Genomic DNA, 213059 nt, shown 5'->3' with positions numbered 1-213059 from the left:
CATTCTGTATAAACAGCACAGATCTTTTGAGCATTTTCCTTCCAGTGAATGTTGAATAAATTCTTTTCAGTGGTGATACTGACTCCCTGGGCTGTTTATTTGAACTTCCTCAGAGGAGATACAGTCATACACATCGAACCATCTTTCAAATATTGCACTCAGGATGTATTGTAAGTCAAGTTTATGAATGGAGTTTTATATTCCCTATGAAGGTGCAGGAAGAGATAGAATATAGTATACCTGCTGCTCTTAGTTCAGCTCAGTCCATGACAGCTTATCAAAACAGCCCTGGACTTGTTAAATGTGTACCTACAGTGTGTCCGTAAAGTCATGGTGCACTTTTGACCGGTCACAGGAAAGCAACAAAAGACGATAGAAATGTGAAATCTGCACAGAATAAAAGGAAAACTCTCCCAGTTTCATATCTATTCAGTGCAGTTTGATGTGGGCTCACGCACAGATTTTTTAGGGCTCCTTAGGTAGCTATCCCGTATAGCCTCTACAGACTGTCACTGACTGATGGCCTACCAGAACGGGGTTTCTCCACCAAACTGCCGGTTTCCTTCAACTGCTTATCCCACCGAGTAGCAGGGGTCCCCAAACTTTTTACACAGGGGGCCAGTTCACTGTCCCTCAGACCATTGGAGGGCTGCCACATACAGTGCTCCTCTCACTGACCACCAATGAAAGAGGTGCCCCTTCCGGAAGTGTGGTGGGGGGCCGGATAAATGGCCTCAGGGGACCGCATGCGGCCCATGAGCCATAGTTTGGGGACGCCTGGCTAATGTTATTCCTATGTGGTGGCGCTTCGTTATAAACGTGCTGATATTCACGTTGCACTTTGGTCATGGCTTCAAATTTAGCGAGCCACAGAACACACTGAACTTTCCTCTGTACCGTCCACATCTCAACTGGCATGGCCATGGGCTGCTCCGCTGTATACACGGTGTTACATCATCATCTGCGCATGTGCATAGCTGCCACATCATCCTACAGAAACTGGGAGGGTTTTCCTTTAATTTGGTGCAGATTTCACATTTCTATCGTCTTTTGTTGCTTTCCTGTGACCGGTCAAAAGTGCACCATGACTTTACAGACACACTGTAAATGCAGATTTTTAAAAATTGGAAAATTGTTTTACCAAGAAATAATTAAATTTACAAACATTTGGCAATATACACGTAAACATCACCTATTAGGAGGGCATGCTCATGGCTCACCAGCGGGCACCAATAGGAGAAAATGAATTGAAATAAGAAAAACAAAATACAGGCAGGAAATAGAGGGGTGAGTAAAAGTAGGTTTACAGCGTGAGTGCACAAAATACAATTTATTCTTGTGTCATTTATGAATTATTGTTTTGTTTATTTGTATTATAACTATAAGTCCACTTTTGCCCACCTCCATATATGCAGGCAAAAGAAATAATACAGTGAAAAAAAAAAACAACAACAACAGGAATTGAAACCAATAACGAAAAGCCTCTTCAATAACAGTTGTGTTAAAATGATAGGGAGATGATTTCTCAGTCATTTTGGCCCAAGCAGAAAAATAGCACGACTTCTATTAGAATAGCCCTGTTTGGGGTTGCCGAGGTCAGAAAACAGCCGCGGTCGTGAGCTATGGACAGGGGGCAGGTGGGAAAAGGGAGCTTGATTTTTGTGGTGGTTCCTGATTAAGAGTAGCTCAGCCTGACCTGTGGTGGCGCAGTGGATAAAGCGTCGACCTGGAAATGCTGAGGTCACCGGTTCGAAACCCTGGGCCTGCCTGGTCAAGGCACATTTGGGAGTTGATGCTTCCAGCTCCTCCCCCCCTTCTCTCTCTCTCTCTCTCTCTCTCTCTCTCCCTCCTCTCTAAAATTAATAAATAAAATAAAAATTAAAAAAAAAAAAAGAGTAGCTCAGAATCCATCATCTGACTCCGAGGCTGCCCCCTGCCTGCCATCCCCTCTCCCCACCCACATCCTCATCCTCGCAGCACCTGTAAACTGTCCTCTCTCCCCTTGTAAACCTTTCAGGCCACACTTCTCTAGGTGTCCTGCCACCTAAGAAAATCTCTTCACTCAGCCGTCTATGAACCACACAAACTGTCCCTTTAGAAGCACGTTGGCCACAGTAAATGAGGAGAAAATGTTATCAAGAGAAAATAAGTATACTTACTTAAAAAGTTTTTACATCTGTATTTACATCTCCCAACATGCAAATCACTTTATTTTCACTGTCATGGTGAATAAATACTATGGTAAAAATTCTCTCAGGTCATTTATAATTCTCATAGCAATAGGGTTCCAAGATTTAGCAAATAAAAAGACAGGATGCCCCGTTAAATAAATTGCAAACAAATAACTAATCGTTCTTTGAGTTTAGGTATGTTCTGTTAAATTAATTAAACAAGGAGGCCATTGGGCTGAGGTGGCTCAGAATGTCCCTGTGACCTACGCAAGCAAACCAGAATCTAACCCTGTCCATGCCTCAAGATTACAATCAAATCACTGGTCCTGGCTGGTTGGCTTAGTGGTAGAGCATTGGCCCTGTGTGTGTGGAAGTACCAGGTTCGATTCCCGGCCACGGCACACAGGAGAAGCGCCCATCTGCTTCCCTAGCCTTCCCCCTCCCCTTCCTCTCTGTCTCTCTCTTCCCCTCCTGCAGCCAAGGCTCCACTGGAGCAAAGTTGGCCCAGGTACTGCGGATGGCTCCATGGCCTCCGTCTCAGGAGCTAAAATGGCTCCGGTTGCAGCAGAGTAACGCCCCAGATGGGCAGAGCATTGCCCCCTGGTGGGCATGCCGGGTGGACCTGGTCGGGTGCATGCAGGAGTCTGTCTCTCTGCCTCCACTCCTCTCACTAAAAAAAAAAAAAAGCAAGAAACATTAAGAACTACCAATCACAGTGGCCAATTAGGCTTTAAGCCAGCGCCAAGCCACAATTCCCTTGCTTTGTTTCCATCTTTTCTCCATAAAAGGCTCTCCGGAACTCCTATAGGAGACCCTAGCTCATCACTTCCTGTTTGGCTCTGCCCAATTCAAATGGATAATTGCTCAAATAAACTCTTACATTTTAAAATAAATGTCAGTTAATCTTTTAACAGTCCAATGCAATATTTAGCCCATACTAACACCAAAAAAAAAAAAAAAAAAAAGGATTCGTAGTTCATCTAAAATTCAAATTTAACTGGGTGTCCTATATTTTATTTGGCAATCTTCAATTATAGGATCTCTTAAAGGTCACTCAAATAAAACTGAGCATTTTTGCCCTCCCTCCTCCTGCCCAGATTACTTCAGAGAGCCTCGACAAGTAATGATGTCGTCACTGGTGTTCTCCCTGTCGAAGTCCCTCTGACCTGCCTCTCCTTGCAGACAGAACCTCTGCACCCCGGCTGCTCCCCAAGCCTCTTCTCTATCCTGACCAAACACAGAGTCCTTCCACGTGTTCCCCATCCTCTCACCCTCTTTCCTCCGTGGATACCCTTGCTTTCTCCTTGACCTATCCCCAGGTTGATCCTCTTTATACGGCTGCTAATGGAGCCCTTTTTTTTTTTATCACTTTCAGGTCTATTCTAGCTCTTTGCTCTGTGATGCAAAAAAGAAGCCTGAAAATCCAGCGGAACAAAGAGAAATCCTTCTTACAAGTGGAGATGTGATCAATACTGTGGGTCACTAGAATCTAGAATGTTTTTATGGTTCTCACACCCACCGAGATCCCTCAGGAGTGTTTTCTGCTCTCAGAAATAGGCTCTTCTTACCTTCTCTCTCCTGGCCATTCAAGGGGCCCCCGAGTCTTCTTATCCATCGTAGATAATACCAGAGATACCGTGGGACTCCTCCTCAGGACAGTCACAGACCCCTCTGCCAATAAGCTGCTGGACTCAGACTTTCTCTGCAAAGGGCTAACTCTCTCCCGAGGTGTGGCTACCTCCGAGTGCCCTGTGGGTCCCCATGCTGTCTCCTGGTACGATCGCTCAGTAAAGAGTGGAATAGTAGCAATGACAGCTGATGTCCTTCTCTCATTTCCAATCTCACAGAAGGAGCTTTTAATGCTGTACACAAAGTCAAAGTTAGATTTTTTCTTTTTTGGGAGATACTCTTCAAAATTTGATAGCATTTTAAACGTTCCCTTCGATCTCTAGTTTGCAAAGATCCTTTTTTTTTTTTTTATCACAAATAGGGTTTTATTTTATTTTATTTTTTTTCCTGCAGCTTTTGAAGTCAATCATTTGGACATTCTTTGATCTGATAATGTTATGAATTGCGTAGATTTTCCAACATTAAACCAGCCTTGTATTCAGGGAGGATATGCAAAGTGGCCATAAAGGATTGTTCTTTTCTCATATTGCTGGGTTTGTTCACAATATTTTGTTGGAGATTTTCAAAATCTATGTTGACAAGAGAGAGGAGTCTATGACTTTCTTTCCTTATAATATTCTTTTTCAGGTTTTTGTTAGATTCAGGGAGTACTGACATGCTGGGGCTACCAAGAGTGTACAAGGTCCCTGTGACGCTGAGAACAAAGAGTTCAGCAACATCCTGCATTGAGTCAGAGACCCTTATCAGAAGTTTATGTTTGAAATTCTCCACTGAGTAATACCCCCCCCGTAACTGCGCACGACCTCCCTAGCCAATGACTAACAGCCACATCAGCTTCTGTATGATGCTTGCTCATCCTAAATAGCCACCCTATAAAAAGGAGCCATTTTAGAAGCTCGGAGCTGCAGTCCCTGTGCAGGTTTGGGGGGCTGCAGTCCCTGCGCAGTTTGTTGGCTGCGCAGGTTTGGTTGGCTGCAGTGCTCCAGTCTCTTCAGAGGCGTGGGTTGCCTGCAGTCCCTGCGCAGGTTTGGGGGGCTGCAGTGTTCCCCTGTGTGGGTTACCTGCAGTCCCTGCGCAGGTTTGGGGGGCTGCAGTGCTCCCTTGCATGGGTTGCCTGAAATCCCTGTGCAGGTCTGCAATAAAACTTATAAAATTCACTTTGGGTCTGCTGTAGTCTTTCTCGCTAGGATGTAACAGTTTTGTCATCAAGATTTACTGTCCTCATAAAATGAGCTGGCAACTATTCCCTCTTTTTCAATTCTCTGGAGGAATTTATAAAAAACAATTATATTATTTCTTCTTAAATGTCTGAGGTTTTCTGTACAAGTGCCTCCTTTTTACTCCTGATTTCGGTCATCTCTCCCTTATCTTGGTTTCCTGAACAATATTTGTAGGGGTTTACCTAACAGAGGGGTTGGTCTTTTTGACAAAGCAGCATTTCACTTTATTGTGTTTTATTTCCTAAAAAAAAAAAAAAATTCTAAAATTTTAATACCAGGGACCCATTGGCTGAAGTCCTCTAGTAAAAACAACAAAATAAAAACGTAAAGAAGAAGAAAAGACTTAGTTTTCCAGGAAGGAAAGAAGACTGTAAAGATGGAGTTTAGTAGGAGACCAGAGGACATCTGGGGACCCATGAAGTCCTGGTGCCCCCTGTGCCACCCCAGGGCAGATCCCAGGCCTGCACTTCCACCAGGGCTGTCTTTGCATATCCTGGGCCCCCTTCTGTTTCCCTTGATGAACTAAGAAGAAAATGGCCCTGGGAACCCTCAGCTCCCTTCAAGCTTTCATGGCCATGAGGATAAACGGTGACATGGCAAGGGTACTACTGGAAAATATAACCCCCCACCCCCACCCCCGCAGAAGTTAGACCTTGGAGCAAAGATACCTCCCTGTTGCCTCTGGCTCTTTTCCTGCTTGTACAAGGGAGGGGCCTGCCTGAGCGACAAATCATGGCCGGAGTGTAAATTTCATGGCAGCCGTTGCCAGAAGCTGGACCCGCCTTGAAATGAGGTGTGATTCTCAAGTCACTGGGGCCCGCGCAGACTTCCTCCGGGCGTGTCCCACATCTGCGGAGGGAGGCCCACAGAAAAGTTTTATGACCTCTCGGGGAGGAACACGCACTAACCTATCTGTACAATTTGTGAAGCTTGATTTTTGTTGTCCTCCTCATATCCCCTTCCCTTCCTTTCTATCCCCCCACCCTCCTTTTCTTCCTTCCTATGTGTTTCTCCCCCTGTTCTCTCCTTTTCATTCTTTCATCTTTAACCTGTGTGGTTGGTTATTTTTCTTGACCTACATCTCTTTCGCTTTTCAAAGCCGGCCCCGCCCTGGCTCGTGGCACATATAGGATAAACATGATTTTTCCCTTGGACAGTCTTCATATTCTGACACTTCAATCCTTGAAAATAGCCCTCTGGGGACTGTCCTCCCTTCTCCGGGCTGATAGGGTTCTCATTATCTTCTGGCCAGGTGTCTTCCCACTTCTATTCCCCCGATGGGGCAGTTTTCTTCCCTGTTTTGTGCATCCAGAGAACTGAGAAGAATAATATATTCAGTGTCACCCCGATGGCTATTTCATTAAATCCTCAGGACTTGCTCCATATTAGATGAAGAAAATAGTAACAGTTTGTGGCTGGACTGCAAGCTAGTATAAATTATAGCATATTGGTTTCAGAAACGAGGTTTCCGATGGAAAAAATGTTCTAATTGGAGATGGCAAAGCATGAAGAAAAAGGTTTTGACTGTGTTGTTAGTATTGTAATTTATTCATTGATGCTTGGTTTGTGACGGATGCATTCATAAGCACCTGATCTGTGAATCTGGTGATGAGAAACTTCAAACCGTCTTCAGGAAATCGTGGATAACTTCAATTTGAAATGGAAGTGCATTAGTTAGGGTGATAAAAGCTAATCTGCTGGAACAAAGAGACTCTTCCCTCAAATACACTGGTTTAAATAAGATTAAATTGTTTTTTTTTTCTTACATAAATAAGTAATAGGGCTTAGATTCATTTCACCTTGCTGCTGTGCCATCCTTAAAATATCTTTGCCTAAATGAACAAAGCTGGGCTGTTGCTTTGCCTGGTTTTAAACCCCTGGAAAGAGAAAGAGGGAAAATAGAAGGCAAACAAATCTCTTTCAAATAAATGAGGTGGGAATTGTTCGCATCACTGAGGCTTACATTTCATTGGTGAGACGCACCCACATTGCCATTCCTACATGCAGAAGAGGCTGAGAAATTTAGGCACCAAGTAGAAAACCATGTTCCCAGGAAGAAAGGGAATATGAATTTAAAGAGACAAACAGTGGTCTGTAGTAGGTCCTCTGAGATATTAAATCTCAAACCAATTCTAATTATCACTTTCTTTTTAAGGCATTATAGTATCATCATTAAATGTTCTAGCTCAGGAGACAGATTTTTAGCTAAAAGCCCTGAAAGTGACACACCTTAAAAGTAAGGGCAAAAGAAAAATAGACAGTGACGTTTTTATATGTTTTATGCTTTCCAGAAAAAGATTAATGTCCATGTTCAGCAAAATAACACTATCCAGATTCTCTACAATTTTTCATATTCAATGTGCATTTTTTTTCATATTTAGTAAAGTACTAACAGATATTTTCACTAAGATAAGTAACAAGACAAGGGTGATCACTATCTCTTCTCTTCAACATTGTACCAAAGTTATTAGCCAATGCAATCAGACAAGAGAAATCAATTAGAGGTATAAAATAGGTAAAGATGAAGTCAAATGATCTTTGTTTGGAGATGATATAATAGTATACTAGCAAAGACTTAGAGAATAAATAATAAAAGTAACAGTAAGACAATTCGGTAAGGTAGATATAAAATTAATATTAAATATCAATAATTTTTATATACACAAACAACAGAAAGAAGATGTAATGGTAGAGAAAACTTTATTTATAATAGCATGAACAAAAGTTAAATAATTAGGAATAAACTTAAGAATAAAAGCATAAAACTATACAAAAAATGTTAATAAATTCCCAAAAGACTAAAAATTAGATTTGAACAAATGGAAAGATATCTTCTGTTCTTGGACAGGATCACATTGTACCTCTGTGAGTTTTCCCTAAGTTAATTTACACATGCAATGCATCCCAATAAAAATACCAACAAGCTATTTTATAAAGTTAAGTTGATACCAAAGTTTATATAGAAAAACAAACATGCAGAAATAGCCAGGAAACACTGGAAAAATATTTATAATGGGGAACTAGCAGACACTAAAACATACTATAAGTTTTCTATAATTAAAACAGTGTGGTACTGGCACAACACCAGTAGAATAGAACAGAAAATCCAGAAGTAAACTCAAGTATATATGAAAATTTAGTTTATAATAATGGTGGTATTTAAAACCACTGGAGTAAAGATGGACTTTTAAAATCCGTGATGTTAGACAGCTGAGTAGCCATTTGGAAAAGATAAAATTAAATCCGTATCTCACATTATACAAAAGAATGGACTCCAAATGGTCTAAGGAAATTAAAGAAAAAAAATGAAGCCATATAGTACTACAAGTTTATATGGGTAAATTCTTTCAAATACCACCTCTTTTAGACAGTTCCACAATCTCTTTCATCTTCCATGACATAAGTTTTTCAATATTGGTTGCAAATTGATTTGTTTATCTCCTGAGAATTTTCATGTTATATTGACATTTAAAGCTTTCTTTCCCAAATATACTCTCCCCTGTGGCAATTTCTAAGGGAAGAAAACCCATTAGAATTAGGAAAACATAAATCTTAGGTGAAAAGCCACACTCGATTGAGTAAACCAAATGTTTACTTTTGCGCTTATTTAAATGGCGTGTCTGAAAATGACTGAGTGTTATATTGAGATGTAACTTCTTTTGAGAGCAACAGCACACATTCAGTCTGTGGGCAACAGAGACTGTAGTTGTGCCAGGCAATGGTTCCCAGCTCACCGGCGTAATTTCCTGCTGAGCTCCAGTTCAGAGCTTCCGGACAAGTGGGGCTTAATTCCCGGCCAATTCTGAAGATTTAGCTTCAAGACCAACAGCTGACCCAGTCTCCTCACTGACAACCCCTGGTATCTCAGGACAAGGAGAAGTGGAGAGCCTTGTCCCACCAGCTCTGTCTCTCTTCCATCACTAAGCGATGCCTCCTTAGAAAAAGCTGAGTGGTGCTCTCCTGCCCTGCCTTTGGGTCTTTATACAGCATCAGTGTACTGGTTGACCAGAGCATCGGTCCCCGATCCCCACAGAAGCAGACATCAGAGAGGAGAGACTGAATTAGGGCTGTTCCAGACTTCATTAGAGAGTGAAATTTTTAAAATAGCCCACAAGCGTTAAGTAATAATAACTTTTGCTTTGTTTGACCCAAAATTCAAATTTTCCTTTTGTGTGTATGCATGTGAAATTTTATTAAGTTAGTAAGCAATTCAGTATCTTAAGTAATTATTTAAGTACTGTAATTTAAAATGTCATTTCCATTGTAAAATATTCAAGCAAATACAAGTACATATACAAAGCAAAACATAAAATTCATCCTTTATGTGCTATCGTTCCTTCCATCCTAGCCCCATTTCCACATCCTTCCCTAAAGCAAAAGCAAACATTCAACACTGGTATACACCAGGGGTAGTCAACCTTTTTATACCTACCGCCCGCTTTTGTATCTCTGTTAGTAGTAAAATTTGCTAACCTCCCACTGGTTCCACAGTCATGGTGATTTATAAAGTAGGGAAGTAACTTTACTTTATAAAATTTATAAAGCAGAGTTACAGCAAGTTAAAGTATATAATAATAATTACTTACCAAGTACTTTATGTCAAATTTTTCACTAAGTTTGGCAGAATAAATCTTTATAAAACAACTTACTATAGTTAAATCTATCTTTTTATTTATACTTTGGTTGCTCCACTACCGCCCGCCATGAAAGCTGGAATGCCCACTAGTGGGTGGTAGGGACCAGGTTGACTACCACTGATGTACACCCTTGCAACTCTCTCTCTCTCCCTCAAAATATGGATATTTTGTGATGTTCCCATATTAATTTTTCTTCTTTTTACATTAATGGAATATACTATACACTTATACACTGCAACTTTTGTTACTTAACAATATGTTTTAATGATTTTATCAATTTTAAACAGGAAGGAAGAAGGGTGAGAACAGCATCAACCTGTAGTTGCTTCACTTTATTTGTTCATTGATTGCTTCTCATATGTGCATTAGCTCAGCAGGCCCAGGGTTTTGAACCTGCAACCTCAGCATTCTAAGTTGATGCTCATATCCTATACCACCACAGGCCAAGCTGTCACTTAATGTTATTTTGAAAATCTTTCATAAGCTATTTCATTCATATTAATGACTGTATACTATTCCATAGCCTGAATGTGGTATAAACACTTTTCTATTTTGCATTTAGAATATTCTCAACTATTATGGCTGAATTTTGTCTTCTCAAAATTCATATGTTGAAGTCCGAACACTCCATCCCTCCGAATGTGACTGTATTTGGAGCTCAGGTCTTTAAAGAAGGAATTAAGGTTAAATACACTTATTGGAATGAGTCCTAATCCAATATGACTGGGATTAGAATACAGACACACACAAAAGAAAGATCGTGTAATGACTGAGAAAGAAGAGAGGCCTTAGAAGAAACCACTCCTGCCACCGCCTTGACCTTGGACTTCTAGCCTCCAGAACTGAGAAGAACAAATCACTCAATCTCCAGTACTGTGTTATGGCAGCACCAGCAACCTAATACACCAACTCTTCCCAGCTAGAGAGGTCACTCTGGTGAAAAACTGTGAATAGCTTGCACATGCATATCCATGCACAGGTGTGAGTAGTTCTTCGGGCTAGATTACTAGAAGAGGAATCCTGCGTTAAAGCACGTAATGAATTTTTAATTTTGACAGATTATTGTCAAATTGCCTGCCATGAAGTTCCCATCCATCAGCGTTTTCTTTATATTTACCAATCCTTCCCATGTACGTCCTTTCATTGGCATCACTGATGAATAAAGTTTGATATTTCAATGCTGAGCTTCTTTGATTGTTTTCATTTTGTTTTGTAGAGCTGGTATTTGAAGTTGAGTTTGACTTCTTTTTCCCACGACCTCACCCTGATTTCAACTTCGCTTTTCAAAAACACCAGGCACCAATGGGAGGTGCCTTGAAGAGAGATTTGAGGGAACATGAAGGTCTTGGTCCAACCCCACTGTGTTTGTCAGTTTTATCCTCAACAGATAAGTGCGTTTAAGAATGACATGGACTTTATTCCAAAGATGTATTTTATAAATACAGTGCTCGCTCTATACAACCCGAAAGGCAGACAGGAGTCCTGCAAACAGTGACGATCAGACCTCAAATATTCTTTAAACCATAACATAGAAAACATTGTGTCACCGGGTTGTACCACCACACCGTTAGTTCATCTCTGGAATTGTACTGACTTTCTTGTATCTTCTCTAACAAATCCCCTAACAGAAGCAGACCAGACTCAAGAAGAGGCTGAGGTTCCAGGGCTTGCTAAGCTCTCGGGCTGAAATCGGACAGGGAACCCGAGGACCACCACCCAGAAACATGTTTTCGCTGGAAAAAAACAAGATGGCACCTGAACCCCCTTCCCAAGTGGCCTTCCAAGAAACTGTCCCTCTTTAGCACACTAAAAATCACACCCAAGGGGCAGACTTAACATCGCAATGAGACATGCGATGTATGGCTAGGCATGCTCCAAGCATGTTGAGAAACTGCACGTGCTCCCCTGAAAATCTGAGAAATTCCTTGGGACCCCCTTACCCTGAACCTGCCAACTCCCTCTCAGACCCTTTGCGACTTCTCCAGTTCCCCAGAATCAGAGGCGTTCATTATCCTTCTTCGCTCCTTGACCAAGAATGAAGTTTATGTCGGTGAGAGTGTCAACGAGCAGAACAAACACAATCTGGGGTCCCTGCAGGGGTCAGCTACAATTCATTTATATTCTCCCTGCCTCAGTCTTCACCACACCTCCCATTCATCTTCTCTCTTTTCTGAAAGGCATATAGAAGTCCTACATTTAATATAAGATCACCTTTTCCCAGAGAGAAAACTCTGCCAGCCCACGGGTCAGCAGTCATTACTACGGACCCATGGATAACCCCGAGAGCTCCCAGCATGGGGGTGGGGGAAGTTCCAGCGTTACCCAAAGCGCGGGCGAACTAACAGTGAGTAAGACACAAGAGCTGGCAGTCCAGGGTTTGAACCAATCTCCTAATACAGGTTTGTTACATTTTTCCCTCAAATTCTGTCTAATTTGTTGGCACAGCTTGGGTAAGGCCCGATAGCTCTTAACTGCAAATAATTCTGGAGCTTCTTGGCAATGCAGGACTAATTGAAATAAGAGAAAAGCGAGTATACTTATATAATGAATAATATTAGGACCCAGGGGGCATTTAGAAAATGGAAAAAAGGAGTGGGTTAATTTTGAACCATTTTCAATTTCCATACCAGTCATTACCCACATTAGTGGATTTATTATGTTCCTTTTCTTTCCCTAATAAGAGCCTTGTAAAATTCAGCATATCATCAGGCAACCTAATAATTACTGTATTTAGGGGCAAATGTTAGATCCTAGACAGAAACCATTTATTACGTCCCATTCCCTAAAGTTTGACTGAGTGGTCATTTTTCTGCTTCCTCATTAATAATCATAATAAGTAAACTGAAAAAAAAGAAAAAAGAAAAAAGAAAAAAAAAGAGAGAGAAAAGAAGTCCGCAAATCACTACTCAGAGAACTGGAAAGGTCAGAGCAATAAAGCACCCTGCCATTACTCACAGGCTCTGTGAGATATTAGAGTTATGATTCTTAATTTTCATGACCAAAATTCTAAAGGGAACGAAAATGGCACCAAATGAATCCATTCAATTAATATGGAAGCCCAGCTGGAAAAAAAGAGCAAAATAAATATCTGCCTTTTACCAACTCAAGTCCAAAATTGTAGCCCTCCCTGGAGCTTAAGAAATCACAAAACAAAGGCTTAGTGTGACCCGTCATTTAAGTGTTTGTTAACCTTTTGTCCTTTAAACTCTGCGGAGAAGCAGCAGCAACAACGAAAAGAAACACGGCGTCCTGAATGGGCTCTGGGTGACTGTGTCCTGAATGGGCTCTGGGTGACTGTGTCCTGAATGGGCTCTGGGTGACTATGTCCCGGGCAGCGGAGCGGGATCGATCTTCTCACACCCGGTCCAGGAGCTGAGACACAAAAACAACTCCACCCGAAGGTTTCTTTGTGTCTTTTTGTCTTTTTTGTTTTGTTTTAAGAAAACTCTTTTCTGTTTCTTTGGATGGCTCTCCAAGATTTCCTTGCTGATTTTCCAAAAGCACATTATTCATTTGCTAACCTTGCCCTTTGCCTCATCGCAGAAGATGTCAGAGATACCTCAACTCCCAGGCAAGACAATTACACATGGAGAAAATATTTTCAAGCTCCCAAATAATTTCTTGGTTACCCAATGTTCAGCTTTCCATCTGCAAATGCCTTTCTGCACAGACAAAAATGAAAAAGCCTGTCCTGGAAGATTTGGGCCTTTTATTATTATTATTATTATTTTCACCCTCACTTTTCTGTTTTCGGATTCAAACGTGAAACCAATAGCTTCGTTCCCATTCTTTTTTCTTTTTTTTTCCTTCCTCCTAAAATCTGGACACTTTGAGTGGGTGTTTAAAGACACCTTCTTCAAGTATTCCCCCAGGCTGCAGCAACAAGAACACTCTCTCTGGTTTTGAAAAGTTAGAGCAGTTGGAAACTTTTGAACAAGCACTTAGTGCCAGCGCTGCCCTTGATCTCTCTTTTACAGTACATCGGTTTACACTCCGCGAGCCAGATTCGTCCCGGCAGACCTCTGCGGGAGAACACAGGAAGAACCCCCTCCCCGCGTCTGCAGGGAGTGTTTTCCAGCCAGAATGCATAAACCATTGAGAACATCTCCCATGGAGTCCGCGGGCACACAGAAAGACAATCTATTACCCTCCGGGCGCTTGGCTGAGGTTGGAAGGACTGGAGAGCGCCCCTCCCCTCCTCCAGCGATGCCAGTGGCAGTTACATTTATTTGAAAAATCTCTCAAAAGCTGGTTTCGGGCACAGTTTTTCTCCCCATAGGTTTTGCATTTCTCAAAAAGAAAAAAAAGAGAGAGAGAGAGAAAGAAAGAGAGAGAGAGAGAGATAAAAGCAACTTCAAGAGAGATAGAAAACCAGAATGTAAATCACGACCTTTAAGAAAATACAGAAATTAAAAGAATGGATAAATATCCCCTACTGGCATAGCCTCTTTAAAGAGCTGCCCTAGCCGGATGGAGATGTGCCCCAGTTTTATAAAAGGGCCCCCACACTGGCCAAATAAAATCAGCCTCTCCGAGTGACCCTCAACTTGAACACTTCAAAGCGAAGCATGTGATTATTTTTATTATAAGCACAGCACTGGATGGCCATCCAGAAAGAGCCAATGAAACCGGCACCGGCATGAACACTTTCATAGGAACAGAACGCCAGTCCCTGATGCGAGTATCTGCATGTCGTTAGCAAAAAGGATGGTAGCGAGGCTCTCTTAAGAGCTGACATTAAAAATGGAAATCCATTCTGTAAAAGACGGGCCTGGCATCGTTTTTAAAGCCCAAAGCCGTGGCAGCTGAAGAGTAATAAAAATTGCATATAAGAACATGATGGTGGTGAGATTGTTCCCGTGGTGAATGCTTGATCCAGGATTTGGTACAATATCTATATAAATTTGTAATATATCTATGTAAAACTCCACCCAAAGCTATTGGAACTTTCCAGATTTCGGAGTAGAGAAAACCAACAATGTGATAGAAAAAAAAATGGGCAAGCCCATAAGCAGAAAGCATACAATGTCAGTGGGATACAAATACTTGAAAAGTTACGTGACTGTCATAACTAAAGAAAAAGCAGAGGAGGGAAAGAAGAATGTTTTCACCTGTGAGATAAGTGACGATGAACCAGGTTGGTGACACACGGGGGAAGATGTAGAGAAGTGCCATGCTTTTTCTCGGGAGGAGGGGGGGAGTGCCAGCTGGCTGTGTGTCCGGAGATATTTTGATTGTAGACTCCGTCAGTTTGGCAATATTTATCAGAATAAAACATGCATATATCCTTTGTTCCAGCAAATAGTGATGCTGTACTCATAAAAAGGGCAAGGATGTTCGCAGCAGCAAGCTTTTAATAACAGAAAACAACCTAAATGCTACGTGAAATCTGGTGCACCCCTTGGGGGCGTTGCTCAATGTAATGAGGAGATCAACAAGTAAGTACTGACTTGGAAAGACCTACACTGTGTAAGGATAGTGTTTTGTCTTTTTTAAACACTTTGTGCAAAAAAGAAGAGAGAGAGAGAGAGAGAGAGAGAGAGAGAGAGAAGAAGAAACATATATAAATGTTTATATGCTTGCATATGCATAGAAAAATTCTAGAGAGATATAAGACATCATTAATAATGGTTGCCCCAAGGAATGGAATTGTAATGTGTGTTTGATTATATGAATTTTTGTAAATTTTGAAATCTTTTATCAAATCATATAACATATAGATACTTAATATATAACTATATATAGTCCAGAAACGGTATAGAGATGGTCATTACCATAGTTCTCTTGTTTGAGTGGCTGGAAACAATAAAAGACCCCTCCTAGGGGACAGCTTAGACATGGAGGATGTATTGTTCTCTAAGAGACCATTAAAGGACAGACTCAATCGCACATATACTGTACTTCTGGAAAGCCTTTCACGGGAGAAATTGTCCTGGATCTCACTTCTTAAAAAAAAAAATTATATATATATATATATATACACACACACACACACACACACACACACACACACACATACACACACACACAATATATATATATATGCACCACCACATGGCCATTCCATTCCCAGGACTTAGTTACTAGAAGTTTGTACCTTTGACCACTTTTGCCCAATTTTCCCAACCCCCCCTCTGTTCCCTGTATCTGTGAGTGCAAGGTGGTTTAGATCCCGTATACAAATGAGAATATATAGTACTTGTCTTACTCTGTCTGACCTCAACTTTAATTGATATCCTAGGCATTCAGAAATAATTTCCATCTTTAGAACTCTGTTCAAAGTAGTAAGTATATTGGTTCAAACAAAGTAAATGTTTTACCAGCTTTTCTCAAATATTTTTACAAAAAAAAAAAGCTTGCTTTGCAGGGAGTATTTTCATGAGCAAATATTTGCAAAGGCTTGCTGCTTTTAATTAATCATCTTAATCAATGCCTACCATGTATTTACTTGGAAGTACGTATTAAAAGAGGAAGAAGAATTGACAACTGATAGACAGTGGTGTGAGAGATTTAGACTTTTAAGTGAGCATTTGATGAAACACTGGACCATCGTGTTCCATTGAAAGTCTGTTGTCAATGTTATTATGAGGAAGGGACCCATGCATCCAAACATCAATTATCAGCAAACTTGACCATCACTCCTTCATAGCTGCATTTAGAAATACCAAACATGAGGCCCTGGCCGGTTGGCTCAGTGGTAGAGCGTCGGCCTGGCGTGCGGGGGACCCGGGTTCGATTCCCGGCCAGGGCACATAGGAGAAGTGCCCATTTGCTTCTCCACCCCTCCCCCTCTCCTTCCTCTCTGACTCTCTCTTCCCCTCCCGCAGCCAAGGCTGCATTAGAGCAAAGATGGCCCGGGCACTGGGGATGGCTCCTTGGCCTCTGCCCCAGGCGCTAGAGTGGCTCTGGTCACGGCAGAGTGACCCCCCGGAGGGACAGAGCATCGCCCCCTGGTGGGCAGAGTGTCGCCCCCTGGTGGGCGTGCCGGGTGGATCCCGGTCGGGCGCATGCGGGAATCTGTCTGACTGTCTCTCCCCGTTTCCAGCTTCAGAAAAAAAAAAAAAGAAAAAAAAAAGAAATACCAAACATGATATAAAATCGGAAGGCTGAAGATCAACAGAGCTATCACAAAACCCTGAAAGAGGCCAGGTGCTTCTGTCTGTTCACTAACCCACAGAGGAAGGAGTGAGAAGTGACAGGAGAGGCAACACAAGAACATGATGAAGGCTTTGGGGTTTCTAGAGACCTTGATTTCTTCAATGCCCTTCCAAAGAGGCCAACTCAGACGCAGGCTGAGGGCGGTCCTGCTGTAGACCTTCAACCCACCCGCGGTCAGGGTTGACTCCTTGCCTCTCTTTCCGTCCTCGCCGCTCAAACTTTGAACTTCCAGCTCAGAGGAGGATTGCTCTTTCATTTTGGATAAAAGTCGGGTGGCTGATGTCAGGTTTACCAGGTTCTGGTTCACTCCGGTAGTTTCTAATGTCATACATCCTACTCTCAGAAGTGTCTTCGTTTAGATGAGAAGTAATATGGTCACCCAATATGAGTGGATTAATGAGGGGATTGAGGAGAGGGAGTCCCTTAGATTAGGACCACTGTGCTAAAAACATGTTTGACCCCATCTTGAAAATACTAAGTGATTGGTGGGAGGTGGAATATTTTTTAAAAAATATAATGATGGAAATGAACTGGATTTCTCTGCGGATACCACTGTTCATGGCTCAGGAAAGAGACACCTACTCTTTTCTGTTGTTTACCTCAAGTGTATTGTCTGTAGCATGGAAAACACACTGCAGTATATTTTAAGTCTTGGCCATTTACTCTGTGTAGTAGATGAGCTTCTAAGGACTACTAGGGGAAGTTGCCAGCCAACAGCCAGAGAAAAACTGAAGTCCTTAGTCTGACAACCTTAAGGATCTGAATTCTGCCAGCATCTTCATAAATGAGTTTGGAAAGGGGGCTCTCGCCGAAGTGAGGTTTCAGACGAGGCCCCAGCCCTGGCTGACACCTCAATGACAGCTTTGTCAGGTGACCCTGCTGCGGCAGAGCCCTAGGTCAGCCGGGCCAGGCTCCTGATGTGCAGAAGCTGTGAGATCATCAATTGTTTCAGGCTGCTAGATTCTGGGGTGACTTGTGACCTATATAGACAACTGTTAGATTCCGTGTGAAGTTGGGAAAACCACTCAACTCCTCTGGGTCTCAGTTTTCTCTTCTGCCTGGTGCAAAGTAGGGCTGAATAAATGTGGTCTAATGAATGCGACGTCGAGGTCAGATTGTGAATCATTACTGAGGTTCCTCTTCCTGCAAAAACCTGACAATGGTTTGCTTAGAAAGTGACAGCGCTTGCTGACAGATTTTAAATATGTGTGGTATTACTTTTCCTTTGATGTTAGTTTTGGGGGGTTTATTTTTAAATTGCCTTAAATTTTGATTTGCTTTTAAAGGAACCTCAAAACAGAGGTCCCTTGTTTGAAACTTTTCTTCACCAACTTTCCTTGTTTTAAAAACGCTCTGACCCATGGGTGTCCGCGAAGGCTGGCCAAGGGTCAGTGCGCACCCCAATACTGCCTTGGACACACGTGCCCGTGTGCATTGTAGCTGTCGTGGATAGCAGCGGGTTTTTTTTGTTTGTTTATTTGTTTTTTCATTTTTCCGAAGCTGGAAACAGGGAGGCAGTCAGACAGACTCCCGCATGCGCCCGACCAGGATCCACCCGGCATGCCCACCAGGGGGCGATGCTCTGCTCCTCTGGGGCGTCGCTCTGTTGCATCCAGAGCCACTCTATCGCCTGAGGCAGAGGCCACAGAGCCATCCCCAGCACCCGGGCCAACTTTGCTCCAATGGAGCCTTGGCTGTGGGAGGGGAAGAGAGAGACAGAGAGGAAGGAGAGGGGGAGGGGTGGAGAAGCAAATGGGCGCTTCTCCTGTGTGCCCTGGCCGGGAATCGAACCTGGGACTCCTGCATGCCAGACCGACGCTCTACCACTGAGCCAACCGGCCAGGGCAGCAGCGTATTTTTTGACCACTGTCTCACTGGGCTCCAGAGCAGTGCCTGCCTCTCATTTGAAATGTAAGGTGACTGCAGCCTGGCCAGAGTGTTGGACACATTTCACTTTGCCTTCCTTTGAATTCAGTGGAAGCTTTTTATAAACCTTACAGGTCATTTCCAAGAATCTCTGGTACTAAATGTTATAGGTCTGGGCTAACCCTGCTTTTCTGAGAATTAAGTTTTGCTCCATTGTGGGTAAAAATGGCTGGAAACAATGTCTCTGATATTAAAAGTCATACACTTAGTGGACTCCAAAAACATTTTGGAAGTGACACTTTAAAATCTTTATCAAAACTTCTTTTAACATTTAGAACAACTATTTCATTTTATAGGAAGTCATTTAAACAGAAAGAGAAATATGCCACCATCTCAGCACCATCCTGTCCACATACCCATGCTCGCACACAGCCCCAGTCAAACAGAGAGAAAAACCATTTGCGTAGCTGATGCAAAGGACCTGGGGTCAGCAGTCAGAGATAAAATTCAGACTTGGTGTTTATTTTCTTTTATTTACATCTGTATATTCTAGCTTTATATGATGACTCATTGACCCATCAAATTATAAATAAAGTACTATAACAAGAAGTTTAGGAGAATACCTTTGTGACCTGGGGGTAGGCAAAGATTTCTTAAACATAAACATGTTTCAAAAATCACTAACCAAAAAGGGGAATAAAGCCAGTGTTTACTATAAAAATTAAGAACGTCTGTCCATGAGAAGGCACCATTCTGAGAGTGAAAAGGCAACTCACAGAATGGGAGAAGATATTTGCAATAACACACATTTCCAAAAGGCTTCTAAGGAGAATTTGTACAAATTAAAAGGAGAGACAATCCAATAGAAAAAAAATGACCAAAAGTCTAAACAGCCACTTCACATAGAGGATATCCAACTGGCAAATAAGCATCCTAAAAGGGTGGTTAGTCTCCTTAGACAGCAGGGAAGTTCAGGGGAAACCATAAGGAGACACCACTTCATACTCACTAGAAGGACTACAAGTGAACAGACAGACAATACCAAGTGCCGGCGAGCAACTTGAGCGTTCATTCACTGCTGCTGGGAGTGAACCTGGGACGACCACCTGAGAAGGCCATCGGGTTCTATCCATTAAATCTGGGCCTCAGCAGAGCCAATAGCCCAGCTTTCCAACCTGGCTTTACCAAACTGCAATGTATATATGTGTGCACCAGAGGGAGGTATAAGAATGTTCTTTTTTTTTTTTTTTGGTTGCTTCTTTATTTTATTTTATTTTATTTTTATTTTATTTATTCATTTTTTGAGAGAGGAGAGAGAAGACAGAGAGAGAGAAGGGGGGAGGAGCTGGAAGCATCAACTCCCATATGTGCCTTGACCAGGCAAGCCCAGGGTTTTGAACCGGCGACCTCAGCATTTCCAGGTCGGCGCTTTATCCACTGCGCCACCACAGGTCAGGCTATAAGAATGTTCTTAGCAGCACTATGCGATTGCCCCAAACTGGAAACCACCTCGATGCACACCGCCATGATGGATAAATGGCAGTCGTGCCTAGAACAGATTTCTACTTGGCGGTGAGGATGAACGTGATCTTCCTACATGCGAGCACATGAATGAAGGTCACACGCATAATGATGAATGAAGGAGGTCAAACACAGAACAGTACGAGCTGGGTCATTTCATGCATAAAAGCCACAAGGAGCAGGTCACCCTGATCTTTGGTGTTAGAAAGTCAAGTTAGTGTTTACCTTTGGTGTGGTGTTGTGACAGGGAGGAGGCTTGTTGGGACCTTCTGAGAGGATGGTGATGTTCCATTTCTTGATCTGGGAAGTGATGACACCAGGGTGTTCATCATCAAAAAAATTCATGAAATTAAACATTCTCATTTCTGTATAGATGTTATACCATAATCTTAACTTGAAAAAAAATTTTTTTTTAATTATAGGCAGTTTTTTTTCAAGAAAATACAAACTAAAAGTAAGCAGAGGTATCATAGTATCAGAAAAGGCAAGTTCATGGCATGAAGGGTTATGTAAATCAAAGAAGGCCATTTTATATTAACAACAGGATAACCCACCACAAAGGTCATTAGTCACAAACCCGATGCCTCCAATAAGCTAGCGGCAGATCCCACTAAGCAAAATACTTGGAAGAGAAAATATTTGCTAAAAAAAATATAGTAAGGGTATACCACGAGCATGAACTCTGTGGATGCCATTTATAAACATGTGCAGAGTCACTGGTGACGGCAGGGACCGTCCACAACTTCCTCTCGCTCACTGAGGTTAATTGCATGATTGTCACCTTCTTGCTCAGCAAACCTGTGACTTAATAATGGCTCTGTCCTCATGAGGACCAACCAGCCTCTTAATGGCAGGTGTAACATGTGGACCCTCCCTAGAGGAGGAGCGGCCTTTCGCCCTCACCGTGCAGGGTGCATTTGGGAGGAGAGGTACCAGCAGAGAGGCGGCTGCAGCAGATGGGCCAAAGGAAGAGGGGACACTTTCTGGGCTCCTGGCAGTGTGGGTTCCTGCCCAAGACCTCAGTCCCCTGTGCCCGCTTTGTAAAGCTCGTTGCCTTTGAACCTTGCTCAGCCACTCGTGACCAAATATAACTAGAGAGAACACTGGTCCTAAAGGGAATCTCTGGACTTTGAACTGGCCCCTTCATTGCCCAGGACATGAAACGTGGGAGGCTCAGCACCGCTCTCCTGGCTGAGGTACAGGAACGCTGTACAGAAGCAGAGAAGGTCAGCGTCTACGCTTGGACGGGCACTTGGCCTCGTTTTCCTCTGCCGTCTGGGAAGGGAAACCCGGAGGGTCCCACCTACACCCACGCACAGCTCCGTGTATTTTCCTTTCCTTCTGAGGCCAAGACGTGGGTGAGATGAATGGTCCGTTCATTGCCCTGGGCTAGGACATCACAGCCTGTCATCGCGCAATGTGTTTTTTTTTATGTGTCAACTTGGATGCTAAAGGCACATTGAAATTGGGGGTGGGGATTGACCCAGAGAGCCCAGGGGGATGAATGAACTTGGATCAAAGCTGATTTCAAAGACAATGGGGTCGTAGGAGACCTTAAACCTGAATACCTGTAGGCAATGGCTGTAAGAAAATAAACAACTCTAGAATAAAATACGTGGAGGATAGCACCAGGGTGCATTAAATAAAGTTGACATTGTTTAATCAGTTAGGGTTCCCTTGTGATCTCCAAGGCCAAAGGAAAATTTTTAATGCAGCAAAGAGACGGAGGAGATGTTAACAGATGATGCCAAGTGAAATGGAACCATTGTTATAAGAAATGCATCATGACAGCCACCTGCCCAGATACCGTTCTAAGAGAACAAAACATACATACAAATGCCCTAAGTGGGGAGGGGGATACAAATTGTAACATTAATCACATACCCATGAGTGTATACAATATGAGTCTCACAGAGCATTTCCACTGGGCCCAGGTCAACTGGGAAGAAGGGGGAAACCTCCCTATAAGGAGAGGTTGAGTTTGGGGTCAAGATCCAGGCAGACAGTAAACAGAGACCACTAAAGATCCCAATTTCTGGGGGATTAAAGACTTATAGTGGCTGTCTTGCCTCACATCCCCAAAAAAGTAATTATTCTAGAACTTGTGTCTCATCTTCTTCTATAAAGGATGAACAGCGTCTCAAGTTTATCCAGAAGCTAGTCAAGCGGAGATATCTTTTCTTGTCCTAACAGTCCCATAGCCAGAGTTTCTCCTTAACTACTGATTAGTTGTGTCTTCGGGATTCGTGACTCCTGAACTTACTATTTCTCCTTTGTTTCTATTGCTAACAAATGCTAGTATTCTGCATGAGCATAGCGCTCCCTCTGCCAGGTCAGTACAATTCTGTATTCTATATCAGTGGTCCCCAAGCCCCGGGCCACGGACTGGTACTGGTTCATGGGCCATTTGGTACTGGTCCACAGAGAAAGAATAAATAACTTACATTATTTCCATTTTATTTATATTTAAGTCTGAACAATGTTTTATTTTTTAAAAATGACCAAATTCCCTCTGTTACATCCGTCTAAGACTCACTCTTGACGCTTGTCTTGGTCACGTAATACATTTATCTGTCCCACCCTAAAGGCCGGTCCGTGGAAATATTTTCTGACATTAAACTGGCCCGTGGCCCAAAAAGGTTGGGGACCACTGTTCTATATAGATTTCAAAAACCACCTTAAATATTTTTTACACAAATGCCTAGTAGAAATAAATGGCACCAGAGTGACTTTTAATATCTGTGGCCTATAAAATATTTGCCTGATTGTATCAGCTTTGTAAAAAGGACATTTTTAAAACAAGGTCAACAAATGCAGAAATGGTGGAATTAGAGCCTGGAAGAGGGGTCCCAATCGCTTGCTCTAACTGCTGGTTCGCACTCCTAGCAGGCCATGAACATATTTTAGGTCTGTGGTCAAAGAAGCTCCTCCATTTCTTCTCGAAGACCAAGAAAAATACCAGGGAAATAATTCAAATTCTACCAAAACTAACATATAAAGCTATACATATTAAAGTCTAAACAATAAAATAAATCTTATGTTCCTTAGACTGGTTTATTATGTTTTCAGGGCTGGTTATGTTTGGTTCTTTTTAAAAATCTGTTTATTTTATTCAAGATTGTTTGATTAAGAAAGAAATAGAAGTTTGTGTTAAGATATGAACAAATGGTAAAGCAAAAGTGTCTATTCTCTTAATCCTCAGAGGTTACGATTTTGAACACTTTAGTGTATGTCACAAAAAGAAGCTTTCAATTGTAAATGGACCCAATGAATGCACTATAGTTTATTTACCCCTTTGGTGACTTGCTTAACATTTTCAGGGATGGCTCCCTTTTGACTTAACAGCTAAAACAGGACGACAGGCAGTGGCCATGTCAGCCCAGAATTAACACCGTCATTTGCAGGCATTTCAGTCTGAAGCCAAGTACATCCATGGATATGAATTCATGTACCATCTCTCTCATCCTCAGCAGGCATTTAATGAGAACAAAGATGGCCGAACTTCACTGGTCACATACCGGTGGCTTCAGGTTCCCTGCCCCAAACCGTGCACTCGCAACAGGGATTCTGGTACTTGTGTTCCTTGTGTGTTACCTGCTGTGGAGTGGGCTCCCGCTGCTGGTGACCCTGTGAATGACCGATGTCCACAATGTCCAGCCCTCAGCAGCCCTGCTCAGCTCCTTTTATGGCGCCAGTCCATCTCACATCGGTCTTCCTCTCTTCCTGCTGCCTTCTGTTTCCCCAGCATTGCTGTCTTTCCCAGAGAACCCCGCTTTCTCACACTGTGCTCTGAGTCAGACAGCTTCGGTTTTGTCATGCTTGCCCCGGCGATGTTCAGGCTTAACTTCCTCTGGAGCCAACTTGTTCATTTTTCTGGTGGTCAGGGTATTCATGGAGCTCTCCTCCAACATCGCATTTCAAATGAATCACTTTTATTCTTTTTATCAACCTTCTTCACTGTCCAACCTGTGTTCATGTTCATTACTGCGTTAAATTTGTAAATTCCCACAATGGCCACCAGAGGGCGATAACCACGCAGTAGTACATTCAAAGCCGTGGAGCACCTAGCGCTGCAGACCGCTGCTTACCCTGCAGTTGTTTCTGCTTACGTGAACTGATTTTTTTTTTAATTCCATTAAAGGGCCATGATTGAACCCCCTCTCCAAGTATTGAATTTAACAGTGCAGGTAAAGTGCTTTCCTCACAGCCTTGCTGAATAAATAGTCAGTAAATTATTGTCCTTGTCATTCATCTCCCATTGGAAAAACACAAAAACAAGCAGCCAGAGAACCATCTCTTGCTGTAACATCCTCCCTCACAAATATATTCTCGCTATGGCCCCTTCGTGGACTGCCGTCCGATGCAGGGTTATCGAGTCGTTCCCGAAGGAGCTCCTGCCTTGAACTGCTTGGTTAATTCAAGTGTAGATGACCGCCTCCACCAAAGTCCACTTAAATGTTTTTGATTCTTATTTTTTGTTAAATACTGTATATATTACCTTATATGATAAAATGTATTTTTGTGAAATATACACATATATATACCTTTTCATCAGACAATAGGGGGAAATAATCCAGGAAAAAGTACATTTTCTCAGTTACCACTATCACAAAGGCAGAACTGTGGCTGAGATTAAGTTTGTTGTCACTCACAAATATCACTCAAGCATGTTTATACCAAAGACAAACAGATACTGCCACTAACAAGTAGTTTACAAATGCAGCTGGGGCTGGAGGGTGGGGGTCCACTGAATTTCCACTACTTTCATATATTTTACAGGTCAATATAGACAAATGTGTGTCTGTTTAAGCAGAAAAGAGACTTTCTGAGGCTTGTCAGTATTTAAAATTTAAAATGTTAAGGCAAGAGTAGTGAAGTGCAGTAAGTCTTGAGACCACACGGTGGCGCTAATTCATTGATTGACTCCCGCTGAAAACCGGAAGACGTGCCTAGAATGAATGAATGATCCTTCCCTGTTTTACTGCAATTTGAACGAGAGAATCCAGTAAACACTTAGATTTAATTTGTATAACCTATCTAAACAATAAGGCAGTGCCAAATGCAAATGTAAGGAGTATGAGGAAATCAATGTTGAAAAGTGGGTTGTTTGTGGATTACACCTAAAGGCTCCAAAACTTATGCTATTGCATTTAATAGCAATATATATATATATATTGCTATTAAATGCAATAAAAAATATATATATATTTTAACAGAGACAGAGAGTGAGTCAGAGACGGATAGAAAGGAACGGAGAGAGATGAGAAGCATCAATCATTAGTTTTTTATTGCGCGTTGCAACCCTTAGTTGTTCATTGATTGCTTTCACATATGTGCCTTGACTGCGGGCCTCCTTGCTGGAGCCAGCGGCCTTGGGTTCAAGCTGGTGGGTTTTTTGCTCAAACCAGATGAGCCCGCGCTCAAGCTGGTGACCTCCGGGTCTCGAACCTGGGTCTTCCGCATCCCAGTCCGACGCTCTATCCACTGCGCCACCGCCTGGTCAGGCTAATAGCAATATTTTTAGCTCTCCCTGGATGTACAAGGCATTTTTCACTTTCTTTACAATATTTTCTTCCCCGCGTGATCCAGCGAAGCAGGCACGGGAGCTTTACACCGATGTTACCACTAAGGAAACAGAGATGTTAAGCGACCATTCCTGGCACCCAAAGAGGGCAAACCTCCCACAGCACGGAGGAAAGCTTTGGGCACTGACACCTTACTGCCGCCTGGGAGCGCACATCCCGCGGGCACTTCGCCTGAGCTGCATGGCATTCTGCCCCCGGAGTCCTCCCCACACCCAGCCCGGAGGGTAGGGCTGCACCCTAAGCTTCCCGCCGACCCCGTGGGCCGGCGCAGGTCGGCATGCCCAGGGCTAACCGTGGAGCAGGCCGCAGCTGCCGCAATCACAGAAGCCCCACGGAGCCTGTCTTCCATCCAGACACGTAAAATGATTTATTGTCTGCGCCCTCCCTCCCTTCAGCGCGGAGCAGGCATCTGCATCGGCTATCTAGTCTCTCGTGACAGGGGACCGCAGAAAACAAAATGCCATCCCCTCATTTCTTATTCATAGAGAAGGCAATGTATAATATGATTACTCGCATGATGGATTGGATCCGACAGACAGCATCAAAGGCAAGCGAGAACATTAACTAGGGATTGGGTTTCCGCTGATAGCCAATGTCTCCTGCAGTCGGAGAAGGGAGGCGGGCGAGAACCCAAGGCAAAGAGACGCGCCAATAACCTTCGGTATCAAACTCCAAAATAAATTTCTCCGTCGGGCAAAGGCTCGTTGCCTGTTTGCCCCATGCCCGGCCACACTGTGTGCTTTACCTATCTTGTCTCTTTTAATTGGTCTTGATTCACAGACACAAAAATTGAGGTGGCAAGAGAAATTCACAAACAGGTCTCGGAGCTCACCATGCCCAGCACGTCCAAGCCGACCTTGACCATGAGCTACCCCCCTCCAAGGTGCCTCCGGGACACACTCAGCTGCTGTTCCAATCTACAGCTGCTGTTCCAGACCGCCACTGAGTGATGGCCCCTGAGGGTAGATGCTGACTTCGAAGAAATACATGAAGTTCTAGCCGCAGGCCTTTCTTTCTTCAGGGCTGGCTCCTGTGAGTTCCAGGGGTCCCCACGTGTCCCGGGGGGCAAAGGCAGAGAGGTTGCCATCAGAAAGCATTTCCGATCAAGCGCTTTTGGGGAACATTGTCTAAAGAGACCTTCAGGAGGGTCCAGTAACTTGTTGTGTTTTTCTTTTAAAATAAATATCATATTCACAGTCATGCCTAATTTTGTATTTGATACTGGGTATGTATGCATTTTAAAGAAAGCTCCCCAAATTTTATTAGCTTCAGGCTTCCCAGAGCCAGGTTCTGCCCCTGCCTGTGTCTATTGTTCAATATGTTTGTCTCTCAGCACCTGAAAGGGAAGCAATGCTTATAACTCTTCAGGCTGACATTGCTTTGCCCGGTGCCTGCCGCATGGGCTTAGGGCCCTGGACAAAGGGAGGGAGGAAAAGGGAAGGGATGGAGGGGAGGAGGAGGGAGGGAGGGAGGAAAAGGGGACGGGATGGAGGGGAGGAGGAGGGAGGGAGGGAGGGAGGAAAAGGGGACGGGATGGAGGGGAGGAGGAGGGAGGGAGGGAGGAAAAGGGGACGGGATGGAGGGGAGGAGGGGGGAGGGAGGGAGGAAAAGGGGACGGGATGGAGGGGAGGAGGGGGGGAGGGAGGGAGGGAGGAAGGAGGAAGGGAGGGAGGAAAAGGGAAGGGATGGAGTGGAGGAGGGGGGAGGGAGGGAGGGAGGAAAAGGGAAGGGATGGAGGGGAGGAGGGGGAGGAAGGGAGGGAGGAAAAGGGAAGGGATGGAGGGGAGGAGGGGGAGGAAGGGAGGGAGGAAAAGGGAAGGGATGGAGGGGAGGAGGGGGGAGGGAGGGAGGAAAAGGGGATGGGATGGAGGGATGGAGGGGAGGAGGGGGAAGGAAGGGAGGGAGGGGAAGAGGGAGGAGGGAGGGAGGGAGGAAAAGGGAAGGGATGGAGGGGAGGAGGGGGGAGGGATGGAGGGAGGAAAAGGGAAGGGATGGAGGGGAGGAGGGCGGAGGAAGGGAGGGAGGAAGGAGGAAGGGAGGGAGGGGAGGAGGGGGGAGGGAGGGAGGGAGGAAAAGGGAAGGGATGGAGGGGAGGAGGGGGGAGGAAGGGAGGGAGGAAAAGGGGACGGGATGGAGGGGAGGAGGAGGGAGGGAGGGAGGAAAAGGGGACGGGATGGAGGGGAGGAGGGGGGAGGGAGGGAGGAAAAGGGGATGGGATGGAGGGATGGAGGGGAGGAGGAAGGAGGAAGGGAGGGAGGGGAAGAGGGAGGAGGGAGGGAGGGAGGAAAAGGGAAGGGATGGAGGGGAGGAGGGGGGAGGGATGGAGGGAGGAAAAGGGAAGGGATGGAGGGGAGGAGGGCGGAGGAAGGGAGGGAGGAAGGAGGAAGGGAGGGAGGGGAGGAGGGGGGAGGGAGGGAGGGAGGAAAAGGGAAGGGATGGAGGGGAGGAGGGGGAGGAAGGGAGGGAGGAAAAGGGGACGGGATGGAGGGGAGGAGGGGGGAGGGAGGGAGGAAAAGGGACGGGATGGAGGGGAGGAGGGGGGAGGAAGGGAGGGAGGAAAAGGGAAGGGATGGAGGGGAGGAGGGGGGAGGACGGGAGGGAGGAAAAGGGGACAGGATGGAGGGGAGGAGGGGGGAGGAAGGAGGAAATGGACAGCATCACAGGTGCAGCGAGGAATCGGTTTAATCCGTGGAAGGAGAGTCGGCACTTTTAAGAGCATCTCTTTCTTTTCTTTTTTAAATCAACCTTCTAAATAAACGGTTCTCTTCTCTGCGCACTTCGGACAGTCTCAGCAGAATATCCAGTAATAAGCCTAAAGGTCACTTTGTCATGGACACTGTAGGGCTCAAGACAAGAACTAGGCTTGGTTCCTGTGATTGGTTGACATTTTATTAGCGTGAGTCATCTGCTTATATTAGCCACTGATGGTCAGTCGTGTATCGTTTCGCCCTCACACTGCTCCGCCAGCTGGAGGGTTTCAAAGTGCCTTAAACAATACAACCACTTGTTATGGATGTTTGTAGCAGTCATTTGTCTCCTTTGTCACATAGCAGCTCCCTCCGGTCATCCTGATGCAATGTCAGCAGAGCCGTGAGAGCAGTTAGATCCTCAGGTCTGAGGGTGAGCAATCAGCTGCCGGACCGACTTCACTGGCCCCAGCTAGCTGGCTTCACTATCAGGACTGTATGGGCGAGTTCAATCTTGATTATATGGACAAGTTCACATCTACCTCTGTAGATATCTTTTCTTTTAGGTAGACCTGTCACCAGAGTGTTTGGGTCCAGGCTCATGTCAACGTGGGGTCTCTGAGTCATTCCAAGGAAAGTGACAAGACAAAGAAGGTTATGTAATCTTCAGAAATATAAGCAGGTACATAGATTTCTAGCCTTTCCATTTCTTTTTATAAAAGTCGGGGCATGTGTTATCATTTTAAAACACAAGCTGCTGCTTAAGCCATTCCCACTGAGAGACAAAAAAAGAAAAGAGGAAATGTGTTCAACTGTGGGACAAGTTAGAGGGAGTCGTGGGGTTCCTTCATCTGATGCACGTCTATATAAAGTAGAAATGAACACTTTATTCTATGAAGTCCATACATCTAAAGAAAGCCCAGCGGCTGCCTGCCCACAAGGCTTCTGCAAATCTCCTGCTCCCAATATCTGTCCTTCCAGAATCTTTGTTAGTTGTCCTTTGTTGATATGACCTGAAATCAGAACTGCCTGACTAGCTCTGGTCTAGAAGTAAACTTTTTAGTTGTTTGTTTCACCTAACTGCTGAGAGAAATTCTAGCTCATGTAGCCGTAAATAAAATTTTATTTTCTAGAAATAGGAAAGAACCTTCAAGAAGTAAAGTAATTATCTATTCTGAATCCACCATACAAGCCCAGGTGGTCTGATGTTTGAGCATTACATTTGGAGACAGTTAAATAGATCATGAAAGTTACTCAAAATAAAATGTGCCCCTTGAAGACAAGATTTAGCTCTGTAGGATAGCTTTCTTTGTCTCCATTCTCTTGGTGCCTTTTTTTTCTTAAAGCTACCCTCAAAATAAAAGGGGGAGGAGGCTTTTTATAGCATTACTGATTACATAGTGTCCTCTATTGACCGAGAAGGCCATTAGAACAGTCTAGTTATCTGAAATTTAAGTCGGCTAGCCAAAGCTCTTAAGATGACAAATACACGCATTTGTTGGGCTGCCCCTGTCCCTGCGGGGTTAACTAAATGGCCTGGAGTGGGTAAGGGGAGCAGAGGGCCACTCCACTCGCCACTCGGGGAGGAAAGGCTTCCTGGGGTTGTTTTTGAGCTTAGAAACAACAATCCGTGATCCCCCCCCCCCCCCCCCCCCCCCCCCCCCCCCCCCCCCCCCCCCCCCCCGCGCGCAGCTGAATCATAACTATTTTTTTCATGTAGTCACTCTCCCCGGGGCATCCATAAAACGCTTCTTGTCGCATATTTCTAGCTACAGGATGCTCTTTCTCTTTCCGATGGACGCTGCTTTGAATTCTCCGGGAAGATGAGACCCAGCACGCGGGCGGAAGGGGCAGAGGGTCATGGGATGCCGGAATGTGCCAAAGTGGGGTCGCAGGAAGTGGGCTTCGGGGAGGGAAAGGGGCACGGCTGGGTGGAGAGGCCTGGAGATCACAGTTGGGCAAAGCCAGAGAAGCCAAGGTTGTGCCTTGAACCCGCCCACTTCATGCTTAGAAAGCAATTTTATTAGCGCCTTTCTGCTGTGTGCTATAAAACCAAGTGACCGCTAGGGGGCAACATGGTACAAGACAAGAACGTGACCACCCATTAAGAGAGGAAAGAAATAACAGCCATCGAGATAAAACAGAGGTTTTGAAAAGAAGTGGGCAGAGCATGCTTTCCGGTCGGTGCCTCTTCTCCACAGTCATACACTCCCCAAAATGTCAAAAAAGTCACTGACTAATAAAGTACTGTGCACACGAATCCACCATTTCTTTTCTGTTAGATTCTAAGAGTTGAGGGAAATTTTAGAGATTATACGTACTCCTCAAATTAATCCTCAGAACAAGTAATTTCTGGACGCTTACTCTACTCACAAGTTTAAAGTATAAGATCAGCCCTGGCTGGTTCACCATTGGTTAAAAGTGTCCCCAAAACAACAAGTTTGCAGATTCAATTCCTGGTCAGGAAAGACACAGGAAGCAAGCAAAAATAAAAATTAAAAAAAATGCACAACTGGGTGGAACAACAAATACTTCCCTTCCCCCTCCCCTCCCTCTCTGTTCCTCTCTCTGTCTCTTGAAAAATCAATAAAAAATGAAGCTCTGGCCTGATAGCCCAGTTGGTTGGAACATAGCCCCGGAGCACAGAGGTTGCTGGTTCGATTCCCTGGTTGGGGCACATACAAGAGCAGCTTGATGCTCCTGTCTCTCAGGAAGAAAAAAAAATATGATTTTTAAAAAATATTTTTAATTATAAAATAAATGATTGAATTTAAAGAAAATAAGAACTAAATAATGATCCAGGACATAACAGAAATATTGGAAGTGGTACTCAAATGCCACTTAGTGTTGTGTGGTGCTGATCCTTTAACAGGGGTAGTCAAACGTTTTATAAAAACCGCCCACTTTTGCCGTGCTGGTCAACCTTAGTCCCTACCGCCCACTAGTGGGGTTCCAGCTTTCATGGTGGGCGGGTAGCAGAGCAACCAAACAGCATCGCAATTGGCCCACCTTGAAAGCTGGACCGCCCACTAGTGGGCGGTAGGGACTAGGTTGACCAGCACTGCAAAAGTGGGCAGTTTTTATAAAAAGTTTGGCTACCCCTGCTCCAAGAGAACGGAAATCCATGGCCTGCCGGCCTTCGCTAAGTCCTCCAGAGAGACCAGGGCCAGGCTGGGGTCAAGTGCACGCTGGAGCCACAAAGCAGAACTATGGGAAATCGTCGTTTTGGGCCTCAAATCTCAGCCTCTGCCTCCTTGAAACTAGTTGATTCAACCAACTCTGAAAAGTGGAGACAGTATAACTCGAACCAAGCCATCTACTTCCAGGCCCCCTTTTCCTTGTCTAGTCCTCATGTGCTGATTGAAATCCGACGTAGACGTATTCGTTCATTCTCATTATACCAGACGTGGGAGTGAATGACCAGATATTTCCCTCTCGGGGAAGATTTTAAATAGATAAAAAATCATACTGTTTTAACGTGAGGAACACAAAGTGAGTCTGACCCCAACACTAGCTGTTTGTCTTTGAGCAAGTTGCTTTGCTTCTCTGCGCCTGTGTTTTCTACCCCCAGAGCGGAGGTATTCATGGCTGCCTCGCTGGGCTGTGCAGAGCGTGTTTCCATCCGATCAGGTAGCTTGAGTTCTCACTACACAACAGACCCCGCGCCGAGCGCTTGGCAAACTTCAGCCCGTTTCATCCGTAGAACAGACACGTGCAGAAACGTTACGCTCCTGTCCCCTGTCCCCTTTCACAGGTGGAGAAACCAAGACCTAGTTGGAGAGGGCGAGTCACTTCCTGGAAGTTACTACATCCCTGTTGCTAAGCATGGGGGGCAGAGCTCATGTGGCCACAGAGACTTCATACATCACACATCTTTGCTTCCCAGAAAGGACACAGCGTTAGGGAATGCAAGGGGTAGACTGTCGTGGATTCCTTGCTGGGGTTCCGTCACACCGCCCCAGGTCCTTAAACTGTGCCCGGCCCCACCAGGTTAATCTGAAGGATGCGGCACTACCAGCCTGCACCCTGCTGCTTAGCGGCAGGAGCAAGCAAGCAACCCTCAAGAGGGAGAGACCGAGGAAGGGGGGCAGGGGGGGAGGAATGAGGCCCCCGGCCAATCTGGGAGAGTGCGGGCAGTGCCCCGCAAGAGGCTCTGGCGGGGAGGACACGCCCACGGCCACGCGCTTTCCTGTGAGGCCGGTAAGGCACTGCCAGGCAGTGTGCCACGCGGAACTGGCGCCTCTTTGATGCTCTGTCCCGGCCTTGTGGATGGGACGGGTGATGCCGGAATTTCCAGAGTTTCAACTTGGATGTTCTTCACTGTACTAATCGGAACACCTTCTCCTTACAATGATCTCGTCATCTAAGCTCACCCTTAGCCTTGGCACGTAGGCTACCTGTAGGTGGTGAGTGGAGGCGATGCCACCCTCACCAGGTCAAGAAGGGCAAGGCCACACATGGCTGTCAGCGGTCCCCTTGTCCATGAAAGGTTGCTCCTCACGGTTGGGGCCAGCATCTGACCCTGAGTCACAGCAGCGTGGCCTCACTCCGTGGGGAACGACGGACCTCACACCACCAGCTAGACATCCTTCTTGTTCTGAAAAGAACGCCCTGTCCTGAAAGGCCCGTGGCAATGAACATTTCAGAATAGAGCAGAGCGCCACTGTGGCCACGGCTTAGCCAAAGAGCCCGCTTCGTTTCCTGGTGCAGGCCGGCTGTACAGCCATTTGTACTGGTTCTGCTCCATTAGGCTAATTGGTTTTCAGATATAAATGAAAGCTGCTGTCCCAAGCCCACTGTGCCGCCTTTTCACAAAATCACCCTACTCCTTGTTTAATGAGTTAGCCGCTTTTGTAGATGCGAGAGGATAATTTTTTTAATTTAGTACTCAAGCTAAAAATCTGGCCCACTGGAGCACAGAGATAATTAAGCAGCACGCCAGAGTGCCGTGCACGCAAAAGCCGCATGCCTGGGGCAGGTCATGTGTCTGACTGCTTCCCAAGGTGGCATTTGCCATCATGCCTTCGGCATCAGGAAGCACTTGGCCACTGGGAAGTTCCTGCAGAAGTCCTACTGTCCCTGGGCTGTGTCTTGGAATGCCCAAATCTTAGGACCATCCTGGGGCACCTGTCACCATCTGGGCGGAATGGGCTGGAAACAGTAGAACAAGCCCCCTCCACGGCTGGGATCGCCCAGGAGGACAGAACATTCTCTTCCCCGGGCATACGTATCCCTCACCTGCCGGAGTACCACAATCACACAGTCACTGGCTTCATTATGTTAAGACAGTGGCTCTAGGCTAGGAGTCAGCGAGCCTGGACGCATAATTTGTGGGACCCACTGCAGAGCGAAAATGCAGGGCCCTTTGTCCAAAAAGTTTTTTTTTTTTAAAGGTACTATTAAGACACTATCGATATAAAGTATTTTTCTTCTTTTGCAGCCTCTACCTTAACATATGGTATTTATTTTTTATTTGCTATTTGATGTCATGCTCAGTAAAGAAAACTTAAAAATTTTCACTGTTAGCATGAAGTGTTACTTACTGCTCATCTTTAGAAAACGCAATGCCAGTTTGAAAGGCAAATGGAAGTGCATTCAGCTGAGACCTGAAATCACCAAATTGACAGACTTGCACCTCGCCGCCCGTCCACGCATGTGGGATTCGTTCTCGCCCAGTGATGGACAGGCTGCACGGAACGCACTCCGCTGACGGCTTGCCCATGACCTTCTGCCAACGCAGAAAGGAGGAGAAATCACAGCTGTCCCATCTTTCCCTCTCTTAGGTTGTCATTTCCAGGATAGTTGCTGAATGCAGTTAGGAGCAATTCGTCGGCGCTGGGTGTGCAGCTCTGACCGAGGCACCGTGGTTGTATAAGATCTTAACACGAGGGGGAAACAAGGAAGGTGGATAGGAACTCTCCAATTGTCTTTGCAAGGCACATGCTCATCTAAAATTATCCTAAATTTAAAAGATTATTAAAAAGAGCAAAGACTTTCTTAGCACACCTCTCAAGAAAAATCAGGGTGTTGCTTTTGTTGTTGTTGTTGTTTTTTAGCTGCTTTGCTTTTTAAGGATTTGAGGCACTGACCTACCGTGCCTGATGAGATGCACCTGTTATGGATGCCTGTACCCGCTTCTCTTCTCGGAGATTCCGACGGCACCTGTTATGGATGCCTGTACCCGCTTCTCTTCTCGGAGATTCCAACGGACGGGATTAGCGGTGGAATCCAGGACTGGCTATTTAACAAACACTCACCCTGAGGAGTCTCATCAGACAAGGCTGTGAAACATGGAATTAGAATAGTTGTGAGTCCGGTAAACTGGGTCCACATGCATTGGTGTGACCGTCCTCTCCTCACCAGCGGTGTGGCCGAGGGGCTGGGCGAGACCCGCCCATGCCCGAGGGCGGGAAGCACTGGGGTAAGGCGGGAGCACTGGGGTAAGGCGGGAGCACTGGGGTAAGGCGTGAGCACTGGGGTAAGGCGGAAGCACTGAGTAAGGCGGGAGCACTGGGGTAAGGCGTGAGCACTGGGGTAAGGCGGGAGCACTGGGGTAAGGCGGGAGGCACTAGGGTAAGGCGGGAGCACTGGGGTAAGGCGGGAGCACTGGGGTAAGGCGTGGGCACTGGGGTAAGGCGGGAGCACTGGGGTAAGGCGTGAGCACTGGGGTAAGGCAGGAGAACTGGGGTAAGGCGGGAGCACTGGGGTAAGGCGGGAGCACTGGGTAAGGCGTGAGCACTGGGGTTAGGCGGGAAGCACTGGGGTAAGGCGGGAGCACTGGGGTAAGGCAGGAAGCACTGGGATAAGGCGGGAGCACTGGGGTAAGGCGGGAGCACTGGGGTAAGGCGGGAGCACTGGGGTAAGGTGTGAAGCACTGGAGTAAGGCCGGAGCACTGGGGTAAGGCGGGAGCACTGGGGTAAGGCGTGGGCACTGGGGTAAGGCGGGGAGCACTGGGGTAAGGCGGGAGCACTGGGGTAAGGCGTGAGCACTGGGGTAAGGCGGGAGCACTGGGGTAAGGCGTGAGCACTGGAGTAAGGCGGGAGCACTGGGGTAAGGCGGGAAGCACTGGGATAAGGCGTGAGCACTGGGGTAAGGCGTGAGCACTGGGGTAAGGCGGGAGCACTGGGGTAAGGCGTGGGCACTGGGGTAAGGCGGGAGCACTGGGGTAAGGCGTGGGCACTGGGGTAAGGCGTGAGCACTGGGGTAAGGCGGGAGCACTGGGGTAAGGCAGGAGCACTGCGGAGCGCTGTGCCTCACGGGAAATAGAGGGACAGTAAAATCCTGTGCTGTTTATCGTCTCTTAACGTCTTGGAATTTCCATCTCTTTGCGTTGGAAAGAACCCCTAATATTTTTTTAAAGTTTTTTTTTTATTGATTGATTTGAGAGAGAGAGAGAGACAGAGAGAGACAGAGAGAGAGAGAGACATCAATTTGTTGTTCCACTTATTGATTGATTCCTGTATGGGCCTTGACCAACGATTGAACCCACAACCTTGGCGTATTGGGATGACATTCTCATCAACCGAGCTACTCGGCCAGGGTGAATCACCCTTAATTTTGACAAGACCTATGAGAGTGTGCCACAAATTGCTAGTTCCCTTGCCTCTGATGAGATAATACATTACATTTTTATCATCAGTGAACATCTTAGAAGAATTTTTTGCGAAGCGCTGAGGAGATGGACATGTAGCAGGCACTGGCCAAGAGGCAAATCAGATGGAGAGCTAATGAAGGTTTGAGGGTTAAGATGCAGCTTTTGGTACGACGTCTTGTGAGCAGGACACTCAGATGGGTTGTGGGAGGCAGTAAGGGGGAACAGAGCATCATCCCTTCTTTAAGGTTAGCAGAAGGGCCACCTTCACTTCCGGGTCTACGCTAACCATCTATTCCACACGTATTTAATGGGTCTACTATACTCATGGCATCATGTTAGAGCCGTTCGTGATGTTGTTCTTAAATGCTGTTCGAGCCCAAGAAAATGTTGGCTCCTTTGTCAGTTTAAACACACGCGAGTGCACACAGTTACACGCCAACCGACTGAAACCAACAAGAACAAAAGGAGGACTTAACTGGAAAAACCGCAGAACACCACCGAAGGGTAGCCAGGCTTCACAAGGCACAGAAATAGGAAGTGGGTGGTCACTGTGAACCGAGACAGAGACTTGCCTGCATCTTCCCAGGTGGGCGGGGGCGGGGGGAAGCTCTGGGCGCTGCTTTTCTCAATACCTGAGACTCCTGGTAAAACCATCCCACCCCCCACTTTCCACCTCCTGTACACATGGTTCAAAATGCTGACTCCACACTCCAGAGCTCTCTCTTCTCCAAGCTCCAGTGCAACCAAAGGACAGGCTGACGTTCTTCTAGGTCCCGGAACAAGATTCTGCTGTGGCCGCTGGGGTCACGAGCTGGCCAGCCTCAGGGATTCATGGACAGCAAGCAGGATGCATGCTCACAGTCCTTCATGGGTGGGGGGAGGGCTTGGTCTCAGTCGGCACCCCCAGAAGAACTGGCTGCTGATGGAGAATGGCCCGCTCATTCAGAAAAACTCTGGTGCTTGTGGCATCTCCTCTGTCCGCCAGTTCTGGGTCACACACTTGGGTGTTGGGCTCTGGGTGAGAAAGAAAATAAGGGAAGGAAAGGGGTAATGACAAGCCGTTTTGACTGTAAAATCCTCTGCAAATCAAAGGACCCACAGCTAGAGCTAGACTGCCTTCTGCGTTCTTCCTCCCTTCACACCCTGAATTCGCGCTGGAGAAGAAATGTCAACGGAGGGACTCCGCGTGTTCCGCTCGCGGTGCAGGAGGAGCATAAGGGCGCCTCGTCCCCAAGAGGGGCTTTCTAACGCGCAGCTCAGGGGGAAGTCACAGCCAGGAGGGGCTGCACAGAGGAAGAAAGACGGGTGGAGAGGCTAGGAATGAAAGAATGAAAGAGGATCTGATAGCAGGAAAGCTGGTTCGAATTAGCGAGACAATGCCAGCCTTGACATTCCTGATGGATGTCAGCGGTTAAGTGCTAGCAGGACCTTCTGAGGTTACAGCCTCCATTCAGACCCCAGCCCTGGACGGCAACCTGAGACCCAAGGCCACGGGCGGGAGCATCTGTGAGCCCGCACGGATTAGTGCGGTGGCCCCGGAGGCCCCTCGGGAGGCCGCTTCCTCCCTCGGCTCCAGATTCCTCGATGCCAGGTGTGCTGGGGGGGGGGGGGAGGCGGCGACAATACCAAGTCATTAAGATAAAATGTTCTTGGCTGTGTCGAAGGCATTTTCTTTTATGATGAGAACAAAGGGCGAGTTGATGAACTAATTTGTTGGTGGGGGAACTTGCAGCATCAATTATTAAATGAATGCTTCGGATTTTTGTTTGTTTTTCAATGGCCCCATTATTATTTCAGTTCAGCTATTCCAAGGCTCGTATTTCCTAATTTATTGTCTTTTGCTACAATCCTCTGGGACACAATAATTGAATTTTACCGGCGTCGTTACCGCATCCACAAACAAGCGAAGTCTTCGGGAACTCAATCAGTCCAAGACGGTCTGCGGGCCCGAAGGAGACGTGTGTGCCCGGGGTGGTGGGTCTCAGCACGGGAAGACATCGTGGTCCCCCGGCCAGGCTGATGGGTCACTGCAGCTGGGCACAGACCAGGATGCTGCGTGTGGTCAGCTCTGACCACCCCCCTGAGCAGGAGCAGCAGGAGCACAAGGGTCCTTGAAGAAGAGAAAAGAAAAAAAAAAAATCTGAGGCTTCAGAAAGCTCGCTCCCCATGGCCGGTTGGCTCAGCGGTAGAGCGTCGGCCTAGCGTGCGGAGGACCCGGGTTCGATTCCCGGCCAGGGCACACAGGAGAAGCGCCCATTTGCTTCTCCACCCCTCCGCCGCACTTTCCTCTCTGTCTCTCTCTTCCCCTCCCGCAGCCAAGGCTCCATTGGAGCAAAGATGGCCCGGGCGCTGGGGATGGCTCCTCGGCCTCTGCCCCAGGCGCTAGAGTGGCTCTGGTCGCAATATGGCGACGCCCAGGATGGGCAGAGCATCGCCCCCTGGTGGGCAGAGCGCCGCCCCATGGTGGGCGTGCCGGGTGGATCCCGGTCGGGCGCATGCGGGAGTCTGTCTGACTGTCTCTCCCTGTTTCCAGCTTCAGAAAAATGAAAAAAAAAAAAAAAAAGAAAAAAAAAAAAAAAAAAAAGAAGAAAGCTCGCTCCCCAAATAGCCAGATTCTAATCTCATTGCAGTCAAAAATAGATGAGCTTCTGAGCTAGGGTCGGCATACTTGGTGGAGAACCAGGAAATTCCACAAGGACATACTGAAATTCCAGCCTAAAAAAAAAAAAGCGGATTGACAGTCTACATCCTTATGTTCTTACATCCAAAACAGGAAAATGGGATAATAAAAATGATAATTTTAGATGCATTTAAGGGCTACATGGACACATAGAGGTCATCTAAATCCAGCCTCCACGTTCCCTCATTTTTCCACTGGAGGCTCGAGTTCTTATCTTTCTGTGCTATTAAAGGGTTTTGTAGAAATCTACATCCTTCGAAGGGTTGCACGTAAATACTTGCTACTAGGGTAGTAGCAAGGCTGGGTGAACAGAATATGACCTGCGAAGAAATGGACTGACCCTGGACTCCCAAGCACCCCTGAGCAAGTTGCTGAACTCTGAGCCTTGATTTCTTCACCTGGAAAAATGGGAAACATACTATCATTGGCTTCTCTGAACACTGAGATAAGGCACACAAGCATCTAGTAAAACACCCCGGTCTTAGCTGAATTTCATTCTACCTTGGCATTTGATAAGGAAATAGAAACACTGAAACTATTTTGAAAACACTGAACTATGAGAGATCACAGGAGAGGAAGAAGTCCTCTCAGGTGAGCACATCCATAATTTTGAAGGCCAGGGATTTGGGGTAGTTTTTCTTGGGCAGCTAGACATCACATACCACTGGGAGTTTGCAAAAGTTTTGAGGACTTAGGTCTCCTTTGGCCCACAGATCACATTTCAACTTCGATACTGTCCCTGTCTTGAAACAGATGACTGTCCTGGCAAAGAGTGAGGGAATCCTCCTTCTCTGTCCCACGTCCCCATTCTTGGTGACAGAAAACCAAGGATGCCACTATTTCCTCTCCTGAGTCATGTCCCTTCCCTGTACCTTCCATTAATAATCAGGAAAATACTCCCAACCAAATCAAACGTCGACAGATCGAATTCTGTTGTGGGCTGAATTATTGAAGTCCTCATTCTCCAAGGGTTCGGATATTGAAGTCCTTACCCCACTCTCTTAGAGTGTGATATTATTAAGAAATAGGGTCATTGCAGATGTAATTACTTTTAAGACTGAGGCCATATTGAAGTAAAGTGGACCTCTACTCTAATGACCGGTGCTCTTATGAAAGGGAAATTGGACCCAGACGGGCACACAGGAAGGCCATCATGTGACGATGAAGGCAGAGATGGGGCCGAGGCTACAAGCCAAGGAACACCCTAAGACGGCCAGCAAACCACCCGGAGCTTGAACAGAGGCTTGGAGCTGATTCTCTCTCATAGCCCAGAACTATTAGTCCACACCTTGTTGGCAGAACCCTGCCGACACCTAGATCTTGGACTTCTAGGCTCCAGAAATGTGAGACCATGAGTTTCTGCTGTTTAGGCAACCCAGTTTGTGGTACTTTGTTAACAACAGTCCTAGAAAACTCAAACAATGGTAACCACTTCTTCTTGGAAATACAAGTGGTCCCCGGGGTTGTAAATGAGCTAGGTTCTGTAAGTTTGTTCTTAAATTGAATTTGTATGTTAGGTTGGAACAGGCACATTTACCTATTTCAGGGGTCCCCAAACTACGGCCCGCGGGCCACATGCGGCCCCCTGAGGCCATTTATCCGGCCCCCGCTTCACTTCCGGAAGGGGCACCTCTTTCATTGGTGGTCAATGAAAGGAGCACATTGACCATCTCATTAGCCAAAAGCAGGCCCATAGTTCCCATTGAAATACTGATCAGTTTCTTGATTTAAATTTACTTTTTATTTTAAATATTGTATTTGTTCCCGTTTTGTTTTTTTACTTTAAAATAAGATATGTGCAGTGTGCATAGGGATTTGTTCATAGTTTTTTTTGTGTGTTTTTTTTTTCCTTCTTTTCTGAAGCTGGAAACGGGGAGAGACAGACAGACTCCTGCATGCGCCCGACCGAGATCCACCCGGCACGCCCACCAGGGGCGACGCTCTGCCCACCAGGGGGCGATGCTCTGCCCCTCCAGGGCATCGCTTTGCTGCGACCAGAGCCACTCTAGTGCCTGGGGCAGAGGCCAAGGAGCCATCCCCAGCGCCCGGGCCATCTTTGCTCCAATGGAGCCTTGGCTGCGGGAGGGGAAGAGAGAGACAGAGAGGAAGGAGGGGGTGGGGGGTGGAGAAGCAAATGGGCGCTTCTCCTATGTGCCCTGGCCGGGAATCGAACCCGGGTCCCCCGCACGCCAGGCCGACGCTCTACCGCTGAGTCAACCGGCCAGGGCCTTCATAGTTTTTTTTATAGTCCAGCCCTCCAACGTTCTGAGGGACAGTGAACTGGCCCCCTGTGTAAAAAGTTTGGGGACCCCTGACCTATTCAATGCCACTTAGACAGATGTTTGTCTCAACATGGTATTTATTTTTACCTTTCTGCGCATATAAATACTTGAACATTTTCAAGCCCACAGAACCTATCTTGTTAGTAACCCAGGGACTTCCTGTAAAACCTCTCTCACCTCGTAAGCTGTCCCCCTCCCCCTCCGCCCCTTCCCTTCCCCGTCCCCACAACAACTTCTATGGGGCTCTGCTCCACTGATCACCTAAGCAGACTTGGTACTATCTGTGGGCTCTGCTCCCAGAGTTTGCTTCAAAACTCCAGGCCAGAAAGCAGTTAGCACCATGTTGGGGAAGGGGGGGGGGGAGAGCTAGCACCAGCATCATCCAAGGTCAAGTCCCTCACTTCCAGCCTCCCTGGTCAGATGGCAATCACAGCCCGAAAGATGACAACACAGATTGTCTGTGTTTGACAGCCTCATTCAGTTCCCTTATAAGGCAAAACTATGCCCCTTGAAGTCTTACAGACTGGAGTGGCGGTCGCGAACCTAAGCTTGCAGAGGGAAGGCTATGGCAGTAAAAATAGAAAAAAGCTAAAAGAGGAAAGAAACTGTAAGAAGCCAAACATTCTGTCTGTCTCTCTCACACACACACACATATATACACACAAACACAACACATCACACCTATACACACAAGTGCTTTCCCACAGGGCTGCGTCTCCTTCTATGGCTGTGTCTTCACAGGAATAGAGATATTGGTTTCTGTCCCCCGGGGTAATGATGATGAATGGGCCAAGGTCGGCGGCTCCGCCAGCCGTTGAGACCGCTCTCTCTGGCACCTGCAGATAATCGTTCACCTGGTGGGACCGGCTGTCTGGGCTTCCATTCCTGCCTCGCAGTGTGGCCGAAACATTCCTTATCGCACAGAAACACTTGTCTTATTGTGTCTTCCTGGTGCAGAAAGAAACTCATAAATTATTGTTATGCCTGGGTTTTTTTTTTTAAAAAAAGTCTCAGTCATGATTTGGTGGGGGAAGAAGTTACTGAAGAATGGGGGTGAGGTGGAAATAAAGTCGTCAGTGTGTGGACATCAATTTTCTGCTGCGTGTCCTAGAAAGCAAAAACGCAGGCTTTGGTGACAGATCTACGATGAAAAATCCTTCCTACCTTAAATCCCTTCCTAACGGGACTCAGGCGTACATTTTTAAAAATTCTCTTAACATCTACTGAGAATCTACTACGAGAGATGCGCTAGGCTAGCTGATAGGAATGCCAAGGTAAATTAGACACAACCCACGTTATTTTTTTCTAAGCAATCTGAAATCTACACGTAGTGCAGAAAGAGAGGAAATGGGGCTAGATCACCGCCAGCGTTCACCTTTGGAGAACTGGGTTCCTGTACTAAAGCTAGACAAAGTGAAATCACACCGTCCCCCCACACCTGCCATTTAACAGTACCCGTCCGTTTGCAGCCATTGCTAAAGAAATGTCTCTTTGGGTGGAATTACAGCTATTAAATGACGTGACCCAACGCACAAGTGTATATCACTTCTGTCAACAGTGTCTGGCACGTGTGTCTCAGTGGGAACAGGTTGAACAGCTGCCTGTAGCACTGAGCGAGAAGCAGGTAGCCAGACCTCTATGCTAAGCCAGCCAGGCCCGGTGGACACAGAGAGAAACAGAAGATGGGACCCTCGCCCTAAGGGAGCTCACAGACTCCACAGCACCCAGCAGCGACCCCTCCACTTCAAGACAGAGCGAAGCGTTGGTGGCCATGAGATGGACTGCATGTCTTTCCTTAAATATTTAAGGATGAGTGATATATCTCTGGACACTGCCCTGATACAGCTTAAGGAAAACCAAACTACTAAGAGATGATTTTTAAAGTGTCGCACTGGGGGAGTGGGGGGAAGTGGGGGGTGGAGAAAGGAAATGCTCACGGTGAATTGTAAGAATAAGCCCTGGTGTTTTACCCGTTGTCACATGGACTCACAGGTTAGCAAGTGTCAGGGCTGCCAGCAAGGACTCTGGAGCCAGCCGGCCTGGTTTCCAACCCAGGCTCCCCCACCTCCCCCCTCAGGGAGCTCGGTCACAATCCATGACTTCTCCGTGCCTCGGTTTCCTCATCTCTCGTGTGAGAATGGCAACAGGACCAACTTCGCAGGGTTATTATGTGGACTGAATAAATTAGAGTGGAGGCAGCTCTTAAACTTGTGCCTGACACAAAATACATGCTTAGAAAGTCTGTTAAGTTAAATTAAATGCCCTAATTACATTAAATTAAATTAAATTAAATTATGTTCCCTAAGAGTCAACACTTGAGTTTTACATACTCAATTTATGTAATGCCTTCTTCAAGTCTTTACCTACGTGAAGTAATACATATAAAACCAAGAATCTCACATATAGCTTCTCCCGTCATTAGATGTTGCACATTGTCAGTTAATAATACCTTTGGTGTAGGCAAATATTAAAAGTGTGTTACTTTCTCTGTGACAGTGAGCTATACTGGATTTACCAGTACTCTTCAATATTGCCAATCGATCTATAGATGTAATGCCACACAAATCAAAATCCCACCAGGCTTTTTTTTTTTTTTTTTTTTTGTAGAAATAACAAGCTAATTTCTTTTTTAAAGTGAGAGGAGGGGAGATAGAGAGACAGACTCCCACATGCTACCTGACCAGGATCCACCCAGCAAATCCTATCTGGGGATGACACTCAAACCAATTGAGCCACTGGCTGCCAGAGGAAAGGGAGAGAGAAGGGGAAGAGGGCGGGGAAGAGAAGCAGATGGCTGCTTCTCCTGTGTGCCCTGACTGGGAATCGAACCTGGGATGTCCACGTGCTGGTACAGCATTCTACCCACTGAGCAAACTGGCCAGGGCTAACATACTAATTTTAAAATATATATGGAAAATCAAAAAAGTGAAATAGCCCTGGCTGGTTGGCTCAGCGGTGGAGCGTCGGCCTGGCGTGCGGGGGACCAGGGTTCGATTCCCGGCCAGGGCACATAGGAGAAGCGCCCATTTGCTTCTCCACCCCCGCCCCCTCCTTCCTCTCTGTCTCTCTCTTCCCCTCCCGCAGCCGAGGCTACATTGGAGCAGAGATGGCCCGGGCGCTGGGGATGGCTCCTTGGCCTCTGCCCCGGGCGCTAGAGTGGCTCTGGTCGCGGCAGGGCGACGCCCCCTGGTGGGCAGAGCGTCGCCCCCTGGTGGGCGTGCCGGGTGGATACCCGTCCGGCGCATGCGGGAGTCTGTCTGACTGTCTCTCCCCGTTTCCAGCTTCAGAAGAAAAAAAAAAAAAATGAAATAGCCAAAAGCACCACTGAGAAAGGAGAAAATCAGGACGATTCACACAACCTAATTTCAAGACTTACTATGTAAGCGGGCGCGCGCGCGCGCACGCACACACACACACACGCACACACACACGCACACACACCCCCCAGAGCTGTTTGGTTGTGTTTTGTGCTTAATTCTGCTTAGGCTGCTCTTCCTTCCACCTTGTTGGGATCACTCATTATCCTCTTTCTTATCTGGGTCTCTAAAGAAAATTAACTTACACTTTTAAACTTGCCAAAAAAGTTGCAAGAATATTTCAAAAAGTTTCTGTATCCCTTTGAACCGGCTTTTCCAATTGTTGCTATTTTGCCCCATTTGCCTGAACACTCTCTGTCTCTCAACTATTCCAGAGTAAACTGCAGACGTCCTGCTCCTCTGCCTCTAAATATTTCCATTCTATTTCCTGAGAACAGGGACATTCTCTTAAATAATCACACAATTATCCTGATCAAAGAGTTTAACACTGATCAAATGCTATCATCTAATCCATCCCTATAGTCCAAAATCAGCTGTCCTAGAAATGCCTTTCTAGCTGGTTCAATGTAGGATCATGCATTGCATTTACTTGTTATGCTTTTTTTTTGGGGGGGGGGGGTTGTATTTTTCTGAAGTTGGAAACTGGGAGGCAGTCAGACAGACTCCCGCATGCGCCTGACTGTGATCCACCCGGCATGCCCACCAGGGGCGATGTTCTGCCCATCCTGGGCGTCGCTCTGTTGCATCCAGAGCCATTCTAGTGCCTGAGGCAGAGGCCAAGGAGCCATCTTCAGCGCCTGGGCCAACTTTGCTCCAGTGGAGCCTTGGCTGCGGGAGGGGAAGAGAGAGACAGAGAGGAAGGAGAGGGGGAGGGGTGGAGAAGCAGATGGGTGCTTATCCTGTGTGCCCTGGCTGGGAATCGAACCTGGGACTCCTGCACGCCAGGCCAACGCTCTACCACTCAGCCAACCGATCAGGGCTTACTTGTTATGTTTTTATTATTCTCTCTCTCCATTTTCTTTAAACAGAAGCACACGTAAAGTAAGTTTACGAATGGGCAGGTTGATGGAAATGTGCTGACTAGAAGCTTGGAGGACCTAACTTGGAATTTCCCCTAGGAGCAGTAGTTCCGTGTTTGCTAACTCAGGGTTTGCCGTGATGTTATAAAGCATAACTTCAGTGAATCGGGAGAATTGACTGTTAGAAGGAACCACGACTCACAACGGCCATTGGTTCTGGGGTCATCGCATGGGGAAGGACATCAGGGGCTCTGTAGTTATGGATTTAAAGGCTGAAAACAAACACCATGAGATGTTAACTGTTATTGAGCGGTACTCATATATATATGTATATATATGTATATATATATACATATATATACATATATATACATATATATATACACACACATATATATATGTATATATGTGTGTGTGTGTTATTATTTGCAATCATTTTAATTTTCTAAAGTAAAATCCTTGCAAGAACTCCACCATTGGGAGAGAAGGGAATAAGAGGGTGGTCACCATGAAAAGTACAGTTCTACACGCTATAGTGCACCTATACTGAGATCAGTTGTAAAAACAGCGGCGGGGTAAGCATAACTTAATCGAAAACTGTAACCTAGCATAGTGACTTGCTGCTACATGGCCTTGGCTGGTCTTAGCACAGGCTGGCCCTGCCCTGTCTCAGAACTGGCATTACAAAGCTTGATCGAGTGTGAAAGAAACATTGTCAGGAGATGCCGTTGCTTGAAATGCCGGTGCGTGGCAACTTCGTTCTGTCCAGCTCCGGATGCCAGTTCTCAGCCAAATTACAAAGCCTGCGTCAAGAAGGAATCACAGCACCTGTGGCTTAAAATCTCTCATTCCTGATGTAATAGGGCAGTTAGGAACTTTGCCCCAAGATAAAGCAGCCCCAGGTGTCAGGAAGCTACATTTCCACCCCCTATTTCAGTAATTAATGTAGCTACTACCATCTCTATATACTGTACCTGTCTCCCAAGCAAAATGAAAAGAACACTATTTGCCATAAGATTGAGAAAAAGTAGTAACCGGACATCCCTAGGGGAAAAAATTGTGTGCGCAAAGTATCCCTTTAAGTAAACTAAGATTAAAAGCACATTTGGAGATGCTATCACTTAAGAAATAGGTGGGGGCACTATTCAAGCAAGATCATTACCCAATCCTTAGTTCCAATCTAAAGGATGAATTAATTTATGCCAAGAGTTTAATAAACCTAGAAAAATTTGCTCAAATACTAGTCTGTTGACTTGTGTATATTAATGAGAAAGTATTGCAAGAGCCATCCTTCCACACTAAACTTTAGAAGAGCCTCAATTAACCAGAACAAGAGAGGCAGGACCCTGGCCGGGTTGCTCAGTGGATAAAGCATGGTCCAGGCACACCCAGGTCACGCATTCGATCCCTGGTCAGGGCTCGAATCAATCAATGAGCACACAACTAAATGGAACGAGTAAGTGGAACAAGTTGATGCTTCCCTTCCTCTACCTCCCTCTCTCTCAAATCAATGGCAAACTTAAAAAAGAGAAAGAGAGAAGAGAAAGGTCACTGCAATCTCATGATGTGAATTTTCTGATGGCTTAGGGCTTGCGCACAACACTGTGCAGGTAGGACTTTTTTTTGAGGGGGGGGGATTTTTCTGAAGCTGGAAACGGGGAGACAGTCAGACAGACTCCAGCATGAGCCCGACCGGGATCCACCTGGCACGCCCACCAGGGGGCGACAATCTGCCCACCAGGGGGCGATGTTCTGCCCCTCCGGGGCGTTGCTCTGTCGCAACCAGAGCCACTCTAGCGCCTGGGGCAGAGGCCAAGGAGCCATCCCCAGCGCCCGGGCCATCTTTTGCTCCAATGGAGCCTTGACTGTAGGAGGGGAAGAGAGAGACAGAGAGGAAGGAGAGAGGGAGGGGTGGAGAAGCAGATGGGTGCTTCTCCTGTGTGCCCTGGCCGGGAATCAAACCCGGGACTTCCGCATGCCAGGCCAACGCTCTACCACTGAGCCAACTGGCCAGGCCAGGTAGGACTTTTAAGACACCTGTTTTAACGGACACAGAGGCTGAGGCACAGAGAGAGTAATGAATGAAATGAATGCAATCTCGGAGGACTAAGATTCTTTCATCACTTCCTTAAAATCACCCTGAGCTTTAACGATGCTTTCATTCTCCGAGATGGTGAAGGTGTGAGACTGAGGAGGATTCCGTTTTGATCCTGGGTTTGGGATTTGGATAAATACCTGGCATTCGAATGTTTTATTGTCCCCATATCTCCAAGTCTTTGAAGCAGGGGTGAACTACAATACCAGGTAATCCAGTGTCTATTTTTAATAGTTTCTTTTCTTTTAAAGATTTTATTTATTGAGTTTAGAGAAAGGCGGGGCGGGGGGTTGGGGGCCAGCAGGAAGCATCAACTCATAGTTGCTTCTTACATGTGCCTTGACCAGGCAAGCCCAGGATTTCGAACCAGCAACCTTAGCATTCCAGGTCAATGCCTGATCCACTGTGCCACCACAGGTCAGGCAATAGTTCCTTAAAATACAGTGGCTGCCCATATTGCTGCACTTCTGATGAAATTCAAGTACATGGCGAATTGATGAAGAGTGTCCTGATCACACCCTAATTGTCACCTGGCAGCATCACAAAAAAATGACCTACCTTTTTTTTTTTTTTTTTTTTTTTTTTTGTTTTTTTCTGAAGCTGGAAACGGGGAGAGACAGTCAGACAGACTCCCCGCATGCGCCCGACCGGGATCCACCCGGCACGCCCACCAGGGGGCGATGCTCTGCCCCTCTGGGGCGTCGCTCTGCTGCGACCAGAGCCACTCTAGCACCTGGGGCAGAGGCCAAGGAGCCATCCCCAGCGCCCGGGCCATCTTTGCTCCAATGGAGCCTTGGCTGCGGGAGGGGAAGAGAGAGACAGAGAGGAAAGTGCGGCGGAGGGGTGGAGAAGCAAATGGGCGCTTCTCCTATGTGCCCTGGCTGGGAATCGAACCCAGGTCCCCCGCACGCCAGGCAATGACCTACCTTATGAAAGCAACAATCTTGGCTGGCTGAGCCGACTCCCCCCGCCCAAGTTCCAGACTACTTCAGTGACTCTTTAACTGAACACGCCTAGCTCATACAAAATTCTTTTTTAGTTATAAATTTTCTCTTTCCCTAAACTTCATAATAGCACCGATGACCTCCAGTTCTTTCTTATTATTGACCACGCGAGTCAAAGGGCTTGACTTGTAATTCAGTTTCCTTTAAACAGCTGGTGCCTGCTGAGACCCAATCACCGTGCTGTCACTGTGGTCTTAATAGCATCCTCACATCCTGGCTGACCACCTGCCTTCAGAGCCGTCTCCTTCTTCTTTGGGGCATCAAGTCACGCAACCATTGCTTAAAAATGAGGTCCATCTGCTCCTGTGGAAGCAAAATTAAAAAAAAAAAAAAACATTGAAAGAAGACAGAAAGACTTCATGCCTCTGTCTTATTTTCACTGATGAAAACTGTTGTAGAAACATGCTGTGTATATCATTATGCAAGTGTATAAAATACTGGAAACTCCAACAATAAAACATCTCTATCAGTTAGTGGGTTTATTGATGTTAACTGAACATAACAAGGTATAACATGGATTCATTCCCCACTGAAAGACTTCCCAGGGACGCTGTTTTTGCATAGATCCAGGCAGTAAGCATTTCGGCGATGTCCGATGTTAAGACGGGAGGTCGTGGGAAAACTAGAGGTGCTTTCTAGACTTTCTTTGGGTCTCACTATTAAGAGGCTGTGCAAGAGACACAGTGAAGAGAGGCAGTTCTTGGTGAATGAAAAAAGCTAGGAGCAAGAAAGGTGCAAGGCATCGCAAAGATCGCAAGTAAGAGCGAACAACTCCACCTCCCCTGTGTACCAATCAGCCTGCAATCTGAAACGAGCCCTGGCAGTAAACTGAGGATGACAGTTTATTTCCTGTGGTTTATTGAGTTTCGGCCCCACCGATAAGACTGCCAGGAAAGCAGCTGTCCTGTAAGTGGTCTGGACATTTATTCTTCTGAACATAAACAAAGATCAGTTCATTTGGATCCCTGGGTCTCTGCTCAGCTGTGGGGACAAGGGCAGGCTTGGCTCAGTGGAGGCCAAACATAAAAGGAGTGGACTGAGGGTGAAGGACCCCTGGACTATGATAGATTCCCTGAGTCATCAGGACCCTCAGGGGTATAAGGCCCTAAATAGAAGCTGCGCTGTTGGCCTCAGCACCAATACAAAGGCCTCCACAGCTCCCACTGCCTTTGAATCGTAACCGTGGTAAATGTAACCACGGACACCCTCCTAGTGACAACACTTGGAGACCACACACAGAATCATTCATGTAAACCAAATCACCACATTTAGTGATCAACATGTACTTCATAAATATCAGGGAACAAAAGTATCTCAAAGAGTTGAAAACAACAGAGCAACGAAGGGAGGCTAACGCTAACTTTAAAACAAGAACACTGAAAAGGAATACCGCAATTAATAACTAAAAGATAAGGTTTAATAACACAGGAAAACACAGGGTAGTGGCGGGACTGGTTTGCACAATATAGAATTATTTCACAGTGAGGTTTAAGTACTCATAGCAATCTTCTGGTTTTAGTAGAAAGACGACCACTGATGTACATTTTTTTTTCACATTTTTTCCCCCAATAATTTCTTCCCTTCTATTATTTCACATAGAGTAAGACATTAATGTGATCAAACATATACACTATCAGTTGACAATCACTTTTTGCTCCCCTATTAGGAAATGACCTTTTTGGGGACAAGCAGGGCACAGTCGACTGTGTGTCACTGATAAAAAAAAACCATGAGAAGTAGCACGTGGCATTTATTTCAAACTGGACACATTGTCAGAGATGCAGTATGCGACCGAGAACACTGCGCTCCCCACGGGGTCATCAGTCACATACACGTTACATTCTTTGATCGAGTCTGTCATTGAAATTTCCTTTTCCATCTATAGGGTTAAAAATAATAATAAAATTAAAAGGCCACAGGAGCAACCCTGACAGAGAAGTCTTGCGCGCTTGCATCCTTCTCCAGAGAAAGTATGTCATTTTAGTTAACCCCAAAGCTCAGCAAACATTCTTGTGGTGTTGTTAAAAAAAATTATTTTTGTTGTTGAACCACCCAGCTCTACTAAAACAGTCCTTGAGTTTATTCGTCAGTTTGTTAAATGTCAGAGCTCTTCACATTATTGAAAAAAAATAGCATCTCTAATTATTTAAACATTAAGTTATCTTGAATGTTCTATTAACCACCATGAAAGAGTTCCTTTGCGACTGTGTTCAACTTTGCCACCTGCTTACATCACTCTTCTTGGCAGAAACTACCAGACCAGTGGAGTCCCTTGCCAAGCCTCCTTTATAATGGTAATAAGTTCTTTTTTCCTTAAATAGAACCAAAACATCTCTGTTTGATGTTGAAAAGATAAAAAGCATGTATCCAAATCTCTTTCTGGCCATGCTGGGGGCACAAACCCCCTTTTCTACCCACAAGGGGGTCCAGCTGTTGCATTGTAATGCCCCCAAAGCCCACCTCATAGCTGTGCTAAGGTCTCCCCGTAAAGAAGGCCTCCTACCTCTGGAGATCACTACTCTTGGCCTTGACCACCAAGTACCATCCATCTACTTCATGAGTGACTGTGTGTGTGTGTGTGGGGGGGGGGGCAGTGCCGAATTGGCTGTCTATCATCCCCTTTGGCCTCCCTGGCCAAGTGCACAAAAGGCAGAAAGGAAACAGACTGATAAAATGAGATCTTCCCCTGAGGTGGGTTGATGGCCCCACAGAAAGGTGGCTCTTCAAGGCCAGTGAGATGGTCTCCACACCCCTGGAGGCCCTGGATCTAGTCGGCAAATCGCTGTAGGAGATGGTCTTCCCGCCTCAAGCTGCCGCCCGCACCGCTGCCCCCGCTGTCCATGAAGCGGTCACAGGGGAATTCGATAAGGTCCGCCTCGCTGAGTGCGCACACGGTGGTGCGTGGCCTGTGCGGCTGGAACCCGGAGAAGTCCGCAGACACGCCGGTGCCCATGGAGCGCAGCGGCCGTCGGGTGGAGTACATATGGCGAACGTGGACAGGAGCCCCTCCCTTTCGCCTGGCCCGCAGCTTCCTCCGCAGCCAGCGGGACGCCCAGGCCGCCAAGGCCAGAAGCACTAGCAGCGCGTTGACGGCCAGCAGGGCCAAGGTCAGCAGCTGGTAGTCAATGCTGCTCCGGTTCCCAGGCTCTGGCAGGGTGACCAGCCCCGCGCAGTGGTCCCGCGGGGCCACTGGGCAGACCCGGCCCCCCAGCACGCCCTCCACACACACCAGGTAGGGGGTGTCTCCGCGCAGCTCGCGCAACGTGGCCGAGTCGCTGCGCTCCGGCAGGTAGACGAAGCGGTGGAATTTCGGCTGCTGGCCAAAGCGGTCGAAGAGCAGCCGGAAGCGCGCGCCGCCCAGCGGCGGGGGGCTGCGGTGCTCGCGCACTGCCCAGCGCACCGAGGCGCTATCGGCGCCCACGGCCTCCACCGTCAAGTTGCACAGGATGAACTTGTTGAAGTCGCACGGATCCGACACCAGCGGCGGCAGGCCCACCCCGCCGTCGGACTGGGCTGCGCTCTCCTGCTGCTGTGCCGCTAGGAACTGCTTCGCGGCGCGCTGCCAGAGGTCGCCAGCGGGCGGTGGCACAGAGGCGGGCGTGGCGGTCGGGGTGGGTTTGGAGTGGACAGGATCTGGTGGCGTTGGAGGTCCCCGCTCAGGCTTCTCGAGCAGCTCCAGAGGGTGCGACCCCAGACCTGCCACAGCAGCGGCGGAGGGGCCCGGCTGCTGGAGGCCTGGATCCCACAGGCTCAGCCTCAGGGCGCTGCGGTTGCCCAAGAGCTCCTTGGCGGCCCCATCCCAGGGCACCCCAGGCAGTAAGCGCCCCCGCTGCTGTGACTGTGGCTGCGGCGGCAGCTCCTGCGCGAGGCCACCTTCAGGGGGCGCCATCTGCTCCTTCGTAGTAGGGGGTAAGGGCCGCAGCTTGCCGTCATCGGTCGGGGAAACCGACGGAGAGGGATCGGCGCAAGACCCGTTCTGCAGCTGTTGATCGTCCAGGTAATCCAGGTACTTGCCCCTCAGGGCCGGGGGGTGGCGACACTGCACAAAGACGGTGAGAAGCCGGCCTTGCGAGTGCCAGTCGCCCATCCAGCGCTTCAGACCTCGGAGCCGGCAGTCGCAGGTCCAGCCGTTGCCGTCTAGGTCCAGCCGGTAGAGGGCCGGGCTGGCGGCGAAGATGTCCCCAGAGAGAGCGCTGAGCGCGTTGTCGCGTAGGCTGAGTTCGCGCAGCCGGCCCAGGCGGCCAAAAATAGTGGGGTGCAGAGCGGACAGCTCGTTGCCGCTCAGGTCCAGCGCCTCCAGGCTGTGCAGAGGTTCCAGCAGCGCCACGGGCAGCTGGCTCAGCCGATTGCCCTCCAGGCGCAGCTCGCGGAGAGTCTCCAACCCCCAAAAGGCCTCCGGCGCGAGGTGCGTGAGCTGGTTGCCCCTGAGCGAGAGAAGGCCGAGGCGCGGCAGGTGCTGGAAGACGCGCGGCCCGAGGTACTGCAGGCTGTTGGCGGAGAGGATGAGGGTAGAGAGGGAGCCCAGCGGTGCGAAGGTGGCCGCGTGGCGTAGGGAGGGCTGCAGCTCGTTGGCAGAGAGGTTGAGAAAGCGCAGCTTGCCAAGCTGAGCAAAGGCGTTCTTGCCCAGAAAGCGGATCCGGTTTGACTCCAGATGTAGGTAGAGCAAGTTGCCCAACGGGGCGAAGACTGCGTCTGGCAGCGCCCCCAGGGCGTTCCCGTCCAGCCGTAGCTTGACCAGACTCTCCAGACCCTCGAAGGAGCCCCGGCTCAGGCGGCCGATCTCGTTCCCGTTGGCGTACAGGATGCGCAGCTTGCGCAGCGGGGCCAGCGTGCCCGGGACGAGCGCCTGCAGGAGGTTGTTCCCCAGGTAGAGCTCCTCCAGTCGCGAGAGCTTCTCGAAGGTCTTGGGGTGTAGAGAGCGGATCTGGTTGTACTGCAGATCAAGCCGTCTGAGTTGCCCCAGGCGATGGAAGTCGAAAGCCGTGATGTTGGTTATGAAATTGCCGCCAAGGCTGTAGGTGAGCACGTCCTGGGGGCTCGGCAGCGAGCTGGTCTTGGGCACGGCGCGGAGCCCCCTGTTGGTGCACAGGAGGTGCTGAGGGTGCTGGCAGTCGCAGCGCTCGGGGCAAACGGGCTGGGCCCGCGGCGGGAGCGCGAGGCAGCCGCACACCACGAGCAGGAAGCGCACGGCGCGGGCAGCCTCCATCGCCACCCGCCCTGCGTGCAGCTGCCGGATCGTCTTCCTGGCCTGCCGGCTCTGTGTCTCCTCTGCATTCCCCTTGGCCTGGCCAGAGTCGCTAAATGGCCTCTTTCGGGACTCCGCCGCACGGTCCAGCCCCTCCTCCGCCTTTTGTCCGGTGTCTGGCCCGGGTGTCTGCAGGCGGGCTTCACCCAGCCAAGTCAGGCGGCGCAGAGCGCTCCGCGAGCTCCGGGTGCTACTTGTTGCATCTCTGCAGAAAACTGTTTCTCCCGGTGCGCGTCGTGGGGCGGAGGGGAGGGGGGGGGGGCAAGAACTGAGCTTTTTGTTTGCAGCTTGAATCCGGAGAGCTGGATTCCCTGGCACGGATTCTCCCCGCCGAGTGGATTCCCCAGCTGCAGGCAGGCGGGATCCCTTCCAAGAGCTGCTCGGGGCGCGGCTTGGCTGCTGCGCCCCGGAGGGCGGCTCGGCCCCGGCAGCTCGCGCCTCCTCGCAGTGGATCCGAGACCGGGAGCGCGGCCTCGATGGAACAGCCGAGGGAGGAGCTGGGGCGCACAGGCTGCGTCCGGAAGGGACCCAAGTCCGCGAGTGGCGAGCAAACCGGGCGGAAATTCGTTCTTCCCACACTCTGCCCCCGGGGACGCAGGCGGGGAAAGAGGAGACGGCGGAGGGAGGACAGACCTCGGCAGGGGGAGGGGTAAACGCTAAGTGGCTCCGCGTCTGGTCAACCCGAGCCCGGGACGCCAAGTGAGAAAAGTAGGGATTAAAAACAGCTGTATGGGGCGGACACGCTGGGCTGGGGGCGGGGGTGGATTACCGGTCGAGCAAAAGGGATTTGCAGACAGAGACCTTTTTATTTTAGACGAGGACACCAGTCGCTTCGGAGCGCGGCATGTCTCACTCGTTTTTAAATCACTTGCTCTTCCAGGTGCCATCCTGCGGGAAGTTGGGGCAGCACGGAGTCCGCCAGCTTTCTACAGAAGTTTTGGGGAGCACAAGGTTGTCTGAAAAAAAAAAAGCCGTCGGTGGGCCACTGTCAGAAAAGGCTAGATCAACCCACTCCAACTGCCGCGTGTTTGGGTTTGGGGGCATCCTGCCACTGGTTAGTGGAGGAGAGGCACCGCCCCCTTCAGGGATCTGAACTAAAGGAGGTGCTGTAGGCAAGAGGAGGGCAGAACTGGCTCTACCACCACCGTGAAAGTGTCTTTGTCAGACTTCGGTGATTTAGTCCCATTAATTTTCCTCCTCTGGGGAGGCTCCGCACGTGTACATATATATTATATATATATAATAACCTTCCCAGGTACCTGCCACCTGCCCTATGTATTTATCTTCCCAGACCCTCTGGTAACTGCCATCTACAGGAGCTTGTGTGTGTGTGTGTGTGGGGGGGAAGCCTCTGCTGGATGTCTGGGCTTGGGGTGATCTTCAGAGTCTTTAGACCTGGCTTAGCTGGGGAAATCTTACCATTTATTATCAATAGAGCAATTATCAGTGGCTCCTGTGAGCGCAGCCCCTGCTGAGAATAAGAGTGAGCTAGGAAAGCTATTAATTACTATTATTGGTTTATGCAGACTATGTTGCTAGAAATAAAGGCCTTTCTCCCCCCCCCCCTGCACCCCAGAGTATTCAGAAAATGTAATTTTAAGGATGTACTCTGTGGGCAATTAAAGAAAAGAAACATACCTTCCCCTCAAAAGGCTGACTGGAGTGGAGTGGGGAGGGCGAGGGGTGTAGAGAGCGGGAAAGGCTCAGGAATAATGTCAGGCAGTCCGCGAGAAAGCCGCCGAGATGCAGATGAGTCAGAATCATCCAGTGTTTGACAATGGTTAAGTGCCTCATTAGCAAGTCATATAATGTAAATCAGGGGTCCCCAAACTTTTTACACAGGGGGCCAGTTCCCTGTCCCTCAGACCATTGGAGGGCCGGACTATAAAAAAAACTATGAACAAATCCCTATGCACACTGCACATATCTTATTTTAAAGTAAAAAAACAAAACGGGAACAAATACAATATTTAAAATAAAGAGCAAGTAAATTTAAATCAACAAACTGACCAGTATTTCAATGGGAACTATGCTCTTCTCACTGACCACCAATGAAAGAGATGCCCCTTCCAGAAGTGCGGTGGGGGCTGGATAAATGGCCTCAGGGGGCCGCATGCGACCTGCGGGCTGGCTGTAGTTTGGGGACCTCTGATGTGGATGACAGAGACAAGTTCTGAACTGAGCAAAGATGAGATCTTTGGCAGCGTGGTCAGGGAAGACTTCCGGGTGAGCCCGGACCTGGGACCCAGGGTGATAAAGGTAGGTAGTGAATTGTCCGTTTAGGGCATAGAGAACGAACAGACCAAGTTTGCTGGTGATGTGCTTTGCGTTTTCAGATAAAGGATGAACTTGGAGAACCAAGAATCCGTCATTAAGATGAAAGAAGTGACTTGAGGAGTTTGGTTTTTAGTTCTCGTTGTGAGAGTCTTCTGAAACCTTTTCGTTCTTGCCTCCAGTCCTCTTTACGGGGGCATGGCTGCCCTAGAAGGCTACGCCCAAGAGTGCACAGTGTAGCACAGCGGTGCTGATCAGGGCCCCAGCAGCTGGTAGGAGGACTCTCAGTCCTTGCTGGCAACAGGTGTCTCCAATTTTTTCAGAGGAAAGATACAAAGAAGCCTCTGGCTTTCAAATCGAATCACTGGAACCATCGGGGATGAAACTGGCAGCATCTGCTTTGAGCCCACCAGCCTGGGGACACACAAGCAGCCTTCTGAGCAGGAAAGAGTCAGAAGCTGAGAGATTTGTAATGTTGAAGAGGAAGAAGCAGAAACCAGACTCCACCCCTTTGCATAAACCTGTCTTCTCCAATGCTGTTGCAGAAAACTTGCAGAGAAAGTGAGGGCTGCACTATTGTTTAGACCACTCACTCTTCAGGGGAGTATTTTTCCTTTATTGATGCCTCTAAGAAAGATTTAGAAAATTACCTGTCCCCTGCCTACAGACATTCAGTATCTTTTAATGTTTTGGCCATCTTTGCTATTCTTGCCCAGTGTTTAATATTCTACCAGCAGTCCTGGACTACAGGTAGAAATAACATACGTGGGTTCGTGTCAAAAGACGATTGCTTTTCCATCACATTCCATTTCCTTGAAGTAATCCAGCTGCTGCATGTAATTAACCTTGCTTAAAATAGATACAGTGTGCCATCTTTCAAATAAAGACAGTTTCTGATAGGTCTTGCCAGCACCCTCAACCCAATTTCAGTAAAAATAAGATTTTGAGATCTACAGATAAAATGATAACACACATGTGTGTGCATATAAAGCTTTCTGAAAAAATGTGGCTATAGTTTTTTGTTGTTGTTGTTGTTGTTGTTGTTGTTGTTTTTGTATTTTTCCGAAGCTGGAAACGGGGAGGCAGTCAGACAGACTCCTGCATGCGCCCGACCAGGATCCACCCGGCATGCCCACCAGGGGGCGATGCTCTGCCCATCTTGGGGCGTCGCTCTGCCGCAATCAGAGCCATTCTAGCGCCTGAGGCAGAGGCCACAGAGCCATCCTCAGCGCCCGGGCAAACTTTGCTCCAGTGGAGCCTTGGCTGCGGGAGGGGAAGAGAGAGACAGAGAGGAAGGAGAGGGGGAGGGGTGGAGAAGCAGATGGGCGCCTCTCCTATGTGCCCTGGCTGGGAATCGAACCCAGGACTCCTGCACGCCAGGCCGATGCTCTACCACTGAGCCAACCGGCCAGGGCCTCTGAGGTTAACTTTACAATTGAATGATGTTTAAACACTTCAGAGTACATTGACGTGTTATTCATATATGCCCCCAATGGTCACCATGTCTATAATGCTACAAGTTCATGTGTTGATTTAATTTTTCATTTCTTTCTTCCAGGAGTTAAAAGTGGCATTTTGATTAAATCCAGCAGGGCTCAGAGCCCCTGGTGGTAAAGGGCGAAAACTCCAAAACCTGCATTGGCTTGGAGTCCTTCTTGCTGCTGGTGATCAGGGAAGAGGCACGTAGTGAGAATTAGCCTGTGCCCTGTCCCAAGAGAAGCGATGGTAATCGTGTGGCTGAAGATAACAGCACCAGTTTAGGAGGGGAAGCTGATGCCCAAGGAGCTGCTGTAGCCAGGTGGTCAGAGCTGTGGGCCGGAGCTGTGGGACCCCGGGGAGGCGAACTTGGCCTGAAAGCTGGTGGACAGCTTCCAGGGACAGGAAGTGCTGAGTATTACCTAGATGCAGGTGACCGGAGGCTCTCCGCCTCCGGGGAAGCCTGGGAACATGTGCAGGAGAGTGATTTAGGAACCTCCAAAACTTCTGTCTGAGTCTTTGCGAGTGAGACTTTTTTTGGACATCTGTGATTTTTGACAGTATCACACAACCCTTGCTCATATGATGACTTGCAAACATTTCCTATCCCTCTTTAGGAATTTCATCAGGCGGTTGACATCATCGTAGTTGTACCATAACATCGAGCAGCATCTCTGCCAAAAGAAACGAGGTGCTATGCAAAGAAAATGCTTTCTATCTCGTTCTTGCCTTCCAGAACCTGGGTTTGTTATCTCTCTCTCTATATATAACCCTGCTCTTAGAATAATGCAACCCGGGTCTCTAGCCTGAACCCTGTACTTTAGAGCAGTGGTCCCCAACCTTTTTTGGGCCATGGACCAGTTTAATGTCAGATAATATTTTCACGGACCGGCCTTTAGGGTGGGACGGATAAATGTATCACGTGACCGAGACAAGCGTCAAGAGTGAGTCTTAGACAGATATAACAGAAGGAATCTGGTCATTTTTAAAAAATAAAACATCGCTCAGACTTAAATATAAATAAAATGGAAATAATGTAAGTTATTTATTCTTTCTCTGCAGACCGGTACCAAATGGCCCACGGACCGGTACTGGTCAGCGGCCCTGGGGTTGGGGACCACTGCTGTAGAGGGCCGGGTTCTGCTTCTCTAGTTGTGTTCTTTCCCATGAGAGCAGGAAGTGGGGCTCCCAGAGGGATGTACTCACCCAAAGCCCACACCCCTCTGTTACTCCGGGATCCAGGGACCCTGGAATTCCCAACTCAACTGCCTAAGGGTGTGCAGGCCCTTTCCCTATCTGTTCTCCTGGGGGCCGGTCATGCCGCGGTGGATTTACCCCTGGGACCCAGGGAAGGCCGCGAGCGGCTGTGCAGAATCTGATGAGCTGGCATTTCCACTGGTGATGCTGGAGTCAGAGCACAGGGGGCGTCTCAGCCAGGGTCTTCTCCCACCCACCCTGGGCTCCCCAAGTATCGGAGACAGCCTGCCTACAGGTAGCATTTTGGGAGGAGAAAGTACATGTGTTTGGATGTAGAACAGGGAGAAAAATTGCAGGTGTTCAAAGGAAAGCATTGTTTTAAAAATGTTCATTCTACTTTATTATAACATAGCCTATACCTAACTTCCTATAAAAAGCAATAATTTTTAGTAAAAGCAAGGACGCAGTTGTCTCCACTTAAATGCCTATCTCTTAACGATGTAACATCTTTGTTTATGGATAGATTCAGGCTTGATCAAGTCCCAGGAGGTTTTCAAGTATTGATTACACTTCAGTGTCGCATTTGCATAATCACAAGTGGCCATCCAGGAGGGAAGGCTGTCCCGAAGAGGAACAAGAGCCCTGTCATCTCCCCTTCGGGAAACTTGCCCTTTACGTCTCCAGTGTCAGAGGGCAGAGACACAAGCACGGTTGGGCTGGTTCCATGGCACATATATGTGGTGTGAGGGTCCTCAGGTGTCCTTGCCCAGGCGTGGAGTCTTCTTGGACTTGCCAGGGATGCACATTGCCTTCTTCCCAAGTGATCTAGGGTTTCATTGAACTGTAGCTGTAGATGCAGGAAGGATTCCAGGCCATATTTTCAGCAGTCCTTGGCGCTGGCTCGGGTTGGCCCAGGCTGGATGGTGCAGGACAGGTTAGGGGAGGAGAGCTCTGGGCCCGCCAGGCCGGGCCGGAGCAGCTTCCTGGAGCTTCCTCAGGGCAGCCTGCAGGGACAGCATCTGTTTCCTCACCCCGTGTGAGCCAACCCCACAGACGAAGGAGGAAGCGAGAGTCCCCCGGGTCCTTCAGCATGTTATCAACTGGCTCTCACAACTCTCCGTCTGGATGGGCCTCATCTTTGCCCCAGTCTGCGAGCTACGTTTCTTTGCCCTGGGGATTAGGAATGTGCGAAGGAAAACCCCTGGTTTGCAGTATATCTGCTGATGCTCCATCTCTCCCCTAAGGAAACACAGGGACGCAGATGCCAAGCGAGTTTTTGGCTTTAATCACCGGAAGCTCTGGGGGCAAAGCCCTGACACCTGCGTCTGTAAGCTACCAGATGCTTTTTATGCACCTTTAATTTTAAGAAAACTACCGGTAATAGAAAATATTTTCAAAACACCTGTTCAGAATTGGCAGATCATGTTAGAATAACAACAATAACGACGATGGTCACTTATATATCATGGATCTCAGTGCCGGGCAGTAGTCTAAGGACTCTACATAAAATAACTCATTTATTTCCACAGCTACCTTGTGAGGTGGGGACTTTTGTGATCCCCGTTTTACAGAGGAGGACACTGAAGAACTTATTAAAAATACAGGATCCTCCTGACCTGTGGTGGCACAGTGGGTAAAGCGTCGACCTGGAACTCTGAGGTCGCCGGTTCAAACCCCTGGGCTTGCCTGGTCCAGGCACATATGGGAGTTGATGCTTCCTGCTCCTCCCTTCCCCTTCTCTCTCTCTCTCCTCTCTAAAAAATTAATAAAAAGTAAATAAATAAAAATAAAAACACAGGATCCTAGGCCCATCTCCAAAGAATCTGATTCAGAACCTCCAGAATAGGGCCCAGGACCTTTATTTGGTTGTATTGTCTCAGGTACGAGAATTATTCAGACAGGAGATGTCTCTTTTACTAGGAGCCCAGGGATAGAAAGAGGAGAGACAGGGCAGGGCTTGGCTGAGGTGTGAACGTACTGAAGACGATAATCCAATAGCATAGTACCACCCAGATAGACGTGATGAGCACCAGTTGCTGTAATAACAATTATCTTTTGAGAAGAAAATAATAAAGAACTAAAACCCTATGGAAAGCCTGAGCTCACAAAACCCTGTACGTGTTTAAGTGCATTGACAAGGTGACTGCTTCCAACATGCTGGATATTATGTCCCCCAAAACCCTTATCTATAGGCTTAAAGGTGCCTGATCATTTGAAAACAATATGGAGATTGTGCATCTACAAGAACGACAGTGAATTGTAGGCACATCTGGCCAGCTGAGACAGGAAATGCAGTTGTCGAGTGAGCATAATGACGTAGGAAAGAAGGCAAATAACTCACTGTTTCTGGTCACTGTGAAGAGCTTGTTTTTGTGTAACTGAAATTTTATAACAGTAATACAATGATGTCCTCTCTTAAAATAGAATTGAGTCAGTAGCCCAAGGAAATCCTTTGGGTATAAAAGTGTCTCTTATTTCTAAATCAATATTTTGATCTTTGGGAACCAGATCCGTAATTATATTTTATGTTACAACTTCCCACTATTGTTTTATTTGAAGCTTTTCATACTACAGAAGAACATACTACATGCTACAGAGCAACATTTATTTGGCCGTTTATATCTTCACTCAGCTGGAACGACAGCAGCGTGTTTTATTCAATTGTTGTGGTACTCAGCAGCTGTTCTTGAATTGTCAAAGCAATTTTATGGAAAGCTGGAAGAAAAAAATTTTTTTAATGTTAACAGTTGTCTTTACGTGGTGAGAAAATGATTAATTACTTATACTCTGCTTTTAGGCATTTTCTGAATGATGTACAACCACTGTGTATTTCTTTGAAATTAAAAAATGATAAACATATGCTTTCATATCTAATATCTGGTTTGAACCTTAACGTAAGTCTCATGAGGCAGTTAGTTGAGGATTAGTCCTGTCTCCAATGTGGAGACGATGCTGAGAACTAGAGAAGTTAGCTACCTTCTGGAATGATCTGCCACTATCATGATAGAATATAGCCCACAATCTAAACAGTTGGCCTCTGACCCCGGGTGTTTATACAGTGGTACCTTGAGATACGAACAGACCAACATACGATTTTTTTTTTAAAGATATGAGCTGCGGCTCGGTCCATATTTTTGTTTGAGATCCAAGAGAAATTCCAAGATATGAGTCGTAATATGAGAAGCTGCTGCTAGTTGGCGCACAGGTCCAGTATCGGCAGTTTGATATAGGAGTTGACTGACTTACGAGCTCGGTTACAGAATGAATTAAATTCATATCTCAAGGTACCACTGTAGTTGGACCTGTTGATACATGCCTATATGTATAACTAATGAGGCCAATTCAGGGTGATGTTCAGTATTTAACCACTGGTCCAGGAAGAACACTGGCCAATCAGGTTTGGCACTGCCCAGTTGTGGCAGAGGAGGCTGTGAACAACCAGCCCAGCTGTGCCAGTGCCCACCAGCTGACTCACCGGTATTGGAGTAAACTTTTTGAATAGTCTTTTAGCTCTCTCTCTCTCTCTGTCTTTTTTCCTTAAAAACTACATTATATTAAAGACAATTTGCTCAAGACTTGGGCACAATAATCAGTAACCATGAGATACAACACACAAAACCTTCCTGGGGCCACGTTTTCTGCCAGTTTGCAAACCAGCCCGGGACCTGTTTCTCTGGACGAAGGTACATCACAGTCACTCACACTTAACAACAGAACCTTGGTAAGAGGACGAAGATGATCAGTTTTGACAAAGCATGAGCTTTGTTTTCAATTTGTAATTCAGAAACTGTCTTCTACCCTTTCCAGTGGGCTGACAGATACATCTGAAAGGATTTAATTCTTAAAAAAATTACTGTTTTTTTCTCACAACTTGATCTGAATTGTTATAATTAATGGTTTGTGAATATTTGTAAAGGGGCACCTCTTCTTTTGATGAGTATTGACTTAAAGGATTAGCAACTCGTCGAGTGAATTTTAAACGACGTTATCAAAACTGTGATGTATGTGTGTCCCCCCGCCCCCCGAGCTGTGGATGTCTCCTTTTTCTAATGTCACTGTATAAGGAGGCATTGCATACCCATGCCTTTGGAAACTGTGGCTCTCCCCTGGCAAGAAACAGTCTGTCGATCACAGGAATGGAAATAATCTTGGACAGTCCAATAATTGACTATATACAGTGTAAATACCCTCAAAGTGTTTGCAGATTTCATCAAAAGGCCAACCGTTTTTCACTTAAGACCAGCAACCTGGCAGGAAAGGAAATTAGAGGAAGGAAGCCTCCATGTCCTTTTCAGAGTATCTGTAATTTTCTATAAAGATTTGCACTTTGATTACGCTTGGTAGAGCCATATGCTGAGTGGCACTCAAGATCAAAGGTATGGGCCCCAGCACTGGGTCGCTGTGGGCAGGAGCCCCTACGTCTGTTGGGGAGAGTGCTAATGGCTATGCAGGGACACTCCTCCAGCCCCCTGTGTGTTCCCATTTAATTTTCAAACTACACTGATACACTTCAAATGTGAATGCTATTAGCATCATTTTTATTGTCAGCTATCATACGTTGCACATTGAAAATAAATAGTGCTTATTACCACTTAAAGATGTTTGGAACTAAAGAATTTCCAAAAGCTTAATGTAAATTGTCAAGTGTTATAGTGTGGGTGGTCTTAAAAATTGGGGGAGCGAGGGGATGCTAAACGCTGCTTTTCTTTGGCCAGTGATTTTTTTTTCTTATTTTTATTCTTCTCTATGATCAACATTTTCTACAGTGAGCATTTGTTCTTGCAGTTAAAAATCTTTGGTACAATGTAGATAATCTCTTATTCACTCTTGCCTTCCCCGTTGCTGTGTACGCTGTGAATACCCCCAACATTTGCAGATGTCATCAAAAGCCGAATGTTTGTCATAAACTACCCACGGGTTGTGCATGTGGTGCTCAGAAGATGGAACCCATTTGTTAGGTCTCTGATGATGACCAAAAAGTGTCCTGTGTGGAGTTCATATCATACAGATGTCCACTTTCCCCTCCACCTCATGGCCAACACCATTTTATAATCCTAGCCTGAATTACTATTCATTAGAGATCACAAAATGGGGATTCTCCTAATGATGTCATTTCTTCTGCCTTTATTACCTGTCATTTGTTAGCGAGGAAGAGGAAGAATTTTCCCAAATGACCTAGATCTCTTCAGTTAGTTACATGGGAAAAGCATTTTCCACTTGGGAAGCAGAAGTGCTTTCAATGGCCGGTTCTCAACAGGAGGACCTTGTCAATAACAACCTAACTGGTGAGGACTGCTGTTATCCTGCCTCTCTCTTTTCGAGGACCATATATGAGCTCACAGATTTTCCCAAAATCGGTGTGCATCTTTCTGTCGTTTTTCTGTGTGACCATGTTACCAATTTGATATATGTTTAGGTTTGTGTTTTTGTTTTAATTCTAGGATTTCTTTTAGCTGTAAATTTTTAATAGGTAATGCATTTATATAATTCACTATTAAATTATGTGGATAATCATTCACAGAGAAGTCTTATTTCCTCCCCTCTCCCCTCTGTCGTCTATCTCGCCCTTTCTACACATAATCATATTTTATTAGTTCTTATTTCTGTGTCAAGTGTAGTGGGATTTATTTTTTGCAGATGGAACTGTGTGTTTGCGTGTGTAGCTATGTAGCCCTATTTTAACCCTCCCTTTTTTGTGCACATAGTCCTGGCCTTTTTTTCTTCACTACATGGTATATTTTAGAGATCTCTCTGTATCAGTACAAACTTTTCTCATTCTTTCTTTGGAACTTCTTAGTGCTCCACTGTGAAACGTACTGTAGTCTATTCAACCAGTTTTCAGTTTCCTATTATTGAACCCTTGCACTCTCTCTAACCTTCAATAGTCACAAACAACACTGCGGCGAATACACTTGTTCACTTATCATCTTGTTCTTGAGCACATATATAATTTATAAATGTAGGTAGATTCCCAGAACTAGGATTGCTGGGTCCAAGGGTTACTCTCTCTGTAATTCTCTTTATGTTTTTAGATTATTCTCCAAGGAATAGAATTCCTAACTACTCTGCTAAACTGCTTCTCCAAGGTCTTGGTCTCATCACACAGATAAGTGCATTTATTAAAATACTGATACTGACCTGTGGTGGCGCAGTGGATAAAGCGTCGACCTGGAAATGCTGAGGTCGCCGGTTCGAAACCCTGGGCTTGCCTGGTCAAGGCACATATGGGAGTTGATGCTTCCAGCTCCTCCCCACCTTCTCTCTCTCTCTCCTCTCTCTATCCCTCTCTGTCTTTTCTTTCCCTTTCTCTCTCCTCTCTAAAATGAATTAAAAATTTTTTTAAAAATACTGATAACACTACGGTGAGAACACGGAGCAACTAGAACTCTTGTACATTGATGGTGAGAACATAAATCTTTTAGGGGAACCGTTTGGAAGGTTATTTTTTGTTTGTTTGTTTTTAATAAAGTTAAACACACTCTCACAGCCTGGATATATCGCCTCTAGGTATTTACCTAAGAAAACATACTTTATAAAAGACTTTAAGAGGAATGGTTGTCCATCTAGGCTACATATTGTTAGAATTACCTGGTATCTTAGTCAGCTGAAGCTTTCAAAACAAAGTATCGTAGGTTGGTTGTCTTAAACAACAGGCATGTACCGTATTTCCTCATAGTCCCGGAGGCTAGAAGTCTGAGATCAGGGTACCATTCCAGTTGGGTTCTTGGGAGGCCTCTCTTCCTGGCTTGCAGATGGCCACCTTCTCCCTATGTCTCACATGGCGGAGAGAGAGCAAGCAGTCTGGTGTCTCCTCTTTAGGACACTAATCTCTCATCATGGTAGCCCCACCTGCGTGACTTCAACTGAACCTAATTGCCTCCCAAAAGCACCATCTCCAAGTATTATTGCATTTGGGGAGCAGGGCTTCAACATGAATTTGGGGGTGACACAGTCAGTCCACAGCACTTGAGGAACATTAAACATAATTAGCAATACTTGAATCTCATCCCCCGAGATTCTGACTCAGTTGATCCTAAGTGGGACCTGGACATTTGCATTTCTTTTCATTTCCTGTTGTTCAAATAAGTTTGTAAAATATAATTTTTATATTTGCTCGCTTATAGTTTGCATTGGGGGCTGGGCAGCCCCAGGTATATGTGGGTCTGTGAAATTGTAAATGACCTTCCTGCTTGGGAAGGGCCATTGTCTTGCTAATATTTGCTGGAGGAGGGGTTTCTCACCAGAAAGTTTTGAACTGAGCAGAGGGAAGGAGGAGAAGAAGGAAGAGGCCATGTTTGCAGAGTGAGAGCAGAGAGAATGCAGAGGGCTGAGGAAGAAGCCAGTTTGTGCAGAGAGGGAGAAGGTGTGCAGGTGGGGAACCAGAGCTGAGGGCTTTCACGAGCTCCGCTGAGACTGGTGGGGCCTTTGATTCTAGGAGGCAACGGCGAAGACTCTCCTGGTTGTGGAACCGGAGAATGTGTCAGCGGCTCTGGGAGCCCTGAGTGAAAGGGAAGCGTTTCCCTGTGTGGTGCTCCTCGGTCAGTGCGAGACTTTAATTAATGAATTGCCCACCATTCTTTGGCTCCACTGTTTCTTTACTCTCTGCCCGAATTCAATGAGAACCTACATGGGAATGGCCGCAGTGGACGCGGCCACTGGCCATACAGTTCCCTATAACATGCAGCCGGCGTTGAGGACCACTGCTGTAGGTGCTCCTGGTCAAGGAGCAATCTATGGACCAATGGCATCAGCAGCACCTGGGAGCTTGTCAGGAATGCAGAATCTCTGGCCCCATCCCAGGCCTGTGGATTCAATTCTGCATTGTATCAAAATCCCCTACAGATCTGTACGTACCACAATGCTTGAAAAATACTGGATTATAGCCTTTTGCACAGCCTCACATACAGTATGAGAATGCTCCATCAATCACTCTCTGTTTGAATTCACATAGATGAGCGTTTTGTCGACAAATCAAGTTTCAGCTTATTGTCATCTCGAAAGCCTGCTAAGGTGATGTTCTTCCTACGAACAATAGCACCTCGGTGTGAAGTTCATAAGCAAACAAAAAAGCAGCCAGTGGAGCAAATATTAAAAACAAAATCCTAATGTTTTGAAAATATACTACCACCTTGGCAATTTCATCACGATGAATGACTATTTCCTTAGCTTCAGATGAGCCTTAAGTGAGTAATGAAATCAAATATGCACCTGTATTCCAGCTGTCAAAATGGAGGGGTGCTGGGACTTAGCACAGAGCAGGGATACTATGTAACGAAGGGAAAGAAAACATGCAAGTGCAACTAAATAGCATTCTCTAATGCTTAAAATATCCTTGAGTTTGGGAAATTAGAGGATTATTATGTATGATGCTATTATGTAGCATAGAGTGCTAATTTTCAAAAGATTGGATTACAATAAATGTGCTTAATACTAAAAACAGAGAAAGGAATGCAGTCTTCCCTGCTGTTTCCGAAGGCAGCTCAAGCCCTCCTCGTCCATCAAACTCAGTGTGGTCTTCCGAATGAATGCAGCTCATGAAAGTCTTAAATAAGAGATTCCAAGCTGACAGACACTACAAATGATGAATTTCTGCTTTCCTTTTTCAAGGGTGCCTATGTGGGTCCAATGGAAACACACTTTGAAACTAAAAATCTTTTACTTTTGGTACACATAATGGGAATTTATATTTTAATATTGCAAATTATTGAATAAAGCCCTTGCTTGTTAGTAAAATTCAGTTTAGAAGGACTTTTATTTTTTCATTACCTTCTAAAACAACCTAGAAGAGAATGCCATTTTTCCTTTAAATGTTATATAAGGAAATTTTCTTTACATTCATAACATAATGTACATAGAATTGTTGAATTTATTATTTTCTTTTTAGCAAAGATATTTTTCTCTTTATCAATTTTAAATGAAAAATAAACATACTTCTTAAAAATAATTGAAACATAAGAGGATAGCCAATGGAAAGTAGACCCCCATCTCTCAGAAACACCCTACACATATAAACAAATGTGTTTTGTGTATAACTTTATGCATCATCATATTCACTGTTGTTTTTTTCCCACATATGGAAGCATGCCATTGTACTTTTCTGTACCTTGATGTTTTTCACTTAAGTAATTTTGTAAAATTTTCTCCCATACAGAACATGTCACTCAACTTCATTTTCAGTGCTGCATAGTATTCCAGGTATGTATTTAACCATCCATTATCAATATACATTTAAAGTTTTTCAGACTTTTGACAGTATATACCAGGAGTCCCCAAACTTTTTATACAGAGGGCCAGTTCACTGTCCCTCAGACCGTTGGAGAGCTGGACTATAAAAAAAACTATGAACAAATCCCTATGCACACTGCACATATCTTATTTTAAAGTAAAAAAGCAAAATGGAGGCCCTGGCTGGTTGGCTCAGTGGTAGAGCGTCAGCCTGGCGTGCAGGAGTCCCGGGTTCGATTCCCGGCCAGGGCACACAGGAGTAGCGCCCATCTGCTTCTCCACACACCCCCCCTCCTTCCTCTCTGTCTCTCTCTTCCCCTCCTGCAGCTGAGGCTCCATTGGAGCAAAGATGGCCCGGGCGCTGGGGATGGCTCCTTGGCCTCTGCCCCAGGCGGTACAGTGGCTCTGGTCACGACAGAGCGCCACCCCAGAGGGGCAGAGCATCGCCCCCTGGTGGGCGTGCCGGGTGGATCCCGGTCAGGCGTATGCGGGAGTCTGCCTCCCCGTTTCCAACTTCAGAAAATTAAAAAAAAAAAAAAAAAAAAAAAGCAAAACGGGAACAAATACAATATTTAAAATAAAGAACAAGTAAATTTAAATTAACAAATTGACCAGTATTTCAATGGGAACTATGCTCCTCTCACTGACCACCAATGAAAGAGGTGCCCCTTCTGGAAGTGCGGCAGGGGGTGCCGGATAAATGGCCTCAGGGGGCCACATGCGGCCCGTGGGCCAGAGTTTGGGGACCCCTGGTATATACAATATTCTGATAAACAGCATGTGTATGTCTTTGTATATAGATGCTAATATATCTGCAGAATAGATTCTTGAAAATACTGCTGAGTCCAAGAATGTGTGCCTCTATAATTTTGACATATTATATTTATATTATATAATGCCAAGTTTCCCTTCAGAAAGGCTGAGCCAGTGTTCGGTTTCCCCAGCACTGCTGAGAGGGCCTGTTTGCCCGGATGGTGCCCACGCATCCCGTTAGCAATTCCTCCTTCTTCAGCACGTCATCAGTGTCTGCCACTCTACTGGATCATTCCAGCTGGGAGAGGAACATGATGCCATTTCTTGCATCTTACAAGAAAAAGTGACTTGACATCACTTGTCTCTCCATCTCTACCGCCTTTGATCTCTTTTGCAGCAAAACTACTAGAAAAATGATGTCTTTAATTACTGTCTGTAATCCTTCCATTCCCCGTCTTCTTGAATGTCTTCCGGTTCGGAATTTCAGCCCCATCACTTTACCAGAATTGTTCCTGGCAGGCCATCGGTGACCACTGCTCTGTCCGGTGGTGAATTCTTCTTGACCTTCACCTTGTGCTGCTGTTAGCGCCTTTGAGAGGGTTGATCCATCCGCGGCCGGGCCCCTGTCCTCTCTTGGTTTCGGTGACACCACACTCTCTTTTGATGGTACAAGCTGCCCCTTCTCACTCTCCTTCGCTGCTTTCTTCCCATTGTCACGAGAGCCCCAGGTCCCCGTCTCTGGACCTCATCCCTGTCTCTGCCCCCTCCTTTGGCAATCTGATCTCACTGCATGGAATTCAATACTGTGTCTATCTTAAGGACCCCCAAATTGTCCCCGTCCCGAATCTCTCCTAAATACAAGACATGTGTATTGAATGGCCTATGTGGCACCTCTACTCAAATATCAAGGATATTTCAAGTGAACATGTCTAAAATTGGCTCTTTTCCCTAAAACCCGTTCCCCCGTTTCGGGTAATAGTCATCCCATCCTTCCAGTTCCTCAGACAGGAAACGTTAGCATCTTTCTCGACCCCTGCTCTTTTGTTCACACTTCATACTCAGTTTATTTAGAAACTTTGTGGGCTCTGCCTTCCGAATATATCCAGATTCTTACCCTTTCTGGTCACTTCTGCCTCCAACTCCCTGACCAGGTGGCTCCCATCTCATCTCTCACCTGAATTATTTCAACAATTTCCAGCTTCCCCTGTGCGCACGCCCTCAACCCTGCCCTCGGCAGAGCAGCCAGGGTGATCTTGTTAACACCTCTCAGGTCGTACCACCCTCTGGTCACAGCCCTGCCACGGCTCGCTCGGAGTCTAAAGCCTGATGTGAAGCCCGCCTCCCAGGACATTCCTCTCTGATCTCGCCTCTTCACCCTACTCCGCCTCCTCTCTCACTCTGCTCCGGCCCCATTAGCCTCTCTGCCATGTGTCTGGTGCCAGCGGAGGCATAGGCTGATGGACGGAAGGAACAGAGAAGAATCCAGAAATAGGCTTATCGATAGAGTTAAATGCTTTATTTAAAATGTGCATTTTGGCCCTGGCCGGTTGGCTCAGCGGTAGAGCGTCGGCCTGGCGTGCGGGGAACCCGGGTTCGATTCCCGGCCAGGGCACATAGGAGAGGCGCCCATTTGCTTCTCCACCACCCCCCCCCTCCTTCCTCTCTGTCTCTCTCTTCCCCTCCCGCAGCCAAGGCTCCATTGGAGCAAAGATGGCCCGGGCGCTGGGGATGGCTCCTTGGCCTCTGCCCCAGGCGCTAGAGGCTCTGGTCTCGGCAGAGCGACGCCCGGATGGGCAGAGCATCGCCCCCTGGTGGGCAGAGCGTCGCCCCTGGTGGGCATGCCGGGTGGATCCCAGTCGGGCACATGTGGGAGTCTGTCTGACTGTCTCTCCCCGTTTCCAGCTTCAGAAAAAAATAAAATAAAATAAAATAAAATAAATTTAAAATGTGCATTTTATCATTTACTGAAAAGAGAAGGAATGATATGTTTTTAAATAAATGGTTTGGGGTCATTCAGGAACGAAACCGAGGCAGATCGAAAGTCTAAGCTCCTGGGGGATACTCCATGGACGTGCCTGTCACTTCACCCCGTCCCTGAGCTGACACTCAGAGGCACTCTCGGGTGCTTTTACGCCCTCTGAGGGTGTAGGTCCGTCAGCACAGGCTCCGAGCAGTCGCGGGGAGGGGCAGCCAGGAGGGTACAGAGGCCCGGGAGTGAGCCTCCGGGCCACGGCGGAATCCTCGCTGCTCAGGGTAGTCCCGGGCACGGCCACCTCTCTCTGTGGTCTTACAGGGAACTGGGAGGCACTGGCTGTGTCGGGGCCACCTGTCTCTGTTGTCTTACAGGGAACTGGGAGGCAGTGGCTGTGTCAGGGAGCACCTCGTTTCATCTCCCCCTGTCCCTGAGGAGATGTAACCATCTCTGTATGTTTCCACATCATGTGCCGTGATAGCCGGTACATTGAACAAGCAGGTCTCAGAGAGTTCAATTGCAAAGCAACCTGCTGGATTTTTTAGAATCCACTCCATGTAATATTTCTTTACCGTCACCCGGATGGAAACCCAGCCAGATCCCTGATTTTTCTTGTCCCTCTTAACAAATGCTGATGGATCTCCAGTCACTTCAAATCACAAAACACACTCTTATTTTAGTAATTAAAATTCACGTAATAACCCAAACACTGCTTTGCAGGTAAGCCTCCTTTTCATCCCTTAAGCGAGTGAGAAGCCCGCAGCGGGGTGGGGCTGTCATCAGCTTCTTCTCTCTTTGCCCCCACAGCGTGTCTATTCCTATTACACTGACATACGGCTCACAGTTCCTGTCCGTCCAGGATGGGAATGCGGGGAAGACAGAGTAAGTAGTAAGTAAGAAATCCGGAAAGGTCTTTCTTGATTGATATTATTGTGGTCAGCCTCCTCCAGACTTGGCAGATATTTCAAGCTAACTCTCTTGTTTGAGGGTTCTTAAGGGACCCACCGATGAAAGAAGATGCCTTCATTACAATGGGCTTCTTGATTTCAGTGGCTGGCTGGCTCCCCGAGGGGCAGAGCCAAGTGGTGGCCCTTCCCAGCCAAAAAGTACGGTGGATGCAGTTACTGTGACGGGCAGAGTGCCTAGAACAGCAAGCGAAGTGTTTTAGCAGGCAGGGCCTTTGACGTTGGCTAATGGCTCATGGTGGCTTTAGCATCAAAACAGACAGGCGGTCTCCTTAGGATTCCTTGAGTTATGCAGTTGGAAAATCTCTGAGTTGTCACCCAAGTCTCAGACCTGAATCAGTTCAAAGACAGAGAAACCCTTGGGTCACATGCTCACACGGTGTCTAAGGAGCAGCAGCCACAGCAGCACCCTCCCTCTCCCCTCCTGACACACACACTCCACAGGGGCACCTGTCATCCTTGGTTGCAGTGAGCACTGCAGCTGGCTCAGTTGCAGGCTAAGGTCTGAGACCTCCGCCCCTAGAGGAAGGAAGCCTGTAACGTTGCTGCAAGTGTCCAGCGTAAATCTTCCTTAAGTCTACCCCTAATCGATCTGCAGCCGTCCACGAAGGGGACTGGGCACAGAGGAAAGGGCCTCGGGTCTTGCAGAGATTTCTGGACATTGATCCTGAGTGGATGTTAATCTCCAAAGTCCCAAATTGCCACTGGTATGGGGGGGGGGGGTGTCATTTGTGGAAATCGGGTGATAATGAAATTGGACTCGTGGCTGCCTCACAGGGTTCCCGTGGGTCCACTCAGTCACATTGTGCGTATTTTTCCGTTCCCGAATAGACTTGTCTCAGGCCATCCTCAGCAACTACAAAAAAAACCCATACAGTGTGTTGATTCCCTAACGCGTGTAGTGAGCTACGTCATCGTAGACCGGGCCCCTCGGAACCTTCCAGGAACCGCCTCTTCCTACATGAGAGTAACTCAGAGTATTACTCTTCCCCGGGGGAACTACAGAGATTCTTCTATCCAGTAACTCTTGAGGAATGCAGGGGGTTCGTCCACCCTATCTGCATTCAACTCATCTGTTCGGCATGTGCCTTATTGGAAAATGACCGTGGATTCTTGTCAAATTATTCAGGTATTGGACCAGATGTGGTCTCTCTGGTGGATAGCACAGAGCCCCTGGTACTTGGAAGGCAGGCACTGCTCTGGCCAATGCTTTTCTTTTTTTTTCTTCCTCAACCCCATCTTAGGAAAGATCACCAGATGGAGTATGCTTTCAGCTGGCTGGATCACAAAACACCCTCGCTGTCTTCACCTCAGGCTTATGTTGACTCTTCTGCTCTCTGACAAGGTCTTGTCTGCAGGGGTTGGGGCATGTTGATGCTCCCCAGAGCGTCGTGTTGATATGTTACGTTATTGACATGGTGAGCAGGAAATGGCCTGGATGCCTTAGTAAGACATATGCATGCCAGAGGGTAGGGGAGAAACCCCCCAAGAAAAATCAAAGGCCAACTACCTCGTGGAGATTGCAGGGGTCTAGTGGTCTGGGAAAATATTGGCGTTTTTTTTTTTTGTTTTGTTTTTAATTCATTTTTAGAGAGGAGAGAGAGACAGAGAGAGAGAAGGGGGGAGGAGCTGGAAGCATCAACTCCCATATGTGCCTTGACCAGGCAAGCCCAGGGCTTTGAACCAGCAACCTCAGCGTTTCCAGGTTGACGCTTTACCCACTGCGCCACCACAGGTCTGTTTTTGTTTTTTTAAGTGAAAGGAAATCACTGTACTTGGGTCCTACCTCCCACTAAGAAAGAGCTACAGTTTTTTCTACCTCTTCTGATTTGGGGTGGGGATGGGGAGACAGAGACTGTTTTGAGAGCATTGTTCATAGCAATGTTTTTGAGCAAATGAGGCTGCCAGTGTTCTGTGGGGACCAGAGCAAAAGAAGGCTCGCTAGCAGGATTTTTCCACCGTGGCGCTGTTGACATTTTGGGGACAAGTAATTCTTCGATGTGGGAGGCTATCCCAAGATGTGTAGGGTGCTCAGCAGCACCCCTGGCAGCTGCCCACTCAGTTCCAACAACAGCATTACCCCCAGTGGGGACCATCAGGCATCTCTACAGGCTTCGCCAGATATCTTCGGGGGAGCAAAGTCCATTTTAGGAAAGTATTGTCAACACATACATATATTTGGCAACGTTTGTGTCTTCCCCCATTTGGAATTATACCCACCAAAACTCTTATGCCAGGATCTAAAGGGCTGTCACGGGATTAAACTAGACTCTGGAACCCAGAGAGTGTCCATCTGCAGCTAGTTACTTACTGTCTAGAAAAGTATTCTAAGAAACTGCCCACAGATGTGGAAGCTTTCTCTCTTGCAAATGAATTGCAACTCCTTAAGGTTTGATATTAGGTCACCTTTCGAATATGTAAATGTGATGTGTGTGTGGGCGGAGGTGGGGGGTAAGGGTGGGGGGGATTGTTAATAGTCCCTCTCCCCTCCATGGTTAATCGCCTCTGAATCCATCATCTGCCTGGCAGTCTGGGAGAGCCCTGCGCTCCCTGCTCCCTCACGTGCAAGGGGCTCAGGTTTCCTCTCAGGGAAGCAGCTGATGACCACGCCCACACTGCCACTGAGGGCGGTAGCTCAAATCAAGGTCCAGTTAATGTTATTGGTCCCTTTCCAAATCCCTTTCATGGAAGCAGTGCTTGTTAGAAACCATTTTTCCTTAATTATAAAATATTCTATTTTTATTCTTTACACATTTTATTTTGTATTTTGTTATTTAAAAAATTTTTTTTCAATTAAAGTTTATGTTCAATATTATTTTGTATTAGTTACAGGTGTACAGCATCGTGGTTAGACAATCCGATGGTGGCCAGAGGGGAGGGGGACAGGTGGACAGGGTGACAACAGGGAAGGGCTTGGGAAGTACACCTTGGCAGTTACAAAACAGTCACGGGGATGTAGATTACAGCCCAGGGAATACAGTCGATAACACTGTAATATCTACGAACGGTACCAGGTGGGTGCGGGAAATACCACGGAGAACACTTTGTAACGTAAATGATTGTCTAACTACCATGCTGTTCACCTGAAACTAACACAAAACCAGGTTGAATGTAAACTGCAATTGAAAAACATTTTAAAAATAAAACAAAATATGAACTGTGTTAAATGATTTGTGGGTGGTGCTCTCATTGAGCCCGTGCAATGAGTCACCTTGGTCCACCTTGGGGCTGGCGAGCTGCCCAGCCCAGCACAATGGCCTTGGCCACACGAGGCTGTCTCTGTCTCTGTCCCCATCTCAGTCATCTGATATCCTGCTTCCGCTAGACGAAAGAATGAAGGCCTCGTCAGCTCTCTCCCAACACCACCCACAACTCTGTTTTCGGATGTTATCTTCTTTAATTAATTGAGCAGCACTCCTGCTATCTTCTCATCTGGTAGGTATTCCTGTCATTCCGGCACTCTGCTCTCAGCTCCTAGACTTGTTTGAACTTTTCTCAAACGGGAAAGGTAGGGTCTGGTCTTGTTTACCGTTGCCATGCCAACCCCCCAGCAGCCTCTTCCTTAGGAGAATTTTTCTTTAGTGCTCTACACTTTCACAGCAACTCAGAGTGTGACAGGAATCCTCAAACGTTCGCCAGCGTCTCGGCCAATAGAGACGCGGGGCTGCATCCCTAAAAGGAACATCCGGCCGTGTGCTCAGAGGTTTCACTTTTATAATCTTCAACATAATCCCTTTAAGGCACGAATCCCCCTTAAATCCAAGCTGCTAGGCTATGAAAATTCTAATGAAGGGCAAAAACCAAAGCTGTTTCTGGTGGTCCTGCTGTTAGACCATCAACCTCATTGTCAGCCAAATGAATAAAATACATTTCTACTCACCCAGCCAAGGCTGGTAAGAAATCAATAGCCAAATCTGGTTAACTCTGAAGAGTGTCAATGCTAGTAAATCACATTTCCTGTTTGTGGTGTGGAGTTGAATCCTAAAAGCTATGCATAGATTCTAATGTTTAAATAGTTGAAAGAAAAAAAATGAGAAGGCCTGAAAAGGAAACTATTTAATGTTTTCTTTTTCAGGAATAGTCACACACAATATGTATCTCTGATCACTTAGACTGCAGTTACCACAGTAGCTGACACCGAACATTTAACACATCAAACAGCAGCCATCTAAAATCAGTGATGCATGTATTGGCCCTTCCTCTAGCTAGCCACAGGCACAGGTGCCGTCCACAGCCTGCTCCTGCCCACATGGCATGGTGATTGGCTATAAAACTATCAACACAGAAGGAACGTGGGACGTGGGACGTCGTCCCCCATCCTCCAGGGCACCGTGGAGGTCTCTGCAGGCGCTGCAGTCTACCCGTGAGTGGTCAGGTGGTCCCAGGCCTGAGGAGCAGCTCCAGGGCTGACATCACAAGTTAGTTTTCCCCTCTTTTTGTTCATTTATTTATTTATTAATTATTTTTTTAACTTTTATTAATTTTTTGTGTTTACATGGATTCAAGTGTCCCACCGACTATAACTCCCTCACCCCCCACCCCTGTGTCTCTCTTTTTTTTTTTTTTTTTTTTGTATTTTTCTGAAGCTGGAAACGGGGAGAGACAGTCAGACAGACTCCCGCATGCGCCCGACCGGGATCCACCCGGCACGCCCACCAGGGGCGACGCTCTGCCCACCAGGGGGCGATGCTCTGCCCCTCCGGGGCGTCGCTCTGCCACGACCAGAGCCACTCTAGCGCCTGGGGCAGAGGCCAAGGAGCCATCCCCAGCGGCCCGGGCCATCTTTGCTCCAATGGAGCCTTGGCTGCGGGAGGGGAAGAGAGAGACAGAGAGGAAGGAGGGGGTGGGGGGTAGAGAAGCAAATGAGCGCTTCTCCTATGTGCCCTGGCCGGGAATCGAACCCAGGTCCCCCACACGCCAGGCCGACTCTCTACCGCTGAGCCAACCGGCCAGGGCCCCTGTGTCTCTTTTTATACCCCCTTTGCCCCCCCCCTCTCCCCACGCCCCCTAACAACCTCCCCTCTGCCCTCTGGGATTTGCTGTCCTGTTATCTGTATCTCTGTGTTATGTATATATAGTGTCACTCTTCCCTTCACCTTCTCTGGTCCCATCCCTTCATCCCCCTTCCTTCTGACAGCTGTCCCTCTGCTCCCTGTGACCCCTCTTCCTGGTAGGTACTCCCTCTGCTCAGGGTCATAGGAAACCCGGGACACTCTCAGGTCTGCAGCTGAAGTTCCGTCCAGGGACCCAGCCTTCTTCCTCTTTTCCTCCCGGCCCGGTTTGGCTTTGGGGAGGATCCCGGCCTTCTCTCTAGCTGTGCGCACGTTCAGAAACAGCCTCTTCTCTTCGGGAAACAAAGACTGTACGGCAGTCTGGATTCTCATTTTATAATTTCATTAGGAGTAAGAGAGGATCTCGTTTTCTTTTTTGACAAAAAGGAAAAATCGCTTAAGAATCACTGCACGACTTCATCTGGGATTTGGCCAGCAGCTGTTGGAGTTCTATTAAATCAGCTCTTTTTTTCCCCTCTAACTATGAAAAGCAGAAGTTGAAATGTTATATTTTCTCAAATCTTTAGCCGCTGGGCCAAGTAGCTAAAAATGATGAAAAATAAAACAAAAATATGGAGTATTTTCGGAACGATACATTTACTTTTGCTTTGCTTACCCCCAAATGAAGGGATTGGAGGAGATGTCACCACGGTGGCATGTCTAAGCCGAGGCCGTCCCCTCTGCTGGAGTCCCGAATTCTCTTCTGGGGACAAGGTGGGGGAGGGGGGTGTTTGCTGTTGCTGGCAGGTTTAGCCTGGGACTGACACAGAAAAGTACTGCTGTGATACAAAATACGGTTTTATTCTGGAGTGGAAGAGAGGGTGGACTTTCGAAATATCTAGTGCTGGTTTGCAAATTTAAAGCGAGCTCATTGCTCCTAGGAGTGAAACTAGGTCAAAATTTTCCTCCTTAACCCCGAGAGAGATGGATACACAATCCAGTTTCACGGCCAGACTCTCAGTTTTCCCATTGCAAAATCTCTCAGTCCGTTCCACAGTGAATATGAATAAACCCCTGTGACCTGCTGGGTACCTGGCTAGAAGCTGTGGGCACAGGACCGAACACAACAGACCAAAGTGGCTGTCTTTATAGAGCTCACGCAGCTTCTGTTATTATGTGAGTTGAAACATTAGCAAAGTGTTGATATGAACAAGCTAAGACCCCTCCCTAAACGGGTGAAGTCGCAAATGTGGTCAAAGCCATAAATAAATAAATAAAAATTCTACTGCGACATTCTTGTCCTTGATGCAACATCGAGACCCCTGCCTGCCTCACGACTGTGCTGATGGCAATGAACAGCTCTCGTCTGTTTGTTTGTCCAGTGGAGAGGGCTGTTTTCTGGAAACCATCTTGCCACAGGGGGAAGCAGCCCTTTCTGGGGCGCTTCAGACAGGGGGCTGTAAATGATTCTGGCAGATGAGTGCGGAGGCAGAGGATATGAGCAATTAGAGGAGGGCTCTGTTGCCAGAGGCTACATCTGATGGCATTAGAAGCCACAGGAGGGAATTAGACTGCGGACATGTGCGGGTCTGGTTAAGCTCAGAGCCTCCGACAACTCACCGTGAAATGACTGTAGGAGAGCCCCCGAGAGGCAGCCCAGCGCACCTTGTACCGTCCCCTGGACGGGAGCCCTGTGTGTGAGATGCAGAGTGTGGGGAGCGGAAGGAGAAATGGTGCCCACACGCGGAGCGGCTCTGTGCCGTTCCGTCCGCCCCCGGCCTTCAGTCGGTCTTGGTGTGGGGACCCATCACACCATTCCTGCTCAGCTGGAAGAGTTTCAACTTAGAACGTGCCCAGTGCTGCTGGGAAAGGAGAAGCAACAGGAGCAGGAGGAAGAGGAAGAGAGGAATTCTTCCTCTGCTTTGCAACGGGTCTGAGGTTTGGGACCAGGCTGGCTGAGGAGCCGCTGCTGCTGTCCTCTGACACGTCCCACCCACCTGGGCTCCTGGGCTCCCTTCTCCATCTGGCTCTAATTATCTCAGCCAAACTGAGGGTTGTTTGTTGGTGATGGTGGGTTTTCTTATTCCCCTTCAATTTCCCATTAATTTTTCCTGCCTTCGGTTTGTTTTCCTTTCAATAACGCAAACCTTGAATACATTTGTGGGCAAAAGCAGCTTCAACAAGCGGCCCAAAACATCATCGGGCTAGATACCAAAGTTGGTTCGCTTGCAAAATAAGCATTAAGTCCAAAAAACACTTAAGGGGGCGGGCTTCCATTTTGGCCATGAACGTGCCCTTCTGCTTCGTGGGGGCCTGGCTTAGAGGGTACTTCTGCATGGACCTCGGAGCTCTTCCAGAGAGAGCGGTCCCCAAAGCAGATGGGCGGGTAGGAGAGGCTGCATTGCAGAAGGAGCCAGCTTAGTCTTGCTGCCCGATCGGATTCCTATGAAGTCATTTCTGATTTTGTTTCAAAATCCCGGGTCCATATGTATTTATTTTCATAGTTGAAGAGTTTATAATCCTGGACATTGAAAATAAATTACGTTTTATATTTCCCAACAGAAGGTTGTGCTCTTAGGTGGTTTTTACTCGATTGGAGCTGCATTTCGTTGTGCTACAAGATAGCCTGGCTCCTTCAAGAAGCCACGAGTGGTAGAGAGCTAACCAAACGGAGTCACTGACCCCGAGAGAGAAGTAGGAGGAGCTGTCGGTAGCTGCCAGAGGGAAGAGCAGAAACCCCGAGGAACAGAACGGATCCGTAGGAAACACCGCAGTGCCTCGCGCCCATGTGGAGAGGGGTGGCTTTCCCAGGCACTGTCCTGCTGCCGAGGACAAACCCCTGCGCACCGTGAAACAAGGCCACTTCCCATGTTGGAGGGCAGACTTTGTCATCCTGGTGCCAGGGGCCAGCAGGAGCTGGTGGGTGAGTATGCTATTACTCCGTCTCAGTCTATAAGGTGTGTTGGCCTGAGGATCACCCCCCTCATAAAATTCAGGGGCTGCTGGGCACCTCCAGTGGCCCTGCAAAGTGTCCATTGCCTCACGATCATCTTTCTAAAGATGCTGACACTAGTTAGAGAGACATTACATCTCAGTAGATTAAAGAATGATATTAAAAATTGCAATATGACTAAGTGAAGAAAACAGGACATAGCCTTGTCTCAAATGTGAAAAAAAAAATAGAGTCTGCAAATCATAAAGGAATAGAAGGATTTGTGTTAAAAATTTAGAAGTGGGTATTTTTCTGTTACGGGTTTCTGGGTCACTTTGTGTTGGAAATATTCATATTTTTATGTGTTAACTATAACATCTCAGTGTGGCATAAACACCCAGGTTCGGTCCATTCTTTAGTCCAGAAACTCATTCTGAGTACGGATTGTGCGTTCATTACCCTGTGGGGGAAGCCAGGCTGAGCTAGTCCCCTGTCTTTACCTTGAAATTCTGCCTCCTATAGCTCGGACATCACCTGCCCCTCCTCCCAGTCAGATCCCTGCCTTATTCCTATCTCAGCCCTGAGCCCCTTGGGAGGCCTGCAGTGTCAATAGAGTCTCTCAAATACGGACCGGACTCCTCCTGCCCTTCCTCGGGCCCTGCTCGGACGTCAGCTTGCCTGAAAGGCCTGTCCTGGCCACCAGGGCCGTCAGGCCCTCACTTCCCACCTTGCTTGATTCTTGTAAAGCTTTGATTTTCTTTCTTTTCTTTTTTTTTTTTTTTTTTTTTTTTTTTTTGTATTTTTCCGAAGCTGAAAACAGGGAGGCAGTCAGACAGACTCTTGCATGCGCCCAACCCGGATCCACCCGGCATGCCCACCAGGGGGCGACGCTCTGCCCATCTGGGGTGTTGCTCTGTTGCAACCAGAGCCACTCTAGCACCTGAGGCAGAGGCCATGGAGTCATCCTTAGCGCCCGGGCCAACTTTGCTCCAATGGAGCCTTGGTTGCGGGAGGGGAAGAGAGAGACAGAGAGGAAAGAGAGGGGGAGTGGTGGAGAAGCAGATGGGTGCTTCTCCTGTGTGCCCTGGCCGGGAATTGAACCCAGGACTCCTGCATGACAGGCCAACGCTCTACCACTGAGCCAACCGGCCAGGGCCAAGCTTTGATTTTCTTTACAGCTTGTTCTATTTTGTTTGTTTTATGGGAGGTAGTGAAAGTTTAACTCAGGGCTGATTGTCTTTCCAGCAATTTTTTTTAGCACAGGCTTGCTGTGGGGATTATAATGATTTCACAAGCCAGTAGCATACAAGATAATATCTCTCCGTATGTTCTTATCCATAAGCCCCATCCCCCGCCCCCACCGCCACTAGTGTGGTCCCTAACAGCTGAGCTGGTGACTTCCTGTCAATGACAACAGAGGTGGAACGATGACATTGGACACAAACTTACTTCATACCTGTATCAAAGCCACATTATTTTGGGTCTTTGTCATAGACAAGTGGGTGAACACAACTGAAGTCATAAACAAGTGGATTTGAAATCACATTAAATCAATGCACAAAAGGTTGGTATGCAGTTGAACATTGGTTTTTCACCAGAATGTGACGTCTTTGAGGAGGGGGCTTCAGTCTTGTTCAGTGCTATTACCTCAACAATCTAGAACTGTGCTTGGCACATAGCAGACACTCAGTAAATATTATTAACCCGAAGTCGGGTTTTCTTCCTCAAGGGGAAAGTAATGTGTCTATTTAAATATATCAAGAATGAATATCAGCCTGACTGGGCAGTGGCGCAGTGAATAGAGCATTGGACTGCGATATGGAGGACCCAGGTTCGAGACCCCGAGGTCGCCAGCTTGAGCACAGGCTCATCTGGTTTGGGCAAAGCTCACCAGCTTGGACACAGGGTCGCTGGCTTGAGCAAAGGGTTACTGCCAGGGGTCCCCAAACTTTTTACACAGGGGGCCAGTTCACTGTCCCTCAGACCATTGGAGGGCCGCCACATACAGTGCTCCTCTCACTGACCACCAATGAAAGAGGTGCCCCTTCTGGAAGTGCAGAGGGGGGCTGGATAAATGGCCTCAGGGGGCCGCATGCGGCCCGCGGGCCGTAGTTTGGGGACGCCTGGCTGTAGCCCCATGGCCAAGGCACATATGAGAAAGCAATCAACGAACAACTAAAGTGCCACAGTAAAAAACTAATGATTGTTGCTTCTCATCTCTCTCTGTTCCTGTCTGTCTGTCCCTATCTGTCCCTCTCTCTGACTCTCGCTCTGTCTCTGAAAAAAAAAAAAAAAAATGAATATCAGTCTACAAATTTAAATAAGAAATATTGTGTCTATTTTCTACTATGCCTTTTCTATTCTGCACCCACCATGCTGGGCCAGTGGGAAATGCCACCTTAGTAATGTCCTGCTCTCTGTCCCTGCCACCCTGCCCAAGGGCTGTGTCAAGGTTCCGAGAGTCTTATGCAGTGACAAGGGCTTTGTAGAAGGTCCTCTGTTCATCAGCCCATCACACTGTCTGTCCCCCTTGTCCCTTCATTCCTGGTGGCCATCTGCTTCTGGACAAGGCTGAAAAAGTCAAGATTAGAGTTGGGCTTTAGAAAATGAAATGGCACCTGACCAGGCGGTGGCGCAGCGGATGGAGCGTCAGACTAGGACACGGAGAACCCAGGTTTGAAACCCTGAGGTCGCCGGCTTGAGTGCGGGCTCATTTGGTTTGAGCAAGGCTAGGCTCACCAGCCTGAGCCCAAGGTCACTGGCTTGAGCAAGGGGTCACTTGGTCAGCTGTAGTCCCCCGGTCAAGGCACATATGAGAAAGCAATCAATGAACAACTAAGGTGCTACAACGAAGAATTGAAGCTTCTCATCTCTCTCTCTTCCTGTCTGTCTGTCCCTATCTATTCCTCTCTCTGACTCTCTCTCTGTATCTGTAAAAGAAAAAAAGAAAGAAAAGAAAAAAGATGGGATGGATTTATAGTTGGGACTGGTGTTGGGAAGGCTAGAAGCAGGAAGACAGTTCCATGGGCCGTGCAAACATCTAGAAATAGGAAGGAAAGGAAGAAGGATGCAGATGATGTTGCTGAAGGTTTTGGCCCCTGGTTGAGAGAAGGGCCAGAGAAGGATGATGATGGAGAGAATGGAGGGTTCTAGAAGGCCAGGAGAAACAAGGAGACGCTGCTGACTTGGCGGAAAGGTGACCATTCTGGTCAGGATGAATTTGAATTTCCATCAGGAAGGTTGGAGCTGTGGGCAGGAAGCTCAGAGGACAGGTCATGACCTCCCGGTGATAGGAAGCAATATGGATAACGACGCTGCTTCTATGTTGGGGTGCAGGAAGAAAACCCAGGGAGCTGGTGTTGGATCGCTTTGTCTCTGTAAGCAGGAGGCAAGACCACTTGCTGAGAGTAAGGGGAGCAGTCACGTGTCGGGCTGGAGCTTGAGAGTGGACGCAATTCGAAACAGCTGCACTGGGGCGCTGGAAAAGAGTCAGTTCCGTGGAACAAAAGCAGAGCCGTGCAACCTCAAGTTTTCTCTCCTGTCAATACAGAACCCTTGGATGGTGGCTTTCTGAAATCTGTCCAGGCAGATGTGAAAAGAAATAGCCTTTAAATTGTCTATCTAGTCTGCCTGACCTGTGGTGACTCAGTGGATAAAGCACTGACCTGGAACGCTGAGGTCTCCGGTTCAAAACCCCCGGCTTGCCCAGTCAAGGCACATACGAGAAACAGCTACTATGAGTTGATGCTTCTTGCTCCTCCGCCTTCTCTCTCTCGCTTTCTCTCTCTCTCTTCTCTCTAAAATCAATAAATACAATCTCTAAAACAATTGTATATCTAAAATAAAAAAATACAATCTCTAAAACTATTGCATATCTGAATTTTATCATTCTCTCTGTTTTCTGTCAGTAAACTCTCTCTTCCTCACCTGTAGTTATGCCATTCATTGGAAATGTATTAAGAGGCCAGAATCAATTCAACACAGTAAACATGGGCAGGAAGCAACTTCTCATTGCCAACAGTCTTTCCTGGTGTTGAACTGTCCCCAGAGAAGCTCGTTATCACCTGCTCTCTACTCCTACTGCCAAATTGGTTCTTCACTCAGTGGCTTCAGGCACAGGGGGAGGAGAAGCAGCCGATCAAACATCTTATCACACTACCAGCGATACCTGGGGTTCAAGGCTGTTGCTGCATCTGTAGCAGGCGCTAGGGAGGTGGGTGGGTGCCTGAAATCCACCGCCTTCCCTGGGCTGCACTCCACACGCTGCCCTCCGGCGATTCAGGACTCATCTCTGGTTTCCTCCTTGGGGTCTTTCCCAAGTCTTTCCACATCTCTCTAGATCTGATCTCTTGTCTTATTCAATGGCACCTCTGTTGGGAATTTAGGCATTTGTGTGGCGTGAGAAGCAGAAAAATAGAACACGGAGCTTTGCATTCTTAGCCTTCGCTGGAAGACGACTCCGGGGAATCCTTGGCACAAGTACTTTTAAACCACCAGCTATCAGTTTTCATACCTGAGTGTATCCTAATAACACTGGATTATTGAATTCTTTTTCTTGTCCTTGTAATGTTTCCTAATTGAATATGTGACTCTCATCTCTTTTTTATTATACTCCCGCCCAAGGAGAGGAAAAAATGTTTTCCACTGAAGAGTTCAAAAGTCACAGGGAATTTGGAGCTGGGCTTCAGAGTTGCATGCTGAACCTCTCAGACTGGTGGACCTTTCTCTTCCTTCCAGACAGCCAGCAAGGGAAGAACACGTTCTAGAAGCAAAGCTACATGGAGCTTGTTTTACCTGTGAGGCCGAAAGAGAATTACATTCCTCGTTATGTAAGAAATGAGAATTCTTACAGAGCTGGTCTTAGGCAATAGAGTAACAAACCCCTGTGAAGATTTTTCAGGGGCAGAGGGGGTTCGTTTGAGGGAGCCATGTCTTGTTACAGATCTCTTGTCTTCTGTCCCTCCCGACTATCTATGAAAATATATCCTGGTGAAATATCACCCTAAACAAAATACTTCGTTTGACTAAACAATATTCCTCTCTGCTATTCCCTCCATCTGTCCAAGATCAGCTTCAATTTCCAGGGCGATATCCAACTCTTTTTTTTTTTTTTAATAAAATCTGCATATTTTTTTCACTTTTGTTTATTTTTGCCAAAAAGCTTTTGACATTTCCCTCCAGTGAGTCGCACCATGGGAGCATTTCAAAGTGACCTCCTTAAAGAATGTTTCTTTTCCTAGGGGAGATGGGAAATTGGTAAGTGACAGCTGTCCCAGTAGGTTACCGTATACACAGCATGTGGGCATTTTAATCAAGAGATGCCGTTTCACATGCCAACGAAGCCACTCGATGGATGGGGCTTCCAGGAAGACAGCCTTCTAGATCTTTCCCTGATTCCACAGAGACAAGATGGGAAAACTCAAGCATGACTGTCCAGGGTTTATTTACATCAGTTGGATGTGAGAGTCAGTCCTACTTTATTACAGAAGTTTCCGGTAATCAGCTGAGAATTCGGATTTTGCAACAAAATAATTGAACTATCAGAAGTAGAAGGGTAAAAACCAGAGGAGAGGAGGCAGACGCAGGGGGTGCTCAGAGCATCAACCCCCCTCTCCACACACACACACACACACACTCACTCTCTCTCTCTCTCTCTCTCTCTCTCTCTCTCTCTCTCTCTCTCTCCTGGCTTATGCTCCAGGCCTTGGTCAGGGCCAGGCTTCGCCTCTGGGAGGGCTCTCCTCCCCGGTAATGTTCTCTGCTCTCATAGTGCCTTGTCCCTTCCGCTATAAAAAGCGGGTAGCATTCTGGGATGAGTAGTTTATACAGTACAAACTCACCTTCCCTTCACACAACTCCCTCCCCCCTTCTTAAGAGGGTCTGAGGGGCAGAGGCACGGGCTAAATGTGTCTCTCTATCTTTGCCACCAAGAACAGGTCCCATCACAAAGGAAGGTTAATGTGGCACATCCTTGTGTAAGGTGGTGACCGGGATGCGGCCAGGGATCCCAGAGACTTTCTGCGCACAGCGCCTCGCTGTGTTCTTTTATTCTCTTTACACAACATGCCCCATCCTCTCCTCGTTCTTCTCAGGCACGTACACCCTCTATCCCCTTTTACTCATGTAAGAAAACTTAAAATACCAATGGAAATTACTATCTGTGCATGTGGGTTTTGATTATAAATATTCATTGGGAAAGTAGGAAAGTCACCCGTGTGCGTTCCCATGCATGTCTACACGCGGAGGCTGGCTGTAATCCCTCCTGGGCTTTGACTTCTGCATACGGGGAATGTTTATTGGCCCGTCTGCCTGCAGCGTCCAGGCCCCCTTCCTTCTGGTAACAACACCCTGGGGGATTGGGGGGGAGGGTAATTGTCTCTCCCCACTGGGTGCAGCCTTGGAGGTCCTAAGTTTACGGTAACCAACCCTCCCTTAGCCTGGAATGAATTATCAGTGGTCACCACTGGGTGGGGATGGGGTGGGATTGGGGAGGGGGTGTTTTCACTTAATTTTTTGCAATGAACAATTTGCAAATTAAAGATTTAAGAAAAAGATTGGTATTTACCCAAAAGATCTGGTTAGATGCAATGACTTTTCCTGTGAAATCCATTTGAACAGCAACCAGAGGCCTGGCCTGTCCTCCAGTGCCCAGAGCCCAGGGAAACGCAGACAGTCCCAAGTCGCACTCCTGAAGCTGCCAAAAATCTCTTTAAAATGATTGAACAGATGTCTTTCCGTGGGGTTGAGCGGATAATAATCACCACAGCCTGCTTTCAATTCCTAGGTTTTGGTGTCTTAGGGGCAACCAAATCCATCACTTTCAGGTTGGTTTTCTGAATGTTTTTCTAATCCTCCCAACGATAATAGCAATGACCATTGCAGCGTGCAAGAAAAAGCACATCTGTGCAGGGAGCTGCCTTTCAGCCCAGGGCGCGCACTTCCCGTGGGATGCTGGAGTTCAGCCAGCTCCACCGTCCTGTTTGCAGCTAGCCTGGGCTGCCGAGGCCAACCCCGAGGGGCTCATCGGCTCATCGTGGAGAATGAAGTGGTTTCTGAGCTCAGACCCCAGAGGCTTACAGAGCACAAAGATGGACACGGCGATGACCCATGTGCCATCAGCAGTGACAGTGGGTAGGGGTCTTGCCAATCACATGAAGAAAGAGAATGTGGATTTTCCAAAGGTGACCAGGGCTCAAGTCAAGCAGTTGATTGGTCACCAGATCTCAGTTCTTGGCTTGCTGGCCTTACGGATCAGCTTTTTGGTGGCATGAGATAAGACGACTTGAGAATTTTACGCAAATAATTAATTAATAATGACGGGCTGAGACTGGACTTGGGGGGAGGGGATGACCACACAATACAGGGTACAGAAGATGTGCTGTAGAATTGGGCACCTGAAACCTGTATAAATTTGTTAACCAGTGTCACCCTAATAGATTCAATAAAAAAAAAAAAAGAGTGATTTCAAAGACAAAGCTAAAATAAACAAATAAACGCTCTCAGTACTTCCCAGAAAATCACATTTCCAATCTAAACTAGAGCAGACACTGCCTCTAGAAGTTTCCAAGAATCTGGTTTACGTAATTTCAAAATGAAGCGCACTTTTAATGACGGGGGGTCACTGATCCTGACTCGTTGACGTCATCGGGTGAGCACGAGCTTAAGGATCAGGCGGCAGCGTGCTTCTTCTCTGTGGGAAGAGAGTGGGGTATCCGGAGAAACACCTGGGTTTGAATAGGAATTTGCTCTGCCATTGGCTGTAGAAACCGGAACAAGTCTCCTTGTATCTGTGAAGTTCCACGACCTCATCTGTGAAGTGGGAAAACCATCGATCTACCTGGTGATGTTTGGCGGACATCGGGTGCATTTCAGAAACCTTAAAAGGATAGCTGTTAACGTTACGTCTGCTTTCACAGAATTGAGTGTCGACACCTGAAACGAGGCTGGAAGGAAGGTCAGTTTCACTCTGTGAGAACAACCTCTCTGAGATCAAGGCTGCAGCTTCTAGTCCTTCTTCGTGGGCCTCCCAGCAGACAGCTCATTGCAATAGAAGCGCTTTTCTGCGTCTTCGCAATTGCAACCCCCAAAGTCAAATCAACTCACTGGCCCCGGTCTCAGCAATGGCATTCAGCAAGCTTCCCCCTGCCCTGCTTTCTGCATAGTGAGGGCGGGGAGACCAGCGCTGATATTCCTCCTAACTCCAGATTCCACAGAATCCTAGATTTCTCTGGTCTCAGCCGACATATGGCCAGCCTCTCCCTCTCTCACCTGCTCTAACCCCTCCTGTTCTCAGATTTCTGGCATCCTCACCTCTCCATTGTCCAGCTGCCCGGGGAACCCAAACACTCTCCTTAGGGAATGCTGCCAACCAGATTTGGCCAATCAGGGCCGATCATCAGGGCTCTGTGTCCATGTTGGGCAAATGAGTTTGTAAAATTTGTATTTTTTGTTTGCTCATTTTTATTGTTAAAAAATGGTGCTGGGCAGCCACGTGTGTGCTTGCCCTCGGAGCAGGGCAGTTGATTGCAAATTGTGGATCACCTTCCTGCTTGGGAGGTCTTTGTGAGCCCAGCCAGTTTTCCAGGAAGAGCAGAGAGAATGCAGAGTCCTGAGGAAGAAGCCAGTTTTGCAGGTGAGAGAAGGAGAGCAGGTGGGGAACCAGAGCTGAGGGCCTTTGTGAGCTCTGCTAAGACTGGTGGGGCCTTTGATTCTAGGAGGAACCGGAGAAGATTCTCCTGGTTGTGGAACCGGAGAGTGTGTCAGTGGCTTTGGGAGCCCTGAGTGAGAGGGAAGTGTTTTCCCTGCCTGTTTGCTCGTTGGCTGGTGCGAGACTTTAATAAAGGAATGGCGCACCAGTTTTTGGCTCCACTGTTTCTTTTCCGTCTGCCTGAATCCAATGTGAACCTACGTGGTCAAAATGGCGGCAGCCACTGGCCTTACAGTCCACACGACCCAAAGGGCAGTTCTTCCTCTGAGCTTGTGGGGCCAGATTTTATTTATATTTGTATATGTATGTGTATGTGAATGTGTATATGTATATGTATATGTACATGTATATGTACATGTATGAGTATGTGTATGTATATGTATGCATATGAGTATGTGCATGTATATGACATCAAGTATTAATTTGGGAATTGCAAGTAAGTTTTCAGCAAGTAGGTGAACACATATCTGGAATCCACGAATAATGAAGATTGACTATATATCAGCTCATGATACCCTTGTGAAATAGGTACTAATCCACGGACATGTGAACCCTAGAAATCTCCTTTGCTAGCTACCTTCTTTGAGATTTTGGGGGGCTAGTACAGCAAAGCGACTTATCCAGAAGCGTCCAATGCATGTGTGACACACGTAGGGCTAAACCCCAGGTCTCCCAGCCACGGCCGGTGCCCTTTCTACTCAATATTTATGGACCACATGCACCTGTTTTCACCTGCAGATGAGGCTCCATGTTAAAGTTTTTGCACACCAATATTCCCCTCCCCCCCAACCCCGGTGTTTTCTCTGCAATAATTAAAGTCTGCTTTTGATCAGAATATTTGATTTGAGGACTTGTAGTATATGGATCTGATGAAAAATATGCATATAGAAAAAAAAGAAAAGATCAAAACCAGAATGAAATCAGGCATAAAATACGATATTAAAATAACTCAAAAAATTTTTTCAGAGCAAGAGCAAGCTTTGACTTTTTAAATTTAGTTCTCTAGAGAGCCAATTCATAGATTGAGAATATTGAGAGGGTAATGATGTGAAAACAGCCAAGCTCGCTGTAGAATTTCAAAGATACGAGCATATGATGTGCAAATAGGAAAGATGGGCCACGATGCAATATTTTAGTTGGAAAATTACTAATGTATGCATATTTACAAATGTATATATTTTGATGCCAGATTAGCTCAATTTGTATATATATAATTTTTTTCTATTTCAACAATTATACAAAATCAGGACATTGTTTATTTGGCTAAAAGAAGTACAGAATTTACAACCCAAATTAAACATGGCTCATAACTAATGTGGCCTGATGCTGTTTGATAAAGGTGTACACTTCAACCAACCAATTTAAAAGAAAGAAAGACAAGGCAAAGACTCAGTCTGTTCTCTACGGTCCTCTGCTTATGGTCAACTGGTACATCATTACTTTTATATCTGAGATTTCTGTTTCAAAGGACTCCAAGCTACCTACCCTTCATGTTAAGGTTTTATATATTCCAGCCTCTCCCCACCATTCTTATAACTTCACCCATTCCTTTGGGTGATAATTCAGCTAGTCTTATTCAATAATATTTACCAAACACCTGCATATGTATGATCTAACAAAATTCTATTATTTATAGAATAAGACGCGGCTACAACTCTATTCATTTATTGCACATGCCCTTAGAAGAAATTTAAAATTCCCAACATCCCATTAAACCAAATCCATCTGATTCGGCCATCTCAGAATCCATTCTTTCCATCTTTTAAGTTAAAAGACGTAACTCTCACTCATGCATGGCATCTTCTTAAAGTTAATTTTGTAATGAATTATCTCTCCCCCCAAAACAGGACCTCACTTATCATTTCAAGGGTAATTTTTTATTGATGAGAAATATTTTGCAGATCAAAAAAGATAGTTTTCTTATTTATATGGCATCTTTCATTTTGAACATTTTCTTTTCCAAAGATCCAAACCCCTGACGTTCTCTTTGAGAAAAGTAGCTTCCCCGTCAGTAAGGATCCCATCCTTTGTCATAAATGAATCGATTTATCATGTCGAAAGACCTCAGAGGCTGGTCGTAGGGTAAAATGTGTCCTCCACCTCGAACAATGACCTTAAAGAAGAAAAACAAAAAAAAATTGACATATTGAGAAATGAATATTCTAAATACACAGAAAGTTTTAATTCAGATTATTCTGAAAGCTCACATGAATACAGAACACATTCTATCAATCCATGCCTTTGGATAGGCCAATGTCTTGCTTTTGGAGCCTTAATAATACGTACTTTAAGGTGGGAAAGTTTTTATGAAGTTGTGTAGTTCTTTAATTTTAACAAAGTTTTGTTCATCAGCAACTTGTATAAAACTGGAAAATTCCTCTTGTCTTCTTCCTCTCAGGAAGGAGCTAACACTGTGCTGTGATTCTTACCTGGTTAAGCCCCTAAGGTGGGAGGTGGGGAGACCTACCCAGGTCAGCTCTGCCTGCAACTGGGAGGAATAATTTACCCCATTGCTGCTCTTCAATTAGCTGGTCCCTTGGTCCTCACACCCACCTGTGCCTTCACCGGTAGCCTTTACCATTGATAAAAAGGGATATTGTGATTATCAAAAACACTAAAATAACAACAAACAAGAAAAAATATCCTCGCCGCCTGAAATTCTAAAAGTGCCCTTTTCTGAACAGCATAGAGTTAGAACATTCTTTTCCCTAACACTGGATTAGGAAAAAATTTCAAACATACAGAAAATTTGAAAGATTTTAATGTACGCGCCATTTAGACTCTCTCATTAACACCCACTTGATTCATTTTCTCCCATATGGATCCCACTATTTATGTATTAATCTGTCTTATGTTTTTGACACATTTCAAAGTCAAATAGAGCTATCCGCACACTTCCTCTCAGATGGTATACAAAATTAATGCACCGTGACGCGCACTAGCCTTAAGCATAGACTCACCAAGTTTGGATAATAGTGGACAACTGGTCCCCTCTCATGATTTATACAACACTCTTAAAACATCGAGTAGAGGTGAGTTTAGACTCACACATGGACCTACAAGGGTCCACCCTTGTGCCAGGCTCCATGCTGACAAAAAGGGGACCAGTCTGCACTCAGAAAGCCTCCAGTTTCAGCTAAGGTCTCAAGTAGGGGACCAAGGAGGCCTTCCTGATTCAATCCCAAAAGAGAAAGAACTGACGCTGAGCCCTGGGAGGCCACATGCCGGAGGGATCCACACGGCCCGCGAGTGAACGGACGGAGGTTACCAGTGGACGGGGTGAGTGAACGCATGCAGTACGAGGATCCCATTCAGTAACTTCTAGCTGCTGAGTCACACCAACAATTAAAAATCACTTTGACAAGGCCCTTCATAAGGGGCTTGGTTCATTTTACCTGCTTCAGCCTGAAGGGAACTGAGACAGAAGAAACATAAAAGACAAATGCATTACATAGTGTATTTATTATATTACCCTCCCAAGACCCACCATCTTCCATCCAACCTCACTGTGAGGTAAGTGGGGCCAACGTGATTAGATGGCTTTTCCTCTGCAGCACAGCTACTCCAGTTGTGCACAAACTCAGAGAGCACATTCCCATCAGCGTCAATGTGCCATTGTAGGAGCTAGTAAGGTGGCTTGTCCCAGTCACAAAATTGTTACGTGAGCTAGAACCCTGGCTTCTGAGAATAGCACCCATGTTTTTAATCAAATCATCGTACTTGGACAATAATTACTTACTCTTGAACGGAACTTTACAGCTTGGTCACAGAACATTCCACCCCCCCTCTCAGCAGCCCTCTGAGGTAGGGACAGGATGTAGACCACCAGGGCAGATGCGAGATTGCACTTACTCCTCCTCAACAATTGGAAACATCTGCCTTAGGCTATACTCCATCGAAGGTCACCTGTGCCCTGTCACGACGACAGGGGAGCCCATCCACCATTTGTGTTTGGGCTTACATCTGGAAACCCGTGTCCTGCTTTTTGCCGTGGACTGAAAGTAAACAGATGTGCAGCGAGAGCTCCTGCAATGGATCTGAAGGAAAGCGGCTGCTGCCCCCACACTCCCAAGCTAGCATCCCCTTCTTGTAAATTCCCATCCAAATCTCTGGGCTTGGCAGGAATCTGACGAGTGATTTTTATGCAACTTCAGCTCAGCTGAGGACACTTAATGGAGTCATGTTTGTGACAAAACCCAGCTGCTTCGACTAGAAATGAGTTTGGCAGCAATGGTCCAGAACAGCCATAAACTGAATACCCAAGAACTAAGGTCATCCCTGTCTCCAGGACCAGCACTGCAGCCCTTGGGGGGCTAGCCTCGTGTATCATGGCCTGGGCTCGGGGGGGAATCAGAGCAGGAGTGTGACTCCAGGCACTGCAAGCTGTGTGACCTTGGGCAAGTAACTTCCCCGCTCTAAGCCTCAGTTTCCTTAACTGTCCAATAGGGAAAGAAGTATTACCACTGGGAATAGTTGTGAATTGTGTGAGAGATGAATAGAATAATGTTCCCGGAACACTTAGCACAATATCTGGCCTGGGAGGATATCAAGAAATATTAGCCATTGTCATTATTCTTCTAACAATCATCCTAATTCAAAATCCAGCCTCGAAATGCTTGTATCCCTTACTCTTGAATGTTGTGTTCTCACATCAGCATCCAAAACCTTGGTTGAAAGAACTTGTTTAAAACTTGAACATGCATAAAACTATCTGGGCTTGTTAAAATAGACTGCTGGGCCCTAGCCCCCATAGACGGTCCCATTCTGAAGATCTGAGACAAGGTTTAAGACTGCATTTTCCAACAGGTCGAAGGGGATGTTCACTCTGCTGGTCCAAAGATTACTCTTTGACGGCTACTGTTTAGAAGAACTGTTTTCTATTCTGTGACCAATCAGGCAATTCTCTGTTTACTTGGAGGGAGGATACAAATAGAAATCTGTTTCACACTTACTCATGACCCCACCTTAACCGTATTTCTTCCTGGTCATATGCTTTCTTGGTATTCACACACACACACATACACACACACACACACACACATGCACATGCGCACACACTCCTTCTTTGTCTGTGATAATCATGCGGTCTAGAAGAGATGACATGGTTGGGTGTTAGAATTCTTATTCTCGGTGACCTGTGTGAGCCCTGGTCGAACGCTGAGCTGCCATAGGTAATGACCACATGCCATCAGAAATGGAATCAGTGATATCGGAAAGGAAAGATCATTTCAGAACAAAGTCTTTGTCACTTGCCACAAATTCTCTGAGTGTGTTCCCCAGCAGATTTGCACGCAGCATTTTGCCAACTTCAACCTCAAAAATAAGTTGATGAGCGCTGAACAGTAAACCCCTCTGTTGTTATAGCCGCACTGCTCACCACGCACAGATCAAGGACGCAGATCACGCCACGCCACAGCCTCCAGAGGAGCGCCACACAAGGTGACAGGGCTGTGATTACAAATTTAAATGTGACAGGATTCATCGCAGGGCTCCCCAGATAAAAACGGCCTCATGACCAGAAACTGTATATTTGGGCTATTTCTACACTAGAGCCAGAACCCCTAGACTCGTGTGTTCCCAATGTCCCAGGGAGGTCACAGATGTGTCGTGGATTTTGAAAGGGCTACATAAAACACGTGAAAGCTTCAGGTCACTTTGTGTTGTACAATTGTCCCTGGAGCTTTTAGAAGCATGGACCTGGCAGTAAAGGTTCCCCACCTGTGCCTTTTTAGAAAACAGAATACAGCGGGAAATTCACAATGGGCATGTGGATGTGCATGTGTTGGGGGGGTCGCATGGGCGTGTTGGAGGAGCCAATCACTGGTCAGATCACGGAGTGTGGGTGAGGGGAGGGAAGCATGGCAGACAGAGGGAACTGCATACACAGACATAAGCATGGAACACATGGTTCAAGCTCGTGCCTTAACCTGCAAACATTTCTATTTATGAAGGGATGAGGGAAACAGAGGGCCGTGAACAAGTAAGCCCATATGACATGCTGCTGAGATGCGTGGACCTCAGCCTAAAGGGTGTGTGTGTGTGTGTGTGTGTGTGTGTGTGTCTATTAAAATACACATGACAGAACATAAAATGACCACTCTGTTTCACAGTGACCAATCCAATAGCATTTAGCACACACAACGCTGTGCGGCCACCCCCGCTATCTAGTTACACAACGTTTCCATCATCTCAGAGGAAATCCTGCACCCATTAGCCGTCACTCCCCACTCTCCTCTCCCTGCCAGTCTCCGGCAGTCGCTAATCTGCTTTCTGTCTCTACGGGTTCACCTACTCCAAATTCATCCTCGAGGGCTAGACACGGTCAGGGTAATGATATGCTCACCTCTGCGTTATTGAAAGATGACTTAAAGTGTGCCGAGTCACTGATTTGAAAGGGAATACGGTCCCGGGGCAAATTAGGAGACGAGCTGTTGAGGTGAGAGATGGTGTAGGATCACAGAGCAGATCAGGAGAAGGGGGAGGAGAAGAGGGGTGTTGGGGTGGAAGCAGTGAAATGAGTGATTAATTAGATGTTAAGCCTAAGTGAAAGCACCCCCTAAAACACACACATCTTCCCCATTTCAGGCTTCCGACACGGGCACTTTGCAAGGAGCGGTGTTATCAACCGAGAAAGGAGCAGAGAGGCACGTGGGAGAGGCAGGCGGAAGGATGGGTTCGAGTTCTCGTTTGCCACGACAGAAAGACAAAGGCACAAGGGAATCTCGTTTGTTATTGTTTCGGGTTGACGCTACATTCTTTTATTATTCTCATTCCATCCCACATTTATAAAATCTTACCTTTGAGCTTTCAGAAACTACCCATATGTAGAAATAAAGTAAATATACATTCAACTAGATAATAAACTAAAAAGAAAAGGTACTGGGAAGAAGCATAAAAAAACAAGCCAACGCTTGTTAGCAGCATTTCTTAACACAGAATGGGGTAAGTCACTTTCAAAAAAAAAAAAAAAAGCAAAAATCAAAGTTCTCAGTTGCTGCGGCCAGGACACTCAGGTGAAACGACTGGAGATTTACAACTGATGCTGGCACTGTAGCAAACGGCTACTGACTAGGAAGAGTCATGGAGCCATTGGCCTACCTGTAGCCATTGAAGTGGTATCCGTTCTTAGAGCAGTCAATGCATACTTTGGTACAAAGCGCTTCCTACAGGCACCATCTTACTTTAATCAGTTGCAGCAATATTGTAATACAGGATTTCCACTGCTGTCTAGGACACAATGGCATGTGTCAAACTCACCCACTCCGTAAGAAAGTGGGACTCGGCCTGGTGCTGAACAGCAGGAACCCAGGATTCAGCAGTCTGGGTTTAAGCCCAGTTCTGTGACTTCGACACAGTGACTTACTGCCTCTATGTTCTCATCTGCAAAATGGAGTTAAAATCTGGTTGACCAGTTGTCCCAGTTTACCTAGGACTGAGGGGCTTCTGGGAACATAGAAATTTCAGTGCTAAAAACTGAAAAAAATAAAAAAATAAAAACCAAACACAAGGCAATCCAGGATGTTTGGTCACTCTGAATGTTTAACATTTTGTGAGGATTCAAAAAGATAACTCATATAAAATGTTACACGGCATTCAGTCCACAAATACGTATTAAGCTTGAACCATGTGCCCTACAGGTAAATACTGAGCACCCAAGCAATGGTCATCACACTATCAAAGGAATAGTATAAAGAATATTTTTCCCTTTTAGAGCAGAAGAAGCACATAAGTTACAATGTTTATATCCATAAATATAAAATTCATTACCATACTTTTCCCAGAAAAAAACGATTATCATATATTCTTCAGGAGGGGGACAGGCTTCTTTTATTTTCATGTGATGAGGCTTCTTTTATTTTCATGTGACGAGTCCTTCCTTCCCACGAGAAAGGTCCCAATTAAAGTAAGAAAGCAGCTTGACGAGGAGCTCACACCGCTGTCACTATGCTTGCTTGACTTAACTGCCGAGAGTGAGTTTTACCCCTTGCGCCTGCCAACACCTCGATCCACCCCGTTCTTTCCCTGCACCCTCTTTCACCACATGCCAGGCCAAACACCCTCTTCTCCCCACACGGAAATGTCAAGCAAGCAAGACCTTACTTGTCTTAGCAGAATGAGCGAAAGCTGCTCTGTCCTGTCTCCCTCTTTAAAAAGCCACTTTACAACAAAAGGACTTGATGCCATTAAAAAGTCATCGCAACTTCACTTCCTCCGTGTCGTTTTATATTTGACATCCAGAAGAGGATAGGAAGCACAATAAAGTTCAGTTAATTGCTCTGACTCCATATCTAGCTTTTCGATCTACGTTTGAAGTTTTCTTTCGGAGGGCGGGATGAGTGGGGAGGGGAGGGCCGAGGCTACAGCGGCAAATACTTTTCAACCAGGAGTGTTGTGAGGACTTCGGTCCTGACTTATCCACTTGTCTGCTGGGTAACATGGAAACAAGAGCCAGTCAACCCGCTAATATTTTGTTTCCTGCAAACAGCAACGCAGGACGGCTTCCGCAGGCTGGGCTGGGGCTCTGACACTTGTGCGCATGTCTGCCCCGCCCGCGCCACAGGCAAGTGATGTCGTGTGGAGAGCTACAACTCAGCCCAGGTGGAAGTCGTCCCCCCATGGAAACTGACAAACACTCCAGGTCAGCGTCCCTCAGCCCTGTTCACCCGCCCTCCCGACCCCGTTCACCTTCACACCACTGGTTCTCTGACATTTTGGCTCTCTTGGGGAAAGATGAAGCATTTGGATATTCTTTCTCAGAAGAACTCAAAGAAACATCCATCCAAAGGGGTAAGTTATAGGGTCTAGAACTTCTCTGAACCCTTGGCTCACTAAGTCAGAGGGGCCAGGTTTCAAATATCTGCAGAAAGATGAGAAGTTCTTGGAACCTGGGTCCATCCAATCCTGTGTCCCCACTTCGTTCTAATATAATTGGCAATCGTCATTTCTAGATCACAACTCTACATTCAGGGGAACTTTCTGTTGGTGTCAGAGCTCTTGTGACACTCCAGAGCTGGTCTATTTGGGACAACTGACCAGACAAGATCTCTAGATTTAACAATGTTTCTGAACCCACAGCCCAAGGGGACCCCAGATTGGCAAATGTCCCCAGGTTCCAGAAATTTAGGGATATAGAACTTTTTCATGATGCCATTTGTTGAACACAAAGCACATAGTTTTTACTACCAAAGCAAAAACAGGGCCAATGATCCAGGTGACAGGGTGGCAATCTTAACATTATTTGTTTCATCCCACTGCCATGTCTCTTCTCCACTCCACATTCCATCTTGTTAACTCCTTGGCTTGGTTTAACATTCCCACATGCAATATTGTGAATCTGGTTATACTTCCAATTAAACAACAAAGAAGTTGCCGTTTAAAAAGCAAGCCCAATCCCCTCTTTGTACCTCAAATGGTATTAATTTTAAAGCCCATCTTCCATATGTGGATAATACTTGAAATGTTAAACTTCTTAGTATTTATTGACTTCCCATATGAAATGGTTCTCTGTTAAATTTCAATAGATTATTAAAAACCATTCAACAGCTAAGAGAAAATTAGGCATTATTGCCTAGCTGTTACACAACAGTAAATAGATCTGCTATCCAATTTATATTTTAAATAATACAATAAATTAGCTCCCTGAGTATTAGCTAAGTTCATATTTGGGTAGCTTAATTTAGAAGCTTTCTTCTTATGCTAATAAGTCTTCTATAATGAAAAAGGACCACATGAACGAGGAGGACTTTTGGCAAATAATCAGAGTAAATGTGGGAGTTGCTATTGTTTATTATTTCCTTTGTTTTCAGGAAGCAAGCTGTGTCCTTTTTTTAAGAGAAGGAAAATGATCCAAATACCAAGAATTCAATTTTGAAAAAGGAGAGGATACTCTAGTCCACCCCTGAGATAATGAAACTTTTACAACACCTTCCATAAATTGCCTTCCCAGAATATTTCCCTATTCCTCTCAAGTGACACAGAAAGGAAATAGTCTTGAGCTGACATAAACAATGCATCCTTTAGTTTGCAGGGAATTGTTCTGAACTTTTCATTATCTCTGCATGCCTAGTCTATTTCCTAGAAGACACTGTGGTGTGTAGAATCGGCAGGTGACAGTAGCATTCCTTGAGAACTGTGGTAATAAAGTGCACGCGCGCGCGCACACACACACACACACACACACACATACACACAGAGACACACACAAGAGAGAAGGGTGTAGGCAGGAGGCACGAGCCAGTTTAATTTTAATTTTAATTTGCTGACATTTACTGAGCGCCAGAGCTGTGCTAGGGGGTTTGCTACACAGAGGACCATGTGTTATTCCTGCCCCCATGCAGCTCAGTGTGAAACAGGGGAGGGAGGCAACCGAAGAGTTCAAAGAAGCCCCAGTGTGGTACACGCATCGGGAAAGGTACACAGAGAGACGGAGAGAAGGAGGGACCCTGGTGTGGTACACGCATCAGGAAAGGTACACAGGGAGACGGAGAGAAGGAGGCACCCCAGGGTGGTACACGCATCGGGAAAGGTACACAGAGAGATGGAGAGAAGGAGGGACCCCGGTGTGGTACACGCATCGTGAAAGGTACACAGAGAGATGGAGAGAAGGAGGCACCCCAGGGTGGTACACGCATCGGGAAAGGTACACAGGGAGACGGAGAGAAGGAGGCACCCCAGGGTGGTACACGCATCGGGAAAGGTACACAGGGAGACGGAGAGAAGGAGGCACCCCAGGGTGGTACACGCATCGGGAAAGGTACACAGAGAGACGGAGAGAAGGAGGGACCCCAGGGTGGTACACGCATCGGGAAAGGTACACAGGGAGACGGAGAGAAGGAGGCACCCCAGGGTGGTACACGCATCGGGAAAGGTACACAGAGAGACGGAGAGAAGGAGGCACCCCAGGGTGGTACACGCATTGGGAAAGGTACACGGGGAGATGGAGAGAAGGAGGGACCCCACTGAGGTACACACATCGGGAAAGGTACACAGAGCGATGGAGAGAAGGAGGGACTCTGGGAGGAGGGCTTCCTACAGGTGATGCTGGAGCTCAGCTTTGAAAAGCAAATGGAGGTTTCCCCAGCAGGCAGTTGGGGCAGTCTGCAGTTGGAGGAATAGAAAGGGCCTTACGAGGAATCGGGAGGGCATCCCATGGAAACCACTGGCTCACAAAACGGCAGGTGTGTTTGGGAAATGATAAGGTGTTTTGTTTTCTAATTGGGCAAAGGGGGGAGCGAGAGTTCACAGTGGGGAAAGCAGCCGAGGCCAGATGAAACGTCTTCACTGTTCTAGAAGAGTTTGGGATTTATTCTGCAGGGAGCAGAGGGTCAGTGAGAGGTTTCAAACAAGGGAAGAACACGACCAGACTTGCATTTTGGTAAAAGCACGAGAGGAGGGTAGATTGGAGGGGGGAGGGGGGGGGAGACTAGTGAAGACCAGCGAAGGAGGCTCTTATAAAAGGCAACAAACAAACAAAAACAACCTAAATAACAACAACTGAAAACACATATTTAGAGTGCTCTTGAGTAGCAGCTTTTAAAACTTGTGCCTTCTCTTAAAACACCGTAGGGAAAAACTGTTTTACTGTAGCATTTATTATGTGGGGTAGCCACCATTTTTTTTTTCAGTGCCTCTAAAATGCTGTACTTATTTTTTTATTGGTTTGTATAAAATCAGTGTTTGTTCTTTGTAAGTAATTCTTTGTGGTTTCTGTATCGAGCGCTAGGAAATAAATAAAGTCATGGTAGTGAAAAGGATATTATAAAGCAGATGTAAGCAATGCTGGCTAAGGAAATGGCTGAGTAATATTTGCCAATTACATTTAATTTTTTCTGAATTTTCTGGGTAAGACTCACAGCAAAGCGATCGCTAAATAATTTCCTTTTTGTTTCAGTGGAAAGTAATGGAAGTGCGGGGACTGTGCCGTGTTGGAAGACAACTCAGGTTCTTCTCCCGAATGGTCTAGAACTTGCCCGCACAGCCTTGACATAAGTTGAAATCTGTCTAGTTGATTTAGTTGCTTCTTCTACTGAGCCACCGTGAGTGAGCTGACGTAAAAAGGTGTTGAAGGAATGAGTACGTTGCCGATTTTGTTTTTTGAGCTATATAGTCTGGGAGCCAACCTTATCACATGACATCCTGAAAGAAAATGTAACAACACAACCAAAACAGCACCAACACTTGGACTTGACATGTTCGCTCCACTCTGTCACACCCTGTCACTATGTGTGGACACTAGTCTTTCAATCTGATGGTAGCTTAGCCAGAGAAGAAGATGGGAAGAACAGCAAGAGAAAAAGAAGGCAAACCATGAATGTTCCACGTGGGCAACGTTCCTTCAACATAACACACACAGAGGAAAACTGACAAGAGACAAGTCCCAGAGTGGGTGGTACAGTTGTGTAACCAGAATTCGTATACATTACTGGCAAGAATACATCGATTTGGAAAACAGTTTGGCATTATCTAATGAAACTGAAGAGGTTCAAAACCTGTGAACTCATCAGTTCCACCCCTAGGCATTATTATTATTCTTAGAGAAACTCTTACACACAGGCACAAGGAGACATGCATAAGAATATTCAGAGCAGCAATGTTTGTAGTAACGAAAAACTGGAAACAGCCCTAACAACCAGCAGCAATGGAACAACAGATAGATAATATGATCACACAATGGAATACTATGCAGTGATGAAAAAGAATGGAGCACAACTGAATATGCCAACATGGACAAATCTCACAAAGCACCGAATAGCCAAAGGATGTTCTTGCACAATATATACAGACTAATCCCTTTCTCTAAAACTAAACATGATAAGTAAAATATTGTTTATGGGGATGTAGATATGTAGTAAAACTCTTAATTTTTAAAAAGAGGAGTATGATAAAAAAAATCTAGGGCGATGAGGGAAGCGGATGGGATTGCAGAAGGCAGACTCATGGTACTGTGGCATTTCTTAAACTAGCTGGTAAGTATAGTTCATTTAGCATTGTTTATTTTATCTTATGCAAATATTGTACATATTTTTGGGATATTATTCAATTTTTAATTTAGAAAAAGAAAAGAAAAACCATCTATTCATGCTGCAAAACTCACAAAACTAAATCTTTAAGAAATTTCATGTGTTCTCTGCTGCTTTTTTGTTTGTTTTTTTATTCTGTCCAAAAGAGAGATGATGAGATGGGCTATATGTCTAAGTACAGTAGGTGGGGAAGCTATAGAGAAGCAAGTAAACGGAAATGAAGGATGGAATGTCCTCCCCTATGGAAAGCAGCTCTGAGAAGACAGAGCTGGTGCTCAAATCCAAACCTTGGGACTCCGGTTGCTGCATAAAAAGTAAATATTAGGAACAAAAACAAACACCCACATCTCCATGCTGGACGGCAGAAGAGCAAGTTGCCAAATAGTTGAGTTTTGGGTGGGGTTTTTTTCCTGGGTTTTTTTTTTACTCTCTAAATCTAAACTCCCATATTCTTCTTCCCTGTTTCCATATGTTAGAATTGAAGTACAAATGGAAAAACAACCACAGAGAGGCTGGGTGCTTCATTTATTGTCAACAGGGCTGGTTCAGATTACAGATTACTGTTCAACGAGAAGGCGCTCAATGCTTTAGAAACAGCTCATCACTCAATTCAGCCCCTTTTATATACTATTATTAGACTGCCATGTAACAGAATGTGGAACACCTCCCCGCCCTCTCTACCTCTTCCACCTCTCACCCAGAGTGTCCTTCTTACTGGGCAGCTAAAACTGGATACAATGACAATGGTTCCAGGCCTTTCTGATACATATTATTCAGCCCATTTCATCATGCGAGTCCCTAAAATACAGTATATATCAAGGATCCTCTTAGACTGGGGAAGAGCTTCTTGCCCTGTGAAAACATATTAATGCTACATGTCAATAGGAATACATATTAGACGCCTACCAGGTGCCAGGTAGAGTGTCAAGTAAGGTATAAACATGATTTCCATTGACCCCAGTAATTCATCATTCCATGAGAGAGGGAGCTATGAATATTACTCTCACTTCACAGACGAGGAATCTCTTGGAGAGATTCAGTAACTTGCCCAAAGCCACACAACTAGTAAGTGGTGTACCAGGAATCGAACCCGGGTCTGATATAGTCTCCAGTCTCTTAATCCCTATGCTACAGTGTCGCTGGCATATGGTGAGAGTAGAAGTAGTCAGAATTGGCAAGGTGATAAACTAGAAATAAAATTCAAGTCTACTTGATAGCTAAGTTCATAACTTCTCCATCTGGAGTCACCAAAGGTGGTCTGTAGTTTCGGTTGGGGAAGATCTATAAATTATTTTTAACAATTCAATTAGCCTAACACATGGGTTCTTTCTTGGTCTTTCTTGTACCATGGACCCCTATGGCTGTTGTCTAGTGCAACCTAGGGACACCTCTCAGAGAAATGTTCTTAAATATACTACATATATTTAAATATATGTAAATAAAATAGATCACATGTGAAGGCATTACATTGAAAGTATCAAATAGAGTAAAAAGCCAAAGTATTTCTACATAAACACATTCAATATGAGGAAGTGGTCATGGCCATCAACATGGTTGCAAGGTATTTGGAATAGCGTATGTATTTGGTAAGAAAATATTTCTGCTTTCTATTGGTGACAAAGTCAAAGGCACTGCCAATGCCGCCGTGGTTTGTCGCCTACACTCATAATGGCAGGAAATGCTAAATTTCATAATTCATAATGGAAGGAAATGCTGTTTTGTTTTGGTTAGAAGTTAGTAAAAATAAAGCTGCCATTTTATTTTCCTTCTGAGTTCACTGACCCCTTGAATCTGAACCCCAGGTCCAAACCCCTGGTTAAGAACTCTTCTTAAATAACTGGACGATTAGATCACCTCATGGCAGTGCTAAGTTTATGCCCGATACAGCTTCCGTCTAAACTAATGCATGTTCATTTTTACTTTGACATGAAATTAACTGTATCCATTCATTACAGCATCTGATCAACAATTAATATCCAGAAGTAAATAATAAGGAATCAATATCCAGAAACAAGATCACAGTGACTGGCAGCCTTCGCCTTTGCTCAGAACCCCTCTGGACGGCGTTTACTGTAAACACTGCTTGATCTAATTGTTTCTTTGTTGGAAAGTAACAAAGACACAACTACCTACAGACTTTGCACACAAGGACCGCATCATTTCGGCACAAGGCAAAAACTCAGCTGGGAAAAGGAAGCTAATGCTTTGAATAAATAAAAGAGTTTTTCTCTGAGTCTAAATTGCCCCTGGTCTATCAGTATTTTGAGAGAACAGAGGCCACTTGTAAACCTACAATGCATGGCAAGGGCTGAGGTCTAAAACTTAGCGTCAGGTTTTGGCTGAAGATTTCAGAGAACCACAGCCACACCAGTAGACACTGTGGACGAGGAGGCACTTTGCTAAATGTGATGCTTCAGCTCAATGGCTGGTTTGTTAAGAGTAAAACGATGTTCTCAGGTTTCTGATTGGCCTGGAAGTAAGTTAAATGGGTCAGGATTTAGAAAATACCAGATTTGGGCACCAGAATGGAAGTTTGTCCAAACACAAGCCATGCAGGTTTCCTGCAAGAAGAAGGCCATTTTAGTACCAATAGCGGGACAAACACATCACGGTTTAGGGTTCCCCAACACAGACTATTTAGAATTTCCCCCCGACACTAAATACTGATGCTCAGGTACTACCCCAGACCAACAAAGTCAGAATATCTCCTGGGAATCTATATTTGTAAGGGCTGAGACAAGGATTTAGGAAATGTAGTAGATGAATAATGGTCTCAAGTGCTCTGCCGTTCTTCTCGTTAAAATGAATCTGGCCTTTCCCTGTGATTTGCTCTGACCCAGAGAATGCAACGGAAATAATATTCCAGGACTTCAGAATCCTGGTCTTGAAAAGACGGGCATCGATAGCTTCTCAATTTGGGAACCAGCTGCACGCTATGAAGGCCAGGCCAGGCCACAGCATGGTTAGAGGCCATCCGGAGAGAGCCCTGGCGGACCGGAGACCACCTCGAATGTCCCAGCTTCGGCTAAACTGTCAGCTGAACGCACCTGCACGTGGGACCTCAGCCTGTGTCCTCTGAACCGGAACAGCCACCCAGCTGAGCCCGCTGTTGTGTGTGTGCCACTACATTTTGGTGTGATTTATTTCATAATAAACTGGGGGAAAAAATTTCCTGGTAGTGCTGTCCTCTTTTTCTTGAAAGATCTATTGTGCCTATCTCGGAATCTTGACAGGAGTTGAAAAGCAAGGCTGGAGTCATCTTCCTAACGCATATGGAAGACATAATTACACTGAGAGCTTAGGCAAGAGCTTACATAATGCAAACAGAGGAAGACCAATATCCCATGTGGTCCTAGGCGAACCCCTAGCTCCTGAAACCTCGCAACTACATTATCCAGTTGGCCACTGGGACCGACATAGAGACCCACCATCAGATTTCCCCTCAAGGGTGCCCTTGCTGCTCAGCGGCAGGGAATGCGGCCGGCAGAAAGCCGCCGGCTATCGGCTATCGGCTATCAGCCCGTCCAGGGGCTGCCTCGCTGCAGAGAGCAGTGTGATGCCTTCTGGGACAGTCCGCATTTGGTGACTGAGTGGGTGGGGGGATAGAAAAGTGAGCTGGGGAGGGAAAGGCTTGGTCACTTTAACCTGATGGGGGTCACTGATGGAAAATGCCCTCTGCGGTGCTCCCTGCAAGGCTGGCCGAGCTTTGTCAGGCCTGTCTCACCGCGGGGACTCCCACCCCGCCCCGTGCCCAGGCTGCTCCCCACCCCTTCCTTTCACAGGCCTCGATCCCTATGAAGCGCCTTGTATCCCAGACTGGGCCTCCACGCCCGTTTCTGGAGAACCCAACCTGTGGCTGCCACGAGGTCCAGCAGGTTTTACGGGGTGTGGTTTGATTGCTAAGTTCTGCTTGTCTGGCCACAGTCTGATTCCCATAAAGGGACAGAAGAAGCTTGCCCGGGTCTAGAAGATGGAGATGAAGAACCCGTGAATCAGGAGTCCCTTCTTTGGGGCAGGGAACAGGGCTGGCGGAGAGACGAAATTCTGTCGAACAGTTTCTGTACCAAAGCCAAAACATTTTCCCAGGGAATTAGCTGCATTTGGTAATCACTGTCTTAAATCTAACAGTCACTCCCCTTCACGTGGCCTGAAATGCTCGTTCCCACTCCGCCAGCCACACTGATCGCTCTTTGCTGACTCCAAGTTTGTCAAGGGGATCAAGGACTTTCTGAAGACCTTCCTGGAGCTGTTATTTCCTTCAGAAATAGTTCATAATGCTCCTAAATCTGTTTAAAATTCTTTAAAAAAAATAAAGATAAAGAATGAATTGTCAGCAGGAAGTCCAAGAAGAGCAGGTGGCCAGCTCCTTGGCGTTCCCGCTGTGGATTATCCAGGGGAACGCTCAAATCCTCATCTGACCGTCCCTTCCGCTCAGAGCACTTGGTCAGTTTTTTCTCCACAGTTTGGAAGTTGGAGTGACGCTGTCTGTCTGCCCTCCCTCCCCTCCCCACCCTCCTCCTCCTGTACGTCCCCCTCTTTCCTGCAGGGGACGAATTAGTCCACGTGGACTGATGTGCCAGAGGCCACCTCACTTCGTGGCACCGCCAGGACCTCACAGCATCTTCTGAGGTCCATGCCTTTTAGAAAAATGATCTTTAAAAAGATCATCAGTGTTGTTAGTACTCCTATTCCAATTCTGTATTTCTAAATGTGGAGTCCAAAACTTCCTTGGGTTTGAAATGACAACCCAGTGATGTAAGGACAGAATGTTCAATGGCATTTCAGCTTAACAATAACCCGCAACCTTCGGACCAACTTCAATGGCATCTCAAATGCCACGACAACATTGAAAGAGATCGTGACGGCAACTCTGACACTCGGAGAAAAACAGAGAAAGACCCCAAAAGAAGCAGCAAGGTGGCCTTGACGATGATGGCCATGGTTGTCACCAGCCACGGAGAAAGAGGATCAGACCTCTGATCACCACTATAACACTAGTAAGTCAATTTATCTATCTACACACATATGCATACACATATATAGACATATACACTTACATCCTATACATACACATCAGACATGTATGCGTACACACATCAGAGGCAATATTGGTAGAGGTGTGTTTATATATATATATATATATATATATATACACACATATGCAACATATGGCAGGTGTGTATATATATATCTATACCTATAAACATATACTAGTCTATATTTCTTGCTAACCAAGCCCCTCTGGGCATTAATGAAAAGTAGCTATTACAGTTATTTCTCAAAAGCCATCTCAGAGATAACTCAGTCCAAACCTGACATTTTACAAATGAACAATCTGAGCTCAGCAAAGTCCGCTGACCCAGATGACAGAAGAAGACTGTGACTGATTCTTAGAACGGTACAGCTGGCAGAGGCTTGCTACCCCTAGGCTGGGTCCGGCAAGGGGCCACAAACAACACCCACCCTCCGCCTGGTCTCCGAAGGAGGCTTGGCTCCCCCGGGCATTGGTGACAGGAATACATGGGGACGCTGGCTCCCTCTCTCAAGCACCCTGTTGCTCCCCGGGACAGCTGGTGTCCCTTTAAGTGGACATTTTAAGCAACCATCCAAGGACAAGTCTACTTTGGTTTCGATTCTTAAATTAAGAGCTGTGGGGTTTGGCAGGGAGCGAGGTTTCTTTTTTGGCAGACACATACACACGCTTCTGTGTTGTGTGTCTCATGCTGAAAAGCAAGTCCGTGGCTAAGGTCCGTTGTTTTCATTATCAGACGCTTGACATTTGGACAGTGTCCGCAGTCCAAGCCTCACAGAGAATGCCTTTGTTACCCCCGCCCCCAGCTCCTCTCCCTCCTTCTTTCTGCCCTGGGCCCCACCCGCCACCCCCGTCCTCCATCCTCCGTCCTCCGCTGAGCATTGCGGGGCAGGAGCGCCGCCAACATTTCTAAATCACTTCCCTGAAATGCAAATCCCTCGCCGCGTGGTGAAGCCCTCCCTATCACAAACACATGTGGGCCCTGCTTCTTTTGTTACCCGCTCTTTGGCAGCCAGAAGAGTGCCCTTTCAGCTCTCAACGTGTTCTGCATTCACCAGAAGAGTCAGTGGGCTTCGTGTGACATTCGCTCACAAGTTTCTGAGTGGCGGGGCCGATCCCCTTGGTCGCCTCTGTGGCACACGCAGCCACCACCTGGTCTCCCAAGCTGATGCTCTATGCACAGAGCCAAACAGGACACATGGGGCAATGCCAGGCACTGCAGTGCCCACAGGCTGGGCTGGGGACACAGTCGTAGGGGGTAGAGGTGGCCATCAAAGGATCTGGAGGACATCTAGCTTGTGCCCAAAGCCATCCTCTGTGTGGAACAGTGCAAAAGATGGGGGACAAGTAATGTGCCCACTGTTCCCTGGTCGTTCAACATTCAAATCTGCCCTGAATGGCCTAAATATTGACCTTTCAACTTCCCCTAAGAGTTGATTTTTCAATTAAACATTTTTCTAGTTCTTGATTTTTTTACCATTTCTACTTTTCCTTTTGTTATGCACATTCTTACAAGTGACCCCAGGTAGTATAATAACAATGATGTTAGCAAATATATATATACTCTGAGTCGGGTACTGCTCTAAACCTCTTAGCTTATCGAATCCCTTCAACAATCCTATGAGAATGTCAGAGACTGTTGTTCTTAAACAACAGAAATGTGCTGCTGGCAGCTCTGGAGCTGACGGCTCCAAGGTCAAGGTGCTGGCCAGTTTGGTTTGTGACGGGAGCTCTTTTTGGCTCACACACAGCTGCCTTCTTGGTGTGTCTTCACGTGGCAGAGAGAGAGAGGGAAGGAGGGAGGGAGGGAGAAAAGGAAGTGAGGGAGGGAGAGAGAGGGAAAGCGAGAGAGAAGGAGAGCTCTCTGATGTCTCTTCTTGTATTGGTATTTGGAGATAAGACAGATAAGGAGATAATTAAGGTTAAGTGAGGTTATAACTGCAGGGCTCTGACTAGTGTCTTATCTCCAAATACCATTACATTGTAGGTCAGGGCCTTAAGATATGAATTTGTGGAGACACAATTCAGTCCATAGCAAGTAGGTACTGTTAATATTCTATTTTTTTAGGAGAGGAAATGGGGCACAGAGAGATAATAAACTTGCCCAAAGTCATACTGCATTAAGTAGAAGATTCAAGAATGCAAGTATGGTGTTGACTAACAAGAAGAACACTCATGTTTCTAACCACCACATAATACTGTTTCTATATACATATGTATACATATATGCATGTATGTAAATACACATACATACAAAGATACATACACGTATATAACCAAATATTGTACACAGTTCAATTCCGTAAACATGATCGTTTGTAAACTAGTCAGTAGTTGAAGTAAACAATTCTCCCCAACAGAAAGATGTTGACAACAAAACAAATTTCTCCTAGTGGGACAAACGATGCCGCTTAAGGGTTTTGTGTTGAAGGTCATGAGACCCAAAGGGAATAACATGAAGATACACAGAATTTGAACTGGAAGGGATCCTGAGCCAGAGCAAGTGAGGACGCCTAGTTAGTTCAGAGCTCTAGCTACTACTAGCTAGGGCAGGGGTCCAACTACGGCCTGCGGGCCACATGCGGCCCCCTGAGGCCATTTATCCGGCCCCCACCACACTTCTGAAAGGGGCACCTGTTTCATTGGTGGTCAGTGAGAGGAGCATACTTCCCATTGAAATACTGGTCAGTTTGTTGATTTAAATTTACTTGTTCTTTATTTTAAATATTATATTTGTTCCCGTTTTGTTTTGTTTTTTTTTACTTAAAAATAAGATATGTGCAGTGTGCATAGGGATTTGTTCATAGTTTTTTTTTATACTCCGGCCCTCCAACGGTTTGAGGGACAGAGAACTGGCCCCCTGTGTAAAAAGTTTGGGGACCCCTGAGCTAGGGTTTAATGAAGTTCCAGACAACAGAATATATATGATATCTACGGTGATAAACTTTCTGAATCCAAAGTCTACCGTGACCCACAAGGCCCCACATGATGCTGCCACAGCCAATTCTCCAGCGCTGTCGCCTTTATTTCCCTATTCCCCACCACACCCAGGCTCACCGGCCCTCGTTCCCTCCCCTGAGTCTTCCCCTCGGCCCGTTTAGACCATCTCTGCACGGAAAGTCTCAGCCACGTCTGCACAGGGCGGCCCCTTCCTGGCCCATTGTCTCTCCTCTTCAGAGGGGTTTCTAGGACCCACCATCCAGGGTCTCCCCTGTACCATCTACCACTGACACTCTTTCACATCATTCAGTTCTGTTGTCTGACACCATCTTATTTCACCATGTGTATGTTTACTTATTTCCTGTCTTTATTTCGTTGCTTCTTGGAGGAAAAACTCCTTAATAGAAGGGACTTGATTACCTTCATCCTGCTGGTCTTATAGCAGCCAGACCATCTGGTCAGTGAATGGCAGGATACAGTCAAAAATAAAAGAATATGGACATTCTATTGTTAAACTAATACTTTTCAATTCTAGCAAAGTAACACTGTACTCTAATATATTGCTGGGAGTTAAGTGGAGAGAGAGCCCAGGAGTATTAAGTGTCTTTTTTTTATTGCACCTAAGGAATGCCTAACATATATCTTTCAGACACATGAAAAAATTAAATAAATACGTTATTTTTTGTTTGTTTGTTTTCTGAGTGTCTGTCTTCTATTTAGTGAACATTCCCCATCTTACTGGGAATTAAATATTAGAGCAGGGGTCGGGAACCTATGGCTCATGAGCCAGATGTGGCTCTTTTGATGGCTGCATCTGGCTCGCAGACAAATCTTTAATAAAAAAAAAAATAACGTTAAAAATATAAAACATTCTCATGTATTACAATCCATTCATTTCCTACCACTCATGTTCATGGTTGCGGGTGGCTGGAGCCAATCACAGCTGTCCTCTGGGACAACACCAAATTTTTATTGGATAATGCGTAACATACACGAGTCGTTGTATGGCTCTCACAGAATTACATTTTAAAATATGTGGCGTTCATGGCTCTCTCAGCCAAAAAGGTTCCCGACCCCTGTATTAGAGGCAATATGCAGACACAGGCAAACAGCCTATGGGGGCAAACTGAATAAAGTTTGAATCTCAATCTGTCGTTGTAGGGTATGGCATTAATTGTTTACCTTCTCAGAGTCTGTTTCCTCATGCAAAATGGAAATGATATCATGTAACATGCACATAATATCTACAATGTGCATGGCCTGACCTGTGGTGGCGCAGTGGATAAAGCGTCGACCTGGAACGCTGAGGTGGCCGGTTCAAAACCCTGCACTTGCCTGGTCAAGGCACATATGGGAGTTGAAGCTTCCTGCTCCTCCCCCCTTTTTCTCTCTCTCTCTCTCCTCCTCCTCCTCCTCCTCTCTAAAAATGAATAAATAAAAATAAATCTATGACGCGCCGATCATAATGACTGGCACATATCTAGTGCTCAGGGAGCGAAAGCTATCATTACTGAACATAAATGGGGTAGATGAGCCCACCCCTAGGACACTTATCTTTTACTTCTGTTATTTTTTGTTCCCTTTTCTCTTTTGTTATTTTCCACACAACGTATTATATCTTTTGATTGATTTCTTTAAATACACTGCTCACAAAAATTAGGGGATATTTCAAAATGAATCTGAAGCGATAAAATATCCCCTAATTTTTGGCCCTGGCCGTTTGGCTCAGTGGTGGAGCGTTGGCCTGGTGTGCAGGGGTCCCGGGTTCGATTCCCGGCCAGGGCACACAGTAGAGGCGCCCATCTGCTTCTCCACTCCTCCCCCTCTCCTTCCTCTCTGTCTCTCTCTTCCCCTCCCGCAGCTGAGGCTCCATTGGAGCAAGGATGGCCCGGGCACTGGGGATGGCTCCTTGGCCTCTGCCCCAGGCGCTAGAGTGGCTCTGGTAGCAACAGAGCAATGCCCTGGAGGGGCAGAGCATCGCCCCCTGGTGGGCAGAGCGTCGCCCCCTGGTGGGCGTGCCGGGTGGATCCTGGTCGGGCACATGCGGGAGTCTGTCTGACTGTCTCTCCCCGTTTCCAGCTTCAGAAAAATACACACACACACACACACACACACACAAAATATCTCCTAATTTTTGTGAGCACTATAGTTGCTGTAAACCAGAACTGCTGAAACACGTGACATTAAACGGCCAACAAGGGGAAAATTGTTAAGAAAATTAATTCTATCAATTCAATGGATATTACTTCAAGATCAGGAAGAATGTATACTGTGACTTTAAAAATATGTATATATAATGTTAAAAAAAACAGAGCACCACGGCCACATCTGATCTTGGCAGAGAAACCTGTTGCTCTCAATCACCCTACTAAGAATAAGTGCAAAGGCGGGACCAAATACAAACCCATCCATCTGAAAGTCCTGAATGTCTACCAAGGCATGAGGAGTGGATCTATTTCTTTTTGTTGCCATAACAGATATCACAAGTTTAGTCCTTAAAAAAATATAAATTTCTCATTTTCTGTGTAATTCTGGAAGTCAGAAGTCTCAAAGGGTCTTACTGAAGTAAAAGCACGGTGTTGAGAGGGCCCTGTTTCTCCTGGAAGCTCCAGGGGATAATCTGTTCCCTCACCTTTTCCAGCAGCCAGAGGCTGCTCACAGTCCTTGGCTCGTGGTCCCTTCCTCTGTCTTCAAAGCTAGCAGTTAACCACTTCAAATCTCTCTCTAACTCATATGCCTCCCTTGTTCATTTATAAGGACCTCCGTGATGACACTGGGGCCCTCTGGATAATCCAGAATAATGTCCCTATCTTTAATCAGATGATTGGCAACCTATTTCCATATGTAGCCCCTTCATTTCTTCTTCCTACATAACATACTCACAGGCTGTAGAGATTAGAAGGAGAGCTACTTTGGGGGCCCTTTATTCTGCCTATTACAAAGGGCCAGGCTTTCAAAGTAAAGGGAGGAGGAAGAAGGTGGGTCCAACATTCTGTGCAGCTGTCTCCATCAAAGCAATAGCTGACTCAAGGGCAAAGAGGCAACACAACCAATAAACTACCAACCTGCATGCAGCTTTGGGGAGACAAGATTTGATGCTGACACAGCACTTCCCATCTTTCCAGAACTCTCTGCATATAAACAGTCATTCTCTTTCTGTCCCTCTGTGGTCCCATTTTCAGACCTCAGACATATACTACCAAAGTTGTTTCTGTTGCATCATCTGGTTTGTCATTCCACAAGTCATTAATTCTTTGGCTCAATTTACCTCAATTTAGAATCTTTAACTTTTCCAAGGTAGTGTTTCCTCTCACTTGAGCCCAGAAATACGTCTTTCCACTGTTTCCTTTGCCCAAGGTAGTTAGCATTTTGTGTAATATTTAAACTTTTTTCATGTTTATTTAATGGTTACAGTGACTGGGGTGGGGCAGGCAAAGCTACCTTTTTTATATTAGAACACTCATAATTTTACCTAATCTATCATTTTTTCTCACATAAATGAGTGATACATATCATAACCCAATAACCCCTTATGACACCCTTTGTGACCTCTCATTTATTATCTCAAAGCAAAGTATTTTCAAGGAAGCATGCCTCTGATTAATTTCTGTTTGGAGCATGGATCTACCTAATGGAAAATTCGAGCATTTAGAAGCTATAATTCCACATATCCAGAGAGACAGACTTGAGATTCCAATGTTGCCTCAAATAAAAAGATTGTGGGGGAAAAATCAATTCAAAAGATTTAAATTTCTTTCCTTAACTAACTAAGCAAAAGCTTATTGAGGGGCTTTCTTAATTTCTCCAAAAACTTTGTGCAGGTGAACAATGTAATCTCTGTGTGATCAGTGGAGAAGTCCTGTTCATCTCTGAGGAGCTGAGACCTGTGAAGCAAAGGCTCAGTGGACAGGCTTGACCAGTAGTTATGTCAGACCTCTAAAATGGAGGTCAGATAGGGATTTTGTCCTGGGCTCCATGCGCATTATACAAATATGATCGTGGATTTGCCAGAGGAGATTACATTGGCCCTTCCTCATGTGATTTGTTCAAGATCCCCTATTGTTGGCCCTGGCCGGTTGGCTCAGCAGTAGAGCGTCGGCCTGGCGTGCAGAAGTCCCGGGTTCGATTCCTGGCCAAGGCACACAGGAGAAGCGCCCATCTGCTTCTCCACCACCCCCCTCCTTCCTCTCTGTCACTCTCTTTCCCTCCCGAAGCCGAGGCTCCATTGGAGCAAAAAGATGGCCCGGGCGCTGGGGATGGCTCCTTGGCCTCTGCCCCAGGTGCTAGAGTGGCTCTGGTCACGACAGAGCAATGCACCAAGATGGGCAGACCATCGCCCCCTGGTGGGCGTGCCGGGTGGATCCCGGTCGGGCGCATGCGGGAGTCTGTCTGACTGCCTCCCTGTTTCCTGCTTCAGAAAAGTAAAAAAAAAAAAAAAATCCCCTATTGTTCCCAAATAGTCTAATTCTCTCATTAACGGTTCATCTTTTTGGTCTGATGGTTGAACAACACCTGCATTTTGGTCTTGTGTACCTTAATACAAACAGACCACGCTTCTCTTATGCAAAGTAGGACCGCAGAAGACACATTTTGGCTGCAGTGTGACTCTGCTTGAGGCCAGCCGTGCCTTATTGGTTTTCAGGTTTTGTTGTCAATCCCACTACCCCGTTCCCAACACCCGCAGGTCCTGAAGTGTTTTCATACCTGATAGAAGTCACCCACTTGCCTCACATAGCCAGCCACTTCTTTATCAGATCTAAAGATCTTCCAAACTTTTCTTTCAGCCGTCTTGTAGTCCTGGAATCCTTTCCAATCCATAGCCATCAAGGAACGCTCTGTGAGGGAAGCTGCCACAGTGATGTCCAGTTGGCCGTTGTAGATGAGAACCTAAATGAAATGGTGCCAGGTAAACATGCAGAATTCAGTAAGTGAAGTCAGCGACTCCATCTAGGTACAGAAAGTGCATGAGGAAAGGAACTGTGAGCCCCTCTGATGTGATGCTCAGAGGCCAGTCCCACAGGTCAGTGGGGTCATTTACTTCTAGCTGGACACACACCCCAACAACCTGAAGTGAACTCAAGTCCTGTCTCAACCATTGCACTCTCCCAAAAGTTTGCTTCTTCATAAGAATCTACATCAAGGCCTCTCTTGTTTGCAAAAGCATCTGTGCTGTATTACTTGGTGCTATTACATCCTCAGATGTACAGCGATGCTAAAGGGAAGGACTGTAGTTACAGCAGTGTAGTGGAATTGAGGAATACTTCCTAAGATTTTCACGAAGCCTGTATTTCATGAACCTGACTTGCAGGCACCGCAGTAGCTGACGGGCTGGGCCTTTCTGGAGGGTCGGGGGTCACTAACCCATATTCCCCTCCTCTCCCACATTGATTTTCAGTGGCAACTACAATTTTTTGAGACAGAGAGACAGGTGCAGGTGCCTCAGGTTTGTTACTTATTGGAGGCAACGGTGTCTGCCATGCAACTTCCAAGACCTTCTCTTCTTAAAAGACAGCCATTTGTCAACACTGAGCAATGTCCTTCTTCCCAGAATTCAACTTTTTTTTTTTTTTGGCAATTTGATGGTTATTATAATAGAAACAACTCTAAGGCAACTCTTATTGTTTCTTCCCAAACAATTTTCAATTTGCTTGAAAAAGAATTCAGTAATACCCAATGCTGATCAGGTTGCAAACTCCTGGGGAGAGTGGAACATGCTACTTCTCTTTGGAAAAGCTGCAGTCCATTTTTATCACAAAGACTTTAAATGTTGAGATGTTTCATCTCAGTAATCCCGATTGTTGATTTGCATTTTATGAAAATAAGCCCAAAGAAATGGGGGGAAAATTACCGTATTTTTCGCTCCATAAGATGCACTCTTTTCCTCCCAAAAGTGGAGGGGAAATGCCCATGTGTCTTATGGAGTGAAAAATACGGTATTTTATTAAATATTTTAACACACCATTTGGTTCAGAATATTTTTTTTCTTATTTTCCTCCTTAAAACCCTAGGTGTGTCTTATGGTCAGGTGCATCTTATGGAGTGAAAAATACGGTATGTAACTATACTTATTAGTCTTATTATAATGAAAAACTTGAATACAATCTAAGAGTTCCACAATTAGTAAGTGGTTAAATAAACTGTGGTACAGAAATTCTATGGGTTACTGCAAAACCACTTAAAATGTTTGACTGAGCCACGAAGCGATGTGCAAAATGCTGATCACGTAAACGTCAGACCTGAAAGCCCAAAGTCAAATGTAGATGACAATTATGAATGGATAAAATAGGTATACCTATTCACATATATGGGATGAAAACAAAACAACAACAACAAAAAATGAATACAGTCCATTAATTTAGGTGATAGAAGTTTCAACAATCTTCTCCCTTGTTTCCTATTCTTCTCAGGCTATTTTTAAGCAACTCACACAGTATCAATTCTTGTGAAGTACTGTCATTCTACTCCCAGCAAGGAAGCTGAATCCACAAACTTGGATATAAAACATTTCACCGACAATGTCCCCATCTCTGCCTTAGCGGTGTAGGCTTCTTAAAAGGCTTACACGTAATTAAAGAGCCCGGGACTTTTACACGCTCCACGTTCTGAAGCAGCATGGGCCCCGGGATTCGGCCGAAGATGAAAGAGCCCCGGGCCTCTGCTGCAAGAACGTGGGGTCTTTTATGTCATCCCATCGCCATCACCACCTCCACTCTCCGTAGCAGAAACCCCAAGGGGGGGAAACCCTGGTCGATTTAAAGCAGCCCTAAAAAAATACTCAACTCCCCCCCTAGGCGATAAAGTTCCGCCTTGTTTATACAAAGACACTGCCTCGAAGACGAAGCTCTAGTAGGTAGGGCTCATGCAAAACTCCCACAGCTGTTTCGCTAACAGTATGGAAACAATTATATATGATCTGTAACAGCAAACAAGGCTGCAATGCTTCGCCATTCGTGGAAGGCCTGATTACAGCTGATGAATGAAGATAATCATCTATAAAGTAATTCCTCTGCGAGACCCCGATGAAAAGAGGCTGATTAACTAGCATACGAGCAAGTGTCTCCAGACGGCTTCCTCTCCGCGGCCACTAAAGGACGCTGCGTCTTTCTGGGTGTCTCTCCTAGCTTCTTACTCTCATCAAGGATATTTTGAAATCAATTTAAGGGATTTCATTCAATCGATGCCATCTTTCAGGGATGAACACCCCCGGATCACACAAAAGCGGGCTTAGATGCACGGCATTCGAGTGCCTGCTTGTTGAACTGAATTGAAATAAAACCCAGCCCTGAGCTGCGCGTCCCCGGTTCCTCCAGACTCGCCATGAACCAGGGCACTAACTCCCTGGAATGTGGCCGTGAAGGGCTGCACAACATAATTTTGTGCATGTGATATGCAGAAGGCCCACTTCAGGGGGCGGGGGCCAATGGAAATCCTTCCTCTGCAAAAGCAAGGAAAACATTTTTAACTTCTAAAGGGCACATAAGTCAAATGCAACCAAAAAAAGAAATCAGACTAATGATCAAGTGAAGTGATTTCAGACCTGGCATTTAAGGCTGCCAGCCTTACATATTAGAATTCCTGAGCTTTTATTTTTATCTAAATGTCACATTTACTCTCGTCAACCCCCACAAGAATATCCCAGTTGCCTCCCGAGCTGGGTGAGTATGCGAGATATCCCAGGATCGGTGACAGTGAGCCGAGAAGCCAGGTGGGTGGGCTGCAGGGGTGGGTGGTCCTGAAGCCCACAGGCACATGTGGGCCATCGACATCCTGACGGAGGAGAAGTTCGAGGACGAGGCACGAGCCGCACACATTTGCTTAGTTCTTCCTCGGAGGGTGACCAGCTGTCCCGGTTTTTCCTGGCCTGAAGGGTTTCCCAGGATGCAGGATTTTCAGGCTAAAACTGAGACAGTCTGGGGCAAGCCTCCCCCTGAGGCTTGCTGGTATTTTAAGCAGCAGGGACTAAAGACAGAGTGGAGAGAGGAATGAATGCAGCTTTGAGCTCCACTTCCCCGTGGGTAGTGAGTTCTAACAAAACACGGAGCAGGGATGGGGTTGGTCAGAATCAGTTTACCAGGCAGCGCCGGGAACACGTGTCCGAGCTTCCCTCCGCGGTCCGCTGCGAGGCCTCCCTTTAGAGATTTTCCTTTTCTATTAGTACTCAGAGGTCTGACTGGCTAACTCCTTGAAAATGATGGTTATGCAAAGACATGAAAAAATAGTTCTTATGAAAAAAAATCGATGGGAAACTCTGATTCCACTGCGTTCTATCGTTACTATAAAAAGATGCTTCCGCCCTGGCCGGTTGGCTCAGCGGTAGAGCGTCGGCCTAGCGTGCGGAGGACCCGGGTTCGATTCCCGGCCAGGGCACACAGGAGAAGCGCCCATTTGCTTCTCCACCCCTCCGCCGCGCCTTCCTCCCTGTCTCTCTCTTCCCCTCCCGCAGCCAAGGCTCCATTGGAGCAAAAATGGCCCGGGCGCTGGGGTTGGCTCTGTGGCCTCTGCCTCAGGCGCTAGAGTGGCTCTGGTCGCAACATGGCGACGCCCAGGATGGGCAGAGCATCGCCCCCTGGTGGGCAGAGCGTCGCCCCATGGTGGGCGTGCCGGGTGGATCCCGGTCGGGCGCATGCGGGAGTCTGTCTGACTGTCTCTCCCTGTTTCCAGCTTCAGAAAAATGCAAAAAAAAAAAAAAAAATTAAAAAAAAAAAAAAAAAAAAAGATGCTTCCAACTTGGGGAAAAGAAAACATCAAAATACAAGCGGTTAAGGTAGTCTAAATATGGGCGCTTTGTTTAAACTTGACTATGTTCTAGGACTTTTATTTTTGCAAATGTGGTTAGGATACTTCTATAATGAAAAAAATAATAAAACAAAATGATAACATGAAGAAGTCAGGCACCTCCGTTTGGCAAAAGATGGGTTTTTACTGCAGAGTCATTTGTGCCAACTCAAATATTGCCAGTTCCCAATTTTTCACGACAATTCGGTAAAAAGCATAACTTTAGTTCATTCACAGATGATCCTAAAATCCCTTCTGGAATTCAAGCATTTACAAGAAACGGCAGTAAGTAATTTTGATTATAAGCATTTTTTTTTCTGACAGGCAGAGAGACAAGGAAAGTATTTTTATCATGTTCTTTACGTTTTGAAGTGCTTCCACGCACATAGAGTTGTATTCTGATACTAATTCACGAGGTTGAGACGAGAAGGGTTGCACAGCTCACCTCCACTCTAGGAAACTGGGAGGCCGCGAGGTGCCCACGTGCGTCCTAAAACCGACTTCCAAACTTCTCTGCCTACAGCTCCTCAGGAAAGGAGCTTAAAGTCCTTCCAACCGACGAGCATTTACTGATGTCCCACAGCTAAATGCTTAGTGCCCCCAGAAACGGAGAGTGGCTTGAGTCGGACATAGTTGGCATCTCCAGTTCAGACACACTCTTGGTTGGTGCCTGTGCGCGTACGTGCGTGCCTGTATTGTTTAAGTCTTATGTCCTGAAACCATTAACCTAATAGCCCTTTAGGGTAAATATCCAAGTCTGGGACACAGCTCATTCATTTCTCTCCTAGGTTCTATGGACCAGGATGTGTGCAAGGGTGTTGCTCAGCTGGTGGCAGATGGCTCACTTCTGTCGTCGGGAGTGACCTTGAGGAAGCAGCTGGGGAATAGCATCAGCTCCGAAGGAAGGAGGCCCTGGCAGCCTCGATCCATCCGCCGCCCTTGCACAGTGTCTGCCCTGCCTCCCTGTAAAATATACCGACACTTACAGGGTCGAGCCCGTTGCTCTCTTTACAGGCTTTCTGTAAGCTATCTAGTGATCGTCTGCTGCTGTCGCTTGCCCAGGTCTACACTCTTCTTTCTCCTGGTGACCTTCCTCCCAGTCCCTCAAAGGATACAGCCCCCATGGAGGCTGTCAATCACAGGGCCCTGCCTCTTCTGCGTCGGGGATGAGCACGTGACCTTAGCTACGGTGCCCTGATGGATCTGCCGGTGAGTTTTGCCACCTGGACCCCCAGAATTTTCCCTGGTTCCTATCTTTCCTCACTCCAGTTTTTCAGTTTGTCTGTGACCTATCACATCTTCCGATCAATTCCTTTCAGGCTTCAAGTGACCAGAATTGTTTCTGTTGCTAAGAGTATGAAATCCAGGCTCATGCACCATCAGGCCAGTGCACACAGACCCAGGCATGCAGTAACTGGGGGCCTGTGAACACACGGCTCAACCTTCAGTTCTCTTTCCTGAACATGAAGATGGTAAGACGTGTACCTCACTGCAGTAAGAATTAGTAGGTAACGTGTATACAGCTCGTAGTGCTGTGCCTGATACAAACTGGAAGTTCATTGAGTATTAGGTCCTCCTCTTCTTCCTTAAGGTTGATAATTTGATAATGAATTCACCCAAGGAAACATGTCTAAAATAAACTTTCAGAGTTTGTGGGTGGTCATTTTGTGTTATATACTTAGCTGCTAAGCTCACTCTTTCAGACAAAGGCCTACAGCAAGAGGAAATCTGCCAGGTTAAGTCTGAATTCTATGTATTCAAACTCCTGAAATAACGCACCTTCCACTATGACTTTAACACATGTTAGGTATGGCATCTCAGAAGTATTTTCCTGGTAGTCAGAGCCGTAAGTTCACAAATTGCTCTTTTAAAGGAACTTTTTAATCTTGAAGCACAGGATTCAAAATTACAAGGAATTTTCCCATATTTAGATGCTAGAAATGTATAGTAAAAGCACGGCTTTTAAAAGGACATTTTGGCCCTGGCCGGTTGGCTCAGCGGTAGAGCATCGGCCTAGTGTGCGGAGGACCCGGGTTCGATTCCCGGCCAGGGCACACAGGAGAAGCGCCCATTTGCTTCTCCACCCCTCCGCCGCGCTTTCCTCTCTGTCTCTCTCTTCCCCTTCCGCAGCCAAGGCTCCATTGGAGCAAAGATGGCCCAGGCGCTGGGGATGGCTCTGTGGCCTCTGCCTCAGGCGCTAAAGTGGCTCTGGTCGCAACATGGCGACGCCCAGGATGGGCAGAGCATCGCCCCCTGGTGGGCAGAGCGTCGCCCCATGGTGGGCGTGCCGGGTGGAGCCCAGTCGGGCGCATGCGGGAGTCTGTCTGACTGTCTCTCCCTGTTTCCAGCTTCAGAAAAATGAAAAAAAAAAAAAAAAAAAAAAAAAATTAAAAAAAAAGGACATTTTGAATAATAACTGAACTCCATGATTCTTATGTTACAGGAACTGTGCTGACCATTCTACATCCATGAATGATTCCATAACCCCTCCAGAAGGCAGGTGTTAGTCACTCTTTGATAGATACAAGGAGACAGAGATGCAGGAAGATGAGCCAAATGCTGACAGAGATTCAAGATCATATCTGCGTGAGTCCATAGTGTGTGCTTCTAACCTCTCTTCCACACTGCCTCTCTGCCTAAGACACTAGCCCTCCTCCCAAAAAACTCCACATTGAACTTGTGGTATATTCTATATCTGTGATTCCACATGCAAGGAGCAAACTTAAAGATAAGTATGACTCTTTGAAATGAAGGATGCGTGTTTATAGTTAAGAGCACAGCCCTGTGGCTCAGTTTGAATCCTAGTCCTGCCACTTACTAGCAAGGTTATTTTAATTAGTTTATTCAGCCTGTCTAAAGTTCAGTTTCTTCATCTGTAAAATGGGTACAAGAGACACATATAGGACAGAGAGTCACTGGGAGAGTTACATAATATTATACCTGTAAAGCATTCTGCATCCCAAGCACATAGTAAATGTTTCATCAATACTAGTTATTATTACCACTCCATTTAAGGAATTTAACATAGCTATTCAAACAGCTCCATAATTTCCAAATGAAATGTTACCTGTGGATTACAAACGTAATTTAGGATGCAAGAGTTAGAATTCTAACACAACTACCCGTGGTCATGAATTTGGTGAAATGAAGAGCAGGGCCTTCTAAAAGTAGTATGAGACTTGCAGGCAGAAGTCCTGAGCCCCATCCCCTGGCTCAGCCTCCCGGGTTCTGTGCTCACTGAGGGACTTTGATAAGTCATCCACTCACTCACTCTGAGCCTTAACTTTTCTCCGCTATGAAATGGAATACCTACATCTAGAGTTGTTAGGAGGGCCGAATGGGATATGAGATGTAAAAATATCCTATAACCCGAAGAGCAGGGTTTCACCCATGTTTGTGTTACTCCTTATCAAGAATAATCTGGGCCCTGGCAGGTTGGCTCAGCGGTAGAGCATCGGCCTGGCATGCGGGGGACCCAGGTTCGATTCCTGGCCAGGGCACATAAGAGAAGTGCCCATTTGCTTCTCCACCCCCCTCTCCTTCCTCTCTGTCTCTCTCTTCCCCTCCCGCAGCCAAGGCTCCATTGGAGCAAAGATGGCCCCGGGCGCTGGGGATGGCTCCTTGGCCTCTGCCCCAGGCGCTAGAATGGCTCTGGTCATGGCAGAGTGACCCCCCGGAGGGGCAGAGCTCGCCCCTGGTGGGCGTGCCGGGTGGATCCCGGTCGGGTGCATGCGAGAGTCTGTCTGACTGTCTCTCCCCGTTTCCAGCTTCAGAAAAATACAAAAAAAAAAAAAAAGACTAATCTGAACATTACAGTTCCACAGTGGAGTGCAGAGGTCTTCAGTTGGCGGCCTGAGCACTTGCTGTATATCCAGTGCGTGTCCGTAGTGGTGGTGTTGGCGGTGTTTTGGCAGTTGGATACCAGAGTTCAAGTACTGGGAGATCTGACTAAGCCAGGGCTGGATTCCCACTGGACCCCAGTGACTAGCCCTGGGCAGTAGCCGTCTTCCTTAGACACAGCCCCACCCTTTCCTTCATGACCCCCTGCCCCACAGAGGTGCAAGGGCAGTCGTCATTGATTCAGTGCTGATGCTATTGTTTTTCTTAAAAGAGAAAAATATTTCTCAGTATCCATGTCTTTGCCACGGGTAAAACAGAAAGATCAATAGGCCTCCATCCAACCCTAGACACTGATTTAATTTCCTTCCTGGACCCACGGGCTGCTGAGCTCCCCCTTCCATCTGCAATGGAAGGGAAGTGGCCTTTTGTCTGAGTGGGAGATGAGCCCAGACCGACTTACATGAGGGATGCGTTGTGTTGTGTTTGTTTATCCTTCTCATACGAAATCTCTACTTATTCCACCGCAAATATTTATGAAGCGCCGAGGATTAGGCACTCAGGGGACAGAGAGGAAAAGATATAATCCCTTCCCTTCGTAATGCGTCAGGGTTGTTTTTTAGACTTTTCAAAACAGTAAATACTCAGAAGAGGAAAGGCAAGTTTATGCTTTCATTCTCTAAGATTTCCTTAAAGGAGGGGTCAAGAAAAGTCTGTTTCACTTACGTCTTTGTAACATCTAGTTATCGTGACATTTCAAACCACAAACTTTTCAAGTTCTGGATGTATCGTTTATAAGTCAGCAGTTTATTCATAAGTTGAACCCTCTCAGCAAGAAAAAACTCTCCCCAATAAAAATCTAATGAACAGAAGTAGATGATGATGATGAAGAACCCTTTTTTTATATAATATATGCCTTTGGAAAGTATTTTTCTAAGCAAATATAAAGCAACCATCTGTGTTAGCCAAAGCAAACAAACAAATAAATAATACCTGCTGATAGACTTACCTACAGACTCAACTAAAAAGATCCCACACTCTCTGAACTCAGATTTTGACTTCAGGTAAGTTAGGGAGTGCCACAGATACTTAAAGAGGGAAGAAGACATCTGTGCTTTCAATGGTGCTTGGACAACTGAATTTTTGAAACAGGCACCAGAGACAAAAAAAAAAAAAGTATATATTTATATTTATACATGTGAATTTTGTTATAGATTTTATTGTCGCAAGACTGAAAATAAAATCATATGAGGGCCACTTACTGATCTAAACTTCAATTTCTATTATAATCCAAATCAAAAAAACTCATAATACTAACAAAGAACACAAAACTTTCTCCTCTGTTTGCCCATTTACTCCGCTACTTGTTTGGAAAATTACTGAAATGCCACAGAAGGAGGCTCTGGTCTCTCAGCACAACAGGAGAGAGCAAACTGGGCTTTTGTGAGAAGGATCTTTGTTGTTGCATTTTTAGACGAAAGATTTATGCTTATATTTTGGCCCATTTACAATCCATCATAATACTTTGCAGACAAAGTTATGCTCTTTTCCCAATGATCTAGTGACCTTAATCTCTAATATTTTGTGGTTTCCTGTTTGGGGAAATGATTGAACGGCAGCCTAAGCTATTCCAGGCGGCTCGGCGTTCCCTGTTGGCCGCTATCTGTCTTCGTTTTGAATGTTCTCCTGTTCACCAATCAAAAAAAAAATTTTTTTTTTTTAAGAAGCTTTTCCTACAGATGCTAAATCAATGAAACTCCTGCAAAGTGGCCCTCCACACTTCCTCTTCTGGCTGCCTCACTTATCATTCTTCTATTACAATCTCCAACAGAGCCAGGAGTCCTTTCTGCCTGAAGCAATTAGCATGCCCCACAAGTGCCTTTCTCCTGAGCGGAAGGGAATTAATTTCACTAATATCCAACTCAACGCAGGGTCGTTCCCAAGAGTTTCTCAAAAGCTCAGCTGTAAAAGAAGAACTGAACTTCAGCTATGGAGTATAAGATTCAACTGGAGGCAGAGACATTATTCTCTCACAGATAATTCCTGCCCCCCTACACACCCCACTGCCCATCACTCATGCTTCTTGGGAGTCCTTCGTCCTGGCGATTTTGCAGGAATATGGGACAGTAACGCTCAGGAAACCTGAGCCCCCCCCCCCCCCCCAGGGTCTGCCCAGAGAAGGTTGTGGCAGAAAAATAATGCAGCCATTGAATGACCGGGTAATCATTTCTGCCACCAAGTTGGGCTTTAAAGGGGACATATTTTGCTTCTGAGTTTAAGGGGAAGACAATGGAAGAGGGAGAGTGAAATTGGCATCAACACCCCCCCCCCATGTGCCTGCCATTCGCCTCCCAGCTGGTTTTGCCAAGACGAGTAAAGAAAAACGAGAACGAAGCGAAACAAGGTTGAGTGAGTGTGCAGCGACTATACAAATAATGCCTTTCGGCCAAAGAAAATTATTCCTGCTTTCTTGCAACTTAACTCTAAATAATTTAGTTGCTTTTAGAGGGGAACAAGGAGCGGGGCCAACTTGTAAAGGATCCAGCGAGCCGTCACTCCAACCCAGGGATCTTTGAAAGAAAAAGTTAACTACCTAGAACAGCACATTTCAATTTACTTCTAATACTGATCGGAACAGTATTTTCCCTCTGGTTTGAACAGAAAAGTCCCGGGCAGGGGGTGCCTTTCAGGGTTCCTCTGCTCTACCTCCTTGTTTCAGGGTCTGCCGTCCTCACTCTTTTCTGACCCTCTCACCTCTTAAGAGTTTCTTCTGATCATTATCAACAACTGGATTAAAAAAAAAGAAACTGTAAATGTCCAGGAGCAGGGCAGCCGCTCCCCCAGACAAATCTCTCCAGGGAAGAATGTCCTCTCCAGTTGTCAGAATGTCACCTTCAATGTCACCATCAAAGGTCATCCCCAAAGACTGCCACCGGCTTGCCAATGTTAGTACCCTATTCGTAGGTGGGCCAAGTCGTCATTGTCTTTCTTTTCCCACATTGTTCGATGGATCTAATTAACAAGGATCACACACAACCTAAGCAACAAGAAACAGCTACACAAAGCAAATAAAAAAAATGCTGTAATTTATAATAGTGAAGTCTATAGGTATTAAGCCACACTAATCAATACAGTAGCTACTAGCCACATGAGGCTAGTGGGCACACTTAAAACATGTCTAGTCCAAATTGAGATATGCTATAAATCTATGAAAACCCCCTGGGTGTTAAAGACTTAGGACAAAAAAAAAAAAGAATGTGAACTATCTCAATAATTACTTGATATTGATTGCATGTTGATATCACACCATTTTGGCTATACTGGGTTAAAGAAAATACGTTATTTAAATCAATGTCACCGGTTTCTTTTTGTCTCTTAAATGTGCCTTCTGGAAAATGTAAAGTTGCATATGTGGCTTGCGTTCTCTTCGTATCAGACATCCCCTGCATGCCTTGGACTTGGTATATCTTACAAAGATAATCAATCCCTTTGTCAACAGCTGCCAAATGACACCTTCAAGGGTGGCCACTCTTAGGGGAACACTCCGCTGTTCAGGAAGCTGGATTAAGACGGCTGGCAACCATTTCACGCAGAGGTGTGGAAGACCCTTCAGTTATTACAGGAGGAGTAGGCAGGAGCTATAGAAAGACACTTGGCCACCAAGCGCCCCTGCCAGCTCACTGCTCCCCAACATTATCAAGTTCAAGTAATAGTAGTGCTGCCATAACATTGAGTGGATTGACCAAAAATTTCAAGGGGGAAAACTGGCGAGCTGAGCCCCTGCCGTGACTTTGGAGTGTCACCGCGGCCCTGTTTGCCTTTGTGACCATGACCACCCTGCTGACGTTATCTCCAAGGCCAGCAGAAAGTAAGGTGGCTTTGTCGTGGAAGAAATGTTGAACAACCTGCACAGGTAATAATTGAATAATTGAGAGGTGTTCGGAAGCTCCCCTAGGAACCTGGCCGTCGGGAAGGCGGGCCCTGGAGCGCCCAATGAGCAGAGCCTTCAGCAAGGTGCAGCCCACCTTGGACTCTGGCTGGCTTCGGGATGCGTCAGACCCATCCACAGCCCTGTCTCCCATCACACACTTGCCTTCCAGCTTGAGAAAAAGCTCTAGCTGCCAGCGAATGAGATCGCCTCTCTCTCAGGAGAAAACAGCGTGAGTAGCGGAGAAGCCATTTCCACGAGGGTACTCCCCACCTGCGGTCCTCCACCGCCAGGGGAATAGCCAAGTCAGCGAGAGGTGAGCAGGCTGAGCTCCTCGTGAAAGAAGGCAAGTACCTGGTTGCACAGCTCCGTTTTCCTTACCAAGTCAGAACAAAAGTCTCACTGAGGTTCTGTGCTCACAGGAAAACCTGCTATCACTTGGGTGCAAGATTCTCTCTGCTCCACACTCTCAATGGCGCTATTCATCAAAGCCACCCCATTAGCCTGCAATTAGTTTTCTTCCTCCCCCAAACACAACTTCCCCTTGTTTGGTAAGTAAAGCATCCTCTTCCCTGTTCTTGCCCCAGAATGTCAAATAGGCTCAAAAGGATTGTGCCAGTCGCTGTAACAAATACAGGGACTGTCAGGAGGCTGCAGAAACAGACATGAATATTCACAATGAAAGGAGCTCAGGGAGACAGAAAAATCGAGAGAGGGAGAGAGAGAGACAGAGAGAGAGAGAGAGAGAGAGAGAGAGAGAGAGAGAAGGGCAGAGGCTCCCGCCCAGGGCTCTTGTTTCAGAAAGCGATGTTGAAGGTTCTGGCTTTCACTCCATCACGTGCTATTCAGTCCAGGAAGCCTAAGCTGTGGAGTTGACAGTGACCCAGTGACGAGACATGGACTTTTTCATCATAAGCAAGTAGATGGCACAGACTAAGTCACACAGGGGTGTCCTTGGAGGACTTGTACAAAGCAGGTCGGGCACATCCAGGGATGAAAGCCCCTAGGAAGAGCCCCCAAGGTTGTGACTGTGGCTTCCTCAGGCTCTGGGAAGGCTGGGAACGTGCCTTCCCTTCTGGACTAATGAACCAGGGCCGACTGCCAGCCACTGAATTAAGTCACCCACACTCAGATGGAAGAAGAGGAAACCCAGTGGAAAGAACACTTAACCTGGAGTCATATCTTGTGGCAAATGGACTCCAATGATGATGATGGAGATTGGAAAAACCAAAATACTGGCTTTGCCTCTGATATACTGTTGCTATGACAACCAATATGTGACTCTCTAACAAACAGACCAAATAAGCGTCCCCATGTCAATCCATGTAGTAAACATTAATAAAGCTTATTATGTTTTCTTTTTTTATCAATAAATAAAAAATGAAAGCTTTACCATTTTCCTCCCACATCCCTAGGGAAGGTGTAAATCACACACTGCTTTCCAATGCAGACCACTGGTTTCCAATGGTCCAGTCTTTTAGGACATTTGGATCGTCCGTTTGCATCTTCTTCTACTAGGACACCAGGAACAGACTGAGAGGCTATGCAGAATGTGGACATTTGTTGCACGTAAACTGCTCCTCATTGTATTGAAGAAATACTACCACCTCTTTCTCTATCTTTTCAAAGTAAAGTCAAGTGATATAATAGCCTTTGTTTCACAGCTGTTGGATTTCATAGCAACTGAATTTAAATACATCATCCCTTGGTATCCATGGGGATTGGTTACAGGTCCCCTGCAGATACCAACATCTGAAGATACTCAAGTCCCTTATATAAAATGGCATAGCATTTGCATATGACCTAGATACATCTTTCTGTATACTTTAAATTACTCTAGATTACTTATAGCACCTAATAGCATGTAAATGCTATGTAATTAGTTGTTATACTGTATTACTTAGGAAATAATGATAAGAAAACAAAACTCTATACCTGTTTAGTACAGATGTAACCACCATTGGCCTAACTACATAGTATTGTATACATGTCAGCACCAACATAATTTATTTTTTCTCAAATATTCTTGATCCACGATTGGTTGCAGCTGTGGATGCAGAAGCTGTAAACACAATGGGCCAACTTTTTGCATTTCTTAGCTTAATGACTCTTAGATCCCTAGACTCTGCCTAGCAAACGACACCGCCACTTAATGCCATTCTTCTCGCACCACCCGTGCCCTGCCATATTTAGTCCACACCAGAATACATGCTACTTTTCCTGTTGTCATAGGTGTCAAATGGACCTTTTAATGCTTTGAGCAGGAGGTACCTTCACACAACAAAATGAAGCCCCTGCAAAATGATGACAGTGCTCAGCACGCAGTCATTGAAAACAAACTGGTTCGCGCAGCGGATTATAATATCACAGGGCTTTCAAAAGAAAAAAAAAAGCCCTGGCCGGTTGGCTCAGTGGTAGAGCGTCGGCCTGGCGTGCAGGAGTCCCAGGTTTGATTCCCGGCCAGGGCACACAGGAGAAGTGCCCATCTGCTTCTCCACCCCTCCCCCTCTCCTTCCTCTCTGTCTCTCTCTTCCTCTCCCGCAGCCGAGGCTCCATTGGAACAAAGATGGCCCAGGCGCTGAGGATGGCTCTGTAGCCTCTGCCTCAGGTGCTAGAGTGGCTCTGGATGCAACAGAGCGATGCCCCTGATGGGCAGAGCATCGCCCCCTGGTGGGTGTGCAGGGTGGATCCCGGTCAGGCGCATGCGGGAGTCTGTCTGACTGCCTCCCCGTTTCCAGCTTTGGAAAAATGCAAAAAAAGAAAAAGAAAAAAAAAAGAGAAAAATACGCACTGGTTCTCATTCAAACATTTCATCCCAACGTAAATTTAAAGGACAGACGAGAAAAAGTGTCAAAAGCATGGCAAGTTTGGATGAAATTAAAGCCTGTTTCATAATACATGGGTATTCCCTTTTCTCTTTATTCATTGAAATGCTTAAAAATCAGAGATGAACAGAAGTATGTCTTATTAAAAAAAAAAAAAAAAAAAAGCTAACGCTATTCCTGCATTTGGATAACTGACACAGGTACAATGAATTTACAAGGCCCTCTGTACTATAAACGTACACTATGTTATTTGCCTGTAAAGTGGCAGTTGCTATGATTACATGAAACACATGTCCCAGGGTGAGCTTTCCTCTCTTCCGCTATGCTTCACGGGAGCTAAGCCACTTCCTCCTCCCAGACATTTTTCACGGAATGGCAGTGACATTCCCGTCATTGTCTTCAAAGGCTTTGGAAGAAAGTGATCACTTCCGCTTGCAGTCCACAAAGCCAGACTTTTCCCATCATGGTTCCATGGAAGCTTGGAATCCAACTGAGCAGCTGAAGAATCAGGCCCATCTCAGTGTTAAATCTCTCTTGCTATGCTGGGCATTCATCAAATCGAGCTTCCCAGCCACTTTCCCCATTGACATTTTGCCATCAGAAGATGTTATTAAGGAAAATGCCACAAGCAATTAGAATGACTGCAAAAATGAGTTCGTTTTACTAGAAATATTTATCTTTCAAACTTCTAAGTCACATCCATTAATCAGGAACTGCCCGTTTCTAAATGAAGATCTTTTGATAGCCTAGGACAAGCAAATAAAACTCTAACGACCTGGGTGTTAGGATTTCAGTCTGGCGGTAAAGCTGAGAAACATTAAGATCTTGAATTCTGAAGATGCAATTAGTCGAAACTTAATGAGCTGCAGAATGATAAGTGACAGGGAAATGTAACTTTATATTTACAATTTCCTGACAAGATGAACTTTTAAACACAGCAAACTGGGCCCTGCCCCAGGGCAGTTTAACCTTTCAAAGCACAAGCATGTGGAGGTTAAGAATTGGCATTTGGAGACGGTACCTCCTAAAACTGCAGTGGTCTTCCAGACAGCTTAGCAATAGGGACAGCCTCAAATCCGAGGCCAGTGCTTTGCTTTGAATCCAAGTGGCCTCTACGGATAGAGCTGTGGCTTCTGTTTGTTGAAATAAAGGTTTTACACAGGAAATGTAACACACACATACACGCACACACACTCCCATTCTCGTGTCTTTGGGAACACAGACCCTATATTTTTAGAAAGGCAAGAAGTATAACAAGACAAAGAAAGGGAGGTTAAAAACATATTCAGAATCTTTAGCAAGAATCTCTGAAAGAACAAGGTCTTCTATATCAGAAAGGACCTTGGACTGGGGGACCTTTACAAAAAGCAGGGTTTTCAAAGCCAATAGTTCTTATGAGGTGAGTTGCTTTCTTAGATTTTAGAGATGCCCTATTGATCTCCTATAGCATTCTATCATTGTTAAAATCAGGACACATCTTACAATCAGTACCTATGCTGCCTAAAAGAGAAAGAATCAAAATATACATAATATAATAATATAAATGGTAATTAGAGTGGCAAATTACTTGCACTTACTAAAATTGAATATAAGCTTATTATAAAGACAGCTTATTGTATAAATGACAGACCAGCTGTATTCTTTCTGTAATTTTGTTCTTTTCTTGCCCCTTCCTTCCTTCCTCCCCTCTCTTTCTTCCAAGTTCATTGCACACTACACTACTATGTACTAGTTGCTATACGAGGCAACTAAATCAGAATCTTTGGTAGAATGGGCCATGATTAGGTATTATTTTCAAGCTTTCCAGGGGCTCCTAATACAAAGGGACCAATACCTAGCACCAAGCGTGGGGTATGAGGAGAGAACACAGGTTCCATGTTGATAGTGAACTCTAACATACAGGGGCAAATAAACAACATGTAGAGGTGTTTGACTTAGACTTTTCCTGGCTAAATTCAACAAAAATGTAAGTTCATAATCAGAAATCACCTAACACACAAGTAAACAGGCCTGTTTTATTGGTCTATTTGTCTATTCTCTAGCCAATACTATACTGTCTTGATTACTGTAGTTTTACAGGAAGTCTTCAAGTAAAGTAGTATCCTTTCTCTGACTTGTTCTTCTTCAATATTGAGTTGGCTATTCTGAGTCTTTTGCCTCCCATACAAACTTTAAAATTACCATATTTTTTGCTCCATAAGATGCAACTGACCATGAGACACACCTAGGGTTTTAAGGAGAAAAAAAAAAAAATTCTGAACCAAATGGTGTGTTAAAATATTTAATAAAATACCCTATTTTTTGCTCTATAAGACGCATGGGCATTTTCCCCTTTTTGGGAGGGAAAAGTGCATCTTATGGAGCGAAAAATGCAGTATTTTGTCAAAATCCATAGACTAACTTGCTGCAATTTTGATTGGAATCACATTGAATATATAGATCAAGTTGTGAAGAACATAAAATATCTTCATTTATTTGGTTCTTTGGTTTTGTTCATTAGAATTTTGTAGTTTTCCTCATAAATATATACATATATACTATACATACATACATATATACACATGTATATATACACATATATAGATATAGATATAGATAGATAGATAGATAGATAGATAGATATATCCCCCTAAATATTTTTATTTTGGAGTGCTACTGTAAATGGTTTTTTTTGTTTTTAATTTCAAATTCCACTTGTTCATTGCTGGTATATAGAAATGTAACTGCTTTTCGTATATTAACCTTGTAACCTGCAACTTTGCTATAATTGTTTATTAGTCCCAGGAATATTTTCTGTTGATGCTTTCAGACTGTCTATATAGACAATCATGTCATCTTAACTTATTCATTCTCCATTACTCTTATTTTCTTTATTTAGATCTGAGTTTCTGACCCATATCATTTTCCTCCTCTCTGAAGTACTTTTTGTAACATTTCTTGCAAGACAGGTCTACTGGCAATAAATTCCCTCAGTTTTTGTTTGTCTGGAAAAATGTTTCTCCTCCGTTTTTAAGGATTGGTTTTATAGGACACAGGATTATAGATTGGTGATATTTTTCTTTCAGCACTTTAAATGTATATTTCACTCCGTTCTCCTTTTGACTGCACATTTTCTGAGAAGTTGGATATAATTCTTATCTTTGTTCTTCTACAGATCAGGTGATTTTATTCCTCTGGCTTCTTTCAAATTTTTTTTCTTTATCTTTGATTTTCTAAAACTGCACATGATGTGTGTTAGTGTCATATTGTTGGTGTTTATCTTTTTCGGTATTTTCTCAGCTTCCTGAATTTGTAGTTTGATGTCTGGCATGACGTGCAAGAAATTCTCTGTCATTATTGCTTCAAATATTTTCTTCTGTTCTTTTCTTTTTTATTTCTGGTATTCCCATTATGTCTATGTTTAATTTTTTTTTTTTTTTAGTTGTCCCATGGTTTTTGGATATTTAATTCTGTTTTTGTTTAGTCTTTGTTCTCTTTGTTTTTTGGCTCTGAAAGTTTCTATTGTCATATCATCAAGCTCAGTGATTCTTTTCTTGGCCATGTGTCTAATGTACTAATGAGCCAAACAAAGGCCTTCTTAATTTTTGTTACAGTGTTTTTTGGTTTCTAGCATTCCTTCTTAATTCTTTCTTAGAATTCCTATCTCTCTGCTTATATTATCCATCTATTCTTGCAAGTTGTTTACTTTTACCATTAAAGCCTTTATTATATTATTCATAATTTTAAACAATTCCTGGTCTGATAATTCTGACATTCCTATTATATCTGATTTTGATTCTAACACATGTTCAGTCTCTTTAAACTGTGGGGTTTTTTTTGCCTTTTCGTATTCTTGGTAATTTTTTGTTGAAAAATGGACAGGATGTACTAGATCAAGGGAACTGCGGTAAATCAGCCCTTAGTAATATGATGAGGAGGCATGGGGGGAGAGGAAGCATATTACAGTCCTGTGATTAGTTCTTGATTTCCTAGGAGCCTCTGCCCTTGGGCTGTGGACTTCAGGAGTGCTGGGAGGTTACTCCTCCTTCACTCAGGTGGGACAGCATGACTAGAGCTTGGAAGGCTAGGGCTGGAGTTGGGTATTTCTTTTCTCACAAGTAGATTAAGCTCTGATAAAACCCCAGCAGCTTAGGGTTTGGAAAAATAGTTTCCTGAGGGCAAGGTTCATTAAGAAAAACAGAGCATTCTTGCTCTGCTATATTTCAAAATAGTTCCTTTATTCCTCCTCCTGCCCAAACCAGAGGGAATTTTTCACCAATATTCACTATGAGGACCTTGTAGAACTCCCGGAGCTAAAACTCACAAAGGTGTTCTCCCTGTTTCTGTCCCATTCGTGGCTGGATTTGCCTGGGGAAGTGGTTGCCCTGTGACCTTACTTCTTTCACAGATCTAAAAAGAGCTGTTGGTTTTTCAGTCTGTTCATCGTTTTACTTCTTCTGAGGATGGAGTAGTGACTTCTAAGCTCCTTATGTGCTGGACTAGAAACCGGAAGTCTGACAAGTCTTTTCTTTATTTTTGAGTTTTCCACAGCTTCTTGTATGATTTTTGTATATAGCTGGTGCTGAAGGACTTTTGCTAAGTTGAGTTAAACATCATTGGTAATAGCTTATATTTTCAAGCACTTTGTAACTACTTCTAAATGTTTTACATGTATTATCCATTTAAACCTCACACAAGAACTCACCTATAAGTACTATTATTATTCCCATTTCACAGATGAAGAAGCTTAAATGAAGCATGTAAGTATCTTCCCCCAAAGGAACAAAGCTGGGGGAATGATGGAATCAACATTCAAATTCAAAATGTCTAACTTGAGAACCCATGTTCATACCTACCATGTTGTCTGTCCCAGGTGAATCCTAAAATTCCCGATAATATTGTGTCCTGATTGACTCATGAAGGATGCCAACAGTCCAACAGATTATTTCTCATTCTAGTTCTTTTGGAAATTACTAATATGCTATTTCAATTTATCACCCAAACATCTGAAAGTACTGAATAGAGAATGAGTTTGAGTACACATCCCCTAGAGGTCATAATAAGAAAAGCCTTACGTTTTCATGCCACCTACCCAGAAACTGAGGTACCACCAGAGCAGTTCTATTAGTTTCCAAAAACTGATGAGCTTCCTCTTCAGCCCATCAAAGATACTCACCATTGGCTAACGCGAATCTAGTACTAGAAAAAGACTTCCAAATTCCTATGAATTATGCACTATTTCCCATGACAAATTAGCACTGAGTTTTACATAAATATCACTTTTGAGGTTACTAATATTTTAAGCCAAACTACGTTGTTCTGATTCCATTGTATTACATTGAGGTTCACCACCATTGCGCACTAGCCAAAGATAATCGCTGCCCTGCGGGTTTGGCCAGCTGAGCAGCGACTATGGTCTGTCTTAGCAGCAGCCGCGCTCTGGTGTGCACTCAGGTTGACAGAACACTTTGTTCTCCTTATGGAAACCTGGTTAATCCGCATCACTAATCTATTCTCTTTTTCAGACAACGGAGCCAGAGTTTAAACGTGTAGAAAATACTCTGAGTCCATTGGAATTCATATCGTTAGGTTTAGGATACATGGGGAACAGGGACAGATGTATTTCAATATCTTTAAGCAACGTGTTCTTTATCAATGCAGTGGATGCTTTATGGCGATTAGCCAATGTCAGGTGAGCTGATGATACCAACTCACCTTACTTGGCTGAGAAAGGAATCATGTTCTAGTTAAAGTTATACAGTGAGAACAAGTATCTCCCAAGGGCAGAAAAAAAAATGTGCACGGGAACTTCCTTATCTGTTCTCCACTCAAAAACACCACTTTGCATTCCTTAATGTTATATGATTGCACATTGGTTATATCTTGAAAACACAAATTCTAAGCTCTTTTTTCAGTTTAATAGATTTGTGGATAGTAAACATTGAATGGATCGTAGACAAGTCTATTCAAGATAATTTTGATATGGCACTAATTTATAGACCTGATCATTCATTCATTCATTTTCTTGCTGTCTGCTCCAGGCTGGTGCTAGAACCAACAGCCCACAGTGGCAGTACAGCATGCCAAGTATGACAGGAGCAGTAGAGAGGACGTAATCTGACAGCTCAGAGAAGATGACAGCCAGCAGAGCCATATGAAGATGCTCACAGAAGGCTCTAGGTAGGCCACCACAAAGGGCCAGTGCCTTTCCTGACGGAACCCAACACAGAACGGTGGAAATTCTGACCTCATCTAGTAAGACTTTCTGCTTTCATAGAACGTATTTCATCCAGTTCTGCATATTTATAATAGGTTTGTGGACTCTGCATGCCAATGGCGCTAGATTATTTTCAAAAAGGGTTGCGTGCCTAGGGACTCAAACTCTGTGTTCTCGGCAGAACCAGAAAACGGGCCTTCCAAGTCTGGCATATTTCAAATCACGATCTAGTGATTGTGCATTTGGCCAGAAAGTCCCCAGACAGTACTGAAGGTTGCGCACTGAACAATCTCAAGGGACATTATTCTTAACATTGACATTGTAGAAATGTGTGTTTCTTGTGGAGAAAAAAAAAAAAAAAGTGGGTGGAAAGAGTTGAGTTCAAATCAAAGCAGCCTAGTAGGAGGTTTTTTGACAGATGGGAATGAAGTCTCTTGAGGCAAGATTGCCTGTTTTTCTAATTGATACAAAGGTGTGCTGGCTTCTGGCTGCTCTGTTTTTTGTTCATCCCCATATTGTTCTTGCCTCTGCCAGGAAACAGAGAGGACGTGGACCGCCTCACAGGTAGTGTCCTTTATCAACTAAGCACAGTTATCCTGCACAGTGTCCCACGGACCAGGCCGAGGACAGGTGGGGGCAGCCCTGGAACATCGGTAGAGATGAGAATGAAGTAGAGAAAAATGCACACGATGACTCTCCCCATGTCGCTGGCTCCTGGTGTCCACCCTCTTGGTGAGAGTTTTGGAGTCCGTGGCTCCATTGTCTGAACCCTCAGGGTTTCCTTCCCACAATTCCACATTCCTTTGGTACCTCCAGCAGCAAACCAGGCAGACCTTCTCCACCAGATAACATAGTGGTAGACTTCACACACCGCTGAACAGGGGTCCTTTCTCCATTGTTTCAACCTGGCATAGTGCTTGGCTTAATGCAGATACTAAAAAAACTTCATCTGAGCAACGTGAATAAACTATGAGGCAAAATGCCCTTTTGCAATAACCATTTGATCCCATTCATCCCTGACTTCACTTGGATTAATATCACACAGCAGATAATAAGGGAAAATTGGCTGACACAAGCCAGGCATCTCAGCTCTGTGATGACTTCTCTTCTTAGGAAATGATGAGAGGTGGCATGTGCCAAAAAGAATTTTATTTTAGAAACTACTGGGTGATTGAGTTAAAAATTTTTTTTTCATTCAAAGATATCAATGAGTGGGTTATTACTTGTATTTGCAAAACACCATAAAAGTAAAGAAAAAAAATTGTAGGAATCAAATGACAAATCAAATCTGGGTAATCTGAAAAATTCCTAAGATCGTAACTGAAGGAGCCATCTTACCTTGTAATTATTCATGAGTTCGGTCAGCCACGGCTTAACTGACTTGACGGAATCTTCTCGCAGGTACCTTTGCACTTTGATTCCGTCACTAAAAGTCTGGTTTCCTACGTGGATAGTTTGTCTCACTTCCGGGAGGGACAAAAATTTCTCATAGTAGCCTTTGTCTTCAGATTCCTGGGAGAAGGGGGCATCAGAAAGATATTAGGGGACACGAACAGCCCAAGTTTTAACTGGGGAGTTTGAGTTAACTTAAATTTTACTAACAAATCTGGTCCAATTCTTGGAGCCAATACCCAATCTGCAGGGTTTTCCTTTCTGTTACTCCAAGGAACAATCCTATTCAGAGTAAACACAGGAGGAATGGAAGAGGTGAGATTATCACAATCAATTTTCCCTTTGTCAAGAGGCTCTATGGAAAGAAGATCAAGTGAGTACAAGGGACCAGGGTGATGGTGTGGTGGGTGACAAGCTGAGGATTTCTTTTTCGTGTTCTGTTTATTAAAACCACACACAGAGAGAGAGAATCATCTGATAATAATTGAAGACAGCCTGACCAGGCGGTGGTGCAGTGGATAGAGCGTTGGACTGGGATGCAGAGGACCCAGGTTCGAGACCCCAAGGTTGCCAGCTTGAGCGCGGGCTCATCTGGTTTGAGCAAAAGTTCACCAGCTTGAGCCCAAGGTCGCTGGCTCCAGCAAGGGGCTACTCAGTCTGCTGAAGGCCCGTGGTCAAGGCACATATGAGAAAGCAATCAATGAACAACTAAGGTGTTGCAACATGCAATGAAAAACTAATGATTGATGCTTTTCATCTCTCTTCGTTCCTGTATGTCTGTCCCTGTCTATCCCTCTCTCTGACTCACTCTCTGTCTCTGTAAAAAATTAAAAAAAATAAAAATTAAAAAAAAATAATTGAAGGCAAAAATATAAAGTGTAAAAACATGATGCTTTATGAGGCACGCAAGACAGAAGAAAAGTTTTCCATGGGCCTTATTTTTAACACAATATTGTATACAAGTCTTTGTAGTATTCATTATACTAAAATAAAAAGGATTAAATTGTACTTTGAAAAAAAATCAAATAAAAAATTTTGTTTCTCTTTGGATACTATATGTTTTCCTCTTGCTAAAATCTCAGTCTAAAGGCTGGAAAATTCTGTTGATATTAGCTTTATATTTGACTAACAAAATGATTTATAAATAAGGCAATTTTACAAACAGAATACATTGTCATATGTGCTAGACAAAGATTATACAATTCAAATCCCCACTTTGGCTTACTTTGTCTTGTTTTGGTCGTTCTACACAAAAGACATCAACTTTGGCCTACTTTTATGAAAGAAACTACTTGAATACTTAGAGAAATACTCCAGAGAGCTCCAAGTGAGGCCCATACTAAATGCAAGAAACATCTTAAGTTATAAGTAAGACAAAGCAAATATTTTCATAAAGGCTTTGGCCATGTTGATTATTCAAGCTGTGTTAAGTACAGAACAAATAATGTGGGCATTTTCAAGAAATTCACTACAGACTTGGAACTCTGTGACCTGGTGCCCAGAACTGTAGTCCTAGCCTTTGTCCTTCACAAAAAAACTTCTGTGTAACAAGTTCTTTCTTTTTTTTGGCGGGGGGGGGGGGGGGGGGGGGGGGGGGGAGGGGGGGGTTGTGTTACTCAGAGTTTCAGTTATCTGGCATTTCACACATTCTCGATGGTCGGATTATAATGTGCATAACATTAGTGGGGGGGGCGGAGCCTGAAGACTGAATAATGCAATACAGTTTGAGCATAGTTGTCTATTCAAAGTCAGCTAGAATATTTCTTAGATCAACGAAAGTTTGGTTTCGCCAAAAGTTTTCATCGAACACTATCATGGTTTTTTAAACGCCATTACCGTGCACTGTAAGATGCTATCGTAAGCAGAGCATCCGGTAACATTCTGGAAGTAAGAAGGGTCATTTGTGAGGAAACCATATAGTAGTTTATTGATCACCTGTGTGGGAGAGAGGGGAGAAAAATAGGAAGAAAATATCAGGGTGGGTAAAAGCATACAGGCATTTGTCTTTTCACTCATTCAATAACTCTCTCACTTTTGCATTGTTTCATTCAACAACCACTTATTGCGCCTCTTCTCTGGGCTATACATTCTCCTAGACACTGAGGAAATGTCGTGACCAAGGCGGATCAGAAGCCCTCCCTTATGGAGCTTATATTCTAGAAAGGGACAGTGAACTGGCACTAACAGGTAAAGTAAGTAGTATGTTAGAGTGACAAGTGCAAAGGAGAAAACTCAAACGGGGAGGGGAGGTGTCATGGGAGCCTACAGGCATGTGTATGTGCGTGCACTCATGGGACACTGCAGAGAAGAGGACACGGGGGTCTCACTTAGATGGTGTCACTGGAGTAAAGACCTATGGGAAGGGAGAAGGCTCAGGCATCTAGGGCAAGAACATTGCAGGCAGAAGAAAGAGCAAGCCCAAAGACCTCGACTGTGGGAAGGAGCCTTGTGGGCAAGGGTTGCCATGACATGGATTATTGACCACTGAACCACAGTTTGAGGAGAGAGGATGAAGGATATGGACATACATATCTGCGTGGAGCTGGTGGAAGCTGTTTTTGGACTTCCAATGTTAAAAGCCAGGTCGTTAGCTAAGAATGAGAGCAGTCAGCTTGGCTGCGTACTTTTCGCGAGTCCGGTTCAGTTGCACAGGGACAGGCACGGACTGGCAGAGAGGCGCTTAGCTGAAGGAGGTGCCAAAGGCTGGGGATCTGTGTAATGCCTGACCTTGGGTTTGAGCTGGGTAATCAGAGAAAGTAAGACTAGAGAGGGTTAGGGATCAGGAAGTGGCAGCAGGATCAAGGAACGGAAAAGGAGCACAGCTGCAGGACTGCTGTTTCAGTTGGTGTATTCACAGAAGTGAGACGGGAAGATGGAGAAAGATATTTGAACCTGAGACTGTGGAATGATTGTTGTTGGATTTCTAAAATTTATTATTATTATTATTATTATTATTATAGTAACAGGAATGAGCAGCTAAAGTAAAGAAGAAAATAAGATCACTGAAAGGGAAGAGGTAAGGAAACCGAGGGACCAAGTACTAAAAGGATTATCCATGTGGATACAACTACTCCCAGCTCTGTTACTGCTATTTGATTAACTACATCATTTTAAGGGATCAGAAACACCAAAAGGGGTTCATTATTCTTTAGGGTTGAGATGCTGACAGTGGTTTTCTCTTGGGTTTCAGGATATCTTGCAGTTTCTATTGCAGACGTTGACATACATTTTTGACATACATTTGACCACTACTTGCTGGCTATCCTAAGTATCCTTTTATTCATTTCCCTTGAAAAAGCAAAGGTCTTTATGTTTTAATTCATCACTCAAGAGATGGGACAAGTGGTCAGAGAGACATTGTGTATCTTCAGGGTTCTGGAGTTTTTTCTTTTCTTTTTCTGATGAATCTAGTTTGTGAGGGACTCTATTTAACCTCAGGGGCCATCTTCTCATTATCTCTGACTATACAAAATACTTGAACTTTCAACGGTGTCACTAAATTCCACAACTGCTGCTTCCCATACAGCACATATCTTTCTGCTGTCTTTATCCCTCAGGCCTAGGAAATATTCTTGCTCTCGAATTGCTTAGTCCCCGTGGGCTTCATCAGAGCACATCAAATGTCTGACTTGCAGATTGGTCTCACATACTGTGAATTTTGATATGAATTCTAAGGGTTTGGTCCTGCTTACCCTTTCAGCCTACCATAGCAAAGAGCCTAAACCCAGCCTTGGAAATGCTGCTGTGGTGAGTAGAACGGCCCTGCACACCCCCCAGCAAGATCCCTCTTCCTTCACAGTTACAACTGCACAATTGCACAAGAAATGCTGAACCCACGCTCCGCAGCCACAGCAGGTGTCCTGACCCAGAGGAAGGGGAGAGGGCTGGCGTCCTGCCCGACTTCCTGAGCTCAGCCCAGCTGTGCAGCTGACTGCTATCAGAATCCAGAGCCAGGGCAGTGAAGGCCCTGGGGGGGGGGGGTTCAGGCTGTGCCCCGGCACCCCCTTGCAAGCCGAGCATAACTTGGTGTTACCCCCTTCCTCCCTGAGTTTGTATGTCTCTTATTTGATCTGAACCAGCTGACCTGCAGTGCCTAGGAGACTATATTATTGTCAGGCCTCGGTATTAATAACAATAACGCCATTAGGTAAACTATTACAGGATGTGCTTCCAATAACAAAAAAGGATTAAAGTCCTCAAAATTTGATCCTTGCCTCCTTTACTGCTGTGTCCAACTTGATGGCTCTATCATAAAGGTGGCACCCTCTCCCCCGCCCCAAGAAAGCCTGCTTACACATCACCTGTGTCTGCATTGATGAAAAACCAAAGCAAACCCAAAGTCCAAAGCTCCTGCATCCTAAGATTTACTACGGTCTTAAGTTTAAATAACAAAGAAAAGGGTAAGCCTATCACCACAGTTTTCAATTCTCTATTTCAATATTAGGGGAGCAATGTGCCAATATTTACAAATACCGGTGGCTCTTTGTAAAAGTTTCAAATCACTACACTTTTATAATTTTTGTTCCTGACACACAGGAACGTGTGACATTTGTTTCGAGCGCTCTGGACACTTCCGCAGCTGAAAGCCTGCGTGTTGCCCTCCTGAAGGGTTTAGACCACATGTCGGAACAAAGGCAGCCACTTTCTGAGTTGCCTTTCCTCTGATTTCCTTACAATGGGGTGCGCCCGTAGGGTCTACGCGGCAGTTAAAGAAATCAAAACAGTTAATGAAAGGCACGGTTAGAGAAACACCCCGAGGCGATCCCAGATTTAAAATATAGCCAAAGTCAATGCAGAGACACCCACAGTTCTTTCCTTCATCGTGAGCCCGCGAATCTCCCACCTGACCTTGGACAGCAGAGCAGATAGACCTTCTCTAACCACAACGACCAGCCTGAGCACGTGGGGCTGCTGGGGCCTCCTCAGATGGTTCTCATTGCTCAGGGCAATGAGGGCCCAGAACTCACTTCAAAGGCTTGCAGCCACTGCTCCTCCTTGATGTATTTCACGCACTCATCGCACTGCTTCTGGAAGTACTTTCTCTGCTGCTCGTCCAGCAAGCCAATTTCGTACAGGAATGTTGCATAGCCCCGGATGACCTGAGCAGAAAAGACAAACACAAACGCCACAAGGCGATGGAGAAGTCGGGGAAGCCCCTCTGCTTGGTGAAATCACCCTTTATAATTTGTCAGGCTCCTGCTGGAATGAGCCACTCATGACAATTACACACACACCCACACAACACACAGTACAAACACAAGCACAACGCATACAAACATACCACACAACACACAGTACCAATGCAAATACAGGACACACATATACACAAACATGTAACACATACCACCCATCAATCACCACACATACACTGCACAAACACACACAAACATGCCCACACAATGCACAAATACATAACACACAGGTCATACAAATACACATGCACCGCAAACACATGTACACAGGCAACACACACCACATAACATACACAAACATATATACACAACACACACATAACACACATATACACATACCACGTACCCCTCCCTGTGTCCTCACAGTTAACCTAGGCTGACATAGTCAGCTGACACCCTAAAACATTTGGCAAAAATTAGAAGGTTGAAATTATTAGACAATAACTGGGCAACAGTGTTTGTCTTCACCAGGTTGGGTCTCTACAGTAAGAGGAGCCTCTTCGGTCTGATGAAGAGAGAGGGGTTTATTCTCCTTAAGGAACGAAATGGAAAGAAACAGGAGACACTTACAGGCTCAGGATCGAAATAGGCATTTCCCATAGCAATTCCCTTCAGGTTGACCTTCACGTGCAGCGTGGGGTTGAGCGTGTGGATGGCGTAGGCAATGGCTGGCACATACTTGCCTGCGTAAGACTGAGAAGGGTGGGCGTTAAAACAAACCATCACAAATGCCCGCTAGTAAGACAATGTGTTTAAGCAAATTACAATAACAATCCAACAGCAGTATCTCGACAGGAGGCATACCGAGGCTTTCCTAACCTCACGTTGTCAAAGGGCTCTGTCTCTGGCTCCTTCCGTTGTCCCAAAATAGCACCAAGTGACAGACAAGTCACAGTGTAGGTGCACAAGAATAACGAGGGAACGTGTAACAAAGAGCATTCTAATTTCTTTCCAAGATAAAAATAAATAAATAAAAACAAGGACTGGTGAACCCAATTCTGCCATCCATAAGGCTTTTCTTACCAGAAGGTTCCATTAAAAAGTTAATTAAAAAAAATCTAACGGCCAAAATTAAGATTTCAAAATCGGTATAATGATGCAAATTTTGACATCAACACGCACTCAAGGAAGGGGAAAAGGAAAATATTTATGCTATTTATGGGTCACTAAAATTGTCACTTGAACTTCTACTTTCCACCTTTTCCAGTACAAGGTTCTCTTTTTCAGTTTCGCAATATTTTGTGGACACAAACATAGTAACAATGCTGCTTTTAGACTATGCTGGACAAGCTACTATGAGTTCCACAGTATCTGAGAGCCACTGTGTCTGTTTTTCCACTGAAAAGTTCCTTACATCCTCCGTGCCCATTTCATCCGAAACTTCATACATTCAAACGGAAGCTCCAATCTCCAAGCTGTCCTTGCAGACTCCATTTCCATTTGTGTGAACCCTGTCTTTCTAATGGCTTCAGCCAAAAATCTTGGTGACATTCTTTATCTCTCTCACATCTTGCAAAAGCCCATTGATGACTCTGTCAAATATCTCCAAAACCCACTGTCTCTTCCCACCCCCACTCCATTGCTGTGCTCCGGGGTAGATCCTCTGTCACCTGGATTGTTGTCATAGCCTCCTAACTGGCCCCTACTGGCACCCTTTCCCTTGTCCAGGCTATTGTCAAGATGGTGGTTTATAAAACATGAATCAGACCAACCACGCCGCTCCTCTGCTCAAACCCTCTAAGGCAGGGGTCCCCAAAATACGGCCCGCAGGCCGCATGCAGCCCCCTGAGGCCATTTATCTGGCCCCCACCGCACTTTCGGAAGGGGCACCTCTTTCATTGGTGGTCAGTGAGAGGACCATAGTTCCCATTGAAATACTGGTCAGTTTGTTGATTTAAATTTACTTGTTCTTTATTTTAAATATTGTATTTGTTCCCGTTTTGTTTTTTTACTTTAAGATATGTGCAGTGTGCATAGGGATTTGTTCATAGTTTTTTTTATAGTCCAGCCCTCCAACGGTCTGAGGGACAGTGAACTGGCCCCCTGTGTAAAAAGTTTGGGGACCCCTGCTCTAAGGACTTTGCATCGCCCTCAGGGGGAAAAGCAAAGTGCTTTTTTGGAGACATAAGGGCTGACACGATTGGGTCACTTCACTAACATATCCCCTACGAGCTGCTTGCTCATTCTTCTCCGGCCCCTCTGAGACTGCAATCGGAAGTGTGATCCGCACTGTTCCCAGCCCATCCCACCGAGGGCATTTGCATTAGCTGTTCCTGCTACCTGCAATGTTTTCTCTCCAGAAACCCAATAGTTAACTTTCTCACTTCCTTAAATGAGGCTTTCTGCGGGATGCCTTTCCTGGCCACCCTATCTAATTGTCACCTCTCTCTTTCTCCATATTGTATAGTCACCTTCTCTCCTTTTCCATCTTTATCTTCATCACTCACCAACTAACTTTTACTTATTTATTTTGAAGTGTTATTCCCCCACGCAGACTAGCAGATCCATGAACACAAGAGCACTGGTCCGCTTTGTTTATTAGCGTATTCCTTGGGCCTGGTGCTGTTTATCTGTTAGTGCTTATCAACAGTTGCTGAATGAATCTTGAATTAACACGCATGCATTTTTAAAAAAATGCATATATGTTCATAATAGACTAGAGGCACTATGTCCACTCATGTGGGTCCATCTGAGGCTGCGGACCCTTCACGATATTTCCCAGGCTCTCCAGGGGTCTGTAGTTCAAAGACCGGGAACCGCCGAGAGGTCTCATTTATTTCAGACCACAGTCATATCTGCTGCAGATGTCACGATTCCCCTTTCACTCTGTGGACACTGACGTTGCAAGAAGCTAGCGGGTAGAGTCGGAAGTAAACTTGGTCTGATCTACTCCAAGTTATGATAAAAAAAGTGTAACTTACGTAATTTATACAAAATCTCCTCTTCAATGTAGCCCTCTTGTGCAATAATATTCTTTTGGCAAATTACTGAATCAAAGCAATTTATTCATTCATACTCATGAGCACATTGTAGCTTCTTTGTGGTAATATAAAGATGTGTTTGTGTGTCTAATATCTGGTCTGTTGCACACCTGTGCTACGTGTTTTCTTTTTAGGTATAATAAGTGAACATTTATCACATAAAATTTCTGTGAGATGACCGCATAAAAGCAAATTTTCTTGAATAATCATTTCACTGGTAAAGATGTATTATATAATCTTCATTAGATGATAGTTTATTGGGCAACTCCTCTGTCGAAAGTATTGTAAGAAATACTTGAGGAGACACAAAAATGAATAAAGCACAAAACCTGTCAGGTTCACAATTGCTTTTGAAAATACATTATGGAAAACTTGACTCAAACGAGATAAGGCTAAGCTTAGCATTTCCAGGGTAATTATGCCCAGTATGTGTACATTACCCAACACATAAAAGCATATCTGATAAGTGAATGACTTATCGGACATAACTTCTAAACATTTTTCTCTATTGGAAATTAGTACAGATACTAAAAAGTATATCTTCCAGTGATATTATCAGTCTAGTTGTCTTGTTATAAAATCTGGCAATAAAACACCAGGGTGGCTCTTCCCATCCGGTGACTCTTTCTGAGATGGCAGGATATGTGCCTTTAATTGCTATATAGGTTGTGGTGACAAAATTAGGCTCAAACTGCCACATTGTTATAGTGCCTTCTCCCTTGTAACCATCATGTGGATCTGGGCTATATCCAGGCAGGAAATAAAGAAGAAATACTCATTCAATTTCCGAACATCTACTATGAACTAGGGTTTTTCACCTACTTTAATTTGAGCCAATTAAGGTTAACCTTATCTTCCTACTCTTTAGAATGGTGAAAACGAGAGTCTGTGCATTTCAGTCACGTGCTCGGCTGGCATTCTATCCCAGCTGCTGCCTCCGCACCTCCCATTTCTCATTGCAAATCGTATTTCAGTCAATAGTCCTGGAATAGCTTATGGGTCTCTGATCCCCCAAGCTGGGGATCAACCTTGCCTTTATCCACTCCATGCTTGCTAAGCTGACCATTTATGGAAAACAAGATGGTGAGATGGGAAGTTTTATAACAACATCCATAACAGATTCCCCAATGTTCCGTCACATTTGCTAACCTAACAATGATGATGTTTACCTCATTTTTTTTTGCTTTCTAACGACCATCACACGCTCTCTTGTCTGTGTCACTGTGACAAATCCTTCACTGCCGTTTTCATTAATCATTCCATTGGTTGAGTGACTCAGACTGTCACACAATAGACAATTATAGGATTCTTTTATGGAAAACAGACACTGAAACATTTTGCTGAAATTTCAATTATTTTTGCTCTCCTACTGACACACATTTCTTCCTCTCTTCCTCTTTCTCTTCTCCTCCTCCTCCTCTTCCTCTTCCTCCTCCTCCTCCTTCTTTTTCTTCTACTTTTGCAAGATGAGACTTGTTAATTCTTCCTCACTTATTTATTTCTCAATTGAATGATTCTCTGACCACCACAAGCACTTGCAAAGACAACCAGACAGTAAATTATGTTTTATTTTCTCCCCAGTTTTCCCTTTTCTTGATACGCTTTCAATAGAATAGAACCCCTTAGTGGGGGAGGAAGAATTTAGGTGTGGTTGTCTGATGGATCAGAAATGGACGAACGAGACCCTTAGGACTTGTAATTGTGATCCTATAGCTTTATGAACTCTCACTTCTTTAGTGCTGAGTTCTGCCCAGAACAAGGACAAAGGCAACAACCGCCGTCACAGCGGTCGGCCCTGCGGTCTCTCTGATCTCCCGCTGGCGTTCACCAATGTGGGCAGCAGCTGGCCAGTGAAGCCTGTGGAGTCTGTGAGCGCACACTCACCTCCCACCAGCGGATTAGACCCTGGCCTCAGAACAGCTCAGAAGAGCATCAAAGCAATTATAAAAGGAAAGAAGAAAAGCGTGGCCGAAAAGTATCTGAGCACGTATTATTTTAGAACTCAGCAGTGACCTTCAAATGAGGAAATCAGCCATATAAACATAATTATCCAACACAATAATCCCAGCGAGGTTGGCCATCAACACATCTGGATTTTAATCTGCCCTGACTATGCTTTTCTAATATTAAAAGAAACTTCAAGGTGCAATTTCCAGCGCAGTTCTTGTATGCTTCCTATTTTAAGCCCACCTCTGACAAGAAGGGCCAGAGATATGGGGGGTGTGTTCGCATCTGCTTGTATTTGCTGAAACTTAAAGAAGCCATAAAACTCCAGTTTTCCTTGTTACATCAGAAGGATGACAGAATTCAGCTCTCAGTCTTTTATTTCCCCCCCGAGAGAACAAGGTCTCAACATCACAGTGGAATAGCGGTTTTGAATCTTGGTCTGCAATCTTTCTGAGTTCTTAAATGATGTTTGGAACAGCCTAATGGAAATCACATTAGGAGCATATTGTACTTGTAAAAATAGTCTAGAGAGAATGTAATGCTTGGTTAATTATCCAGATGTGTAAAAACACAATGAAATTGGACTTAAAAAAAAAACAACCTTGTAACTGTGTATTCTGTCTGAATCTCTCCCTTCTTACATGTTTCAACAATATTTGTAGCAGACTTACTGTTCCCCTGCACCCGGTGACTTTTAAGGGAGGAAAAAATATTTCATATCTAAAATCAAGCTTCACTCTGCAACTCCAGCAAAAAAAAAAAAAAAAATCGTGTCAGAGAATAATACTATAATGAAAACAATGTCCTCTCACAGAAATTTCACATATGTTAGCAGTTACTATTGTTTAAGCTTCTCTCAGTGGTCTACATTTCTTAACTCTAGTTTAGTTTTTTTTCAAAATGCAGTCATTCGTATTCATTCTCTGCCTTGCTTCTAAGTATGCATTTTATGGTTAAAGCACACAGAAACGTTATGGACAATAATGAGCAACGGCCTTTGAAATGAGACACACCTTTGCCCGGACACAAAGCATCACTATCCACAGGCTCTAATTTCTACCCTCTGCTTGGCAAGTGGAAAAAGGGGAGTGGTCAACCTCAGCCATGGTATGTTGAGGAAGGTCGGGGTCATTCTACACCCTTCTGCCTGTTCTACTCCCACGACCCTAGCCACGCTCGCTGGAATGAATGTCTCTTTGAAGAATTCATGTTGGGGATAATAAGAACCTTTCTATGCCCCAAGAAGGAGACACAAGGTGGGATGCTCTTCTGGAAGGAGTCATACCAGTGCCAAGTCGTCTTGCTGTCCCCAAGCACAGACTATGGTGGAGCCACCTTCATTTATGGGGGCGACCAGCAGGAATAAGGAAACACGCCTTGAAGAGAATTTTATACACAGATTGCAAACCACAAAAAACTGGTAAAAGACTAATGAGGTAGCACAGGAAGCAGCAGCTAAGAGGACAGGATTAAGCTACGGTGACCTTGACCTCATCTAGGCTTGGGATGGAATCTTACTTCACTGTGCCATTATTTTCTCTGAGAAGAGGTGTGGTCTTAAAAGGGCCACTTCAGAAAATTAATGAATGGGGAAAGCCGGAACTTCAGTTTTGTGGTAATCTCTGCAACTTCCTAGACATTTCTAGACTGTGCGTCATCCAATTTCAAGACCACACTGCTGCAATTAAAAGAAAAAACACGACTTCATCTAAACATCTATTTCTCTTGAATATAAACTTAAAAAGAAACACAGAATCTGTAGGAATAGACATAAGGAAAACACTTTGACCTGAATGCAACTTTTAGTCCCATATGTTTATGCAAAGGTAAGTGCTGCCTGCCGAATGATATGTTCTTATTTAATAATGAGAAGATGCGTCTTTTTTTAAAAGAAAGTTTCATCAATGACAGGCTTAGGTGAGAAAGATGCACCTCCTCTTTCCTCCACCCCCAAGTGACCTGATGTCAACTTTGGAGGGACCCAGCTTGAAGCCAGGGGACTCAACCAGGTGAATAAACCCTTAGGTTTAAAGAGACTACAGGTAACTGGACTTTTAAAGAAAGCGTATGAACACATTATGCACAGTCAACAAATTGAGTCCTTTTCCTGTTAGCTGCAGAAAAGATTCGGAAGGTCGAAGCTACATAACAGATATAACTTAGCATTTCCTGTCCCAGCCATCTAATCAGGTACGAATTGTGTGGCAACATGGTGGGTCACCTGAAACAAAGCCTATAATGACTGCTGATTTGCTCGTATTCTTTTCCACGGAACTAAGGAATCCGTAAACATGTGTTGATTCGACTTAGATATGCTACCCAAAAGCCTGAGGCCCAGTTCGCAAATACTTCCATATGCTCCTGTTCCATTTTTTAGGTTGCAGCACAAACTTTAACTTTTCTAATATTAAACACATTAAATTGTCACAAATCGGTTTTCAATTCTAAAAGAAAATATTGGCAAGTCAGGTGGACATAACCGAAAATAGACATTTGTCATGAGCTCCAGAGTTAAAGCAGCTTAAACGTTATCTAATAAAATCCAGCAAGTTCCAAGCTTTTGAAAGTAATTGCATTCCAAAAACTTCAAGTCTTTACATCACTTGAAACTTCCATTTACTCTATAAAACTTTATGATCAAAGCCGAGTCTTTATGATTAAAACTAAGTCTTGGCCAGAAAGATGAAAACATCCAAGAAGCTAGGGACTTCTTTTCTATTTGTGTAAGGTTGATAACCCTGAGAGATTCTACACAAAACGCGGAAGGCATTTTTGACTCTTCTACAGAAAATGGGAAGAGGCAGGCCTGGGAGACAGCGCAGTTTTGAAGAGAGAGCACCCAGGCTCCAGACTGCATGTCTACAAGCAGAGTTATCATCCTGAGCCAGCTCTCGAGTCTGGCTGGGAAACCTCAGGAAGGCCCGCCTCACCTCTCTGAGCCTCAGTCATCTCACCTGTCAAATGGGAATGATGATAACACGGTCAGTTTCATAAGGTAGCTATGAGGATTAAGCAAGGTAATGCGTGAAACAGCGCTTAGCATCATGCCTGTCATGTAATCCACTTCCCATAAATATTCTCAACTAAGACCCACAAATTAAACAAGTAAACTCAGTACCCTTGAAGGCCGCCTTCCAGCTACACTATCAATGCTCACAAGCCGGGGCTGACAGGGTGACGGTGCAGGCCTACAGAAAACGAGGACATGCCCACTGCTGGAACAGTTCTCCCATCCCATGTTACGTGTCACCTTTCATCTTATAGGTCAGTGCTTGAAATTCCCCACTACGAGTGTCTTCTTATGGTCCAGGCTCTGTTGGAAGTAAGTTTAATTTATCAGCTCCTTTCTAACGGACAGTGAGCTGATGAGAAGTCAGGATGGGGGAGAAAATCAGAACCATCTTGTGGGAGACGCAGTTGGAAAATAGGACCTGAGCACAGGACAGCCCGGGGAAGGAGGGCTGGGAGAGAGGTGGGGCGTGGAGGCCCCCACCTGGACAGAACGGGGCAGAAAGTGCGGGGAGAGAAGGGCCAGAGGGGCAGGGGATGGAGCCGGAGAGAACGACCCCCCGGTGTTTTAATTTTATCTAGCAACAGCCTGCGGGAGCCGCTCTATAACATTCATCAAGTACTGTGCTTAGCATTGCATGAAGCGAATTAAACAAACATAGCTCTGGCCCGCTGGGAGCCTGACCCCCTCTAAACCTCCCCCCACACCCTGAACCCATGACGATTTCAATCAAGGTCCTCAGACTCCGTGATGCTAGCAGGACTTTGCTCATGCAAATGCAGAGAAAGTAGCCTGTGAAGCTCACTAATTTTTTTAAAACAGCTTCAAAGTTCTGCCTTTACTGGGCCCGCAAATTAACCACCGTTTGCAAAACTGCTTCGAAGGAGAACAGGCCCCTTCCTGCAGCTTGGGAAGAGGTGCCAGTTTCAACCACATGCCCCGCCACTTTGGGAGAGCTCCCATTCATTGCCAGCGCCACCCACCCGTGGGCGTGGCCACAAAGCCACATGCTCGGAGAACAATGGGCTGTCGTCTTCCTCTGGTCACCTCCCTGCCTGCCGCGGAGGGCTGTTTTCCTTTCACGTCTAGCTGGGCCCGGGGAAACCTTGAGAGGATTCTAAAGTGAGTCTGAAGCTCAGAAACAAGAGCAATCTCTCTAATAGTTGCTGGCTCAGAAAGAATAACACTTATAAAGAAAGTTAATTATGAGAATTAAATGCAGCTCGTTTCTCTTTTTGAAGTGCTTTTTTTTTTTTTTCATGCCTGGAGGAGGGTGATTTACAGACACATTTGTCTCTCTTTAGAGCAAATTAATTCCAGTTGGTGTTCTGGGCAGACAGGGAGAGAAAGTCCCTCCTCCTTCGGTGCGCTGACCGCTGGCCCACACTGCGCCTCTGGCTGTGGACTCACGTGGTCCACACGGCAGCAGTGAGGAGCCTGGGGCCGGTTCCGACACATTTGCTGCTGTCCAAACTTTCTAGCATCTACCTCAAAGCTCCATTGTCATCTCTGAGTTGAAGCGAACTACTTCTTTTAAAGCGGATTTCGAGATAACAGGAATCAATGACACATCCCAGAACAGGTGAGTAGAGCTTTCTGAACACCCCAGAACCTGCCCACATGCATTAGGCCATATGCTTTGGAGCCGTAATCTATTAATCCAGCTTTTCAACATGAATTGTAGTAATAGTCATCATGTGTTGGGGACTCACCACGGCCAGTCACTCTGCTAAATATTTGAGGAGAATTACCTAATTAAACGCTCGAAACAACCCTATGCAATAGGTACTATTATTACTTCCAGACTTCCTTCCACCGGGGTCGAGGCTCTGGACAGCTGCTGTAGATTCTCCAAGCATTAGACTACCTTCATCCAGAGCACACAAATATCAAGGATATTTAGGTCCAGAACATTTGCACCAAGAACAGAAAACCATTTCTTAGTTTACGTATTTATTTTCCAAGGACGATTCTACAAATCGAGTGGCATATTATTTGTTCAATCTCCCTAAGAGCATGAGAAAATTAAGCGTGCAGGAGAGAAAAGATTTCCCCTTCCTGAAAAGTCTACTTTTTTATTCTTGGTGGTGGAGAGAGGAAGGGTGGGTGGTGTTATGTTCAAACTGCAATTGTGCACAGATGCTTCAAGATTACCTCTAGGTAACTACAGTTGAATTTCTAGCAAAGCAAAATACCCCTGGAAGTGATTTAATTTACAAACCAACCCCTCTGATGGTAAGATGAAAAGCAGGATCCCACAGACATTAAAGAACGTGTTTGGAATCATCCAGAGAGAAAGGCAAAGCCATCAACGAAGCTCAGGTCTCTTGATTATTTATCCAGAACGCCTCCCACTTACCCATCCTGCCTTTAAACAGAAGACCAGATGGAACAAACAAGACTGTAGAAACATAGCGTTTTAATCACAACAAACCATCTAGGCAGTATTTAGTGCTCTTCCTTCTGGAAGGAGAGGCGCCCTCACATCTGACATGTCCCGTGTGGTTATGAAGATGATGTTTGTTGCAGGTCAACGGTGTCTCTACCCCACTCCTGGCCTGCCCTCATTCACATCTTTCTTTATCACTTGGAAGGCAAAGGTGTCCTTAAAGGTATATTCATCCTGGCAGCAAAGAACGTGAAAATAAAATTGCCCTTTCCTACACACATTCGGGAAGTTGCGTGCGTGGAAACCACCAGGCAGACATGAAGTAGACAAATTTTCCATCTGGAATTTGGCAGCTTTGCTGAAAGTTCAACAGCATGGTTAACAACCTCACCACGTTACTGCGAGACAAGGAGCTCCCCACTAAGCAGACCACTCTACTGTGGGAGGCGGAGACTGAATATTTTCCAAGGTTGCTACCAAAAATGATGGGAGGGTCTCTTCCTGCCTCTTTCCTCCACCTGCCTTTGCAATATGTTAAAAGGCAAGAAATAGCAGGGAAATATTGGTGGAGATCCCAAATAATCCTGACTGGGTAATTGGCTTAAAAAAAAAATTAGGCCCTGGCCGGTTGGCTCAGTGGTAGAGCGTCGGCCTGGCGTGCAGGAGTCCCGGGTTTGATTCCCGGCCAGGGCACACAGGAGAAGCGCCCATCTGCTTCTCCACTCTTCCCCCTCTCCTTCCTCTCTGTCTTTCTCTTCTCCTCCCGCAGCCAAGGCTCCATTGGAGCAAAGTTGGCCTGGGCACTGAGGATGGCTCTGTGGCCTCTGCCTCAGGTGCTAGAATGGCTCTGGTCGCAACAGAGCAACGCCCCAGATGGGCAGAGCATTGCCCCCTGGTGGGCATGCCGGGTGGATCCCGGTCGGGCGCATACGGGAGTCTGTCTGCCTCCCCGTTTCCAGCTTCAGAAAAATACAAAAAAAAAAAAAAAAATTAGCAGTCAGAATATCCTCTCCAAAGAGCTTAGAAAGAGAAAAAAGCGGACTGAAGAGAAGGGAATTCCTAGTTCCGTTAGTTTGTCATTCCTTCAGAAAAACAAGGACTGCGCTTCACTTCGACCGCCCGAGAGGGCCCTCTGCGGTTTGTCCTTGCGCAGAACCCTTCCAGCCCTTCCTCAGGGGCTCCCACTTGGATCTGCCATTCTCAGGCTCTGAGGTTCAGGGGGTGAGGGCCCCCACTGTGATCCCACCCCTCCCAGGGCATTGTGGTGGGCCTCAGGCCCCATGCTGGCTAATTTGTATATTCCAGCCCCCAACCCCAGTGATTAGTTTTAGACTAGACATAGGATCCAAATGGATCACCTGACATCCAGAAATATCCAGAAATAGGGGTGGAATTATTGGGAAGGGGAACGTGAGCTGGAGGCTGCACCAGAGCTCTGGAGAGGCAAGGGCACAGGCGGAAAGACCTTCCCTGAGCAGGAAACCAGTGAGGTTCAAAGCCAAGTGGATAGATCAAGAGTGAATGAAGACAAAATTTCGATGACAACGTTTGAGTACCCATATCCGGCCGTACCTGATATCAACCCATTCAATCAGCCCCCCCCACCCCGGTTTTATTTAAGCCACTTTGAATGGGGTTTCTGTCACTTGTAAGCAAAGCAGCCTCGACAAATATACCCTTATTCATCCTCAAAATCCAGTTTAACTGTCACCTCCTCTGTGTGGCCTTTCCTGAAGACCCCATATTGAGAGGTAGCTATTTGCACTCTCTTGGGCTTCTTGTCTTTATAGCTGCTTCTCCAGTTGCATTTTTCATTCGGGGTTGTGCTTCAATCGTTCCTTTCAGATGTAAGATGGAGTCCATGTCTTATTAATCATTATATTTCCAAGGCTTATCCGTGCCTCAGACCTGGTAGGCACTCAATATATGTATGTTGAATTGAATTTGATCCTAACTCCTCTTTTACTGTAGCTTCCAATGATTTCCCATTATACTTAGAATGAAATCAAAACTCGACCCTGGAGAGCAGAGCCCTGGCATGATTGATCTTCCTGGCCTTCCCATCTTGGCTCCTTCCACAGCGGCTCTGGGCTTTTTCTCGAGCACAGCAAGCCTGTCCCCACCTCAGAGGCTTTGCACCTGCTGTACCTGCCCCAGGAAAGCTCTTCTGGATATTACGGCTGTCACTCTACCACATCTCTCAGGACTCTGCTCAGTTGTCTCCTTATCACAGAGCCTTTCCCCGCCATCTTATCCTAAATGGCACCTCCATCACTCTCTAAGCCTGACCCTGCTTTGTCCTTGTCATGATACTTATCACTGTCCGACTGTATAGTGCACATTTATTTACTTATTTTTATTTACCGCTGTCTTCACCTCTAGAATGAATGAAGGCAGGGCACGGAATTTGTTTTTCCGTTTTGTTCACAACCGTATTCTTAGCACCCAGAAATTTTTGTGTTCTCAAAATATTCGCTGCTATCCATTTCTGAAATAAGCTTAAATTTAAATGGATGAAAAAAAGCAAACCCCAAAACTGAAACCAACATACCCAAGTGAACCTGTATGCTAAATTGTAACATCATCACTCTAAAAATAGAATCAAATCTTACAACTTTTAAACTTAGTACTTTGTTTTTAAACCTGTAGTGAAATAATAGCCTAATGATGAAAATAATTACAGAAAATATATATATATATATTTATTGACAGCAACTTGGAGGTTTCTTGTAGTAATTCTGAAATTATTTTGCACATGATGTAGGATTGAGCAAAAAATAAATAAATAAATACACTGATGCTGTTGGGAACCCTGACAATGTGAAAAAAGGGGAGCACACAAATGCAGAATGGGGGGAAGAAACTTGTGATGTTATATTGAATTATAATGATGGGTATTGGTAGGAAGTCATTTTGTTTCCTAGCTCTGCCTGCTGACCAGTCTAAAAGAAATTGTATCCCAGTAGCAATGAGCATACATAGTGCTCCCATCTTGGTTTCTAAATACCATTCCCCATTAAAGGGAACCAAGGTTCCTGATTCCATGGCTAGGATAGGGAAAGCCCAAGATAATCCTAGAAATTATATTTGTGCCAAAAAGCAAGGAAATGCTCAAAGACTCCTGGAAACCTGCCAAAAGGACATGGGAGCCAGATAGAGGGGCTCCCATTGGCCAAATGTGGACAATGTGAGCATCAAAAACAATAATGGTAGCAATAAATTTTAACTCATCAAACAGAAATAACAACCCAATGAGCTGACAGTGATATTTTAAAATAAAAATAGAGAATAGGAGTGGAAGATCTCAATAGAAGATAGACATACTATATGTAGAAAGATAAAACCGAGAAATCTGGTATCTGCCAGATCTTACCATTGGAAAGGTACTGCTTTCCTTTTGAAATTAATAAATAATCTGAGAGCAGGTGAACACCTGTTCCTCAAAATCTGTCACTCACTACTTTTAGCATCCATTGATGATTACTGTCTGAATCAGTTATTACACTGGAGCGGAAGGTCAGGGGGTATAATGGAATCACCAATAATAGAACAAATGGACCTTATATGCCTGCTGATGGTACATATAGAAACTATACATTGTCTACGTTGTGTTCTTGCCAGAATGCTTTCATTGAATCTAAACATTGAGGAGAGAACCAAATTCAGAAAATAGAACATTCTAGAAAGCACGCATCCTAGGCTCTTCGAAATGATCATCATGAATGACAAAAAACAACAACAAAAAGCAGGGGGCTAAGACATGACAATCTATTGTGATATACGAACCTTTACTGATCCCTGGATTTAAAAACAGTGTTATGGAATTGAGGGATAACCAGAGAATGTTTCATATGGGCTGGATTAATACTTGTGTGTGTATACACATTTATAATGAATAAACTACAAGTATCATAGGATATTTCAGGCCTCATAAAGTTGAAAGCACACCAGAAGTCACAGCTTCAACTCACCTCCCCAGTGACATAGAAGTCATTCTCTTGGTACTCAGGAAACAGCTGGAAGAACTGAACCAGCGCACTGCAGAAAGAATAGACAGTCAAGATGACACGGAATCGGAAAGGCTTCATGCTCCCCAGTCTAAGCCTCGGACAATAGGTTGCACATTTGAGATAAAATACCGCTATGTGTGAGCTCCCGCAGGTGTTTATTCCAAAGTCTCCTGTGCATAACATTCCATACTCTGTGGACGGTTAGAAAATACTACAGTCTTACTTTGTGATACTAAGAAGTTGAGACAAGTGGACGTCAACACTCTGGGCAACTTTCCAAATCTCTGGCTTACCAACTTGGATCATTTACCTGTTGAAGGGACTGCTGAGCCAAGCGACACAGGCTTCCACCTTTTACTCAGCAATCCTTGGAGGCAGTTCTGCAAACCTTATGACCCATTAACCCAGCTTTGTGCTGAGGGAATGGGAACCTTCATTACTTACCTATCTCTCCTTTTAGGCAACCCTGAACATTTCTAATGGGGCTCCCAGAATTTCAATGTTTTCACACCCAAAGAACAGAAGAGTTGTAACTTTTCTGTAGTCTAAAGAAAACCACCAAAAGGCCACAGATTTGGAACACAATGTACAATGACCTCTAGGCTCAAAAAGAATCACACTTACTAAAGAATGTCAAAGGGCCTGGCCGGTTGGCTCAGTGGTAGAGCGTGGACCCAGTGTGTGGAAGTCCTGGGTTTGATTCCCAGCCAGGGCACACAAGAGAAGCACTCACCAGCTTCTCCACTCTTCCCTCTCTCCTTCCTCTTTATCTCTCTCTTCCCCTCCCGCAGCCAAGGCTCCATTGGAGCAAAGTTGGCTCGGGCTCTAAGGATGGCTCCGTGGCCTCTGCCTCAGGTGCTAGAATGGCTTTGGCCTCAACATAGCAATGCCCCAGATGGGCAGAGCATTGCCCCCTGGTGGGCATGCCGGGTGGATCCCGGTCAGGCGCATGCGGGAGTCTGTCTCTCTGCCTCCCTGCTTCTCACTTCAGAAATATACGGAACAAAAAAAAGAATGTCAAAGCCACTTGGGTGGATTATGTTGAAAATAGACTTAAACAGACTCAAGGAAACCAACACTTGTGAAACTCAGTAGCTCTGTGAATATTTTCACCCAAATTGCAATGCCTGAGAAGTTAGGTCGGGTTTTTATTTTTCCAGCTTCCTGTGGAGGAACTAAAAGCCACGAACCACCCCTTCAAGATGAAAGGCAAGGAGGCCCTGCAAAACCAGGGGGAGGAGAAAGTTCAAGGGTTACAAGAGAGGCAAAATTGGGTCGTTACAATCCCCATGATCCTGGCTTTCATTAATTTTCAAAGGCTCCATAAAAATCCACCATTAAGCACGACTGTAGAGTTTCAGTGTATATCTCTATTTATTATTTATAGTAACTAAAATCTTCGTAGCAACTAAATTGGGGAAGCTGCCTTATACTGCTTCCCCTTAGTGCCGACAGCAAGCAGGCTCTGGGGCAGAGACAGATTTGGGGTTTATTATCCACCCTTCCCCCTCTCACCTTCAGGTGAAAAACAACTTCCCTTTCTCTCCTCCTGCTAATTGGAGAGGCAATAGATAATTTAATATAGTAAATTTCAATTAAGCCATACGCCTTAGCATAAAGCTTATTGGCTTGGGGGAGAATTTGTTGGAGAGTGGTTAGGGTTGCCAGATTTAGCAAATAAAACTACAAGACACCCAATTAAATTAGAATTTTAGATGGGCAACAAATTATGTTTTAGGATAAGTATGTCCCAAATACTTGCATAGGACATACTTAGATTAAAGGAATTTTGCATTGTTGATCTGAAATTTAGATTGAACTGGGCATTCTGTACTTTTATCTGCTGATCTTTGCTGCTTCTAGCTGTAAGGATTCCAGGACTGTCTAGCTGAAGTGTCCCAAGCAAGGCCCCACTTGAGGAAGTTATCATAGAGTTTTAACTTCACAGTAAGATCAGAAGAAAAACAATGGCCAAGGATAGCAATCCCTTGCTAGGTCTTTCTCAAATGGGAGTGAAAAAAAAATGAAAAAGGTCAATTTAGTAGTGACTTAGATTGGCATATAGGATTTGCTCATTTATCTGTGGTTTAGCCAAGGACTCTTCTTGTTACGTGATGAGGGTTTGCCTAAAAATATAATCTAGAACTGTGGACACTTAGAATTTCAAATCTGAGGAGCAGAACCGCTCAAATATATAATACGTAATGCACCCGTGGATGAGCGTGCAGGTGCGTGCACTCCACGCAGGTCCTCAGGCACCAGGAAGCACACCTCTTCCAGGAGATTCCATTTGGCAGCCTTGCTGGCATTGAGCCAAGACCTCCTCTAATAATCAGACGTTTAGTCAAAAGCAATCCGGTGGCGGGAAGGTGCAATAAGAGACGACAGGAAGAAACGGGGGCTTGTAAGAGAGAATGACTAGCAGAAAATTACGCCTCAGACCAGTTTTTCAAAAATAGAAGATGGTGGGTCCGGGGCAGAGAAGGTACGTGAAAATGTGAACGCTCTGGAGACCGGAACTCAGCCGTGGGATTGGTCAGGTCTGGTGTCAGAGGGACAATAAATACAAGACACTCAGGAGGGTCAAGGTCAAAGGATTCTAAGGGAAAACTCCGTAACAAGAGCCAGACAAGTGGGAGCTTTAGCCGCTGTTGATTTGACCAGAACCAGCTCAGCAACAAGAATCTCAGTGGGTTCGTTCCGTTACCACAGACAGGGAGCCACCCTGTGTGTTCCCTCATTCCACCTCTGGTGTGGCCATGATCTTCTCCAGCCCGGGAGAAGATCTTATTTAACATATGAAACCTGTTTCATAGCTAATGTTCCCCATCCTCTCCCACAGGCAGAGTGGAACGATGGTACCACTTCCATTTGGCTGTAAGAAAGTAATGTCAGGCCCATCACGAGGGCAGGGCTGAGGGCTGGCTTACTTGGCCTCTCCGGCGCCAGGAACGGCGTCTGGCACAGAGTAGGCTAGGCGATCGATAAAAAAGTGGAAGACGGAGAGAGGCACCAGTCCATCGACCCCAAATCAAAGTTAGTAAACTTATTATTCTGTAGTAAACTTAGTAGTTTTTTTTTCTAAACCAGCGAAGCATGGTGGCTCAATTAGCACAATTCAAGTATGAAGAAAGAAACAAAGAAAAACCTTTAAACATCTCCTTAGTGGAAATGTTTCGTTTCCAAACATACAGAAAAGCAGCCCCCATGTGAATGTCAGATGCCCCTTGAGAAATCACCTCTTTAGAGCCAGGTACTCTTAACAGTCAAAAGAAAGGGGATTTTCAGAAGAAAAGAAAGATGGTTTTCAAAGGTAGTAGAAGCCAGGTTTAGTCTTTCAACCTGCAGTAGCCCATTTGCAGGTTTCAAAGAGACCTCTTCATTCCAACCACCCATCTGGAGAGCTGGAGAGAAGAAACAAATAGTGTAAACCGAAAAAGGAAACAGCTGAAATCAGTTTTCTGCACTGCCCTTGATTAGCTATTTTCCAGTTCGAAGAGCCTGAAGCGAAAAGAACTCAAACAGCTATAAACAATGGATGCTTTGAAATAGGTTCTCTTTACATGTCGTGCAAGAGGAGATGGACCACATGTCAGCAGTAATATCCACTCCGAGGGTCAACTGGAAGCTGCTACTACGGAGGGGGGAGGGGCGGGGGAGGGGGGAGGGGCGGGGGAGGCGGGAAAGGCATGGCCGGTTGCCACCCTCTGGCTTAGCGGGGGATGGATGTGTTCCTTATAACACCTCCCCCCCCCCCCGGGTGTTTCCTAGTTAAACAACTAAGCTGGTTTGGATTAAAACTGAAATAGGGTGGGGGGCACTGGATAGAGGAGAGAAGTCAGTTTCCCATCTGCAAAATGAGGACGACAAAGGTGTGGCACTTGAGTACACTTGTAAGGACAGCCATTGAGATGATGTCTATGCGGGAAGGGGGGGTGGGCGTGAGCCAGAGATGGGAAGGGCAACCCTCCGCCAGGATCCGTCCAACCTGCTCCCAGGATCCACCGCAGCTAGAAACAGAAGTGCGGTGTCCTACGCGTCCTCCCTGGAGAATAAATGGAAGTGTTCAAATAACGGGGTATGTGGCAAATGCCGTGTAGAAGACAACAGCCATATTCTTTCCTGAGTCTGAAAGCAGAAGAGAGAGCCAAGTCCCTGGGAGAAAGGCGGGAAGTCCCTGCTTCCTCTCTCCCCAGCTACCTGCCCCGGGGACAAAGAACAAAAGGGAAGGCTTCTGTCAGATGCAAAAAAACTCTGGATTCACTTTCGCTTTTGGACTTGGTAGCTCACCAAGTCATTAGCAGAATTGAGTGTTGGGGGCGGGGAGGTTGGGTAGAGGAGCTGGTTAACTCTTTCTGGCCACTAGGGTTCTTTCAGTAAATTATTATACTGTGTAAGGAGCGCTGGCCTAGTGATTGGAAAGAACTCAGGACTTGGTCTCTAGTAAATCACTTACAGGTTGGTAAAATATGAACAACACTGGAAGGTCACTTATTTTTTGAAAAAAAAAAGTACTAAAAATAGCTATAAGGGCCCTGGCTGGTTGGCACAGTGGTAGAGCGTTGGCCCGGCGTGTAGAAGTCCTGGGTTTGATTCCCGGCCAGGGCACACAGGAGAAGCGCCCATCTGCTTCTCTACCCTTCCCCCTCTCCTTTCTCTCTCTCTCTCTTCCCCTCCCACTGCCCAGGCTCCATTGGAGCAAAGTTGGCCCAGGGCACTAAAGATGGCTCCATGGCCTTCGCCTGAGGCGCTAGAATGGTTCTGGTTGCAACAGAGCAATGCCCTAGATGGGCAGAGCATCGCCCCCTGGTGGGCATGCCAGGTGGATCCCGGTTGAGCGCATGACGGAGGCAGTCTGACTGCCTCCCTGCTTCTAACTTTGAAAAAAAAAAAAAAAATAGCTATAAGGATCCAGGGAAAAGAAAGGAAGAAATTATATACATATATATGTATGTATGTGCGATCAGTCTTACAACTTTCTATTTTCTTTCTTTTTTATTTTTAGTAAAATGATAATTTTGTAAGAGGAAGGGAGAAGGAAGGGACAAGCTAACGAGCTGAGCTTTCAACCTGAAAAGTCGTGAGAAGAAGCAGGAGAATGAAAAGCTGCCCCTGAAGGCCACAGAGGAGGACTCCTGGGAAAGAGCCCAGGCCCTGGAAAAGCAAAGCTACACACAATGCGGGGAGGCGAGCAGGGCCGGCTCAGGCAGCTGGTTGGGAGGTTGGAAGATCCTCTTTGGTGGGATAATTCTTCTCTGTTTCCACTGTTTCTTAAAGGATTTTTTTTTTTTTTTAGTAAATTCCAATTACATCTTAATATTTCAGCTCTCTTTGTTATATATTTTCTCTGCTGGCCACTTTTACAATTATCAGTGGAAAAGTAACACAGTGGAAAACAGATTTTGCGTGCCGGGTATGTATGAACTCCTCATGTAGAAGTATTCTTAAAATGTCCTTAGGAACTGGACGAGGAGGGCCTATCAGTAATACTCGTACTACTGAAGGAATTTCCCTGTTGAAAGAGAGAAGTGTTTGGTCTGAGGGAAGCCGGGAGAGAGCTGGGGCCTTTCACCTGAGCAAATCTCGGGCCACGTCGTCCTCGTTGACGGCATACCCCCGCGGATCGTCGGTGAAACTGAAGCCGGTGCCCACCTGCAGGGGAAATAGAGAAGCAGGTATACAGAAGCGAACACATGCTTTGGAGCCCCCACAGAGATGCCACGCTGGAAGGAAACCAGCCCGCTCCAAAAGCCAGGCCTCTGCCCTCGGACTTCCGCCGTCACCGTCACCCGTGTGCACTTAGTCCTCCTCACAGGAGGGTGCTGAGTTCCACCTACCACCCCTCCCAGCTTCTGAGCCCAATGAAAAGCGTCAGAGCAAAACTCTGCCCTAGGGGTCCGTGGCTGAGCTGTCCTGATTCTGCAGTGGGGACCCCGAAAGCTGTTGATTTCATCTTTCCTTGGCCCCTGCTACAGTATCAAAAGACCCTCAATGGTCTCCCCTCTGAAACCTGAGGGTGTGTTGATGTCCTGCCAAGAAGGGAACTCGAGCAGGAGATAACAGATCGTGTGTGTGTGTGTGTGTGTGTGTGTGTGTGTGTATTCATTTCCTTATTAGTGAAAAATATGGCCACTGAGCCCTTTCACCCTCAGTAGAAAAGGAGCTTTGAAACAATTAAGAATTAGTTTTAAACTAGTATTTCCTTATACCTAGAAGTTCATAGACAACTGGGTTGTAAATAAAAGAAGCTACTATTTATCTTGCATAAATAATGTGTATAAGGCACCATCCACCATATAAACATTTTCCCCTAAACACCCAAGGAAACAGGACATTTAATTCAACTTTTATTTAATTTATGGACTAGGAAAGAGGACAGTTGATGAGGGCAAGGATGTTGGGTCATTTTTTTCTTTCTTTCTATTTTTCTGTTTTCTTTTTGTACCATCTGGGAAGTGAGAGAAGTTAGAGCAATTAGGGGTCAAAAAAATCTGCAGAAGCTGATCCTAAAGTTACTCTCCTACTTCGCAGTTTGTTGGGCTCAACTTCAGAAGAACTTCCCAGGGAGAATTGCCCCTTTTGTTCTGAGATGAGGTGTTCTGCTCGCTGTGAGAAGCGAAGGAGACCAGTGTTGACTTTTGACATCTAGAATTCTGTTTGAAGGATCAGGAGTCCTGACACTGTATAATAACCCATGATGCCCGGAAGTCGCAGCATCAGTGGAGAGAAACTAATCCCTTGTCCTGGATGATGGAATTCCGGGAACAGGACATTTCATAAGGTTAAAAACGAGGGAAGGAGATAAAGCATCAAGCAAAATCCTCCAACTCAGAGAGAATTATACACATTAGAAAAACTAAATCTCAAAAAATAACCTTTAATTGATTAAATTCTATTTTATAAAGAAAAAAACCTTAAATCTCTCTTTTCTTTCCCCCTGATTTCTTAAATGTACTTTAATAATAATAATAATAATAATAATGACGACAACAGAGGCCACCATGGACGTGTCATGGGCCCGTCGGTACTCACTGGATTGTCGATGTACAGCATGGAGAGAGTAGTGGTCCAAGGGAAGTCTCGGGAGCGCACTAGTAAGACAGAGAAGAGGTTCGAGAATGGGTCGTGAGCCCAATGTCCCACCCCAGGCCCAGCTCTGGGCAGGAGCCCAGTGTGCACACCTGTCCTCACGATGTCAACACGCTCTCGGTGTCCCTCCGACGGCTTTGTCCTCTCACAATGGGAACGGACACCAGCACCTCCTCTTCCCCTCCCCTTTACTTTCCCCAGACCCAAAGGGTTTCTACATCTAAGATGAAGTTTGGAAACAAAACCCTGTGCAACTTGGTTCCTGTAGGACACTCCATCAACCACCTGTGAGATAAACCCATCTGTCCCATTCGAGGAACCATCCTCACGTTCCGCCAGAGAGAACAGCCTCAACAGATCGGCACACACACTTCTCTACTGAGTAACAAGCTGATTCATCCTCCAAATGCTAACCCAAGAAAAGTCAACACCCTCCCTAAAAGATGGCAGTAAACCTGGGTTACAGCCAAAGTGGCTCCCCTTCCATTCCTTCCTTCACCCCAGCCTCCACTCATGTTATGCTGCTTCCTAGATATTCGATCATTTATGTGACCGAACCATTCAGTGTTCTGTTCCTATGAATAATTAGGGATATAATTCCACCCATTAGGCACATGCAAAAAAGCTTGCCCAGGTACTAATAAATACCACTTGTTTTCATAAGCCCAGATTGCTTGAGTTAGCAGCAGACTGCAAAAAAATAGCTTAGAACCTTTCACCCAAATTTCAAGGGAGAAAGCAGCCCAGCCCACTGCTCACCCCGGTGGCTCCCCCTTCTGGGGCAGACGCGGCCAGAGGGCTCAGTTTTTATAATCTGGAACTGTGAAGCTAGTCCTAGTGGCTCCATGTGCACTCTGAACTATTTCTGGAGAAGACGTAAGGCTCAGATGAAGAATTCTCCACAGGAAAGTAGAGTCCAAGCAATACTTACGGGTCAGGTTCTTTGTGACAAGGTAAGGTCCGTGTTCCACAAAGAGTCCGAACAAGGATGAACTTCCTGGCCCGCCCTGCAGCCAGAGAACCACTGGGGCGTTCTCTGGATCCACCTAGAGGGGACAGAGAAGCCAGTGACCACAGGGAGGGCTAAGGCTGTGGAATGCACTCAAGCAAATTTACTCAAAGTCTCTGTCTTTCCCAGCCTTGGAAAATCTCATAAAGACTTCCCAGACCCCAGTGGCCCTCTCTACCACAAGCAAAGTACTGGACATCATTTTTTGTGTATGTGACAGAGACAGAGAAGGACAGATAGGGACAGACAGACAGGAAGGGAGAGAGATGAGAAGCATCATCTCTTTGTTGTGGCACCTTAGTTGTCCATTGATTGCTTTCTCATATGTGCCTTGACTGGGGGGCTACAGCAGACCGAGTGACCCCTTGCTCAAACCAGCGACCTTGGGCTCAAGCTGGTGAGACTCGCTCAAACCAGATGAGCCCGAACTCAAGCTGGCAACCTCAGGGTTTCGAACCTGGGTCCTCCACGTCCCAGTCCGATACTCTATCCATTGTGCCACCACCTGGTCAGTCCTGGACATCTTTTGTAGTTCTGAATTAGTATTTGCCTCATATCTTGGGGTCTATCTTACTTCATAAAAAGTTCTTTTCTCACCAATGGTCAGAAAACCCTTTGAATGCAGAAGCTTTCTATGCCAATCTATGCCATTGTATATTTTTAGACATCCAGCACCCAGCATACTGCCTCGGGCACAGTTATATATTTTATAGCTGTTTAAACATTCAAGTGACTCTTGCATTTGACCAACATATTCCCACAGAGCCACAAAGAATCTGTCGCCCTTAGTGAGAGTTGCTCCCCTTCACTGAGAGCCCAGACTGCCTTTCTGATGGGATTCACTCAGAAGGTGTCCACAGGGGCAACAGCAGCTCCATTCAACACAGAAACCGAGAAGCAGCGGACAGGTCCGGGGTCATTTAACGCATGCAAACAACACCAGAACAAAACCCTAAACACACAGATTCATTTAGGAGATGTGGGAGACGTAAGAAAAGGTCCTTGGTGGAGTCGAGATGCTAAAAATTACGTAGCTCCTAGCAGAAGTGTCCATGTCTTTGTCTCAAGGACAGAGGGCTCTCTAATTCTTCCATTCAGCACGTACCTATTGGGCACGTCCTATGGGGACCAGGCAGCGTGCGAGAAGGGCCCCAGTGAGAGGAGTGAGTGGAAAAGAAAACTCCCGGTCCCCTCTGAGCATTCATGTTCACAGGGACGACAGATGACAAATAGGCAAACACGTCAATGCGACGGTTAAAGGGTGTGGAAAGGAAGTAAGGGTGACACAGGGAAGGACCCAGGCGCAGGAGAGCCCGGGAACAATGCTGAAGACAAAAGGACCCACCAGGGGCCCTGGCCGGTTGGCTCAGTGGTAGAGCATCGGCCTGGCGTGCGGGAGTCCCGGGTTCGATTCCCGGCCAGGGCACACAGGAGAAGTGCCCATCTGCTTCTCCGCCCCTCCCCCTCTCCTTCCTCTCTGTCTCTCTCTCTTCCCCTCCCGCAGCCGAGGCTCCATTGGAGCAAAGATGGCCTGGGCGCTGAGGATGGCTCCGTGGCCTCTGCCCCAGGTGCTAGAGTGCCTCTGGTCGCAGCAGAGCTATGCCCCGGAGGGGCAGAGCATCGCCCCCTGGTGGGCAGAGCATCGCCCCCTGGTGGGCATGCCAGGTGGATCCCGGTCGGGCGCATGCGGGAGTCTGTCTGACTGTCTCTCCCCATTTCCAGCTTCAGAAAAATACAAAAAAAAAAAAAAAAAAAAAAGGACATACCAGGAACGTCCTCAAGGGGCAAGAGCCGGGTGTAAGAGAAGTGGGCACGAAGGGGGGCTGCCTGGACTAGAGCGATTCCCAGGGCAGTCTCCAAGGGGCTCCCAGGGCAGTCTCCACGGGGCTCCCAGGGCAGTCTCCAAGGGGTTCCCAGGGCAGACTCCACGGGGCTCCCAGGGCAGTCTCCACGGGGCTCCCAGGGCAGCCTCCAAGGGGTTCCCAGGGCAGACTCCAAGGGGCTCCCAGGGCAGTCTCCAAGGGGCTCGGCCTGCCTCCACGAGGCTCAGATCAGGCGTGACAGCGAGCCCTCAGTGGACGTCATGGCTCATTTGATGTTCAGTCAGCCAGGCTCAGTGAGCAAGGGTCCTCTTGCTTCGGCCCAGGACGAAATGCTGTGTCCTCTTACTTAGCCAGTCATAGGGACAAATCAGCATGTCACCAGAGGGTCTGAGAGGATTGGCCCCATCGACTTGGATGGCATGAGAAGGCAAGACTAACTCAGGAGGAGGTGATCTGGGACGCCCCAGCCAAGACCCTGGAGGAAGGGCTGGTCATGCAGGGCTTGTAGCGTGAGGACAGAGGGGCAAGAGGAATTTCTCTTCTTCAGTCATGAGAAGTCAGACATAGAGTCCTTTGGCAGCTTTGGAAAGCGACTAAGGGGGCCGTGTTAAAAGACAGATGGCGGTAAAATCGGTCTCCCTCTGAGCAGCTAACTTCTGGGGCCCATACTCCAGCGCTAAGGAATTAAGCAGGACACTATTTGTAAAGCCTTTGGAACAATACCTAATGCACAATCAAAGCACAATTAGTGTAAATGATTATCATAATTAAGGAGCCAGATAGAAAACACGGGAGCCCGGAGTCAGACTGGCGACTCAGGTCAGCAGGCTCTAGCTCTCAGAGTCAGCACAACGAAACGGATAAGTCTGTGAGCTCTTATCCTAAACTGGATTCAAATCTAGACTTTACTGTCCACTAGCTGTGTGACCTTAGACAAGTCACCTAAGCTCTCTGGGCTTCAGGTTCTCCATCCGTAAAATGGAGACCAATCATAGCACCTATGCCATGTGTCAGGAGGATGAAATAAATTAATTCCCAGAAAGCCCAGAGAGTGGCATATAGCACACGTTCTACGAATGTCAGCTATTGCTATAATAGATAAACGTTAGGAATTTGTCGATGGTTTTAAGGTTAACCATCCATGAAGAGAGTAAGAAAAGTGGGCGAGCTGGTATTTTTCCTGGCTCCTTTGGCTGACATCTCCCGTTGTCAGCTGATGACCAGTTATTCCTCTTGCCTCAAGCATTACAAATGTCCATAGCAAATTCAAGAGAACCAAGGTCTTGTATAAGTTGAATCAGGAGAAATGAAAATCAAAGACAGCCTTTGAAAGCTGCTGCAGGGAGGTTGGGTGAGCCCTGGAATTGGTAGCCAGACAGGCTGTGGGTCTACTTGGTCACATAAGAGCTGAGGGGTCCTGGCCCTCAGTTTGCCCGACCATAAATGGCGATGACGCCCACGTCACAGGCTGCCTGAGGCCCCGATGGAAAATAAAATGCATTATGACACACTCTGAACTCTGCCGTGCTGAATGAATACAACCAGCTCCTACTGTGCGTGCTCTGTTCGAATAAGTGATTTTTATCTCCCCTCAGATCCTTCTAACTAGCTGTTCAATATCGTTCACCCCTTATTCTCGTGAAGCAGTAGAAGCATATCAGAGGGGGGAGAAACAGTGGAATCTGGATGAAACAGCTCGAGCCTCCAGGGAATGAGATACAGTGAGCACCCCCATCCGGGGGACAGCCAGCCCCTCCACGCAAACACACACACTTCCTCGCTTCCTTCCTAATGGGCACACGAGCTTCCAGCAGCCGCAGGTCAGTGGTTCTCAGCCTTGGCTTCCCATGAAAATAACGTGGAGAGCTAATTAAAAACAAACACATTTTTCAAAAGCAAACAAATAAAAAATAACTTACTGCCTACCAAATCAATCGGTCTGGGATGAACATAGTCTTTTTTAAAAGCTCCCAGGTGGTCTCCTGTGCAGACAGGACTGGGAATCTGGGCGGGCAATGGAGTGTTTGCCCCCGTGGATGCCGGGGGCCCTCTGGCCTCCACCCTGTCCTCCCCTGGCTTTTCATGTCCCTTCCTGTGGCCTGGCACAATAAGGGAGCTCCCGGCTCTCAGAAAAACAGCCTGACCCTGAGAGGCCACACTACAAAGTCAAACCTCAGTGCCAAACATCTTTCTTATGCAACTCCGCGGCCCAGGACCCTGCATTCTTGGAATGCTTCAACAATAAGAGACGTGCACACACCTCTAACCTCAGCTGACCTTGCTCCTCAAATGTACTTTCCTGAAGGAGGAGCATGAGCTCAACGACCCTTGAACAAGTCCATTTTTAGAGAAAACTCCATGCACACATCTTTCTTCCTGGATGGGCCAACCGACCTGTGAACTAATACTGCCCTTATCCGGATAGAATGCAAAAGCCAGATGCTGGGGGAAAAAAAAAAGAAGTTTACATGTTCAATGCTAAAAACCCAAGAGTTAGTTATATCACGGTATGCAGAACTTTTGTAATAGAATATAACATTGTAATGTAAAGACACATATAACAATAATTATGTCCATGAGAATGGCATAAAGTTATTATGTGACAGTTCTAAGGTGATATATATATTTAGCTCTCGATTGTGACAATGCAGCCCCCTCTCCCTCTCCACCCCTCCCTTAGGACGGAATAAAAGTCAATGAAGACATCTTGAACGAAACTACACTGCAAAGCTTAGGATCAAATGAAGCAAAATCCTGATTCAATTCATTTATACTTTTTACAAAATTTAAGACTTTTAAAGTAACGTATTTTTTGCTCCGTAAGACGCACCTGACCCTAAGACACACCTAGGGTTTTAAGGAGGAAAATAAGAAAAAAAATATATTCTGAACCAAATGGTGTGTTAAAATATTTAATAAAAATCCATATTTTTCACTCCATAAAATGCACGGGCATTTTCCCCTCCACTTTTGGGGGAGAAAAGTGTGTTTTATGGAGCAAAAAAAATACGGTATTTATTGTTTTGAAGTTATAATTCAATAGTGTGTGAGGTTGTTTCAAAGAGGGTACAAAAAATTCCCCTTGCCACACTAATCTTGTTCCCTTAAGAAGGGGCAAATAACTTCTAAATATAACAGGAATCCTAAATATTTAAGCGAGGAGTCTCTCTAGCGACAGAAGACTGGGCACGCAGGTTCCACAAACCAGCACTTTTTGCTGATGAACAGGAAACCATAACGTTGCCTCTGAAGCCCTTTCAATTCTTCTGGTGACCCCTGGTGGCCAGTTCATGAACTTGGACACTCCTTCCTCAGGGTTTGTTCCAGAATGAACAGCCCAGAAGGGGGCAGGTTATCTATTCTATTTTTAAAGAATTTCCACAGAATAAAATGTCACAATTTTTCACATTAGTGCATTCCATTATTTATTCACAATGATGTTGAGAAATCTACCCTATGTCTTAACAGATCATCATTTGAAGTGGAAAACTCATTTACCTGGTTGAACATTCGGTGTATAGATTCTTAGAAACACCCAGTTTCTTCCTTTCTCTTTGCCTCTAAGTGAGCACAATAGAACTAAACTAGTACTAACCCTCCCGCCCTACTGCTCCCCATGTGGGCTTACCCTCTGGTGCTGAGTCTTCCTTTTCACCTCCGCCCTGCATCAAACCATACCCGCCTTCTGGTCCATCCTCCCACGCCCTCTTCCATGTAATCTGGTAGTGATAACCTTCCAGTCAAGTCTTACACATATCACTGAGGCAGTGAATTAATAAACAGGGGTAGGGGCGGGGCAGCTAAAAACTTGTCCATTTTAGTACTCTCATAATTACATTTTTAAATTTTTCTTCCACTGATTTGAGAAAGAGAAGAAAGGAGAGAGACAGAGAGAGTAGAAGGAAGAGAGGAGGAGAGAAGCATCAATTCATTATTCTACTTAGTTGTGCACTCATTGATCGCCTCTTGCATGTGCCCTGACCTGGGATGGAACCCACAACCTCGATGTGCCAAGATGATGCTCTATCCACTGAGCCACCGGGCCAGTGTCCCATGCTTGTATTTTATACAGAGCACTTATCATAGTGACTCTAGGGAACTGTAGGTATCTCGACAAGTATTAGGGCAACACTTTCCGCCAATGCCCAGAGCTAGCCACTCCCCTTTTTCCCACCCCAATAAGGAACACCACACTTTGTAAAAGAAAACAGCAACTGAACCACTAACAGACACAAATCAATGGTAGTGCTTAAGATGAAAAGTGCAATTAGTAAATTCAGCAAGGCTCCCTTCATACTTCTATATGCAGAAGCTGATCATCTGCTTGGTTTAAGTAATGTACATATCTTTATCAGTCATTAGTACCCCAAGTAAATGTCTTGAAATGCCCCCAAGTACGTTTGTCACAGAGATTCCAGTTCAGAGGACACTTTCAGCAGCTACACTAATGGTGTTAATCGAGGAAGAGCTTTTTATTTAAAGCAATTACTTTTGTGACCAAAATCATTAACTAGGTACTTAATAATCTTTTAATTCTACACAAACAGCCTGACCAGGCTGTGGTACAGTGAATAGAGCATCAAACTGAGACACAGAGGACCCCGGTTTTAAACCCCGAGGTCACTGGCTTGAGCACGGGCTCACCAGCTTGAACGTGGGATCATAGACATGACCCCATGGTCGCTGGCTTGAGCCCTAAGGTTGCTGACTTGAAGCCCAAGGTCACTGGCTTGAGCAAAGGGTCACTCACTCTGCTGTAGCCCCCTCCCTCCGGTCAAGGCACATATGAGAATGCAATAAAAAAACAATAAGGAGCTGCAATGAAGAATTGATGCTTCTCATCTCTCTCCCTTCTTTTCTGTCTATCCCTATCTGTCCCTCTCTCTGACTCTGTCTCTGTCAAAAACATTATATACACACACACTGCCAACATACACTAACCACTTGCTTAAGATAATCTGTGCTTATCAGAAGAATTTTACTCATAGCAGTTGCTGTTGACTACTCACGAAATCTTCCCTTACTATGATTGTTGCCACTGTACCATCATATGAAAATTTACTTCTTCAAACATTTTTGTTTTGAGCCTCCTTACATCACTCAAGCTGCCTACTGACTCTTGTCAAGCTTTGAACCATCTCACATATTTGAGTAAGCCTACACCCCACTAGAATCCCCCCTACCTTTCTCTTTCCTAGTGTTTGTCAAATAAGTTTGTAAATATGATATATATGTTTGCTTGTTTATACTTTGCATTGTGTGTGGGGGACAGGCTGTAAGCAGGCAGGGTTGTTATAGCCTAAGGCTTGGTTTTAAGACTAAGCCTTCCCACCCTAAGTGAGTTTGTATCAGAGACTTCTTTGTTTGTATATTGGATTAAAGGATTTGATTTCTACACTATAAAATGGGGCAGAGGAGCCCATGCTGGAGGAGAGCAGAGAAAGGCCACGTGGAGGAGAAGAGAAGCAGCCAAGATGGCGGAGTGCTGAAGGAGAAGCCAGTTTGTGCAGAGTTTGTGCAGAGAGAAGGAGATGGGGAACAGAGGTGAATAAGGCTGGTGAGGTAGAAACCTTTGATTCTAAGAAACTCGAGTAAGTCAGTGGCTTGGGAGCCCTAAATGAAAAGGGAAGTGTTTTCCCACTATGTGTATTTCTTGCCTGCTGGATGCAAGCTAGGATTAAAGCTAATGACCCACCAGTTCTTGGCTCTACTGTTTCATTACCGTCTGTCCGAATCAAATTCTAACCTGCATGGGCCAGGTGGCTGTGATGGCGGCCATGGCTACTGGCTTTACATTTGGCATAGTTGGCAGGATCCGATACAGATCAGTATGGAGCCACCACAACCTTTGACTGGTGCAGTAGAGGACTGGCTGCTGTCATGGTTCCCCATGACTGTCTTTTTGGAGACTGTAAGCTGGCTGACTTTTTACAGCCATGTGTGAGGAAACCGAGAGCTCTGTGGAAGAGGCTGCCTGGGACCTGCAAACTGAGCAGTGGAAGGAGCTGGAGCAAATGTGGGAGAAAGAGATGCCGACCCTGGAGCTGGAGCAAGCACCGGAGAAGGAGGCTAACCAGGTTCGCATGATTCGCTTGGAAATGGAGCAGCTGCTGGAGAAGGAATCACAGGTTCGTGAGTTGGAGATTGCCCTGGATGTTGTGGAGAGCCAGGAGTGGCTGGAGGCTGGGGCTGAGGCTGGAGCTGGGGCTGCAAGGCCCACAGAGCAGAAGGTGGCGGCAGCCCCGGGCTCGAGCCCAGCGGTGGGAGCTGGTGTTTTCAGTTCCTCTTTGGAGGATGAGGAGAATCAGCCTGGAGATGCAATCTGCAGTCTCCAGAAGGTGAGAGCCCAGCAGCAAGGAGTACCTACTACACCCCTAGTAAGTCTGTGATTTTGGGACATAGGGGTGAATACCATCATGCTCTGTGGAGTAGAGATGGAAATGTTGACTGCCATTGCCACGTGCTCCTCTTTGGGACAGTGTAAGACCTGCCAGGACGGCAGGGATGAGGGGGTAGCTGAGGCCCCATGTGCATGGACTGATTCCTGGACTACGACTGGAGTGGGCACTGGCTCCTCAGTTGATGGACTTACGGATTTTGTAATATAATTTTTTTTTTTTTTACAGGGACAGAGAGAGAGCCAGAGAGAGGGATAGATAGGGACAGACAGACAGGAACAGAGAGAGATGAGAAGCATCAATTATCAGTTTTTCATTGCAACACTATAGTTGTTCATTGATTGTTTTCTCATATGTGCCTTGACTGGGGCCTTCAGCAGACCGAGTAACCCCTTGCTCAAGCCAGCGACCTTGGATCCAAGCTGGTGAGCTTTTTGCTCAAGGAAGATGAGCCCGCGCTAAAGTTGGCAACCTCAGGGTCTCGAACCTGGGTCTTCCACATCCCAGTCTGATGCTCTATCCGCTGTGCCACTACCTGGTCAGGCTGGACTTATGGATTTTGGACAATGTGAAATACCCTGATGGGAGTGGGAGGCAGCTTTGCTGGAGGCCCTCCCCCTACCCCAGGAAGATTTTCAAACGGCTAGAAAAAGGTATGAGAACATTTTGTGCTTTTGGCAAAGTTCTCAGAGACTGGTGAAATGTACCTTTGTAATTGTTGAAATTGTATGATTCGTCATGTTGTTGTAATTTGTTTAATGTGCCCAATTTCCTTGTGCAGAAATACTTTAGATTGTGGAGCGAGCAAAAGGGGTGGAATGTTGGTCAAATAAGTTTGTAAATATGATATGTGCTCACTTATAGTTTGCATTGGGTGTGGGGGACAGGCTGTAGCCACACAGGGTTGATGTAAGGCCAGTAGCCACGGCCACCATCATAGCCACCTGGCCCGTGCAAGTTCGCGTTTAATTTGGACAGACAGTAATGAAACAATAGAGCCAAGAACTGGTGGGCCATTAGCTTTAATCCTAGCTTGCACCCAGCGGGAAAGAAATACACACAGTGGACAAACACTTCCCTTTTCATTCAGGGCTCCCAAGCCACTGACTTACTCGAGTTTCTTAGAATCAAAGGTTTCTACCTCACCAGCCTTATTCACCTCTGTTCCCCATCTCCTTCTCTCTGCACAAACTCGGCACAAACTGGCTTCTCCTTCAGCACTCCACCATCTTGGCTGCTTCTCCTCTCCTCCACATGGCCTTTCTCTGCTCTCCTCTAGCATGGGCTCCTCTGCCCCATTTTATAGTGTAGAAATCAAAACCTTTAATCCAATATACAAACAAGGAAGTCTCTGATACAAACTCACTTAGGGTGGTAAGGCTTAGTCTTAAAACTAAGCCTTAGGCTATAACGTCCCTGCCTGCTTGCAGCCTGTCCCCCACACCCAATGCAAACTATAAGCGAGCAAACATATATATCATGTTTACAAACTTATTTGACCAACACTTTCTTCTCTACAGAGTTTTCATTTCTCAAAGGGAATCAGGCACACGAACCGTTCCTGCAGACTTTAAATAAAGCTACGAATGGAATGATCTATAATTTATCGTTGGTAGCTCCATTCTTCCTGCTTTGTCTCACCTACCTTCTATCCTTCCTGATTCCTGATGCCGTAAGTACAAAGCAAAGAGAAAATAGGCAAAGTTCAAAGAAGACAAATGTTTGTGACCTTCAAATATTTGCGGTATAGATATTGGATTTATAGCCACCCATGGTTAAGACACATTCTGAGAGATCTGTCCAAGCCCATGCCCTCTTCTCTAAGAAATGACTATTTACCAATGGAAAAAGCCCATTAGCCATGTGATGTTACATGGCCAGCATCCTCAACCTTAGCTGACTGGACCAAGAAAGAAGCCCTGACCCAAACTAGGTCAATCACACTCTGTCTCTAGGAAAAGTGCTAGTTAATCTCTGTTGATCGCGTGATCCAAGGACAGGTAAACTTGGAAACCGCAGGGTAGCCTTCTTCTGCCAAATGCCTGAAGAAGCAAAGCATGTTGATCAGCCAAGAAGGAAGGCTGAGGCACAGATGGGTGACCCTGTGGTCTTGGACAGCGTACGGCTGAGACAGAGGACTGGCAGCCCTGGCTCCTGGTTTCGGTTCCTGGTTCCGGTTCCTGGTGCCTGAGGCCAGATGATGCTTTTGCCCCTGGTGCCTCCAGGCAGGGAGGAGGACTCAGAATGGGATGCTTATCTCAACTAGGATGCAGTTAGAAGATAGAAACCGCACAGTGACTGTAATTTACTTTTTTTTTCTTTTAAAAACATTATTATTATTATTAGTATCATTTTTTTTTTTTAACCTGGAAACATTGGCCTTCAATTTTGTTACAATTTCCAGTGTTTGCTCTGGCCTTCACCAGCTGCAAACAAACATGGGGCGCTACATCCTCTGTGTTGGGCAATACTGGGGAACGAGAACATTTTAATATAAAATTTTAATATAATATAATCCTTGGACAAACAGGAAAGGCCCCCAGGGGCAGTGAGCTGTGGTTGGTGGGGGTGAGGGTGCAGAGGAAGTCAGGATATTGGGAGCCCAGTGGCTTGAAGGATGACACACAACCAGGAGAGTTCAGTGTCCATGATGGGAGGGCTGGGGGAAAGCCCCCTCGTGGGGCGGGGGCTCGAGGCTGGGGAGAGGGCGGCAGAGGGAGCTGGAATGGAGGAAGCCTGCCTGCTGGCAAGGTCTGTGATGTGTGGTGAATGTCGCGAGGGCCACAGCCAGGTGGCCACCCCGGGACAGAGTCTGGACTACGTATCTGCTGAAGGTCTTCATGGTCCCACTACCCAGCTAGGACAGAGTGCCACTGAGTGTCCCCACATACATACTGCTGACATACTAAGCAGCTGGGCCAGGAGAAAACAAAATTGAGGAAAAGGGAATAGGAAGAGACACCAACTTCCACCTGCCATGTCCCTTCAGCACCCTCTACTGATAAAGCTTTGTACTGTGTCCTCTGCATAGGAAAATGTTTAAAGCTCTGTATTATCATGGAGCGGGGAAGAGAATAGCATTAAAGCTGAGAGGGGGAAAAAATATCCAATAACAAAAAAATCGATACAGTAGTCACCACTCCCGAAATTCTGGTTGTCACAAGATATCTTAGTCACAGTCCAAAAGTACATGACAAGAGGCTGTATTCATTATCTAATGTCACAATATAATGTATTTCCAAAACTTAGTGGCTTAAGACAATATCACTTATCTCTCCTGATTTCTGTGGGTCAGGAAGTCAGGAGTACCTGGCTGGACACTTCTGGCTCAGGGTCTCTCGTGAGGTTGTAGTCAGTTATCAGCCAGCATGTTAGGCAGATAAAATATATTATGCTCACTTTGTTAAAGATGGTGCTGCTCACGTGGAAGCCCGTCGCCCAGGTGATAATATTAGTTGCCCTTCCTGCTTGGGATGGGTGTGATTATATTAATGTGTGTTGGGGGAGGGCTTTTGTGCCAAAAGGTTTTAAAAGGAAGAGAGATCACATTGTTCCAGAAAAGGAGTGATTACATTCTAGGAGGAGCCCATGCTAGAGGAGAGCAGAGAAAGGCCACGTGGAGGAGAAAAGAAGCAGCCAAGATGGCGGAGTGCTGAAGGAGAAGCCAGTTTGTGCAGAGGAGATGGGGAACAGAAGTGAATAAGGCTGGTGAGGTAGAAACTTTGATTCTAGGAAACTTGGATAAGTCAGTGGCTTTGAGAGCCCTGAATGGAAAGGAAAGTGTTTTCTCACTGTGGGTATTTCTTGGCCACCGAGTGAGTGCAAGCTAGCATTAAAGCTAATGGCCCACCAGTTCTTGGCTCCGTTGTTTCATTACCGTCTGTCCAAATCAGATGCGAACCTGCACGGGCCAGGCGGCTGTGGTGGTGGCCGTGGCTACTGGCCTTACACAGCACCACAGTCATCTGAAGGCTTAACTTGGGCTAGAACTTCATCTAAGGTTGGGGGAGACCTTGCTCTCTCTCCATATGGGTTTGCCCACACGGCTGCTTCGGCATCTGGCTCCCCTCAAAGTGAGTGATCCAAGGGACCGAGGCGGAAGCCGCTCTGTCCTTTATAAGCCTTGGAAGTCACCTGCCATCATTTCTGCTCTCATGTGTTGGCCACGAAGGCCTTCCTGGATTCGGTATGAAAGGGGCTGACAGAGGAACACGCAGACCAAGAAATGCAGATCACTGGTGATTATCCTGAGGCTAGTGAGCACAGAGGCCACAAGTTCAAGGGCTCATTCGCTCAACCTAGACCCTGACTTGGACTTCTTGGATGTTTCTGTACTTTAGGGCAGTGGTCCCCAACCCCCAGGCCGTGGACCGGTACTGGTCTGTGGGCCATTTGGTACCGGTCCGCAGAGAAAGAATAAATAACTTACGTTATTTCTGTTTTATTTATATTTAAGTCTGTACGATGTTTTATTTTTAAAAAATGACCAGATTCCCTCTGTTACATTCGTCTAAGACTCACTCTTGATGCTTGTCTCGGTCACGTGATACATTTATCCGTCCCACCCTAAAGGCCGGTCTGTGAAAATATTTTTTGACATTAAACCGGCCCATGGCCCAAAAAAGGTTGGGGACCACTGCTTTAGGGCACACAGTTGGGCATGTCTTATAGGCAAGCTGATGAACACTGTGAACCACAAGATAAAAGACTAGGAAGGGACCTTACAAGTCAACCCGGTTTAACATCTTTTTTTCCCTCTGAGAAAACGGAGGCCCAGAGAGGGTGAGTGCCCTGTCCTAAGTTGTACGGCCAGTAACTGCAGACCCATAGCTATATAGAATCGCAGTGCCCTGACCTCTAGCTCTCTCTCTGCCCAATTCAAGCCCACTGGCTGACTGCAATGGAATCACTAATTCGTGCTTGTTAGAAATATTGATCCCTGAGCCTTCTCCAGATCAACCTAATCAGGTTCTACTGAGCTCGGGACTCTAACACATTCTTGTCAAGCTTCCCAGGTATTTCTGAGCGGCAGCTGCTAGTCTGGGAGGCGCTGTGCTCCGCCCCCTGGGCTGCCACGGAAGAACTTCTGCCTCCCAGGGGAGGGAGGGAAGCTAGCACAGGCTTGAGGCCCAACGGGGCCTGATTCCATCTCTTCACCCCAGGGAAGGCCGCCCTGCTGGCTTCCAGGCGCTCTTGGGGACAGAGAGAATGCCTTCTGCTTTGGCCCCTGGCCTGGATCGTGGATCTGTGCATCGTGTTAACCCAATCCTGTGCCCGCCTGATTGTCCTGGGCTCTGATTAAGCAGGGTCAACACTTACTGATCCTGAAAGGGAGGGGAAACTTCAAATGCTGCCTCCGGGTGCCCCATGCCTCCCCCCAGCCCAGCCTTTCTGCCTCACTGATATGCTACTGACCCCGCTCGGTCACCAGACACTCAGAGGCCAGGAATCCCAGCCATTCCTTTTGGCTAGAGGAGCAGGACAGGGCCCTTCAGGAAGGGGCCTACCCCCAACTCTAAACATCTCCGGTTTTGGCTCCATGACATTGGAGGTAGATAATCTGCTGGTGTGGGCTAGAGATATCCAACAAATTACCTATATTCCTATAAAAAAAATCAAATTTGGGCTGTATCCTTCCTTAAAAGTAATAATCTTCTATGTGTCTTTATCTTCTTAAATACAAAAAAAAAAAAAACAACCCCAATTTCACTTTGACATTTTCTCACCCAGTAGCAACCCTTCCACATTCTTGCCTGGCATTCAGCTATGTACTTCCGTTTGGGGATTATCCCCAATTCCTATCTTCTTGAATCTCCCAAATGGTGACCAGTTTAGGTCTGGAGTATTTGTGTTAATAATAAGAAAACTAACAATGATAATGACGATGATAATAATGAAAGAATAACGATAGCCACTCTACTGACAGCGTAAGGGCTTTCCCACATTATCTTGTTTTCAAAACCACTGCCAAGAAGGTATTTTGATCCTCACTTTAAGACAAGGAAACCAATGCTCAGAGAAGTTAAAAAAAAATGTTCTTAAGGTCACATTTGGCTCAAGTAATGAAGCCATGATTTTTATGTCACTTGACTAACTCAAGCGCCTTCCATGACTAGTTTTTCTTAGATCACTTCGTGACGATCAAAAGAAAAGATTTCTCTGTCTTGGAACTAGTTTTAAATTTCATATTCTGCCAATTTATTGTTGGGCAACTAGAGACTAATTATTTAATCTCTGTAGTACTCTTCATCTATAGAATGAGGATAATCATGCCTTCCTCACAGGGTTATTGTGTGGATTAAATAAAAAAAATAATACACAGTGTTTAGCATAGCATCTATGTTCAATTAACAACAGCTATTATAATTGCTACATTTTTATTGGCTTCATTATACATTTTAGCTCGTGAAAAATGCATTATTCACTTCTCTCGCAGATTGTATCCCCACTGCTCACTGATTTCAAGTTCTAGAATCCATCCTTATGCACTGCTTTGTATACAATAACAGGGGTCTCACAGAAACCACAGGAAAACAAAACTAACTTGAGAAATAGCAGCCCCTCCCAAAATACTCAGAGGATATTACCAATGTGACATCTTCTTGGAGCTCTTATTTTCTCTACCTTCAGTTTTTCTAAGGGGTCTTTTCTCTCCTGATGACAATATCAGCTGCTTCCCTGAGTCCAGCAATGGATTAGTATTCTTGTCAAATGAAAGGAACTCCTTCCCCATCTGGGCAACCACTGCTTCTCTCTCTCACGTGCTTTATCTTGTTCACCCAAACTAGCCAGTTCCATAACTTGTAACCTAACTGACTCGGCAAGAATGGTTGCTTTGGGGCCTCAGAGACCTGGCTTTGCAAGTGGGCCCCCGGTGAAGAGGTCTTGGAACAATCTATCCTGGCTGCCACTAGGTGACGCTGTTAGTGGTGTGCTCTTTTCATCTCTGCTTCTCCCCCGAAGTTTACTCTGCCATTTCCAACAGAACACTCTATGCTCCAGCATCTTCTTTCCTGGTGGGGCAGCCTTCTGTTTATGTCTTCTGGGATCATCTTAAATGTCTTTAGGGCTACACTGCTGGTCCCCAAAAGACATAATCTGGTCAGCAGAGGCACAGTTAGGACTCCCTTTAATTAAAGGGGGAACCCCAACAGCTCAGTCATTGTGTAATGCAGGGGTGGGGGGGTCTCGGACCTCAGTCTGGTGACCCGGAGCGGGTCAGAACCTAAGTCCATTTTCCAGCTACGGTCCCACTGTCTCGCCTACAGTGTAGACAGAGCTGTTCACCTGCTCAGAGCCAACTTAGGGAAGAAAAGACTGGGTCTTTGTTTTGTTTTCAAAACAAAGGATCAGTTCCCTCCCCGTTAATTCCTGTTTTCACAAATCTGGATTATTATTAAAGAAGAGTCAACATGCAGAAGTCACTGGGGAACTGGCTGGTATCATAAACAGTCACCAAAGCAGAAGAGAAAGTAAGGAATCAGGTTTCTCCGGCTGGGCTGGGGTGGAGTGGGGTGGGGGTGGGGGTGGGGGGAGAGAGGGGGGCAGAGAGCCCCGCAGGCCGCAGAGGAAAACCCAGCAGAATTGGGGAAGCTATGCGTGCCCAGCGATCCCCCATTCTAGCCCTCATCCCAGGCGCGTGTATGAGACAACGCACCTCCTTCTGGCTCTGCCCGCTCTAGATGTTTCTTTGGGACAGAAACAAGTGTGGGCCGCTTTGGGGTTGAGAGCACTGAACACAGGGTGGTGCCCCAGAGGCTGAAGTGCCAGTTTCTCAGGCATGCCCCACCTGTTACTTCTCCCTCTTCCAGGTCAGATCTCTGGGGGGACTTGGAGGTAATTCTCAAACACAATAAAATGTGAGAATCACAGAGAGAGAACATGTGAGAACCACTAATCAAAGCAAAGTTTTCAAAAAAACCTCCATTTTGCAGAGAATAATGGCCGCCAAAGATGTCCACATCCTAAGCCTCAGGACCTGTGAATAGGTTTAGTCACACGGCACAGGGGGACTCAGGCTGAAGGTTGTTAGTCAGCGGACCTGCAAATAGAGGGAGCGCCTGGGGTTATCCAGGTAGGCACAGCGGGACCTCAAGGGCCCCTCAGTGTAGAAGAATGAGGCCAAAGACAAGAGTCAGAGAAGGCAGAGTGACTGTGGAGTCAGCCGGCACGGTGCATGTGAGAATTCAACCCACCAAAGCAGGATGTGGACACAGAGGAGGGTGCTGTGAGCCAAGGAATGCGAGCAGCTTCTAGAGACTGCAAAAGGCAAGGAACCAGAGCCTCCCCTGGAGCCGCCGGAAGCCCTGCCGACACCTTGATTCCAGCCCAGTGAGACCTGCATCAGACTCCTAACCTACTGAACTCTGAGATGATAAATTTGTGCCACTAAGTTTAAGCCACTAAGTTTATGATCATTTGTATAACCGCAATAGAAAACATATACAAAGGGGTTCATGATAAACAGCTGTACCCAGTAATATCGGTAGATGTGATAGTAAAAACATACTCATTTGCTATGGCTTCTAAAAAGGGTCAAGTGTCAGAGACTTTCAAGAACACAAGGAAAAATTCCACCTGTTAAGGTTAAGATATATTTCTAGGCTTATTGTATATCATTTCTCCTGACGACAGTTGTGCTGGGTGTTTGGATGATTTCCTGGGTTGCTTTTGAAGGCTCATTCTCTGCTCTGTGCCCTGGAAGGCAGACTTTTATGGATGCGACTACTTGGCTATCTGATTTCCAGTTGGGTTCCACCAATGGGAGGTACCAGCAGGAATCCTATGGACAGTCAGATGTCAAGTTTGCAGTTGTACACCCCTGAGAAGGAGTGCCTCCTTAAATTTTGTGCTCCAGGCTCCTCACTGGCCTCACTCAACAGTAACACTGAGGGAGAAATAAGAAACTCTCCCTACGGTCTTGGAAAGGCTTTCCCAGACAGCCTGACAAACTGAAGGCTACCATGAGCCCAACCAAAAAGGACCCAGAATTCCTCCCCATCTCTTACATGTCTCCCCCATCCACAACAGTGTGGTAAGTTATATCATAGGCCGGTCACAGCTGGAAAAGCAGAAATGAGAATTCAAAAAGTTACATCCCAACAGTACCAGCGGAAGCAATTTAATTTGAAAACCACCCTGGATTAAGCAATTTACCCAGTCATTATATATGCAGCACTACTATATGCAAATCACACGCAAATAAAAATATCCCACTCCATAGGGACAGCTTTTTTGTTGTTTCCTCAGGCTTTTAAAACAAATCCAATTTAGAAAATAAAAATAGAAAATTAGCCTGACCCGGCAGTGGTGCGGTGGATAGAGCTTCGAACTGGGATGCAGAGAACCCAGGTTCGAAACCCCAAGGTCACCAGCTTGAACATGGGGTTGCTGGCTTGAGCCCAAAGGTTGCTGGTTTGAAGCCCAAGGTCACTGGTTTGAGCAAGGGATCACTTGGTCTGCTGTAACACCCCCCCCCCACCCCGGTCAAGGCACATATGAGAAAGCAATTAATGAACAACTAAGGTGCCATAACAAAGAATTCATGCTTCTCATCTTTCCCTTCCTGTTTGTCTGTCCCACTCTCTGTCTCTTTCTTTGTCTCTGACACACACACACACACACACACACACACACACACACACACACACACACATAAAGTAAGAAAATTACCCTGTGGTGGGATATGCATCTCAACACCTCTACCAATACCCCCAACAGTACCCATCAGCCTAAAAAGATTTGTTCATGCTGAAGAACTATGTGACCTTAAAGTAAACATATAAAGTTTGATAAAGTACAAGGGTTTACCTACCTGAGTCTATTATAGAAGTGAGAGGGTGAGTGGCCCCTCCTCCAGGAAGCCATCCTAGACCATCACCCTTTCCCATGCTTGCTACCCTCAAACACCCAGAGGAGTTCGGTTCAGTTCCCTCTCCTCCATGTCTCCACAAAGTACCGCTCTGAATGGGTATTAGATGCACGAAGGTGAGAGTGAAGGAATATTAGTTGGTCCAGCAAAATCCACAGAGAGGGCAATCATACAAGACCACAGTTAACGAAATTTAGGCATAGTTGGATATGTGTTACCTGTGAACTTCAGAAATATCCCCACTCCTTATCCCCCTGGGACCCCCACTACCCCAGGCATTTTTAGAACAAAACAACAAAAAAAACAGAAGAAGACAGTGGCAGAAAGGAGGTGGTAGGATTCACCTTCCGAATAAGGCTGCAAGGAATTTAAAAACTGGCTCTCCCCTGCAAACATTTGTTTCCTGCACATAAACAGGAACACCACACAGGGTCACTGGCACTTATTTTTAGGGGGTGGAATTAAAATGAACAGCCCCCAGTTTGGTTGTAGGCTAATGTTTCCACCCTGGAGCGGCACGGTCCGCTCCTGAGTGTCGTGTGCTGTTGGGACGCTGCCACGGGCTCACCTGAGCGGGACAGAACCAGAAGAGAAGGTTGCTGTTGTAGGTCTTATTCACAGTGAGGTAGCCGGCGTAGCTCGTGTAGGTCTCCACGTTCTGTCCTGGGAAAGGAGCCACCAAGCTCAATTTTCTCCCTGGAGAAGGGGAAAAGTTATCCAAGGATTACGGGAAGAAGACAGGGTTGGCCATTTCCGTCTCGACCGGACTCCGCCCAGGGGCCAGGTTTGGGATGGAGCGGTCAGAAAGGGGCTGCGAGAAGGTGGGTGGACGGGTCCTCACTGTAGCAAATTCCCAGCATGCTCTGAACAAACTCACACATCCAACAAACACAGTTTAGTCAGGGACAGTGACATCTTGCAGCTTATTTTTCTTTGGACCCCAAATATATAATTTGTGAATAATGATAAGATTTTTATTAAAAGAATAAAAAAAAATCACATAATCTCAGCTTCATTATAGAAAGGTAAGTAAACCAAGGTGTCCACACTGGGCCACCTGGAAGGTCAGGACAGAATAAAGTCAGCTGACCCCAAAGGAGAGGGTGTAAGGGAAACAACGGAGCTAAGCGGCCCTCAGCCTCGGAAGTCTCTGCTCCCCACACTCCCCTTCTCCTGAAAGCCACAGGCCTGCCACTGCCACCACAGGAAACGGACGGGCGAGGACAGCCGGGGGCGGTGGGGACAGGCAGACAATGAGACTGGGGTAGACCGCATCTGCATGGCTAGCTAGAGGGACCCAAATCGGACAAGGGGACAGTTGCAGAGGGCAGAGGTCCTGGCTTTTTTACAGCAGCAGAGAGACAGGGTGGGGGCAAAGGAAATGCTCAGACAGCGGACGCCACCCAGAAGGAAACAGTATAATAGGAGCTGCCGCGTTACAGGCCGCTGTGCGCGGGACGGTAGGTGGACTTACCATCCCCACTTTATAGATGAGGGAACCGAAGCCCACAGGGGTTAAGTGATGACCCCAAGGTCACCAGCTCCTAAAGGGAAGCTGAGATTTAACCTAGGAGTCCGAGTCCGCTCTGTCCCCCACCCTCCCCCCTGCTCTCAGGGGAGTTAGTCAGAAGGTGTAAGAGGAAGGGAAAGCCGGGCTTAGGGAAGGAGTGGATAGGGAACAGAAATTACTAGCAGGGCATGGTGTGGGGGCGGATGGGGAAGTCTGAGTGAAGAAGAGACGACTTTAGTGGGGACAGAGCAAGTGTCCTCAGTCAAAAGAAATTATTCAAGAAAAGCCATTGAAGTCTGCGACATACTATGTTGGAGACTGGCTGGTAGACAGGAGTAGGTCAGGAGGCTTGATCCTTGCCACACAGGCTGCCGACTAAAGATGACTTAAGTGGATGCCCCGGCTGGGAGGCTCTGGGGTGCTGATGGTGCGCATGTCTTCCCAGCTGGGCGTTCAGTGACGTCGCAGAGAGCGTGCAGTGAGCCACAGTGAGAATATTTACACTCAAGGAATCGGTGCTGCTATCCATGCACTGAACCCCAGAGCTGGCTGTTAAACTTTCACCAACACATCCCTGCTCTGTGACCAGCCACAAGTCCCTTTTTCCAAATGGATCTGCCTTCCCAAAGGGAAACCGACTCGATTCCACACTGTTCCTTTTCCCTAGCACTTCGCTGACCATAGTGATACTATTGACCAGCGCTGTGACCCTTTCACTAAGTGGGGATTAGGCCTCCCTGGGCTCCAGTTTCCCACGTGGGAAAGGTGGATGCACGCAGGCAAATCTGTAGAAAAGAATCTGGCGTGTAGGAAGCGTCGCTGTTGCTATCTTTGCAACGCATCCACTGAAGCGGAACAGGGGACACCTGGGAGCAAAGGTGATGGTGGGGCCACAGGAAAGGTGTCGGCAGGTAGTCTCCAGAGGGTCCTGCTAGGCTGGCACAATAAGCAAAGCCTGGGCTTCAGGGTCGGACGGACCTAGGTTTGCGGGCCTGACCACGCTTTCTAGCAAACGACTCAGTCTCTCTGAGCCTCTCTTTCCTTTTGTACAAAATGTGGACGCCGTTTCCTCCCCCCTGGGCTTTCTGTAAGGATCGAATGGAAACATGCGGAACCCTTACCATGGAGCAGGACAGAAAAGAGGGGCTCCAGCAAAGGGAGGGACGGGCAATTGTCATCCGCCCAGACCACCCCGAGTGCAGACAGAAGCCTGCGTTTTTCCGGCTCAGGCCGGTTCCCCCAGCTGAGATGGCTTCACCCAACCTCGGCAGCTCTGCCGGAATGAGGCCGAGAAAAAAGAAGAGAGAAGCCTGACCAGGCGGTGGCACAGTGGATAGAGCGTCGGACTGGGATGCGGAAGACCCAGGTTTGAGACCCCGAGGTCGCCAGCTTTGAGCGAGGGCTCATCTGGTTGAGCCCAACGTCGCTGGCTCGAACAAGGGGTTGCTTGATCTGCTGAAGGCCCGCGGTCAAGGCACATAAAAAAATAAAATAAAATAAAATAAAGGAGAGAGAAAGGTGCGAAGAAAAGGAAAAGGGATCCAGCTGTTCAGTGGGGACCCTCTTCCCAGCACAGCCTTCTCTCCAGCAGACACTTCCTCCCTCTCCTCTATTTGCTTCTGCCTCAATTAGCCCAACAAGGATCACCTGCCAGGGCTGGGCAGCCTTTAACACATTTGTTTGGGGGCCATTTCTTAAAATGGAACTGCGCTCCACAGATAACACGATATTGTTGCATCGGAACAGCAAGAAACAAACGTCTTGCCACACACAGTTAGTAGCCAAACTAAGAAATTAAGGAGTCTTGAATTAACCGGCTACGCAGACTGCATAGAGACCTGAGTTGTTCAAATCAAGGAGGGGGGGAACACAGTTTGGGGCTAGCTTTTAAAGGGAACATCACAAACTGACTGAGGAATGGGGAGGAGAGGAAGCATAGCACTAAAACAAAGCAGTGAAACAGGCTTTCTTAGAATGTTTATAATTCAGGGAGAAATACTCTGAGAACACCTGCAACTCTGCAAAGCTAGCCCAAGGCCACAGTCTGGGAAACCAGCCTAAAGGCCAGGAATAGGGAGTCTTTTCAGAAAAAGTAAGTTCTGCTAAAAGTCTCTTTGTTTTAGAGAAAGTAAGTTTTGCCAAAAGTTATTTATGTTAAGAACCTTTCTTATCTACACTTCAATATTAGTTTCAGACATGCAACCTGATGATCCGATGTTTGTATAGATTGTGAGGTGATCAGCACAGTAAGTCTCCTTAACATCTGTCATCTGTCGCCACACACATTTTTTTTTTTTGCCTTGTGATGAAATCTTTTAAGATCTACTCTCAGCAACTGTCAACTATGCAATACAGTATTATGAACTCTAGTCACCATGCTATAAATTCTATTCCCCAGGACATACTGGGTTTTTTTTTTCCTTCTTCTTCTTCTTAATGTCTGGAAGTTAGTGCCTAAAAAAATCACTTTCAAAATATTTTTCACAAAACAATCTTTTCAATAACAGAAACCTCCCCCTGAGCCCCTCAAAACAGAAGGTCAAAGGACTAAAGGCTGAGGGTTGGGACCGAGTGAGATGTGAGTCACGGAGGGGCGTGTGAGCAGGAGAGGGTTCATGAGACAAGACAGAGAAAAAGGAGAAAGGTCGAAGGAGAATGGGACGCAGAGAAAATATCTAATAGAAAGGAGCTGGAGGGAATGGAATATGTGGGAGGGATGATTGAATCCATCTATCTCTCGGAGCCGGCCCGGCACAAGGCCTGCTGGCCCGCTCTGAAAATGGCTCCGAGGCTCACCCAGCCCTCCCTTTCTGAGGACCCCAAGTGGCTTCTCTGCTACCTGTTCAGGTGCATTTCCGACTTCCCTGTGTCTAGATCAGGGGCTATGGGAAAGCAAAGAATCTGTCTAGTTTATCTTTGCTCCCCCTCCCCCCCGGGACATATCTTGCCGACTTACACACTTAAAACTTTCAGTACGTACTATTAATAAATGGATGGTAATAAATGGATGAATGGATGAACTAAAACAGGCCACACAAGACAATGCACTAGAATCAGCTTGGTTCTACAAAAGCCTTTCAGAGCAGACAGGCCTTATTAAAATCTTAAGAACTTTAGAGAGAACTTTTCTATGCCCCACCAAAAAGTAGTTCAATATTAAATCTGTTTCAAATACTAAATTTCCTTTGACTAAACCACAGTAAAAAAAAAAAAGAAAGAAAGAAAAGAAAAGTTCTATCAACTAAAATGATTTTTTAAAATATATTTTCAAATGTTCTGTTCATCCTTCCAGAGTCTATTAATGGAATGTGTAAAATACATTTTCTTTCTTCCCTGGAACCGTGACTCACGATACAAATGTTTAAAACTGTTACAAAAAAAGAAAAAGTTTTCTCTGAAACAATTCGACTTCCCCTTTGTTATTTACTGCGGTTACTGGTGTCTATAATATCACAATGTTCAAAGAGATTGGAGTTAGACCACAGAAGGGTCGAACCACCTAATCAGGGTGCCCTTCACGTTCACCCATACTCAGGCCTCCATCAGTACAGACAACATACAGCAGGCCCCGAGTAATAATAAATTAAGACCTGATAGCAAAATATTCTTTAACATTTGTGAAAATGTGGTATATTTATCAACACACTACAATTTGCTTCCTGGATTCATTTTATTTCAGAGAGCAAGGATTTGTTTTAGCCGCAGAGAAAGTAAACATGCAATTAGGATGACACAGAATGAAGCCAGCTAATTGAGGATTAAAAAAAAATAATAAAAGTTTCCCTTGTCTTTTTGTGAATGACTGTTCATCTCCAAAAGGTCCCATTGCAGTAGGAAGACTCACGTTCCTAAGGTTCTGACAGACTCAACAAACAAAAGAGATTTAGGGGAATGAGCTGACCATCTGTCTAGGGTTTCCTGAACTTCCAGTAATGTCGCTGAAAAAAAAAAAAAGATCCTTAATCATGTTATCAGGGCTGCATTTGAATACCCAGATGTAGCCAATTCTGGGTCAGCCGCTGACAATTCCATTCGGTGATTATGACTGTGTAATAGAACATCAGAAAGTGACATGGCATCTGATTTAATATTTTAAATATCGTCACTCAACAGATGGTGAGCTATCAGGGCCGGCGCAGAAGGACCGAAGATGGAACCAGCTCCCTCGGAATCTTCCTTTGCTATTTCTGACGACCGCAGCTGAAGTGCTTGTGGTCAAGAAATATAGGAACGAGAGGGATGGGGACAACCTCTCAGGTGGATTTCTCTGTATTCCCTGCCCTTGAGCCTACCAGCTGTCTAATACGGCAGCCACACCATGACCACTTTCAATTAATGGCTTTGTTTAAGCTGTTCTCCTCACCACGTAGGCACAAGCCCTCTTCTATTTACCAGCTTCTGCCCGGTGCCCTCAGATCTCCAGCTCTGCCCCTTACTATCTTTAAATAGCCCTTGGTAAGATCCTGAATTTCTCTGGGCCTCATTTTTCTCATCTGTGAAATGGAAACAATAATGATGCATTCTTCATCAGGGCTGCTCTGGGGATTAAATGAACTAAAGTGTGTGTAAAACACATTCCTGGCAAATATTCAGGTCAAAAATTTAAATTCTATATATATTTCCTGAGTGCCAATTACCTTCAGGCCTCTGTGTTAGGTACTAGAGATAGAATTACTAAATGCTAGCTCCTTGTTATATTTACTACGACAGCTGCAATTATTTTCTACCTGGACTATGTGAACCAACAGTATAGCTTCTTTCTCAACATCCCCAGCATGCTTACCTCAAATGTAACCCTTTACTATTCTAATACACCCTGCCTTATCCCTTAGCTGCTTCATGTGTGTATCTGGTCACTGTGGTAGAGCACAAGCGTCTTAAAGAAAGAAAAGGAAATTATAGCAGGCATATCACAAAGCAGAAGTCAGAAAAGTTGAGTCCTAAGCACATCTCTGCTACTATTACCTGCATCCCATTGGACGAATCATGTAAGGCATATGAGTTTTCTCTGTGGACTGGTAGAGTTGGTTATGAGTGTTAAATTATCTGCTTTGATTTATTGTTAATGAACAAAATCAGTATCCACTTATTAAGGAAGTCAAAATGAATACATGTGATCCAATTTGGTAGATTTGGATTAACGGTATGTTGCTTCTTCCTACATGAATAGGGATAGAAGCCTATACCCGTAGCCTACCATCTCTTCGTGACTTTTCTACTTCAAGTCAAAATGAGCCCATTATGGTATCTACACACCAGATGCCATGTCTCTCATGTCCTTAAAGATGATGCTCCATCCAACAAGAGTTGCCCCCACCCCAGTCAACCTCCGCCCCCTCCACTAGACCATTTTCATCAGCAAACATATGATCTCTGACCCTTTTCAAGACCCTCTGTGACCCCACAGCTCCCTCCAGCCACCACCCCATTTCTCTGCCTCTTAATAATAACAGCTCCTCAGGATAGCTGCCTCTACACTATTTTATAGTTTGGGAGCCAACGGAGGTCCAGAGAGATTAAATAATTTATTTGCACAGTGATTTACCTAAACACATTTTATTTCTATTAATAATAACAATTGCAAACCTCATTTTCAAAATATTTAGCAATTAATAAGATATTAAGAGTTTTCAGGCCCTGGCCGGTTGGATCAGCGGTAGAGCGTCGGCCTAGCGTGCGGAGGACCCGGGTTCGATTCCCGGCCAGGGCACACAGGAGAAGCGCCCATTTGCTTCTCCACCCCTCCGCCGCGCTTTCCCTCTCTGTCTCTCTCTTCCCCTCCCGCAGCCAAGGCTCCATTGGAGCAAAGATGGCCCGGGCGCTGGGGATGGCTCTGTGGCCTCTGCCCCAGGCGCTAGAGTGGCTCTGGTCGCAACATGGCGACGCCCAGGATGGGCAAAGCATCGCCCCCTGGTGGGCAGAGCGTCGCCCCTGGTGGGCGTGCCGGGTGGATCCCGGTCGGGCGCATGCGGGAGTCTGTCTGACTGTCTCTCCCTATTTCCAGCTTCAGAAAAATGAAAAAAAAAAAAAAAAAGAGTTTTCATGTGCATTTTCTCATCCAATTCTTAAAATATCCTTACAACTTGGGTAGGTTGTTACATCTCCATCTTATTAATGAGAAAATTAGGGTGTAGGCTGTCTGGACAACCTGCCCTGCAAGGGGGCTGTCGGGCAGATAAGTTATTTTTTCTCACTCTTATTGTTAAAGATGGCCGCTGCTCTCACGTGATACAGCTAATTGCCCTTCTTGCTTGGGAAGGGGCTTGGTTATGCTAATGTGTGCTGAAGGAAGGGGTTGACCCAGTGAAAAGTTTTAAAAGGAGGACCTAGGAGGCCATTCTGGGAGACAGTGACCACTTTCTTGTAGGGAAGAGGAGCTCAGGCTGTAGCAGGGCAGGGAGGCCACGTGGAGGAGGCAGAATGGTGAAGGAGAAGCCAGTTTGTGCAGGAGAAGGAGATGGGGAACAGAGGTGAATAAGACTGGTGAGGTGGAAGCCTTTGATTCTAGGAAAACTCAGATGAGTCAGTGGCTTTGGGAGCCCTGAATGGAAAGGGAAGTGTTTTCCTGCTGTGTGTTTTTACTCGCTTGCTGAGTGCAAGTCTAGAATAAAGGAAAATGGACCACCAGTTTTTGGCTCCGCAGTGTCTTTACGATCTGTCTGGATTAAATGCAAACCTGTGAGTGCCAGGCAGCTGTGATGGTGGCCGTGGCTACTGGCTTTACAGGTGCCCAGCGTGGAGGCTGTGAGCGTGGATTCTGCATCGAGGCTGTCTGGGTATGAAGCCACATCCACCAGCGGCTATCTGCGTGACTCTGACAAGGAGCTCAGTCTCCTCCCGCTTAGTTTCTTGTGTGTAAAATGAGGTCACCTCGCTGGCTTGTTGAGATGTTTAAACGAGATCAAATAGAATACTTGGACCCAGTAACTGACACATGGTAAGCTCTAAGGTTGGTATTAACCTTATTAAGTGCCCAGTGGTACACAGGCACTGTACTAGTTTTGTAAACAGAAATACAGGGACTCAACCACTAGATACACTAGCCCTTGATGAACCCTCATTTTAGCTCATAACCCCGATAGTATATGATGTCACATCATTAGTATTTGAAATAAAACCAGTGAGTAAACAATATCAGAATATATTTTGCATCCTGTAGGATAATTACTTAAAAAAAACAATAAGAACTATTGAATGGATACCGGTGGTTTTCTGATTAGACGTACCTTGCGTGAGTTTCCCAGCTTCCACGTAGGGAGTAAGGAATAATGGCTGTCCCGCGTCTCCCTGGTGGGGCACGGAAACCCGGACACTTCTGTGGAGGGGGCGAAACAGCCCGTCGCCACCAGGGCAGAGCGTCAGCAGAACCAGCAAAACAGTCGCCTTCCACATGGCACCAACCATTCTCTGCAGCCTAGGACGAAAACAGCAACATTCCACAAATGAATCCAAACAATAAGGATTTCTCTAGCCTTTTTACATGTCAGATAGTAATTTAGTCACCCCCCACTAAAAAAAATTATATATAAAGGCCCTGGACTAAGCACCTTGAATAACACTGAAATAAACAGACCCAATCCCTACTCAATCTGAAATGAACAGTCAGTCTAATGCAATGCAGGACTACTACATAACTTGAGAAACAATCTGTGTTTCCAAAACTAGGAACTGGAAAGTAAATTCAAGGAAGGATTAAAGCCTCAAGCCAACAAGGACTCTGTAATTGATCACCAAGTGAGTGGCAGTGCAAGTTTATCCACCACAGGCGGGCAGAGGATGGAGAGACCACACTTCAGGTCTAGAGGACTTAAGGAAGCCTTCGCAAGGTCAGATGTGACTAAAAGGTGCGCAGAGCTCAGAAAAGCAGGAGGAATGGGGTAGGCATCCCTGCCTGGCAGGTGGATTGGCGTGAGCAAAGGCGGGACCTCAGCCGTCCATGGGTACCTCGCAAGGAAACTGAAAATAAGCGAAATGGATTTCTGGTTCCTTCTGCTCTTACAAAATTGGTGAACTTGGCATTCAAGAACCAAAAAGAAAGAAGGAAGAGAGGAAGGATTCCACAAATACCTTTAGGTCGCTGCCCCGATAGCTCCCTGATAAATAAACTCAAGGGTTAGGCTTCAAATTTTAATGACACAAAGTTTTCCAACGATCTTCAAATCTGATCTTTCCTTAGAGTATTCCTCTGGGCTGATAATACTAATGGCTTAAAATTGTATGGTGCTTTTTCCTAACTTGTAAATAAACATGTAATCTGTATTTACAATGGGCTTTCCTTTGTATTTTTTTTTTTTTTTTTTTTTTAGCTGTTTCGTCTCTTAATAACTCAACCAGGAGAGCGAGGGTCATTACCACCAGCGACAGGTGAGGTAAGGTGACTCGGAGGAGTGCCTGAGGCAGGGCAGGGAACTCAGGACGGGCGCTCAGACAGCGCAGGGCTCGGGGAAGGAGAGCCACGTGGAGACCGATGCAGGGTCCAATCTCATCTCTGTTTCTAAAATGTTGACATTTTGTTCATCATGGGTTTGGGGGGAAGGGATTCATTTTCATTCCTTTCAAATAGTATATTAAAATACTATTTCTCGGCCCTGGCTGTTTGGCTCAGTGGTAAAGCATCGGCCTGGCGTGCGGGGGACCCGGGTTCGATTCCCGGCCAGGGCACATAGGAGAAGCGCCCATTTGCTTCTCCACCGCCCCCCCTCCTTCCTCTCTGTCTCTCTCTTCCCCTCCCGCAGCCAAGGCTCCATTGGAGCAAAGATGGCCCGGGCGTTGGGGATGGCTCCTTGGCCTCTGCCCCAGGTGCTAGAGTGGCTCTGGTCGCGGCAGAGCGTCGCCCCGGAGGGGCAGAGCATCGCCCCCTGGTGGGCAGAGCATCGCCCCTGGTGGGCGTGCCGGGTGGATCCCGGTCGGGCGCATGTGGAAGTCTGTCTGACTGTCTCTCCCCGTTTCCAACTTCAGAAAAATAAAAAAAGAAAAAAAAAATACTATTTCTCTTGAGTACTGAGTTTTCTTTGGCACTGTTAACTTTTATACACAGGGCAGGTGCCTCACTGGCATCACCGGAATCCTGGCCCTGCTGAGTATTACGAGGCCTCCATCAGCGCCGGTCCATTACTCGGCCTCACTGCTGCTTAAACGTGATCCGAGTTCTTAGCTCTAACATCTGAGTAAAATCTATGAAATGAAAAAACTACGCCACTCACTCAGATTACTGGATGCAAAAAGAAATATGCAATTATGCAAATATAATGCCTGCTTTTCGGTGCTTTAAAATTCCAAACCGTTACAACATCTTAAAAACCACAAAAATGTGTAAAAAGTCTGTGAGCCACCACTCATCACAACCCAATTTGGCATACTGTGAAAACACTGGCTGTATAGCAAACTTAAAAAGCTTTTCAGCCACCTTTGCCCAATAAGATAAAAATTTACAATTATAATTGGGTTGAATATCTATATAATCCTTGTCAAGTCTTTCACGGTTAACTTAATAGAATTTCCCATATTTAATGTAAACAGGCCCAATCATCTACAGTACGCAGCTAAAAAAAAAAAAAAATGCTTTTGCCTGTTACTGACTATAATAAAGAGCAAAATGAATTCAGAAACTAAATTAGGTTCCCAAGAAGCCCCAGGGTAATGACCACTACGGCACTAATAAAATTTTTTTTTTAATTATGTGAACTTGCTTCATGATGTGTTAATAACAACTACTTTCCAGGAATGTTTGAAATCAACAATCTTACTCTAACTGGTTCGGGGCTGGCGGGGGGGGGGGGGGGGGGGGGGGGCGGGGGTCCACAATATTAAAAACATACTGGAAGAAGGTCTTCCAGTAAAAGGTTTTTTTTCCTGGGGGCAGAAACAGGAAACTAATCACGCCATCTAATTTTCTCAATCTCCCTGCTGCAAACCTCCAGCCCCCTTTAATGGAAACCATTAATATTTAAGTAACCAGGGTAGTACAGCGGTTCCTTTGTAAGCAGATGTGGACTCAAAGATGTTAAAGAAAGGTAAAACTGGTCTTATTTTAATTGACATATCTAATTCATAAAAGTAAGAGTTGGGTCAATCTAGTAAATTTCATTAAAATTTAATCAAACAACTGTTGGAGTCGCGGTTTCCCAGGTAGGTGAATTAAAGCAACATTTTTCATGTCGCCATTTTCGTGTAACAGTTAGAATTCCCAAACTGGGCTTAGCTGTCATCTCCCCCAACAAAATGAAAGCTATTATCACGAATGAAAAAGTCTTTTTTCTCAACATCCTTCTCAAATGTCTTTGCTTCTCCTAAACTAGCCTGAGCCTTTTTACTTACTGAACATTTGAGTACTTTCTAAACTAATAAATCTTGTACCAGAAACTTTGACCCATAGAAAATGAAAGAAAAAGTATTCACCATCCACTTTATCATATGTCTGTTTGAAATAAGATGAAAACATTGGCACCATTTCCAGTTCAAATATATCACCATGCAGGATTCAGACAAACTGTTCCTCTCAATAAATGTTTAGAAACAGAATAAAATCTAGGCAAATACAAAGGGATATTGGCAGAATCAAGTAAGCTAAAGGTAAAAAATATATGATTTGCTAAAACTGTCTTACTAAACCTTCCATATTATAGTCGGAAACTGTGTCTGAGGTACAATTTTTATATAAAGTTATTTATCACAATGTTTTGTAGAATAATAAAAACGGTCAATAATGAAAACAAACTAAGTTTCTGTACACTGAAAAGATGAAATTATATACAGCAATTAATATGATTAAGGATAATATATATTTTGAAAATTTTACTGAAATATTAAGTAAAGAAAAGCAGGCTATTAAATTGGATATGTAGTATTTTCTCCTTATTTAATACTTCTTTTTTTTTTTTTATTTCTGAAGCTGGAAACGGGGAGAGACAGTCAGACAGACTCCTGCATGCGCCCGACCGGGATCCACCCGGCACGCCCACCAGGGGCGATGCTCTGCCCACCAGGGGACGATGCTCTGCCCCTCCGGGGCATCGCTCTGGCGCGACCAGAGCCACTCTAGCGCCTGGGGCAGAGGCCACAGAGCCATCCCCAGCGCCCAGGCCATCTTTGCTCCAATGGAGCCTTGGCTGCGGGAGGGGAAGAGAGAGACAGAGAGGAAGGAGGGGATGGGGGTGGAGAAGCAAATGGGCGCTTCTCCTATGTGCCCTGGCCGGGAATCGAACCTGGGTCCCCCGCACGCCAGGCCGACGCTCTACCGCTGAGCCAACCAGCCAGGGCCTATTTAATACTTCTTAAGAGTTTCTAAATTTTCTACAATAATTAATCTTATCAGGAAAAAAAAGGTTTTGGTTTTGAAGACTGATAGACATGGCAAAAAGTTTTTTTAAAAAACCTGTTTTTTATTCCTTATTGTCACCGGTTATGACCTCTGGCATCTACTAGGAGCAACGTTCTGTTTGTTCTTTTACAATAGGACCCATTTCTCTAACTTTCTGAGAAGATGTGTCCCGATCCAAAAGCCCTAGGAGCTCAGAAACTGACAGTACATTTTCTCTTTGGTCGATCAGGTAGCTCTGCATAAAATGGGAGTTGTTATAATAACAGTTAATTCTTACATTTGAATTTAGTTCTGCCTGGAGTAGAGTCCGTCACAGATGGTGCATATCATGGGTACTAAGCAAACGTTTGTTGAACGGATGGATCCAAAAAGTGAATCATGCTATTTCAGAACTAGATGAGACAATACATGCTCATACGTCCCCCTTCTTTCATCTGACTGACTAGAAAACTGCAGCCAGAGGATTAAGTAAGTGATTTGCTTAAGGTTACACCACTGGTGAGCAGTAGGGCCAAGCAAGCCTCAAAGCCAGGACCGGTTTACGGCTCTAAATCCGATCCGCGCTCCACTCTTCCGTCTTTGGTTACAATCACATTCAGATATTCTGACTCTAGTAGTCTCAATAGGTAATAACAGCCTGTAATGGTCCTAGCCCCTTTCATAGACCAGTAGAGGATGTAGTAATATTAATAAATAAATAAACAAACAAAAAGAAGCATTAATAAGTAATCATTCTAAAGAAATTTGTTTCTCAGGAATAATTTGTACTAATCTAGGTTTTTCCATCACCGAATCAGTGGGCCCTGGGCAACACAGTGACTTCTCCGGGTTCCAGTCTGTGTTAGAACCAATGATTAGATTTCCAGGAAGTTTGAGAACCAGTTGTTCAACACGCACATTGTTAGAAATTGAACTATAAAAACGTATCATTAAATACAGTAAATCCACGAGTTACAAACATCTGACTTCTGTACAACTCGTACTTACAAACAGAGCACCGTAAGGACTATTGTTAATCAACTGCAGTTGGACATCAGTGAAAATGATATCATAGACTTACTCAATTCTCATGGCAAAGAACTAACCTGTGAAGACCTTATAAAACTAGAGCAGCAGATGAGAGCATTTAGAGAAGAAAACAGGGACCTAGAAACACCAGAACTGAAAACGTTTTCTACAAAAGAGTTAGCTGATGCTTTTTGTCTTATGGCAAAGTTAGAGGAGCAAGAACCTGACACAGAGAGTTTCACCAAAGTTTACCGTGCAGTCACCGAGGACCTGAGATGCTACAGGGCCGCTGAAGATGAGAAAAAGGAAAGCTTTGTACAAGCCTCCCTTGATGCCGACTTCAAGAAACTGACTCCAGCAGCAAAATCAAACCCTGACTCTCTAACACCAGTCCTACCCTCTCCTACAAGTCCGTCATCTTCTGCATCATCCAAGATTGTGTAAGGTTGTGTTTGAGAATGTTTACGTATTTATATGCACTGAAAGGTAAAAATAAATACTACGTTAAGACAAACATCTAAGTTGCATTTAATCAATTAGTAAATGTGCCTATTCCAACTTACAAATTCAATTCAACTTAAGAACAAACCTACAGAACCTATCTCATTTGTAACTTCAAAACTGCCTCTAAGTTATATTGAAAAATATGTCATAAATACTCAAAACTCATCACTTCTGAATTATTTTACTATTGTCTATGCTCCGGAGTTAGGTATTTTGGTAATTGTCTGGTGGATGGATTATATATATAACGGTTTGCTCCTGTGCATTTCTTCCCCAGTGTGTGTTCACTGACATTTGTTGACAGCTTGCAGTCAGCCATGGCGGGAATATTTACACCATGGACGTTAGCAAGTGCCACAAACCAGGGCTTCCCCGCACCCAGAGAGCCAGGTGTTGAATATACACCTGCACGTGTTAGTTTCATGTTCTTTATTTGAAAAATGAACTGGAAACTACTTTCTGTCAACTCACACTTTAATTCCAATCGAGACAACCAGCAGAAGAGACAAGAGGGAAAATCCTGCAGTTGTTCTGGGCGTGTGGAAGCAACCAGCAACATGCTTAGCCACGCGAGGCCTGGAAAGTGCGTGCAACCAGCAACATGCTTAGCCACGCAAGGCCTGGAAAGTGCGTGCAACCAGCAACATGCTTAGCCACGCGAGGCCTCCAGAAGGGAGACCAGACCCTGGAAGGTGTGTGCAATCAGCAACATGCTTAGCCACGCAAGGCCTCCAGAAGGGAGACCAGACCCTGGAAGGTGCGTGTTCTACCAGCGAAAAGGAATCCAAAGGAAAATCTCCAGAATGAGGACAAGAACCCCAAGCCAGCAGTTCAAGCAGCCCTGTGCTCTCTTCATCTCTCCTTCCAACTGCTCCATTTTACATGATAGATTATTCCAATTAAAGGATAAAAGTTGTTTATGTAATTATTGTTATAGCTCCGATTAAAACAGTTATTTGGACCTGGCCAGGTGGTGGCGCAGTGGATAGAGTGTCAGATTGGGACGCGAAGGACCTAGGTTTGAAACCCCAATGTCACCAGCTTGAGCGCACTGGCTCTTCAGTTTGAGCAAGGCTCACCAGCTTGAGCCCAAGGTCACTGGATTGAGTAAGGGGTCACTCGGTCTGCTGTAGCCCCGCCCCCCCATCAAGGCACAAATGAGAGAGCAATCAATGAACAACAAAGAATTGATGCTTCTCATCTCTCTCCCTTCTGCCTGTCCCTATCTGTTCCTCTCTGTCTGTCTCTGAAACACACACAAAAAAGCACAAAAGAACCGTTATTTGGATCTCCTTTAATTACTTAACTGGCTTTAATAGTTCCCAATAAAAACATTTCTCCAAACACACAAAAAAAGGCCAATCTGTAATTTAAGAAAAGGTATAAGAAAGTGGTTCCTTTATTGAAAAAACCTATAATAAAAAGGTATAAGAAAGTGGTTCCTCTATTTGAAAAAACCTGTAATAAAAAGGTATAAGAAAGTGGTTTCTCTATTTAAGAGACTTGCTCACCTTTCAAGACCATTCATGCACATCCACAGCATTCGAATCCTGTAATAGAGGGCTATTGTGCAACCCTGCATTAAATTCCAACTCAAATCCCAGATCTAGCTATTGCGAAAAAAAGACTTCCATGCAAACCACTGATAGAAGAAAACTTTTATTTGGAAGGATCCGCTATTCATCTTCCTTATGACATCATTTTTGTTAATACCTCAAATTGATATTTGAAGCCCTCTGTGCCCAGAGAGGACCGAGCACGTGACGCGCCAGGTCGCTGGCAGCCTTTTTGCTGAAGTGGAACCGAGACTCCAGGCCTATCTCTTCTTCCCAGGCCGCCCCTCTGGCAGCCGGTAGTGGGGCCTCATCTTGCAGATGAATGGGGCATCCCTATCTCTGCCGCCCTACCCTCGGACGCACAAGAGAGGGAGACAAATCTGAGTTACGTGGCAGGTAGAGAATGGAAAGAATCAGGAAAAGAGAAAAAAATAATATTATCTGACACAACGATAGGAAGCTTTGCCTTGAAATCTCACTCCAACCAGAAGGGAAATTTGAATAAGGGTGGAAGGAAAAAGTAGTCCTATCCCAAAACATTAACGACAGTTTTGAAATACATAGAAAGACCATCCCTCTGATCGAAAGCACCATTGTGATAACGATACCAACAATACCTGTCAATTACTGATTACTGACTGCTCCTATGAACTGGAACTGTGCCAACTGCTTTATATTTTTATTTCTAACCTTCACCATGCAGGTACTATTATTATCAGTCCATTTCACAGATGAGTAATTGATCCTCAGAGAATCTAACTTACTTGCCCGGGTTCGTATAGCTAATAAATGGTAGAACAAGGGATTCGGGCCAGTCCTTACCTGTCTCTAAAGACCATGCTCTAGCCCCCGTACCAGCATCTCCCAAAAGCTGCTATGTGAGCCAGGCTTCCTTCTCTTATTCAGGTAAGTTTGGGAATACGACATATAATATCCCTCCGAAATAAACTATTATGTTGCTGAGAAGTTCTGCTATAAAGAAGTGTGTTAAAACTTTATCCCGGTATTTCCCAAACCTACAATATTTGATTAGGAAAGCCTTTTTATTCCCACATAATATCTAAAAATGTAATTGAACACATTTTGTGACCTTTATTCATTTAACAAAATGTGTTGGAGAAACAACTAGTATAACCTAGGCTCTCTCTGCTCCAAAGGACCTCAAAAAAGTGTGTGAGTTAACAGCAGTCAGGAAACACATTTCTGGGTAAAGCCAGGCTTCAGGAAGCAGTGCAAAGGCCCTGAGGTGCAAACGAGCTCTGTTTGCTGTTGTTGATGGGCATTCAGTGAATGTAAGAGGAAGTGGCACATGATGAGTTTGGAAGGTAGTCAGGGTCAACACATGTGGAGCCTTACCTGTATTTATATGCATCAGTATTTTATTCTAATTCCAATGGGAGACCGTTGGAGGCTTTTAAGTAAGGGAGTAATTAAGTCTAATTAAAATTGTGAAATGATCACTCTGGTTGCTACTAAGAAAGTTGACTTCAGGTGAACAAAGATAAAATCAGGATACCAATTAGGAGGCTGATGTAATAACCCAGGAGAGAAGTTAGAGGCTGGGGTCAGGAGCAGCCGTGGCGGTGGAGAGTGGAGGTCAGCTACATTTTGAAAACACATCCATCAATATTTGTTAATAAACTGAACTATAATGGAAAGAAGCAAGGATGACCCCATGTTGTTTTTTTTGTTTGTTTGTTTTTGTTTTGTCTGAAGTGACTGCATGAATTGTTATGGGTTGAATAATTGTTTCCCCCCAAAATATGTGTTGAAGGCCCTCAGAGTGTGACCTTATTTGGAAAGAGTGTCTTTGCCGATGTCATTAGCTAAGTTAGAATGAAGTTATACTGGACGAGGGTGGGCCTTGAATCCAATATAACTCGTGCCCTTAAAAGAGGAGAGAAACACAGGGAGGAGAAGAATGCCAGCGAAGGCAGAGACACACAGGGAGGCAGAGATTGGAGTGATGCATCGACAAGCCAAGAAATAAGGACTGCTGGCAAACAGCAGAGGCGAGAAGAGGCCAGGAAGCATTGTCGCCTGCAGGGTTTCGGCGGAGCTCCCTGGCAGCTTGCTGACTCTGGGCTTACAGCCTAGAGAACAAAGAGACAGTACATTTCTGCTGTGACTGCTGCCCTCAGACACTCACATATGGGTAGTGGGTCCACACCAGAGCTTGGAAAGACTGAGGCAGGGCAACCTGTGTTTATTTGACTGTGACACTCTTCTTAGAAGAGCCCTAAGTCCAGAGCTTTCTGTATGGCATATCCCGGTGAGGAAACCAAATTCAACGCTGAACAGTTTCTCAAGCCCCGGGTTATCTCAAGCCCCCCGACCCCCCATCCTTCAGCCAATAAGCAGTGAAACTGGAACATAAAGCCAGGTGTAGAGGATTCCCAAGGCCCTGTACTTCCCATATATCACTGTATAAATTAATAAGATAATAACATAGGCCTCCAGGTAAGTTCTGACAAGAGCAGAATTCTAGGAGAACTGGATTTTTCTCCATATGTCGTTTGTAAAATTCACAGGTGCGGTTATCGCAAGTGATTTAAAGTCATGTTTATCTGCAAAGAAGTGAAAACCCCACACCCAGAGATTGCTTCACATTGGATTTCTGGTGTACGTCCTTCAGTTTGGAAAATAAGTGTTTGGAGCAGTGGCTGAAGCCCTGGGTCCTTTAGGCTCATGACAAAAGCAGTGTCTTCCACTGAGAAATTCTTTTTTTTTTTTTTTTTTTTTTTTTTTTTTTTTAAATTTTATTTATTCATTTTAGAGAGGAGAGAGAGGGAGGGAGAGAGACAGAGAGAGAAGAGAGAGACAGGGGGGAGGAGCTGGAAGCATCAACTCTCATATGTGCCTTGACCAGGCAAGCCCAGGGTTTCGAACCGGCGACCTCAGCATTTCCAGGTCGACGCTTTATCCACTGTGCCACCACAGGTCAGGCAACTGAGAAATTCTTTATTCTCACTGAAGTAAATGTAGCTCTATTCTTTTTAGAATCAGCCTCCTGTTGGTTATCCACTAGGACGAAATTTTTCAGAAAAAAAAATATTAGGGTATAAGGTTGAGACTGAGCAAGATGGATGAGAATATTGTATCTGAGGATGATCCTGGGAAATTTCTCAATGTCACCTTAACCATCACTCACTGAGGTGACAAGAATTCCTCCCTGATTGCAAAAGAGATATTATTGTTATTGAGAGCAATTGCCATTTAATACTCCCTCAGATTACTGTAGTACCTTCCTAGGCTATTTTCCGCATACTGTATTGTCTCATTAGCGATTCACCACCGCCCTTAAAAGGAGTTCATGTAACTCTTCAACAGAGGCCCCTGTTGGTGAAGCAATGTCCCAAGTAATGACACCCTCAGCAGTAGCAGAGCTGGGGCTAACTCCAAGTCCAAGGGGCTATCTGTTCAGTTAATAAATATATCTTTAGCTCCTACTATGTGTCAGACTCCAATTTAGGCACAGAGAACAAAAGAGGTGGAATGTTGCCTGACCAGGCAGTGGTGCAGTGCATAGAGCATCGAACTGGGATGTGGAGGACCCAGGTTCAAAACCCTGAGGTTGCCAGCTGGAGCGCGGGCTCATCTGGCTTGAGCATGGGCTTACCAGCTTGAGCGAGGGCTCGCCGGCATGAGCGTGGATCATAGACATGACGCCATGGTCGCTGGCTTGAGTAAGAGGTCACTCGCTCTGCTGTAGCCTCTTGATCAAGGCACGTATGAGAAAGCAATCAATGAACAACTAAGGAACTGTAACAGAGAATTGATGCTTCTCATCTCTCTCCCTTCCTGTCTATCTGTCCCTCTCTCTGACTCTCTCTGTCAAAAAAAAAAAAAAAAAAAGAGATGGAATGTCTGCCTTTATGAAGTTTCAGGTGTAGAGGGCAAGAGAGAACAATGAGAGCTACTGAGGAAATGAAAGCAGGGTAAAGGGTGAGTGAGGAATGGAGTCAAGCAGTGGTATTATGTTAAATTGGGTGGTCAGAGGGGTCAAGGAAGACCCCTCTGAGAAGGTGACATCTGGGCAGATCTGAAGGACATGAAAGAGTTCCATGTGACTACTTAGGAGAAGAGAGGCCGGGCTCTCTAACAGGAGGCACTGAGGGTGGAAGCCAGCATGGCGGCCGTCCAACATCCAACATGATGGAGAGAGTGATGGAGTGATGGAGAGAGCGGTATGAAGTGGGGTCAGGTATCGGATCATGCTGCCGGGAGCCAGCGCCTGCTTCAGGCTCTCTTCCTCCCAGCTCCGATGTTGCCATCCGTGGTGAGGCTGGCCTCTTGCCACCTTCTTGCTCACTCTGCCAGGGATTGGGGCGGAGGGTGGGGGACAGTAAGAGGTGGGAAAATGTATCCGCTGGATAACTCTGGGTAGACTGGGCATGTTAGTCTCAACTTCCTTTGTCCCACAGGAAGTAGCGCTTTTCCCTCCGCTGGGCCGGGTACGGGTCTGTGAATGGCTGGGAAAGTCTGCTCCACTGCAGGCTTTGGTCGGGAGAAGCCTATTTTCTCAGAAGTAAAAGCTCTAACTCCACCCAGCTTCTCTCAGTAATAAAAGTGATATTTCGCTATCCACTTGCCTAGCTCTTTGGTCATCTCAATTTCTCTAAAACTCAAGCAAGAAAGGCATTGCAATCACAGTATACTCCTTAGCTCAGCAGTGAGCGCTACCTGCATAATAAAGTCAACATCAGATGTTGATTTCACAACAATAAAAAAAAAAAATTCTGTAACCATTTGGTCAAGAGGGAGGGTAGGCGAGTTGAAACATTAGTCATGTAACAGTGCTAAATTCTCACCTTATTAGGAAGTCAGGAGAAAAATACCTCAAGTCGATAAAAAGTACGATTCAAAATCAGGAAAGAAATCAAGAAATATTTTAATCAGATTACTTAGAAATGTGGAGTTAAGTACTGTAGGAAAGAGGTGAAAGTCGGGGGAAGAGTCTTCGGAGGTAAGGGAAGCATGGAGCGTGGAAGAAAGAGGGATACAATTTTTTATTACGAGAACTGCACTATGAGTTGGATTTTCCGCCATGGAAGTGAATTATGTTAACAAAAATCAAAAGTAATGACGAATAACTCAAAAAGTGAACTTACCACCTTCTTCCCTGAACGAGTCCCTACTTCTCTATTTTGTCTTGATTGGAAACACGCTCCAGCGCTGACACTGAAGATCCCGTGTCGGTGGACTTCCCTGCCTCCCTCTCACTGCCTCTCCACGGTCACCCAGCCACCCACTGAGAGTCCCCCTCTCCTCAGTCACCGGACTGCCAGGTCCGAATCCGAGTCCTCACCATGACTTGACCAAACCGCTGCAAATCTCCAAGCAAATAGCTAACCCAGGCCTTAACTCCTCCTTAAACGATTTCCCCCACTCTCTGCATTGCTATTGTTTCTTCTATCTTCTTGGGCCATGGGTTTTAAACCTTTTTCCAACTTTGTTGCATGGCAACAGATCACTACTATATAGGCAAGACCGGAAGTGGATGAAGAGCAGGAGGAAGCTAGAGAAGTGGAGAGGACATTGCCGAGGACGTTGTAGACGTGCTGAGTCTGTATCCCCCAGTGACTAGGAGCTGCTGAGGACTTTGTAGGGGTAAAGAATACGATGGTCATGGTGTGAGGATGGATTTGAACTAAAACGATGGAAGGCAGAGAATCCATTTAGTAGGCTTTCTAATAATCCAGCATAAAGAGAAGAAGCCTAAACTAGGACAGGGTGATAGTGTGAACAGGGGAGATTGAAAATTAGAAGGTATAATTACCTGAACCTTATGAGTGATGAAATATTATACGTTGAAATAGAACAGAATCTAGGATGACTTCCAAATTTGGCTATTAGATTTTGTCATCAAGCTGATGCATTGATACATTCGTGTGTGTGTGTGTGTGTGTGTGTGTGTGTGTGTGTGTGTGTGTGTAAGAGAAAGGCAGAGAGGTAGAGACGGAGAGACAAGGGATACTAGATCCCTGAGAAAGTGAACATCAGAGGCTCCCAGCAGAACACTGACAATGTTTCTATATACCCAAGGCCACACTGCAGCTGCCGAATGACTGACAATCTTTTCTTCTAAGCAGTTACTTTCCTACCAATGTGCCCCCAGCCCCACTGTTCCACCCTCTCCTGAACAAAACCTGCTAGAGGCCATGGCTAGTAAACAGCAGCCCATCCAGTGGGTCCCCTCTTTCCTGGTTCCTCCTTTGACCCACTCAGCACAAGGCCAAACATTTCAGAGACCTCTTCCTGTGTCCCCAAGCCTTTGAGTGTCTTCCCTGCTGCAGGTGAGCTAATAACGTACTAACACTAACTTTGTGTCATTACGAGTTTATTCCTGATAGTCCTTCACTCCCTTGTAAGCTTTAACGTCCCCTTAAAAAGTGTACTGAGACCAGGTCGAGAAGTTAGAGAGACCACAAAAAAATAGAAGAGACAGTAAATCCAGAGCGTGAGGGCAGTTGAGGTCTCTCTATTCTTCTGAGACAAGCAGGAAGGCCTCTGCCACAATCCTTGCATGTACAGAACTCCCTACCACGCCATGTTAATTCTATGAACATTCCACTACTTCGAGGGAGAAAGAAAAAAATATTACTTCCAGTATGCCTGAGTCAATTGTAAATAACCAACTAGAGTCGACACAATCTTGCTGTCGGCGCCATATCTTATCCCACCCTCCCTCCAAAGTGTCACAGCAGAAGGAAAATAAGGAGAAAAGAGAAAATGATCTTAGATGTGTAAGTGAGCAGGACAATGGGGTCTTAAATGCGCAGGACAATGGGAAAAGCAGATAAATATAGAGCTCTTTTCCAGTTCACTCTAAAAGAAATCAGCAGGAAATTGAATGAGTGATCTGAAGGAGAATTACTGAAGTGATTGCTGAACTCAGACTTAGGGGTTGGAATTTCTGAGGGAGTTTGACTCTTCCTGCAGAATTCGAGAAGTTGGGTGGGAATTAGACAGGGCCAGAGGGCACACACCCCACCAATAATAACCACTTAGCAATTCTGAGCTGAATACCCAGCCAAGCCAGAGGGGCCACAAAGAACCCACATGTGCAAACAATGAACCCAATGCCAGCACACAGTAAGCATTTGGGAAGGCGATGCGTCCAATAAGACAACAGAAAAGATTCAGACACCAGCTTCAGGCGTGGCTCTGCCACATCAAACTCTGTATCTTTAGATAAAGTCCTTCTATTCTTAGTGGAATCACACCTTTTATTGTTATAGGGACAGGTACATGGGGGGAAATATATATGTATATAAACTCACACCAGGTACTACAGAAAGACAAAAGACAGACCTTGTCCTCACCTTCTAACTGAAGCCTTGGAACAGACCTTGGCCACAGGATAGATGCTAAACAAGTCTAACTTCCCTTGCCTTGTCGGCGGTGAGTTAATATAATAAGATGGGTTTCCAGAGCTGAATATTTATTTATGAATAGTATGAACCCATGTACTGACATGTTAAAGTAAAAAGGGATGGGGGGGAGGATTTGGGTTGCTAAATATCTGGATAAAGGCCTGGTGACTGTGCAACCAGAGTACGTGTCACACGTGAGGTCTGGTTTGGGAAATATGCCCACCCTCACAGTAGGTTGTTACGGTTCCCAGATTAAGTAAGTGTTGCCTTATAGGCAGGTAGACAGATTAATTAAATGACCCGGCATCCTGATATGTAGAAATGGTTTACATGGATAAAGCATTGTATTTTCTGAGTCCTAGATAAAAAATGGTATTTAACTTTCCCCTTCCCTCTCCACTCTTACTTTAACACACACACACACACACACACACAGACACACACACACACACACACCATGCCTCTTCTAGGGAGAGCAGGAAAGACTCCATCCTAGTGGTAGAAATATGCATTTAGTTTGTGACCGCTGTGGCTGCAGTAACACTGTAGATAGAGCAGTCATTAAAATCCTAACTGACAATTGAACAGCTGTAATTTTTTTTTTTTCTGTTCCAAGAACTCTATACATTCAGATTTTCCTCAAGGTCTTGGCCTTCTTTTCTCTATCTGTGCATACTCATTTAACCATGCCTTAATCCCTAATTGCTAGTCCAGAAAGTTGTTCAGTCCTGACCTTGCTGTGGGGCTCCCCACTGTCAGTGGACACATCCAGATGGGTACCCAATCAGTACACCCGCAAACCCAAAGGAGCCTTAAAACAAGACATCATCGTTCCCTTTGCACTTCCTCCTCCTCTGACTTCCCTCCTCTTATTGACACACTATCTCTGCAGGTGCTTGAGCTCTCAAACCAAGTCCTCATGTCAAATCAGGCACAAAGTCCTACCCTGCTTCCTCTTTTCAATCCCTGCAATCCGTTCTGTTCATAGTGTGACACTTATTGGCTTCAGGACGTTTGCACAGCCTCCTAACTCATCTCTTAGACTCCAGTCCCTTCCACTCCAATGTAGCCTAATGCTAATGCCAGAAAGAGCTATTTAAACACAAGATAGTCCTCCTCCTCAAATGCCTTCAATGACTCCAGACTGCAACCAAGATGAAGTTTAAACTTTCTGCCATAAAATTCAATGGTTTCCACAATGTGACTCCAGCATAACCTTCCAAACCAAAGTCACACGACCCTTAGCAAACTACATTCCAGCCGAATTAACCCCCTCCCCCATTTTTTTTTAGCAAGAGAGACAGACAGAAAGAGGGACAGTTAGGAACAGACAGAGAGGAAAAGAGAGGTATGAGAAGCATCAATTCTTCCTTGCAGAACTTTAGTTGTTCGTTGAGTGTTTTCTCATATGTGCCTTGACCAGGAGGCTACAGCCAAACCAGTCACCCCTTGCTCAAGCTAGTGACCTTGGACTCAATCAAGCCAGGGACCTTGGACTTCAAGCCAGCGACCTTTGTCTTCAAGCTAGCAGCCATGGGGTCACGTCTATGATCCCATATTCAAGCCAGTGAGCCTGCACTCAAGCTGGATGAGCCTGCACTCAAGCCAGCTATCTTGAGGTCTCGAACCTGGGTCCTCTGCTTCCCAGAACAACACTCTATCCACTGTGCCACCGCCTGATCAGGCAGCTCTTCTTCTTGCCTAACTTTACTCTGCCTTTTATGTTCTTACAGTTCAGCATAGCATCAGGAAAATAGTAGACGCTAATCAGTATTAGTGAAATTTTTAAAAAAAATTTAGGTGGGGATTGCACTATAAAGTTCTTTCAGTTTTTCTGAATGTTTGAGATTTTTTCATAGTCAAACAGTGGGAAAACGTACTTAAATAAATAAATGAATCTCTTAAGAGTTGGTTTACCTCCACGTGTGAATCCGGGGAGCGAGATGAGGACAGGTGGAATGACTCTATGTCTGAAAAAGCAAATCCTGTCTGTCTTATCTCTCCAATATCCTTGGGTCTCATCTCTAAACATTTTCTCTGTATTCTGATTCTAGTTAGTGGCTCTTTTTAAACTGCTACAGTTGTTTATCAGCACAAATGTTTATTTAGTTTAAAGCAATACAAGAAAAGCCGGAAATTTTAGAAACTGTGTAGACTTTCATATGCCAACAAAGCCAATGTGGTCTACTTTTTAAGTAAATGCAGTTTCTTGTTCAAGGCTGTACTTGCAATATCTCAGAGGAAGAGAAATCGGAACTCTCTGGTCTCTGCTCACTGTGCTTTAGGAGCATAGGGTTTAGTCAAGAAAGCCCCTGATCACTGTCCTGTGAACTGAGTCTATTATTGGGAAGAGAAATCGGAACACCCTGGTCTCTGCTCACTGTGCTTGAGGAGCATAGGGTTTAATCAAGAAAGCCCCTGATCACTGTCCTGTGAACTGAGTCTATTATTGCTGAAGCCATTGAACTTTCAAATACATCGCATAAAAGTTCAAACTGCATCCTTGATTTTAGCCTGGAAAATACAGTTCTCAGCTTTCTGTCCCACTTACCCCTCTCCCAAGTCAACAGAGATACGACCTCATTCTTCTAAACGCACCTTTCTGACTATGAGACACTTCCTCACTTACATCCTTTTAAATCTCCTTGGTTCAGTCTGTGAAAACGGCACATCATTAAACCCCGGGGAATGTTAAACTAAAATAAACACGCTCACTCTTTTAAATGAATTATACTTCCTATTAAGAATGAAGCATTACATTATTAACCTTGGGTACCGGGGTGTTAATAAAAGCCTATGTGGTGTTCTCTGAGGTGGTAACGAAGCTCTTCCTCACTCACTGTCTTAGTTCTGTGCGTTCAACACTTAGCTTTTCCTTTGACAAATTATCGTAAATGTTTCCTGAAACAAAAACAAAGTCATTAACAAAATAGCGTCATGCTGTTTGCTTCTTGTTTTTGTTTTTTCAAAGGGAGGGAACTGGTAAGCCCAGTGCTCTTCTAAACCATTTGAACCTCCTGTCAGTCAAAGCCCACCTGGCTCAGGCTATAAAGTCAGGCCAGTAGGAGCCCACTGTCAATTGCTTTATAAGCTAGATCCACATATATTGGGGGACCAACTATGCCCGTTCAAAACAGCCAACTCCTATAAAAGAAGAGTAAAACAGCTTCTAAGAACACTGGCATTATATTATAAAGGGTTTCCACTTGACTTAGACTAACCTGAGAAGAAGTTTAAAAAGCCCTATCAGCCAAAGGGGCTCGCCAACTGCATAGATTTTCATATGCCAACAAAACCAGTGCGGTCTACTTAAAAAAAAAAAAGTTCCAATTCCTATTTTGAACAACTTTCTTAAAAGTTATCTTTCAACCAACCCTAGCCAGGTGGTTCAGTGGAAAAAACATCATTCTGGCGAACAGAGGTCGCAGCTGTCTGGGCACATAGGAGAAGCAGTCGAGTGCACCAGTAAGTGGAACGAGTTGATGCTTCTCTCTCTCAAATCAATAGAAAAATGTTTTTAAAAGGTTATTTTTCAAGTTAGTGAAATTCATTTTCATTGGATCTCTTTTTTTCCCTAATATCTGTTTTTACTCATCCCATACCTAAATAAATAAAGAGTAGTTGCATTTTAAGGGTAGAGGGAGAGACAAGTGTCTTTTAAACATGGAAGCCGAGGCGTAGTGAATTCAAAGATCTTATCAAAATCACCAACTAGCAAACAGCAGAGCTGGGATTCCAACCCATAAATACACCGAAGTCCATTTTTTTCCCCGTGACCCCAAGCTGCCTTGAAAGGTACTGGGTGCTTTTCTTTCACACAGGTTTACATGCACGTCCCACTGGCTCTACGAAGTCCCCTGCTAGGTCCTAACCCATGTGGGGCAGGGAGCTGCGTCCCCCTGTCCCAAGCCCCGGTTCGCTTCTAACCCAACATCGCAGGAATAATAAAGTGCTTCCCTTCCTCCGCTCAAGCCAAGTCTTTCGTGCAGCACACTCAAAGCAGAGGCGTTTTCCGCTCCCACTTCTCCACAGCACCCCGAAATCAAAGCATCCCAAAGAGACGTGCTGTAGGAGGAAGGGGCGGTGTTCCCGCCTCGCCCGGAGAGTTGTGGGGGACCCCACCGCTTCACACTTCCCCGGAGGGGTTCCTGGAAGAGAAGGCACCTCCAGATCTGGAAGAAACCCGGGTGCGACCGCCTCAGATCGTGCCAGGAGCCTTCGGGAGTGTTCCCCAGGCTGGGCGCACCTACAGCCAAGGGCCAAGCCGCCCCAGTACCCCAACCTGGAAACTCTTAGCTGGCCAGGACCACCTGACCCCGATCTTGCTCCACCTAGCTTTTCTCCTTCTGGGTGCTGAGGGCTCCTGAGATCACCCGTCCTGCGCTCCCTGCGTTTGGGGACGTGCTGGGACCCGCCCGGGTACCCGCGCACTTACGCAAGGCAGTTGGCGCTCCTTCCCGCCTCGGTGCGCGCACACCCGAACGCACTGGTCCCCGCTGCGGCTCCCCAGCCAGGGGCAGGTCACATAGCCCTTCCCCTCGCACGTCCCAATCACAAGTGTCCTGCAGGACGCGAGCTTTATGAGGGCCCCTCTCAGCGAAGCACGTGACCCAGACCTACCGGGCAGAAGGTGGGTCCCCAGCTCCCTTCCCTGCGTCCTGGCCGCGCCCAGTTAACACTGCCCATCCTGGGAGCAGCAGACAACCCCAAGGTGGAGTTTTAAAAATGAACAGAGTAGCAGTGCACTCTCTATTTTGTTTTGTTTGTGTGTTTTGATTTTTCTCTCCTACTTTTTAAAAGTTGCTGTCTTAGAATCTCAACACTGTATTTTGAAATTATTTCTCCCCACGAGTGCTTGTTTGCAAGCTTGGGGTTTGCATAGTGGTATTTTACTCCCACTGCATGAAAAGCCTCCGTGCAGCCATGGATAGTGTGCGATTCTGATCACTAATAACTTAGACCACACTGAGGACCAACATTGAGTGTCTGATGCTTTCATTGCGTAGAAATCTTACAGCACAACCTGATGTGTGGTTTCTATAATTATCTCCATTTTTGCAGGCATGAATTTTGAGGGGGACACTATTCAAGAAGGGTACAATGTTGACAGATACTTAGGTGTACAGAGAGGATTTGGGGGCAGATAAACATGAAATGGGCAAAGGAGATCAGTCTATAAATTTTCATTAAATAATACTTGCCTTCTCTTTCTTAACATCTGTTCTCCAGTGAAGAAGCACATCTGGTGAAGCCGTGGGCAGAGTCTGTTCAAGAGTTCTGCTACAATGGAGGAGGTCACCTGCAGGACGTGCTTGCAGCCAGACCACAAGGATACAATTAGCAGCAGCACCGGAGCGATGATTTCGGGGTAGGTCTCTCATAAGCGATACATGTACAGTTGACTCTTGAACAACACAGGGGTTGGCGTGCCAGCCCCCCTCACCACATGCAGTCAAAAATCCCCATATAACTCTTGACATTCTAAAAGCTTGCCACCTCTTGGTGTTAGTGGGGCACTGGTCTGGGACCCTGCAGATACCAAATCTGTGGATGCTCAAGTCCCCTCTATAACATGGTCTGGAACAATGCAAACAATTGGCCCTCTGCATCTGCAGATTTTCAACTTTGCGTTGAAACTATTGTTTTCCATCTGTGGTTAGTCGAATATGTGGATGTGAAACCCGGGGTTACAGAGGGCTGAATGTGTGTTTATTGGGGGAAAAATATCCCCATATAAATGAAGCCATGCAGTTCCAACTTGTGTTGTTGAGGGATCAACTGCACTTCCCGTGGCACTACTCACTAACGTATTTTGGCAGAGTTGGCCAAAGATTTCTAACACTTTAAAGAGTATTCCTTTACATTTCTCCCCAAATGACCGTAGCTACAATCAACAGATGAAGAATAAAAATATATAACTTATGGAGGAGAATCAAACTTCTGGAAGTAATATTTGTAGCCCCTTTCTTGTATCGAGAGTATTCAAAGGTAGGGAAAAGAATAGTTTTGCAAAAAAAAAAAAAAAAAAAATTGATAAGTCATTGTCTCTGATTGTCTTTTCTGAAAACAAAGATTTAAAATTGTCAGCCTGATCAGTCTAGATGGTTCCAGGGTTCCCTCAGGCCCTTGTGTTCTCTGCACATGCGTTCTGGGAGGGTCTAGTTTGTTAAGCCCAGGTGGTTCAGAGAATGAGTTGGATTTGTGTTCAGATCTAGAGCTTGCCACCTGGTGACCTCACGCAAGTTACGTGACTTCAGATTTCTCATTCATTCGTGGTAAAATAATATTAGCTACCTTGCAGTGTGATTACAAGGGTGTAATGAGACAATGGACAGAAAGTGCTGTCATATAGAACGGGCTCAATAAATGGTAGCTATATTAATGATCATGACAGTCTGTGTGCTTACAGGCCAGTGACTATCATTCTTTTCAACAGTCTCCCCCAGGAAACTGAATTCTATTCTTTCACCCAGTGTTTTCCATTGTATCTGGACGCCACAATAAAGCATGCCTCTCGTTGACTTACGGCCAGGGCTGTGCAATGTGCCTAGTATTTTAGTTAAGACTCATACAATAGCTGTTTGCATGTCTGGAGCAGGTGAATTCCAATTGTCTAGGTTTGAAGGTTTGACTTCACGTTTGTAACTGCTGCCACCAAGATAAATGTGGACCAGGAATGAAAACAAGGGGAATTGATTAACCTTGTAGACAAATATGTCTCTCTTGGAAGGGTCCCTGTCTCTCCGTGACACTTGTCATTGCTCCTTTTAGGTGTTATTCCATGTCTTCAATGGGGTCACCTCGGGGCTTAAAAACAAAGCTAAGAAGCACATCAAAAAGAGGAATATCACAGCCTCTCCGGTGTATTAAGCTGCCCAACAAATGTCTCTTAAGAAAATAAGTCAGATGTGTGGCATGCACACACTTGCTAAAGGCATTGTGCTTTTCAAGAGTGAGAAGTCTTGATCCGGCTAAAGAGACCACACAGCTGTTCTGCACCGTGACCGTAGCTTTAAGAAGTAGGCTGAGGTGGTGGTGACCCTGCTATAAGACAGACACAAGCCCTCGGAGACTAACCACTGGCTACAGACTCAGAGACATTGTGGGTGATCACATGGTGATTATTTAGAAGCGGCATTTTCACCCTCAGCACGATTACCCTTCTTCTCTGGGTTGTTCGCCTTTGTGTGCCTACTTCATTTAGGGAAACAATGTCCAAATTCATCTAAGTCTTGTGTAAGCGAACCTCTTCTTCCATGGTGATCCCGCACCCTTTGACAGCAGGTGTTAAGGCCTCATTCCAGTTCCCTTTGGCTGTAAAGAAAGCCAGGATACAAGACTTTGGTGGATTAAGGGTGAATTATGGGATTAATATAGACTTGGCCACCAAGGACAGCAGAGCTAACCCTGGGTAAAACTGTGAGGAACAGTCATAGCAAACTTGTGTCGGGCTCCACAGTGTGCCAAACACTTTTCATATACATCATCTCTTCGGTGTTCAGCCCAGCCCTGGAAGGCGGTGGGATGAGCCTGCCAGGGCGCTCTGTACCACGCTTGATGAAGGGCACAGCATGGGTTTAGGAGTCCACTGATGGGGATTTGAATCCCAGCAGCCACTCATTAGCTGTGTGACCTTTGCTATGTTAATTAACCTCTCTAAGCCCCAGCCTTCTCAAATATGGAAAGAAGTCAGGCCTAAAGGGCTGATCTGAAAGTTTAATGAAATTACATGTGAAGTTGGTAGCACGCTGCCTGGCCAGTAACAAACAGGTCATTCATTTTTTGAAAGCAAGACATTTTGCAAATGATAAGCGTTGAGATCAAAGAAACTAAGCAAGTGAAATGGCATGTGGTGTCTCCTCTCTTCCTTTTATTCAGGTGTTTTTTTTTCCTCTAATTCAAATAGGGGGTCTGTCCAG

The 213059-nt window shown here is 45.7% G+C and overlaps 2 protein-coding genes and 1 non-coding gene across 3 annotated transcripts; all 3 read right to left on the bottom strand.

The window, feature by feature from the left end:
* Window positions 1-49435: 49435 nt before the first annotated feature.
* TRIL (TLR4 interactor with leucine rich repeats) lies at window positions 49436-54368 on the bottom strand. Its single transcript, XM_066354055.1, has one exon. The coding sequence runs from the start codon at window positions 53670-53672 to the stop codon at window positions 51234-51236; it is 2439 nt and encodes an 812-aa protein (XP_066210152.1). The 5' UTR covers window positions 53673-54368; the 3' UTR covers window positions 49436-51233.
* Window positions 54369-80576: 26208 nt separating this feature from the next.
* On the bottom strand, window positions 80577-80652 carry TRNAD-GUC (transfer RNA aspartic acid (anticodon GUC)). The gene has a single exon. It is a non-coding gene; the product is annotated as a tRNA-Asp (tRNA).
* A 9399-nt stretch (window positions 80653-90051) lies between these two features.
* CPVL (carboxypeptidase vitellogenic like) lies at window positions 90052-209716 on the bottom strand. The gene is made up of 13 exons (XM_066354283.1): window positions 209576-209716; window positions 190603-190790; window positions 182435-182562; window positions 163697-163811; window positions 162709-162767; window positions 161249-161328; window positions 155638-155704; window positions 141910-142032; window positions 141115-141246; window positions 137984-138082; window positions 136094-136267; window positions 113899-114081; window positions 90052-90316 (listed from the first exon to the last, which is right to left on the bottom strand). Exons 2-13 carry the CDS (start codon window positions 190778-190780, stop codon window positions 90212-90214), a joined length of 1443 nt encoding a protein of 480 aa, XP_066210380.1. The 5' UTR covers window positions 190781-190790; window positions 209576-209716; the 3' UTR covers window positions 90052-90211.
* Between the last annotated feature and the right edge of the window lie 3343 nt (window positions 209717-213059).

The sequence above is a fragment of the Saccopteryx leptura genome, chromosome 12, assembly GCF_036850995.1.
Source record: "Saccopteryx leptura isolate mSacLep1 chromosome 12, mSacLep1_pri_phased_curated, whole genome shotgun sequence".
In the NCBI taxonomy this organism is placed as follows: Eukaryota; Metazoa; Chordata; class Mammalia; order Chiroptera; family Emballonuridae; genus Saccopteryx; species Saccopteryx leptura.
This window is presented reverse-complemented; position numbering and strand designations above follow the sequence as displayed.

Bases quoted from the DNA above. Each gene is read 5' to 3' on its own strand.
- TRIL (XM_066354055.1), bottom strand. From the start codon at position 53,672: ATGGAGGCTGCCCGCGCCGTGCGCTTCCTGCTCGTGGTGTGCGGCTGC.
- CPVL (XM_066354283.1), bottom strand. From the start codon at position 190,780: ATGGTTGGTGCCATGTGGAAGGCGACTGTTTTGCTGGTTCTGCTGACG. The intron at 162,768-163,696 runs GTAAGTATTGCT...CTGTCTTACTAG, and splicing joins TGTCACAAAGAACCTGACCC to TGCGCTCCCGAGACTTCCCT. The intron at 142,033-155,637 runs GTGAGTTGAAGC...CACCCTTCTCAG, and splicing joins ACTTCTATGTCACTGGGGAG to TCTTACGCAGGCAAGTATGT.